This window comes from Lynx canadensis, chromosome A1 (genome assembly GCF_007474595.2).
Source record: "Lynx canadensis isolate LIC74 chromosome A1, mLynCan4.pri.v2, whole genome shotgun sequence".
Lineage (NCBI taxonomy): Eukaryota > Metazoa > Chordata > Mammalia > Carnivora > Felidae > Lynx > Lynx canadensis.
In genome coordinates this window covers 140,521,563-140,765,355 of record NC_044303.2, presented here as the reverse complement: position 1 = coordinate 140,765,355, position 243,793 = coordinate 140,521,563, and the positions used below count along the sequence as shown (strand labels likewise).

Below are 243,793 nucleotides of genomic sequence, written 5' to 3'. Positions count from 1 at the left end.
GCTTTTCACAGAGTCTGCACTCTGCTATCTGGAGCTCCAGGAGAACGATTAGGAAGGGGAATGATTAGGTAGACAGCCTTCAGGGTTAGGACCGTCTTTGAATGTAATGGCTATTGGAAACAAAGGCTCTCCCTTCCCAGCATGGGGAGTCCTGGGGCTGTGGCCTGCTAGAAATGCCATAAAAGGTAACAAGGATAACCCTTTAACAAGACGGAGTTAAAAAAAAAAGAAAAGAATATTGTTTTAATATGGGATTTATTCCTGGCTGCTGGTCTCTGCTGTGAGTCTACCAGGAGGCTTCGGATTTCAAAGAAGATGGGTAAAAAGGACAAGCTTGGAGGAGGGGCAGCCCCGAGGGGTGAGAAGGTCACATAGCTGAGAGCCCGTGGGAATGTCCTGCGGACCTCTGTCTTCCAGGCCCAGGCAGATTCCAGCGGTGAAAGGAGCAGCCCCAGACCACCAGGAGATGCTGCCCATGTCTGCAAGAGGGGGCCCCGTGGACTAAGCAGGCTGGGACTCCGCACAGAGCGGCGGCTGGGAACACAATGGCCAGCGGAAGCTCGAGGAAGAAGACCCACTTCTGTCCGTGCTGCCAGCTAGAAAGCCCACTGTCAACTGGGAGGTGGTAGTGGGGGTGGGGGGTGGGCACTGTCCTTCAGAAAAGCGGTACATCATTTTGCATTTCCAAATGGCTCTAGGGGTGAATCTCTACAGTGGAGACAGTGTGAATAAATGGCAGAATCGGGCAGGCAGATCCAGTTTTGTAGAAAGTGGCGTTCTCTCTTTGCATATGCTATCTGGCAAAATACAGGGCAGCTGGGGCGGGGGCAAGGAGGAGATGGGGGTAAACAGAGGCAGAAGATCTGTCTCTGACCTCTGTCTAACGTCCTGGACCATAACCACTGACAGTACTGCGGTTCCTTCTCCGCATATTTTTCAGGACTTTAACTAGGCAGACATCCTGCTTGTGTAGTTAGTTCACTGAGATCTTTGCTGCTAACGGCATGGCCTTTATTTCTCTTGTCAGCAGAGTCACCTTCACTGTCATGCCTGAAAGAGCCCCACCCAGCTCCGTTTGGGGCCACATGGTTTTCTTTGAAAGGCCCTGCTAGAACAGCAAGAATTGCTGGGTGTCCTTTGCTAAGTAAACAGGAAATATCACTCTGATTGAAAAAAAAAAAAAAAAAGAATCCCTCTCCTCAGCACAAATGCAACAATATGCCAACTTCTATTTCCTGTGGATGTTAAATTAGAAGGAGGATCTATTTCGTAGGGCAGCGAAGGCTTCTCACCCTTCAGTGATCAGAATCTCAGGGAGGCCTGGCTGACGAGGGCACTTAAAAAATGCTTCCACTGGTAGCATCCCAGTCAGGAAAGATAGCAACGCATGAACAAAACTGCAAAATCACATACAAGGGGCAGGATGGGATGCAAATAAATTTTAGTGATGGCAAGGGTTAGTGTTCTGATATTTCACCACATTTTGGTATCTGAAAAATCTGAAGCCTTGAGTCAGGAGTGTTGACACAGGGCAGGAGAAAGAAACGCAGGATGGATGGCTTTTTTCCCATTACATCAGGACCTGGGTTCGTGTGTCAGGCAGGCGCAACCCCACCAGTCCTCCACACACGAGCACAGTGGAGGCCAGCAGGATGGGGATTGATTTGGTGAAGCTGACCAGGGAGCCGAATATTAAGTTTCCAAGGACGGCCGCTGCTTTGCACAGTGCGTTCAAGAAGCCAAAGCCTGTTGCCCTGCAAGGGGAAGAGACACAAGACAAGGTTGACAAAGTGACTCCGCAGATGCAGCCTTAGACGCAAACATCCTACGGGGGAGTGCTTGAGGATCTCCACGAAGAGTTTTGTACATCATTAAGGCAAATGATCAAATGCTTGTTAGCACATCTGGAGGCAGGGAACCCCAGCTGTGGGCATTGTTCCTTCAGCGCGTGAGTTTCTCAGCACCATGAGTGATTCCTGTCTTGCCCATAGGTTCCAGTTTATCATGAACAGAAAGAAAAAGGAAATTGCAGGAAGAAAAGTCTCTTCTCTCTTCTTCCAGAGTTAAATTAAAATATAAGACCACATTTTCCTTAGATTCTTAACTCCCTACTTTCTCACAGCTTAATTAACGTGCAAGACTTTAAATAACTAAAGCCATGGTATTTTCAGAGACAATCAGGGATGACTGACTGGGTTGTATTCCTCCCCTTTCTGGTGCCATAGAGGTAAATTGTCATGCTCACTTCACAAAGGTTTGGTAGCAGGCAAACACTGAATACTGAGCTGGGTGGCCTGCCAGGGAGCTAATGGTACTTCTTCCTTCCTCATGAGACTTCCACGTGGGAAATCAAGTCCAGAAAAATATGACAGGGGACAATCAGATCGTAGGCCTAGAGATGATCTTGTTCACTCTACTGGCATTTGAGACGGGCAGGTGGTATATAAATAAGACCACATCCCATTTCTTGACACATTCTTTAGAAAAGAAAAGACGTACTGTCTTTATGTGCACTGAATGGGATTTTACCGTGGACTTCTAGGTAGGAGACTTCATGTTGTTCACGAGGGGACTGACATCATGCGAGAATATGGATTTCCTCTGCCTTTATGCCAGTTCAGTTTTTTATGCCTCACTGGGTACATGTATGAATTGAAAGCAAATTGAATGCAAGATAATGGGTGGACACATTTTTCCCCCTCCAGAGGGAAGTGCATTTTCTATGCTGTAAAATGCAGCATCTGGTACACATCTTTCTTTGATTTGTAAATGTGTACGCGTGGGCTTTCCTTCAGCCGGTCAGTCGTAACAACTACTCATCACTACTTGTGCTGTTCCTAGAGACATTTTCTACAACATGTAGATGTTTGTTGTGGTTATTAGCTAACTGACCCCCTTCCCACACCATAGAGAGGAATAAGAACTCCTGTAGGAAGCGAGCCTGGGAGTTCGTGCAGGGGCCAGTGAGTCCGGTGGTGAGAAGAGACCGGAAAGGGGGCAGCAAACACCAATCCTCTTTTTGGCCAAAACACCTAGAAAGTAGAGTACTTGGACCTCTGCAGTGTGGCAAAGTTGCCACCTGTTTGCAGTGTGGAAGGGGTGTAACAGAATCTCTGACGGTAAAACAGGAACTTCTTGAGAAGAGAGTAGGCTAATTTTACATTCTTCTTCTTTTTGCTTTGTTTTTAAACAAAGAGACTAGTAGTAGTAACAATGACTAGAAAGATAAGATTTAATGTGCTGATAACTATTTTCAAATGAAATTGCAGGAAGCTGCAGGTTGGGTACCAGAGAGGACCTAAGTAGGACGAGATCATCATCCACTGCCTTCCTCACCTCCAATGGAGAAGCTACGAGGCTGAACTCCTTTTTTTTTTTTAAATACTTTCTTGAGTTTTAGGTTTTCAAAAAAAATTTCAAAAAATTGAGTGAAAAGCAAAGACAGTTCCCATATATCCCCCTCACCCCGCACTGCCATATTAACATCTTAGTGTGGTACATATGTTCGCAATTGATGAACCGATATTAATACACTGTTATTTAGTCCTTAATTTAGGTCAGGGTTCATTCTGTGTTTTATATTCTGTGGGCTTTGACAAATGTATCATGGCACATATCCACCATTACAGTATCATACAGAGTAATAGTTTCACTGCTCTAAAAAATCCCCTGTGCTCCCCTTATTCACCCCTTCTTTTTCGCCAATAACCTCTGGCAACCACTGATCTTTTTACGGTTTTCATAATTTTGCCTTTTCCTGAATGTCATATAGTTGGAACCCTACAGTAGGTAGCCTTTCAGATTGGCCTCTTTCACTTAAAAAAAAAAAGTCCTTTTTTGAGAGAGAGTGCGCCAGACCGGGGGGCGGGGGGGGGGGGGGGGGTGGCAGAGAGAGGGAGAGACAGAAGATCTGAAGCTGGCTCTACACTGACAGCAGAAAGCCCGATGTGGGGCTTGAACTCACATATCAAACCAACCGTGAGATCATGACCTGAGCCAAAGTAAAATGCTTAACCAACTGAACCACCCAGGCTCCCCTCTTTCACTTTTTTTAAAACCACATTTTAGTTTCTAGATTCTAGAGTCATAAATTAGCAAATACATCTTACGGCAGTAAGATAAACTGTATCGTTCTGCGAAAAATGGCTAGTGTGTATGTTGCTGATAAGAGGAAAACTTTCTTCCGTAGGAAGAATTCTTTCGATGCTGAACCTACAGAGGGACCCAAGCAGAAATTACAGCTGGGTTAAAATAACTGTATTTTCCCAAGCTGTCACTCAGAACAGGGTATAAAATATGAGCATCTCTCTCCTTATGTTATGGACACTGGAGCAGAGGAATGGACAACTTCCTGAGATTTCTGGACAGCACTAAGAGACATACACCAGGAGCATCTGGTATCAGAAGCTTCTAAAACAAAAACAATGGTCAGATCTTTATACCCTGACTCTCCATTTTCCTTTACCACGCTGAGGCAGTTCTGCACATGAAAATCTGGTATGGATAAAAGCACACAGCTTCCTTAAATTAGCGTTGGGATTTGAGAAAATGTGACCATCCTTTCCTTGGATAAGTAAATTCTTTCTTCAAATACTTGCGAGCAGAAGGGTATGATTTCCCATGCATCGGACACACAGCTGTCTTACAAAAATCATTCTCAAAGTAGCACTCCTTTGCGGGTTATCTGTTTATAAAGTAAATAACCTTTTAGTTCATTCATTCCCTTGGTCTTATTAAAGGAATGCCATTAACTCCTACAGACACACAAAGTACAAGTCACCTCGTGCTCATTAAGTCCTTGGAGGGTGGAGAGAGAGCTGAGAGTTTGCAAAGGCTGGAATTCACTGGCTGACTTCTCAGCAGCAGGACAAACTAATGAATTTTTTTTTTCAGACCAAAGATGTTCTGTGCCTTCTTGTATCCAACAGGTACCAAGGAGAAAGAATGAAACGATCTATTATCTTTCTATAAACTCCATCCCTTGTTCCCCTACCTCTCCAGACAGAATCCTTTGTTTTCAATTCTTGCTCAACCTACTTAAATCTTTTAAGTGGAAATTCTTTTCCCAAACAGCAGTCCTGTTCCACATTTTATCCAGGTGGCTTTGTCCCTGCCCCATTAACTCCTCCTGTCTGAGAACCCCAGGGCGAGTGCAGGGACCTGGCTCACCGCAGCCCTCGGGCTCAGCTGATGGCAGATGTGGCCACCAGCCCTTCCTCACTGCAGCCGGACTGTGCTTTCTCCAGGGCCTTCACCACGTTGTAGGGGCCGGTTCATTTATACCATTTCCAGCTTTGGTTAGAGGCTGGGGAAAGGAATCTGCTGGCACCATTCCGGAAAGTGAGGATAGTTTTGCCCTCACATTCAGCCTCTTTCTTATTTGGTTTTTCTGACTTCAGGGCAGGGTCAGCGGGGGGTTTTATGGGGCTCCTGGGAAGAAGCAGGGGATGCTGACTAGTAGTGGCATTTAGGCAGTGCCCAGCACGTGGTAGGCACCATGCCAGCATTAGCCGTTGTTTTAAACACTGACTGAAGCATCTGCCCCGTTGACTGAGGAAGTCAGGAAAACAAATTAGGGGTGCCTGGCCGGCTCAGTCAGGACAACATGAGACACTTGATTTCAGGGTTGTGAGTTCAAGCCCCACGTTGGGTGTGGAGCCTACTTAAAAAAATTAATGAGAAAAAAAGGAAAACCAATTAAATGCTCATTTTGAAAGGCCCGCAATGGCACAGATCCAGACTCAGCTCATGGGATGTACCTGTTAAGGGGTAAAATGTAAGCATTCTCTTTGCTTAGTCTAAACTTTTGGGGAAAACTGTTTTTGGGTAACTCAGTCAAATCAGTGGTAGAAGTTAGAAAAGGAATACTAAGGACTCAGCAAGGGGCATTTTGGAACGTATAGGCAGTCCTTCAATCAGTATTACAGTAGTCCCTTCTCATTTGCAGGGGGGATGCTCCAACAAAGACCCCCAGGGGATGCTTAAAACCACAGAGAGTACCGCACTCTATATACATATTTTTTCCTATACATACTTACCTAAGATAAAGTTTAATTTATAAACTAGGCACAGTAAGATCAACCATAACTAAAAGGAAAGTGGAACAATTATAACAATATACTGTCATAAAAGTTATGTGAATGTGGTCTCTCAAAATATTGTACTGTACTCACTCTTCCTTTTTTTCTTAAGATTTTATTTTCTTAGTTTTATTTTTTAAAAATGTTTATTTAATTATTTTGAGAGAGAGAGAGAGAGAGAGAGAGAGAACCAGCGGGAGAGGGGCAGAGAGAGAGAGAAGAGAGAGAATCCCAAGCAGGCTCCATGCTGTTAGCACAGAGTCCGACACAGGGCTTGATCCCACGAACCGTGAGATCGTGACCTGAACAGAAACGAAGAGTCAGACGCTTGAGTGACTGCGCCATTCAGGTGCCCCTCAAGACTTTATTTTTAAGTAATCTCTACACCCAGTGTGGGGCTTGAACCCACAACCCTGAGATCAAGAGTAGTATGCTCTACTGACTGAGCCAGCCAGGCACCCCTATACTTACTCCTCTTGTTGTGATGACGTGCGATGAGGTGAATGACATAGGCACCGTGACATGCCATTAGGCTACTGCTGGCCTTCCGGCACTGCATCAGGAGGAGGCTCATCTGCTCTCAGACCTGAGTTGACACGAGTCGCCCACCAAAACCACATAAAGGGAAACCTCGGATAATGCGGACTACTGTACATTGTGATCTAAAGATTCATGCAGTAGTTGGCTCTTTAAAGCACAAAATGAATTTCATTTTTTCTCACGGAAATGTTACAAACGATGGCAAGTTTCCCGGATTAACCTAAAAGAGCAATTTCACCACTGAATCCATCTGAGCTACTGGACTGCAATGCTAGGAGCACTAGAAACCCCCAAATGGTCCTTAACATGGTCCTAAATTACACATCCTTCTATGCATGTATTCATTTAACAAGCATTTATTAAGCATTATATGCCAAGTACTACACTTGGGACCCCAAAATTACTAAGGTAAAGTCCTGTTTTGCATTAAGATGGATGCCAAAAGAGCATGAAAACACAACATGCTAAACTCAGTGACACAGATAGCAACAGGGTACTATGGGGGTGCAGAGGGCAGGAGGCGATCTCAGGCTAGGGACGGGTCTCTCTTCCTCTTCCTCTGCCCCTCCCCCGCTCCCCTTCAAGCTCTCATTCTCTCTCAAAATAAACATTAAAAAAAAAAAAAAAACCACAGTGATGTGGCAATACCAATGCCTAGGGCCACACCCACAGAAGTTCTGACTTTGTTGCTCTACTGGAAGCCCAGGCATTGATATTTTTTATGTCCTGTGTGAATCTAAGGTGTATCCTGGGCTGAGAACCCTGCAATTCTTCCAGAGAAAACTGCATGTTTGAACTGATTGGATTTCTTATGATATACCAAAGGAAATTACAAAAGCAAAATATCTACGTGCCCCCCCCCTCCAAAAAATGGTTTTCATTTCTGAATTCCTTTCAGGGTGCTTCCATATTTTTCATATTTTCATTTCCATATTTTCATATCCGTATCTTTACCATTCACAGGATTTATACAATTTTGCTTTCTGCTCTTCCCCCCCAAAATTAATAAAACCATCCCATGTTGTTTATGTTTTGTTTAAAATGAAGTGATTTGGCATATAACCATTGTTTCTGTAACCATACCACTGGATAATTGGGAGCTTTCCAAACTAGGGGAACACGAATGATGTTGCAATGAACACCTTCACAAGCAAGGGCTGGATGTGTTCATTAGGAACTATCAGGCAGTGTAACACAGGCAGGGGAAACGTTTATGAGACGGTGTGTGTGGGGGTGGGATAGGAGGGAGACTATGGCCCACAGGACGGGAATCCAAGGCAAAGGTTTCATCCAACCTCTTTTCTTCTCCCTCCCTGCTCCTGTTCTCTTATTTACTCTGCTTTTCACAGCTCATTTCCCCCAGAGGCGATCTGTTTCTCATCTAACCTGAATCATTTCTTTCTCTTCCAACTTTCATGCAGCTGCTGTGCAAGCAGGATTCTGGGCGGTCATGGAGGCTCTCTCTGCTGAACAAGGTCCCCCCAACCGCTCCCCCCCCCACCCAAGGACTGGGTTGTACCAATGTCACAGTTCTGTGTCTGGATTCAGCCTGATCTTTGGGGCAGGACTGTGGAGTCTTTCCATTCATTCATTGCTTAACCCCTCTAGGATACTTGTGGAAAGAACGAAGGAATTTCCCCACATCTTAAAAATATGTTGGAAGTAGATTTCTGTAAAGGGCATTCTAATGGGCATTGGTCAGGCCATGTTTACTGATGCCAGACTATAATTTTGCTTGTACACAGGAAATAACCCTAATTTCACATTCTGAAATCAGAAAAGGCTGAATTCAATTACTTTCTGATCTTCAACAAAGAGAAAGTGTGTCTCATCCAGGTAAGTCGTGGGTGTGTGTGTGTATGGTCTGTGTGTGTCCTCCCTAACCTGGGAGGATGGCATCCTGTAGCACTGCAAGCGGGCCTTGCCTTAGTCACATACAAGTGGAGAAGGACTTACCTATGGTTTGTGAGCCAAGAGGAATCCCTGGGCCCAAAGTAGCCCTCCCATCCCCACCGCCATCAAGGGTCTTCCTACAGCTTGTGCTGTTGATATGCAAATATTCACAGTCGGGCAATAATGGAAGTCTTTGTGAGTCACCGAGTATCTGATGAAGCTACTAGGTGAGTGCCTGGGTCAGGATGGATAATAATGGAGTGAAAGACAGCACTGGGAGGGAATTCAGAGTTCATCTAAGGCCAGGATTCCTGAACATGACTGTATTTCCCAGTTACCAGGTGAGCTTCTTAGAAGCCAATTCCCAGGGGTGGCTGAATTAGCATCCAACCGACTTCGGCTCAGGTCATGATCTCACAGTGGACCCTGGGTTCCAGTGCTGCATCGGGCTCTGTGCTGACAGCTCAGAGCCTGGAGCATGCTTCCAATTCTTCTGTGTCTCCCTCTCTCTCTGCCCCTGCCCTGCTTGCTTTCTCTCTCTCAAAAATAAATAAACAATAAAACATTAAAAAAAAAAAGGAAGCCAGTTCTCAGAGGTCCTCCCCACCCCCCCCCCCCCCCCCCCCCCCCCCCCCCCCCCGCCACCAAAACCTGCTAGGAGAGAGGTAGGTATGTCTGTCCTGGGAGCAGCACTGCAGGGTCACACAGCTGGGTTTGAGCCTCAGGGACCCAGGGCAAGTTACTTGCCCTCTTTGTGCCTCATTTTCCTAACCAGAAAATGGAGTAAGACTCCTTACCTTGTAAGCTTGGAGTGAGGATTACATAAGGTTAAATAGATGACCTAAATCCTCAGCACAGAGCCTGACTCACCTCCATTTTTCAGGTGAGGAAACCAAGCCCCAGAAAGGCTAAAGGACTGATCTAAGTTACCTTGTATTTCCTGGCAGCACCAGGCATCCTTGGCGCTGTTGATGGAGGAAGGGGAAGAGAAGAGGAGGAGGGTTTCCAGTAGGCAGGGTGTGGGCAAGGGGGAGCTGGCAGCTGAAGGACTGGGAGGTCACAGGCTCTGACAGCAGAGGTGGAAAGGGAAGAGGAGCACTACCTCCCTTACAACAGGTCTAAGCAGCTCACCTAGATGGGGGGTGGCGGTGCTAGATCCCACATGGGCAGGAAACCCACAGCCCATAACAGCTGGATTTTAATTTTTTTTTAAGGTTTGTTTACTCAGAGAGAAATTGAGATTGCACGCATGCACGCAAATGGGGAGGGGCAGAGAGAGAGAGGGATAGAGAGAATCCCAAGCAGGCTCCATGCTCAGCACAGAGCCCCTCATGGGGGACTATCTCACAAACCTTGAGATCATGGCCTGAGCTGAAATTAAGAGCCTGACATTTAACCAATGGAGTCACCCAGGCACTCCAACCAGCTGAATTTTCAAAAGCACCCCCTTCACTTGCCTTCCTCCCATTCACCTAGAGCTATGCTAATAAGTAAGGAAAATAAAGTCCATCCCTGAAGGAGCTCACATTCTAGTGGGTAACAGATAGTAAACAAACATCCACCTTAACATCGTATGATCTGGGTGGTAACTTGCTTTAAAAGTACTTCAGTATAAAGAGAAATTGCTCTATACTCTAGAATTTGAAACATATTAATCAGGAATCAACAGGCTAGAGAAAGTTATTTAGGGCTTTACACATCATTTTAGAAATGTGCAGAAGAAAAGTCTGTTAATGAACAAAGAGACAATTTCTCATTGGTGATACGAGTGGTTGATATGCAGTTGACTGGAAAGAAAGTTCTGCCCCCAGCACCATGGATGAACAAGTCTCCTGTAAGCCCAGCCACCTAAAACTGGTGGAATGGTACCCTTAGCTGAGACCCCAGATTCTAGAGCCACTGGCCCCTGAGACTTAAAGTCCTGACCAGCTCTAAGTCTGATGGCCCCGCAATCAGCATATCTTGATGTTCCCATAGCCCTTGCATGTAAGGCTTGTTCAGTACCCAAGGGCAGAGAGATGGACTTCCCCGGAGTCCAGAACAGGCTGCATGACTGTTTCTGTGCCCATGTGCACATTTGCTAGGATTTGCTGCCATCATAACAGACTACCTGGGGAGGAGGTGGTGGGTGAAGCATACTTCCCACCCCTTCACACTCCACTTCTAACTGCCGGAGACAGAAAGGGTCTGACATTGGCTGAATGGCCAAAAAGACTCAGGTCACATAAAATATAAACATGTATAATACAATGAAAAGGCCTACAAAGAATAATAAGGCACGGTGAACGGACATAGATGGAGTGTAGATTGGTTAGAAACGATAGTTGAATGAAAGAATACTTCATCTCAAAATCTTCAAAAAAAAAATCAGTATGGTCTTTATCTTCAGAGCCACAGATGTAGAATGTCCTCATTTTGTATCTCAAACAAATAAGGCACAGTTATGCTGAGTGGTCTCGTTGAGGTCGCACAGCTGGTCAGCAAAAGATCCAGGATTAAAGACCTTCAGGATAGAGCATGGAGACCGAATGGGGAACTTCTCTGCCTAAACAGTAACAGCCCTCAGGGGAGGGGCTTAGTTTGGTTAATTCTGGGCAGATGCCTTGGTTTCAGCTCATGGAGGAAAAGGACCATCCCGCAGTGTTGGGTGACAGCAGCAGCTGACCAGGACAAGCAGGGAATAGCAGGTGGAATCAATCAGGGTTTACTTTCAAATGCTTTCTGAGGTCATGTCTGAAACTGCATGTGTAAGGGGGGAGGAAGAAGGAGGCCAGTGGCCAGAAAAAGGCCAAGGAGCATGCTGCTGGATGAATACCCACGAGACAGGCCTGCTGGGCTGAGGGATTCTGTGTGGAGGCCAAGCAGGGACAGCTTTGGTTTAATCACTTAACAAAGCGGGACTTCCTTGCCCTGAGCTCCATGGAGAAGGGGTAAATATGGCCATTGGGCCATAAGGACACAGGAAGCGCCCGCAGTGGAGCTTTGCCACACCCACAGTGTGGCAGTAGGAAGTCACGCCTGGACCCAGAATGACGGGAAGGCCAAACTGAGAACGAAAGTGAGCCAGCCCATGTATCCTCTTACATCAGGTGGGCTATGTTTAGGATTTTCTGGGGGGTTTTAAACCTTGACCAAGGAGGGGAGAAAAAGAAGGGAAGTAAAGAATGGGATTAATGAACACTAGATCAATCAAGGTCAACCTATCATTACATACTGTTTACTCTTTGAAGATTCAAAGAGATGAGGGAAAAGTTACTATTTTTTTCATAGTTATAAGAGAGAGGGCGGGACTCCAACCAGCCTTGACTGAACCCAATAAATGGAACATGTCTTGTGTTGGCATCTCCCAGTCCAAGGAAGACTGAGACGATTTAGATGGTGGCAGCACCTCGGTGTGGAGAGATGATGGAAAAAGGAAGCTCCCCTGGACCAATGTGGCTCAGTGGGTGGGCTCCCGTTTAGATTTCTGACAAGCTGGGAAAATCTGTTCTTTTTCTGGTACACTGTTGTAGTCATATTTCCCATCTGTTAGAAGAGTCTCACATCAGTTGCCCATTGTTTACAGTACATATAATAGGCTCCCTGCTTATTTCTGACACAGGACAGAGGCTGATGTTGTATAGGGATGATTAGAAATTGTCCAAATACTATACAATGACTTGTATATTCAATAATGCTCAAACTTCAAAGATCTATCATTTTGCTCTGCTCTTCATTTCTTCCCTTGTAATGCTTCTCAAAGCTATCCTGTCTTCCCAGCCTCACTATCTGTCCCAGCCTCAAGGACATATACCCAGCTAGAACTACTTGCTTTTTCCTTTGTCCCAACCCCCCATCGATCCCAGCAGAACTGCAAATACTGCTCTCTGCTTCTCAAAGCCATGCCTCAGAATTCAGAAATTCAGAGTTGGAAGAAGAAGTGCACCACACGGACCACGGAGTCCCAGTCACTGTGGTAGGTCCTCAGGGGCACTGTGCAGCTGGCCTCGACAAGGATCCCCAGCTGTTACTGTAGAGTTGGGATGAAGGTAGAGGATCAAGTGGAGGTGGTTGGCCACAGCTGAGTGCATGAACAGAGGGGCACCTCCCTCCCCCAAATTTCACTGTAGTTCTGCCACCCCACCTCCACCTGGGCTAGTTCTGGCCTTGGGCAAGAGGCAGTTCCAAGGAACATTACTGAGGGTCAACTGCAAGCTAGAATTGTCCTGTTGTGCTAAGTGTAGAGTTTACAGAGATTTCTGACTTACAGTGTCAGGCCTCATTTTTGCAGATGATGATGCCTCCTAATTACTCTGACCACTTGTTGACAGGCTGGGGTTTTTTTTGTTGTCTACTCTCCTGGCCCGAGTTTCTGGCCTGTTGAACCCTTCCTTGTCTCCTAGCCGGGTACACTAAACTTGCTGCCTATGCCATTACCTGCTATGGTAACCCTGGATCTCCTTACCCTGATGGATTTACCACGGGACTAGACCCTTTGCCTTCTCAGACACATTATTCTTCTGTAGGCCTCTGTTTTTTGTTTCCTTTGACTTGAACCCCCCCTCCCCCCCCCCCCCCCCCGCCCCCAGCCTCTCTAACCCTACTGCCTGATCTCCACATATGGTCACCAGCCCAACTGCCAGGAGAGTTATGCCACAAGAGTGCAGAAGAACAAAGGGATGGTTGGTTGTCTTCAAACATGCACATGTGTACACGTGTTGATTGTCCCTAAGGTCCTCCCGTCTTTACAGGTGGGGCCATTTATCTCCCACCTGCAGATTCAGCCCTGTCTGGGGTACAGAAGTCAGCTAAACCTCAAGATTGTGTCAAACCTGGGGCTGCCTCAGGACCACCTGTTGCCGTGGATGGGAGTCTGGCTACTGGGCTTTTGCCTTGATACAGGTGAGCAGGCCCCGATCTTTACCTCCATGCCAGTAATTTAGTAGCTGCCATAACTCCAATTCTAGTAACAAATTCGCTAATCTATTTGGTCCATGACCAGCATCTATCATACTGATAGATGCTGGAACCATTTTCTTCACTTGGCTCCCAGGACCTACCTAATGTCTTTTCCTTTTACCTCACTCACTCAGTCTCCATCTCCCTTCCTGACTTCTCCTTATCAGCTTGACCTTTGGATTCTCTCATGTCTCTGGCCTGAGTTCTCAGAATTCCCCTCTTCTCTATCTACAAGTCGTCCTTTGGTGGTGTCATCTGACATCATGACTTTAAATTTCATCTATACACTGCAAGGACTCACCTTTTTACCTCCCACCTAGTCCTCTCCCCTGAACTCTGGCCTCATACATGGAACTGCCTAGCCGACATTTCCACTTGGATATTTAATAGCATCTCAAACTTAACATGAACAAAAGTGAGCTCCTGATTCTTTCTCCTTAACCTTCCCCTCACACAATCTTTCCTATGTAAACAAAGGCAATTCCAGCCTTTCAGTGGCTCTGGTCAAAAGCCTGGAAGTCATTCTGAGTATCTTTTCCCCCAACAACTCATTCCCATACCTCACCATCCAAACTTTCAGTAATGCCTCTGGTCTGCAACATATTTTCAGAATCTAACCAATTTATTTTTTTAATTTTTTTTAATGTTTATTTTTTGAGAGAGAGAGAGAGAGAGACAGACAGACAGAGAAGGGCAGAGAGAGACACACACAGAATCCGAAGCAGGCTCCAGGCTCTGAGCTGTCAGCACAAAGCCTGGTGCAGGGCTCGAACTCACAAACTGTGAGATTGTGACCTGAGCTGAAGTTGGATGTTTAGCCGACTAAGTCACCCAGGCGCCCCTGGAATCTAACCAGTTCTTACCCTGTCCACTGGCACTATTGTATCTTGCCACAATAATTGCAGTGCACTCCCAATTGGTCTCTTTGATTCCACCTCAGATCCTTTATAATATATTTTAAACACAAAGGCCAGTTCTCCTTGAAAACATCCTTGAGATCTTGTCACTACTCTGCTCAAAACCCTCCAATGGATTTTCATGCCTCTCAGCATGAAGACCAAAGCCTTTTGTGTCCACTCTGACCTACTGCCTCTTGCAGTCCACCTTGCTTATGCTGCTCCAGGGTAAAAAGCTTCTTTACCTTTCCTGCTAGTGGTCTCCTGCACTTACACCCTTGGACCTTTGCACTCACTGTTGCCTCTGTGAATGTTCTCTTTGAAGTATCTTCCTGCATCTTTGCTTAAATGTCATCTTTTATAGTCGCATATTCTTAGACCATCGTGTTCATAGTCATCCCCTGGCCCCAGTGCCCTCTATGCCGTAATGTAACTTTATTTTCCCTCTACTTAGGACCATTTGATATATCTACTTTGCTTATCTAATTGTTTTTTGACTGTCTTTCCCCAACTAGAATATAAGCTCCATCAAACCAGGGGTTTTGGTCTGTTTTGTTCACTGCTGTATCTCAAGAACCAGAATAATTCCTGCCACGTGATACATATTCCAAAATCATCTGTTTAACGAATTAGTGAAAGAACACTCTATCCCCAGCTCAGGTGTCTTTCTGGCATCCAAACATAGTCATTCAAATGCCTATCAGACAACGTCAGGTTGACATGAAAACCCAACATATCCAAAATGGTGCTCATTATCTTCCCGATGCCAGCCCAAACCTATTCTCCCTTCTGTGTCCCAATCTCAAAATGCCCATCACCATCCACTTGACTGCACAGGCAGAAATTGGAATCATCTTTGACAACCTCTTTCCACACCCCACCATCTAACCCACCACGAAATTTTGTTTATTGTATCTCTAAGTTTCTGTGAACATGTTGAATATTGATTTCTCTCCTTTCCTACCCACATTTTTCTAGTTCACATCACTATTTTCAGTGTCCTAACCAGTCCTCCTGCTGCCTTTCTGGCCACTGGAGTAAACTCTCTAGCTCTTGTCTGATCTTGTCCCTCTTCCCAAAACACTTCAAGGGCTCCCCATCACCCACAGGATAATGCAATTTATAAGATCCTTCATGATCTGTTACTTACCTACTTCTGTTAACTCTTGCTTCCAGAGCTTTTCAGATAGTATTTTGTGTGTCGTCTTCAATGTTCTTTTTCTATCTCTTTGCCTGGCTATCACCTACTATATTTCAGGTCTTAGCTCAGATGTCACTTCTCAGGAAGTGACAGGAAGACCTCTTCTCTGCTTTCACAGCACCGTCTACTTGCCTCACAACAACTCTGACCTGACTCTACTGTACCTGATGTTCACTTTTACATAAGCTCTGTTGGAGTTGACCCCAAATAGCATGTTCAGTGTTGTATCACAGGCACTCAAAAAAGAAAGTAGTTGAGTAAATGAATAACATTAAAATTCATATGGAGATGGAATAGTCATACTTTCATGAGTATTCCCACTGACTACAGCTAAAAAATACTGGCTACTATAAAGCAAACATAAGACTCTGAAAGACAGAAGGAAAAAGCAGAGTAGCTAGGGAACTTGAGAGGTGTGAGTACCCTGCATTATAAAAATTTATTTCTATTTATTCATTCATTTTTGCTGCATTGGTCTCAGACTCGGAACCAAAGAACATGGCGGTGTGGAAATACCACCACCTACAGATTATTTTAAAAGCTTCAACAAACTCTGCTCTCTCTTGCCCAACGAGGAGCAGCCTAGAAAGGTAGAATATGTTTAGATAATACTCTTTCTTTTCCAGACGAATACCAGGAAAATAGTTGCCCTAACTGCCAGGCATACAAGCAAATGCCAAGGAGAGAGACTTCCACTTTCACAAAACGGTAATGAGGTGCCTCGATATTGCCTCTGAAGTGGTATCAGGGAAGGCTAAGTAGAGAACTGGGACTCTTGCTGGCCAGTAAAGAGCTCCTTCCCTTCTCCCTTCTTCCCCTCCATGGTATCATGATCATGAGGGGAGACTGGACTCCCACTGGGGGACAGCAGTAATGAGGACACCCCCTCTTGGTTGGTTGTTAATAGAGGCTGAGTGGGGACATTGGACATCTACCTTCACCTGGCAATAATGAGGTAGCATACCCTTCTCTCCTCCCAGAGAGCTCTAGAAATTAATGGGTTACAAGAGATTTAAAGTATAACAAAACATGAAAATGACTGCTTTCAATTGAATATCAGTCATCCTAAGAACAATTGGGAAGATCTCAAACAAAATGAGGAAAGATAATTAAGAGATGCCAATACTGAGATGACAGATATTAGCATTATCTGATAAAGATTTTAAAGCAGTCATGATGATAATGCTTCACTGAGCAATTATCAACACACTTGAAAAATAAAGAATATAGGAAACATCATGACAAATAGAAAAAAAATGCCTAGTGACTGGGTTCCACAGCAGAATGGAGGAGTCAGCGGAAAGAATCAGTGAACTGGAAGAGAAAACACTGGAAAGTATCCAATCAGAAAAAGAGAGCAAATAGACTAAAAACAAATCACCTGAGCATCAAGGACCTGTGGGACTGTAACAAAAGATCTTATATTTATGTCACTGGAGTTTAGGCAGAAGAAGAGAAAACACATTCAAATATATAATGGCTGAAAACCTGACAAATTTGCCAAGAGACACAAACCTACAGATTCAAGAAGCTGCATGAACCTCAAACATAGTAACCCAAAGAAGTCCACACCAAGACGAAGTCTTGAGAGCAGTCAGAGGAAACAACACCTCACCTATAGGAAAAAATTCCTCCCTCTAAAAATGTTGTGCCTGGTTTTAGAATTCCCATAACAGTCTCTGAGCACTAATTTCACCCTCACCTACTCTGGGTAACATTGAGTTGTATCAGTCTTTAAAATCTCAACATTCAGGGCACCTGGGTGGCTCAGTCAGTGAAGCATCTGACTTCAGTTCAGATCATGATCTTGTTTGTAGGTTCGAGCTCTGTGTCGGGCTCTGTGTTGACTGCTCAGAGCCTGGAGCCTGCTTCAGATTCTGTGTCTACCTCTCTCTCTCTGCCCCTCCCCTGCCCACGCTCTGTCCCTTCTTGCCTCTCAAAAAATGACTAGACATTAAAAAAAATAAAAACAATAAAATCTCAGTTTTTCCACAGAATAACAGAAAACTACAGGTCATCTCTGCTTTATTTTAAGGGGTTCCTAGACAGCTTCTGGATGGGGGCTGGTCTCTGGAAATAACCAACCATATGAATAGACAGTTGAAAAATTTAGCCCCCCACTCCACCCCAAACTTCTAGGTAAGGGAGAGGAGCTGGAGATGAAATTAAGTCACCAATGACCAATGATTTAATCAGTCATGCCTCCATAATGAAACCTCTATAAATCCAGAGAGCTTCCAGACTGGTGAAAGCATTCACATGGAAGCCGGGTGGTGTAAGTTAACTAATTCCATGGGAACAGAGGCTCCTGCACTTGGGACTCTTCCTTACCTCGCCCAAGCACTTTATATAGTAAAGTATCAAACCTGTTCAGGGTTGTGGAAATTCATCAATTTGTAGTTGGCTGGGCAGAAGTGTGAGTCGACTGGGCACCCCATTTGCAGCTGGCATCTGAAACAGGGGCAGTCTCATGACACTGAGCCCTTTAACTTGTAGGATCTGATGCTAACTCCACGTGGTGTCAGGATTGGAGAACTGGTTGGTATTGGAAAAGACACCATATATTTGGTGTCAGAGAGTGTCACAGAATGAATATACTAAAATGTTTCCCTAAGCTTCTATTTCAAAAAATGGATCCCCTCACATCTCCATCAACAAACTGGATCTTACACAGACTCCACTAAAAGGACTCAATGGGGATGCACTACCAGCCCAGAGTTTTCTACAAGTCTGTGTCTTTGTGAGGGTCCTTCCACTCCTTTCTCTGCCCCTGATTGTATTATGCACCGTTACTGTCCATTATCTTTCTAACCTGAGGGGGAAGCTGAAATGTCATCAAGTATCTGTTTAAGACTGCAATCATTATGTCATGCTTACTTTTGATGCTAAGGTTTTAAAGATAGAAGAATCACAGTGACACTTGCACAGGAGAAAGGTGTGGTCTAAGAAATATATGGGGGTCTCTGTCCAGGTTTCTAGCTGCTAAAACTTGAGTGACAGGCATGCCTTCAGTTATTCATAATGCAGCCCTCTCATCATGCCTGAGTTTATGCTAAGGAGGTGACTTAGGGTGGGGCCCCTAGAAAGTGACCAGATGGGGCTGAACTAGAAAGAGCAAGTGATTAGAGGGTTGGAACTGGGAAGGGGTGGGCTAGAGATTAGGCTCTATAAAAATCCTGAACCACAAGATGCTGACATTCCAAGTTGGTCAACACTGGAAGAACTGGGAGGGTAGTGGCAGCTGGAGAAGCAGAAGCTTCCGGGCCCTTCCCTCATACCCCGCCCTATGCATCTTTTCCATCTGGCTCTTCCTGAATTGCATCTTTTTATAAAATTGGTAAATGTAAGTAAATGTTCCCTTCAGTTCTTCGAGCCATTCAAATTCTCAAACCCAAGGAAGGGATTGTGAGAACTCCAATTTATAGCCAGTAGGTCAGAAGTGCAGGTGATAACCTGACTTGTGTTTGGCGTCTGAAATGGGGGCAGTCTTGTGGGAACTGAGACCCTAGCCTGTAGGATCTGAGGCTATTTCCAGATAGATGCTGTCAGAATTAAGTCGTAGGACATATAGCGGTTGTTTGCTATGAATTGTAAAAAATTAAGAAACCCCCCCAACACCTGGTGTGTTCAGAAGTAAAATGTGGCATGCAGAGGGGGAAAACAGAAGTTTTCTTAACAAAAAGTGTTTGTAGGTACTTGCTGTTTCATGTTTTAGGCACAAAAAAGTGCTATTTTTTGTAAGGGTGTCTAATTCCGATTTTTAATTTCCTTGCCTCTTTGTGAAATAATTTGGGTAACTTATGAAAAACACAAACTCAATAAAAGAGGAAGAAAAGAGGGCAAATCAGAATGAGAAGGAACGAAGCACTAGCTGGACCCCCTTACTGCATAAGAGAGAGTGAAATGTGAAGCATTACAATTTTTATCACATGAAATGAAGGAACAGAGCAGCTGCTTACGAGGGGTTCCAGAGCTCCCTGCATACTGGGGGGTGGACTGTGCACAGAGGGAAAAGTACACTGTAAAGGGTGGTGTCCTGTCCTCATTGGTGTTTCACAGTAAAGGCAAACATAACCCCTAGGAAAAGCCAAAGGTATATAACATTAAAAGAAAAGCCATCATGTGCTTGACAAATGTGGTTTTCAAGTGTTAAGTAACTGCCATAGCACTTAGACTGTACCTTCCATTATGTTCCCCAGATAGAATCATTTGGACTGGGATTTGGATAGGGAATCACTGTTAAATGGCTTCAAAAGTTACTTTTTGAGCTTGGGACCTGGAAGCAGAGCGTCCTATTGTGATCATGAAGGGCAGATTCTAGAAACTGGGCAGGGAATTGGCGGTGCTTACGTTCCAATATGAAATATCACAGGCTCTAGTCCGAATTCTTGTCAAGATGTACTCTTCTGCCTTCTTGGGGAGAAGAGGCCATAGGATGCTTGCACTCAAAACAGTTGGCGTTTTCCTATGACAGATGAGCCAGAGAGCCTTGGAGACCTCTTTGTGTGACCCAGGGGAACACGGCAGAGATGGAAGAAACAGTTTTAGCTGGAAACAGAGTTGGGAGTACTAGCTCCTTCACCCGGTCCCTGGCAGTGCTGGAGGGCCAGTTATCTCTCGATCACTGAACACACTGACTTGCTGCACAGCATCTAATTACATCTGTATAAGAGCTGGAGAGTGTCCTCCAGCAAAGGTGTGGCTGAGGTGTAAACACACCTTTCGGACATCCAAGTTGCTGCCCCAGCTGCTGTGCTCTCAAATCCATCCCCACGTTCTGCTGTTCCAATAATTGAGCATGTCCGGAGTGCTACTGCAGGCTGGTTCTCGGGACACACAGGACTTGTTGGAAGCTGACGTCACCCCCTGCCCCCTTCAACAGCCTTGCCAAACCTTCCTGAGACTGCTGGAGGTCTGGGCAGTCCACCCAAATATCCTTCCTCGGTCCTTTGCTGGGGCTCAGGCTTCGGGGCAACTCTCCCAGACTTCACTTCCCTCTCTGTTCTCTCTCACACAGGCGTGTCTCCTAATAAAATTTGTGCGTGTTTCTGTTCTTGCTTTAGTTGATGTTTAACATTTTCAACAACAGAATTAGAGCTGGCCTATGTTTCTCATTGGGGGGATCTGCCAAATTCATGGGTTTTCTTGAAGCCAGATTTTGCCATAGAGCAGTACCATCCCTTATGGTAGATGGATTAGCACCTGAGTCATCTAAAAGAGTATCAAACTCTTAAATGCATAACAAAAAGGCATCTGACAATGCCATAGCCTTGCTTTAACATTAAGGGGTTAATTTTATTTTATTTTGAAAGAGAGAGAGAGAGCGAGAGTGTGAGCACACACTTGGTGGAGCGGGAGAGGGAGAGAGAGGGACAGGGAGGGAGAGGGAGGGAGAGGGAGGGAGAGGGAGGGAGAGAGATCCCAAGCAGGCTCTATGCCCAGTGTGGACTCCAATGTGGGGTTTGATCCCACGACCCTGGATCATGACTTGAGCCGAAATCAACAGTCAGATGCTCAACTGACTGAGCCACCCAGGCAACCCAAGAGTGTTATTTTAAATGTATAGTTTAATCTACCTCTAGGCCCTGTTTGCAAGATGAAAGGTTGATAAAAGAATACTCAATTAATACTGCAGAGTCTTAATGAGTCTTAATCTCTCTCTCTCTCTTTTGGAAGCACCCTCATCCTAAGGCCTTTGGCATTTGCCCCAGGAGCTCACTCACAAACAAGAATCAATGTTTGTTGAATGAATGAAGGAGATGCTTTATGTGGAGTACGTGGTTCCTTTCAGAGCCTAAATATTCAATAGGAGGTTACTTAGAATAATATTTGATTAGACATCAATGAGAGTTTGAGATGTTCTTCAGGAGATGGGTATATACTTCCGCTAGTGTTCTATACACTCAGTGATAGATGTTCATGAAGAAGAAATCTAAGCTAGAGAGTCTGGATAGGCAGAGAATGTACCCCATTGGTGCCAGTAAACAAAAGGAGGGACTCGGGATCAGTTGAAGATTCTTACCCCAAATGTCTGCATAGTCCTAGAAAAATCCCTTCTCCATTTTGGAGTCCAGAGACTACTGACCCTATCCTCCAGCAGAAAAGGCTTCTGTGGTGACAAAGTATACATGAAATTTAAAAAGGCAGAGGCCATTTGTCTTTGCTCATGTCAAATGGAAAAACAGGTTTTTATTCTTTCAGTTTTTCAGCTGCTATAGCTCTACCCCCAAACTCTACCTTTTAGCCCCTTCTCCACTTTGGGTCTGATGCATACTTTTCTTCTAATAGCAATCTGTGTTGTTGCTGTTGTTGTTGTAACTGGAAATGTGGTGGGCTTCCCTCCAACAGACCAGGAAGGTCAAAAGATAAGGTCTAGAGACTTCTGCGTGGTTGCTTAATACAGAGCTCATGTAGACACTTGCAAAGGAAGGTAAGGACCCTCTCAGGACTGATTACCAACTCAAAATGTGGGTTAAATCCTGCCGCTCACCGCTTCATTATAGGTTCCTCTTATTGTTAGCCACCAAACTAAGTCATAGACACAATTAAATCCCTTCACTGGTTTCACTGCCCTATTATTTCTTCCACTAGCAACTATATTCCCTTACATTTTCTTTTTAAGACATAGGAGTGAAAACTACAACCTCATAAACCAGATACTATTTTTGGATTTTCACTTCCTTTGGGAAATGACAGTTTGGCTTGTATTCTATGACTTTTCAGTGGTCCCATGAAGCTCAGAGCACCTCTTCCTGGAGGCCCATTTTAACATACCTCCGGTCTGTGGGGTACAGTTCCACAGTGACCACATCAAGAGAGTTCCAGGCCGAGATGGTCAATCCATTGTACAGACACAGCACGCCTACCATCATGGATTCACTGCTGCCCAACCAAAGGAAGAAACAGCTGATCCCTGAAAGCACCATAGAACCACCTGCCAATGAAGAACACAAAAGGCTGGAATGTTTCTCATCATCTTAGTAGACCAAGAACCTTGGGTCTTTGACATCTCTCAGCAAAAGTGAATCCCAAGGGGAAGGTGTAGGCTTGACTTCATAAAGCTCAGGTACAGGTATGTTCACCTGTATTAAAAGTTTGTCTCTTTAACAGCCTTCTAAACACAGCAAGCATGAAATGCACATCATCAATTACTCAGCTACTTAAGTGGAAAAATATACATTAGTCACACATAATTAGTTTTTCAGTCTGTTAACTCATGGAAGCTGATCAAATAAAATGTAATTAGACATAATTTCTAGTCTTAATGAAAGGTCTTAAGGGATTTCTCCTCATCTCTGTGGGATGCAAATCCCTAAGAGCATAGGGAGGACAGTGGGAAACGGGCTCCCTCTGGATTGCAGGGGCAGCTCCTTTATTTTACATGAAACCAAGCACATACCCAGCATCGTTAAGCGCCCAATTCTGTCCATCAGGAGAGCAGACACGATGTTCCCTGGCAACACTGCCAGTGTCCCCAGGAAGTTGACAAAGTAAATCCAGTAGGCACTATAGTCATCATCAAAGGTAATCTGGCATCCCGTCTTGTTGTGAAAAAACAAGCAGTTGTGAAATTCGCTATCAATGAATTTATATGGCTCAAAATCTGTGGACACAAAGACAATTTATCAAGCTTTTTACAGTTCCACACCAGTATAAAAAAGCCTGTCAAGAATTCAGGAAAGAGTCATGGTATTGTAAACTCCTTGAGGGCTTCAAGGTCTGGCCAAAGCACAGGGACTGGTCTAGAACGTCACATTGCAAAGTAGCCTGAATGAAGGATATGTTTGTCGAATAAAGGAATAAATTAAAGAATCCACTTATTTTCTGATTTCTTATGGTTGGCCATTGCTAATTATGTTACTTGCTTACTTCTTTATAATGTTACTTCGTTCTAATTATCATGTTACATAAAGACTATCATTACAGTACTAATAGCTTCCCTACTACAATTACAAAAACAATTTGTTTCAGAATGCACATGAATCAGTCTTGTCGTTGCTATTTTATGGGCTCTGAGGCAAAGAAAAGGAACGGGACTTTTGTCGGGCTCCTTAGGCTGAATTTGTAACTTGAGGTCAAAGTGGAGGAACATACAAAGGAACAAGAGTTCCTTACTGGAACCTTGTTGGAAGCTCACTGCTGAATTTTTTTTTTTCCTTGAACTTGGATCTGTTCAAGGAGCGGGTGCAGAGGGGTGGCTTCTGCTAAGAGACAGTGGGAATCAAAACTGTTGCTGTCCTTGCTCATCAAGATCTGCCTAAAAAGCTGGTCTTCCGAGGTTGATCGGGTTAGAAGACAGTGACAGCACTCTTTACAAAACCCCGAAGGCACCTGATTCCACCCTGATCTGGAGCCGGGCAGCACTGGCTCCTGTCTGAGCATCAAGAAGGCAGGGCTGCCAAGAGTGGAGCGTTTTACTCCCACCAGTGTGGGGCTGTTATTTTAGACTCATAGGACAGATGGACCAGAGTGTAGGAGTGGGAAAGCATGAGCTTTGCAATCAGATAAAACTGGTTCCAAACGTTAACTGTTACTAGGTCTAAGAAGGCAGCCAAATTACTTAATTTTGCCAAGTTTCCACTATCATCTCAACAAATGAGATAATGAACGTCTAATGATAGTGAGTAGGAACCAGCATACAGTAGGTGCTCTATCAGTGTTTCCACCTCCCCCCTCCTATTTGTCCTGGAGAGTTTTCCAGACTCCATTACATGGATTGCATTAAAAAGCTATCTGATTAAGCATGGCCACATGCGGTCCGTTTCTGTTAACTGAAGTTCAGGCATGATCACTTAAGTGGACATCAGAATATGAAACCAGGATTATCAAAACAAACAAACTACAGGTTAATTCTTTTCTTCAAAATTGCTCAAAGGATTTTTTTCAACTTTGAACTTCAGCAAATCCAACGGCATTAAATCTGATGGGAGACAAATAATGTAAGCTTAACCTGATTAAGGAAATTCATTCCTTTACACTTTAATATCTACTTTCCCCATAAGCCTCTGCCCACACAGGGGAATCACGTTTCTGCCAAGAACTGGGCCATTTGAAGAGGCCCTAGGCAGGGCTAAGGAGCACACCTACCTGTGTTATCAAAAACAGTGTCAATAAATGTGCAGTTCTTGAAGTAGGTGTTGACTGAAGTCACATCCTTAAAGGTGCAGTCCTTAAAAACTGAATCTTTGAAAGTTACGGATTTGAACTTGATCCCTAGAAATCTGCCCAACACACACAAAAAATTCTTATCAATGGTTATGTCCATCAGGGTTCAAAGTGAAGTCAAATGGGTTGAGAGATCTGATGCCCCATTTATAAACTCTCCATAAAGGACACTGGCCTTTGAATTTTCTAGGCTCTTAGCTTTCCCACCTTTTCCTCATACAGCCTGTCCTTCGGCTATCTCATTGCTCACCAATATGATTTTCCACCAGAAGAGATGGCATTCAAGATAACTTCATTAAGCTTTTGCAATGTTGGCATAAGATTTTGTGGAGTATCCTATTGACGGTATAGTGTTTGGAGTTTACCTGTGGCTACTGATTCCTTATTTTTCAATCCTATCCTTTCGTTCCTGCTCATATGCCTTTATTTAAAAATTCTCTCTTTTGAGGTTAAAGGCTCTAACTTGAAAATGTGCTCTCATGCTCACTTTTAATGAAAGTCTGTTTGCCAAGCTAAAAACTCAAGACTTCTTCATTCTAGTGTAGGGATTTCAGTGATTCTGAAGAGAGGACATAATAATTCTGCTTCATTTATGTGAGGGATGATTGACTCAAGGCTCAAGAAACTCATAAGTTACACTCATTTCCATGAATATTTTTCTTCTCACAGCCAACAGGTATTCCTTGAACCAAGCAGACTGACTAGAGAGCTCTGCTCATTTTTTAAAACTTGTAGATGTTTCTGGGTGCTGCTGTGGGCAGGGATTATAGGTGGTGAACAGGATTAACAGTTATGATGATCCTAACATCTTAGATGTCCGTGTTGGTCAGGACCTCTAGGAGACACAGACTGATAGTCATCAGTGTGTCTTGGTAAGCTATTAACAGACCATGAATGTATACTTAGCCAGTCACTGAGAAGAAAATGCTGGTTCAACTGTAGAAGAAGTTATTATACCAAATACCACTCCTAGTAGGAACAGAAAGGGTCTGAGCTACCCAGGCAAGCAAGCTGACTTAAGATCTATATATTCTTTAGTACTTTCAAAATTGTTCTCACCTTAATGCCTGATTGCATTCATCAGCTCAAAGTGCACTGTGGCCTAACAGATCGCCATCTTAAAAGTAATCTTAGGGGCGCGTGGGTGGCTCAGTCGGTTAAGAGGCCGACTTCGGCTCAGGTCATGATCTCACGGTCAGTGAGTTCGAGCCCCGCGTCGGGCCCTGTGCTGACAGCTCAGAGCCTGGAGCCTGCTTCGGATTCTGTGTCTCCCTCTCTCCCTGACCCTCCCCCTGTTCATGCTCTGTCTCTCTCTGCCTCAAAAATAAATAAACATTAAAAAAAATTAAAAAAAAAAAGTAATCTTATATGAACCTCTACTCCAGGGGTCTAGAGTAAAACCATCTAAACTATAAATTTTTCCACTAAAGAAGGCTAAGTAATGATGCATATTAAGAATATTATCAATTTTCTGAAACAGAACTGAATTTAGAAAGGGGAAACAATTTTTTAGGTTTTTTTTTTTTTATGAGTGGATAATATATACATAGGGTATACAAGGTACAAAGATCAAAACATCAAAAAAGGATAAAATAAGTCCTTCCCCACCCATTCCCAAGCCACCCAGTTCTTTTGCCCAGAGATAACCAGTGTAGCCAGGTTCTCATGTGCTCTTCAGGAGCGTTCTGTATATGGACTGCTAGCAGACGAGACAAGTTATTCTACACTTTTTGCTTTGTTTCATGATAGTCTACACCCCGGAGGTTATTCCATATCAGTACCATGGCACAGAAAAGAGTTGCCATTTTATGATACTGAATAGGAAAGCTATTTGGAAAAAATGAGTTAGCTGGTGGTATTTCACTTTTCCTAAAGGACAAACAAATAAATATTCTATCATCTTCTAAAATAAATATGTATGTTCTACAAGGGTTTTAATACTATTAAAATTACTAATCGCTCTATGGCTAATGTAAAACATTTCTTAGTGATGACTGAATAGTTGGCTTAGAACTTCAACAAATATCATTTAAAATATGTCAGAGACACAAACATATTAGACATTCTTAACAGAGTAACAATACTTTAAAAAATAAATGAAGTAAATTTTTACCCTCAATTAGAGAGCACTTGACTCTAAGGTTTTGGTGCAAAAACCAGTGCAGACTTGGGCTGGTATTTTATGTGGGAGAGTGAAGGTGATCCTACAGGGCTTGGCTAAGGATTAGGCCCCTCATGGAATTGCCAATTTAAACAATTATCTCCTAATTCATAATTCTCCCTTTCATTATACAGACTGTAAACATCCTATGGAATTCTTTCTTATCCTTCCAAACCAGTTATGCCCTGGAGGACCTTGTTCAGTTATTTAAAATTTTTACTTTTACTTTTACTTTTACCACTTCTGCATTTGGGACAACTTCCTAAGAATGATGTTAACCAACAGGAGCTCATACCGGCAATTATTGGCTCAGACAACAACTGATGGAAACAATGACCTTGTCTGTATCTTTCCCTCCCTGAAAGAATGGACCAGAGCCACCTTCCTGAGCCAGTTCTCTCCCCTTATCAAGATGCATTCCAGATTCCATCTTCAAAAATGTCCTTTGCTAACTTATTCCATATTTTCAAAACCCTTAACTTTGGGAAACGATTCCTGTTCTCTGAGAGTCTTCCTGATACAATTTAATGCCAATTATTGATTTGGCATAGGGAGAAGGAAGGGGTTCTGAAAAGTGGTCCCCTTTTTCAGGGATAGGAGACAGGCATCAAATGACACTTGACATTTCTTCTCTGGATGAAATTACACTATAACCCATATTATTTTCTCACACTCTACGCTCTTCTCTTCCATGACTTATTTTTGTTGCTTTCCAGGGTCTCTCTAAATTTTCTTTTTGTGCTAGTCGATTCCCCTAAATAAATCTAAAGCAGCTGTTTCAGAAATAGTTTTAAGTAAAATACTTATATACATGTACCTTATCTTTAAAGCCCATTTGGAAGTTTTTAAGTTCAATTTGAAAACGACTAAGTACAAACTAAAACAAACAAACTGTGCATGCTTCAGTGCAGTGAAGGCCAATGAGAAATACATTTCTCAGAACATATAGAAAATTAAGTTATTTCAAAGTTTCTGGACCTGCCATTGTCGTATTCCGCTCCAATATGCAACTCATTTGCTATTGTCAAGTTAACAGTGAAATTTGAAAATTTTTCTCTCTCTATCTTTTCGATTGGCAACACATTCGACTGCAGATGTTTAATGACATCAGGGAACCAAACAGATAATCCATAGTATCTGCAACGACAAAAACAAGAGTGAGTTTGTAAAGGTGCCAGTATACCAGTGGCAATGACCGCCTCCCTGACATTTTCAGAGAGGTGGTGGTTCCTGGAGAAGCACTTCTGATTGTGACTGTCTCCCTGTAACATTAAGAATCATTAAATGGTAATCTGTATTGCCCCCTCCTCGCCATGGTGAAATCTGCAAAAATCAAGCTAGAGAGACGACTTGACCTAGGGAACCTGAGATGTATAATTCCTGCACTCTTCCTTTGGAAAGGAAGATGCAGCCTATATCAACCACATGGCATCCTGATGCTGAAGTTTTTCTCATCACCCCAGCCTTCACTGAGCAACCTTGTCTCCCAGTCTGCTTGTACTAACTCCTAGGATCCAAAACGTGAGTACCCTTAAAGAATGACCTCCTTACTAATGGGGAATATTTCTTGGTTTCTACACTACTGTGATCCTGCTAGTCTGAGGGCAGAGAACCATTTCTCAAATGGTTTGAGGCTGGGAAAAGGGACATGCAGGTTATTTCCCTCTAATGTATTATGCCTTACCTTCTAATATATTATGCTAGCATATGACAACTAAGTCATGCTGCTGGGTTCTTCAATACAGCAGCTACTAACCACATGTGGGTACTGAGCGGTTGAAATGTGGCGAGTGCAATTGCTGGGTCATAGGGTAGTTCTATTTTTAACTTTTTGAGGAAACTTCACACTGTTTTCTAGAGTGGCTGCACCAGTTTGCACTCCCACCAACAGTGCAGGAAGATTCCCCCTTCTCCACATCCTTACCCTCGTTTCTTGTGTTGTTGATTTTAGCCCTTTAGACAGGTGTGAGATGGTATCTCATTGTAGTTTTGATTTGTATTTCCCTGATGATCAGTTATGGTACCTCTTCATGTGTCTGTTGGCCATATCTATATCTTCTTTAGAAAAATGTCTATGATCCAGCAAATTCACTACTAGGTATTTACCCACAGAATACAAAACTACTAATTCAAAGGGATACATGCAGCCTGATATTTATAGCAGCACTATCAACAACACACAAATTATGGAAGTAGCCCAAGTCCCTTGACTGATGAATGGATTAAGAAGCCATACACACACACACACACACACACACACACACACACACACACTAAAATATTACTCAGCCTTAAAAAAAGAATGAAATCTTGCCATTTGCAACGTCATGGATAGAGCTAAAGAGTATTATGATAAGTGAAATAAGTCAGTCAGACAAAGAAAGATACCATATGACCCCCCTCATATGTGAAATTTAAGAAACAAAACAAAGGAATAAAGGGAAAAAAAAGAGGCAAACCAAGAAAAAGACTCATAACTGTAGAGAACAAACTGACGGTTACCAGAGGGGAGGTGGATGGGGAGATATGGGAAATGGGTTATGGGGATTAAGGAGGGCACTTGGCGAGATGAGCACCAGGTGTTTTACGGAAGTGTTGAATCATTATATTGTACACCTGAGACTAATAACTATACTGTGTGTTAATTAACTGGAATCTGAAAAACTTAAAAAAACAAAACAAAACAAGAAATGTGGCTAGATCGAATGAGATGTGCTATAAGTGCAAAATACCAAATTTGGAGACTTTATGAAAAAAAGAGCTTAAAATTAAGTCATTAATCATTTTTATATTGATTGTACATTGAAATTACACTATTTGGGGCATAATGAATTAAATAAAGTATTACAATTAATTTCACCTGTTTCCTTTTATTTTCTTTAGTGTGGCTGCTAGAAAATTTAAAACGACACATGTGACTTGCATTTCATTGCTATTGGACAGTGCTGCTCTAAGATGGTGGTTCCCAAAGAAGGGTCTGAGGACCAGTAGCAGGCATCAGCATCGCCTGAAAACTTGTTGCAAATGCAAACTCTCAGGTGTCATGCAGACTGACTGCATCAGAAACTCTGGACAGGGAGCCCTCTAGGTGATTCTTCTGATGCACACTTACCTAAGCCTGAGCGACCCCATCTCTAATTTGCGAATGATGACAGTACCCGCCTGGTGGTTACTCAGGTTAAATGGGATGCCAAGGACCTAGCACATAGTGAGTGCTCAAAAGACTAGTTTTTATCATCATCGCTGCCATTAGGATTTCCCAAACATCTCTGCCTTGGGATTCCAGAGATTCCAAGCCCTTCTCTTCATAGACCATGAATTAATTACTTACTAAATCTAATGATTTAGAGTGGTGGCCACTAAATCAGAAATGACTCATGGATGCACCATCTATCACAAGGCTTTTTACTCATATACACGGGACAAAAATCTTTACAAATGGCAACAGTGACGGAAGCACACTACCCTGGAACATACATCATCAGTGACGTGGAGGAATTTCAGCTAATATTTTATTTATTCAGTAAACATTTACTGAATATCCACTAAATGCTAGGCACTATTTGACATTTCAGGGGTATTATAAGGAAACCATAAAGTTTAAAATGTGGTCAGTCATAAGTAACAAAATATAAACAAACCCGATATTACCATGTAAATCTCCACATTAAGAGTAGAACTTTCGACAGGCTTATTTTTGTACCTAGCCAAGTGTTTACCACATAGTAGGCACAAAATACCTGTTATTTTTCAGCCTTCTCTGCCTTCATAGATTAATGTGCCTTTTAGAACTTGAGTGGGAGTAACTTTACATATTCTGAACCAACCCTCCTAACTTGGAAATAAGGAAATAAAACTTGGGAGTGTCTTCAGGTCACAGAGCAGGATGAGGTATTAGGTCTCCTGATCCACACTTCCCTCCTCTCTCCATTTACCACAAACCATGGCACTGCAAAAGATTGGTTATTTTTCAGTTTACTGTTTTAAGTCAGGGATGTTTAGAGATAGCACCTGGGGCATGCATGTCGGGCTCCCCTAGGCACTAAGAGCCTATTGACCTAAAAGTGTAGGGCATTCTCTAACTGCCTCTTTTAAACAACAAACTAGGCAAAATAGAGTTGGACACAAATATTCTGAAACTATTAGCAAACAAAATTCTGGAATTTTCTTCCTACCTTCTCTTTTCTTAGAACACATATATGGTGGTTTTACTCATTTAGCAACTATTTATTGAGTGCTTACTACGTACCAGGGGGATATGGCAGTGAACAAAACAGCTTAAAAATCCCTGTTCTCCCAGAGCTTCCAGAGAGAGGGAGATGAGCTTTATTCTGTGCAGAATGAAGATACTTTTTGTATATTAGAAATGGAAGGTGCTTGGGGTGGGAGGGATAATAAGGCTGAGAGGGGGTTAGGAGGTACTGAGGGGCTGCAATTAAGATAAGTGCTTAGGGAAGGTGAACCTGAGAAGGTGACCTCTGAGCAAAGTCCCAAAAGAGGCGAGAAAATGAGCTGGACAGTATCTGGGGGCAGTGCCAAGGCAGTTCCCTAAGATGAGAGCAGCTCTGGCATGTTCGAGGGAAAGCAAAGAGGCCAGTGCGGCTGGTGCCGAGCAAATGAGGAGAGAAGGGTGGAGAAGCCATGGGGAGCAAATCACCCACGGTCTCGTTGGGCTTTTCAAGCACTACTGGTTTTGCCACCCAGCTTTAGGACAAATAAAGGTAAGTCGTTTATAAAAACTATAATTGTCAGCAAAACTAAACTGGAAAAAAAAACTTTCCTAGCATATTAACAGCATCAAACAGTATAAGAAAGGAAAGCAGTGTGACTGGGAGTTATAGGGTGGATATGTACAGATTTCACTCATGAAGAATTTAAATATTACTTACCCAAAGGACAGGGTGAACCAAACAATTGTAAGCTTTATTGTATTATCCCTGACTGGGTAGTTGAAACATCTCATAAAAGTCAACCAAATCTGTGAAATATGCAAGAGTTAGTTTTCTTTCACAGTTAGCCAGCCAACCCACTCCCCAACCCCCTCCACCAGTTACAAAAACACTGAGTTTTCTTTTGGCCAGATTCATTCCAACTTAAAATGTAAAACCTGAAGGCTGTAGGGAACCAAATACTGCAAGTTTCACCATTTAGCTTCCTGCAGACCAGTGGGCAAAGTAACCCAAGACCTCAGGGCACCCCATCCCAGCCAAGACTCTTTGCCTAGCACTTTTCCTTCCCAAAGATGGAATGTCTTGGCTAGCCTGCTTATCCCATGGGGATCCTTTTACCTGGTGCTAGTGCGGGAATTAGGTGACCTGGGCAGAAGCGGGCACAGCCCTACTCATGGAACTATTGCAATCAATCCTGCTTCTGACCAACCTCAAATGCAACAGGTTGGGCAGCAAGTCAGGGCACACTTTTTACTTACTCCGTAGAGTTCTGTCCGGATCCGAACAAAACACCTCCGGTACCATGTTCCTGTGTCACTCTCAATTTCAATCAGTTCATCTATTTGTTTTGGGGTTTTGATTCTGTTTACCTGTAAAGAGCGACACAGGGTAAGTGCTGAGTTCTCTTCTCTGAAGGCTTATAATTTGCTTTGAAAGAAGCAAAACCCAACTCCCACAGAAAGTATATAATCACTCCATTCATATATGAGACTATTGGCACAAGTATACAGATCCCAACACCACCTAAAAGAAGCGAATGAAAGGGAGTACCATAGAGTAAAGGGGAAGAACAAGTAGCAATGGAATAATATGAAACCAAAACACCCTTCTTTGAATCTTAACCACAAAGACACACATTAGCAGATAAAACATTCAGAGAGATTAGCTTCTGGATTAAGAATTATTTTGCTTGGAAGAGTCCAGGCCAGATGGCTTTCCAGGGGAATTCTACCAAACATTTAAGGAAGAGTTAATACCTATTCTCTTGAAGCTGTTCCAAAAAATAGAAATGGAAGGAAAACTCCTAAGCTCTTTCTATGAAGCCAGCATTACCTTGATTCCAAAACCAGACAGAGACCCCACGAAAAAGGAGAACTATAGATCAATTTCCCTGATGAACATGGATGCAAAAATCCTCAACCAGATATTAGCCAACCGGATCCAACAGTACATTAAAAAGTTATTCACCACGACCAAGTGGGATTTATACCTGGGATGCAGGGCTGGTTCAATATCCGCAAAATAATTAACGTGATTCATCACATCAATAAAAGAAAGGACAAGAACCATATAATCCTCTCAATAGATGCAGAGAAAGCATTGGACAAAATACAGCATCCTGTCTAGATAAAAACCCTCATGAAAGTAGGGATAGAAGGAGCATACCTCGAGATCATAAAAGCCATATATGAATGACCCAATGCTAATACCATACTCAATGGGGAAAAACAGAGAGCTTTTCCCCTAAGGTCAGAAACAAGACAGGGATGTCCATTCTCGTCACTGTTATTCAATATAGTATTGGAAGTCTTAGCCTCTGCAATCAGACAACATAAAGAAATAAAAGGCATTCAAATCAGCCAGGAGGAGGTCAAACTTTCACTCTTCGCAGATGACATGATACTCTATATGGAAAACCCAAAAGATTCCACTAAAAAACTACTAGAATTGATTCATGAATTCAGCAAAGTTGCAGGATATAAAATCAACGCACAGAAATCGGTTGCATTCCTATATACCAACAATGAAGCAACAGAAAGAGAAATCAAGGAATCAATCCCATTTACAGTTGCACCCAAAACCATAACTCAGGAATAAATCTAACCAAAGAGTTGAAAAATCTATACACTGAAAACTATAGAAAGCTTATGAAAGAAGTTGAAAAAAGACACCAAAAAAATGGAAAAAGATTCCATGCTCCTGGATAGGAAGAACAAATATTGTTAAAATGTCAATACTGCCCAAAGCAATCTACATATTCAATGCAATCCCTATCAAAATAACACCAGCATTCTTCACAGAGCTAGAACAAATAATCCTAAAATTTGTCTGAAACCAGAAAAGACACTGAATAGCCAAAGTGATCTTGAAAAAGAAAACCAAAGCAGGAGGCATCACAATCCCGGACTTCAAGCTCTACTACAAAGCTGTAATCATCAAGACAGTATGGTACTGGCACAAGAACAGACACTCAGATCAATGGAACAGAATAGAGAACCTGGAAATGGACCCACAAACGTATGACCAACTAATCTTTGACAAAGCAGGAAAGAATATCCAATGGAATAAAGACAGTCTCTTCAGCAAGTGGTACTGGGAAAACTGGACAGCGACATGCAGAAGAATGAATCTGGACCACTTTCTTACACCATACACAAAAATAAACTCAAAATTGGTGAAAGACCTAAATGTAAGACAGGAAGCCATCAAAATCCTAAAGGAGAAAGAAGGCAAAAACCTCTTGGACCTTGGCTGCAGCAACTTCTTACTCAAGATGTTTCTGGAGGCGAGGGAAACAAAAGCAAAAATGAACTACTGGGACCGCATCAAGATAAAAAGCTTCTGCACAGCGAAGGAGACAATCAGCAAAACTAAAAGGCAACCGACAAAATGGGAGGAGATATTTGCAAACGACATATCAGATAAAGGTTTAGTATATAAAATCTATAAAGAACTTATCAAACTCAACACCCAAAATCCAAATAATCTAGTGAAGAAATGGGCAAAAGACATGAATAGACACTTCTCCAAAGAACACATACAGATGGCCAACCGACACATGAAAAAATGCTCAATTTCACCCATCATCAGGGAAATACAAATCAAAACCAAAATGAGAGATCACCTCACACCTGTCAGAATGGCTAACATTAACAATTCAGGCAACAACAGATGTTGGCAAGGATGCAGAAAAAGAGGATCTCTTTTGCATTTTTGGTGGGAATAAAAGCTGGTGCAGCCACTCTGGAATATAGTATGGAGGTTCGTCAAAAAACTAAAAATAGAACTACCCTATGACCCAGCAATTGCACTACTAGGTATTTATCCAAAGGATACAGGTGCCCTATTTTGAAGGGACACATGCACCCCCATGTTTATAGCAGCACTATCAAGAATAACCAAAGTATGGAAAGAGCCCAAATGTCCCTTGATGGATGAATGGATAAAGATGTGGCATATATACAGTGGAGTATTACTCGGCAATCAAAAAGAATGAAATCTTGCCATTTGCAACTACGTGGATGGAACTGGAGGGTATTATGCTAAGTGAAATTAGAGAAAGACAAACATCATATGACTTCACTCATAAGAGGACTTTAAGAGACAAAACAGATGAACATAAGGGAAGGGAAACAAAAATAATATAAAAACAGGGAGGGGGACAAAACAGAAGAGACTCACAACTATGGAGAACAAACTCAGGGTTACTGGAGAGGTTGTGGGACGGGGGGATGGGCTAAATGGGTAAGGGGCACTAAGGAATCTACCTCTGAAATCATTGTTGCACCATATGCTAACTAATTTGGATGTAAATTAAAAAATAAAAATTAAAAAATAACAAAAAAATAATAATAATAAATAAAAATGTGAAAAAAAAGGAATTATTTTGCTTGGACTGAAGTGGTGATACATACTTTACTTTGGAGCCTACTGATTTGATGAATTTGGCCTCTACAAACAGTTCTTAAGGCTTTTTCATCAGTTATCTTTATATTTTAAAAGGTGTCTTGCAAGTTATCTTTATATTTTATGACCCTTTCTTCCTTCTCCCGTAGCCTAACCCACAGCAGCTGATCAGCAGACAGCTACAGGAGACCATGGTGCAAAGTCAACAAAATGAGCTTTGACTGCAAGCATTAACACAGATTCTTCAGATGATGGGAGTTCAATGTGAAAGGCTGCATCTGGGACTTAAGTAAGCCTCTTTTGCTAAGGAAAAGAACCTAGATACAGGAGATACAAGGCTTTCAACACAGAGAACGAAGCCTGAAAGGAAGAAAAATAAAATAAAAAAAGAATGGTTCCTTTTGTGGACCTGTCCCACCTTACCCTGTTAGTCAACATTTATTTATTTTTGAGAGAAAACACAGAAATCTGCCCAAGTGTTACCCCTGCCAGGGATAACTTTTGAACACCAACATCCAAAGTAGCACTTCTATTGTGAGAATTCAGGTACTGAGGTTGTCTTTTGACAGCAGTGATTTGGGGACCCCCAGCATCTTCCAAATTATACAAGGTAGGTGGTAGCTTTCCGGCTATGTGAATATAGAGGTCTGTATTTATGAAAATAATGTCTGAGTCAAATGTGGGATTCCAACTAGAGTCAGCTCAAAATAATCCATGGTAGCCCAAAATGGAAATCTATATCATATGGGAGAGACGTATTTTACAGAACACCTAAGTTGACTTGGGAATGCAAGAAGGCTTCAGAGACTGAATCTGAGCTGGGGCTTATGGAGACATCATTTTTCATGTGTGGAAACAACATGGAGGCCATTCCAAGTGTGAGAGATACCATATGCAATCATCCTGAGGTGTGAGAGAAAACAGTGGAGTGGCTGACTACAACAGGTTTGAGATTCCTGAAGAACAGTTCAAGGGCAGAGGGCAGTGAGTAATGAGGCTGAATGAAATCAGTGGCAGCAGTGTGGAAAGTAAGGAACAGTGAAGAGTGGTATTTACGATGGAGAATGATGGGACATAGGGAGTTCTTGAATATTGGGGGGATAAAGGAAAGAAACAAATAGAGTAGTTTTAAGGTTCTAGTTTAAGGTGCTGCTGATATCTTCTGATAGAATTTAGTAAAATGAAGAAGATTGGAGACTCTTAAGGTGCTAAGTTCAGGCTTAGAAATTCATATTTGAAAGGAGAAATTCATATTTGAAAGGACACAGAAGGATGTCCACAAAGTCTTTCAACAGGCATGTCCAGAGTTCAGGAGAATTGCCCACTAGGAGATAGAAATGCAGCAAGTCGCTGGGATTAGCTAAGGAAAGTATAGAAGGTTAAAAGAGGAGTTAGTTAAAAATAGTCTTGGAAAACAATATTTAAGGTAGGGGCATCAGGAGAAGAGCTTAAAAAGGAGGCCTTTGAGGAATGCATGCAGGTTCTCTGTATCTTAGGCATGATATGGAAAAAGACAAATTTGTCACGGTGGAATCATGTAATGACTTTGAAAGTCACATAATAAATGACTTTGAGATTATCCACTCTTTTGGAGTGTTTCCCTTCTATTCTCACCTAACCTAGTAACAACATGGATGGCCACGTGTGAACATGGCTCTTTCTGGAAAAAAGAGCAGGTATGTAGCACAGCAAAGCCTGAGAAAGACTTATCTTCCCAGAAAACCTTTTGGTAAAAGGGTTTAACTTCATCTCGCTAAGAAGGGTTAAATGACACTGAGTATCTAGATGATGTCTCAAGATTCCTCCAGCCTTGTGACCCTTTCATTAAAAAAATTCTTCCCCTGTTGTGCATCTACTTAAAAAAAGGGCCTATTCAAAGGCTTCCAGGTCCTCAATGGAGGACATCCATTACTGATCTTCGTGTCTCCATTACACTGCATAAAAAATTTTGCGAAGAACGTGTGATAATTTAGATAAAGGCCAAACTGAAGGCTATATTTCCATTATAGGAAAAATTCATTTCTTAAATAAAAATGAAATGAATAAATGTCAGTGGACTATTTAACGAGGGACTAGTTTGGACCGTTTAAGACCTATTGTTGACATCATTTATAAGACACTGAAGATCTTATTTATGTTCACCTCATGTCTTATGATATGTCTGCCTAAACCTCTTTCAGGTAAAACATTATTAGTCAAATTGTATATGACTGCATATGTAAAAAGATTTAAAAACCATTGTTCCTTCAAAAAATTCTATGCATCCAATTTTCAGTAATTAAAATTTTTTTTAGTTTATTTTTGAGAGAGAGAGAGAGAGAGAGAGAGAGAGAGAGAGAGAGAGAGAGACAGTGTGAGCAGGGGAGGGGTGGAGAGAGAGGAAGGCACAGAATCTGAAGCAGGTTGCAGGCTCCAAGCTGTCAGTACACAGCCCGATGCAGGCTCGAACCCACAAACCGTGAGATCATGACCTGAGCCGAAGTTGGCACTTAACCAACTGAGCCACGCAGGTGCCCCTAATTTTTAATAATTTAGACCAGCATTCCCCATTGAGAATCAATTTTGTAACTAGAGGAGGGAAGAGCATTCCATGCAGAGTGAACAGTACTCACAAGGGCAGTAAGTGCAACATGTCTCAGTGAAACAGAAATATGAGGAATTGGAAGATAAGCGTAGCTGGTGCAGAGAGAGAAAAATCCACAATCTGGCCTTTTCAGGAAAGGTTTCCTGGCCCCTGGCGTAGAGGATTCTCTGAGAAGCAAGTACTCACCGAGAATACTTTCTCAGGCTGACCCCGCGCTCTCATGTTTGTATCATGAATTAACTTCAGAATCATCCAAGCTTCATCATGTTTTCCAACCTAAGAAATGCAAATAGACAGTGAGGTGCTAAAAGATGAAACACTTATACTCCCTGATTTTCCCATAACCATCTTGTGTTGTCAGATCAAATTGGGTGTAACTGTGCAAATGGGATATCCCACTGGATATCCTTAAGTACATTAGCAGTTCAGTGGATGGGTGTACCTGTAACTATAAATAGCATCTTTGGCTGCTAAAATTTCATGTATAAAAAAATAAGACATCTTCTCTTCACTAAGTGAAAAGTTACTTGCTTCATTAGTAACATTAGTTACTTTCTGGCCACGAGAAAGCTTTTTCACACACTGATCTTTTAAAAGCATATCCCCATGAAGCCAACCCCTCCATGGTTCCATAGCAGCAAGGGAAAACGTACCTCCTAAAGAGGTAAACACACTTTCCTAGAATTCACAAGGAACTCTTTCCAACATATGTAGCTTCCTTGAATATTTGTAGTTATAGGTGTTACCTCTAACAAGAACCGTGGGCTTTCAGGCATGAATGTGAGGGCCACCACTGAGGAGACACAGGGGAGCGCACAGACTATCACGAACACACGCCAACTATGAAACTGGTAGGCTGATCCCATGCTGAAGCTCCATCCTGGAAAAGGAAGAAGAGAAGAGTGAAGGAGAGTGACCCTCAGACTGCCTTCTGGGAAAGCAAGGACCCCGCCATCATTGTGGGTGTCCACACTGCAAATTTATTAATCAAGTCTTAATAGAGAAGAACGACCCAGCGTGGGGATTAGCCACAGTGACCAGCTCAACTACACAACCACTGATAGGAGAGGTGAGAGAAAAACCAAAGGGGTCAGGGCTTAAGTATGGGGGTGCATGTGTGCTTCTTTACAACCAAATTCCAAAGGCCATGATGAATTTGGAATGCTTTTTTCCAACAGACCACTGTGATGGGCATTTTGGTTTGCTCCTCCAGTCACAGACTGCCCACTCCTCTCCACCCTGCTGTGTGCCAGGAAACAGACCACTATGAAGGGAGTCAACTGGCTCCCTTGCCCATTGGCTTCCACTGGGTTTGGATAAAGGAAGCAGGGGCAGGAGAGCAGAAAGTGGGGACAGGACACTTATTTCCCTTGCTTCCCTTCTGCCTTGCCCTGGCTGGGTGGAGGTTTGGCATTGGTTATGCTTGCCCTCTGGGCCCTTCTTCTATAGTCATAGCTCTTGTCAACTTCTGGCAGTCCCTCCCTCTTCTTGCCCTTTGATGCCCAGGTGGGTACAAGATGTCCTCTTGCTACAAGCTCCTGGGTACTTCATTATTCCCTACCAGTTTCTTTTAACTGTTTCCACATGACTCTTTAGTGATCCCTTGAAAGGGTGTCTTTGGTTTGCTGCCCAGCACCCAGACCAGTACAATTATTAAGAAACGGCAGTTGTGGTATCTCTCCGTATGCACATATCCTAAGATAGATCAAGAGAATTTTAAATTTCTAAATAGTATTTTTACTATAATATATATAATAAAAACAAGCATTATGGGATACAAACAGAAAACTCTTTCAGAACTAAAAGAAAGCCAATATTTGGATGAGGATAGAATGGTTAAAAGCTACATTCAAACATAATTCTAAAGGAGAAATAATGAAGGATAAAAAAATCTAATTGAAAACAGAGAGGAAATGTATACAGGCATAGGTGAATTATATTAGGCAAAATTTTAGTTTTTGGCATTGCTTGGCATTTATAAGACCTTTTGTGAACAAAAGTCAGGCCATCCCTAAGAGAGCAGTGTAATTATTCATTATTTGCACAAGAGCCAAGTGAGATTCTGAGGGTGACAACTTCCTTAAAGCCACAAAGCTGAAGTTACATATCAGAATCTTCTCCACCAGGATTTGAGGCCACACTCAATTTCATGTCTATGCACACTCACTCATAAACAGAATTTGTTGACAAATGACACAAACATCAGTGACACGCTGTATCAATCTTAGATTAATAAATATTACCTGGGAATTTAACACATGAGGATTATATGAACTGATAAATTAACCACATCATAAACTTCAGGAGAGGATGTCTACTCTCAGTGTTCTATGTAGCGGAAATTCAAAAGCCTCAAATATCCAAAAACACAGAAGAAATTTTATGATGGAACAGAGAAAACATACCATGTTCACTTCGCATTTGATCTGAGAGCTTCTCATGAAGAATGTCTTTTTAAAAAAGATCTAGATCCTATTATTTTACACACTGGATGAAAAAGAAAAGCTTTACATGGCTGAATGAAGCAAAAGCAATGTTTTAAATGTCAGGCTACAGCACAGAACTATGTCACACTAGTGGATAGACCAGGAAACATCTTGTGATAGAATAATGCTCCCTCTCTACGTCCTCATCCCCATGCCTAGACCTGCGACTATGTTCCCCTATTGGCAAAGTTGCCTTGCAGGTGTGATTCCATTAAGGATATTGAAGTACAATGATTGAGTCATAGAGCTGGGCTCCTGCTTACATAAACATAAGAGCCTTTTTGTAACAGAAAGAGAGACACAGAGATGTGATGACAAAAGTCAGAGGTGAGCTTGAGGAGAGACCTGAAGATACTACAGTTCTGGCTTTGAAGATGTAGAAGGGGCCACACACCAAGGAATGTAGGTGGCTTGCAGAGGCTGGAAAAAGCAAGGCCATGTATTTTCCCCTCGAGCCTCCAAGAAGCCCTGCCAACTCATCTAGATGCCCAACTTCCAGAATCTGAGAATAATAAATTTGTGCTGGTTAAAACCAGTAAGTTTGTGGTGATTTCTTACAGCAGCATGAAGAGAGCAATATGCTTTTCTTTGCAGTTACAGCTTTAGGGCTTACCTGATTGACAGCAATTACATTAAAGAATTTCAGCTCTTCTCTATGAAACCTCAGGCCCCTTGCTTTGGCTCGGACTTCTCTAGACGCTTCTCTGGTGATTTCACTCTCCTTCTCGACAGCTGGTCCTGGTATAGCCCTTCACTTCCCCTGCTCCTGAACATCACAGCAATAGGGAAGAGACTGATCGCAGTGTGATGCCAGTTGAGCACTTTTCAGCCTACAGAGGAAACTGGACTACACATAGAATCTAAACCCAGAGGAGAGCTAGCTGGTACAGAGTTCAGCTTTCCTCAGCTGAAAATGCAGTTTTTTCAGGTAGATTCTTCTCTCCAGCAGCCGAAGCTTAGCCTATTCGTTGTGTTTCATGTCATTCTCTACTTCATTAGCCATGAGGTTGGTCTTCTGACCCCGTGATTGGGGTATGCGTGCACACATACATTGTGGTCTTGCTTTACATAAAGGGTGTGTGGTCCACTCATTTCTCTCTCCTTTTTTTTTTTTTTTTTTTTTTGCAATATGCTTTTCCCTAGGCTCCAAAACTCTTTTGTAACCTTTTTAGGTCCCTCTTCAAATCTCTAGCCATCTACTCCACTCCTTGCACTTGACCCTACCTCCTGTTTTTTTTTTGAGAAAACAAGCACAGAGAGAACCACACACATCTCATCTTCTCGCTGGTGAATACCCCTACCCACCCGCTCCTGTCCACACCCTCTTCTTGGGCAGTTCGTCTGTGGAAACCAATCCAAGGTCAACCTGTCCACGTGGCTCTGGAGCCCAACCTTCTCTCTCTCTCAAGGACAGAACTCCTGTAGTTATCTATCCCTTCTCTCCAGCCCTCCTCATGGTGTTCTCTTGCCTTACTCAGTGGGTCATTTCCTCAGCATACCCATCTCCACCATCTAAGAAAAAACCCTGTCTTGACCCCCACAGGCCTCTCCAGTTGCACAGCTACTCCTCTATCCCCATCACGGCCAATTGTTCTCAAAAGAATGGTCTATAGCAACTCTATCCACTTTCTCATCCAATATTCTCACCTCAAATAGGCTTCTGCCCCCAGATTCAACAGAAATTGTGCCAGTCAAGGTCATCTGTCTTGCCAAATTTAATGGTCACTTCTTCATCCTCTTCTTACTCGAACTCTCTCAATCATTCCATATAGCTGACCATTCTCTTTTCTTGGAAGAAGTTATTCTCCTTATCTTCCTCATCACTACATGTATTAATTTCCTTCCCACCTCAATGACTTACCTTTAGTTTTCGTAATAGCTCTTTCTCTGACTAGCTCCCCAAAGTTGGTATATACCAAATATTGACTGTCAGTCCTGTTTTCTGGCTACAGGTTCTTTCTTGGAAGACTCATGGATTTCCATGACTTTAAGCACCATCTATATGCCACTGTCTCTGAAACACAGACTGTTTTCTTTCTAGAGCTCCAGAAACCCATCTCCATCTGCCTATTTACATTTTTACAGAGGTGTCTAATAAGCATCTCAAAGTTTCTGTGTCCAAAATGGAACTTTTGATTTCCTGCTCTGCTATCAAAGAAAAGTCTTGTTTTTCCTTCAGTATTTCTCTTTCAGCAAATGATACACTGCCAGCCACCCAGATATTTGTGCCAAAAACCAGGTCCGCATCCTTGACTCTTCCCTTCACCACACTCAAGGTCCAATCTCTCAGCAAACTCTATCTCTACAATAGACCTCCAAGCTACTCATGTCTCCACCTCTCCCTGGTACCACAGAGCCCCTGGCTGGCAACACTGTACCGCTGACTTTCAGCAGGAGCCTCACTCTCCTTTCCCTGCCTCTCCTGGCGTGTCACAGGCCACTCTCCCGACAGCAGCCAGACTTATCCTGTTGAAATGTCAACAAGAGCATTTCATTCTGCTTCCTGAAAGCCTCCAATGGCTCCCAAGACCTTTGGACTGAATCCAAATGCCTTGCCATGGCCTCTGGAGCCAACAGAAACAGATCCCTACCTACTTACCTGAGCTCACCTTCTGCTGGTCTCCTTGCCCTCTTGGTCCAGATCCACCTTCCTGCTGCCAGTTCTTTGAACATAAAAAGCTTAATTCCATCTTAGGGGCTTTGCCTTATTTCCTTGGAAGCCCAGCCATACATTTGAAAATAATGTTTGTTATGTTTTAGCTGGCCTTTCTATGAGTTTTGAAAGTGAGAGGGTCTTTCAGGCAGTCTCATCACCAGTGTAGTTCCCTTGGGGTCTTTGCATTTGATATTTTCCCTGCCAGAACTGCTCTGCCTGAATATTTGCATACATTCATGCTTCCCTCACACCTTTCAGGTCAGTTTAAGGTTATCTATCTCTTCAGAGAGGCCAATCACTGAATCCCACTCTCCATCACCAAGGCCTGTTTTATCGTTTCCACAGCACAAAGCTGTCAACCGCATTGATTCGTTGACATGTTTACTATCTGTCTCTCTCCCTGTCATCAGAGCAGGAACTTGGCTTTTGTTCCTCACCAATATATTCTCAGTGCCTACAGCAAGTCCTGGTCCATAGAATAATGTTTTTAAACATCTGCTAAATGAAAGCACACACACACACTCTCTCACAGTGCTCGTGTGTGTAGACGAACATGTGAAAAACCACGGCAGGCTAGTAAGACTTATTTTCTATTGTCATTTAAAAAAAATGTACTTATTTACTTAGAGAGAGAGAGAGCACGGGAGCCAGGGAGGGGCAGAGAGAAGGGGAGAGAGAGAATCCCAAGTAGGCTCTCACTGTCAACACAGAGCCCAATGTCGGGCTCCAACTCATCAACGTTGAGATCATGACCTGAGCTGAAATCAAGATTCAGATGCTTAACTGACTGAGCCACCCAGGAGGCCCTCTTTTGGCATTTTTTTAAATGCACCCTAAATAGCAAAACAACACTGATTTACTTTTCCAAATTAAATTAATTTATATAGTGTAAAATTGATTACTTTTTCCATTATACAGTTCAAGTTTGATCAACGTACAGTCACGTAACCACCATCATAATCAAGATGCAGAGCAGTTCCATCCCCCTAAAACATTCCTCCCTGCTGCCCTTTTATAGTCACCCCTTCCTCCCTCCCTAACCACTGATAACCACTGGCTTTTATAGTTGCCTTTAGTTTGGCTTTTTCCAGAAGGTCATATGAATGGAATCATACTGTACACAGCTTTTTGAATCTGGCCTAACACACTTAGAATAATGCCCCCATGCAGATTGTCGCACATATCAAAACTTTGTCCCTTTTCATGGCTGACTACAATTCCCTTGGGTATGGGATGGATCCCAACTTGTGTATCCACTCTCCAGCTGAAGGACTGTTGGACTGTTTCCAATTTCAGGTGATTATAAATGAAACAGCTGCAAACATTTCAGACAGGTTTTTTTTGCATCCTAAGACTTCCTTTTTTCTTGTGTAAATACCCCGGAGCGAGTTAGTCGAGTCATAGGATAAATTTATATTTAGTTTTATAAGAAACTGCCAAACTGTTTTCCACAATGGCTGTACCACTTTACATATCCTTCAGTAGTGTGTGAGAGCTCCAGCCGCTTCTCATCCTTCCTGCCACTTTTTTTTTTTTTTGTCAGTTTAGGCATTTTTATTGGCCATTCTAATAGGTGCATAGTGGTATTTCACCACAGTTTTAATTTGCATTTCCTTACTGCCTAGTGATAACCTTAACTTACTTTGTTTATTCATTCATACTTTCTCTGAGTGCTTGTAAACGCTAGTCACAATGCTCCACGGTGTGGAGGCTAATAAGACTTATTTTCTGCCCTCAACGAGTTCCAGTCTAGTTGAAGAGGCAGATATTAGTTAACAGACACAAGAAACAGTACCACCCATGCTAGAAAAGGTTATGAAGAAAGCGTGGTTGGAGTACAGAAGAAGCAGAGGTATCTACCCAAAGGAGTATTGTCTTCAGAGCCTCAGCTACATTTCTTTTCTGATTTGGGTCCTGAACAAAGAGCTAATTCTTCAATTTCTAATATCTGAGTTAGAGATACAATTCAAATCAATACTTAAGAAGTGGGCGTGCCTGGGTGGTTCAATCAATTGGCCATCAGACTTCAGTTCAGGTCATGATCTCACAGTCAGTGAGTTAAGCCCCGCGTAGGGCTCTGTGCTGACAGCTCAGAGCCTGGAGCCTGCTTCGGATCCTGTGTCTCCCTCTCTCTCTGCCCCTCCCCAGCTCATGCTCTCTCTCTCTCTCTGTCTCTCAAAAATGAATAAACATTAAAAAAATAAAATAAAAAAGATACTTAAGAAGTGGATGACAACTGCCAAGACAGGTTGTGCCATGCTTGGTCCCTAACTCTTTTCTTCCTTATTTCAACCATCTGACCTGGAGAAAAGGAGGACAGCTCTCAAGTGAGAGGAGGGAATCCTAGGAAGGGAGTCCACTGCTACTCTCCTTTTATGACATGCCCCTGCAGGAGGTGGGGTCAAAGACTGAGGGATGATATTCTGTGGCTTGAATGAGAGACAGACACAGTGAAGGTTTTCAGGAATGGCTGTGCAGATGCTTTGTTAAACTAAAATACCATTACCTGGACCAAAAGCGAGTAAAAGAATGAAGTGGTGAGACACTGACCACCCTAACTATTTAGCCATGAATTCTTGGGACTCCTCTCCAGCTCTATTTCAACACGGCTTAAATTTGAGTTTGAAAATCATATAAAACCAAAACCACAAACATCAGGACGTGGGGAGACATCCACAGGAGTGAAGGACTGGAAAAAGAAACCAAGCCACATGCAACTAGGAAAGTGGGTTGTTGCTTTAGGACACTCATCTGCACTTACAAAATGGATTCTCTTAAATGAGCCTTCTCTGTTGGCACCCACACCTTTCTTGTTTTAAAAAAAAAAAAAGATTCTTGTGTGGGAGGTAGTTCTAATTATCCTTTGGACTTTGTTTAAAAAAAAATACTCATTAAAATGTCATAGTGAGGGATTTATCTACATATAATGTAAATTCCATGCAAGGAAGGACCTCAATTAGGGTATTACAGAAAGCAGTTACTGCATAGCGCTAATCAGTGTGACGCTAATAAGAGCATTATGTGTCCTGCATAATAATCAAGGCCATTTACAAGCCTCAAGCCAATGTGCTTTAGGACTGCAGAAACCAGCTGCCTCCCCAGTGGTGTGACTGTCTGAAATCTTTCAGGGTGCCAAGGCAGAGGTATGTGATGCATGCAGAAGAAGAATGCTGGCTTTCATGTTCTTTTTTGGTCTTAGTCTCTGATGCACTGGGGAATGAACACCTACTTTACTGATCAATATTTGGTTGCCAGTTAGGTAATATTATTAGGACACAGTCTTTGGTAGGAAGGCAGATTTTAGCTGCAAGACACAGATTCAGCGTTCTAAAACATAAACAATCCATGTTAATAACAAATAAATATTCTATGCGAGATGAGTTTTTAATAGCTAAGAAGTAAATCACCTATATTTATTTGTCATTGGTCTTCATTCACAAGGTATACAGACAACTAAAATTCTCTTTAGAAAAGCAGCTGAGGGGCGCCTGGGTGGCTCAGTTGGTTAGGCGGCCGACTTCGGCTCAGGTCATGATCTCGTGGTCCGTGAGTTCGAGCCCCGCGTCGGGCCCTGTGCTGACAGCTCAGAGCCTGGAGCCTGTTTCAGATTCTGTGTCTCCCTCTCTCTGACCCTCCCCCGTTCATGCTCTGTCTCTGCCTGTCTCAAAAATAAATAAAAACGTTAAAAAAAATTAAAAAAAAAAAAAGAAAAGCAGCTGAAAATCCATTTTCTCAAGTGGCCAACAAACATAGGAAGGGAACAACGACCAGATGAATTTCTGATTTTAGTCTTACAGAAATAAAATCGTATCCCCTCAAAAGGTCACTGGTTTACAATATAAATGCTACCTAATCAATATGAAACATTAACACTTGGCTAGAAACTCAGGTTGTCATGCATCTAAAGTCACCTGTGGCTTTACAGCCAGATGCAGCTGGACAGTCCCTGTTGCTCATAGCAGAGATTTTCACCTTCTCTTTATTTGTGAAAAAAAAGAGGAGGAGAAAGAAGCAGGGGGGAGAGGAAAAGTTAAATAAACCATGGTATAGCCAGCAAAAGCACACAATATAGCTACTTGCAAAGAACAAGGTGGATCTTTCTTTTTTTTTTTAAATTTTTTTTAACGTTTATTTATTTTTGAGACAGAGAGAGACAGAGCATGAACAGGGGAAGGGCAGAGAGAGAGGGAGACACAGAATCTGAAACAGGCTCCAGGCTCTGAGCTGTCAGCACAGAGCCTGACGCGGGGCTCGAACTCACGGACCGTGAGATCATGACCTGAGCCGAAGTCGGACGCTTAACCGACCAAGCCACCCAGGCACCCCAAGGTGGATCTTTCTGAAATGATATGGAATATGTCCAAGTTACACTGTTCAGTAAAAAAAAAAAAAAAAAGTTCTTTTCCAAACAGTGTAAATAGTAATGATTTCAATTTTATATACACATAAAACATGTCATATGTAGAAAACAAGCTGGGGGGGGAGGGAAATAGACTAAACTATTTTATTTTTATTTCATTTAAAAAATTTTTATTTTAGGGAGAGAATGTGGGCAGAGGAGAAGGGCAGAAGGAGAAAGAGACTCTTAAGTGTGGAGCCCAACACAGGGCTCAATCCCATGACCCTGGGATCATGACCTGAGCCAAAATCAAGACTAAGATGCTCACTCAACCGAGCCACCCAGGCAGCCCTTTATTTTTATTTTATTGTATTTTTTAAATTTTTACTAAGCTATTTTAACAGGCAACTCAAGGTACGGAGTGGGTGCTAACAGGGGACTTTCACTTTCGGCATTACTTGTTTAATTTGAGTATCATACTACTTTGTGATATTTTTTATTCAGAAAAGGAGAAAAAGCTTTTCAAAGAGTTGTAAGCCTTTGATTTTTCTCAAGTACAAGGTATGATGGGAAGAGAGAAAGGATAAGGAAAGTGGAATGATAACTGTGACACTACTCAGCATCCATAGAAGTTGTGGAACTAAACCAAGGTTGATTCTGATTGGGACGAATCAAAACATTGCCACTACAGGGGCGCCTGGGAGGCTCAGTCGGTTGGGCGTCCGACTTCAGCTCAGGTCACGATCTCGCAGTCCGCGAGTTCGAGCCCCGCGTCGGGCTCTGGGCTGATGGCTCAGAGCATGGAGCCGCTTCCAATTCTGTGTCTCCCTCTCTCTTTGCCCCTCCCCTGTTCACGCTCTGTCTCTCTCTGTCTCAAAAATAAATAAACGTTAGAAAAAATTAAAAAAAAAACAAAACATTGCCACTACAGTGCTCATTTATGGATAGCAATGAGAAAGTGCCAGAGACTACCTTGGTGTCTCCAGGTGGGAAAGAAAACAACACTCATAGACCTTTGATCTTTGAACCAGTAACTCTAATTATTTTCTGATTTTGGATTCTTGGGGCAGAGGCCAGCTGCATCTTGAGCTGCAATCAGCACAACTGCCAACACTGATACACAAAGCAATCACACACACACACACACACACACACACACAAATTGGCAGGGATCCACCTGCAGCACATAACCACGCCTTTGAAAAGTGCGAGCCAATTCAGCTGGAATTATGCACTCCAGGGAGAGGGCCCAAGTCCAACTAACTGCAGGAGTCATGTTTCTCTAAGAGGAGGCCCAAGCAAAAGCTAATTTTCCCTATTAGTTTCTCTATTTCTGTCTCTGAGGTCTGGTCCTACCATTTGGAATGCACAGAGTGAGTGGTCAACAGCAGAAGGAAGTCATGTTACGCTTCTGGTTCCTGAGTGTGGCTTGTCACCCTAACCGTGCTTTCAAAGAAACAAACTTCCTGGTGGCTTTTTTGGAAGTTATTTATTTTGAGAAAGAGAGACAGAGAGAAAGCAAGCAAGGGAGGGGCAAAGAGAGAGGGAGAGAGAGAGAGAATCCCAAGCAGGCTCCACACTGAGCGCAGAGCTCAATGTGGGCTCCATCTCACAAGAACCATGAGGTCATAACCTCGGCCGAAATCAAAAGTCAGACACTTGACTAACTGAGCCAGTCAGGTACCCCTACCTGGTGGCTTTTGAAAGTCCGAAGTTCATGGGCTTGTTTTCCAAGGTTACTTTTTTCTGTTATATCTTCTGTGAGTGCTTCAAATGTGAAAAGAGAGAATGAGAGGACCTTTCCAGAAAGAATTCCTGCTGCATGTATGACTCATTCGAACACGGTGTTTCCTAAGCTCCACTGAAAGAAATAACGAGTCCAAGGGTTTGAAAAAAGCTGATAGCATAAACTGTGTGTGTGTGTGTGTGCGTGTTTGTGGCTGTGTGTGTTTCTTATTACAACAAAGGTCCTTGGGGATTTTCTTTTGTAGACAGTAATATAATATTAATATTATGATAATGTAGGTCAATTAAAATTTTATCAAAGATTTTTATGTAAATATTTACTACAGTAGCCTATAAAACTGGCAAATTTTGACCACATGCAAATGAAGCTTCTATCATAAATGCATATACAGGCAGCTCATTACTTTTTAAATATACATTCTTATATATTCATATATATTATCTTATAGCATATCTTATAAACACACATTGACTTTCCTTTTCTATCTTACTCGCATAAATATTTATTTAAAATCAACTGTATATGTGTGCAGGTTTATATTAATATATAAACTCATACAGAAGCTGATGACCAGCCTTTGGAAACTGAAGAGCAAACAAAACCAAATGTTGGCAAGTCTTACATTGGGTAGCAAGTCGAGCTAACAGACTCTAAAGTTCATTCTAGGGCTAAGCTTCTTTCTGATTCTAAAATCTTGTGCCTAGAACAAATGAAGCCATTAAAATTCTTTCTGGAGTATAGATCCATGATAAGAAATGAAGCACTTTCAAACTTGACAAAAATAAAACTAAACAAACTTGTAAACTTAAACTGCAGTTAGTTTGGACACAAATGCCAAAGGCTGGGAGAGGACTCATGGCAAGATAATGATACTTATTTGATATATTAGTAACTCAGCCTGCTATTAAAGTAGCTGTCCTTAAAAATCCTTTTAAATTATTTTGTGATTGAAGTACAGTAAACACACAATGTTATATACATTAGTTTCAGGTGTGAAACATAGTGATTTGACAAGTCTGTTCCTTATGCTGTGCTCATCACGAGTGTAGCTGCCATCTGTCACTTTACAAAGCTATTATGATATCATTGACTATATTCCCTATGCTGTGTCTTTTATCCCCATGATGTAGTCACTCAATAACTGGAAGCCTATGTCTCTCTCTCCCCTTCACCTGTTTGACCCATCCCTGTACCTCACCCCCTTTGACAGCCATTAGTTTGTTCTCTGTATATATGGGTCTGTTTATGTTTTTTGGTTTTTAGTCTACAGGTACATGAAATCATACGGAATTTTATCTCTACGATTTATTTTACTTAGCATAACACCCTCTAGGTCCATCCATGTTGTCACAAATGGCACGATCTCATTCTTTTTTATGACTGAGTAATATTCCATTGTATATATACCACATCTTTATCCATTCATCTCTTGATGGACACTTGGGTTGTTTCCATATCTTGCCTATTGTAAATAATGCTGCAATAAAAACAGGGGTGCATATATCTTTGTGAATTAATGTTTTCATTTTCTTTGGTTAAATATCCTGTAATGGAATTATTGGATGTGAGATCTCTACTTTTAATTTTTTGAGGAACCTCCATATAGTTTTCCACGGTGGCTGTGCCAATTTTCACATGCACCAAGAGCGCACAAGTGTTCCTTTTTCTCCACATCTTTGTCAACACTTGTTTCTTGTCTTTTTTATTTTGGCCATTCTGACAGGTGTGAGATGATGTCTCATTATAGTTTTGATTTGCATTTCCCTGATGATTAGTGATGTTGACCATCTTTTCATGTGTCTGTGGGCCATCTGTATGTCTTTGGGAAAAATGTCTCTTCAGGTCCTTTGCCCATTTTTTTATTGGTTATTTTTTTGGTTTTGAGTTGTGTCAGTTCTCTATGTATTTTGGTTATTAATCCCTTATTAGATACATCATTTGCAAACATCTCCCAATCAGCATGTTGCCTTTTTGTTTTATTGACAATTTCCTTTGCTTGCAAAAGCTTTTTATTTTGGTATAGCCTCAGTTATTTGTTTTTGTTTCCCTTGCCTCAAGAGACACATCTACAAAAATGTTTCTATGCTCCACGTCAAAGAAATTACTGCCTATGTTTTCTTCTAAGAGTTTATGGTTTCAGGTTGCACAGTTGAATCTTTAATCCATTTTGAGTTAATTTTTGGGTATGGTCTAAGTAAAATACTTTTTTTTTCCTAAACAGTGTTCCATACAACTTCAGGGCCCCTATTCTATTCCAGATCAGGACTTCTTTTTGTTCTTTGCACACAGCCTCAGCAAGATCTCATTAATGATCAACAAAAGCTCTCTGCCCATTCCCGGAAGATTTTCAATGATATGGCACAAAAATACTAATGGAATCCATTCTTAGGTGAAAGATCTTTCCCCAGGGTGGGGATAAGGAGAAGGCCATAATATTTCCAGTGTTATGACAACAGAGGTCAGCCTGAGTGCTCTTTGTCGCTGATGCCAAAGGTCATACTCATACATCTTTGCTAACTGTTGACCTGTCTACCTGCTTCTTTTTTCTATCCCCATTTCTTGCCTGTAGTCTCTGATCCAGAACAAATCATTTAACACTTGACAAGTTAAACAGCTGTTTAGCTCATGATTCAGGCCCAAAATGACCCTTAGATCTTTGTCATTTATGTCAAAGAAATTCCATGCTAATGGGCTGGGAAACACATGCAACCACATGACCTGGGAGCTCTGGTTTCCAGGCCTTCTGCCTCAAGGAAAGTGACATTGAACACTCCAAGTCCTGTGGATGGCAATACAACTCTAGAGAGGTCCCTATTAGCCCCATCGCCAGATATTGCTTACTTGTATCCAATTTAACTCCACTGAGAGAACAACTTTCACATCATCTCAGGTTCCTGAGACTCACTGACGCCAGATGTTTCTTCAAAGGCCCCAACCCAAGGGGAGGCACTCAACCTTCCTCACAGCTTTCCACACTAGATATGTGAGAGTCAGCCTCTACTCTCCTCCTTCTCTATGTCCAGTCGACCACTGAGAAATGCAACCCTATTTTCTGTATATCTTCCAAGCCTCTCCCTTCCTCTCCATTCCTGCTTTCCTTGAGGCCCTTGTCCTCCATAACCTCATAGGGCTGATCTGCAGCTGGCATGGGTCTTCATGGCTGCACCCACTGCTGAAATACTGAAGGACACACATCATGGGGGTTGCTCAGAGCCCTCGCACTGTGGACCTCTCATGGTAAAGGCACAAAGGGGTAGCACCAGCCTAGCAGCAGGCCTCGGAACCTGGCTCCAGGGCTTTGGTTTTCTCTCTTCTGACTGGTCACAGCCCTGTCGCTAAATAATTGTAATACCTTCTCCCTTTAATAGGCTCCAGCTTCCAATCTATTGAAAATAGATAGATAGATAGATAGATAGATAGATAGATAGATAGATAGATAGAAAATAGATAGTCTAGTCTATTTTCTGAGTACTTCAAGAGATGTTTCTATCCTATTACTCACCAACATAAAACCTTTCCAGTGGTTCTGTGTAGGCCCTTCAGGATAGAGTCCAGAGTTTTCAGTGTGACCACAGGCCCTCCAACACCTGGCTCCTGCCTCGGTCTGCATCCTCATTCCTCACGGACCCCTCCTTCTACCATTTATTACCTGCAAATACTTTTGCAGCTTCACTATTCCTTACCCTTGTCAATTTGGAGAATTCCTAAACTTTAGTCTTCTATTAGCCAAGTAGAGAGAAGTGTTCTCTATAAATTCTTCTGGACACATTAAAAGGTATTCACTTCCCCCTCCCAGTGAGTTTTCTGGATATTCTGTAAATTCCCACAGGACTTAGCACAGTGACGGAGAGCAAAGCCCCATGAGAGAGTGATTAATTTATCTCCAAGTCTGTTCCTTGAAGCCGGGGGCCACATCTTATTCATCTTTAGTATAAAATGGCAGAGTAGTCATCCAGCAAATGCTTACTTAATTACCAATGAAGAACCCACTCTTGGATTCCTTTATAATCAGAGTTTGCCTCGTACATTCCAAAGCAACTTTCTGGAAATGTCTCTATTTCCTAATTTTTAACTATATGGAAGGTTTTTTTTTTTTTAATTTTTGTTTTGTTATTGATTTCTAACTTAATTTCCTTGTGGTAAGAGAATATGCTTCGTGTTTGTTTTTTTTTGAGATATGCTGGAACTTGCTTTAGTGCACAGAGTGGTCTACTTTTGTTTTTGTTTTCCAGCTTTACTGAGGTATGAGTGACAAATAAAAACTGTATTATTATAGGTGTACAATGTGATGATTTGACATATGCATGCCTGGTGAAATGGTTACCGCAAACAAGTTAAATCACACATAGCTCACCTCATCTTTTGGGGGCGGGTTGTGGAGGGAATACTTAAGATCGATTTCTTTGCAAATTTCAAGTGTAAAAATATAGGATTATTAACTACAGTCACCGTGATACACACAGAACTATAGACACATTAGATCCCCAGAATTTATTCATCTTATAACTGAAAGCTTGCACCCTTTGACCCATTTACCCAGCTTCTAATGATATATCTCACCCATAGCCAGACAGGAAAGGGGACTTGCCTCTGGAGCAAAGAATGCAATTTCTCATGGACAAACTTAATACAACCCCCACACAAACTGGATTTCCTTTTGGAAACATAAAATTCTCAGGAATTAATAAGCTGGTACTTAACTCAAAGGGACCCTTCTGACAATACATCTTTAAAGCATGTTTCATTCAGACTGTCTGAAAACAAAACACAGGAGCCCAAATCAGTTCAACTATTGGCAGGGACCCAGTTCGCTTTTGCCCATCCTTGATTTATAACCCTGCAGGAGACATACAAATGCTGTTTCTCCTAACTCGCCGATTCCCTTTTGTTCAAAATGTCAGGCATCTACCCAGAGTTAAATTTCACCTTTGCTCCCTGGAAAGGCTGACTGCTTGGGTCATTAATCTTGGACCAGAAAGAAGCTCCTGGCTGCTACCGACTGTGGAAATGATTGGTCCTGGTCTATCCCAGGGAATGGTTGTCTAGGGCTATGGCGCCAGAAAAATCAAACTCAGAGTGACCGGGTCTGGGGCAAATGCACCAGTTTTTCATTCACTGTCCCCTTCTGTGGCTGCTGCTTAGCAGACATGATCTAATAACTCTGAGTCCACACTGACAAAGTACCAGGGCATAAGGAGATTCCTGTGACAGCAGAGGAGGCCATAAAACCAGCTTTGACTGGAATGCTAGATCCCAGCACTTAGAGATTCACATGTGGCCTCCCTTTCTGCTCATGACGGTGTATTCATTCTGATTACAGTTTTGGTAAAAGATAGGAAGCTTTGAGCATCAACTGCAGCCTCTAAGAGGGACACAGGTGGAGTGGATTCGAGGCCTGCAGCATGTTCCTAGAATATTTATAGCACCCCCACCACTCTCCAGGCACCTCAAGCATATCATCTTGTTTAACACATCAGCAATCCTGTTGCCTCCCCCCGCCCCATAGGGTGAACAGATAGATACAACACAGGCCACCAAATAAAATTTAAAAAGATTTTTAAATAAGATTAAATAAGATTTTTTAGGGGCACCTGGGCGGCTCAATTGGTTAAGTGTCCAACTTCAGCTCAGGTCATGATCTCACAGTTTGTGAGTTCGAGCCCCGCATCAGTCTCTGTGCTGACAGCTCACACTGGAGTCTGTTACAGATTGTGTCTCCCTTTCTGCCCCTCCCCCACTCGCACTGGGTCTCTCTCTCTCTCTCTCAAAAATAAAATACACATTAAAAAATTTTAATAGGAGTGTGTCCTATGTAATACTTGAGCATACTTATACTAAAATAAATTATTTGTTTTATCTGAAACTCACATTGAACTAGCATCCCTCATTTTTTTTGGTAACGTCTGCCGGAAGACATTTGGCAATGTCTGGAAACATTTTTGATTGTCATGAGCTTGGAGGAGGAGTTACTACTGGCATCTAGTGGGCAGAGGCCAGGGATGCTGCTAAGTATCTTATAATGCACAGGACAGTTCCCCCACCCGCAAAGAATTCTCCAGCTCAAAATGTCAATAATGCCCAGGACAAGAGATCTGGCTGTAAACCGGTCATTGTTTTTGTCTGTGTTACCAGCATTCAAAGTAAACAGAGCTAATGAAGGTAGTTGGAAGTTGCTCTTCAAAGAGACATTTGGAAACAGACTTTCAGAAGACTTTAGATTTCATTCCTGCATGAAGGCATTTTGTTTTTAACTTAGATCTTTTTGGGGCACTTGGGTGGCTCAGTCTGTTCAGCGCCTGACTCTTGATTTTGGCTCAGGTCATGATCTCACGGTTAGTGAGTTCGAGCCCTTCATCAGGCTCTTTGCTGACGTGTGGAGACTGCTTGGGTTTCTCTCTTTCCTCTCTCTCTCTCTCTGCTCCTCCCCGCTCACATTCTTTCTTTCTCTAAAATAAATAAACTTAAACAAAAGTTATAAGCTCTTTTTGCAACAAATTTGATCTATAGGACTTGTCACTTTTCTCCTTACATGTGTTTAAATGCACCCTAAAAACCAAGTATAGGTGGCACACAGCAAGAAAAGCAAAGAAATGTTTTCACCCCTGAGGGTTTTGGTAGAGTGCAGCATTCTCCATCAAAAGCTTTCTTATAAATGGTTATTACTACAAAGAAGGTAATAACCATATATTTCCTAAAGGATCTGTATTCTTGTTTCATAAGGGTAGGGGAGGTTTGCTCTTAACATTTCCTGCTAATCTTCAGGAATGGGGAAACAGCATCCTTAGTAAAAGCATCTGGCTTCAACCCCATGTCCCCATGTCCCCACAAGGTTATTCCAGTAAAGCCAGAGCAGTCAGGGATGGGAGGCCCACACCGGGTTTCACAAGCCCTGGACTTCGAAGAACTCTGGGAGGTGTTCGTTCTCTTCAGGCCCCTCTTGGCTTGTGCCTCCTGGTGTCCACCTGTCCATTCCTGTCCATCACCATGTGCCAGAATATCATCACCAAAGTTCACTGTCTTCTCACAGCACTTATACCCGCCATCCATACACCTCACGTCCTCTCCCTGTGGCGCAGTCTCTTCTCTGACTCCTGTTAGTGCGTTGCCCAGTCTCTGGAGAAGGGCTTCATGAAACTTTATCAACAATGAAATGCTTTACTGCAGCCTCAACGTTTCCTTCCCTCCCCCGTCTTCTGTCTACCTGCCGAATACACCTGACTGGACTAAAAGAATCTTTTCAACCTCGCCCACCTCCAACCATGCCTCCCCATTCCAGCCCAGCAATGCCCTCCATGGCACTTCTGTGCGCCATGGCATTGCAGGGAATAGTGTTGAAAATGCACATTCTCAGCCTCCACTACCAGAAAAATCCACATTTAGGAGGGCTGGAGTGGGTCCCCAAACCTGCATCTAAAAACCACCCCAGGTGGTTCTCATCCAAGTGTTCTATGTGTACACAAGAAAACCAGCTTCCAGTCTTACCCTATTACCTTTCTCTTCCTCGCACCACCCTGTGACGCCCTTTGTGCCTCAGCTCAGGCTCCTTTCTTCTCACCCTTGTTATCGGCCTACAAAATTCCTATTCACACTTCCAGGCCCACATCCAATGTCACCTCCACGAACACAACAGACCTGCCGAGAATCAACAGCTTTGTCTTTAGTAATTCCTACAGTGATTTTGTGTCCTGCCTCTTCCAGCATTTATCACATATTCCACATATTTGTTTAGAGTATGTACTCTGCTGAATGCTAGAGGCTAAACATTTCGTCCATTGAATCATGTTAAGCAGAATGGAAAAAACAAAAGGGTACTTTAGATTTGGGTATACCTTCTATACCCCAAAAGGTATGCAAGGTGTAGGCCACCAAGTAATTTCAAAAGTCATATTGTACCTGGACTTCATCTAGAATTGTAAATTACACATCTGTAAGGTTTTGTGTCCATAACTATCATTTCTCTGTTACACCAGATTTTTTTTTTTTTTAAATTTTTTTTTTCAACATTTATTTATTTTTGGGACAGAGAGAGACAGAGCATGAACGGGGGAGGGGCAGAGAGAGAGGGAGACACAGAATCGGAAACAGGCTCCAGGCTCTGAGCCATCAGCCCAGAGCCTGATGCGGGGCTCGAACTCCTGGACCGCGAGATCGTGACCTGGCTGAAGTCGGACGCTTAACCGACTGCGCCACCCAGGCGCCCCCAGATTTTTTTTTAATTGGGTTACTTATTGTAATCTTATCAACCATTCATCCCTACCTGTTATTGAGAGCTGTCTAGCTCCTCTTCTACCATGGCTGGAGATGCCCAGGGAACATCTCATATGTACACATGAATGCTGCCCCTCCCATCACCCTAAGGGGTCTTTTGTTTCTCTCTTCTGGGAATCTACTGACAGATACATAGGCCTTCAATACCCAACAAACCCCCAGGATGCCCTGCTCACTTGTGCCATACCCCAACTTTGAAGCATCTCTGGAAGGAATGAACAGTTCAGGCTGTGAATAGGACTCCCTAAATTGTAATCCTCATTCTGCTGATTACTAGCTGTGAGACCTTGGGCAAGCTACTTGTTTTGTTGTTGTTGTTGTTGTTTGTTTGTTTCAATGGGTTTTCCTTGTGATAAAATATACATAACAAAAATTTACCATTTAAAAAATTTTTTTAATGTGTATTTATTTTGACGGTAACAGAGACAGAGTGCGAGCAGGGGAGAGGCAGAGAGAGAGAGGGAGTCACAGAATCCAAAGCAGGCTCCAGGCTCTGAGCTGTCAGCACAGAGCCTGATGAGGGGCTTGAACCCACGGACCATGAGATCATGACCTGAGCCAAAGTCAGATGCTTAACCGACCGAGCCACCCAGGCACCCCCCAAATTTACCATTTTTATAATTCTGTCTGTTTGCCTGCCTATCTATCTATCTATCTATCTATCTATCTAAAGATTTTAAAGTAAACTCTGTACCCCATCCTGGGGCTCAAACTTACAACCCTGAGACCAAGAGTTGCATGCTTCCACACAATGAGCCACGGGTGCTCCTTAACCATTGTTAACGTACAGTTCAGTGGTAGTAGATACATCCACATTGTTGTGCAACCATTAGCACCATCCATCTCCAGAACTCTTTTCATCTCACAAGTTCTATACCCATGAAACAGTAACTGCCCATTTCCCACCTCCACTCCCAGTCCCCAGCAACCACCATTTCACTTTCTATATCTACAAATTTCACTACTAAAGGTACCTGATCTAGATGGAATCATACAGTATTTGTCCTTCTGTATCTGGCTTATTTCACTTACCTTAATGTCCTCAAGTTTGCCCATGTTCTATCTTAAGTCAGAATTTCATTCCTTTCTGAGGCTGAATAATATCCCACTCTGTGTATAGGGCGTATTTGTTTATCCATTCACCCATCAGTGGGCACAGGTGGTTTCCATCTTTTGGCTACTGTTAATAAAGCTGCTAGGAATGCTGGTGTATACGTATGTCTTCAACTCCCTACTCTCACTTCTTTTGGGATTATACCTAAAAGTGGAGTGGCTGGATCGTACGACAATTCTGTGTTTAATTTTTTGAGGAACTGCCATTTCTTTGTATAATCGAGCTATCGTAAGGATTAACGTGACAGAGTTATAACCAGGGCTGCGCGGTGCTGAGGCTGCTGTGTGGGCAAGACTTGGTCCTACTATCATTATTCATAGGCCTGGACCCAAAGCCTCCTTCACCCAGTATTGAGATTCCCTGTTCCTATCTTGAGCTCCATTGGGTTCAAATGACTCACTCGAGGACATCTTTTTCAGTTCATTTGTAGTTCCCTCTCACTGGTGTTCATACTGAACAAGGAAGCACAGAAACCTGAGGCAACAGAAACTGCACTATCAACAAAGGTCCCTCTCTCTGACTGGGCTCCTGGACCGGGTCTGTCTCCTTGGCCCTCCTTCCTCAGTGTCCTTCTATCCCAGGTGGCTCCCCATCCCCCACACAGTCAGAGTCCTTACAGGTTCTTACAGGCACACACTGACCAGGGTCTCAGATGTGCTCAGATAACACACTCAGTTTAGGTTCTGCAGGGACATGGCTACATCCCATTTCATAGATTAAAAAAGTGAAGATGTCTTTAAAAATCAGCTTTAACATTGAATTACCAGTGTTCAACATCATTCGTCTTCAGAGAAATGCACATTAAAACAAGGAGATACCACACCCACCAAGTGTTGGCAAGGATGTGGGGCAAGTGGAACTCTGAAACATCACCAGTGGCAACGTAAAATCACAACCACATTCCTTACACACACACACACACACACACACACACACACGTAAAATGTAAAATGGTGCAACTTTAGAGAACTGGCAGTTTCTTATTAAGTTAAACATACATCTATCAGATGACCCAGAAATCCTACTTCTGGGTATTTATCCAAGAGAAATGAAAATATAAGCAGAGCTGAGGCTGTTCAAAAGTCTTCCATAAGAATGACCAGAAAGCCGTCTTTAAAAAAATTAAAATTGACCCGTCTCCCTACACGCACGCACACACACACACACACACACACACACACACACACAAAACAAAAACTGGAAGCAACCCAAATATCCATCAGTGGGAGAATGGAGGAACACACTGTGATGTATCTTTATAATGGTACTATTTTATAATAAAAAAATGAATTACTGATACATGCAACATGGATATATTTTTAAAACATTGGTGACTGAAAGAAATCAGAAGGTTCCACACTTTATTTATATAAAGTTCAAAAATGGGAAGAACTAATCTTTGGTGATAGAAAGCAAAACAGTGGTAGGTAGTCAAGAGGCTGACTGACAATGGATGTGAGAGAACTTTTTGGGGAGGTGGAAATGTTCTGTTATCTTGATTTGGGTGGTGGTTACATGGATACATACAATTATCAAAATCCATGGAACTGTACATTTAAGACTCTTGCATCTTTTTGTAGGTAAATTATAACCTCAATTTAAACAAGAGTAGGTCTGATGACTACCACAGCAAGATCCCATACGATACTGGTGATACACCAAAGCTCCAGGCAAAGTACTAGATATTTGATCAACTAATCTGACTTGGAAGCATTCAAATTGTATTGCTTTGGGCTTAGTACTGTTTCAACTGGTTGCATTTTAATAGACAACATTCTTTTTGCTCTTCACAGCAGAGGTGACTAAAGGTCAGGGAGGGCTCAGGTTCCATATTGAAGCTCCTTCTATCCTCTTGGCTGGGCTCTCCTACTCAGGAAACACCGGAAGAGGGAGTTCCCAAACCTGGAGAACTCAGGAAGCTCAGGCCATTTCTCTTTGCCGAAGGGAGATTTCCTGAGGCTGTTACCCTTTTGACCAGGTGTTCAGCAGTCATCCAGATGAATAAAATACAAACTGCATCCTGCTTAACCACCACCCAGTCCAAAGGGTGAGGCAGAATTATTGTTCCTAAGGGTTCAAACCACAGAAACAGGTAGTTCTGACTTTTGAGATCTCCATGGGTACTTCACCTCCCACCATATCCCTTGTTACCGCAGTGTTTACGTGTGTGCACGCACACACACACACACACACACACACACACACACTTGAGCTACAGAGAGTTATTTAGCCCCAAAGGCAGCAATAATCGTGACATGAATAAATAAAATTATATTTTAATTAATAAGGTTAATAAATAAGTAGGAAAAGCAAGGAATTTCTTTGCTTAACTCGGTGGCTCTCAAAGTCTGATGCAAAGAACACTTGTGGAGTATACAGTGCAGGTGCCTAGAGGCAGTTGTGCTGGAAAGTCTGACAACCAGCTTGAATAAACAAAATGGACACGTGCTTTGATACAGTGGTAGATTAAGGAAGATAAAAAAAGGTTTTCCGAAGCTTAGAAGTCATTTTCATTTGGGTAGAGGCTGGTAGAAAAAGTTCAAGTACAACCTTAAGACTTCAAATTCCGATCAACAAGAACAAACTTGTTGGTCAAGTCTGTTTGATCAATGCTTTTTCCTTCTGAGAGCCAAGCAGAGATATGAACTGGCTGGTTTTTTAGTTCTATGGATGTCTCGAAAAGAAAAAATATGATGACATTTTGAAAAAGGAGGCATGTCAGGAGTGCCTGGGTGGCTCAGTCGGTTAAGTGTCCGACTTTGCTCAGGTCATAAACTTGTGGTCCATGAGTTTGAGGCCCACGAAGGGCTCTGTGCTGACGGTTTGAAGTCTAAAGCCTGCTTTGAAGTTTGTGTCTTCCCCGCCCTGTTCCTCACCCGCTCGCACTCTGTCTCTTTCTCTCTCTCTCTCAAAAATAAATTAAGACTAAAACATTATTTGTTTTTTAAAGGAGGCACCTTCAAAAGATTTGGGAGTAGGAGAGATTCTGGCTAGGACATGAATTTGTGTGGAAACTGCTCTTCTCCAATCAAGAGCCCACTTTGCACATAGGCAAAATACCTTTGAGGTTTTCAAAAAACCTCATGAGCCCTCTGGTAGACTGAACTTCCAAAGGTCACAAACACAAGAAAAGCGTCTGGCAGAAAATGAGGATTACCACGAATCACAAAACCAAAATGCATCTCCCTCATCCATTCTAGGTGTTCTAAGAAATGGTGAACTGTGATTAACTGTGATGAACCCTAACCAACACTGGGGGGCACCCTGAGTTCACAAGCTACGCAAAGATGAGGCACTCGGAAAAGCCTCTTCCCTGGTGACTGTTAACTTGCCAGACTGAAGGGAAGCAAAAGCAATTCAGACCAAGGCTAAGAAGCTGTTATGTTTTCTTTTTCCTCCAGGATTCTCATTAAAATTCTAATTTAAACACTGTGCTATTAAATCCAACCTGGCAAGGCACCCCTTTGGGGATAGATGCAAAGATGGAAAGGCAGCACCCTGCCCTCCAATTCTGAGGGCCAGACAACCAGTCAGAAGGAGCAGAAGCACAAAACACACTCTGTGAGGGTCATGACACAAGGTCAAGGTCTCAGAAGGAAGGGCAGAGGATCAAAATTGTTTCAAGGGAAAATCTTTGCCCATCGTTTTGTAAAAACATCTCGGAACATATTCCGTATCCGTGCCTTTTTGTCAGGTTTTGAGTTTTTAAACAGGGATTGGGGAAAACGATCTGGCAAAGAATTTCATTCTTATACCAGCTTCTAAAGAGAACCTGAGCCCTCTTTTCTCCTGGAAGGGCCAGAGATGGGAGCCAGGGCGAAAAACAGGCAGGAAGGACTAGAGGATTCTGGGTGTTCGGTGGGTGGTGGCCTCAGGGATGAGGGGCTCAAATGAGGCAGTCCCTCCTCTGGTGGGCCTGTGGCTCAGCAGACCGGAGAGGTGACCTGGGGGTGGCTTGGCATGCCCACGCAAGAGATTTCACCGGGTGAGGGTGTTTGGTTTTAATGGGCATGGGCTGCAGATCTAAGGGTTATTTGAAACTGTGGGATTTGGAAAAGAAAAGTTGGATACAGTAAAGGAATGCCCAACTACACAAACACAGATCCAAGCTAGGACACTGGGTTCTCGAGGGCAACTCTGGGATCATAGTAAAGAAAGAAGTATTTGTGTGTGAGGACAGTTAGGAGAAAAGGGCTTTAAAAACCAGGGGTGAGGGAAAGGGGAACCAGGGACATGTTGGGGCAGAGGAGGATGGGACCAGTGCATGGGAGGAATGGACAACGTGGGAAGATGATCTCAAGACCCCCTCCCTGGTCCTGTATCCAAACCACTTGATGTAATTTTCACTGAAGTACAGCAGAAAACACTCCCGAATCCTTGTCTGGGAAAACCAGAAACCTAACAGAAAAGATTGAGCTAGACACATACCTGAGGAGGTAAAACATTAGTGGTTCTGATTATTTCTGGCAGAAAAAGAAACTTTCTTGCATCTGGAAAAAAAACCTCTGGTCAATATGATCTATTAGGAATTAGTGTAGAGTGTCACAGAACTTAAGAAGGGTCTTTAATGCTATTACGAATGATAAGCATTATATCAAACAGTTGTTTTTCCTCTTGCCATAGGCTAGAATCACAGGCAGGTTTTGGTTAGCTGAGAATTTCCTGACAGTGAGCATTAAAAACTGTAGACAAAATAAAATCCACTGGGTTGGGGGATGGTCTTATAAAAAGAGGAACATCAACTCTGAGTATCTCATTTGTCTGGAAAGACCTGGAAAGGGGGTGGACTTGATTCACCTCAGCTGCTCAGGATTCTTTTGATCATTTTCTTTACCCTCGGATAACAGTTTTGTTGTGCAGTTTTCTAGCTATGAAAACATACATGCTTATGTGGCAATTCAAGCAATAGAGAATATGATTTCAAAGAAAGCAAATCACCTCAAGGTTCAGCACCCAGAGATAAACATAATTAACATTTTGGGTTTAGTACAATTCTTAGTATTTAATTAAGCCATGAGAAGATTTAAAGAAAGTCTTGGGGGAAGCGAGGAGTTGCATTCAGTAAGATTTCTGAAATATGAGTCTTGGTTCATAGGATGTTGGAGGCAATCTGTGTATTTCACAATGAATATTCAGGCCTGTCTGCATCAGACATTACCTTATAGACCTGGACATTTGTGTAGAAAACAGGCAGTTCACAAGGGCTGGAAGAATGAGATCAAGAGACATGTCATAGAGCTGAATATGGAAGTTGGAGTAAAGCTTTTGTTAGGTCTCATTTCAGTTGAGCTGCTCAAAACCCGCTTCCACCAATACTCCAGAGGCGGGAAAGAAGGAGGGGCAGGCCACCGCGGTTATGCAGCCACCTGGGTAGATCTGTAAACACATTACATTGCTACTTCCTGCCAAGTCTGATGAGGAAAGTTCAGGTTTTTAAAAAATCAGTGAAAATATTCTGCAATAGTTTCTCATCTTAAGATAGGAAGAAAGTTGTTTTTTACTTCTTATAATATGTGGAAAGAACTATTTCTACATTAAATCATGCCTGTAGGTAAAGCTTAAAGATTTCCACTTCGTGTTAAAAATTCTGATACCATTCTGACGGGGGGGGGGGGGGGAAGGTGTTTCGAAAACACATCCAAGCCACCTGCCCCTCCTCTTCAGATGACAATTGCAAGCCCAGATTGTCACCTGTGTTTCTGACCTAGGCCAGAGATTAGAGGTCCCAAGTAGCCCCTTCCTTGGGTTCAAATATTTTGCAGGAGTGGCCTACAGAACTCAGAGAAACATTCTACTTACTGGATTGCTGGTTTATTGTAAAGGATATAATTCATGAACAGCCTAACGGAGGAGATGCATGGGGCAAGTTATGGGAATTTCAATTACTCTCTAGGAGCCCCACTCTTCCTAAATCTCCTTATGTGCACCAATGCAGAAGCTCTCCAAACTACATCCTTTCAGGTTTTTATGAAGGCTTCATTACACGGGCATGACTGCCTACGTAAATCATTGGCTGTTGGTGATTCAACTCAATATCCAGCCCCTTCCTGTCCCCTGGAGGTGAGGAGACTCTGAATTCCAGTCACAAGATTGGTTCTACTGGCAACCAGCCCTTACACTTAGGTGTTTTCCAAATCACATCATTAATGTAACAAAAACCACAACTGTCACCACCTAGGAAATTTTAAGGGTCTTAGGACCTCAGTGCCAGGACCTGGGTGGAAGACCAAATATTTCTCATTATAAATGAGAAATATTCATTTCACAAAGATGAAATCTTCATGGTAGAACGGTAAGATTTTCAGGGAGGGTCAAAAGGGATGAAGAGGGGCATGAAAGCCAACAGTCCCAGGGACATTCATCTCTCTTCTCTCAGAGAATCAGAGGTGCATGTGGAACAGAACTTCATGCTCATTTGATTCCGCAGAATTTTGAAAAACCATCCCTGCCACCAACATTTCTAAATTGACGTTTACATTTTCATCTTAGGTCTGGATGTATCTGTTAGTAAGGGTAAAATTTCTGGCATAATGTAAATAATGGAAACCTTAAATAAAACCAGAATGTCACTCAAAATGGAACCAATGGAATCTCAATGCCACAGCCATTTGGAACCGCCATCAGTCACTTACTAACCACAGGGTCAAGCTCTTGAGTAAAAGAAAATTTTACATGATCCTCTTTTCTCCTTGAACTGGACATTCCATTCTACTTACAGAGTTCTAACCTAATTTAAGTGTATTGTTATGCATAAACCACGTGTTTATGATTTTATTGACCAATCTATTATACTTTTCTGCAAGCACATGTCCTAAATTTAAAATATAAAACAATATCCTGATTGCAAGCTTTCTAAATGATACTGAACATTATACTGACTCAGCTATTATTACACAATTGATCAATATAACAAAATATAGTTTTTAAGTTTGACAATATTGACACTAAAAAATAAAGTTTTATTGCGAGTTTCTCTTTTGATATCATGAAATGGAGGGCTTTTTCCCCCCAAATGGTTCATGCATCCATACGGAGATAATACTTATTGCTAAAGTGAGACAGAGTTTATCATTAATTCTTATTCATGTAAATAAGTAAATGTGAATGGACAGAGTTTTACTTACAACTACATGGTTCAATTCTCTGAACACTCAGTTCTCTCAGTTTGCATCAAACATTATTAATGACATACCAGATTATTGGATTAGATCCTTCTTCAGTTTTGTTGAAAGCAAAGAATTAGAAACGACTGGACTGCAAAAGGATTTGTTACTTGCTCATTAGACTCATTTGCCAAACTCCTACACCAACATTTAGAATCATCCCTTATTCAGAATCTAGAGGTTACTAGCTGAGGACACGAGGGAGCATTACATTACACCTCTCTTGTAGAGTAGGCGAAGGGTGTGTTAACAGGTACATCAATCAGTTTAAAGGAGCACTGCTTATGGAAGACCAACTTCTTAAAATTGGCTATTTATTTATTTATTGACTTATTTGAGAGAGAGAGAGACAGAGACAGAGACAGAGACAGAGAATCTTAGGCAGGCTGCATGCTCAGTGCAGAGCCTGACATGGGGCTCAATCCCATACCCGGAGATCGTGACCTGAGTTGAAATCAAGAATTGAATGCTCAGCTAACTGAGCTCAACCACCCAAGTGCCCCTTAAAATTGGCTTTTTAAAAACTATCATTGCAGACGTCTTTCTTCTACTACTACTTCTACTACTAAGCAGCCTTAGAGTTGTTTGGAGGCTTGAATGGGATAACGGAAGTAAAGACATCGAATTTTATGTCAATGTTAGATACTGCTTTCATGACTATTTTTGATACCAGTGATTCAAGTGTAACAAAATAGGACCAGGGGTCAGGTACACAAGTAATGTCAATCCCAGGAATAAGAAAACGTTGTTAATAAGTTCAAAACACCAGACTCCTGGACCTGTAATGATAATGAACAGGAACATGGCTAGTTCTAACACTGGATAGCACTGGTTCTCACAGTGGGGTCTCTGAATCAGCAGCCTGAGCAGCACCTGGGAACTTCTTACAGATGCACATTCTCTGGCTCCATAGAGGTATTGAATCAGAAACTCTGGGGCCGGGACCCAATTACCGTATTTTCTTAGGCCCTCGAGGTGACTCGGTTACATGCTAAAGTTTGAGAACACTGCTGTTCAGGATGATTTATATGTGAGGAACCGTAATGGGTGACCCGGCGCGGTAGGTGGCAAAATAAGAAGACAGGAAGAAACATTTAGAGTGAATTAGCTCTGTATCAACATACCGCCAAATTTCGCAGGGGTAGGAGGTGCTCTTTCTTTCATTTTCCAGGTGATGCATATGCTCTAATTGGTCAAGGTAAACAAAAGGACCCTCAGGAAAGGGGACTTGATGTCTACACGGTTTTCAGAGTATAACTTAAGACTCTTCAAACTACATAAGCTAATGGATGCTACTCTTGTGGGCAAGGACAAGAAGTCCTTTCGGTCTTCCCTTTTATAAAGAGAGAAACAGAATCACGGAGGTTTCAAGGGAGATGTAGCTGTGCCCACCTGGCTACAAAGAACTGGGTCTTGCTCTCAACAATACTGTTTTCCATTTCAGGGCCGTGCCAGGACAGCGGGGCCCTCCTCCATCAGTCTGAGGCTTCTAACACTGACCCAGGAAATCTGCCACCAGACAACCTCAATCACATGCAGAACAGGCTGCCTTCAGTGGGGGCAGGCATGGAACCCAATCCAAGATAGCTCATGTAAGAAAAATGCAGCTGGACAAGTGGGTATATAACCCCCTTTGTCCAATACAGTGTATTTAAGGCATCTAGAAAAGGATGGAAAGGGGTGGTTCAGAAATACTGATGCTAATGGGGTTTGGATGCTGCCCCCACAGGACGCTTATTTAGCACAAATGAAATCAAGCAAAATAGCAACAACTCTACAACACAGGGTACTCGAGAAGTTCTCAAGCTTTCAGTTACAGCATCTCTGATGGGTTGACTTTAACAACTTTATGTTGTTAAACCCATCTCTGATGGGTTGTATTTTAACAACTTTAAAATACAAAGAGTGTTTTTGTTGACAGCATATGTAAAAAACAGAAATCAAGTTAAACAGGGTGTTAGGCATTTATTTTTTTTTTTATTTTATTTTTTTTTTTATTTTTTTTTATTTTTTTTTTTTTAATTTTTTTTTTTTCAACGTTTATTTATTTTTCGGACAGAGAGAGACAGAGCATGAACGGGGGAGGGGCAGAGAGAGAGGGAGACACAGAATCGGAAACAGGCTCCAGGCTCCGAGCCATCAGCCCAGAGCCTGACGCGGGGCTCGAACTCCCGGACCGCGAGATCGTGACCTGGCTGAAGCCGGACGCTTAACCGACTGCGCCACCCAGGCGCCCCTAGGCATTTATTTTTAATACCAGTTAGGTTTGGATTTGTCCTAATGATGTTTGAAGAAAAGCAGGATCTGAAACAACAGCACAGCCCCAATAACATGGAGTGGACAGTGAGAAGGGCGTCTGTTGATTTTTCTTCACCAATCGAGGGAACCTCTAAGACATGGGTACGCAAGCAGGATTAAAGTCCTCAACCATTTGGTTTTCACACCTGATTTCTGCCTTTCAGACAAAGTGACTTTAAAGGAAAATGGAGAGACCACACCACAAACCAAGTATTCAGAATAAAAGATTCCAGTCGTGTAGCAAATGCCACAGTAACCCACTGAGGGTTAACATGAAGTCGATACTATCGGGAAAAAAAAATCTCACTATGAGTATTGTGGCAAAAAATTGAGCTGCTGTATGGCTGAGTGGAGACTGCAGAGATTTATATATCCCACTGTTCTGCAGTGTGTTCGATCGGGTCTCGCACAATGCGACCACTACCACCACAAAAAACACAGCCGTGCACATCGGCGACACACCTGTCATCATTTTCATGACAGCAGAGGGAAACAGTAACATCCTGGCACAGTCTCATCACATCAAAGAGAAATCTGTACAAACGGACATCTTAATAACCAGATGCATATATTTTTAGGGTATTTTCATTAAAGATATTATTTATAAAATGAGTCATGTTTCCAACCAGCCAAATAAAAGCAGCCGGTGGTATTAACACAATTATTTAAAAGCCTCAGATCCTATTAAAATGCTACCCAAATCAGCCTTACGGTATAATGTTACAGTATTTTTCAAAGCCAGCATTGAATATTGAATGGCTAACAGGACTGCCTCATGCATCTTTTCAATTTATTTCCATGCCTTTTTTTTTTTTTAACTTGATGACTATGAGGGGAACGTAAAATTGATAAATGTTTTGCATCTGACATAAGACATTTCCTGTTTGTGTGAGTGCATTAAAAATAACAAAGGACTCTAGAGTAGACAAAATCCACTAAAGGGGCTTCCAACCTAATGTTTCATAAACTCAGAACAGCTGTTAATTGCTTGCAGCAGTGTGGAATCATAATGCATGATGGAAGTCATCTTAAAGATTTCCTGCGTCCCTTAATGAGATGCTTTCGAGGTCCCTTTTCCTTGTCTCCTCATAGCTGATCCAGAACTTTATTTTTTTCAGGTTTAATAATGATGTAACTATTTAAAAAAACTGATTGCTGGGGCGCCTGGGTGGCGCAGTCGGTTAAGCGTCCGACTTCAGCCAGGTCACGATCTCGCGGTCCGTGAGTTCGAGCCCCGCGTCAGGCTCTGGGCTGATGGCTCGGAGCCTGGAGCCTGTTTCCGATTCTGTGTCTCCCTCTCTCTCTGCCCCTCCCCCGTTCATGCTCTGTCTCTCTCTGTCCCAAAAATAAAAAATAAACGTTGAAAAAAAAATATTTAAAAAACTGATTGCTATTGACTGAGTGGCCCAATTGCAGCCACAATGCCACCTCACTTTTTCTCCTTTTGTTTTTTTCTTTTTTCTGTTTAAGGAAACTCTTTTTTTTTGTCTTTTTAAAATTTATCGATTGTTTAATTTACATCCAACTTAGCATATGGTGCAACAATGATTTCAGTAGTAGATTCCTTAGTGCCCCTTACCCATTTAGCCCATCCTCCCCCACAACCCCTCCAGTAACCCTTTGTTTGTTCTCCGTATTTAAGAGTCTCTTCTGTTTTGTCACCCTCCCTGTTTTTGTATTATTTTTGCTTCCCTTCCCTTGTGTTTATCTCTTTTATGTCTTAAATTCCTTATATGAGTGAATTCATGTATTTTTGTCTTTCTCTGACTGACTGATTTCGTTTAGCATAATACCCTCCAGTTCCATCCATGTAGTTGCAAATGGCAAGATTTCATTCTTTTTGATTGCTGAGTTTGATTGCTGAGTAATGCTCCATTGTATATATATACCACATCTTCTTTATCCATTCATCCAATGATGGACATTTGGGCTCTTCCCATACTTTGGCTGTTGTTGAAAGTGATGCTGTAAACATTGGGGTGCATGTGCCCCTTTGAATCAGCACTCTTGTATCCCTTGGATAAATACCTAGTCTCACTTTTTCTCCTAATACCTGTTCCTTCCTCTCAGCACAGGGGCTTGTGGCTAATACTTCTTTATTTCAGTCATTCAACAATTATTGACTGAACACCTGTCATGCACAGGGTCCAGGGCTGGAAAGATGGCTGCTGTTATGGGCCAAAGTGTGTCAGCTCGCCCCGCCCCCCCATTCCAATGTTGAAGCCCTAGCACCCAGAACCCCAGAATGTGACTGTATTTGGACACAGGACCTTTAAAGAGGTAACTGAGTTAAAAAGGGGTCAGTGAGCTGGGCCCTAATCCAATAGGACTGATGACCTTAGAAGAAAAGGAGATTGGGATGGACAACACAGAGTGATGATCATGTGAGGACACAGACAGAAGATGGCCATCTAGAAGCCAAGGAAGGAGGCCTCAGAAGAAACCAAACTGCCTGAGACCTCGACCTCAGACTTTTAGCTTCCAGAATTGTGAGAAAGTTAACTTTCCGTTTTTTGGGCCACCCAGGCTGTGGCATTTTGTTTCGGCAGCCCCAGCAAACTAATAGAGCTGCTTTATGCCCATGTGCTATGGACCCGAATGGTTGCAGATGATCGCTTGGTAAAATATGAATGTGGAAGACCAGAGTACACAATGATGTGTTCTTCCCTTAAGAATATTACTAATTCTGGGGTGCCTGAGTGGCTTAGTCTGTTAAGCATCCAACTCCTGGTTTCAGCTCAGGTCATGATCAGGTTTTGTGGGTTCAAGCCCTGTGTCGGGCTCTGCACTGGCAGCATGGAGCCTGCATGGGATTCTCTCTCCTTCTCTCTCTCTCTCTGCCCCTCTCCTACTCGCTGTGTCTCTCTCTCCCAAAAAAAAATATAAATAAACTTAAAAAAAAAGAATATTATTAGCTCTGCAGCACTTTTACAGCCAATACAACATGTGTGTAACTTGGTCATCAGAAGTCCTGAACCCAGAACTTTCCAGGCTTTGGGCAATTTTCTCTCTTCAAGTGGCCTTGCTTCTCTTCTTCCAGGTGCTTAATAGTCACTGTCATCAAGGGGTGCCTGGGTGGCTCAGTCAGTTAAGCGTTTGACTTCGGCTCAGGTCTTGATTAATCGGTGAGTTTGAGCCCCGCATCAGGCACTGTGCTGACAGCTCAGAGCCTGGAGCCTGCTTCAGATTCTGTGTCTCCCTCTCTCTCGGCCCCTCCCCTGGTAACAGTCTGTGTCTGTCTCTCAATAATAAATAAGTGTTGGGGCACCTGGGTGGCTCAGTTGGTTGGGCATCCGACTTTGGCTCAGGTCACGATCTCGCAGTCCGTGAGTTCGAGCTCCGCATCGGGCTCTGGGCTGACAGCTCAGAGCCTGGAGCCTGTTTCGGATTCTGTGTCTCCCTCTCTCTCTGACCCTCCCCTGCTCATGCTCTCTCTCTGTCTCAAAAATAAATAAATGTTTAAAAAAAATAATAAATAAGTGTTAAAAAAATAAATAAACAAAATAATCACTGTCATCAAAAGCCTCTGCAGGTGGGGAGGGACTGGTTGAGACCTGCCTTGAATTTATTGCTTTACTGTCTACTTATTTATAAAGTACCAATATACATGTAGTCTTCTATTTTCAAGTTTAATCTTAACGGCTAATGATAATGACATTGTTGGAACTTTAGGTAGTTTAACAGTTTTCAGTTTTAATATAAAAAACACTTTAGATCTATTTCATAAAGCTCAAACTTACATTTAAAATTCAAACGTACTTTTTATTCTCCACAAATTGTTAGACTAGAAATAGTTCTCAGATGCTGTTCCTATCCCCCTCTTGGTATTTTGCAATTTAAAAAATCAACTTCTGTATGCCAGTGTACAGCAATTGGAAGAAGGAATAGGCATTGCCAGCAGTAACCCAGACACCCCTATTCCTTTTTAAAATTTAAAATAATTTATTGGGGTGCCTTGGTGGCACAGTAGGTTGAGGATCGATTCTCGATCTCAGCTCAGGTCATGATCTCATGGTTCAAGTTGTGAGTTTGAGCCCCGTATCAGGCTGTGCCTGATGGCTCAGAGCTTGCTTGGGATTCTGTCTCTCCTTCTCTCTGCCACTTCCCACTTGTGCTCTCTCTCTCTCTCTCTCTCCAGCTCTCAAAATAAGTTTATTTATTTATTTTGAGAGAGAGAGAGAAAGAGGGAAGGAGAGTGCATGTGGGAGTGAGCAGAGGAGGGGCAGAGAGAGAATCCCAAGCAGGCTCCGTGCTGTCAGCACAGAGCCCAACAACGTGGGGCTCCACTCCTATTTCTAAATGTGAAAAGGAAAGCTGGTTTTGAGTGGCAATTACAGATTGATAAGGAGTGATCATGGTGAGGGAAAAGGAGCATACAGATAATCACAGCATATGCCCATGGAACATGACTCCATCAGAATATTTATCTGCAAAATTTCAGGGTTACATCTGTTGTGCACACAGCAGGTCATAAGACACAATCATTGTTCTGACTTGGCTGTTTCCTCTCACATTTCCATGTTCTTAGGTCACTCAGCAATGAGCGAATCCCTTTTCAGGATGTAACATCATCTTTGGCCCCTGTCTTCCCCATGAGGAAACTGGGACAGTAGCACATAAAAGATTCTGAGTTTATGGTTTTTAAAGTCTAGCACTTCAATTTCCATTCTGTAAAAGGTCACTGATACACCTCTCAGCAAATAAATCATTTCAAATCCTTTCCTTGCTGGATAGTTTCAAAGGAAAAGTAAGGATGTTACTTGGCTCTCCCTGTAGCCTCTGTCCTTACCATCCATCCATGGGTCCTAATTCTGTTGAGTATTTCACTAACTCAGGATCCAATTTTTAAAACCACTTTTCTTGCACAGGCAGGTGGCATGAGAGCAGAAAACACAAGTGTTTGTTCATACATGTTTATACACTAGGGGTGAGGAAGTAAGACAATGGTAGGGATGCTGAGTCTTAGTGAGAGGAGGCAGCACCACTAAGTCTTGCTGAGTGGGGTGTATGGGCTTCCTGCAAAGTACTTCAAAGCACTCCCTTGCTCCCTTCTCCTTCTACTCTGATTTTGAAAGTGGAGCATTCCCACTCTCCCAGTGTTGCAGGTAAGGTACAGAGGAAAGGGGTGAACAGGGGGTTACTCTTTAGGACTCATGGAGCATGCACCCAGATGTCTATTTATGCAGTCTCAACGAGTCGGATAGATTTTTCTCCTGAGAGGACTGATCCTGACCAGCTGTTTTGACCGCCTGTAGCAAATGAAAAAATTCGTCTAGGTGCCTGTCAGATTCAACTGTTCAACAATAAATAAGACAGTCCACCGGATAGGACGAACACAAGACTGACTGAACTCTGATGTTAATAAACCAACAATTATTCAAGACAATTACTTATGTCATTGTCACTTTCCTATTTAAAAAAATTTTTAATGTTTATTTATTTTTCAAAGAGACAGAGCGTGAGCAGGGGAGGGACAGAGAGAGAGGGAGACACAGAATCCGAAGCAGGCTCCAGGCTGTGAGCTGTCAGCACAGAGCCTGATGCGGGGCTCGAACCCATGGACCATGAGATCATGATCTGAGCTGAAGTTGGACGATCAACTGACTGAGCCACCCAGGCAGCCCTGTCACTTTTTATTTAGATAAATACTAGCAAAATTTCCCTTGCATCCTGGTTTCTTAGTGCCAGTCATTTTGGCAGAGAGAACAACAGCCCTTAGAGTGCAACCAAAGTAAAGGAATCCTCAAGGAAATAGAAAGGTGTAGACTCACACTGGGGCCTTCAGAATATAAATAAGAGGAACTACTGTGTGTGTGTGTGTGTGTGTGTGTGTGGCCCTTCTCTAAACACACAGGAGCTCTTGTGATACACACAAGAAGTCAGGAGCTTGACATCCACTAATGGGGAGTGGAAGCGTGAGCAAACTTCAATGATAAATATATGTCCTTAAAAATTCCCCAATCACAATCTCTTATATGCCAGAAAATCATCCTTTAACATCCTGTGTGTACACTTCAACACACACACACACACACACACACACACACACCCCTCGTTCACGGATGGAACCAGAGTTCCTTTTTTTTCTTTTCACTTCAGTGTTTTAGTGGGCCATTTAGTAAATTGTCTTCTTTGATTAATCACATCTCTCTTCCTGGATCCAATAATTCCATCCTTTAAGTATCTTTAAATCAGATGCCCATAAATCACATAGCGCCCCAAGCCCACTATGAATCACTTACATTTTCAATAAGCACCCAGATTTAATAGCTGCCCTGAGTGGGGACTGTAGTAACTGGAAGGTGCACAGCTGACCCAACATTTAAGCCTGGGCAATGGCCCCAGAACCCAATCTACTCACAACATTTAAAGTACCTACCATTCTTAAATCAGAGATGTTCATGAACTTATGAAAAAAACGTGTTATATTTAGGTCGGTCTAAGGGCTTCTGTGGACTCCCGTAAAAATGGTCTCCTGGTTACTAAATCTGGCTGCTTTTCTTAACTTATCCTTTTTGACTCCCCAGACCCATCTAACATGAGGGGCTCAGTGTCCTGCATGAACTAAGCTTCTGTCTTTGCCCCATCACCGTGCCATCCTGGTTCCCCTTTGACACCCTGGCATCTCTGTTCTTCTCCTTTTTTTTTTTTTTTTTTTTTTTTTTAAATTTTAATGTTTATTTATTTTTGAGAGAGACAAAGTGTGAGTGGGGGAGGGGCACAGAGAGAGGGAAACACAGAATTGGAAGCAGGCTCCAGGCTCTGAGTTGTCAGCACAGAGCCCAATGCGGTGCTCGAATCCACAAACTGTGAGATCATGACCTGAGCCAAAGTTGGGTGCTAAACCAACTGAGCCACCCAGGTGCTCCAGTGGCATCTCTGTCCTACTGGGGTTATTCCTGCTTCCTTTTCTTCCAGGTTCTGGCTATTCAATTAATTCACACATAATTTATTCATTCCACAAATATGTATTGAGGGCCAAGCACTGGAGAATCAATAATTCCATTTTTTCTGGCCACGTGGAATTTATGAATTAGGGAAATACAAAAATATATATATATGGATAGCAATTGGAACAAAGTATGACACACTGAAGATGGAGGACCTACAGGGAGAGGACCCATTTCAATTTTGAGGCTATCAGAAAAGGCTTCCTGGAAAAGTTGATCTATCCGTTAAGTCCTGAAAATGACAAATTCTTGTCAGGGAAAGTTTATGTGCAAACACAATATTCAGACCTTGGGTCTCTTCATGGGTATGTTCATGATATGGTTTATATGCCCTACCTATCCCACTCGATCTATGCTGGCCAATATGGCTGCCAGGAACCACATGTGGATTGTTGGGTCCTTGAGACGTGGCTACTGTGCCTGAGGAACTTAATCAGTTTTACTTAATTTTATTAAATGTAAAGGTAGCAACTGACACTTGACTCTGTTATTACAAGTATGTTAAGTAGGATTCAAACAACTTGAGTGTGAATCTATTTTTCAACTGTAAACCTTATGAGTGTGGAGAGAAGTCAGTCCCTATGTGAGGGAAGAACATTCTAGAAGATGGGACTGCACATACAAACATACTGAAAAGGAAACGTGTGGCATGTACAGACCAGACCAAGCCCAGTATGGCTGGAGCACGATGAGTGATAGACAACAGTAGGATATGAGGTAAGCCAGGGACCCAGTCAGGTAGGGCCAGGGAGGCCAAAGCAAGGACTTCCAAGTGTGAGGAGAAGATACTGCAGGCTGAAAATAGGAAATGGCGGGGTGGACGTACACTTTCAGCCTCATTCTGGTTATCTTATTGAGAATAGACTGGAGAGCACAAAGGGAATCAGAGCCAGTTAGGAGGCTTTGGCACTGATCAATAGCAGTTTATTGAACATCTCAGGGTACACACAGCAGGAAATGAGGACAAGTTAAATCTGGAACTCTGCTGTGCATCTTACTACACACTAAATCACCATTTAAAAAACCATCTTTTTAACAAGTCACTCTTCAGTTAACGGTGTCACAGCAAGTCCACAGCGTGTTCATGCAGGACTATGTCTTTGCTCCTAGTCTTGTCTTAGACTCACCTGAGGAACCATTAGAGGAAGTCTTTCAGCTAGAGTAGTGTGATCCCTTCAGTAAGTATTTATTGACTGTACAAGTGACTTGAGAAAACTTGCAGAATCCTTCGTTGGTGGAGAGATGAATTATGGTTTTAGAAAGCGTGTGGTTTTTTCTAGTTCAGTGCATTTCTGTGGTGCAAACATACGTCTACACACACACATTGCTACCATGTATTGAACACTTGCTATGGTGCCTTGCTCTGTACCAAGAATTTTATAGGAGTCATCTTATTTAATTCTACTAGTTACCCAATGAGCAGATGCCACCACCTTCATTTTCTTGAAGAAACAAAATCCTCAAGGTATTGCAGATGGTCAGTGCATAGAGTGGCTTCAAGTCAGTTACGTCTGGATTTGAATTCCAGCTCCACACTGACTATCTGCTTGACCTCAGAGTATTTTGTTTTTTCATCAATAAAAAAATAATAAAGTGTGGGACACCTGGGTGGCTCAGTTGGTTAAGTGTCTGACTTCGGCTCAGGTCATGATCTCACAGTTTGTGGGTTTGAGCCCTGCATTGGGCTTTGTGCTGACAGCTCAGAGGCTGGAACCTGCTTCAGATTCTGTGTCTCCATCTCTCTCTGCCTCTCCCCTACTTGTGCTCTGTCTCTCTCAGAAAATAAACATTAAAAAAATTTTTTTTAAAGTGTGTCCAACTTGAAGCCCCAAGGCAGTGTTTCTTCAAGTATGGTCTAGGGTAGACCTATATCAGAATCTCTAGGGATCCTTATTAAAAGCAACAACTGAGATCAGGTCTGGCAGTCTGCATTTTTGATAAGCAGTAGAGACAGTTGCCTGGGTGACTCAGCTGGTTAAGCGTCTGACTTTAGGTCAGGTCATGATGTCATGGATTGGGAGGTAAGGCATAGTGTGTGCCTTCACACAAGTGTGAAGGAACAGGCATAGTGTGAAAGAGAAGGAGGGAAAACATGTATAAAGGATGCCGTACTGAAGCAGTTTCTTCTAGGGGCAATAGGAGCTCAGTCCCACCAGGGGATCTTTAAAGCACCATGTAGAATGTGTCACAGCACGGTTCCTCCATAGGAGGTGAGGCTAAGTCTATTATTCATGACCTCCTTTTACCTACTAGTTGAAGGCTGACCCCTGGGAGTAAACTCTCTTGCATTTTAGCACTGAATCTGTGTGAGGTTTAGCAGTCTTTGGAAAGAGCCCTGAGCCCCCAAACCAAAAAGCCCCATACCAAGTGCTTGAGGCATAATATTGGTAACATATACACTACTGTCTACCTTGCACTAATATCAGGGTACTGGGAATGTGAACCAGGGAACAAAATACATCTACTTCAGGCAGAATTCATCACAGAATTGCTGCTTAATTGCTCCATTTGGGGTGGAGAATCAGGGAATACATTGGCTGGCTCAGAAACAACTGTATATTCTTCCCCACACATGCCACACTTTTATGCTGTGGCGGGGCTATCAAAGCATCTCTGCAGAAAATAGTCTTTAAGAAAAAAGAAATGGATTCTAACATTTAAAGGGTCTTTTGATGAAAGAGACTGCTTATTTCCAGGAAATGCTACTCCAAGCCACCTCCACTCATCACCCCTAGTCAACAAGCTTCTCTTGCTCACAAACTTTTCAGTCAGATTTCTGGTGCTTCACTCTTGACTATGAAAAGATAGCTAAAGATATCCAGATACCTAAGAAAAGTGTCCAACATCAAAGAGACCAAAACAGAAGAAACTCAGTTAAACACAGTCCGAAGAAAAACCACTGCCCACTCCAAACTCTCAAATCTCACTGTACCCTCTGAGATTTAAGACCATATAAAATAGTCATAAAACAAGAAAAGGTTGCATAGAAAAGGCCAAGAACACAAAAATCTCTTAGTTGTTTTAAGAATAGTAAGAGAAGACATGAAAACTCAATAGAATGGTTGGAAGATAGAGATGAACAAAGTGCCTAGAAAGTAGACTAAAAAGACAAAAAGATTAACAAAAGAGGAAATTAAATTATCAGACAATCAAGCTAGGTAGTTCAACACCCAGTACTCAGACATTCTAGAATGTTAGAACAGAAAAAGTAGTGTAAAGTAATCACTGGGGACAAACTTTTTAGGAAGGAATTTCTTAAAACTGAAGGACATAAGTGTTCAAGTTCAAATGGCTCAGTAAGTCTCAGGAAAGTGAGAAAAAGAGAAAAAAGAGATACATGAAGGCATTTTATGACCATGGCCATGGACAGAGAGAACTTACAGAGAGAAAATACAGGTTGTACGTAGAGCAAAGGGAATCAGAAAGGCAGATTTGTCAACCATACTGGATGCTGGATGATAGTGGAGCAGTACCCTCAAACATCCTGAGGTAAAATGATTTTCAACCTAGAATTCTATATCCAGCTTGGTATATTGTACAAGGACCAAAAAAAAAAAAAAAGAGGGTTTAAGTCAAAAAGTCTATGGGTCCCAGAAATAGGGAGTCAACCCAGGAGAGCAGTGAAGCAGAGTCCCAGGATGCCAAGTACATAGCAAACCCAAGAAACAAATGACCAAAGAACTCTGGGAGAAAGGCCTTCAGTAGTAGGTAGTGGAAATGATAAGTCATTTAGTATGTTTCATCATGCTGAAAACTACACTGACAGGCTGTACATGTGGAAAGACTTCATCAAACACAAAGAAAGCCAGGCAAACGAAAATACATTGCAATTATCAACTCCACGAAAAGCAAAAGTTACATAAGAAAGAAATCATAAAAGACTACTACTTGGCTGGGCAGAAATCATAATGATCTAAATTCTGATTACTGATTTAAGCAAACATTAAGAGTTTACTGTATCAAGAGCATAGAAGAACAAGAAGTTGGGCATAGGGCTAAAAACATTAATTCTCCATTTCCATGCCAGTCAACAGATAATGTGTAACAGATACATTAAAGGAAAATCAGCGTATCTACATAATGTAGAAAAAATGAGGCAAATACAGAGTAAACAATTCTAATTGTTGAAAGCAATTGTTCCTGAAGGGAAGGAATGGAGGGTGGGGAAGGGCAAGACATAGAACTGCTAATCTTAATTATAATCTCTTAGTGGCATTTGATTTTTTAGGACAATGGACAAATGTTACTTTGATTTTTAAAAATTATCTAAAAAAGAAAATGTATTCTGAAGCTCAGAAGTAACTTTTGTGTGCTATCCATAGTGCCCGATCACCTGTTTGTTGGACTACCAGGTGTTATATTAAACATCTTTAGGCCTGCTTGCTGACATGGTGAGAGGAACATCTGCTACACAGAAGTGATCCATTTCATCCTAGAGGAAAAACAGCTCAGCTGAGACAAGGGATTTGTTTCTCTGCAGGAAAACATGGGTCTCACCGCTCAACTCTGCAGTATACCATTTCTAGATTAAAATCTTTCTGTCTTTTAAAATACACGAATCCTTTAATTTTGTATAGGATGGGGCTGCAAGAGATGGCTCACGTCACCCACTGTTTCTTCTCCATATTCATCAAATTAGATGCCAGAGGAATGATCTAGAACAGACACAATTAATGAAATATACTAAATGTATCTGTAAGCTAAGTACAAAAGAAACAAATGTGAATTTGTAAAATGATGGTTTTCTCTGGATTTGAAAATGGGTCAGATGATATTTTATTGTTTATCTTTTATACAAAGCAAATTCCATGTGAAATTTGATAGCTTGAGATATCCAGTATAAGCATCCACAATACACTTCAAAGACGAGATTTTATGTCCTGAGTTTCTGCCATGTTGCCAACAGTTGCATTGTAGTACTGTTTGTATGTAAGATTTTACACTGATTGGATTTTTACTATTTTTCTTTTTAATTTCTATCCTTCCTTCAATATATGTTTAACATATTACAATTGTCCCAGCTTGGAAATGTCTTCTCTCGGGGCACCTGGGTGGCTCAGTCTATTGAGTGTCCCACTCTTCATTTCACTTCAGGTCATGATCCCAGTGTCTTAAGATTGAGCCCTGAGTTGGGCTCTGCACTGAGCATGGAGCCTGCTGGGATTCTCTCTCTCCCTCCCTCTGCCTCTCCCCTGCTTGCACGCTACCTCCTATTTCAAAAAATGTTTTCTCTCAGTACTATACACAGAAAGCTTTGCTGTGTTTTCCTTTACCAAATACGTATATCATGCCTTAGGGAAATCTGTAATTTAACAGGAAAAAAAAAATCTACCAAAGCCTTGTTTGCCTTGCCAAAACATTTCACAGCATCTCTGTATTTTCGTAAGAATATCCATTTATTCCTTGACTTTGTGTCTCTTAAAGTATCACAAAATGTCTTATTACCATTTTCTTCTTTTTTTTTTTTTTTTTTTTGGCCCTTTCTCCTTGGATAAATCTCCCTTTGTCTTGTTTTTCTGACCCTTTGGTGGAAGAATATCACTTAAGTTAAATCTCATTTAGGTGATTTGATCCTGAAAGGCCAAATTAATAAACCACAGGAAAATCAGAATGTTAGCTGGCTTTGAAAGCAAAGTGAAAAATGAAAAATGAATGTCTTGCCATTTACCTATGTTAGTTCTTCCATCTAAACTGATCTAACAACTCGGTCTTAGGAAATGTAATATAATTCCGAGCAAGTCTGGCCAGCACGTGTAGCTGCTCCAGCTTCCAGCTCCTGATTACAGCTACTGCAGGATGAGCAGGGTGAAATCACTCGCCCGTATCACCTTTCATTACAAATCAAGTAAGCACAGGGCGCCCTTTTGATTGGCTATAATATACTGCATAAAGGAAGCTTCAATTTCCTACTAAAGTCTGAACCAGAGGGAGAAGAGAAAAAAATGAGCAAATCAATAACCTTTTCCCTCAAATGAAACTGATTTATAATGCTCTCACAGAGTGGCAGCGACGCTGGGGGCAACCCATGAAAACAGAAGCCTGAAATGAGGTTGCTACTTGCTGCCCAAACCACTGCCTTACTGAGGAAGCGGAGGACGGATCATTACAACCTTGTCTCTTCGGATCCCCCCGGTTTGGAAATCACAGCATCACAGACACAAAGCGTTTGATTCTTTGAGTTAAAAACCCCAAATTAGTTTTCCTCTGAAAATGGATTGTACCTTTTATAGAAGGCCACTGCAGGCAAACCTTGAATATGCTGGACTGGGTTTGATAAAATGGGTAAGTTATTTGGAATTGTGCTTTAAAATTGCAATGATTGGGGAGGCGCAGGAAGATGGCGGCGTAGGAGGACGCTGGGCTCACCGTGCGTCCTGCTGATCACTTAGATTCCACCTACACCTGCCTAAATAACCCAGAAAACCGCCAGAGGATTAGCAGAACGGAGTCACCGGACCCAAGTGCAGACGAGAGGCCCACGGAAGAGGGTAGGAAGGGCGGCGAGGCGGTGCGCGCTCCACGGACTGGCGGGAGGGAGCCGGGGCGGAGGGGCGGCTCGCCAGCCAAGCAGAGCCCCCGAGTCCGGCTTGCAAAAGCGGAGGGGCCTGACGGACTGTGTTCCGACAGCAAGCGCGACTTAGCGTCTGGGAGGTCATAAGTTAACAGCTCTGCTCGGAAAGCGGGAAGGCTGGAGGACAAAGGGAGGGTGAGCTGCGGAGCCCCCGGACGACAGAGCTCAGTTTGGCGGGGAACAAAGGCGCTCGCCAGCGCCATCTCCCCCGCCCATCCCCCAGCCAAAATCCCAAAGGGAACCGGTTCCGGCCAGGGAAATTGCTCGCTCCGCGCAAACACCCAACTCTGTGCTTCTGCGGAGCCAAACCCCCGGCAGCGGATCTGACTCCCTCCGGCTGCCACAGGGCCCCTCCTGAAGTGGATCACCTAAGGAGAAGCGAGCTAAGCCTGCCCCCCCTCCCGCCGTGCACCTTGCCTTCCCACCCCAGCTAATACGCCAGATCCCCAGCATCACAAGCCTGGCAGTGTGCAAGTAGCCCAGACGGGCCACGCCACCCCACAGTGAATCCCGCCCCTAGGAGAGGGGAAGAGAAGGCACACACCAGTCTGACTGTGGCCCCAGCGGTGGGCTGGGGGCAGACATCAGGACTGACTGCGGCCCCGCCCACCAACTCCAGTTATACACCACAGCACAGGGGAAGTGCCCTGCAGGTCTTCACCACACCAGGGACTATCCAAAATGACCAAGTGGAAGAATTCCCCTCAGAAGAATCTCCAGGAAATAACAACAGCTAATGAGCTGATCAAAAAGGACTTAAATAATATAACAGATAGTGAATTTAGAATAATAGTCATAAAATTAATCGCTGGGCTGGAAAACAGTATACAGGACAGCAGAGAATCTCTTGCTACAGAGATCAAGGGACTAAGGAACAGTCACGAGGAGCTGAAAAACGCTTTAAAGGAAATGCAAAACAAAATGCAAACCACCACAGCTCGGATGGAAGAGGCAGAGGAGAGAATAGGTGAACTAGAAGATAAAGTTATGGAAAAAGAGGAAGCTGAGAAAAAGAGAGATAAAAAAATCCAGGAGTATGAGGGGAAAATTAGAGAACTAAGTGATACACTAAAAAGAAATAATATACGCATAATTGGTATTCCAGAGGAGGAAGAGAGAGGGAAAGGTGCTGAAGGGGTACTTGAAGAAATAATAGCTGAGAACTTCCCTGAACTGGGGAAGGAAAAAGGCATTGAAATCCAAGAGGCACAGAGAACTCCCTTCAGACGTAACTTGAATCGATCTTCTGCACGACATATCATAGTGAAACTGGCAAAATACAAGGATAAAGAGAAAATTCTGAAAGCAGCAAGGGGTAAACGTGCCCTCACATATAAAGGGAGACCTATAAGACTCGTGACTGATCTCTCTTTTGAAACTTGGCAGGCCAGAAAGAATTGGCACGAGATTTTCAGGGTGCTAGACAGCAAAAATATGCAGCCGAGAATCCTTTATCCAGCAAGTCTGTCATTTAGAATAGAAGGAGAGATAAAGGCCTTCCCAAACAAACAAAAACTGAAGGAATTTGTCACCACTAAACCAGCCCTACAAGAGATCCTAAGGGGGACCCTGTGAGACAAAGTACCAGAGACATCACTACAAGCATAAAACATACAGACATCACAATGACTCTAAACCCGTATCTTTCTATAATAACACTGAATGTAAACGGATTAAATGCGCCAACCAAAAGACATAGGGTATCAGAATGGATAAAAAAACAAGACCCATCTATTTGCTGTCTACAAGAGACTCATTTTAGACCTGAGGACACCTTTAGATTCAGAGTGAGGGGATGGAGAACTATTTATCATGCTACTGGAAGCCAAAAGAAAGCTGGAGTAGCCATACTTATATCAGACAAACTAGACTTTAAATTAAAGGCTGTAACAAGAGATGAAGAAGGACATTATATAATAGTTACAGGGTCTATCCATCAGGAAGAGCTAACAATTATAAATGTCTATGCGCCGAATACCGGAGCCCCCAAGTATATAAAACAATTACTCATAAACAGAAGCAACCTTATTGATAAGAATGTGGTAATTGCAGGGGACTTTAACACCCCACTTACAGAAATGGATAGATCATCTAGACACACAGTCAATAAAGAAACAAGGGCCCTGAATGAGACATTGGATCAGATGGACTTGACAGATATATTTAGAACTCTGCATCCCAAAGCAACAGAATATACTTTCTTCTCGAGTGCACATGGAACATTCTCCAAGATAGATCATATACTGGGTCACAAAACAGCCCTTCATAAGTTTACAAGAATTGAAATTATACCATGCATACTTTCAGACCACAATGCTATGAAGCTTGAAATCAACCACAGGAAAAAGTCTGGAAAACCTCCAAAAGCGTGGAGGTTAAAGAACACCCTACTAACAAATGAGTGGGTCAACCAGGCAATTAGAGAAGAAATAAAAAAATATATGGAAACAAACGAAAATGAAAATACAACAATCCAAACGCTTTGGGACGCAGCGAAGGCAGTCCTGAGAGGAAAATACATTGCAATCCAGGCCTATCTCAAGAAACAAGAAAAATCCCAAATACAAAATCTAACAGCACACCTAAAGGAAATAGAAGCAGAACAGCAAAGGCAGCCTAAACCCAGCAGAAGAAGAGAAATAATAAAGATCAGAGCAGAAATAAACAATATAGAATCTAAAAAAACTGTAGAGCAGATCAACGAAACCAAGAGTTGGTTTTTTGAAAAAATAAACAAAATTGACAAACCTCTAGCCAGGCTTCTCAAAAAGAAAAGGGAGATGACCCAAATAGATAAAATCATGAATGAAAATGGAATTATTACAACCAATCCCTCAGAGATACAAACAATTATCAGGGAATACTATGAAAAATTATATGCCAACAAATTGGACAACCTGGAAGAAATGGACACATTCCTGAACACCCACACTCTTCCAAAACTCAATCAGGAGGAAATAGAAAGCTTGAACAGACCCATAACCAGCGAAGAAATTGAATCGGTTATCAAAAATCTCCCAACAAATAAGAGTCCAGGACCAGATGGCTTCCCAGGGGAGTTCTACCAGACATTTAAAGCAGAGATAATACCTATCCTTCTCAAGCTATTCCAAGAAATAGAAAGGGAAGGAAAACTTCCAGACTCATTCTATGAAGCCAGTATTACTTTGATTCCTAAACCAGACAGAGACCCAGTAAAAAAAGAGAACTACAGGCCAATATCCCTGATGAATATGGATGCAAAAATTCTCAATAAGATACTAGCAAATCGAATTCAACAGCATATAAAAAGAATTATTCACCATGATCAAGTGGGATTCATTCCTGGGATGCAGGGCTGGTTCAACATTCGCAAATCAATCAACGTGATACATCACATTAACAAAAAAAAAGAGAAGAACCATATGATCCTGTCAATCGATGCAGAAAAGGCCTTTGACAAAATCCAGCACCCTTTCTTAATAAAAACCCTTGAGAAAGTCGGGATAGAAGGAACATACTTAAAGATCATAAAAGCCATTTATGAAAACCCCACAGCTAACATCATCCTCAACGGGGAAAAACTGAGAGCTTTTTCCCTGAGATCAGGAACACGACAGGGATGCCCACTCTCACCGCTGTTGTTTAACATAGTGCTGGAAGTTCTAGCATCAGCAATCAGACAACAAAAGGAAATCAAAGGCATCAAAATTGGCAAAGATGAAGTCAAGCTTTCGCTTTTTGCAGATGACATGATATTATACATGGAAAATCCGATAGACTCCACCAAAAGTCTGCTAGAACTGATACATGAATTCAGCAAAGTTGCAGGATACAAAATCAATGTCCAGAAATCAGTTGCATTCTTATACACTAACAATGAAGCAACAGAAAGACAAATAAAGAAAATGATCCCATTCACAATTGCACCAAGAAGCATAAAATACCTAGGAATAAATCTAACCAAAGATGTAAAGGATCTGTATGCTGAAAACTATAGAAAGCTTATGAAGGTAATTGAAGAAGACTTAAAGAAATGGAAAGACATTCCCTGCTCATGGATTGGAAAAATAAATATTGTCAAAATGTCAATACTACCCAAAGCTATCTACACATTCAATGCAATCCCAATCAAAATTGCACCAGCATTCTTCTCGAAATTAGAACAAGCAATCCTAAAATTCATATGGAACCACAAAAGGCCCCGAATAGCCAAAGGAATTTTGAAGAAGAAGACCAAAGCAGGAGGCATCACAATCCCAGACTTTAGCCTCTACTACAAAGCTGTCATCATCAAGACAGCATGGTATTGGCACAAAAACAGACACACAGACCAATGGAATAGAATAGAAACCCCAGAACTAGACCCACAAACGTATGGCCAACTCATCTTTGACAAAGCAGGAAAGAACATCCAATGGAAAAAAGACAGCCTCTTTAACAAATGGTGCTGGGAGAACTGGACAGCAACATGCAGAAGGTTGAAACTAGACCACTTTCTCACACCATTTACAAAAATAAACTCAAAATGGATAAAGGACCTAAATGTGAGACAGGAAACCATCAAAACCTTAGAGGAGAAAGCAGGAAAAGACCTCTCTGACCTCAGCCGTAGCAATCTCTTACTTGACACATCCCCAAAGGCAAGGGAATTAAAAGCAAAAGTGAATTACTGGGACCTTATGAAGATAAAAAGCTTCTGCACAGCAAAGGAAACAACCAACAAAACTAAAAGGCAACCAACGGAATGGGAAAAGATATTTGCAAATGACATATCGGACAAAGGGCTAGTATCTAAAATCTATAAAGAGCTCACCAAACTCCACACCCGAAAAACAAATAACCCAGTGAAGAAATGGGCAGAAAACATGAATAGACACTTCTCTAAAGAAGACATCCAGATGGCCAACAGGCACATGAAAAGATGTTCAGCGTCGCTCCTTATCAGGGAAATACAAATCAAAACCACACTCAGGTATCACCTCACGCCAGTCAGAGTGGCCAAAATGAACAAATCAGGAGCCTATAGATGCTGGAGAGGATGTGGAGAAACGGGAACCCTCTTGCACTGTTGGTGGGAATGCAAATTGGTGCAGCCGCTCTGGAAAGCAGTGTGGAGGTTCCTCAGAAAATTAAAAATAGACCTACCCTATGACCCAGCAATAGCACTGCTAGGAATTTATCCAAGGGATACAGGAGTACTGATGCATAGGGGCACTTGTACCCCAATGTTCATAGCAGCACTCTCAACAATAGCCAAATTATGGAAAGAGCCTAAATGTCCATCAACTGATGAATGGATAAAGAAATTGTGGTATATATACACAATGGAGTACTATGTGGCAATGAGAAAAAATGAAATATGGCCCTTTGTAGCAACGTGGATGGAACTGGAGAGTGTAATGCTAAGTGAAATAAGCCATACAGAGAAAGACAGATACCATATGGTTTCACTCTTATGTGGATCCTGAGAAACTTAACAGGAACCCATGGGGGAGGGGAAGGAAAAAAAAAAAAAGAGGTTAGAGTGGGAGAGAGCCAAAGCATAAGAGACTGTTAAAAACTGAGAACAAACTGAGGGTTGATGGGGGGTGGGAGGGAGGGGAGGGTGGGTGATGGGTATTGAGGAGGGCACCTTTTGGGATGAGCACTGGGTGTTGTATGGAAACCAATTTGTCAATAAATTTCATAAAAAAAAAAATAAAAAAAAAATAAAATTGCAATGATTTTCTTCAGAACCATGTATAGACTGGTATAATAGAGGACTATGTCACTGTCAATTTTTGATACATACACTTAAGTTTGTGGGTGGCAAAAAAGACACACATTGAATTACTAGTTCTAGAAACATAGGGTAGGTGCTTCTAAATTACTAGCTCCATTCAATTTAAGCATTTACTAACTTGTTACTGTTATACAAATCAAACTGCCCCATTTACATCTCGGCTTATAACAACGCACAACACTTTAAACAAAACAGCATTTCTGTAGAAGAATTATGCATACAGAAGCCTTCCTAATAGAACTTGTCCCTGCATATTGTCAATTAATGCAGTTTCACTGCTGTGAACTTCTCAAGACCAGAAGAAGATCAGCCCTAGCTGCAACAGCCCTACCACATTAACACGTTTGTCTTTGTAGGCCTGCAGGCAAACAGTTGAACTGAAGGCAGGTGTTTTGGGACCTGGGCAATAGTTCTGGCTATACTAAAGTCACAGGTGCTAATAACCCTGCAGATTCCTGCACTGGACAGAAACTTCCCTCGGAGACCTCCTTACCCATTCCCCGGCCTTCACAAATTACTTGCCACAGGACCTCAGAATGTTATGTTGGAATGAAGACAGAAGTACATGTTTTCCAGTGCACGTGTGTTAGGGCCTGCGGCCTGGAGAACCGGAGGCATGAGAGTTTAAGTAAGAAAAGATGTCATCTGATTCTTCTTATTCCAGGACTCTCTGTACTAATTTAGCTCTGCTCCTTGCATATCTTATGTTCAGAACATATTTAGTAAATAAATTAAAACAAATGCCAATAAAGCTCTTCACATTTTCTTTTCAACCTTAGGTGTAGGGGGTTGAATTAATTAACTACCCTCCAACTACCACACAATCAACAGCACTGCACAAATAATGTCCATATTTTCTTCCCCCTTTTAATCAACATTCCCCACTATCTTCGTGACCCACCAACACCCCCATAGCCACTGTGGCTTTTTAGAAATTGTTATTACTAAAGTAGAGTTGACAGGGCACCTGGGTGGCTCAGTCGGTTAAGCATCCAACTTTGGCTCAGGCCATGATCCTGCAGTTCGTGAGTTCAAGCTTTGCAGCAGGCTCTGTGCTGACAGCTTGGAGCCTGCAGCCTGCTTCAGATACTTTTTCTCTCTCTCTCTCTCTCTCTCTCTGCCCACCCTTGCTTGCACTCTGTGTTTCTCTTAAAAAAAAAAAAAACAAATAAATAGGGACACCTGGGTGGCTCAGTTGGTTAAGCGTCTGACTTCAGCTCAGGTCATAATCTCACAGTCTGTGAGTTCGAGCCCCGTGTCAGGCTCTGTGCTGACAGCTCAGAGCCTGGAGCCTGCTTCAGATTCTGTGTCTCCCTCTCTCTCTGCCCCTCCCCTGCTCAGGCTCTGTCTCTGTCTCAAAAATAAATAAAAACATTAAACAATAAAAAAAATAAACAAATAAATAAATAAAAATTAAAAAAAAAAGTAGAGGTGACATGCCATGCTACATCAGCTCCAGGAGCACAACATAGTCATTCGATAATTCTGTACATTATGCAAGGCTCACCACAATGAGTGTGGTTACCATCCAACACTGTACAATGTTACTACAGTATTATTCACTATATTCCCTATGCTGGACTTTTCATCTCTGTGTCTTCTTTATTTTATAACTGGAGGTTTGTGCCTGTTAATACCCTTCACCTAATTCACTCACTCCCCACCCCCTTTCCCTCTGGCAACCACCAGTTTGTTCTCTGTATTTGAGTCTGTTTCCATTTTTGTTTGTTCATTTGTTTTGTTTTTTATATTCCACACATCAGTGAAATCATATGGGGGCTATCCTTCTCTGTCTGACTTATTTCACTTAGCATAATAGCCTCTAGATCCATCCACATTGTCCCAAATAACAAGATATCATTCTTTCTTTTCTACTGCTGAGTAATATTGAATTGTGTGTGTGTGTATATATATGTATATACAAACACATTCGTACATACATTTTATCTTCTTTATCTGTTAATGTAAATGGTACATCCACTGTAAAAAAAACAATATGGAGGCTCCTTAATACATTAAAAATAAATATACTAAATGATCCAGTAATTCCACTACTGGGTATTTGCAAAACAAACAAGCAGACAAACCTTGAAAACACTAATTCAAAAAGATATAGCCAATGTGTTTTAACTGTTGACTCAGATTTGAATAAAACCCTTGTAATATAAGTAGTACGCCTCTTGACTTACAAAATGGCAACATGCTAGGGTCTTTACTTTTTTACTTTTTACTCCACATGGTTTTTATGACCTATCACGTTGCCATTGCTGTTTCTAATTGATGAAAAGTATTCTACCACCTTTTGCATACCTATTCCGCTAGTGACAGATGGGCAGATTGTCCTAACTAATTCCTTTCACAAAACAGCATTGCTATGAACATCTTTAGGTATGGCCCCCTATGGATGTATGTATGCATTCTTCTGGGTATATACCAGGGACAGAGTGTGTGAGGTTAGAATGTATATATTTACACATTTTGATAAGCATCATCTGATTGCTCTCCAGAATGACTACACAAGTGTATGCTTCCCTATGTAGATTAAAAGACTCCCAGTTCAAGGCCCTCCTATCCCTAACCTCATCTTCCCCCTTGCTTTCAGCTTTTAATCATTGAGGCCCCACTGGTACATAATAAGCGCTCAAGTAATGGTTGTGAAGATATGGATGCGAATGTTTTCTCAGGAGCTGAATGGGGGCTGTTTCCCCTCAGCATGGCTTTGAAGTGGAATGAGGGTTATGTCTCCTGCCATTTGACCCCCATGGAAATATGGGCACTTTGCACATGCATCACTACTCGACATATATCTTCTCTCATTTAGTGGGCATCATTTCATCCTCTCTTAACAGGAAAATGTCGGGGCGAATTACTCATTAGTTTTAGAACTTGGAAGCTCAGAATTGAGGAAAGGACTTGTATGCAGTTAAGTGTGCAGGTGGGAAACAATCTCAAAGGGGTGAGGGTCATCTGGCATGGCTCCTAGTAACTAATGCTACTGGAGGGCTTGGATCCCAAGTCCAAATGGAAATAAGAGGTCAAGAGCTTGGCTGATTGCCTGAAAGGAGCAGCTGGTCTTTGTCTATTGCACTACCTTCCTATCCATTCCCAGTTGTCAAGTTGTAAGGAAGGAAGGAAGCTAGGAGCAAACCTCATCTGTCCAGAGGAGATTCTCGGGCTCTGAAGCAACACATAGTTCTTCCAAGTTGGATGGGGTACAGAGACCTCTGAATGACTGAATTGACTTCTCTCACCAAAATAGGGGGCAGACATAGAGGGAAAGTTAGGCAAGGCGGATATCAGCGGGACTTCTCTTGTCAGTCCATTTACACATATATAGGTTCTAGAAACTTCTCTGCTCTCCTGGCTAGAAGACACCCACCCATTTGGAATACCTATCCTGGATGAAGAGGAAGGACATTCCCCCTGAACTTGGAGAGTCTTTGATGGACAAGTGGGTATGGGATTGAGGGGGCCCAAGAGGCTTCTTAGGTATCAGCCTGGTAGAATGGGAAGCAATACTTTGAAGCCATTGACAGGGTGGGGTCTGGAGACATGCTGCATGGCTCTCCATTTCTGCACTTTACTAGCTGGGCAACACTACACAAGTCACTTAACTTCTCTGGGTCTCCATTTCCTCATCCATGAAATGTAGAAAGTACTAGTATCTCTTTACAGGATAGCAGTAAAAATTAAAGAATTAGTATATGTTCAGGGGTCACAACAGCGTACAGTACATAGTAAGTGCTCAAGAAGTGGTAGTGAGATACCAACACAAATATTTTCTAAGGAGTTGAGTGGGGGCTGTTTCCCCTCCTCTCCCACCCTCAGTTCCTCCTGTTCCTCCGGAGAGCCATCTCAGCCTCTAACGTAAAACCAGGGAAATTTAGAGGGCAACTGTAGAGTTTTGTAGCCAAACTTTCTAGCTGCTCCGTTCTGGATTTTTCCATCCTTCCCACTCTCCTGCCCAGTCTTCCTGGAGCATAAAACAAGACAGCTTTCCTCAGTGTGACAATCAAATTTCTCATTTTCCAAAGCCTCTCCACTGTGGGTTTCCTCTGCTGAAAGCCACAAACTCCCAGGTCAGCGTAGCCCATCTTCTGCCCTCTCTTCACTCAGGCTCTCCCTGCTCTTCAAACCATGACCATGTGGACAGGCTTTTCTTTGGGAAATGCCCAAGTGGACCCGATTTGACCAGAGTGGATTGTTAATAGCAGGGAACATCTCCTTGCTGGCACAGTGCCTAATGAATGCCTGACACTGTAAATAAATGCAATAGTCTGGATCCCCTGAGCAGCCTGCAAAGGCCACTGATACAATGCTTTAGAATCCAAATGTGAGTCACAGGCCAGAAGATAAAAGAAGAGACTGGGGAGGACAGAAACAACCCGGAAGCTTGAAAACCACTTTAAATTACAGTAATGTAGCAGCCGCTCGGCAATGACAAAACCTCGGGCAATGGAGAGCTACTTCCAATTCTGCTGTTCTAAGTCATTGTTCAGGCAGAGACTTGAGCTAAGTGGACTGTGATGAAATCAACCAGGTCCTTCCCTTTAAGCCCCATCAGCCCCAACTATCACCAGGCTGGGAACTCTTTCTTGAAAATGTTCATTCATGAAGGAAAAAATAACTTCAGAGCACCAGCTTATTTAATAAAACTAATCAGAACTGGGAGCTATTATGTTGGATCAGATGTGTGGAGGGGTCTAACATCTGTGTCCAGGTCATTTGGTGACTCAGTTTAACAAAGCACTCATTGTGAGCCGGTCTGGATCAGGCACTGTGTTTTAGTGCCATGGAGATTATAAAGATGATGATTTGATCTCTGGCTTCAGAGTCCAGAAGTTTCATAGAATACTTAACAAACATTTATTTTTTACTGAACCTGTGAAGAAAATACTGCAAATTATGGCCATAAAATAAGGCAGAGCTGTGCCTGGGGCACAAAGAGAGTGTGAGGCCCAATGAGGTCCCGGGTTCATGGTTCCTCCTACTTGGTTCTACTGGTATCAACTCTGGGTCAGAAGGGGGGAAATGCCCTTGTCCACAATCTTTCTTTCCTTTCTCTTCTCTAGTGGTCCTCTGCCCTCTGTCCACTGCAAGAAAGAGACTTTACCTCTGGCCTGGGGCATCCTCGGGCACAAACCACCCATGGCAGACAGAAGAAGGTCACAGGAGGAGCTGCCCCCACTGCTTGCTTATCTGGTGTCTTCTACCTGGCCAGCTCCTGTGCAGAACAGGTTGTCATGTAGTTTAGCTTTCATCTGGGTTATGAGATGATGTTTTGAAAATCTTCATAAACCACCAATGGGAATTCTCACGTAGGACGAGGACACTTGCCACGTTGCCTCCCACTACTTCTCAGAAGGTCCTTGAGGTGCTTTGCCTTCAGCAGGCCAGTGCTCAGACCCTGCCCTTCTGGGGCCACCGGTTCATGTCCAACCTAAGCTCTTGCTCTCCCTGGTCACTGGGACTCTTCCTCCCAGGCACAGCTCCATTCCCTTTGGTTTAAGGGCACAGCTGCCCCATACGTACTTGATGACCAGGAACCCCACCTGCCTTTCTCCTAAATATGAGCTCTTTCCCTCACTCAGGCTCCCAGCAAAGGACCATCTCTCCAGCAGCAAAAGCTGATTACTGGTCTTCTCTCCTCCGGGCCAGTTTAGCTACTTTTATCTTAAACCTGGAACGTCCTGTGCCAAATTTACCACCTGGGCTACAAGTATGTTCTATTCGGTCCATCCAGTGTTATGAAAATTTTTTGAAAAGATTACATGATTATGATAAAGCCAGTTAGGAAAAAAACTTGGCAATTTCTCATCAAGTTAAACATACACTGACCAAAAGGCCCCAGCAATTCCCCTCTGGATATTTACCCAAGAGAAATGAAAACTTCAACCACACAATGACTTTACCCAAATGTACGTAATTAATCATAGTCAAACTGTAAACAACCAAAACGTCCATCACCTGGTGAGTAGATCAACAAGCTGTGACCCATCCATACCATGGGATACTACTCAGTAACAATAAGGAATGAACCCCCAAAACACCCAACTACAAGGAAGACTCTCAAAGGCAATAAGCCCACCGAATTCAGACACAAAAATTATGAACCCTATGAATTCCACTTATAAGAAATTTTACAAAAGACAGAGAGCATATCATTGCTTACCAGAGACCAGGGATGGTGTGAGGAAATTCACTGCAAAATACAAGGGATCTTTTTGGTGATGGAAGTTTTTTGTATCTTGATTAAGGTGGTCGTTACCTAACTGTGTACCTTTGTCAAATCTCATCACTTAAAATTGACTTATTTATTGTATGTTATATTCATTTTCTACTGTTCTGGAAAAAGTTACCACACACTCACCAGCTTAAAAGCCACACAAATGTATTATCTTACAGTCCTGCAGGTCAGAAGTCCAAAATGGATCTCACTGCCCTAAAGGCAGTGTCCGCAGGCCTGCCTTTCCTACAGAGACTCTGGATGAGAATATGTTTCCTTACCTTTTCCAGTTTCCTGAGGCCTCCCACATTCCTTAGTTCACGGCCCCCTTCCCCTATCTTTAAAGCAAATAACATCAAACCGAGTACTGCCCATGCTGCCACTTCTCTGATGCTCTCTTCCCCAATCCAGCTTCTGCTTTCAAAGGCCCTTGTGATTAGGTAGGGACTGCTGGAAAATGCAGGGTAATCATCCTATTTGAAGGACAGCTGATTAGCAACCTTAATTCCATCTGCAACCTTGATTCACCTTTACCACATAAACTCTTATATTCCCAGGTTCTGAGGAATGTGTGGGCATCTTTGGAGGCCACTATTTGGTGTACCACACATGAAAATTATACCTCTATAAAAATAAATTTAAAAATTGGTAATTAAAAATTGGAGATACTTCATATCACTCTCCAGAATTCCGCTTTCTCCTGGTCAGTCAGATCTGGCCTCAGTAGTTACATGGCTACATCTGTTGCAGCTGAATGGCTGCCAGCCTTTACAGACAGCATGGATGCTCTCATTTGCCTCAGTTTCCTCTGTTGTCTGTTTCATCCATTCACATTACCTGCCTGGTCACTATTGGCCACCTCAGTCTTGAACTGTTAAGTCAAATGAAACCAGGACTCTGACTTTTCATGACTCAGCCTCCCTTCTTGCCTGAGTTTTCCCCAACCCTCTGCCTAACCCATGGGGCTGGTGTGTTCCCTCCAACTAACTTGTAACATTTGTATGTTAAAGAACAGTTGGAATTCAAAGTGGCCCTAGCAAGGCTGAACTGCCAAATCCACCACAGTATTTCAGAAAGGGGCACTTTGAACCTGTAGGCTGAAGCAAGAACGATGAGAAGCCACACTTGATTTGGGGGGGTCTTCATTGTTACCCCAAACCAGATATTTCTTTATATTCCCACCTTAGCCTAGAAGCTAAGGGCCAGTCACAGAGTAGATGCCCCGCAAAAATGTTGCTACATCCCAAGTATAGTGCTACACCTCATCAAATAATTTAAATGAATGCCCAATATCTATTAGTTTAACAGTAATGAGGGCAACATCCTAGGATCCACTTCGTTGTGGGATAATTTAGACTTAGACAGGAAAAAATATATTGGTTCCATGACCTTCAACCAATTTCCCAACCCTTGCCAGCCAGTCACCTCATGAAGATATGCTTCCAGTTGTTTAGAAGACTGGGTGAGGGAATGTGCAAATGGCTGAGACAGCTCATCTCTTCACTATGACTGAATCACACAACACGCTAGAGCATCTTCTTGTCAGCAGGACAGTTCATTTGATGCAGACCTATGGTAACCAGCTCACTCTGCTCTGGCCCACGGTGTTTTCTATTGCCATACTTTGCCTCCTTTAATTCTGCCAAATTTAGAGCTTGGCCACTGCCATCTCCTGGCACACAGTTCTCAGGCTGTTTTCCAACCTCTTTGTGGGTGTCCTGCCCCAGCCTCATGACCGCCGTTTGTCTTGTACATTGCACACTGTGACGGGCAGCACAGCCAAAGAGCTCACTGAAGAGTGAGCATGAGAAGGAAGAATAGTGGACAATATAATTCAATTGGTCCTCAGGTGCAGATATGTTCCAATGTTACATAAAAGACCAGACACTTCCTAAAGAAGCAGCACCTTCCAAACCTGAGAATGAACCATTTAAGAATCACTCAGTTGCATAATTAGATTCCCCCCATTATGCTTTCAACCTCAAACTCTGTCTTATTTAACCATCTATGCTTCTAAGTCTCCATTCTAGGCATTAATTGTGCATCTAATGGAATTACATAGGTATCCTAAGTGTGGTCCAGTTGCGCTGAATGACCACAGATGCCACACCATGGGTCTTTAACAGGGATTGTCTTGGGACCCTCTAAAAGCAACTCAGACCATATGTAAGCTCAATTTTGACAGAGACAGCTATATAAAATGTAGATACTAAGTCAGCCCATAAGAGAATAGGAACTTCCAGGTCATTCAGCACGAATGCCTCTGATGTGAAGATTAAAGTTTGGTTTACTTCTTACAAATGAAAGAATATTGCACCTATAAAAAACAGATGGGCAGCTCTACACCCTTTCATCTTAACCATCTGGGCAAGGGGAGGGAACATACCTTTTGGGGACCTCGCTATGCATACGAAGATAAGTTATGTCCAGGTTCTGTAGCATGGACCCTAAGATATCAGGGAAGCCTTCTCCTTCTCTCCACAACACTGTAAATATCTCTTGCCCTCTATGCCAGTTCAATATTATTGATGGAAATCCAGGAAATGGTCACATGCTCAAACAAGGAACATTTTATGTCCTTCCAGGTGAAAGTTAATTTAGAAGCACTGCAATTAGTTATCAAGACTTGGTAATGGTGTTAATTGTGAGTCTTGGATAAAGGATCTAATTAGGTTAATGATGAACTCAGCCCAGCAAGGGTATTTTTGGAACGGTTCTTTTAAAGGAAATACACACGCACATGCATTTTCTCTAGTTCAGAACATTCAAATGTTTAGGGAAATGAGATGGGGACTTCTTATGAAACCATAAGGATATTATAAGATCTTATTTAAGAGAGAAAAGAGATCAGTGTTGCAGAGTTAAATTTCTAATAGGTATCTAACAAGAAAAACTCTAGAGGAAATTCATAACTTTCAATGCCTTCAAAGGGTAAGTGGGTAAGGATATGTTTCTGATGATCAGAAGGTCCTCTGTTTGCTAAAACCACAGTGGATGGTGCTATGAAATGAACTGTGTCCCCAAATTCATATATTAAAGCCCTAATGCCCAATGTGACCATACCTGGAGAAAAGGTTTCTAGGAAGTAACTGAGGTAATAAGGGTTCATCTCCAATCGAACACAAGAAAAAAGAAATCTCTGTCTCTCTGCCACATTGATGACACAACAAGAAGATGGTCAGGAAGAGAGCCCTCAACCAGAAACCAAACCAGCTGCCACCTTGATCTCGGACTTCCCAACCTTGAGAACTGTGAGAAAATAAATTTTGGCAAGGAAAACGGGGTGGGCAAGGCAGTTGGATTCCTGGAGGAAGGAGACAAGCCATTGAAGTCGCATGCTGTGGGGGAGGGGGAGAGAGAAGACTTAATGCAGTCTTTGAAAGAAACACAAATATCAGATAAAGACTAATGAAGTTGTGGGTTATGAGACACATGATGCACAACCTCTTCTGTCTTTTATGACATTTTCAGTAAGGTAGTTTTTAGATGACTGAATTCTGAGTGCAAATGGTTTTTCTTATGGCAAAGGCTGGAGGCATAGGTCTTTCAATGCTTGCCAAGGGGTTATAACAGCAGTATCCAGATAGGTGATGGGTGGACTGCATATGCACACTGTAGAGACCATCAGAAGACTTCCAAACAACCCTCTGCTCTTTGAGTACATTTCTTAGCTTTGTTGTGTCTGGACGACATTTTGAAGAAGAGAGAATCAGAAGACTGGTTCTAATTTCTAATATTCCACTTTCTTTGTCACTTTGGGAGATGAGAAACTTTCTATGCAGCAGGTTCACCATTCAACAAATGGGAATAACACTGTTGCTTTTGTTCCTAAAATTATTGTAATAAATAAGATGAAATATATAAACACCTTTCAAAAAAAAAGCATTACTAATTTTGTTTTTTCTTTTTTCTTTTGAAGTAACTGTGGTTACAGAAACTTGCAAGATAATACAGACAGTTCCCGTGTACTCTTCACCCAATTTCCCTCAATGGTTAGAAATGCTTAGAACTCAAATAACTATAGGATAATATCAAAAGCAGGAAACTGACAGCGGGATCATGTGTGTGTGTAGTTCTATGTCATTGTGTCATACGTGTGGATTTATATAACCACCTCCACAATCAAGACAAACACTATTCCATCAACTCAAAGATCCCGCAGGGGCTACCCTGTGTAATCACCCCTGCTCCCCTTCTCCTCACCCCTTCTAACCGTTAACTTTTTCTCCAGTTTGACATTTGTCATTTCCAGAACATTATGTACGTATACCTTTTGAGGTTAGCTAATTTTTAACTCAGCAAAATGCCCCTGAGCCCTATTCAAGCTCTTGTATCAAGTTCCTTTTGTTGCTGAATAGTAGCATTCTGTGGTAATCTAGGACATTTTGGTTGTTCTGGTTTGGAGCTGTTGCCAAAAAAAAAACGTGTTATGAGCAATTATATATAAGTTTTTGTGTGGATATAAATGTTCATTTCTCTGGGGTAAATGCCTAGGAGTGCAATTGTGGGTCATATGTTAGGTGTGTTTAAGTGTTGTTGTTGTTGTTAAGAAACTGCCCAACTATATTCCAGAGAGGAATTTGCGTTCCCACCAGCAATGCATGAAACATGTAGTGTCTCTGCATGCTCACCAGAATCTGGTATTGCCATTCATTTGTGACATACATTTTCTATACTATCAAATGTTTTCACTGTTTGTTCTCAAAGCACACCTTAAAGTCAACAGCTCTTGGAGTAGGTTATCCATACCTATAGTAAGTGAAACCAACTTTTCTGGTTTTATTTATTATAGATATAGGTGCTTTCATCTCTACTGGAGATCAAGTACTCCAGGATTCATGGAAGATCTAGTCCAGTGATTAGGCTGGGATTCACATTTGCTTTGGGAAGGACCCAGAGGTTTAGTCAACTGTAATCTGAGGATGAAGATGTCTGGTCTGCTAAAATACCTCAGAGGATTCACATTGGGTAGGGCTCCCTCTAGTTTTGTACCTAATTTTCTTGTAACCAACATGTAAAGGCCACACTAGCCCAAACTGTACCCACCCTCATATGGACGCAGATTCTCCTCTCTGGCACACATGATTGTATGCTAAGTGCCTTAACTGAATCAGGGCCTTAAGATACCTTGTCTATAATGTCACTTTTTGATAGTCATGACTTTCTAACAGCAGGTGGTGCCCCTGAGGATTCTATCTTGCATAGAAATCTCCATGATCTTTGAAAAACAATTAAACCGCTTTCAAAGCTCCTTGGTGCAGTGGAAACTGAAGCTGTGTAGTTTGAGCTAATTTCTCTTAGAAATTAGCTGGGGTTTTTGGGTCTGGGTGCTAAAATTTTGAGTTTGTTGACTGACCATGCCAGCCATCTAAGGAACAATACTCTTGGCTCCTGCCATTTCCTGAGCCTGGTGCTCTAGCCTTCCTGACCATTCTGTGAGCTACTCAATAGCCTTCTAATAAATTCCTGTTCTGGTTAAGTTAGCCAGAGTTGCTTTCCATTATTTGCATCTAAAAACCAATACAGAAGGGCCATACAAAAATTTTAGATTATGAACCACATTGATATTTCTAAAGGATTTTCCAGAGAAAGAATGAAATGGTACAGCAGAGATGAATAGTTGTCTCCCCAAATCCACTCTATCTGATCTGTGTTCTCTCTGCTGCTTGGTACAGAAGACTACTATACATTTCCAAGACTCCCTTGCAGCTAGGAATGGTCACGTGCTGAAGTTCTGGCTAATGAGATTTAAGTGGATTTGTGTGGGACTTCCAGGGAGAATTGTTTTGTAAAGTAGGCTTCACAACCAGTGCAGAACACAATGAGGGGTGTGAACTCATGACTCTGAGATCAAGACCTGGGCTGAGATCAAGAGTTGGACACTTAACCAACTAAGCCACACAGGTGCTCCTGACCCAGGGAGATTTTTAATGGTAGCACAGGTATAGCCTATAGATCCTTCCTGATTTGTGCTGCCTAGAATGTGGACCTACTAGTCGGAATGTGCTAAGACTGGCAGATAAAGGGAATTTTGAGATAAGAGGAATTGGGCCTTTGATGGATGCAACTACCATCCCAGCACTGGACAGCTCCAATCCGGTCTTCTTTTAATATAAAACAAGCTTACATCTTGTTACATGCCTGTGTTAATTTGTTTTTTCTTAAAAAAAACTTTTTTAATGTTTATTTTTGAGAGAGGGAGACAGAGCGCAAGCATGGGAGGGGTAGAGAGAGAGGGAGACACAGAATTCCAAGCAGGCTCCAGGCTCCAAGCTGACAGCACAGAGCCCAATGTGGGGCTCGAACTCACCAACTGCGAGATCATGACCTGAGCCGAAGTTGGACACTTAAATGACTGAGCCACCCAGGTACCTCTGGTTTTTTTTTCTTTTATATCCAGTCAATCCTCATCTTTCTTCCCCCTCCAGTCAATCCTAATCTTAACTAACATAGGTGGTAAAGAATGGAATGTGGGATTCTGGGAGAACCCATAGTCCAATGGTTTCCTAGGATTCAAGAGAAAGAATGAGTTGACTTCCGGCTTCTATGTGCATATCTACTTAAAAATTATGGTAGCTATTAGACCTGATACCAGGTGTTGTTACTTAATATGCTAATACATTTTGGTAACAATTGGTTTCATTTACAATCCTACTTACTTCATTTTCTATGTTTAAAAGCATCATTCTGAGAGGAACATTCTTCAGGTTTCACCTGACTGCCTGAGTCTTCAGCCAGCAGCCTCAGCAGGATGCACCCCCACGGTCCTTCACGCCAACACATGAGCAGGAAAACCATTATAGGTTTAAAGCCCATTTCTCTAAGACTCTGTGCGTAAGATCAATGTGCCTGGCATAATGTCTGGGACATAGAAGGCTCTCAACAAGTGACTGCTGCCCCTTCCCTTTCTAAGTAGCTTGAATGGAAGCATGAAGACCTGAGCACCATGGTAACTGGCTTAACGCACAACAGAAGAGGTGGCTCCTGTGAGTTCACCACGCATACCTCAAAGGGCAGAGTGAGACTGTGCAGAATTCTCCATTACTCAAGGATGGAGACATATCTTTTGGATCTGCAGCAGGGGCTGGGGTGGGTGGCAGGTGGGGGAGCTGGCCCTACCTGACAAACATGTTTCCTCAGGTGATGCACTGAGCATGAGGAGAGAGACAGGAGGGCTGAGGATGGGAGAGCCTGTGGCTATGTCTAAGAAGGCTTCTGAAACCCATAAGCAATGAAACATACTCACTAAGAACACAGTCATATGCTTAAACTATGAGACTGCCTCATGTCCATTTCTTAAACTCTTAAATAAAGACTTTATTATTATGGGGGTTGATGTATGCCTCTAATGCATAGGGAAAACTGAGCCACAGAGTGAAGGAAATCCAAGCTCAGAGGTCATTTTGTTGAAATCAAAGATCAGATGGATTCTAAATTGGACAAATTAAGAAATGCTACTGGTATCCATTGATGTACCAAGTTGATTCCTCCTACATGTCCTACTCACACATTTGAGCATAAAGTCTTTAGCCCTGTGACATTCAATGAAGTTCGGCAAAGGTAGGCAGCAGGGCTTGGGGCCACTCGGCACCTACCTGTTCTGGCTGGGCTGGAAAGTGGGACCCAGCTGTCACTGTAGCCCTCCCCTGCCACCCTGGAGTGGGTGCAGAATACTTGGCATGCCTCTCAAGCTCTGTTCCTGTACACTTCCCCTTCTTATCCACCTCTACAGCCTTCAAATCATAAGCACAGAGTGAGAAACTATGGTTAGGAAAGGGGAGCAAGCTCCTTTTACTATTCTAGTTCCTTCTTCATACCCTTCCCTCAACGTTAGCCCCACCTGTGGAAAAGAAGAAAAAGGACCCATTTCCATTTAATGAACATGGGTATCAGGCACTGTGTGGTAACCACTTTTTGTACATAGTCCTTGAATAGAGCAACACTATGGGGTAGTATGCCTGCTTTAGAGATAAAGAAACTGAGGACCAGACAGCCCAACTAACTGTCCTAAAAGTGACAAAACTAGAGAATGGCACAGCCTGCTTGGAACCAGGGCATGTCTTATATCTAACCCCATGCCGGTAACCACTCTGCTGACTGCCGGTGAGCGGAGTGCAGGACACCTTGCCACCGAGATGGAGCTGGGGTCCGCTGCAGTCCCTGTAACCCACAGGGCTGGCTGGCATTTATGCCAGCCAATTAGGACAGTCAGGCTCTTGTTCTTCCTACCTGGCGAGAGTGGCCCCAAGGCTTTAAGGTGGATCTTTGTATAGTGTATGTTCTTCAAATATTACATCATCCAACAAGTGAATGAATGGAAGATTTGGATTCATTGGATTCCAGGTAATGTAGGTTTTCCAGTATTATTTTTTCCTTGATTCTATCTTAACTTTTTTCCTATTTTTTCTTTCCTCTGACTCCTCTGATCTCCTCACCCTCTAGGTGAGGTTTATTTGTTTCACATACTTTACTACTTCACTCTCCCTCTTTTCCTGTAGCTCTGAGTTCTTGCCAGGATGTGTTGACAGAGTCTGGGTATCCAATGTAGATGAACCTGACAGCAATAAGAGCTACCTTTTTTTTCAATGTTTATTTATTTATTTTGAGAGAGAGAGAGAGAGAGAGAGAGAGAGCAAGGTGGGGGAGGAGCGGAGGGGGAGAGAGAGAGAGAGAGAGAGAGAGAGAGAGAGAGAGAGAGTCCCAAGCAAACTCCACACTGTCAGCACAGAGCCCAATGTGGGTCTCGAACTCATGAACTGTGAGATCATGACTTGAGCCAAAACCAAGAGTCAGACTTTTAACCAACTGAGCCACCCAGGTGCCCCAGAGCTACCACTTTTTGAGCACCAATCATGCTCTAACATGGGGTTCTAACATGATCATCAACCTTGACCCCTACCATGATGCTGACCAGAAAATGGGGCGGGAAGAGACTCAACAGCTTGACAAAGCTCACACCCAGAAGCAGTACAGCTGAGAGGCTCCAGATCAGCACTCACTCTCCACCTTTCCCTTGGCCACAGTGCCTTTCCGCTTGTGAACAAAACATACATACCCTTGCCTGTTTCCCTCTTCAGGCAGACAGCCATTCAACTATACTGTGCCCCCTTCACCCAGTTTCATCGTTAAGAAGAAGAAATGGATTCACTTCACATATCTCTTAACTAAAGGAAGTAGGAAGACCTCGGTAGTCAGAACGTCAGGAATATGTGTTTTTAAGCCCAGACATCTCACGTGGCTGGGGGTTGGGGAGAAGGAGTGGGCCTGGGCATTACGGAGCCCCCAGCTTGGCTCTGGGGGGTGTGCAGGGAAGGTGGTGAGACGGAGGCTATGGAGCTGTTCCAGTGCTGAGGGCAGCCCACGTGCTCCAGGCTTTAAGAGCTGAGGCATTTTGTGCTGAACAGAGAGCCTTCCCACTTAGCTAATTGAATGTCCTTGCTGCACACTGTCAGGCGGCTCAGCAGGGACAAACCTCATCTGATGTGCACGCAAATTTAAAAGAGAAAAAGATGACAGAGGGTTTAATGGAGCAGACAGCGCTGCAATCCCACAGCAACTCCAAAGCCCGGGCCTCAATGCGAGCTCTCAGCCTGAGAGGGAAAGTGCTGTGATTCAGCAACCTGCCCGAATTCCCCAAAGGCACTTGAGGCTTCCATTAAATGCTTAAGTGTCCTGATTACTGAGAGGGGGGAGGCTGAAGGAAAAATCTCATACTTGTGCTATTTTTTCTCTCACGGAGAGCCCCGAAGCTACTGAGTGGAAGGAGCTGGTCACAGGGGAGGTGGCCGGCAGGAAAGGTGATGTCATCCAAGCACTCTGCCTTCTCAGGGCCTTGTCAGAGTGGGCAAGGTAATTTTATGTTGGGAAACTTCAGATGGTGATGACTGTCTGTAGGGAAATCTTCAACCTGCCAGCAGTGACGTGAAGTTCAAGCACCATCATTATCCGATGCCAGTACAGAAACTAGGTGGATCCCTCTGTCCATCACCAAACCCTGGCCACAGCCCACATGGTAATCATCAGCCCTAGCAGCAGTCCAACCCCCCTTCCTGGTGTTGTCTAACTTCATAAGATTCCTTCCAGATTTCCTTTCCCATCCAGTCAAGTCCTGCTTTGCATAAGAAGCTTGTCTGGAGTCAGAGTTCAAGTCTCCTGGCATCAGGTGCAGGGCTTTGTGCAGCGACCCCTCTGCCAAAAAAAAAAAAAGCAGAAAGGCAACACCACAGACACCTTCTTATCTCCATCGTTTATTATTTGAATTACTTGCAGTGTGGACGCCAGGTTTTGATTCCTTCCCTCTAGTGCAAATCCTATTACTTGTGTGAGAAGGGCCAGAATCTGGCTCTGAGTCATGTTATTTTGCTCCCAAATTCCTCCCCTGCTGGGTGAAAACTCCTTACAGCACACAGGTGGTGGTGCTCAGAGGTCTCCTAAATGAAGGATGATGGAGGGGCAGGACCCACATGCTCTCATTTCCCTATGGGCTGCGACATCATTTTATGCAATGCAGAATTTCACAGGGAAAAGAGAAACCTTTTTATTTTTTCAGAATCTGCAAGGGAAATAGATGCCTTAACACCCCTTGTCTATTTGAAGTAAAATAAAAAGATGTGGCATTGAGAAGAAGACATATCAAGATGTCAAAGTTGCTTTTTAAGTGATTCTAAGCCTCATGGATAGGAAAGGCCTTCAGCTTGGATGAAACCAACAACACAGAAACCTAAACACCTGCTGAATAAGTCAACCATGCCGGTCAGGCTCACTCTTCTCTTTGCTCCCATGTGCAGCCCTCCCTATACATACATGATGAAGTCCCAGGGGCTTCCGAGATCATCCACAGGGAGAGGCAGGGAGCTGCAGAATCTCAAACGTGACTGCAGAGAACCACCTGGGGGTTTTGAAAACCACCCACGCTGAGTCCCCAGCCCAGACAACTGAATTCAAATGGTCTGGTGTAGGACCCAAGCATGGGTATTTTCAGGGGGTTAGGGAAGAGGTAAACTTTTAGTTAAGCGTTTTTATAAAAAAAAAACTGTAACATCCATATAGTGATGTACACAAATCTTAAGCACCCAGCCTAATGCATTTTTATAAATGAATGCCCCTGAAACACCATCCCCCACATCAAGATACAAAACATCATCATCCCCTAGGAGCACAGAATTTTTAAAACTAAGTTCTTTTATTTTGAAATAATGAAAACTCTTCAAAATTGCAGGCATGCAACAATGAACTCAGCAAGCATATTTAAAAATCTCCCCTGTTGATTCTAATATACAGACAGCTTGATTGCAATAATTGTTTTTGCCACATTTCTGGCCATGGAAAGCCTTCAATAAAGCATGGGCATAAGGTTTTAATATTCTGTTTCTGATTTCTTAACCAGGTCATTATTTCTCAAGGTTCCTTTAACATATAAATTAATTTCAGCCTCAGATACATTTGATTTTGTTGTATTGTGATTGTTTTTTTTTGTAATTTTTTAATCAATTGTTTACGATTCACCACTTCAGCTCTTTCCAGTTATGTATGGACTAGGTAGCCTTTTTTGCTATAAAAAAGAATACCTTATGTGTGCTTGAGAAAAATAAAGGTGGGATTATGCCCATTTTCTGTAGGGTAGCCACTAACTGAAGGTTGGCAAGGCTGGAGGCAAAATCTGGAGCCCTCCGTGGCTTAAGGGTTGGGATGCGTGAAAGGCAAGAGTCTGAGGAACTAAATACCTAGTGAGGAAAAACAAACAAAAGCAATCATGCCCAGGTCTGGTGGAAATATGGGAACTACAGAAGCCCTACTGACTTGCGAGCTTAGAAAGGCCAGCAGGAGAAATTCTGCCATACGATGGGGAAGGGGACCAGGAAGGAGACACCAAAAACCCAGGGGTCAAGGAGCTGTGCTGCCATCAGAGGCTGAGATGCAAGGCCGGCCTTGGAAGGAATCCAGCTGCAGAGTGAAATCACCAGCAGTAATTCTCCGCGTGAGCAACTGGAGAGGCCAACCAGTAGGGTTGCAACCAAGTCCACCTGAATGAGGCACTTTTAAAAAATTGGTACGAGAGGCTGAAGGAGCAAGGCTGGGTAAAGCTGGACCCTGCACAGGCTCTGTATCTCCTTTTTATCTCCTTACACATAGTTCCTAAGAAGCAATTCTTTATGTGGCAGTGAAGCGGCTTTTCCTTTCCAAACAGCCAGCTGAGTGGGGCGGGAGCTAGATGTCTTCCCACAGGGGCAAGTTCTGGGGGTGGCTGAGGTCTTCAGGGCCCAGACAAAGGAGGAGAATCACCTAGAATTCCTTGGATGGTGGCAGAAAACGAGCCTTCGGGTGGACCTGGGTAACTACCTGTATGAGGGTATTTCTGGCCCAGAAGCAACCAGAGTGTAAGAAAGGAAAACTCATCACTTGAGCTTGGCAGGCCACACTCAACTTAAGTGTGCGGCAAAGAAAAGTTCTCTTTGGCCAAGTAACCAATTCCTTATATCTTTTTTTCCTTTTATTTCTTTTTTCTTTTTCTTTTTCTTTTCTTTTCTTTTTCTGTTTTCTTCTTCTTCTTCTTCTTCTTCTTCTTCTTCTTCTTCTTCTTCTTCTTCTTCCTCCTCCTCCTCCTCCTCCTCCTCCTCCTCCTCCTCCTCCTCGTCCTCCTCGTCGTCCTCCTCCTCCTCCTCCTTTTTTTTCCTTCTCTGTTGGATGGTTGAGGTTGAGCCTGCAGGGAGCAAGCTGGCCCCAGACCTCTCCAAGTCCACATTTCTTTTCCTCCAGTTCTTACGTGTCCAAAGACAGGGAACTACAGACATGCTTTTGTAGGAAGGTTTTATGTTTTTGCTGTCATTGTTATATACAATTTTGATTTGCATGTAAGTTTTTAGGTTTATTAAAATAAAGAGTGTGACAAACCTGAATTTTGTAATGCAGTATATTAAAATAAATTACAATGCATTTTAATACTAAAATCTACATCTTGTCTTTGATTTTAGCAATGAATCAAATTCACAGAAGGTTGTTCCCTAACAGAACTATGCTTTATAATGAAAAATTGCTCTGTTCTAAAACAAAAGCGGAAAAAAAGAAAATGATCAAAAAGTGAATTTCTGAAATCTAATTTTTAGCTGATGATCGATTCAATTTTAGGTTGAACAAAAGAGTGAGTTTTTGAAGTCACATGCCATTTATTTTATACAGTATTCATATTTTGCAAACTTCAACCTGTTTGCTCTCTCTTACACACACACATGCACACACACACACACACACACACACACACACATAACCAGAACCCCTCCATTCCTCTTTTCCTTATAGAAGCAACTGGAAGTTTCTGGCTTTCAAGCAGGACAACACTGCTCAGAAACATGAGGCCTTCAGGTATTCAGAGGTGGTAGGAAGAAGTGCTTAGGGAGAAACTGAGGAGGGGATCCTGGCAGCAAGGACAGGAGAATCACATCTTAAATTCTCAGAGGGTCCATGAGAAGACAGGATTCTTCCTGTTCTCATCTGAGTTATGAGCTGCCAGAGGAGGCAGGGATAACATGGGGCTAAGCTTTGGACTGGACCCAGAGGGGACGAATGAAGGTAGTTGTATGTGCCTGATGTATATGACAGTCCCCAAAACAACTGAAGTCATGTCGCCTTATATGCTGATGGAGATCTGTGTCTCCTTACACGTCCATTGGGGTGGGGACGCCAGAGTTGATAGCACATAGAAAGCAAATGAAAGTGATTACTTTAAAAACAGCAAAATGCATAGTCCTCCCTTATACAGGACTCTGTACGGGGGGGAAAAATCCTAGGTATCACAAAAGGGAAAGACTCGATTATGACAGTGTTGTCCTCAAACCAGCATCTACAAGAGAGGGAAGGGATGGAATGGAGTCTGAAGTAAAATAAGGTGCCTGCCCAGCCCACGTAAGGCCAGCCTCTTACCGTAATGCGGGATGATAGCCCAAGCCATGGCAGAGGCGTAGATCCCACCAATCATCCAGAACATGCAGAGCCAGCTCAGATGCTCACCCCGCTTCTCTCGGGCCAGCACTTCAGCAAAGTAGGAGAACACAGTGGGAATGGCTCCTCCAATCCTGCCAACAGGTACAGAAAATACAAGAAATCAGAGCCAGTACACCCACGTGAGATGCAAAGTGCAGAACCAAAGCAAGCTCTGACGGCACATGCTCTCTCTCTATCCCAGCATATCAAGCAATGTATATTTTCTATCATTTTGTAATTTTAACACTATAATCTCTGTTTAATATAGGTTTATTATCCCTCCAGAACCTGCAATTAAGTAATGTCACCAAAAGGTGGCAGTGGTGCCCTAGTCATGTGGTTTCTAGAGCCTCCCTTGTTGAAGATTATGACGGGTTTTCTGCTCAGGGTTGAACGTTCTACATATTTGCCAGAATTACAGCATTTGGTACAATCTAGTGAGTATTTTAATTAACACATTTAAAAAAAGAGATACTATGATAAGTTCTACCCATGACGTGGTGACTTTGGAAAGAGCTTCAAACACTTCTGGGAGGCTGTCTGTAACTGTCCTTGCTCACTGCTACACTGTGGCAGCTGGTACTGCAGCCCAATCAGGCTGCTGTGTTGATGGCCACAGGCTCAATGGGGTTGCTTCCTAGACTGTTCTGGTCTCAGTAGGTTTCAGATTTCAGTAGAACCCAGTAGATAGATTTCACCGCCGCATGAGTACACGTGTAGGTGCACTGGTAGAATCAAATAAGGTGCTGCTGGTTTCAATACTAACAGAAGGGAGTACAATGCTTCCTTCCAGTGGGGCAATTATAAGAGATGCTGACTGAGCTCTAGAGAGATGACATGAGCAGTGACTTCCATTCAGGCTAAGTGTTCTCTAGTGAGTGTATATGGAATAAATATTTTGTTCATTCTAGGAAGATAGGCCATAAATCTCATCAGAGTTTCAAATAGGTCTTGACCCCCTAAGTTTTAAAACCACTGCCTCAGAAAGTAGGGTTATGGGAAAACATTACTATCATTCTAAACAGCAATATTAACTCTTTTATTTTATTTTATTTTATTTTATTTTATTTTATTTTAGAAAGAGAGAGCATGTAAGCAGGGGAGAGATGCAGAGAGAGAGAGAGAGAGAGAGAGAGAGAGAGAGAGAGAGAGAGAGAATCCCATGTAGGCACAATGCTCAGCATGGACCCTAATGCAGGGCTCGATCCCACCACCCGAAGATCATGACCTGAGGTGAAATCAAGAGTCAGACACCCAACCGACTGAGCCACCCAGGCGGCACCCCTATGAATTCTTAAAATCAGTATTTTTTAAATGATATACAATAATAGATATAAACAAATTGTAGAGAAAACATTTAGCAATACAGTTTTAAAAATATGTGCTGATTCCTTTATGTTCAGATTTCTGTAAGGTAAATTGCTATTGACATTTCACATCAAGGAAGAGAACATGCATTTATCCATTTAGCAGTAACTGATTTCCTCAGAGCCTTTGATATGATAAAGAAGTATTGGCAATGACTTTAGCAAATGAAATTTAGAGAAAGGCCTTATCTGTAGCAAACTGGATGTACCAAACAAATCGCAAGATTCATAGTGTCATTCTGCATCAAACAGTAGGTCAAAATATGGCACTGCTTCACGCATTTGTCCCTGCTTAAAGTGACGTGGAAGTTATCTACTGTTAGATGTGGGCAGACCACTCAGGTCAGTGCTTTTCAGTCTGTGGGCTACAGAATTAACTCAGTAGATATAAGCTACTAACATTTAAAAATTACAATAGAGATGAAAATAGTTCAGGGCAACTCAAGTAATAAGGATAAGCATCATTTCATGAAACTTTTTCTTCATTATGAACATGTTTATGATGTAGAATGTATATACATTTATGCATATATATGTGTGTGTGTGTGTCTACATATACATTTATATACATAAAATAAATATATATGTATATAAGTGTATAATGGGCTGCAATGTGTTTCTTAGTGGGAACTCTTATTCAAATGGTTTAAAAATCACTAGCTTAAACAGAACTACCCTGTGATCCAGCAATTGTACTATTATGTATTTGCCCAAAGGATACAAAAATACAGATTCAAAGGGGTATTTGAATCTGCACCCCAGTGTTTACAGCAGCATTGTCAACAATAGCCAAACTATAGACAGAGCCCGAATATCCTTCGACTGATGGATGGATAAAGACGAGGGTGGTATGTATTTACAAAGGAATATTACTCAGACATCCAAAAGAATGAAATCTTGCCATTGCTATGATATGGATGGAGCTAGAATGTATTATGCTAAGTGAAATAAGTCCATCAGAGAAAGAAAAATACCATGATTTCACTCACGTGCAGAATTTAAGAAACAAAACAGATAAGCACATGGGAAGGAGGGGGAAGAGAAGACAGGGAAATAAACCACATGAGACTCTTAATGATAGAGAACAAACTGAGGGTTGATGGAGGGAAGTGGGTGGGGGATGGGCTAGATGGGTGATGGGAACTAAGGAGGCACTTATTGTGATGAGCACTGGGTGTTATATGTAAGTGATGGATCACTGAATTCTACTCTTGAAACCAATATTGCACTGTATGTTAACTAACCAAAATTTAAATCAAAAAAAAGGAAAAAGAAATTCGATGCTGGAAGCAGGGAAGTTGTTGAATGGTGGACTTCCACTTTCTATTTTAAACACTTCCTCATTACCTGAAATACTTTTTTTTTTTTAAAAAAAGAGCATGCACTGCTTTTATAATTAACATTCTCATTTAAAAAAAATCAAAAGGACGAAAAACAAATTAATGAATAAATAAAAGAATGTTTCTATGAAAAAAAGAAATGTATTCTGAAGTATCCAGAAGTTGCTGGATTTCCCCCCTATTTCCTTGCCTTCCACAGGCTGTTGCTCCTGCCTGGACTATATTACTTTTTGGGGACTACTTATTTGAAGATTCGATTTAACAATCACTTTCTCAGGGAGCCTTCCCTGAATTTTAAAAATTCAACAAAGTTTCTGAACAGATTTAAAGTGGTTTCATTATAACACACAGTTTCGGTAGGAAATAAAATGGCCGTGTCATCAATCACTTAACACTACTCCTTTTAAATTTGATGTGAAGGATCCGTTTCTCTGCACCATAAAGTCCCAGGCCCCTAATCTATGCCTTCACTTTGCAATGCATAAAGAGTCTCGGTTTTTATTGACTTTTCACATCCTAATTAATGTTTCATCAGGATTCTGGACATTCCATATGGAAGAGCTATAACTCACATTTCATGAAGGAACAACTGGATGTTAACATATGCCAGGCCACTCTGAACCAAGATAAATGTACTCCAGGGTGACTAAAATGGCAAGCGGAAAACAGTAAACTTGCCTGTTAGTTTTAAACAAATTACTGTTGCATAAGAGAATACCACCTTTTAGGGGCACATGAGCAATCCAGGTGCTTTTGATTCAATGCCTCTTTTTAAGGTGGTTATTTTTGCATGGATGTCTCTCAATATCTGTATGCAAAGCAGACTGCAAGGAACTCTAATATCAATAGATAGATGAGTCTGAAGAATGAGAGAGGGAGTCTATTCAATTCCTTTGCAAAGTTCTTCAGATTCAGAGACCTACAAAACAATCCAAGCATTCACACTTCCTACTGTAGGCTGATCATCCATTTTAGGGAAAATATCACTCCTCCTGTTACTATCATGTCCTTTAAGCAGAAAAAAAATCCATTAGAGCATGTGGTAATGTTAACTATTACTCGTATTTCATACTCCATCAGAGGTCTTAAACATTATTCACATCAGAGTGAAGGTTCCCTGAAGGTGAGGACTATATTCCATTCATCTTTGAATCCCCATTACCTGGCCTACTGGACATGCACTAAGTGTTCCTCAGAAGAGCTGTATTTCATGAAGCCTCTCTGCTGATGGAGGTGCCACTCCAAACCTTCTGGAGAAACTTGTTCTGATGACCTAAACATCTCCCATGAATTAAAAGATACATCTTATGTTTTGGGTCAGTACAACCATAAGAGAAGTCGTGGGTGCTGGGATGGAAGTTCTGATAGCAATAAAGTCCCCACAGAGCTCCTGAAATTACTGCATATCTGAATTTCCATGGTCACCTCTTGACCAGGTCCCCTGGTGAAAAGAGTCGCTTGGAACCTCTGGGCATAAGACACTGTGCGATCCTCTTGGGCACTCTGGGAGCTTCTAAAATACCTTGGTACCTTTCAGGAAAGTGCTGCAGAATGCTAGAATTACCAACAACAATACAAGTTTAGGTAAGAGAGAAAGCACAAGTGTTCATGTCTTACAATATGATTTTGTTCCTGGAAGTGTTGAAGATAAGAAAAAGCTGTCCCCCTTCCTTTTTTATAAGTAAAAAAAAAAATGAAGAAAAGAAAGAAAATTTTTCATTATTACTCTGTATCAATAGTTCAATATTTTGTGTGAGGGGCTAATGTATTTCTTTAATTGTTTTATTGTATCAAGATACAATTTCTGAGAATACATGAGAAGATAACAAATATTTAAATGGAAGTTCTCAAATTCCCACGTATCAGCTGCTGTTAAATACAGTTGGTCGTGTTCACCAGTCTCTCAACAGACATTCGGCAATGTCTGGATACATTTCTAGTTGTTCACAACTCAGGAGGTGCTATTGGCATATAGTAAGTAGAGGCCAGGGATGCTGCTAAGAATCCTAAAATACACAAGCCAGTTATTCACAACAAAGAATTATCCGTTCCAAAATATTAATAGTGTTGAGGTTGAGAAACTCTTGTAATGGGGATTTAATGAAATGATAACTTGTTTTATACTAAAAATCCATAAGATAAGGCATGAAATGGTTATCTTTTACATTATCTGATGTGCAATACATTTCTAAATCCAGTTAGCATGGAGACCTTTTTTTTTTTTTTTTTTTTTGAGAGAGAGACAGAGACAGACAGCACGTGCACACTTGAGCACGTAAGCATGAGCAGGGGAGGGGCAGAGAGAATCCCAAGCATGCTCCGTGCTTGTCAGTGCAGAGCCTGATACACGGCTCAATCCCACGAACTGTGAGATGATGACCTGAGCTGAAATTAAGAGTCAGACGTTCAACCAACTGAGTCACCCAGATGCCCCCTTTTTATTGTTCATTACATAATGGTCAATTAACTACTGTTGAAGTTTTCTCAAAATTCATATTTGATGGCATGTTTACATAAATGAAGCAAACAGATCAAGATGGTTTATAAAGACTTTTTCTCAGGATCAGATATTGAATCTATTTTATTAGCTGTCAAAAAGGGTCAAATCTTAATTATATTTGGTAATAGGAGGCTTAGAGGGAATAATAATTGAAATCCACACTCTATATAGGTGGAATATTAGCCAGATTAAAACAAAATTGAATTGACACAGCCGAAAGAGTTGATATTTGGAATTTCAGAGTTGGAGTTATTCTTTTTTTTTTATTTTTTTTTTAATGTTTATTTATTTTTGAGACAGAGAGAGACAGAGCATGAACGGGAGAGGGTCAGAGAGAGAGGGAGACACAGAATCTGAAACAGGCTCCAGGCTCTGAGCTGTCAGCACAGAGCCCGACGCGGGGCTCGAACTCACGGACCACGAGATCGTGACCTGAGCCGAAGTCGGATGCTTAACCAACTGAGCCACCCAGGCGTCCCAGAGTTGGAGTTATTCTTAAGAAATAGTAATTAATGTTGGGTTTTTACAACTTTAATTATAGAAATATAAAGAAACCGGAGCACCTGGGTGGCTCAGTCAGCTAGGCATCCAACTTTGGCTCGGGTCATGATCTCATGGTTCTTGGGTTCTAGCCCTGCGTGGGGCTCTGTGTTGACAGCTTGGAGCCTGGAGCCTGCTTTGGATTCTGTGTCTCCCTCTCTCTCTGCCCTTCCCCCTTTTGCGCTCTGTCTCTGTCTCTCTCTATCTCAAAAATAAACACTCAAAAATTAAAAAAAAAAAAAGAAGTATAAAGAAGCTAAACAAAACTGTGTTAAAACACATTCTAGAATAAGTTGGGACCACTCTCCAACCGCATTCTACACGCATGTGTGCCCACATCTGTGAGCGTACACACACACACATACCCACACACACATACACACGCACCCCACCTCAAAAGGTCCACATATGACTCAATACCAGGCATCTTGTGAATGTCATGAAACATATTTATTTTCCTCAATAATCTAAGGCAAATTCATGAGTGGGATATTGTATACGGCAAAGGGTGTGTCAGCTTTACAGACAAAACATCTCCTCTGTCAGGAATATGAGACCCATAAGTTAAGTCAGTTTAGCACAGCAGGATGAAAGAGAATGCCAAATATGAATGTCTGCACAAACTTCACTGAGAAACTGAGAAGCCTGATGATCTTAAGACTGCAAATTTCACAGCCTTACCTCATACTAGTCCAGTTCAGACGGCAGCTATGGTAGATTATGTTGGTCCCTGTACCTCATCATACTGGCTTAGGCTGGCTACGGAGGCAAAGATAGGGAAGAGTTCAGGGTTTTGCAATAAAAGAGGGAGGCTATGGATAAAAAGAGTAATTGTACTTAAAATGGCTTGAAATATGACAGTTTAGAGGAAAAATTATGGAATGTCTGATGAGTTCTTGTCCTGAGGAGGGATTCTATTGAGTAATTCTGTTCTGCTCTAATTCCCCAGTAAGCATGTAACAAAGAATAATTTCATTCTAACTTATTTCACCATGTGATTGTCAAATGGTCCTTCACCTCAATCTTCCATCTTCCATTTCCACTGGGAAATGGGGCATTAGGTGAGGACAGAATTCAGGAGGAAGTTTAATATGCACTGTAAAGTCACATGCTCCATACTGATAATATGCAGAGGGCGAAGTCTACCCGAGCTGACTCTGACAGCTTTTACTAAGATGGGTATTATGGGCTTATAAAAAGAATACTGAAATGGTGAAGTCTATACTGGGTATAGTCTGTACAATTACAAGAAAGTTGCATGAAAATATCCTTTTAATCCTCACTCAGAATCAACAAAAAAATGAAAATCAATGACACTGAACTGCCAGGCAAATTGCACAGCAATTCAGAACCAATTCATTATGCTTTATTGAATTGGACCCAGAAATAAACAATTAAAGCAGCAGTCCTGAAGAAGGACTTTTCAGTGACTTCCTTTTCATGAAAGCAAACAGACTACTACAGAGGCTTAGAGAAAAGAATACAGATCTAATGGTTTCTGAATGGGCTGGGTTCACACAGAAAATGAGATTGCTGCATCGATTAGAAAGCACCTGTTCATTACAAGTACTCAAGATAGAAACAGGAGAACACTTACTGGTAACCGAACCAGTCATCAAATCAAGAATGGGAATCTCCCATACCCAGGGGCAGTGCTAAAGGATGTGTGGTTTGGGTACCTCTAGTTTTCCACTCTCCAAAGCCACAGATTTAAACAAAAATTCATATTCTTTGATATGGGCAGTTGTTATTTTCTCAATATTATGTAAAGTATGGATAGAATAATTGGTAGAAAACTTGACTGTTTTAAAAAATATTGAGATGTAAATATCTAATTTGGATAAAAGATGTGTTTCTAAGAAAACAGCTTCAGTACAACTCTCTTAGCCCTCGTTTGCAATCAGGTTGCTACCCTAAGCCCTCGAACCTATAGCATCCACAGCAGCATAGATACTATGCCGGGGGGAGGGAGGAGGGGGGAGGGGGGAGGGGGGGAGGTGTAGCCGTAGATCAGGATTCTAATGCTGTCTTGAAAAACAAAATTAATCTAGTTCTGGAAAGAACTCGAAGAACGCATTCCAGGACCACCTAAACAGTGTCATGAATAAAGGTGGTGACGAACACTACGATGATCTGTAAGAAGTGACGACAAAACACGTGGACTTCAGTCATGTGCTGTGTGCATCCAGTCATCCACTCCTCCACTCACCCTCAACCCGAGCTACCATTTTACCTGTCCTCCACCCCACCCCCTCCAGCCAGACTCTGGGCGAAGCACATCACGGTTGCTGGAGGTACAGGTGTGAAAAACACAAGTCCCTGCCCTCAAGGAGCTGACAGAGTCTTTTCTAAAGAGCACATATGGGGAGGGCGCCTGGGTGGCTCAGTCGGTTAAGTGGCCGACTTCGGCTTAGGTCATGATCTCGCAGTCCGTGAGTTCGAGGCCCGCATCGGGCTCTGAGCTGACAGCTCAGAGCCTGGAGCCTGCTTCAGATTCTGTGTCCCTCTCTCTGACCCTCCCCTGTTCATGCTCTGTCTCTCCCTGTCTCAAAAATAAATAAATGTTGGGGCGCCTGGGTGGCGCAGTCGGTTAAGCGTCCGACTTCAGCCAGGTCACGATCTCGCGGTCCGTGAGTTCGAGCCCCGCGTCGGGCTCTGGGCTGATGGCTCAGAGCCTGGAGCCTGTTTCCGATTCTGTGTCTCCCTCTCTCTCTGCCCCTCCCCCATTCATGCTCTGTCTCTCGCTGTCCCAAAAATAAATAAACGTTGAAAAAAAAAATTTTTTTTAAAAATAAATAAATGTTAAGAAAAATTTAAAGAAAAAAAGAGCACACATGGCTAATTTCTCACAATTATACATTGTAAGTCTGGAAGGTCTTTTGCTCTGTTACATCTTTCTTGGGATCAACAGAACCTTTGCCAAAGAGCAACTGGGAAATAAATGTCCAAAAGGTCAACCTTTATGTTGGAAATTCTCATATAAGCCATTGTCTAAGATAGTGCCTTCCGAAAGAAGTATCATGTGAGCCACATATATAACTTTAAATTTTCTAGAAAAGATATTAAGACAAAGAGGAAAACAATCAGCTGAAGTTAGTTTTAATATATATATTCATTTAACTCAATATATGTTCAAATATTATCATTTTAACATGTAATCCATATACAAATTATTAATGAGGTATTTGCACCCTTTTATATGTGCTAAGTCTTTGAAACCAGTGTTATGTATTTTGCATTTACAGCACATCTCAATCTGGCTGCATTTCAAGTGCTTGGTAGTTACATGCTGCCCGTTGGACAACACAGGCCTAAGAAAACAATGACTTACTGTTCACAATCCAGATGTGTGATTACTTTTGGATCAAAAGTAATTTAATCTGTTGCCTCATCTTTCACAGTAGCACAGTTCTCCGTACTGATTCTCTGGGTCAGAAATCTTTCTGAATTGATTTGTTCAAAATGTTTATTTAGTGTCTATCATGTATTGGGCACTGTGTCATATGAAATCAGAGATACTTCTCATTGAATCCGAGACAGCACAGCCTGGTGGTATAAACGTGGATTCTGGAGCCAGACTGCCTATGTACGACTACATAACTTGCTATGTGACCTTGGACGGTTATTTAACCTCTCTGTGCCTCAATTTCCCTATCTAGAAAATGGGTAGAATAAAGGGTATCTTCTTCATAGGGTCACCATGAGGTTTAAGGGAGTCAATATTATAAGTGCTTAACATAGCATCTCTTGTAGGGCAAGCACATACAGGCATTTGATAAAACACATTTTAAGAGTTTTGCAAATTTTGAAATGAGTCTGCATTTTTCAAATATGAGAAGGAAATAAAATGTATCTTAAGAGAAAGACTACTTTAAGGGGAGAACCTTATATAGTTCAGAATGAGACTAAAACTCAGAAGACCTGAGGATCTAGTGAACATTTGGAAGCTGCTTAATCTATCTGTGCCACTAGCTTCTAATTAAAAAAAAAAAAAAAAGCATAATATTTTTGCATACCTACTTATTAAAAATGTTGTGGGAATAAATGAGATGCTCAGTATAAAACACTGAAGAATTCCAGTTAGTGGGGATCATTTCTACAAAGCGAAGGTATTCTGGTTCTAATGCAATTAATAGAGGGATATTGAAAGTAGCTCTGAAGTATGCATTTGTGAGGCTCCGTTTGCAGAAGGAGTAATGGCTATTTGTTCACTCTGATACACAGACACACAGAAATTTCATTTTGATTCTGTTGCTGTTATATTTTCCTCCTGACCTTTATGCCAGGCCCTCGGTGAGAAGCTCCCAACTCTGACATTGCGCAGCATTTGAAGCATTACAATTCCCATAATTAACAGTGACTGGAAACAAATAATTTAATTCTGGGGCAAATGAAAATGAATCAGTGGTGTCAACTCCATTTCCTCTCTTCCTAATTTTCTGTAACAAAAGAGGAAAGGGAAGCGTCTATTCCCTGGTGTGAGATTCACTTAGGAAAGTGAGAGACAGATGAATAATTGGTGATGCCCTATTCCTCATTCTCACTGTTGTCTCCAGCTAGAAAATCATTCTTTGTACCGAATAAATATTTAAAGTCACACAAAATACAGCAGCTGGACATATTTATGTTTCTAACAAAATATACTCATGACTTGGTGTGGGAAATTAAGAGGAAAGCACATTTAAAGGCAATAAAACCACAAACTCAGGTAGACCTCAGGCTAAATGAAGTAATCCTTCCCAGTCTCCCTTATCTGCAGAGATAGGAATGTAACACAGTGCTGTCGATGCTTCAGCAATGAAATAAGACAGAGCAGCTGGCAACCAGTGGCATTTGCAATAAAATCAACATGAAGGTATCTTGACCTTGGATTCAGAATGCAGTTTACTTATGGACAGAGTTGCTAGTTCAAAAGGACTAAGTTGTAACTTCAGTCCTAGCTGTGTCTTCTTGGTTCCATCACTGAACCAAAATCTGCAAAATGAAGGCTCTGCCTATGACCCAGAAATTCTCTTCCTCCTCTGCAATCCCTAGTGTGTGGAACTGGTGGACAGGTGCTAGACCAATGTGGAGATTCTTTCAGTGACGATGTCTATTCCAATTATGCATTCTGGAACTGGGAAATGACCATAGGATGGATTCAGTGGGTACCGTGGGTCCCGCTTTGAGAGGGACCTGAGCTACAGCTCCATGATCTCCCAAGCACCATAAGCCCCTACTCTGACTGGTGAACCTCAGTGACAGTTTGGATCTCCTGGAATTAGTGTCACTTCAGAGCCAGTGCCTAGTAAGCCCCCTCCCCCCAAAGTCTGATTATCTCCTTTCCCCTCAGCAGTGTAACCCTGGCAAAAGGCCATAAGTCTCTTGGGGAAGGCTGAGTGAAAGATTAACAGTGCATAGTTTCAGTAGTATACTAATGTCCTGAAGAGACCGTCTCCCCTTTATTTGAGGCATTCTGGGTCTGTAAACTGGCTCAAGTCAGGGAATTCACTGATGGGCCATGACTCTCTCATGAGCCTCATGACTTTTATGATTCAAGTTAAACTTTCATTCACTTGACCTAGAATTCTTCTGCTTATCCAGACCAACTAAGACTATAGCAAGCTTCCTATCTATTTCACTTCTGGCAACACCACAATCAAGTGGCCAATACAACAGGTCTAACCACCGGTGGGACTGGTGTCCTTTACAGGTAACGATGCCCACCTTGCCTTGAGCAGACAGGCCCCATCCTCTTGGGATGTACAAGCTGGAGGAGGAGAGAAATTAACACATGAAAAGCAAATATTTGCAGGTTCTGTAGTGAGAGCCACTGGAAGGGCTGGTCTCAGGATGCCCTGGTCTTTCTGATGCCCTGAGCTCTAAGGGTTCTGGGAGAACTTCTGATAGCAGAAAAGATGGCATGAGCCATAGTCCTGGGAAACACATGGAGCGTTGACAGGTCTGAGCATCAGAGACCCATGAAAGAAAAACACCAACCTTCTGAAACCTTATTTCCTTGGTCATCTAGTTTTACTCAGTTTAGAACTCAGATCAGATGGGGATGACGGGAGCTCTTAACTAAGTACAAACAACAAGATCTCTGGAGAAAGCAGAGCCTTGGCTGAACTGGCCCAGAGATTCAGAGAGTGAATCAGGGTGTCCAGATGGAACTTGAGAGATGCCGAGAAAAGCCCTCTATCACAGAGAGAGCGTCTCACATGTTGTGTGTAGGTGACATGGCTCATAAACTCAGCCAAGGAACAAAGATAACTTTCTTCATTTTCCTTAACAACTTCATTTCTCCAGTCCCCTCAGCAGCTGGATCCCACAAAACTCTGGGTGTTTTGCACCTGAACTTCCCCTTCAGCTCCCCGCCCCCCCCCCCCCCCAGCCTAGGGAATCTCCATCTCTTTTCACAAAAGAAGAATCAGGCTGGAAAGCCTGAATCACTCTCCTAAGGTCCCAGTAAAGGGCAAGGGGGTGGTGAACTTGGATTTCTGGACTCCCAGTGCTGTGCCAACTTGGCGAAGGCACAGTGCGTTAGCCTCTGGTATCACAATTTATGGAGCCTAGCTGAGTTAGCAATACACAGACTGTGCTTTGCCAGGTAGATTATGTTATTTAGAAGTCAGCAGCCCTGAACTGCTGGCTGAGGAATGATTTGTCTGCGACAGGGAAGAGGATGATATTCTGAATATATCCAGGCAGTGTCTGCTTCTGTACTGCCCTTGAATTAACTTCTAGGCAGTCCATTAGCCTGGAGTATTTTGCAACCACCGTAATAGCCCTTTTCTCTGCAGTCAATTGGGTTGACCACGTCATAATCCAGAACTGGCAATTAAAACTGCTATAATGATTTGACCACAGTCGGGGACTTTTGAGTCCATGGATATCACTGCAATTTCCTGGATACGATTGTAAATGGAAAGGACTAGAAGGTTCAGAACTTAGGTGTTAGCCTTTTCGCAGAAGGCTTGTGGTATTACATCGGTAAGAAAAAGTAGAAAGGAGACTTAGCCTTTCCTGGTGGCAAGAATGCCTTATCCTATGGACCCCGAGAAGGTCCTTTAAACAAATAGCCCCAGACAACACCTGTTCTTCCTCAGGTACCCCGGCTCACTCAGCATTAGGTCTGCTGCAGCCCCTTGAATCCATGATCCAAATTACCTCCCCAGGTTGCCCTGTGTATCGCCAATATCATACAGAGCTCTGAGCACCAAGGGTCCCCTCTGCTGAGGAAAGGCCTTCTTGCTCTATCATTAAAAAGCAAATTATTGATTCTGATAATTTGTTTCTCAAGGAAAAAATATTCTTACACTTTCCCAAACTTTCCAATTTTCTTGGTTTATTGCAATGATCTACTGGAATGTCTTCACTCTAAGGAGAGCTCTTGAAATTTGGGCAAGTTACTCACATATTTGCAAAGTGCCCACTGTGCGCAGAGCATAGCATATGAAGGTCTATAAGAAGATGAAAGAGCACATTAGAAAAATCTGTGGATAACCCACCAATCTCAATATGCACACACATCTTGTGGCATAAACTGATGTAAAAGTCAAATATTTTGAATGAGTTATAAAAGTGATGCATTAGTCTACATGTGGAAATCTTTGAACCCTTGAAGTAACCAGTTATACAGTCTTTCCCTCTGATGCCTTATGTTTCTCTTTATTTTAGCTGTGATTTTAAAGCACTACTTTATGTAATTAAGGAAGACCTGATGTAGTTCTTTGATCTTCTCTTTTGGCAAAACTGTGTTTTCCTGTGTGGGTACCACTCTCACCAACAACCACAACTAATATGCTTCTCAAATTCATAACCCAGGACTGTCTCCTTTCCTTTATTCAGTTATTTACTTTTATTTTATGTTATTCCTATAGATTCATCTTGTGACAGATACCTCAGAAAGAACGTCTCTAGCAAAAATAAAGTTCTCAAACAGAAACTTTGTATTTTTACTATTATTTTCCTTGTTGAAGCAGAGTATCTTGGACTCTCCTAATTAAGCTGTTGGGTTTTCCTAAGCTGTGGATTCACTTAGGGTAGTAACAAGTGCTTCAAGCTCTTTAAAGAAAATGGCTCCACCATTGGCTATACAGCTGTCCCCCATTATCTGCAATTTCACTTTCCCCAGTTTCAGTTACTTGTGCTATCAGTTCCTCGTGGTCAACTGCAGTCCAGAAGCAGACAATCTTCCTTCTGACTCATCATCAGAAGGTCAATAGTAGCCTAACACTACATCACAATGGCTACATCATTCACCTCACCTCATCTCATCATGTGAGCATTTTATCATCTCACATCATCACAAGAAGAGGAGAGAGTACCGTACAATAGGATATTTTCAGAGAGTATATTCACATAACTTTCATTACAGTATATTGTTATAATTGTTCTATTTTTATCAGTATTGTTGTTAATCTCTTACTGTGCCTAATTGGTAAGTTAACTTTACCATATATATATATATATATATATATACACACACATATATACACACACACATATATATATATATATACACACACACATACACATACATACATACATACATAAAAAAATAACCTAGCATATACAGGGCTCAGTACTATCGGCAGTTTCAGGCATCACCTGGGGATTTTGGAACGTATCCCCCATGGAGAAGGGGGAGCTATGGTACTATGCCATTGCACTTGGCTAACAACACAACTTCTGTTAATTCAGTAAAAATCAGGAACTTATAAAAAGAATGTATTACATCTCAAGAAGTAAGGCTTCCTACCAAGTTAAATACGTTGTTAGCATAGATCAATAAAATAACATTTGCTTGAGACACACTCATACTGGATTTAAGAGCAAGCCTGAATGGTGTGAACCTTTAACTAGCTCATAATAGGTAGGATCTTAGCTATTTCTTGCTTAAATTAAATTTTCAGAAGAAAAAGCACTTATGAATGCATTCTGACATAGATTCCACTTAAAGTAAAACCATTTCCTGGAAGTAAAATACTAAAAGAATCAGCCACTAGAACATAGATGTATTCTCTCTTCTCTCCTGTACTTACGGGTCGATAATTATATTTCTAAGAACCAATACTGCAGTTCTTAAGAGATAATTTTTCAGTAATGAGGTCCTCTAGAGTGGAAAACATACACAATTATGAAGAATAAACATATTGCTATAAAATATGAAGGAAAAAACCTTACCCGAATCCAGAAAGTAAGCGACAGAAGAGAAAAAATCCATAACCTTGGACAAAGGATGAAAGGAAGGCAAAAAATCCGTTGATAGACATGCAGATCAAAAGAGACTGCTTCCTCCCCACTTTGTCTGCCAGTCCTCCCCAGAAGAAAGCCCCTGCCATCATCCCGAGGTACACTATGCTGCCTGCAACACACAGAAAACAAAGAAACATGTCAGAGATTGGGAGCAAATGACACATGTAAGAGCAAATGAACAAGAGACAAAATACATTTCAGCATTTGTATGGGAAAAATTTCCTTTAAAAAATATATCCTTCAGGGGTGCCTGGGTGGGTCAGTTGGTTAAGTACCTAACTCCTGATTTTGGCTCAGGTCATGATCTCATTGTTCATGGGATTGAACCCTGTGTCAGGTTCCTCACTGACAGTGCAGAGCCTGCTTGGGATTCTCTCTCATTCTCTCTCTCTCTCTCTCTCTCTCTCTCTGCCCCTCCCCTCCTTGCTCTCTATCTCTCTCTCTCAAAATAAATAAATATATATATATACACACACATATATATATGTATATATATATACATATATATATGTGTATATATATATACATATATATACATATATATGTGTATATATATACACATATATATATGTATATATATATTCTTCAGGATACACAAATCATCTTTCAAGTTGGAAAGTAAGCTCTCTGTGGGCTACCTTTAGCTGTCATGACCAATGACAAAGGCAAAAGACAAAATAGTGACGTTCTCACCAACCTCGTGATAATCAAGATACAGAAATCATCTTTCAAGTTGGAAAGTAAGCTCTCTGTGGGCTACCTTTAGCTGTCATGATCAATGACAAAGGCAAAAGACAAAACTGCAATGTTCTCACCAACCTCGTGATAATGGGTACATAGTGCACAGGCACAAGGAGGCTCCGCCCAGAACAATCCTGGAGTTTGACTCTCAGGCATGTTACCTTTGGTCCAAATGCCCAGCTTAGCACCACGACAAGGTCAAGATGGGAGACTGAGTCAAGGGGTCCCTGATCAAATGGGTCCCTCAGCCTGCTTCAAATCTCTGCCTTTAGCAGATGAATGGACCAAGGCCAGACTCTTATGGAATCTCTAGAGGATTCCATGTGTCTTTCTCTCTGATTTCCCCTGAAAGTCCTGGCCCTTCCTGGGGAAGGTAGGTTTAGAGATTATAAGAATTAATCTTAAAATAGTCTCAAACTTTGCTCATAAGAGAAAATATTCTCTTGGATCGGAAGCTTAAGGAGTCTAAGGAGAAGAAAAACAACTGTTGTAGTTTGGGAACTGTTAAACTTATTATGGTTGGCTTTACTTCCATAGTGGAAACAGATGCAAAATCAAGAGTTACATCGATGTCCCTCTTGGTGTCATTGCAAATACACACGTGAATTTTCTAATTCATTTGCTTCTTCTAAAAAACCAGGCCCCCAGAAGCCCTGTCCCGAATCTTTCTCAGGATGAAATAATATGAGGTATGGAAAAGTTACTTCAGGGAAGTTTCTAAAAGGGTGTGCCAATGTCTAGGGGGAAACGACATAGTTAATAAATGAAAGTCTGTTCTATCTGGATGTGGCATTTAAAAAGCTGCTACAGGGGCGCCTGGGTGGCTCAGTCGGTTAAGTGGCCGACTTCGGCTCAGGTCATGATCTCACAGACTGTTGAGTTCGAGCCCCGCGTCGGGCTCTGTGCTGACAGCTCAGAGCCTGGAGCCTGTTTCGGATTCTGTGTCTCCCTCTTTCTGACCCTCCCTCGTTCATGCTCTGTCTCTCTCTGTCTCAAAAATAAATAAACGTTAAAAAAAATTAAAAAAAAAATAAAAAGCTGCTACAACATCTCACAACCATTTCTGCTTTTCCCCCACTTCACCAAACCACCCCTTGAACAGTTCCTTTTCAAAGGCACATTCAAGATACTCAGCAGCATTAAAGTAACAAGTTAAAAAAACACAATTTATTGCTTCAGATTAGTTTGGGAAATATCCTATTTAAAAACTCACCCTGAATTCATTTGCTTAATACACAGCTAATGGATCAATATGAGACCCAGAAGGAGAACATCTGGTAAAGGCTGATGACCTTGACATCAATGACCTGTGGATGCTGCTTAGCAGATAGCTGAGTATGAGCAGCTACAATGGATGGCAAATTTTGGAAAAAATGTGCAGGAAGACAAAACAAAAGCCATTTTCATTTAGATGGGGGTACTGCAAAGGGGTGAGTGGTCATCCTCTGCCTTGGTGGGAATGACATGTTTTTCCCTATACTACGGGGCTAATGATACAGAGATCATCCTTCTCAAAAAAAAAAAAAAAAAAAAAAGATACTCAAATCATGAAGCCCAGTGCATGGTCACCAGACAGTTTAAAGACTGTATCAGCACAAGGCAAAGGAATTCCCAAAGGAGACAGATTCACCTAGGGAAATGCATATGAAGCAATCTCTTATTTATAGCATAAGAGGCTCAAGTTGGCTACTCATGCCTCTCAGAAGAATAATCAGTAGCAAACCTTTTCATAATACCTGTTTCTTTAAAAATGCCTACAGACCAGAAGGTGAGCTCCCGTAGATCAGGAGGGGCCTACGGCTGCTGCAGCCTAAAGATGTGGCAGTTTTTCTTGTAGTCCCAGCCCCAAAGACAAAAACTGGTCACCAGCAATTGCTGAACCCTTACCAGCTCTAAGTGCATGAATTAATGTATTTACTCCTCACAACAATCCTTTGAGGTTAATACTGCGGAACCCAGTCACTGGCACAGAGAAGTTAATGATTTGAACATCGAAAAGTTAGTGATGACTACGTCCCAGCCCATCAGCAGTTCTTTGTGTAATGTTGTTAACGACTCCTTTAACAATCCTGGCTGCCCTCCTGTGAAAACATCATAGTTCGTCCAGGCTCCTCTGTGGGGGTACCATCTAGAACTGAAAGCACTATTTCACATGTCTCTGAGGTGTCTTCTCCGTAACTCACAGAATTAGAGTTAAGTCCAGGGTAGCAGAGTATGATAGACAGGAGCGAGGGGCAAATGCTGCCTCATTCTTCCTAAGCATATGACAAGGGGTGCACCCCTTGTTCTCTGACGTTCCAAATGGGCATGTCCCCAGCCATTGATGGGAGGTAAGGGGGTCAATGCTGAAAATAGCTCAGTGGTGCCAAGGAAAAATGAAAATCTAGTGTTCTTGCTAAAAATGACATGCAGTGTTTCAAAGGAGGGTAACTCCTTCCACTGTCTGGTTGTAGGAGGCATGATGCTCCTGCTGGACTAGGCTCTATATCCTAGCATATGCTCCTTATTCTTAAGTCGGTCACCTGTTGCCTCATCTTCACTAAGCCAGACCACGGATTTATGAAGTCATGATTCCAGCACTTTAAGGACTCATAACTCGTTGCTAGATTTTCCCACCTGGCAGTAGTATGAGAACACGGCCCCACCATGGGAGCTTCTTAAAGCTCAGGTACAGTAAAGGCTGCATGAGCTGGGCTTGCCCTTGACTTCTGGAATGGAGACAGCTCAGTGATTTGACAAGGGGCAGAACACCCTCATTTACCGTTAGCACTGTGTACTTAAGCGACCCCAAAATAATACTCATTAGAGATTTTAATATATAAAAGAGTAAAATAAAAATGGCCCATCCTTCAATTCCTCTTTCCTTATTTATAAAAATATATAATATATATACTATTTATATTTTGTATTATAAAATATATTTATATTTTATATAATATATTTACATAATAATATATTTATATAATAATTTAAATATATTTTATATAATATAATTTTATGCAATTTTAAAATAAAATATATATTTTAAATAATAAATTATATTTTATATAATAAAATATATTTTTTATTTTATATAACATATTATATATAATATATATTTTATATACTATATTATATTATTTTATATTACATATATTTTCTATATTATTTTATATAATATATTATATATTGTATATTCTCTCCTGCTCTTGACCTTCTTCCCAGAGGTAACTATTATCAATTTTTCTTCTTCCAGAAAGTTTATACCTATAAATATAGAAAAATGGATAGCCTTCAGGAACATTTTTTTGTTCCTGCATAATATTTATCTTTTCTCTTGTGTTTGGGATTTCCAAACTTAGCAAACCAGAAATAAATCTCTGTCAGAAATTTAATAACTATACTTCAAGATACATTTAATATATTTCAGAAAAGCACTCACTATAACTACTAGGGGAAAATAAAACAGTTATTTTTCTGTCTTGTATTTTTTCTATGCCTACAATAAATATGCCTCAATCTCCTTAAAAGAGAGAATATTAAATTCAATTTTGAGGAACTTATTGAGCGCCCACTATGCCTGATTTTTCCTGAAGTGCTAGAAATATAAGGATTTATAAGTCCTGATCCCTGAACTTACAAAAGAAAAACTTAGCAAACCTTTATCTGATGCCTACTTGGAGCCAGGAAAAGAGGCAGACAGTTACACACCCTTTATTTTACACAACCCTCCCAACAACCCCATCTGATCGTGGCCACTGATGAGTGGGGCATCCAGGCCAAAACCTTCCATGGCTTCCTGGGGACATATGACCAGGACAAAACAGTGCTGAAGTGCACCCTCAGGGACCTGGGTTCCAAGTCGCTGAACTCTTTCTGTTCCATCCAGATGGCTTAAGGAGCTCATAATTCAGTGAGGGAGACATCAGGCACATAACAGAATGAGCCCAGCCGTGAAGTGTGTGCTCCAGTGGAGGCGTAACTGTGGCAGGGGGACGAGAGGTGGCTACTAATTCTGACTGTGGCATCTGGGAAGGGTTCACTGAGAACAGAATATTTGGGAGGATTCTGAAGGATAAGAAAGATTTCAAGACGGCATTAAATTCCTCCACAACTGATAGGTTTAGCAAAATGAAATGTAGTGTCAAGTTGTATCTTCACTTCTATTCTGGCTAAAAATATGTTTCACATCTAGGGGTGCCTGGGTGGCTCAGTCTGTTAAGGTTCCGACTTCAGCTCAGCTCATGATCTCACGGCTGGTGAGTTTGGGCCCTGCATGGGGCTCTGTGCTGACAGCTTGGAGCCTGGAGCCTGGAGCCTACTTGGGATTCTGTGTGTGTGTGTGTGTGTGTGTGTGTGTGTGTGTGTCTCTGCCCCTCCCCCGCTTACACTGTGTGTGTGTGTCTCTCTCTCAAAAATACATAAACATTTAAAATATTAAAGAAAGAAAATGTTTCAGATCTAAAGATAACAATCTTTTGATCATACGTTGCATACTATTGGTAATTAGACTGTCCCTCTGGTATGCCATGGACAGGATTCAGCCTCTCCAGTAGCTTACTGGAGACAAACAGCACAATTAGAAGATTTATTTGTAGATTTTACGACCTAATTATAAGCCAAACCTTTGAATGTTAGCAAGGGCACGAAGTGAATAAAACTGGAAACACTCTGGGATCGTCAGAATCCAAATTGTATTTCCTGGCTTGTTTTCATATTTCTATTTTGTCTTCCCTGTATGATGATGAGGATTCTCTGAAAACGCAGAGCAGGGATATGCTTTTGACACAAACCAGCCTCCTGCTCTCCACACTTCATGATGCTGCTAATGGCCAGAGTTCAGAGGTCCCTTATCTTACGGACGGGAAAACTGACGCCGTGAGAAGCCAGTACCTGAAATCAAATCTTCTAGATCCTTGCTCCTCAGAGTATGACCTCTGAACCAACAGCACCGGCACCCTGGAGGCACATGCTAGAAATGCGGACTCTTAAGGCTCCACTCCACCCCTACAGAAGTCAGAAGCTACATCTGAACATGATTCCCACAGATCTGTGCACACTTAAGAATCTGAAAGCACTTTTAGGCTGGTGTGCTTTCCATTAAAACACTTAACCTTTCTAACATTTTTTTTTTTTTTACTTAAAGTTTGTATTCGTGTAATACATATTTGACAGGAGGAGATGCGGGCTATCGCATATTTTAATTCCAAACACAGAACAAGCAAGATCTCCCTACACAAGCTGCAGATGTGTCAAGGGCAAGGAGAAACCTTGTGCCTCCCCTAGGACCTGCCTGCCCAGGACTAGCTAGAGGCAGAACTCCAATGTGAGAGGCCAGGCTGTGACTCTCAGATCCTTTCAGGAATTGAATGAAGATTCTAGTTCAGCTGGGCTTCCAGGAGGATCAACCTGACCTGAGGCTCACTCTACTCTTACCACAGCTCAGGCTCAGTGCACCCGGCCCAGCCTCTCATTCTTTCAGAAGACCAAAAGAGGCCTCAGGCATGACTTCCTCACTAAAGCATTTTCTAACATGGGGGCTGATTCCATTTATTTAATCATACCCTCATTTCCCCTGATGAATATCACATTTCCATTTCTGTCTCTTTTCTAATAAGCTGCTTTTGATTCTTTATGACAATACCTAAGGGCCACATCTTCTCCCCCAGCACCATTTTAAACCACATTTAAACTAAGCAGAACAATTTTAAGAAATGTATATAGTAGTTTTTCTCACAGAAATGTTTAACCAGGTTTTTAAACGTTGTTTTAAGCACTTCAGTTATCCAGAGCTAATGCATTACTCTATAATCCATTGCAGCATTTATTTACAAATTGGATTTCTGCAAAAATCATTCTGTGGCAGTATTCTGAATTCAATGACAAATAATCTCCATGAGGCAATGATCACATTCACCTTTTAAAAGGGAATTTTCTTAGGCTAAAACAAATTTTCAAGTCAAAGAAAAATAAAAATAAGCCTAATTTGAAAAGATATACAGACCCCTTATGTTTACTGCAGCACTATTTACAATAACCAAGATACGGAAGCCACGGAGGTGTCCGTTGATATATGAATAGATAAGGAAGATGTCACACACACACACAGGAATATTATGCAGCCATAGAAGGATAAGATTGTGCCATTTGTGACAATGTGGATGGAACTAGAGGGCATAATTCTAAGTGAAATAAATCAGACAGAGAAAGACAAATCCTGTATGATTTCACTCATATGTGGAATACAAAACAAAACAAAACAAAACAAAACAAAACAAAACAAAAAGAAAACAGAAACAGATCCATAAATACAGAGAACAAAGCGGTGATCGCCAGAGGACAGGGAGGTGACTGGATAGGCAAAATGGGTGTAGAGAAGTCAAAGATACAGGCTTCCAGTTATGGAATGAATAAATCCTGGGGATGAAAGGTACAGCAGAGGAAGTATAGCCAGGGTATTGTATTAGTGTTGTATAGTGATGTATGGTAGCTAAACCTGTGGTGAACATAGCACAATATAAAGAACCATCAGATTGCCAAGTCATGCACCTGAAACAAATGTAACATTGTATGTCAACTACACTTCAACTAAAAACAAATACGGCTATGCTGCAAGCGAAGTCGGACTTGGGCCATAGCCACACCCCTGTGATAGGATCTATAGTGATATATGTGAAAAAGCCAGATTTCAGACTGTTGTTATTTGAATACACATGCAGATAAGTGCTGCTTTTCCTAAAGGCTATGATCAAATTTTAGAATCGTTGTGGTTTTTTTGCCTGCCACACTTGGATTGGATACAGTACTGGACATAAACTTAGCCTTTGGCAGATACACTAACTTTTTCATGCAGGAGTCTATCTCCACAAAGTATCACTTATCAGAGGACCTTGCTCATACAGCAGTATTTGGCCTAATATTTCTTTTTTCTTTTTAAAATTTTTGTTTAATGTTTATTTATTTGGGGGAGACAGAGACAGAGTGGGGGAGGGGCAGAGAGCTGGAGACACAGAATCTGAAGCAGCCTCCAGGTTCTGAGCCGGTCAGCACAGAGCCCGATGTGGGACTTGAACCCACGAAGCACAGGATCATGACCTGGGCCGAAGTCGGACACTCAACCGACTGAGCCACCCAGGCACCCCTTGGTCTAATATTTCTTACACTGAGAAATCTTTACATCCTGTCTGGCTAGGGGAAGTTAAGGGGAAGGGTCTGCGGCCTGTACAACTGAAAGGTGTACTCAAGATGAGGAGACATACGAACCTTCTCTATTCTAGCAAGGTGAACAATCCTTTGGGACTTTGAGCATGATTCCTTTTTGTGTAAGGTCCTGAAATGCTAATAGTACTATTGGTGTGAAGTAAAGAGAGAACAGAAGAGAAGGGAATGGTTATGGAAAAGAGACAAGAGGAGGAAAAGGGGGGCTCGGGGATGGTGTAGAAAGTGCAATTACAGCTTTTGGCCTCCCTTAGCTTGAGTTCTGAAAAGACACCACCTGAAACAGTACTGGAAGAGTTATCTAATTTTTACGTCTGAAAGACTTTATGTATTTATTTATTCATTTGCATTTTGAAACGATTTGAATAAATAAATAATAAGCTGAGTAGATTTAAATCAATGAATTTAAATAATTAATAAATAATTAATAGCCTTCTCTTAACCAACCTCTCACTTTTTCTAATTACTGTTTTTAGTAGCCACGGGTAAGGCCCATTATGTGTCCGAATGCATCTGTGGACTTTCACAAAATCAAATGCAAGTATGGAAAGTGAAAATATCCCAGGCATATGTACAGATGAAAAAGAAAAACCCTTCTAATTTGCAATGGAGAACATCTGCAACAAAAGTCGGCTCACCTTTGCTGGAAAGAACTGTAAATATCAGATGTAGTCTACAGCACATTTCTGACTTACCTTTGGGAAGTCTGACATTTAAGTCCTGTGGTGCAGGCAGAGACCGATGCAGCCAGCTGCTTGCACACGCAGGGAACACTGCATCAAATAGCATTACTACTTGTTACCTAAGTCTACCTGGGAACTGAACAGAATCCAAAGGCCCAAAGACACTCTCACTGGATCCAGAGAACCAAATGCAGGAGGAGAGACCTTATGAGGAAGCCCAGTCTTCTCTAACACCCTTCCCCAAATGGCTAGTATCTAGCATGCCCACTGGATAGAGGAAGAGATATTCAAATATATTTTACATATAAAGCTCTGGAGGCCCCAAAAGGGCTATTTCAGCCCCCTTGCTGTTCAAAGCATTAAAGACACAAGTCTTGGGAATGAAGAGCATTACAGAGAGTCATTTTGTGGTATGCCATGAGATCACCTATTGGTTCCATACCAATGGGACCTCTGTCTCTGCAAACTTCCCCCACTCCAGGCCTGTGCTAGGGGAGAGAAGTGGTAACTGAACACTTGTTTCAAAAATCCCAATCAATGAGTCAACAATGAGCAGGTGGTCATTAATTCACAGCTCTTAGGTGAGCTCCTGCTGTAAGTCAGGCATCCTTTGAGCTGTGAGGATAGGGGAAGGGAAGAAGAATGAGGAACAGTGAGGAGAGGTCCACAAAAATGAAACTGGCATGGACCCTACTCTTGAGCAGCTCACAGTCTTTTGCAGTGGTTTCAGACAGTGGCTGCACGTCAGAATCATCTGGGGAACTTCAAGGAAAAGAACAGTGATGTCCAGGCCATACCCAGGGATTCTGGTTCTGGGATAGGGCTTAAGTCTGTCTTCCTTCCTTCCTTCCTTCCTTCCTTCCTTCCTTCCTTCCTTCCTCTCTCTCTCTTTCCTTCCTTCCTTCCTTCCTTCCTTCCTCTCTCTCTCCTTCCTTCCTTCCTTCCTTCCTTCCTTCCTTCCTTCCTTCCTTCCTTCCTTCCTTCCTTCCTAAATCCAAGTTAGTTAACATATAGTGTAATAATGATTTCAGGAATAGAATTTCATGATTCATCACTTATATATAACCCCCAGTGCTCAACCCAGTAGGTGCCCTCCTTAATGACCATCACCCATCCCCCCATCCCCCCCATCCTACACCCTGCCAGCAACCCTCAGTTTGTTCTCTGTATTTAAGAGTCTCTCACGATTTGTCTTCCTCTCTGTTTTTATATTATTTTAGGCAATGGTACTTTAAAAACTTGCCAAATGATTCCAATATGAAGCTGGGGCTTTGAACCTTTGGTTTCCTAAGAGATTAAACACATGCAAAAAATTAATTACCATTAAATGAAACACATGCTATAATTAAGGTGAGTACATTATGCTTAAGGGGAAAAAAAGGAAGGAGTGACTTAATTAGTTCCGCGGAATTCTGAAAAGCTTCCCAGTGAATAATGGTAGGTCATGCTGAGTTTAGACCAAAGAGTAAGAATGCTCCCAGTTAGCCAGGGAAGTTCCAAGGGAAAGAAGAGGACTCAGTTAAATGGTTTGGGAGTGTGTGAGAGCACAGCACACTAAGGGGACTCCAGATAGTTGGGGATGCATGGGGTGCAGAGTTCATACTTGGGGACAAGAGTGGCAGGAGACTGGGATGGAAGACAGCCTAGAGTCAACCCAAGGAGATAGCTTTTATCCATTGGGAAACTAAGAAACAGGCTGGATATCACTGGAGCCTGAAGAGACCATTCATCAACTGTAGGAAGTGGGGAAGGATGGAGGGGAACATCTAGGGTAAGGCAACTGAGGCCCGAGGGGCCTGGAGCACAACCTATAAGGAAGTAGTAACTCTCAGGTGTCAACTCTGCACTTGTGAAGCCCTGAAAGTAAGTGCTTCCTTAAATTTGTGCTCCAGGCCCCGCCCAGGGGAAAAAAAGACTGCCTTCAGGAATGCCTTGGAAGGAATGAGGGCAACCTGACCTAAGGCAGGGGCCGTGGGCTTGGAGGAGATTCACAAGGCTGGGTGTATTTTTAGTGGTCAGAGACCATAGTTGTTGTAAACCGAAGAGCGACACAAGGAAGAGTAGAATAGCTTGGGAAGAATCATAACAAAATTCATAAAGAGAGAGAATACAAGAGGAGAGCAGGCCTGACAGGCCAGTGTCTTAAACAAGCATGAAGGAAGTCCACATTGGTAACCTTCACTACACTGCATGAGAACAGGGCCAAATAGAGCAGCACAGGTGACACAATCACACAGGTGAATCAATAAGGCCATGATCAGTATAGCTCATCTTCAGGAATGCCTCATGAAGGGAGCAGGGCTTGAGTTGAATGTCAAAAGAAGGAGACCGTGAGTAAGAAGATAGGCAGGATGGCCTTTTGCATCCCCTCAGACATACACAACAGCAGGGGGAAGGTGTGGAGTGGGAAAGAGCAGAAGCAGAAGGCTGGACAGGTAAGCGAAGGTATGCAGCCTGGTGAGAGTGGCTGGCTTGGGTGTGTGGACAAGTACGATTAAGCGGGATAAGTGAGAGAAAAATCCTTAGATAACAAGTCCCCCCCAATTTTTTTTGATTAATTACATAGACAATGGGGAGCCACTGATGGGTTCCTGAATGTGGAATTCAGGCAATCAAAGCCCTAATGTGAAAAGATCAGGGCATTTAGAGCAGGATGGGGAAACTTGTTCTGTAAAGGTCCAGACAGCAAAGACTATGTTTTAGACTTTGCAGCCTCTGCGTGTTCTGTCACAACTGATCAACTGTGCGGTTGCAGCATGAAAGCAGCCACAGAAAATAACGTAAGCAAATGGGCATGGCTATGTTCCAGTGAAACTATTTACAAAGACATGCAAAGAGTGGGACTTGGCCCATAGGCTGTAGTTTGCAAACCCCCACTTCGAGGAAAAGTTTGCCTGGAGCAGTGCTGAGGGCAGGTGTGTGAGGACAGAGCTGGCCAGAGGAAGTATCTGAGAGACCAGAGAAACCCTAACACCAAGGCTGGGGTGGCGGCAGCATAGCGGGCAGTTTAGAGCCTTGTGAAATGTGGGATTTCTCTGCAAAGATGAAGGAAAGAGAGGACAGAGACCCAAGGATCAACCCCTGAGGAACAGCCACAGGAAGAGAAGTAAAAGAAGTCAGAGGTAAGAAGGTGTGGTCAAGGAAATGGGCAGAAGGTCTGGATGGAGCAGAGAACACCTCAGAAGAAAAGGACAACAGGAAAGGTGGTTTCTCCTCGGATACTGTGGAGTCCAGCAAAGGGCTTCTGCTCCTGGAAGAGTGGGCTATTCTGGAAGAACGGTGCTGTCACACGTCTCATTTCCGGAAAATGCATGAGAAACAGGCTTAAGAGAAATTCCTTACTCTCAAGTATACCTGCCAGCAATGAAAGGATTTTTTCCCCCAATGGAGCCTCTTTTGTATGAGCACAGTGAACAAACAAAGCACAGAAATCTAAAAGCAAGGGTACTTTAGAGGACCAGACGGGCAAATAATCTTGGCGCTGTGTCCGTATCAAACCTTTTGATATTTTAAGCAACTGAAAAATGCCTGAAGGGGAAGGGCTCCTGCAGCTTAACTCAGGCCATTTCCAGACACTGGGGATGTGACTGTGTGGTAGGAAAACAGGTCTGAAAATAGACTCAAAGATCACACCGTGCTTGATCAATACTGACTACAAAATGATTACACAAGTCCTCCATGACCCCTTTCAGAAAATTATGCGGAAGTTTCTTTTTGCTGCTGGGGTTTTTTGTTTTTTTAACTTTAGGTGTGAGGTATCATAATGAAAACCAGACTAGGTCGTAATCGATTCCAGGAAATGTCTAAAGAGAGAATTCCATAATCCATTTCTGATGCTCCAACATGACCTTTTGTTTCCCCAAATAGGCAGCTACCTAAGCCGTCAGCCCAGAGCACTGAGTGAATAAATATCAGGATCGGCCTTGCACTGATGGATATTGGTCCTAATCCATTACTGCTGGCGAAGCCGAGGTGAATTCAGGGCAGCCCTTCTTGACACTTGAGATTTATTTTGTCATCAGTGATGAAACATCATGCAAGGGCTCCCAATCCCAAACTATCAGAAGGACACTTAGGTATTTCGGGGAAGGTCACCCAAATATGCAGGTAATGACCCACAGTACTGAAGCTGTTATTTAGCGGCTCATTATTCTTAGTATGATTATAAATGATTTGTGTCTAGCATGAGCAGGTAGCCATCTGCTTGGATTAGGAAGGAAAAGATGGGACCGCTTTGAGAGTAACAAAAAAATAGAAACTTTAATCAATTATTATATTATAGCTCAAAAACAAAACAAAAAAGAATGTTGAATCCATTCTGTTTTGTCCTCTAGAACCTAAGACCAGCTATGCTAAAAATCAACCCATCCCTAAATCCTTCAATGTTCCTTAAACACATTATAGTCATTCTTTTCTTTGAACCTTTATCCAGTTAACCTTACCAGAAACATCTTTCTCTTGCCTTTCACCCAAACTGTGTACCTTGAATTTCACCTCCACAATTTTTGGGAGCACACCCCAGACTACTCTAGTTTTCATGAGGAACTTCTATATGTTCTCACCCACATTCTGATTTGTATTCTTTGTCAGTATTTCCTGTGCATCAGTCTTATCTCTACAGCTTAGTTGTAATTTGACCCCCGGTAGGCACTATATTGTGTACATCTTACTCTGAAACTCCATCACACCACATTGTTCTAGGCACATTTCAAACAATCAGGAAAACCTAGCTAACGTAATTTGAATTTAACATAGGTGATTTAACCTAAACCCTTGTACCACTCACATACAGCTATGCAATTGAGGAACTAATATAAATCTGAAGTCCTGACCACAAGATCTTGAGTGTCCCAAGTAAGTGTGATAAATAGCCTACTTGAGACCTTTTGTCTAGAAGAATGATACCCAAATACACACATCTACAGAACAGACTTCAAAAAAAAGTTTCTACCAGCCAATAGTGAAATGCAAAAACAAATAAACAAACAAACAAAAAAACCCAAGAAAAATAATATATGCCATTTTGTAAAGATTAATTTATTTGGCTTAAAGATCTTTTATTCTAAGGACATGTCTTTCCTATTATTTTAATGGAAATGTGTCTTTTGTTTTGTGAAATGACAGTGAGCATCAAAAGTGGTGTGTTTTGTTGCAATTATTATTTTTAAATGGCCTTCCTTAGTGAAATAAAAAGTTGGCCAATCCTCATTTTTTTTAAAAAAATTAGAATTTAAAATCCTAAAAAACCAAGTGTCACTAGTATAAAACTTAAAATGGTCAGAACAATGTTTTGGAACTCTTGCACTCTGAAAAAAGGCTAATAGGAAAATTAATGCACTAAACCGTGGCTCATAAAATGAAATTCTAACATGTAACAAAAGGGATGTCTCTTCATGCATGTAAGATGATTGTGCAATGTGGCTTCAAATTCCTCAGCACTCTTCCCACAAGGAGCTGAAGTCTATGTTGACTTTCCTTGATTCTGGGCAACTACTTGACCAACAGAATATGACAGAAGTGATGCTATTTCATTTCCAAGCCTGGGTCATAAAAGGCCATGTAGCTTCTACCTTGCTCACTTAGGACAGGATCCCTGAGCTACCATCCAAGAAGTCTGGCTCCCCTGAGAACACCATGCCGGCACCAGCTTCTACAGTCCCAGCTGAGCCCTGACAAAGGGCCAGCCATCTTGGACCCCCCAGAACAGTCCATCTGCCAGATAAACACCACTGAGTGATCCCTGATGGCAGTGAGAACAGAAGGATCACCCAGCCAACCTCTGTCCAAATTCCTAACCCATAAATAAAATATAATTAAAAATGTCATATCTAATAAAATGGATATTGTTCAAAAGCCATTACGTTTTTGGTAGTTTGTTACACAATAACACATACCTGGAATAGCACAGTCCCTACGACACTTCTAAACACATTGCTTCACTGGGATCCCCAAACAGTTTCTCACTTTTAGTTTTTAGGAAGATCAAAATGATTTAATTTGTTAATATTTCTTTTCTTACTGCAAATCATTCAAAAGAAGAACATAATAAGCAAACTCATTAAGGGAAACTCCCCTCCCCCGCTTACTTCCTACCATAAACTAAACGGCGAGTGAGGGGACCAGAAATCAAGCTAGGAAATTCTCCCTCCGGCTCCTGTCAAGTCTTTTTTCCAGGTAACTCAAGAAGAGATTTTGGGGGTTTTATTTTGTTTTAGTGAGGAAATTTTTGAAGTAGAAGGGAGAGAGGAATGAAGTACATGTCAAGCGGGATCGAAGCAGAGGGTGTTTTATGGGTGGTGGTGGTTGTACGTGGTTTGGATTTACCATGGGAGTTCTGGCCATGACTCCAAGGAGAAGGAACACAGAGCAAGCACTCTCTCCCCAGCAGAAGTATATTAATTAGCTCCTGGAGGGAAGAACTCCGGGACATAAATTCCATGTGCTCCGGAGCATGCCAACCACAATGTGGCTGATTCATAAACCTCAGCAGCAGGAAGAGACAGAACCACAGCTCTCCTTGGGAAACTAGGTAACAGATTCGCTACCAAGTTTCTCTCTCTACACCTGCCCTCAGCTAAACTGAGATTCTCAAGCCTCTCCACTTTTCCCATCTTGAGGCTCCACAACGCGGTAAATCTATGATCACTTAAATCTCACAGCACAAATTTGCCTAAGCGTGTTAAACTTGGACTCACTGTGAGGAGGAGGGGGGAGCACCGCGCACACAGCATTGTTGCAGATAACAAACTGCTTCCTGGGGCCATGCTGGGGCCTCACAGCTGTGTTGGCAGATAAGCGGAACAGTGCAGTGTTCAGGGATCAGATTGTGCTATGCTCCTGTTCTCATCCACACCTTAGGACAATGCCGTCCTGCACTCACTGGAGACCTGCCCCACCCCAGTGGAGACAGGCTGACAGAGGAGCAGGGATGCTGTCCGACAAATCTCACAGGCTTTCACTATTGCCTTTATTACTTACTGATTCCAACCCTGTCTCTCTCTCAATGTCCCACACACTGACTTTCCCAAAGAGAATCTGATTCAAGAAACACCCAGGTTGTATGGTGAGTTTTCATTTCAAAGCTTCCAAGTTCAGCTTTTGGAAATAATTTTGTGTAGGTTTCTAGATCTCTTGTCTTAATTGTTTAGCAATCTAAAAATCAATTACAGATAATTCTTGTAAAGTTCACCACACTCAGAATTAGTGTTCACCACACTCAGAATTAGCTTTGCACACAAAGCTGCCTAAGAATGTGGGCAAAATTTTAGCACTATTTAAGCCTTTGGGGTTAAATACAATTTCCTCTCTACAGTTCAACAATTATAACTGTCATTACTGTCTAAACATGCATAACTAAAAGAGATACAGATATACACGTGCCTCTAAACACATATACACACACATATATACACATATACAAATATGTGTGTGTGTGTGTGTGTGTGTGTGTGTGTGTGTGTGTGTGTGTATACGCCATCCTCCTACTTTAAAGGATAAATGCTCTTTTTAATTGAATTATACCCAATCTCTAGAACATGTATGTAAAATCTAGTCGTGGTCAGATTTCCTTTTGTTTAAAAATTTTTTTTAAACGTTTATTTTTACTTTTGAGAGAAAGTGAGAGAGGGACAGAGACATGAAGCAGGGAAGGGCAGAGAGAGAGGGAGACACAGAATAGGAAGCAGGCTCCAGGCTCTGAGCCGTCAGCACAGAGCCCAATGCAGGGCTCAAACTCACAGACTGCTAGATCATGACCTGAGCTGAAGTTGGATACTTAACAGACCAAGCCACCCAGGCGCCCCAAGATTTCCATTTGTTTTATAATGAAGAGTGCTAGAGATTAGCATTTTAGACACCCTACCGTTGTTAGCAAACTCTCACCTCTAGAGGGAGCCAAAGACCCCCCCTCTTTCACCCACCAAGGAAGGAGACCTCTGATTCTGCGAAGCACAAAATGGAAACTTTGGACACTTAAAAATGAAGCCAGTGTAGTCCAGGTGGAAAACGATTTCTCATTTGGATCATCTCTGTTCCATGTACAGTATTCTTCCGTATCATCTCCTGCCCCAACACCCCCTTCCCTTCCTCTTGCTCTGCCTCTAGCTTCTCTCAGCAACTGAGAGACTTCACCTTGCTTGAAAGCTGGTAAGCTAGCCTACCAGTTTCATGGGTGCAGGTAAAGGACAAAAAGCTCCAGGTAAGAGACAAAGACTTTCATGCTCACAGCAACAGTAATCACCGGGCTCAGCTTGTGTGCTGACCAAGAAGGAATGGAGCAGACACCTCTAGCCTGCCTCTAGCCTTGGTGTCATGCCGAACAAAGGGGAGCCCGGCTCATCAGGCTAGGAGACCACATCCACATTTGAAGACACTCTCATCTAGTAACAAAATGTGTACAGGTCTGTAGAAGGGATCAACAAATTATGTTTTTGTGCCGCTAAGAAGGGTGGGCTAAGGATTTTTTTTTCCATTTTAAAAGGGTTATAACAACAATGTGCCAGAGATCACAGGTGGCCCAAGAAGCCGAAAGTAGTTGCTATCTGACCCTTTGTAGAAAACGTTTGCTGATCCCTGCTCTCTAGCATCCTCTGTATTTGGGGCCCTGTCAGGGTATGGGGGAGGGGGGCGGTATGCCAAACCGAAGATTCAGGATCTCTCTCTCTCTCTTCTCTTTCTTCTCTCTTTCCTCTTTCTCCTCTTTCTTGTTCCATCAGAGGCACCAATGGCAGGCCTGATGGAACAGGGCATTATGAGATGATCTTGCTCTTTCATTATTACCTCCCGTCCCTAGCATAAAGGCCAGAGGCAGGTGGATTTCAGAAGATGGGATAGAGATGATGACTGATTGTCACATCAACACTTTTGGTGACCAGCATCCTTCTTGTGCAGTTGATTTCCAACAGTTGCCACCCAGTCCTTAGAACAAACCTGATTTTCTTTCGGGAGATGACTTCTTCCTACCAACCACCACATTTCTCCACTACTATTCCACCAGCATGGGTTTTGTAGCCAGCCAAATTGTCTCGCTACCTCGCAGGTGGGTTCACCTAGTGCCATCTTTCTCAAGCCCCTCAAATGCCATATGCTCTTGTTGCTAAGAGTGGTTTCCAAGCAGTATCAGAGTGTCTGGTAGCTTTGCCCATGGGTTTCACGTAAAGGAACCAATTAAGAACATTACCATTGCCAACTTTCAGTCAACACTGATTTACCCAAATCTCTGCTAACCAGGCAATGGTGTGATGCAGGGGATGGATTCCCCTGGTGTGACTGAGGGTCTCCATCAGTTTTGTTCTATCTTCTTTGATTCAGTTCTTCTCTCAGCTTTAGGAACAAAATCATCTTAACAGAGAAGCTCGAGATTAACTACACCTACTTTAGTCTTTGTAACACCTCTAATTCCTAGTTTTCCACCACGCTGCCACACTTTTCAGCCACAACTAGGAAGCCTTCTTGGAATATCATGTCATGTTTAGATGCTAAGTACAGTGCATGAGTCACGGAGATCTGAACCAATCTTGTCACACTGGTACATCAGAGTGATAGCCACAACGTTTCCACAGTAATTCTGGGGATCAGAGTGCTTTTCAATGGAATCACTAACTGAATGTCACCAACTATTGACCACCCAGTATTCCTGGATTAATGCATTTTTAACATACATTCAAAATTCTCCCCCAAGCATTCAAAATTTGATGGGACAGTTGTTTATTCTTCAACTACTCTGTCCAATGAAATATATTTTATGCTTTTATTTGTTTTGCTTTTTTCATGTCCAGTCAGTAGAAATGCCTGACATGGGAAACCCAGAGAAGTCACCAATACTTTAAGTAGTGAAATAGTTAATCGCGAAAAAATAGGGGGATGCTTGCTAGAGTAATTGCCACAGCTACATTAGCACCAAATGAATTCCTTAAGCTGAATGTTAAACAGGAAGAATCCATTAAGCAATGGTGTCTATAGGGCATTCTTAGCAACAAAAGAACGGGGAGGGGGGGCAGTTTTCTCCTCAGGGTTAAATTCATCACTGCAGCACCCCTGGAACATCATTTCAGAACTACTAACCTCCAGAGCCTGCATATTTTCACAAAAGGGAAATTGTTTTGTATTTTATGGGGAAACCAGTGAGACCCTTTGATCTCTGCATTTTACAATGCACACTTACTAGAATGTAATTTAGGAGAGAAAGGTGAGGGCTGCCAAGGAAGGGAAGATACACTCACCTCAGGCACCGAGAAAGCAAAAGCAGGGGCACAGAGCAGTGGTACAGACAGCCGACTGCCTCCTAGGGAGATCTGCTGACAGGGCCCCGAGGTGTTATGGCATTGGTCAGAGAGTGCCATTACCCTTTATGATACCATCTCCCAAAAAGAGATTAGGAATTTTAGTAAATACTTTTTCACTTAATTACTGTTTATAGATCTGTCACACATGAACATTTCTAAAGTTTTATCGAATCATCTCACACTTTCTGCTTTTTCACTTGCCTGCTTTTGTGTTTGGCGAATGTGATGATAGGTGGTAAAACCATTTACCTATTATTGTCTGAGCTGGATCCAAGGTGCGGATGAGATGCAGGGTGAGTAGTTCTGGTGGGCAGGAGGGATCCAGCAGCTTGGCAGGCAAAGGGGCGAGTCAGCTAAAGCAGAGAGCATCAGGTAGGGCTACAGGATACAGAGTCTTGGAGATCAGGGGTGGGGGAGCAGCAATGATTGCACTGGCAGGAACCCTCCAGCAAAGATGGTCAGGACTGGGTGTGGGTGACTCTGGACCCATAGATTTTAGTGCAGTATTCCATGGTTTATGTACAGGGTCAAGAGGGCCAGGAGTGTTTGGATACATGTATTAATGCAGGAAACTTAGGAAACTTCACCACTAATGTCCTAACCAGGACTTGCAAACGATTGCCTTTCACTGCAAGGAGAAAGCAATTAAAGACTAGATAACAGGCATACACAGATCATGGTCTGGATACCATGAATGTGGATCCCATAAATTCTGTGTCAAAAGTAGAAGCAGATTTCTTTGTCTCACACAAAGCTCCTATCTTTCCTGTATCATTTTAGGGCCAAAAAGTGGCATGAAGTCCATCCTCCAGATTGGGTTTTTTTTTTTAAAGGCTAAGAATAACTCAACTGATAAAGATTCTGATTCCAATTTTTGTGTCTGAAGATTCTTTACCACCAGCCACTCAATGGAGCAGGAAGGACTGTGTGTGTTATATCCAGACTCTGACACTTACTAGCTATGTGACCTTGAACAAACTAACCTCTCTCGGCATCGGTTTCATTGTTTGTAATATAGGGATAATGACAGTAGGCTCCTCATAGGGTTATCACAAATGAAAACTTATGGCCAAAACTTTCTATGGTCCTAGGGTCAGTTTGGCAACAGAACCAGGAATAGAATTCAATAAAGTAAATTTGTCAGTATTTGAAGGTATAGGTTCATATATTAATAGTAGGCACCTATCAGGTCAATTATTACCATGGTTTATTATCAGCCCAGTCTGTCTTCCTGCTTGTAGCAGGATCAAATGTGAAAATGTCTTAAGCCTTACAAAAGAGGGTCACTACATAATTATGTAGAGGCTGGCTAAGCATGGGACACAGCCATGATGCATAACTCCTTCAAATAAAATTGACATAGCTTGACTTCCTTTCAAAGTACTAATTCTGCATCATGGATATCAAGTAGAGAGGAGACCTTCCGTGTCATGGAACCCCATGCCCGATCATCCTCTCTTAGGAGAAGAACCCTTTATACTGGCAAACTTGATCTTGAACACTGGTTTCTATTTAAGTGGGAAAAGAGCTCCCATTGTAGAAGGCTCGAGCCTGTAATGTTGAAGAGAACAAGGTTGTGGATGCCTAAAACAAGGGCTCTGTGGTTCACCATGTAATCCAAATAATTTCTATCATTCTCTACAAGGAACATACATGGGGGCACATATACTGCCACATTCCCAAATTGAAAGTGAGGGGGGGAAATAACTTAATGAAACATTTTCTAAGGCAGCATCTAATAATAATAGCTGTCAATTGGTCTGACCCAAGCTCACAGATATTTGCAGGATTTATTTACCATAATATCAAATAATGATTTCTACAAAGATGCCTTTTATTTTCATTTGTTGCCAGGTCCCATTTCTCTTATTACTTTACAATCAGATCTGGACTAAGCAAAGACATTTAATGGCTCAAATAGGAGTTTGTGGATTCTAATTATAAACTTGGAATTAAGAAGCCCAGTTTCTACTTCTTTCCCCTTCTCTGCCTTTAAAAGTTTTGAATTTAAGCCAAATCACCTCAGATTTCATACTGCAGGGATGTGGAATTCTGCTGTTACTATGTGCTAGGTCAACTGATTAGAATTCCCTTTATTTTGAAAAAATGCCTAAAACTCTGACCCATGCGGGTATTTGCACCCTACCCCTTATCTTCATTACTATTCTGGGTATGATGTCAACACAAGATACCACAGGGCAGAAACGAAATCAGGAGACTCAGGGGAATAGCGGCCATGAGGCATGGGGTTAGCCAAGGACAGGTGGAGGAAACAGTGGGTGTTTATTACCCATACCCACCCTGCCCCAACTAATCTTTCTTTCTGGTCACCCCTGATTCTAGCCTGTGATTGAATTCTGGCACATCTCTGCTGTAGGTATCACTTTCCTGGTCAGGGCTTGGCAACAGGGCCTTACTCCTCTCACTCTGGATCCTCATTCCATCCCTGCTTTCTGCCCAGTCTGTGCTGCTGCCTCTTGCCTGACCTAAGCCTCCCTACCTTGGGTCCCAGTTCCTGAATCCCACTCAGCTACTGACTTTGTCTCTTTGACTTTGGTTTTAATCTAACAAAAGACCCACAACCCCCCTGCCTTCACCGGGGTCAACAGATATTACTCATACTACTCAGCAATAAAGAGGCACAAATGTTTGATACACATAACCACTGAGAGATGTCAAGGGCATTACACAGAAGCAGAAAGAAAAAGGGGAATCTCAAAAGGTTACATGCTGTGTGGTTCCATTTCTATCACATTCTCAAAATGACAAGATGATAGATGTGCAGAACAGATGAGCGGTTGCCAGGAGTTGGGTTGGGGAGATGGTAGGACTGACTACAAAGGGGTAGCATGAGGTAGTTTGGTTGTGGTGAAAGAACAGTTCTGGACCTTACTGTGTGCTGAGGTTATAAAAATCTACATGTGCGACAAAATTTCTTAGAACTATACCCCCCCCACAAAACACATGTAGAGAACAGATGTAAAAAGAGAAACCTGGTAAAAGCCTAAAGAAGGTCTGTAATCTGAGTACATTACCGCAGCAATATCAATTTCCTGTTTTGACAAGATACTAAGGTTTTGTATGATGTCTGTGAGGGTAGCTGGATGAAGGGTAAACAGAAACTCTTTGTACTATTTTTGCAACTTCTTGCAAATCATAAACTACTTTAAAAATTATTTATAGGGGCACCTGGGTGGCTCAGTCAGTTCAGCATCTGACTTCAGCTCAGGTCATGATCTCACACTCTGTACGTTCGAGCCCCGTGTTGGGCTCTGTGCTAACAGCTCAGAGCCTGGAGCCCGCTTCAGATTCTGTGTCTCCCCCTCTCTCTGCCCCCTCCCCTGCTCATGCTCTGTCTCTCTCTGTCCTCAAAAATAAATAAAAACATTTTTAAAAAATTTAAAAAATTATTTTAAATATGTATAACTTCTCACTAGTAAAGTCATGACTTGCATTCCACAGCATGTCCCAGGAAAGGGACAAAAAAAAAAAAAAAAAAAAAAAGACATGTAGAGTACCAAACCCTAACTCCTTCCATCCCATTTTTTTCTATCACTGTTTTAAAGTTTATTTATTTTGAGAGAGACAAGAGTGTGAGCAGGGGAGGACGAGGTGGAGAGGGAAGGACAGAGGATCCCAAGAAGGCTCCATGCTGCAGTACACAGCCCTACGTGGGGCTCGAACTCACAACTGGTGAGATCATGACCTGAGCTGATATTGGACACTTAACACACTGAGCCACCCAGTTGCCCTTCCATCACATTCTTAAAATGAAAGTATCATGTGGAATTTAGTGTCAAGTTTACAAAGCATTGGTATTGAAAAAACAAAACAAAACTGGCTGAGGTCATGTGATTTATTATGTGCTACGTCTTCAAGTGGCAGAACTCAAACAGGGGGCACATAACTGGAGGTGACTTTCAAACTAAACATGCCACATCATTCAAATCTGGCTGGCTTTTCTTTTGGCAATTGTTTTCTACCATATAGTTCTTATTCTCCTGTGCAGATTATAATTTCTTCTTCACATGAACAGCAGTCCCTGGCATACATGACTGCTGCATAGAAAGTGATCTTGAGGCTATGTGAAAAAGGAACAGGGTGATTCTCTCTATCACGAATTCCTGAAAAGTATCAAAGAAGGCAGTAAAATAATTCTTAAGATTATTTTAAAAATGGCACCTTGGGGCTCCTGAGTGGCTCAGGTCAGTTGAGCATTCGACTTTGGCACAGGTCATGATCTCGCAGTTGACAAGTTCGAGCCCCACATCGGCTCTATGCTGACAGCTCAAGCCTGGAGCCTGCTTCGGGTTCTGTGTCTCCCTCTATCTCTGTCTCCTCTCCCTCAGGAGCCTCCCCGCTCGTGCTCTGTCTCTCTCTGTCTCAAAAATAAATAAACATTAGAAAAAAAATTTTGTAATGGCACCTTAAAACAATAGTTGTTCTCATGTGACTTGAGCACCTTGAGGGCATGAAGAAAGGACGTGGTGGATTTTTTTTACTTTGACTTGACAAATGAGTCAAGGTGTTGACAATCTCCACCTTTGTCTGCTGAGAAAAGGTAACTACGGGTGAACACGTATTCCCAGTTCTCAAAAGATAATAAGGTACAAGTAATTTATGGCACACCGAATGACTGTGAAGACTATAGGAGGGACGTGCCAGTTGGGACACTTTCCTCCATAAGTGTCGTCCTACTTTACTAATCCAAGGGCTCTGGAATTTTTCTTTGTATTTGCAGAGGTTGCTTTCATATGCTCGAAGTGTGAGTTACAGGAAATCAAAATGAGTACCTAAGAGTTCATTCCTTCTTAGGAAAGGGACAAAGTATGAGGTTCAAGAGTCCAAAGAAGCTGCTAGACTTTCAGTAGAACATTTACAATGGTGGTCATCATAGGTCTAATTTGCTTTTCATTATGAAATTCTTAGCATTTGATCTGTGAAAGAAAGGGCTCGGGGCGCCTGGGGTGGCGCAGTCGTTAAGCGGTCCGACTTCAGCCAGGTCACGATCTCGCAGTCCGTGAGTTCGAGCCCCCGCGTCCGGTTCTGGGCTGATGGCTCAGAGCCTGGAGCCTGTTTCGATTCTGTGTCTCCCTCTCTCTCTGCCCTCCCCCGTTCATGCTCTGTCTCTCTCTGTCCCAAAAATAAATAAAAACGTTGAAAAAAAAAAAAAAAAAAAGAAAGAAAAGGCTCAAAGGGGAGAAGCTCTGCTCCCAAGGACTGCAGAGCTAATGAAGAGCCAAGACAGGGCTGGGGCAGGGTCGGGCCAACAACACTAATGGTGTACATGGTATCATTAAAGAAGGTTATGAACTAGCCGGGATGACAGCATCCTTCAGATCTCAAACACCAAACTCAGGGGGAAAATCATTAGCAAGCAGAGGTAAGAAGTTCTATTTCAACCTACTGCATGCAGCTATCCAGTTGTCCTAGTGCCATCTGTTGAAACCACCATTCTTTCCACACCGGATGGTCTTGGCCATTTTGTTGAAAATCACTTAGCCATAGATATATGTTTGTTTTTAGACTCTGAACTCTGTTTCACTGACATATATGCCTAAACTTGTGCCAGTACCACAATATCTTGATCACTACTGCTTTGTAGAAAGTCTTGAAATTAGGAGTTATAAGTCCACCTAGATTTTAAGTAATAGTTTATTAATTAATTTGTTGTCCTTTTTGAGATGGTTTGGCTATTCTGGGTTCTTGGAAATTCCATATGAATTTTAGAGTTTAGAAATTGCTATGTCAATTTCTATAGGGAAGTTAGCTGGATTTTTTGTTGTTGAATCTGTAGAATAGATTTTAGAATATTCCCATCTTAATAATTGTGTCTTCCAATCCATGAACATTGGATGTCTTTCCATTTGTTTAGGTCTTCTTTCATTTTTTTCAGCATTTTTTTTTAGTTCTTAGAGTATAAGTTTTACACTTGTTTAATGCATCCCTAAGTATTTTATTCTTTTTGGTGAAATTATATAACTAGAATTGTTTTCTTAATATCATTTTTAGATTGTTCATAGTTAGTGTATAGAATAAAATTAATTTTAGTGTATGAATATATCCTGCAATCTTGCTATTTTGGGTTGAATTGTGTCCCCCCACCCCTCTAAAAAAAAAAAAAAGAAAGATATATTGAAAAAAGGATATGTTGAAGGCCCTTAATACCTCAAAATATGATTCTTTAGAAATAGGGTCATTGCAGATGTAATGAGTTAATGTGACATCATACTAGAGAAGGGTAGGCCCTTGACCCCATATGATTAGTGTCGTTACAAGAAAAGGAGAGAGACACACAAGACAAAGATAGCCACGTGATGATTAAGGTAGAGATTGACATGATGCATTTACAAACCAAGAAATACCAAGGACTACCAACAAACATAAGAAACTAGCAGAAGCAAGGAAGGACACTACCGAGTCTCAGAGGGACTGTCAACACCTTGATTTAGGATTTTTAGCCTCCATAACTGTGAGAAAATACATTTCTATTGTTTTAAGCCACTAAGATTGTGGTACTTTGTTAGAGCAGCTCTTACAAACTAATATACTTGCTAAATTTGCTTATAGTTTTAATAGTTTTTTAGTGAAATACTTAAGACTTTCTATATACAAGATCGTATCATCTGCAAATAGTTTTAACTACTTTCCAATATGGAGGTCTTTATCTCTGTTTCTAGTTTAATCACCTTAGTTAGCATAAATTTCTATACTGTGAAAACTGTAAAAAGGTAATGTTGGGTTTGTTATACTTGCAATACCTTTAACCACATCACAACAAGGTGGGGAAAGGTATAGAGTTATGTGGGAGTAACAGTTCTGTCTCACTGGAATTAAGTTAGGGTAAACCTGAAGTTAATTCTAGGACAAATTACCAAAACTGACTCAAGAAGCAATAGACACCATGAATACGTCTTAAAAAAAAAGGTATTAAATTAGTAATTACTAATTAGTAATCAGGGGCCCCTGGGTGGCTCATTGGTTAAGGCTTGGAAATTCGGCTTGGTTTTGGCTCAGGTCATGATCTCAGAGTTGGTGGGATCAAGTGCCATGCTGGCAGCACAGAGCCTGCTTGGGATTCTTTCTCTCCCTCTCTTTCCCTGCCCCTCCCCTGCTCATGCACTCTCTCTCTCTCTCTCTCTCTCTCTCTCTTAAATAAATAAATAAATAAATAAATAAATATTTAAAAATAAAATAAATTAGTAATAAAAAAAAAAAAACCACCCACAAAGAAAGTCCCAGGCTCAGATGCCTTCACTACTAAATTCTACCAAATATTTAAAGAAGAATTTTGTTTTGTTTTTGAAAAGAAGAATTTGTTTTATAAAAATTGTTTGTTTTGTGAATTTGTTACTATGTGGAGTTATTTTCTTAGCCCAATACAGTTTTGCTCCATGTACATCTTTTGGGCTATTATTGGCAAATATGTTATGTTTTATGAGTTACAGGCCCAACATTATATTATATATGTATATATATATATGGTGTGTGTGTGTATATACACACATATACACACACACATATATAGTTTTATACAATTGCTTTCTCAATCAGTTTAAAGAGAAAGGGAAAAGATGCATTCATTATACCATCTTTTATAATTTTATAATGCTCTTTTTCCCTGTGGATTCAAATGACTGGGTGAGGTCACTTGCTTACAGCCTGAAGAATTTCCTTTAGTATTTCTTGAAAAGCAGACCTGTTATCAATAAATCGTCTCTGTTTTTGTTTACCCAGGGTTATCATTATTTGCTTTCATTTCTGAAAGATAGCTTTGCTGGCTATAAGATTTTCGGTTAACAGTGTTTTTTTTCTTTTTTCTGCTCTTTGAATATGTTATTCCACTGTCTCTGGCCTCTCCTGTCTCTGATATAAAGTCAGCTGTATATGGATCTTGTTTTATTATCAAGTCTGACCATCTCTGCCTTTTGATTAGACTGTTTAATTCATAAATATTTAATGTCATTGATATAGTTGAACTTACATCTTCCATTTTACTTTTTGTTTTCTATGTGTCTCTCTGCCCCCATTCCACTTTCATTGTTTTCTTTTTCATTGACTTAATATATTCTAATGTAGCATTTAAATTTCTTTAGTGATTTCTCACTACATTTTAAAATCATTTCCTTAGTGACTTCTCCCTTATAAGTGGTGAGTCATTTTTTTCTTGCTGCTTTCAAGATTTTTTCAAATGTTTACAAATCATATATCTGAGAAAGGGTTCATTTCCAAAATATTAAGGAACTCCAAAAACTCAGTAGCAAAAAAAAATTAAGTAAGCTGATTTTTTAAAAAAAAATGCACAAGAGACCTGAAGAGACATTTACCCAAAAAGACATACAAATGGCCATAGGTACACAAAATGGTGTTCAACATCACAAATTATGAGGGCACTGAAAATCAAAACCACAATGAGATATTATATCACACCTGTTAGCATGGCTATTAACAACAACAACAACAACAAAAAGATAACAAATGTTGGTAAGAATGTAGAGAAGAAGGAAGCCTTGTACACTGTTTGTGGGAATGTAATTCATATAGCCATTATGCAAAACATAATGTAAGTTCTTCAAAATTCCAACAATATGTATGATCCAGGAATCCTACTTCTTCTTCTTTAATGTTTCAAGTTTTTAGTTAAATTCTAGTTATTTAACATAAAGTGTTATATTAGTCTCAGGAGTAGAATTTAGCGATTCATCACTTACCTGTAACACCCAGTGCTCATCACAACAAGTCCCCTCCTTAATATCCATCACCAATTTAGCCCATCCTCCTACCCATCTCCTTTCCAGCAACCCTCAGTTTGTTCTCTGTAGTTCAGAGTGTCTTTTATGCTTTGTTTCCCTGTCTCTCTTTTTTTCTTTCCCCTATATTCATCTGTTTTGTTTCTTAAATAAGTGAAATCATGTGGTATTTGTCTTTCGCTGACTTATTTCGCTTAGCATAATACACACTAGCTCCATCCACATCAGTGCAAATGGCAAGAAAGATTATTCTTTTATAGCTGAGTAATATTCAGCCATATATATATATAGTATTATAGTATATATATATTATAGTGTGTGTATGTATACACATATATACATACTATACATATACATACATAAATATAGTGTGTGTATATTATATATATATATATATATATATATATATATATATATAACCTCTTCTTTATCCATTCATCAGTTGATGGACATTTGGGCTCTTTCCATAATTTGGCTATTATTAGATAATGCTGCTCTAAACATCAGGGTGCATGTGTCTCTTCAAATTAGTATTTTTGTATCCTTTGGGTAAATACAGGAATCCTAGTTCTTGGCATATACCCCAAAGAACTGAAATCAGTATTTCTAAGAGATATCTGCACTCTGACATTCACTGCAGCATTATTTACAGTGGCAAAGCCATAGAATAATCTAAATGTCCATTGATAGATGAATGGATTCTTAACACGTGGTATAAATGAAATTTCATTCAGTTTAATAAAGAAGACAGTCATGTCATTTGCTACAACATGGATGAACTTGAAAGAATATTATGCTAAATCAGACACAAAAATCAAATACTATCTGACCCCACTATTTCATGAACCTAAAATTGCCAGAGAAGGGTGAGAATCAGAGAGTAGAACAGTGGATCCTAGCAGCTGTAGAGAGGGAAACAAAGAGGTGTCAATCAAAGGGTACAAAATTTCAGTTTCACAAGAGGAATAAATCCTAGAGCTCTACTGCAAGGCACGGTGCATACAGTTAACATATTGTAATGCATATTTAAAAGCTTGTTAAGACAGAGGTTGACAATGACAGGGGATGTATTTATTAGTACTGTTCTGGTACAAGGATTTTAATACACTGTCTCCAATCCTCCCTGCTACTCTATAGGTGATGTTTGTAATTACAAGTGGCTGTAAGCTGTTGGGAATAGAGAATGAGAGGCTCTGGAAAAGTGATGATCACAGTTAAAATCTACAAGATAAAGATACTGTTTATTTTTTTTCTAGATTAGCTTACTGAAGCTCAAAATCATACAACTTGCCCAAAATCATACAACTCCCACATGAGAGATTTAGGATTTAAGACCAGCTTTGCCTTGAAGCCTGTGTCTATCCTGTGCTTCTTTGCTTCTTTCCTGATACCCTAATGGGAATATAGAAGTAGACAATGGAAGCCACAGGCCAGAAGTCATCAGAAAATGCCTGATGCTGCCTGTATTAAATCATTCCAGCCCTGTTTTCACAAAGCACTAGCCATTCTTTCTTTTGAATCTCCCTGTTACAGCATCTGCAACAATTAGGTGCACTCATCTGCCATGTGTCTGTCCCCCTCTCTGGCCTGTAAGCACTCAAGAGCAGGAAGCATGTCTTTATGACTCCAGGATCCAGTCTGGGACCCGGGTAGGGAAGTCACTAACTGTTTGCTGGATGATTATGTAAAGAAAGGCAATGTGATCACAACACATACACAGACACCAAAGCCCCAAGGGCTAAGTCTTGGGAAGACCCTGTAGGGAGAGGAGAGAAGAATGTAGAATGAGTACGGAGAACTGAGACTCCAGGCTGAACCAAAGGCAGAGGCATTTTCAGGGAGGAGGGGGTGGTTAACATTTTATTAGGTTCCGCCTCCAGATTCAATTCATGTGATGTGAGGAGGCTTAGGGAAAGCGGCTATTCCTGGGAACGCCTTTCAGGCTCCAAGCTGGGGGAAGTGCTGGGGTCTCTACCAAACATGAACAGCTTAGGACAGGAACAGCTCAGGATGCCCAGAGGTGAGAGGAAGCACCTTCCTCACACTGGGAAGAACCTGGCAATCCCCTGGAGTTCCTCGTCTCCCTTGGCTTTACAGCAGTCTACCCAGGATACATTTCCATGTCAGAACTATAAGAATGTATTTGTCCCTGAGGAGGCAAGCAGCATCTGTGGGGGAACAACCCATCCCTTTTGACTCTGAGAAAATATGATCAAGGCTCCTACTCACCATGTGAGGTACAGTAGAAGTCTGGAGGAGACACCATCACTCTACAAATGTGTAGTGTGCCCAGTGTGGGGAGGGAGGTGGGGGCCAGGAGGCTTCCTTACTGACCCAGCAGAAACCCAGGGGGCAAAGTTGTACTGTATGGTCATAGAGGGACCCTCTGATGGAGTCAGCTCACACCAAGGGAATGAATGGTCATCTTGGAGCTGTCTTTTCCCTGGGGAGTTATACCATTTATCATTCCTATTGACTACTTAAATATGAACATTTCAACAAAGTTTACTTTATTGTTAAATCCAGAAGTACTGGTAACTGAGATGGTTTTCAATTTGGAAAAATAAATAAAATGAGATAGCAGCAGCTAACCCACTTCTCTCCTGGTTTGCCAATTTATCTCCTCTATATATTCTGGATGTGATTACTGGCACATAATGACGCAGAAGTACTAGATAATGGCTACAAATGTGCAATTTACCCTTGCAGAAGGGGATTATAATTTTTCAGCTGCTCCAATCTATGGTATAATTATGTTACTGGAAGTACTATCCAAAACAAATATACCACAGTACCTTGTAATCAATTTTTAAATACTGACTTGTTTTCCTTCCTTTAAAAATATACATTAAAACTCAATTTAGTAGTTGATCTGACATTTGTCCTTTCCACTCTCTGGAACAGATTTCTCATCGCTGCAGGCAATGTCGTTTTCTCTGCCATGCACCTCACCCTCCAAAGCATTCTCAGTTATGGCCACCTCTTCCTTCCCGAAACCTTGCTGCTCTTGGCCTCCAGGCAGCTGAGACTTTTCCTACCTTTCACCATATATTTATGAATTTTCTCCTCCCACACCTAAGCATTCACTGAAGATCTGTTGTTAGCCCCCCTTTCTTCCTCAGGCTTTCCTCTCTCTGTGAGTTCTGCATCTCTATTCAAAGATCTCTCTGAAGTCCATCTCTGGGGGCTAGTTTCTCTGTGAAGTCTCGGGACAAATGCCCTCCTTGACAGTTCTCCTGAGCAGCCTGGTTGGCACCTCAAACTCAACAAAAACTCAGTGGGGACCACTTACCAGGCTCTGTGCTCCAGGCTGAGGGTAGTCTGTAAATAAGACACTCCATTCTTGCGCTTACAGTAACTAAATTTATCTTCCCTCCTACACAAGGGTCCCCCCACTTGCCCACCAATCCCAGAAGTCCCGTCTATATTTTACACACTCCTACCCAACACAACAGCAGGGCATGAGTCCTTAGTGTCTCTGGTATGTTCCTCTCCTGTGCTCCCATAGCTAGGGTTGTGAGGGTCCAGCTATTCACTGGAAAAACCCTGTCCTCTAACAGTCCCTCTGCATCACCCACATCAGGCCCTTGCCATCTACTGGCTGGAACACTCTATGCAAATGAATCTTAACTGATCCCGTTGACTCCTCTCCGACCCATTCCAGACACAGGAGTCTCCCAAAGGAGACTTCTCACCCCATCACGTCTCTGCTCACACCTCCACCGATCCCACCCGCACCAGAATAAACTCATTTAGTCTCCATGAACAGGCAGTTCCCCACCACCTTTCCAAGTGCTCCCTTGTATGTGTGTTCCGCTTCAACAAAGCTGAACCACAATCTACTCACAACACTCAATCCACGTGTTTCCTGCCTTAGGGCCTTTGGTCAGTGTGTTTGCTCTCCCAAAAACTCTCTCCTTTCTGCACCCTGTCTCTGCAAATCCTAATTCTACCTGCAGTGGAAAACCTGGTCAAATACTACAGTCTCCTGAAATCTTTTTTTTAAAACCAGGCTTCCCTCAAACAGAATCAATCTTCAGTCCTCTGGCCCCCATACCGTTTTGACAGGAAATGTCTTTGGGCACAGAGTTTTGTCTGCTTGGCCTCTGTACTTGTCACAAAATAGCACAAGTATCTTAAACCAACTGAAGAAGAATTTGAGGAGTGAATGCATGGAGGACCCCCCTGCTGGTGACCTTCTGTGTGAGAACTGCTGAATTTTGAAAGGTAACATTCCACAAAGTGATCTCTGATCCCTTTCTATTAGTTAGAAAACTAAGTAGTGGCTGGGTGGCTCAGTCAGTTAAGCAACGGACTCTTGATTTCAGCTCAGGCCGTGATCCCACAGTTCGCGGGTTCAAGCCCCACATCAGGTTCTGTGCTGACAGTGCAGAGCCTGCTTGGGAATCTCTCTCTCTTCCTCTCTCTCTCTGCCCCTCTCCTGCTTTCATTCTCTTTCTCTCTCTCTCAGAATAAATAAACTTAAAAAGAAATAAGTAGGTAACTAAACAGACGTAGAACACTGAGAAGCCATCCACTTCTCACAAGTATAATCTGCCTCCTTTTGGATGTGTGTGTTCACATCCACATCGATTCCCACCGCAGGACTTTCCTTCATTCCCTGAGCAGTCTGGTTACCTTTTACCAGTTTCTAATCAGTTCTTTTGACACAGTACTTTTATTTCTGATTTAACTAGATTCTTCAGAGAAAACTAAGCCAACACTCAGAAAAGTCATTTAATTTCACGTTACATAGGAGGGGAAAAAAGCCTGAAGGATTCACATTATAGTTTTATCACCATGCCTCTGGCACTGAGAAACTATTGCCACAAAGCAAAGTCACACTGTGCTGGGACCATTCTGGGATGCATGGCCATAAATGTGGTTAGAGACCGTGATGTCTCCCGCGGTGTAGAAGAAAGACCAGTGTAAAGAAGTCAATACCCATTTCAGCAGGAGAAAACAACACATACGCACCCCTCAGCTGTCAATAAGAGATTTACTTCTTGAAAAGAAAACCTTTCCTCAAAAATGGCACATAAGGCTACCTTGTAACATGTGTTGCTGTGTACATTGGTAAATAAGGAAAACACTTCTACTTACAGGATCACATGCTCCGTTGTTTAAAATTACAACATCACGTATAACCTTCATTATCACAACTGTTGGGGATGCTGCTGCTTCTTGGCTGGGGGTGGGGGGGAGGAACTACGACAGTGCTACTCACAGTGGGGTTCATAACCACCAGCTTCAGCCTCACTGGGATCCCAGCTCATTTTAGCAGGAAGAATCCCAGGCCCAACCCAGGTCTGCTGTATCAAAGCCTACATCTTTAGGCTGAGAAGCAGTGGTGGAGAACAGTGTTTCTGGAACCTCCCTCTAAACAAGAATCATTCGGGATGCTTATAAAACATATATACAGTTCCCAGGCCCATCCCCTAGCAATGATTCACGAAGTCTGAGATGGGATGTGATTGCGATTAAGTGAGATAGTGAAATTAACGACTGATTGGATGCCTCACTTACAGAAGGCAAAGAACAAACTACCCCCATCCCATGCTGTTATCTCCACTACCAGGAGGGTTGCCAGATTTAGCAAATAAAAAACATGATGCCCAGTTACATTTGAATTTCAGATAAACAAATAATATTTTAAGCATATCGCAAATTTTGCTTGGCATATACTTATATTAAAATATTATTTGCTTGTTATTTATCTGAAATTCAAATCTACCTGGGCACCCTGTTTTATCTGGCAACTCTATACCCTGATTTTGGAATATCTAGGGGAGGGGAATGAGTGGCAGAAAAAATGGGAAAAATAGATCTGGCCCAGCTTATGAAGAGCTTTGAATACCATACTCAGGAGTTTAAAGCAATCTGTATACTAACCAGCAAACGTTTTGATCAGGGATGTGATGTGACCTGCATCCTTCACCCACTTCCCCCAGGAATGATCTGAAAAGCAATGGGAAGAGTCTTGCTGTAACAAGAGTCTCCATCCCAAAGACCCTTTAGGATGGAAACACAGAGATTGAAGAGGTCATAGTCATGGCCAGTGACCACATCACAAAGAATAGGAAAGTTAAAATTTCAAAACCTTGAGTTTATTTTGTATTAACTCTAAATTCTTCAAGCAATTATTTAAACCCTGCCTGACTCATAAAAAATAATTTAAGCCAGCTACTTGACTTTTCACCACAATAACTTGTGCACAGCCTAGCCTAGCTTGATTTACAGAGAGCTATTTGCAACTGGGAACAAAAGGAGATACAGTAATACACCAAAAGCCAACTTCCAATGTCCTTCTAATGCCTACTTTGCCAAAATCTTGCACTTGGTTTCTGGACATCCCATGTATCCGTTATAAAGCCCCCACTTATAAAGTCAAGCAATTACTCAGCAACTCTCAGTTCCTTCACGTAGTCTATTTACTCTTATTTAGCAGATAATCCTTAACAATCTTAGTTATCAAGTTTCCTAATCCACAGCACAGAAGCATCAGGGGATGAGTGACAGACAGTTAAGTGGCAGCAGTGACAGGATGGTAGAAAGGGGTGAAGAAAAACCAAAGTATTACATAAAGAATAAAAATGGATGCCCTGAACTATCAGGACACATTTAAATTATAAGAAATTTAGAAATAATATAAAACACTTTTGATTTCCGTTTAAGAAATAGGCTTAAACAGGGGCACCTGGGTGGCTCAGTTGGTTGAGTGTCCAACTTTGGCTCAGGTCATGATCTTGCAGTTTGTGGGTTTGAGCCCCACATCGGGCTTTGTGCTGACAACTCAGAGCCTGGAGCCTGTTTCAGATTCTGTCTCCCTCTCTCTGCCCCTCCCCACTCATGCTGTCTCTTTCTCTCTGTCAAAAATAAATCAACATTAAAAAAAAATTTTTTTAAATAAAAAGAAATAGGCTTAAACAAGAAGAAGCTTTGACTCTTAATAAGGTAAACTTTACTTAAAATAAATATCTCACTTTTCAAACAAGTTACATAGTAAAGTCTTACGTTTTAATCTAATGATTACCTTGACTCCAAGTTTACTAAAAAATTGCCTACAGAATATTCTAGGTTATTATTTGTTCCTCTCTGATTTTCAAGTAGCATACTTGGTCCACCCAATCCCTCCCTTCACTCTCAAATATTCCCCAAGAAGCTCAACAAGAGTTCAGCAGTCTAGAATATCCTTTCTTTAAATGTTTTTATTTATTTTTGAGAGAGAGAGGCAGAGTGTGAGCAGGGCAGGAATGGAGAGAGAGGAGACACACAAAATCTGAAGCAGGCTCTGAGCTGTCAGCACAGAGCCTGACACGGGGCTCGAACCTATGAACCGCGAGATCATGACCTAAGCCAAAGTCGGACGCTTAACCTACTGAGCACCCAGGTGCCCCTAGAATATTCTTCCAGGAGAGGCCATTATGGCAAACTCCATGACCAGAATTAGTCTGGATTCCCTCAGGAAGAAAGGTGCCTATAGGAATAGCTGCTATTGACAAAGACGGAGCCACATCAGGACTCCAATTCCTGCGACAGTGCAGGAAACAGGGCAGGAGATGCTGCTCTGCTAATACATTTGTATCTGTCCAGGACTCACTGCCAGCCCAGCATCTCCCCAAACACAGGGGACAGTGAACTCCAGCCATCTGTGCTACGAGCACCCAACCACCTCCGAAACGACTTCTAATTGTTTTTTTTTTCTTTTTGAATTGTGTTAAATTTATAGAACATAAAATTTGCCAGCTTAACTATTTTAAGCATATAATTCAGTGCCATCAACTACATTCACAATGTTGTGCAACCATCACGACCATCTTTTCCCAAAGTTTTTCACCATTCCAAACAGAAACTTGAACTTCTGAGCAGTAACTCCTCATTCCTCTCCCTCCCAGCCCTGGTAATTAACCTACTCTCTGTCTTGGTGAATTTGTCTATTCTAGATAATTCATATAAGTGCAATCACACAACCATTTGTCCTTTTGTGTCTGCCTTATTTCACCTAGCATAACGTTTTCAAGATTCGTCCATGTTGTCGTCTATCAAAGCTTTATTCTTTCTTTAAAACGTTTCTCTTTGGTTTACCTTCTTTCTTTCTCTCACTTGATTCTACGTTTTGTTTCTTCCTATTATTATTTGAAAAAAAATTTTTAATGTTTATTTATTTTTGAGGGAGAGAGGGTGCGTGAGCAGGGCAGGGGCACAGAGAGGGAGACAAAGAATCCGAAGCAGGCTCCAGGCTCTGAGCTGTCAGCACAGAGCCCCATGAGGAGCTCGAACCCACAAACTGTGAGATCATGACCTGAGCTGAAGTCACATGCTCAACCGACTGAGCCACCCAGGTACCCATTTCTCATTATTTAATTCCATCCTTCTTTCCAACTTTGAACATTGCTAACCACTAACCGGCTTCCTCCTGTCCATCCATTCCTTCCTTAACTTGACAAAGTTGGAGACGCTGACTCCACCTCAGGGTGTTATCTTCCTTACACTTCAGCTCATTACTAGTCAGGAAGCACAGTCCCTGAGGGAGGGCATCCTTCCTTTCCACACTGCTGGAACACACTGTGTTTTCATGTACCAGCTGAATCCCTAGGAGAAAGGGTGTGTGTGTGTGTGTGTGTTTGTGCGCGCACGCATGCGGTCGAACTATCTTTGCTACGCTGTCATGAATGAGCCTACAGAAGTACGGCAAGATATGATAATATGGTCTCAGAGTGTTGGGAGGAAAGCTCAAACATACGGTCACAGAGGTAAGCTGGATTCTTGATTCTGGAGGTAAAAGCAGTGTCCCCAAACTCCCCCCAAATATGCCCCAGTCCTTACTCTCCCCCTCCTGACAGTGGTACTACCCATGGGTAGATTTGATTTTTACTTAGTCATTGGGAAGGGTAAAGAGACTCCTGCATCCTAAAATATTACCTGGGGGCAAAAACTTGGCCTCTCACCACAGGTTCCCTCCTTTCTGGTAGGCACATTGTCGATATTAACTGGGTGTCTATGCTACCTGGCATCACTCTCTTTGCAGAAAAGGGCACACACATTTCATTCTCACTTAGGTTCATGCAAATCCCTCTCAAGGACTAAGATATTCCTAGCAATGAATTTACTCAACACAACTCTTTCTCTTTAAACATCACGAATACCTAAATTTAAATACCAAAAGACTTCAAGAATGTAACCTATTTTGTATATTGATCTTTGGTAATTCAAATGCTACAAAACTATTCCCAAAACGTTTGCTTCTCTGCAGAACAACAGCAATCATATTCTCTTAGAAGAAAGCCACGTTCCAGCACTTACTTGAAAGCACCTTATGAATATCCTGTATTAAGTAGACCTGTATTAAGTAGTACACAGTAGACCTGTGCCCAACTTTCTCAGCTTCTTTTCCTGACTTCACAAAGGGCATACCAAATGTTAAGCAGGCCCCTTAACTTCCCCTCTAAGAGCTTGTTCCATGCTATGCCCCTGAACAAAACTCTTCTCCCAGGCACAAACCAAGGGTGCTGGGCAGATGCAAGCTATATCCTAGCAGCACTGAGGCAATCTGCCCTACAAAAGTGCCAGGTGGTGTGGCTCCATCCTGATCTCTGTAGCTCTTCCTGGGCTGTTAGGAAAGAAGACACTCTTCCTTCCCTCCCACCCCAACTTGCTCTGATGTTGCTTGGCTGACCTGATGGTGCAGATGGATGCCGACTGCTCCTTCCATCAAGCCCCAGGCTGGCCACAGTGCAGGCTGGTAGGTCTTACGCTTGGTTGAGAACTCCCTTGTCAGTGACATAACTAATACAGTCCTTTGTCTTAAAGCAGGGCCTTTCTTTCTTTCTTTTTTTTTTTAATATGGTAATTATATTGATGTCAGTTATTAAGGACAGTGGTGCCAAGATACTACCACCTTTTCATCACTAGCCAGGTGCCTCGGTGCAGTTTACAACCTGCAAAACTGTACAAAGCAGCCCTACAATGTCAAGTGATTCAGGTGGATTTTCAGCAGTTTCTCAGCTGTCAGCTTCTCTGTTTCCTGGCTTTGTCTTGAGAGTGAAAAAAAACTTAATGGCAGAAATAAACAATATTCCAATATTTAGAAATATTTGCTCGTTTCTAATAGGTATAGGAAGATTGCATTTTTAATGTAGGAAAATACACATGACAAAATTTATCATCTTTCGCATTTAGAGATAAGAGAGATAAGAGATAAGAGAGATGTGAAAATAATTTAAAGATCATTATATTCTATTTTTAAGCAAATTCCTTACATTAGAAATTTTTAGTTGGAAAAACTCATTGTGTCCTCATCATTTTATATTTCATCAGAGATCTCAGTTTTGAAATTGAAGGTAAGAACTATACCCAAGGACCTCTTTTACTTTTTCTGTCACAATCTTTAAAAGGCCAATAAGAAATTTCTAAGTGTAAGGTAAGAATGTCAGTTTGCAAATATGTGGGTTGGGAATACTTGCTTCAGTCATTTATCAGAATAACTCTTCAAGATGAATGTAATTAAACCATTTCCTACTCCCTGAAGCATTTTGCAGGAACCTTAGTTCCTATACAAGCTCTTGTTACGTGAGAATATTGAGAGATTAGATTTCCCATGAAAAGGGGTGATTTCATCTTCCTGGTTGGAATTCAAACCTACAAACCCAAATTATTTGAATTTGGCTTGATACAGTTATTAGATGATTAACATTTCAAACTGCCTTATTTAAACCAACATGCAATTAACAAAGTCTCTAAACTAACAACAGATCAGCAAATTCTACAGTGACTTCAGGGACAGTCCCAGATTGAATCAGAATAATGTAATGTAGTGTAATGTAATGTACTGTAATGTAATGTAATGTAATGTAATGTAATGTAATGTAATATGTACCACCACTGGAATCAGAATCCTCATCCAGAAGTGTTCTAGGATGCAGGGATATAGGGATTCAGGATGCAAGGATCAGCCTTTAGGTTCAAAGCTATATTGTAGGAAAACCCCCAATGAGCCTCCGGGTGACAGAAAGGCAGCCCTTTACTATCACACTCTCAAAGTCTCAGAATGCTGCTTATTGGCAAGATTCTGGAATGTGGCATGGGGTTTCTGTTCACTCCTATCCTGTGAAAATGTATCACAGACTTCCTGGATGGAGGAATTGTTTCAGGCTACATAGGCCAAATCCACTAGGAGGTTAGAATGAATGACCAGAGGAAATAAGACCCAAGGATATAAGGCAACAAATTATTGAGTCTTCTTTTCCAATTTGGCAATAATGAATCCAAATAAGATTTTGTTAGTGTTGGTGAACAGGATGTTCTCTAGAAGCCAATAACTTTTTAATTCCAATTAGAATCACTGTGACAGCTGAGAGGCTAAACAGAAGCAGAGGGCACACACACACACACACACACACACACACACAATGGAGATCAAACCTCCCTTCAAGATACCAAGGCAGATGTCAATAACAAAGGGATTGGGCAGGGTATATAGTTGCTGATCCTGAAATCTGCAGCCTACACTTTTAGCGTACAAAGCCACTCATCTTAAAATTTAGAACACATTTACAGAAGTAGAAAAAAACACTCCAGGGGCGCCTGGGTGGCGCAGTCGGTTAAGCGTCTGACTTCAGCCAGGTCACGATCTCACGGTCCGTGAGTTCGAGCCCCGCGTCAGGCTCTGGGCTGATGGCTCAGAGCCTGGAGCCTGTTTCCGATTCTGTGTCTCCCTCTCTCTGCCCCTCCCCCGTTCATGCTCTGTCTCTCTCTGTCCCAAAAATAAATAAACGTTGAAAAAAAAAAAACTTTTAAAAGAAAAAAACACTCCTAAAATTCATATGAAACCACAAAACACCCTTAATAGCCAAGATGTCCTCAGAAAGAAGAACAAAACAGGAGGCATCACACCGCCTGATTTCAAGATACACTATGCAGCTACAGTCATCAAAACAGTATAGTACTGGCATAAAAACAGACAAATAGACCAGTGGAACAGAATCAAGAGCCCAGAAGTAAACTCAAGCATAGACAGTAACTAATATTTGACAAAAGAGCCAAGAATACTCAATGGAAAAAAGTGCTTTAATAAACAGTGCTGGGATAATTGGATTGTATTTAATTACATGTAAATACATGTAAGAGAATGAAACCGGACCCATATCTTAAAGCACTCACAGAAATGAACTCAAAATGGATTAAGACTTAATCCCTTATAATCATGATACTGCACTCTCCTGGGATTATATCTGAAGGAAATAAAAACTCCAACTCAGAAAGACACCTGCACCACCATGTTCATAGCAGCATCATTGCAATAGGCAAGACACGGAAACAACCTAAATGTCTATTGATGGGTGAATGGATAAAGAAGGTATGGTGTGTATGCACATACACGCACACCACACACACACACACACACACACACAGTGAAATATTTTTCAGCCATTAAAAAAACAAAACAAGGAAAGTCAACCATTTGCAACATCATGGATGGACCTTGAAGGCATTATATTCAGTGAAATAAGTCAGATGGAGAAAGACACACAAACACTGTATGATCCCACTTATATGCAGAACAATAACAACAACAACAAACACCCAAAAACCTAAAGAAAAATCATAGAAAAAAGAGATCAGACTTGTGGTTATCAGAGGCAGCGGGGGGGGGGGGGGGAGAGGAGGGATAAATGGAGGAAGATGGTCAAAAGGTATAAGCCTCCAGTTATAAGTAAGTACTAGTATAATCTATAACATGATGACTATAGCTAATACTGGAGTATGATACACAGTTGACCCTTCAACAACAAAGTTTTGAACTACATGGGTCCATTATACATGGATTTTTTTTAATATAAATATAGTACAATAAGTGTATTTTTTCTTTGTTATGATTTCCTTTTTTCTAGGTTACTTTATTATAAGAATATAATATATAATGCATGTAGCATACACACTATGTGTTAATAAGACTGTTTATGTGAATCAGTAAGGCTTCCTACTGAGAACAGGCTATCAGTAGTTAGTTTTGGGGGAGTGAAAGTTACACTGGGTTTTCACCCGTGCAGAGGGTCACAGCGCCTGTAACCCCTAAGTGGTTCAAGAATCAAGTACGTTGGAAGTTGCTAAGAGAGTTTGGTACAATTCCCCTGGGGGAAAAAAAAAGAAAGAAAAAGGGAGTTCGTAATCCTAAGAGTTCTCGTGATAAGGAAACAATTTTTTTTCCTTTTTTTTCTCTCTTATCTTTTTATTGCATTTATAGAGAAGATGGACATTAGCTGAACCTAGTATGGCAATCATTTCACATATACATAAACCATCATGCTGTACACTTAAATTACACAGCGATATACACAGTTATTTCTCAAACTGAGAAAGATATACAGAGTATACCCAGATGCCCCAATGATCAAAACTTGGAATAAAGCCTAAGACCGCATCATTTTGGTATCAGCTCAGATATACTGGTCTACCTGGCAGCACTGGGAACAGGTAATACACACACTGAATGAAACGACTGGTTCGACACACACTGAGCCAGTTACTGTATTCTGCCTGCAATCTAGTGGCAACGAGCAGTCAACAGGAGGAAAGAAAAAGATATATCAGAAACTTGAAGCTTGTTTTATTTTGTTTTTTAAACATGGACAGCTAAAGATAAGGAGCTAGAAATCCAAAAGAATATGTCTTCTTTTGGTAATACCTAAAAGAATAAGGGAGCATATGCAGAGATGCACAGAAATTAGGGATAGTTCAGGTCATATCCATCCAGCCCAGCCTTCAAGGACAACCACCATTTCTATAAGTGGCAAATGAAGTAGCAGGGGAGAGAGAGACCAGAGAGAGAACTCGGTATGTTCCAAGAAATTCTACCACCTAGGTAGAAACTACGGAAAGAACAGTTAAAAGACACGCTTAAGGTCTACTAGCGATTTTGTTTTATTTACCATTGTATCTCTAGAGTCTAAAACCATGCCAGTCACATAGTCATTGCTCAACAATTTTTGTTGAATGAGTCATCATAGTTGGTCAAGAGAAGGTATACGAATTCCAAACACTCTGACTTGATAGGCAAGTATGAATAGTTTCCAAACTGACACGTCCAAAAATGAAAAAAAGTCAAGAAAAATTCCATTCATATGTACCAATACATTCTTGATGCTTTGATGTTCATGGTCCACCTCTGTTTTTGCCCAACATGCCAATCAACCCGCTAATGCTATAGAGGTTCTAAAGGCAAATTAGTCTGTGCTACAATAGGGTATTACTCTGGGACACCCAGGTGGGCCTTCCAGGTTGCTGGCTACTCCACCCAGTCCTGGTCGGACCTGGTTCCCACGTGTTCCCAAACTAGATGTGTCAGCACACCCTGAACACATCCATCTCTCAGAAGCAGACTCCCAGGAGTGAAGCTCACCAAGACAGACGGCAAAATCAGAACGCCAATTGGTTAATTTAAATGAAACACAGATTTCCACAAAGACTTGGCATCCTCTGGCAGGCACATTCCTGATGGGCAAGCTCTAAAGCAAGCTGGAATTTGAAATCTTTAAAGGGCTTTGGAGCGTGGAATTAGAGCGAGAGGTCTTTGCTACAGGATTCATGTCTTTACAGACCCCAGGCCTCAGGCAGCCTTCCTTACAATAGTGATACATGTGGCCCCCCAAACCACATCGGTTAAGATTTTAGGTCAGGGCACTGCAAACCCTGACCAGCACTAGAAGGCTCACTGACAACATTCTGCATCTATGACTTCCCTCCTGTTGGTCCTCTACTACTGATGAATGCCCACTCAAAATAACACATTCTTACTTTTTGATACGTCCATATCCTCAGTGAGGTCTCAAAGTGTTAATGATCGCAGGGACTGTCATCTCAAATATTTGTTGAGATTCCGTTATGTACTAGGCACTGATGTGGGCGGTGGGGAAAACAATAGTTCACAACACTGGACAAAAACCCCTGGTCCCATGGGGCTCATGTCCCCTTGTATTTTTGAGGAAAGCGTATTTCTCATTTGTGACTGTTGCCCTTATGTACTGTGTATAAATAAAGACAACAACAACAACAACCAGGGCGTATCCTCTGTTAGGGCTTAGGAAAGGGAGAAAAAGATGTAATATCAATAGGTGATTACACTGTTGGAATCCATGAACAAAAGTGAATTTTTAGATCTGCCCTCCCCCCCTTGAGATACCGGAGTGGTATATTTCTGCCAACAATTGAGAATACTGTATTCTCCTAGAAGTAACCCCAGTCCAGAGGCCTTTAAATGAAAATGTTGGAGAACTGGAAAGGCAGATGGGATGAGGAGCTGGGATGGGTGGCAGTCTGGCTCTCCCAACAGGCAGCGATGCATTAGGCAAGTCAGGTACACTCCCAAGTCCCCCCCTCATTTTTAAGGTGACAGGGTCTGCCTAAAACACTAAGACACCAGCAGCTGGGAAATACCATGATCTCCCTTGATAATAGCACCAATCCTTATTCGCAGTCTCCCTTACAGTGGCCCTGGGCCATGCCCCACACACAAAAGCTACTGCACAAATCGTGCTTTATCAAACACAGAACCTATTGTAACACCAGAGGGGCAGCTGAAGTCGCAGAAAAGATGTATAAAAATTTCTGTCGGGATGCCTGGGTGGCTCAGTCAGTTAAGCGTCCGACTTCGGCTCAGGTCATGATCTCACAGTTTGTGGGTTTGAACCCTGCCTGGGGCTCTGTGCTGAAAGCTCAGAGCCTGGAGCCCGCTTCGGATTCTGTGTCTCCCTCTCTCTCAGCCCCTCCCCCACTTGTGCTCGTCTCTCTTCTCTCAAACGAAACAAAACAAGACAAACCTTAAAAAAAAATTGTGTTGTTCTTTAGCTATTAAACCCTTTATTCACGAGCTTTGCTCGCTGTTTTCGTCTTAACGGTCTTTTGCACTGCCAGTAACTTCTTAAATGCCAGAACTGAGAGACTGTTTGGAATCCTTCCTGCAGGACCCTGCAGCCACCAGGGCGCCTGCATGGCTCAGTCGGTTAAGTGTCCGGCTCTTGCTTTTGGCTCAGGTCTTGATCTCACAGAGATCATGGAGTCCCACGTCGTGCTCCGCTGCGCTCACAGCACCGGGCCTGCTTGGGATTCTCTTTCTCCTTCTCTGCCCCTCCCCTGCTCTTGTGCGCATATGCGCTCTCTCTCCATCTCTCAAAACTCAAAAAAAAAAAAAAAAAAAAAAAAAAAGACTGCAGCACCTGAGGGGTGACAGATCTCTTCCTTTTCCCAGCGACATCCAGGCCTCCCCGCTCTCCTGGTTGCACCTCTTCCGCCATCCTCCTCATCAGCAGCCCCATAATAGAGCATTCTGCGGGAACCACTGTCCCCCTCGTTGAGGTCACCAGCAGTGTCATCTTAAATGAGATTGCTCACAAACCAACTGTGCTTCAGTCCAAAAGGACAGTGGCTCACTGGACTCCTGGGACGCTCCCCAGGATCTCAAAGGGAGAAGTCTAAAACAAACTCTTCATCCTTCTGCCTCAGGTTCAAACCTGTACTCCGCATTACTTTATTTGATGAATCACCTTCTTTTCATCAACTGTCCACTTGTTCCGCCATCTGAATTCATCGAGGACCAATCCTTGCTGACCCTCCCTCTGGAACAGCTCTCAAATCCTGGCTTTTTCCCCCACTGTCTCGGTCAGGTCGCGACACCTTACGTGGTCTCTCAGCCTCAAGTCTATTTTGCTTCTCTTCCAGCTGTTGATATTTGTTTCTTCGTGCTAGCAACATGCAGACATTGTGTGATTTCTCCATACTAGACTATAACTTCCTTGGATACAGAAACCTCATCCTTATTTGTCCTATTATCCCCAGTGGTACACTATGCTTTGCACATAATAAATGCTCAATAATAGACTTTGGCAATGGAGCATGGATTATCTTAAATAAGACTGCACCTTATTTCCCCAAAGAACAGCTCGTTAGATAATTAATATTTACTCTTTTTCCCAGCCCAATTAACAATGTTATATATACACACAGGCCATACACATAGACACCTGCACACACAGTCACTATCTTTAAGTCAATCTTCTAGCAAACATCAAGAGAGGCTCTATCTCCCAAATAAATGAGACATAAATTGGTTCATATTTTTTGTTCCTGGTCTTCCTTGAGAGAACGACACAATACTTAGTGCCAAATGAGAAATTACTTTGCAAATCTATATCCCCCAAATACCACCAAACATGGGTCATGCATCTTTCTTGCATTTTGATCCCATTGCTGTGACTTAGTGTGGTAATTATATTACAAAGCTATTATTCAATGGAATGAAAATGGCAAAACAATTTAAATGCTTGTCTAAAAAAACTCCATTAGAATGCAATTATAAGTGAAATTACAGTGGCAAAATAATTGAAATGCAAGTCTGGAAGGTACAGTTATGAAACCATTAAAATGCTTCTGTTGGGGACTCACAATGTTGAGTGAAACCATACGCTCTTGGGGACACAGTTTTAATTCACTAAAGCAGTCACACTTATGGAAAGAGGAAAATATCACTGCTCCAATTGTTCCACAGCATTATCTGAACTTCTGAATGTCACCTAGGGGTGTGTAACATCAGCAGGGTTTAAAGGTGTATGCAATAAACTGATAAGAGAACCAGGTGTCATACTGTGTTTCCATTCGGCACCAAGAAGATAAAGGCAAGCTTAGTTTAGAGTTTTCTGAAATGTTTCCAATATAAAAGCTAGGATTATAATGTGAAATGCTTTTTATCCTAAAATGAAGCTTGCAATTATTAAATATGTGTACAGTTGTATTCCTAAGTATCTATCTCCTTAAAATGTTCTGCTGATGCACTCCTTTTGCAACATCTTGATAAATATTTTGATTCCCAGCCTTATAGTAGATATAGCTGCTCACCAAAAGAAAAAAAACACACACAAAGGCAAAATACAGTGCTGGATACATACGAGGTACACTGAAATGATCAATTTGACAAACGACTAAGGACCCTCCTCAAAATTACGTTCTGTATTTTGATGGCTGAACACAGAGATGAGTCTACCAGCAAAAACAGGCAAAATACGTCCCACCCCCACCCTCTGTCCCTCACAGTCCGCTTCCAAGGATCTATCTCTTTCAGCTAAGTCAATAAAAAAATAGATGCTAGGACGGGGTCATATAAAGAAACAAGTGTTAAAGGCATGAGATGTAAATCTTTTTCTCATGATTTTCTCTCTTTCACTGTCACAGAGCAGGTTAGAAAATGCATTTAATCGCATTTTTTTTCACACAGAAAACTTCACAGCATCAATGACTATAACATTACTCAACAAAATTACTCAGTTTCCACAAAAAGACTTGCAGACTTTTGTTCATCAAACTTTAGTTTTAAAAAGTCCCTTGAAAATATAGATACCAAGTACTCTTACTCTCACAGACTCTGAGACACATATAGATTTCATATGCACATAAACATGTTGTCTGGGGTATGCTTAGCAAAAGGGGTTTGAAAGTCCTCCTACCTTAATCTACTGAATGCTTGACGTGGACTTAAATTGTTGGGGCTATGTGGCTGTGTGCATGTTTCTTGGCCTTCTTATTTCCCTTCCACAAGGGAGGGTTCCTTTGAACCTCAAGGTCATGGTAACTTCTGCTATATAGATATTTGATAGAGAAGTTGTATTATTTTTACACATATATTTAGATATTAATATGATTTGAAATAGATTTAAAAAAATTTTTTAGTTCATTTATTTATTTTGAGAGAGAGAGCGTGCACGTGAGTGAGCACAAGCAGGGGAGGGACAGAGACAAGAGGGACAGAGAGAATCCCAAGCAGGCTCCACACTATCAGTGGCAGAGCCTTATGGGGGACTTGAACTCACAAACTGTGAGATTATGACCTGAGCTGAGATCAAGAGTTGGACGCTTAACTGACTGAGCCACCCAGCTGCCCGATTTGAAATAGATTTTTAAAGCATATGAGGAAGTTTCTTCCAGTTAGGCACAAAGGTACAAGCTTTGAAAAAGAAAAGTCATCTAGAGAAAATTCTATGAATAAAACTAACTGAAAAAATAAACAAGCAAACATACACATAGATTAAAGGGAAAAAAAAAACCAGCGGGGTCCCAAAAGTATTTAAATCATAGTATTATACATAAATTTGAAATTCAGAATTTTAAATCACATTTGTCAGAGTTATGAGGAATTAACCTCTATATTTAGAAAAGTACCACAATATGTTTTCATATAGTAGTCCTTATTAACTTCCAAGGACATATCTTTAGAAGTTAATAAAGGAGAACCCAATAAAACATTTGTAATAATATAAAACATACTGCTCTTAATTTGAAATGCATAAACATATAAGTTGGATTGATGGATGAATAGATGATAGAGAAAATACGGTAAATGTTAACTATAGGATCTAGGTAGTGGATATATACAGGCATCATTGTACAATATTTTTTATTCTTTTGCATGTTTAAAGCTGTTCCTAATAATGTAGTGGTGAGGGGGGAAGCAGTGCTCTGGATGAAAAGTAAGTATTCTATTTGTTAACGGTGCTCTACAAATAAGCCAGTTTCAGAATCTGTGTCACAGGCATGATGCACTCACCTAGCCATCCGGATCCTGAATTTGGAATGCACAGGTCTGTCTCAGCGCTGGGCAACACGAAGCCAACAACAAACACCTCCACACCATCCGCCATAAGGGCCATGCCCAGCACAAAGAAAAGGGCCCACTGGAAACGGCCGTGACCACACTCTTGGATTATCAGCTCATACTGCTGGCTAGTTCTTCCTCATCAGCTTTCCTCTCTGACTCCAGCTCCTGGCGGTCCTTGTGCACATCGCCCTTAGGCTGCCCCACTGACACAATGCTGTCCTTCCCTTGGTTCATACTGGGGATGCCCTGATACTCCCCTTCATAGATTTCATCATCTTCATCATGGCCCTCGGTAGCTTCACTGGAGCCTTCATCATCATTGGCCTCCCCATTATAGGTCTCTCCAGGTGGGTAATAGTCATCATCCTCTTCTTCATCTTGGAACCGACTATAGGACCGCTGGGTGTATTCATCTTGGGCCCGGTCCACTGCCTGGTTCACCTTCTTTACAGTTTGTTTCTTCACCTCCCGGGCAATGTCCTTGGCGCCCTTCATCAGTGAAGTCCTATCCTTGTAACAGTCTTCCATCTTATCTCAACTGATGGCAAATGCGAAGATGGGAAGTTTTCAGACTCTGATCAGTGGGTCAGCCTGACAGCATCATCCACTTTGGCTTCAAAACAGAACTGCAAAAGAAGAAAAGCCACACAAGATACTTAGTAATTCCTTTCTTGTCTTTTTCACCATCTATCCCTTGGTCTCTGGTCTCTTTTCACTGTCGCCCTCAGACTAAGACACAGAATTAGCTTTGCATGGAATGCCACAGGAATTCCCTGAGGATAAACAGGACGTCTGGAACCTCGAAAAGTACATCCAACACATTTGGATTGAGAAAAAATAGTATTGCTCACAGACATATACACACACTGCAAAGTCAAAACCAGAATATGAGAAGAATCCTGTCTGAACTTATTTCCTAGTATTAAAAAAAAAAGCAGGCAAGCAGCCCCATATACAATGCTATTGAGTCATATATATATTTGTAAAATGCATTTTACCTCTCCTTTCATTGTATTTCCTTCCAATAAATAACAAAGACTCATGCAGTGCCCCCAAACTGCAATTGAGTATTTGCCCTAGTATAACGGTCATGTCGGTAGGAAATGGGTAGAGTTTATCAAATGATTTCACAGATGCCTTTGATAAACATTGAAATTAGAACAATAGGCTTGTCTAGTTGGGATCTGTCCTTTCGGAAGTCACCCCCAGGCCAGCAGTGACAGGTAAGCCACATGCAATGTCCCGTCACAACCCCACCTTATAAGTACTCCAGGCTTTGTCTCTATGTCCTTCATCTCTGGACACACACACCCCCCCTCATCCTACTGTTATTCCAGTTGACTGCTGTCCTGGATACCTGTCATGGGTCTCCCATGGCCCACTGTTTGGTTTTCTATATCACTGAGACAAAAGGCTTGGCTTACATTTGGGCTGAACCCATGGTAATAGATGGTTCACTTGTCCACTGAGCTGTCTCCTCTGGTGGCCCACAGTTGTACATAGAGGATATAATGGTGAGAAAGTCATTCCCCCATCATTAAATCCCCAAGCCCTACTCTGTGGCAGTGTTGCAAAGCATGAGTTATGCAATACTAATTTCTACCTCCTCTTTGTACCTAGTGTAAGATACTTGGTGAATGGCTTACAAACATACACTTAAACTGCTCATTCAAGACATCACAAACAAACGCAGTAATAAAGACAAAAAGATGTTTGTTTATAAATGGACTGTGCATCATTACCACCGAATAACTGTAAATGCCCGCGAGGCAAACAGAAGCCTGGTCTGCACAGCCCTGTGTGTGGAAGACAGTAAAATGAAATTAAAATAACATATGATTATAAGGTTTTTGCCAAATGTCGTAATGGAGGGTTTTTTCTGTTTATTCTCCTTTTTCTTCTCTCTTTCTGTTTTTTTTTTTTTTCTTTGGAGGGCTGACAGTAAGGGGAAGCCAGAGATGGGAGGATCCATGAAGAGAGTAAGAAAAGATGGGAAGGCAGTTGGAAGAGGTTGAGGCTGGAGGCTCAGAGACTCAAGAAGCAGGCAGGAAAGAAGAGAGAAGGAGAAGGCAATGTTGGGGACAGAGAGATACTTCCTACTTTAAAAATTAAAAGTAAAGGGGCACCTGGGTGGCTCAGTCAGCTAAGCGTCTGACTTCAGCTCAGGCTGTGATCTCACAGTTCACGAGCTCGAGCCCCGTGTCCGGCTCTGTGCTGACGGCTCAGAGCCTGGAGCCTGCTTCAGATTCTGTGTCTCCCTGTCTCTCTGACCCTCCCCCACTCATACTCTCTCCCTCTCCTCTCTCCCGAAAATGAACATTAAAATTTTTTTAAAAAATTAAAAGCAAAATTAAGACAGTTCACCCAGTAAATAAAGCCAACTGCTCTACCATCCATAGACTGATGATCATATCAGACACTGCACACGAGCTGCTTCCCTGCATGACCAGTACAGGCACCGGACACACTGATACGTGAGGAACAATGTGCTGAGGGGGAAGCAGAGCCTGGGCCATGGCGGTACCACCATGGTGAGCAGCCATGCTTCTTAGTAACCGAGAGCTTCTACAATGGCTCTTTAAAGAAATGCTACATAAACTGACCGGATTTGGCGTTTCTGCTTTTGTTCCAAGCCACAAATGTTCTTACCACATGCTTTAAGGACCCCCAAAAAGGTCTTTGTGTGGGGGCCACCCACCTCTAGAAGAGGAAACACACATGGGGTCTCGAATGGCATGGTTATGACTGCAAAGTCGACAATTCTAACCCTGTACGTAATCAAATCATATGCACAATGAGGAAAAAAAAAAAAAAAACTTTGCAATCAAACATTATAGGTTTGAAAAAAAAAATGCTGCATGTAAAAGTCTTAGTTTTCATTCTGGGGCAAATAAAGGAATGTGCATATATAAGGGCTCTTTTTTGACTCAAGGTTCCTCAGTCAAGGCTCCAGTTGATTTTCAGCTTCTTGACAGAAGAGACTGGGTCTTGTGGTTTGCAGTCTCACTAAAACAAGATTTTTTCAGCGTTTTCGCACATGTAAGGGAAGGCACGAATACTTACTCAAAAATATGTTTAAAATCAGATGTCTGTAGATGTTGCCATTGGGGGACACTGGGTGAAAGGCATAGGGGGTCTGTATTATCTCTAACAACATGTGAATCGACAATGATCCCACCATAAAATGTCAAACAAGAGAACAAGTCTGTACCGCCTTTATGAAGCAATCTTCATATTGCTGGCAGGCAGATTATTCAGGGGCAGAGTGGCCTGTGGCCATTCCTCTCTCTGGTAAATGGAAAATGCAAAAAGCCTGGCTCGCCGCAGACTCCACCAGGAAACTGGCATATTGGTACCTGTACTGGAAGGTTCTCAAAGTGTGGCCCGCACACCAGTTATGGCCTATGAAGAGGTCCACGGGCAGCTGCATATTGCATCACCGATGTCTGCAAATGATACGCCTCTGTTTAGGGTGAATCACTGAGTCAGACCACATAATATGCTCCAGACATCGTTTTAATAAACACTGATTTGATTTAGAGCATACTCTATGCCAGGCATTATGCTAAGAACTTTATATATATTCTTTTATTCTTTTATTTAATCCTTATTTCAATCCTCCAAAATAGATCTTGCAGTCTCCATTTTACAGGTGAGAAGATTAAGGATGAGATTACATAAGTGGCCCAAGATCACAAAGCTTGTCAGAAGAGACGCTGGGACTCCAGCCCAGATGAACCTGACCCCAGAGGCTTGCCCCTCACCCCCTATCTGATTCACCCAGTGCTCTTGCTGAGGGTCTTAGTCAATGCAGTAGCATTCTTCCTGGTCGTTCTGATAACTTGTTTTCCCTACACAAAACTTATTTTATGGTCTCTTGGCTAAATCTCCTGTGGGGTTCTGAACCAAGGAGAATTATTGTGATATCTTCATCAGTGATGGGCTTTATGTAGATAATTCCCAAATACAGTCTTGTTTGTTCAGATAAACCATCCCAACATGGTGGCTGTACTTCAAAAGATAACACAGCGGTCACGCTAAATGAGACGCCAGGGGCCAGAAGGGCAAGAAAGAAGGCAAAGCAAAGAACCTCCAACCACCTCCAGTGACGTGCAGCTGCCAGTACTCTTTAATTCAAGTCAGCGTGCTTCTCCACGAAGTAAGCGTAATAATAACTGCCGTACAGTGTTGTGAGGATTAATAAGCTGACATTTACACCATGCCCAGGAGAAAAGTTGACGTACATTAAGTGATTTTAATTCAGGTTCCCCAGAACAGAACCTGTGATAAGGAATCAGGTGCGAATCATTTATTAAGAGGACGACTGAGGGAAGACTGCGGTTTTAGGCAGTGTCCTGGGGGGCAAGCCACAGTCTCCCCCCCAGAGTTATTCCCACTCAAGGCAAAGGTGCTGGCCTTTCACGCTCCCACTTCCATCTGTTGTTGGCCAAGGGCCACCCGGGGTGAGGATGGACTAGAGGCACTTCCAGCTTTCTGTACCAAAAGGCAAGGCAGTTCCAGAGGACCCACACACAGTCCCCTGACAAGGTGCAGGTGTGGCTGGTGGAAGCAAAGAATGGAGCCAGAGGAAGAGAGCGGAGAAAATGAAGGGGATCCAAGAGTATCTGGGCAGAGCACTAACAGTATCTCCTATAATAAGTTTTTAATAGCTACGTGTTTAGATGTCCTGCTTATCACACTAAGGGGTAGGACCCACAGCTGATTAACAACTGTATTTATTATTTTTATTTTTTTTAATGTTTATTTATTTTTGAGACAGAGAGAGACAGAGCATGAACAGGGGAGGGTCAGAGAGAGAGGGAGACACAGAATCTGAAACAGGCTCCAGGCTCTGAGCTGTCAGCACAGAGCCCGATGCGGGGCTCGAACCCACGGACTGCGAGATCATGATCTGGGCTGAAGTCGGACGCTCAACCGACTGAGCCACCCAGGTGCCCCATTAACACTGTATTTATAGAAGTGGCTGTTACAACCGAATAATATTTACAGCACCGTTTATCTGATATATGAAATGCCATGCACAAATCAGCTCTATTTCTATGTGTGGCAATCACTTTGCACAAATAATAATTTATACACATAATGGAAGTTATTCTGGCAAAACAGAGTTTCAGTTCTTTTTTTTCTTTGATGGTTCATGCCAAACAGCACATATTCAGTAACACCACATATTATATCAAAACCATCCTACACATGTTCCCATCATGCACAACTCTCCCCAACACACACACAGATGTTTATCTCAGTTTCACCACACTGTCCCAAACTTCCAGTCCTTCCTTCTGCTGTACCCTTCATCGCCACCATCATCAAAAGATCTGGGATAGCTCCTCCTCACCAAAACATTCTGGAATCTTCTGGATGCTGGGAGAGTCCATCATTGTAATAACTGTATTTATGCAGCTTGAAGCCATTGTGCACGCACACAGTAATGACAGCAATAATAATAGCTCACCCATTCTTATGTTGGCCCTGTGATAAGTACGTCAGAGGAATTATCACACAACAAGAATCGTGACATAACCATATGCTTTCTAAATCTCCATTTTACAGATGGGAAAACTGAAAATCTGGCCAGTAAGAATTCACACTTACATTGAACTACTCCAGAGCTCAACCACCTATACTACATCTACCAGTTCTTAGTAGAAACGGAAGCCGGTGAGGGAAACAGAGTTTCCACCAAATTGGGGCAGAAGACAGACCCACCTCCCATTGCCTGGGTAGGTAGAAACCCTTCAAAGTACTTGCAGATTCCAGCCTGTTGGGATTGGGATGAGGGACTCATTATCTAACAGCCATCTTTCCCTCCTAAGTTTGGACCTAATGGAGACATTCAACAAGAGAAGGTAAATGGTGAGCTGATGGAAAATCATGCACACACTTCATCTCCGATGCCACACCTTCTTCCCAGTCTAGGATTCTGGACCACACAGGGCTCCTTCCAGGATGGAAGGCTGTCCAGGGAGTTTTTCCAGGCCACAGGATTAGCAGACCTGGGTAAGCACCTCCGTGGGGCTGAGGCCAGCAGGCCAAGATCTTTCACCCAATTTGCCAGAGAAGTTCCTCCTTCTTTCCTGGGGACAAGTGAGGGTATGTGCATGGGTAGTAAAAAGAGAAGCTTCAGTGTTTTCCCCATATCTGTCTCTCCTGAGGAGCAGTGGAAATCCCTGTACCTGAATGGAAGTTGAAAAGTGGGGAACGTCACCTTAACTCAGTGCTGTATCATCTCGGTCAAGACACATACAGAACACACCAGCCACCCCAATGAGAGCCTTATCACTTTCCATCTCTTATGAGATAGAACATAAAACTAATTATATGTGATGACATTATAGTAATGCCAAAAAATAGCTTCATTAAAATAAAAAGACAATGATGTGAACATTAACATTTGCAACGAGTCCAGAATATTTGAGAGACTGTGTAACGCATTAGTCCAAACTATTATACATTTTAGTTTATGATCAACGTCAGAAAGAAAGGCAACATGTAGTATTCACCACCCATGTTGCAACTAGATACCTCTTTCTTAAGGTTGTTTCACACATCGAAAGATAGTGGATTTTTAGCTGTAATCATCAAGACAGTATGGTACTGGAACAAAAACAGACACTTAGATCAGTGAAACAGAATAGAGAACCCAGAAATGGACCCACAAACGTATGGCCAACTGATCTTGACAAAGCAGGAAAGAACATCCAATACACTAAAGACGGTCTCTTCAGCAATGGTGCTGGGAAAACTGGACAGCACATGCAGAAAAATGAAACTGCACCACGTTCTTACACCATACACAAAATAAATTCAAAATGGATGAAAGACCCTAAACATAAGACAGGAAGCCATCAAATCCTAGGGGAGAAAGCAGACCAAAACCACTGTGACCTCGGCTGCAGCAACTTCTTACTCAACACGTCCCCAGAGGCAAGGGAAACAAAAGCAAAAATGAAGTATTGGGACCTCATCAAGATAAAAACCTTCTGCACAGCGAAGGAACAATCAGCAAAACTAAAAGGCAACCGAGGGAATGGGAGAAGATATCGCAAATGATAAGAAGATAAAAGGTTAGTATCCAAAACCCATAAAGACTTATCAAACTCAACAGCCAAAAAACCAAATAATCCAGTGAAGAAATGGGCAAAAGACAATGAATAGACACTTTTCCAAAGAAGGCATCCAGATGGTTACAGATACATGAAAAAAATGCTCAATCCACTCATCATCAGGGAATAGAATCAAAACCACAGTGAGATATCACCTCACACCTGTCAGAATGGCTAAAATGAGTAACTCAGGCAACAAACAGATGGCTGGCGAGGATGCAGAGGAAAAGAGGGTCTCTTTTGCACTGCTGGTGGGAATGCAAACTGGTGCAGCCACTCTGGAAAACTGTATGGAGGTTCCTCATAAAGTTAACAATAGAACTACCCTATGACCCAGCAATTGCACTACTAGGTATTTACATGAGGGATACATGGTGCTGGTTCGAAGGGGCACATGCAACCCCAATGTTATAGCAGTGCTATCGACAATAGTCAAGAATGGAAAGAGCCCAAATGTCCATTGGCAGATGAATGGATAAAGAAGTTGTGGGTGTATACACACACACACACACACACAATGGAGTATTACTCAGCAGTCAAAAAGAATGAAATCTTGCCATTTACAACTATGTGGATGGAACTAAGAGGGTATTATGCTAAGCAAAATAAGTCAGTCAGAGAAAGACAAATATATGACTTCACTCATATGTGGAATTTAAGATACAAAACAAATGATCATAGGGGAGGGAAGCAAAAATAATATAAAATAGGGAGGGGACAAAACAGAGACTCTTAAAATGGAGAACTGCTGGAGGAGTGGGAGTGGGGGATGGGCTAAATGGGTGAGGGGCATTAAGGAGGACATTTTTGGGGATGAGCACTGGGTTTTATACATAGGGGATGAATCACTAGAATCTACTCTTGAAATCATTATTGCACTACATGCTAACTAACTTGGATGTAAATTTAAAAATAAGAAAATAATTTAAAAATAGTTTAAAATGTATATTTTATACACATTTTATTTTATTATAATAAAAAAGTTTGTACATAAAAAATAAAGATAATGACTTTAAAAAATTTTAATGTTTTTATTTATTTTTGAGAGAGAGAGAGAGACAGCGTATTAACAGAGGAGGGGCAGAGAGAGAGGGAGACACAGAATCTGAAGCAGGTTCCAGGTTTCTGAGCTGTCAGCACAAGCTTGATGTGAGGCTCAAACTCATGAACTGTGAGATCATGACCTGAGCCGAAGTCGACACTTAACCGAATGAGCCACCCAGGTGCCCTGATAATGGCTTTTTAAAAAAGCTTACGATCAATTTTATTGAGGTATAATTTACATTGAATAAATGCTCTGGTGATTATTAAAAAACATAGTCCAAGAGAGATGGCGTGGTACACCATCTAGATTATGAATATGCTTATTCTCTTATTCTGGCAGAAAACATTGATTGAAACATTGTTTGAAATGTTTACTCAACAAAAGTTTGAAACCTCCGGACCTTACACTGTCAACAAAAAGAGGTCAACATATCTGAGCCCTAGACTTTGGTGGTCTGGAGACAGCAGAAAGATGAGACAATAGGCATAGCCTTGTAGGAACTCTAAGTATTATGTAAGAATGTCCACACTGCTACTTCATTATAGCCTAACCTTATGCAATAGACATACTATTTGAAGGTGAACAGAGTTAAAATGCAGAAATGCATACCTACTGGGAGACAGCATTCTGAAAAGAAGTTTTTGGGAGGGAGGAGAAGACATCTGAGATAAAGAAATACACACTGACCCATCATCCCAGCCTATCCAAATCTTTGAAATCAGACTTTTATAGTTTAAGGATGCTGCTTGTCCTCAGAACCTTTAAACTTCTGTGTAAATACGTGTAAATTCCCATTCTTCAAGTGATTTCTTTTTATTATTACTTAATCTAATCACGCCCTGCTCAGTTAAGCCCAGCTGGTTCCCTTTGGGCATTCAATCATGTCTTTCATTACGGTTATCCAAGAATGTGATGGTCTTCCCTATTAGAACATAAGCTCCCTGAAAATAGGAACTTTGTAAAATAAAATGCTATAAAGCAGTGTTATTAAAAGAGGACACAAGCACCATAGGGGGGCCAACCCTCCAATAACCCCCTTTCTTCATGAGGGACTTATCTGGATCAACGTTTCCCCAAAGTGCAATCTGCAATATGTGCTGAGTGGAAAAAGTTCTATTGTCATATAAATTTGAAGTTTCTGTCTCATATCGAATAGGTCTTTCCCTGGGGGCAGGGAAGGATCACAATTCAAGCTTTTTATAAAGACCCTGTTTAACTGTGTTATCCAACCAATTCCCAAGCTTTCCTAACAGAATGTCCCCACTCTCAACATGACACCGACGGCAGTCCTGTATTAAAATAAATGCACATCCTTTCAAATTCTAAACATGTCTATTAAGCAATACCATAAAACTCACTAATTGGAATCAAGTGAGAGAAGCAGGAAGCAAGGCAGAAAGTCTACATTATTTCTTTCAAGTCTATCAAAACTGAAATTAAGCCTACAAAATATAATCTTGTGACACATTTGCCATAAAAATAGAGTATTTAACATATCTGCATATTTTTAAGTAATAAGTCATTCAAAGAGCCTGGAAATTTTGATTTTAAGTATATTAACATTCTTTTCTTATGCAATTTTGACAAATTAATTTGCTCTGTGAAGAACAATTCTCCTAAACCAGGTTAAACTGGCCTCGGTAGTTGTTGAAATTTCTACAAACTACACGTTAGTAAAGCATAAAGGCCTTATTCAAATAACAGAACTATTTACATCCATGAAGGTTTTTGAAGGTCCTAGACCTCCTGATAGAAGAATATTCTCAAGCGAGTCAAAGTGAGCGTTATTCTAATGAACAAATATCTAAATTCAATTTAGTATGTACAGCAATATTCTTTCTGATTACAAAACTAAAACATGTTTAAGAAATAATTGGAAAATTCAGAAGTCACAAAGAATAAAATAAAAACCATATGTATTTCTACCACCCAGAGATCCTACTCTTAGCGATTAGCAATTCTAATTCCAATCTTTAAGCTATGCAGATGCTTCTGCATATGATTATTATAGATCATACTGTACATTTGAATTTGAAGCCCTTCTCAGATTACTCTCTTATCTCTAAGTCTTCAGGTATGAATTTTCCCATTCACTGGAGTAGTAGATTATCTCAAATAGTACAGGCTTTCATTATAGGTTTAGTAATCCTTGGCTATGAGCATATCTTCTTTAGCAGTGGTTCTCAGAGAGTGGTCTGGGGTTCCCCAGGAAACTCCCAAGACCAGTCAAGGAATCTGAGGTCAAAATAATTTCCATAATGTTATTTGATGTTTCCACTCTCATTTTTTCATGACTTTATAATCGCATTTTCCAGAGGCTACATATGTGGTAACATCGTTGCTCTAATGGTTAATGAAATGTGTACTTGGAGATTCTTGTGTCTTATAAGTTCCTCAGATTTAGTTTCTAATATGGTAAATATCGATAGGTATAACCAACAAAAATGAAAATTCTTTTGTTCTTAACAATTTTTAAGAGTGAAAAGTGGTTAATGAGGCCAGACCAAAAATTCAGAATTATGGTTCTAAAGGAATCATCTCCTGCTTGAACCTGGATTTATACAGATTTTCCTTTGGGGTTTACTTAACTTTTTCCAATAGAGTTTTGAGTTTGCCCCTGCTTGAGTTCCAAATGGTTCCCAAAAGTCTGAACTACTTTTTTTTTATCGGTAGCTCAGTCCTGGATTTCCATATTTGCAGATGCCGATGAGCTCAGAGTTTCCATCTCAGGTGGGTGACATTTTCCTAGCCTTGTCTGTGGCAGGCAGGTGTGGACTGTCTTCCCTTCCAGGTGGAGATGGCAGTGTGCTCCTGGATCCCAGATTACTTGCTGGCCATGTCCTGGTCACAACTTGGAAGGCACAGTGCCATCTCCTATACACTAAGTCTGCCCTTTCCATTTCTGGGACCTGACAATTTTTTTCTTTTGAGGTTGGCCATTTATTATTAAAATAATAATGATATATCATCCACGTATGTGAAACAGGGTTTAGCATATGCATAATCCACCATCGTGACCTAGAGGTTGGCACTTTCGTGATATGTTTTAATCATACATTTTATATTTAAATTTTCTCACAGTTTTAAATATTCTAGTACCATTTTTATTTATTATATACCTTAATTCATTTAACCTGTCTCCTATCATTGGGCAGCCAGGTTATTTCTACTATTTGAGTATTATTAATAATGTGGTGATGCCCAGCTTTGTGGTAGATCTTACTGAGAATTTGAGAGGTCAAAGGAGGAACCTAGATTGGATGATTTTTATATATAATATCACATTGTCCTTCATAAAGACTGTGGCAATTTATAACTTCCAGAAGCATGTAGGAGAGCCCTGATTTCCTTGTGTTCTCACCTACACTAGAAATTAGTTGAGATTTCTGCCAAATTACAGAAAAATTTTTTATCATTTTAACTTGCATGTGATTACCTGTGAAATTGAATATCTCTTTCCTTGCGAAATCTTTTATATTTTGCCCATTTTTGTATTGAGGTTTGCAGTGGTTTTAATGTAGCCCCCCAAAAGATATGACCATGTCCTAACTCCCAAAACCTATGAATGTGACCTTTTTGGAAACAAGAATAACTAAATTGAGGATCTTAAAAGGAGATCAAGTTGGATTATCTAGGTGGGCCCTATATCCAATGATAAGTTTCCTAATAAGACACAGAAAAGACTCGGACACAGAGGTAAAGCCATGAGAAAATAGAGGCTGAGACTATGCGGTCACAAGCCAAGGAACACTGAAACTACCAGAACCTGGGAGTGGCAAGGAGGGATCCTCCCCTTTGTAGAGAGTGCCACCCTGTAACATCTTGAACTGTGAGAAAATAAGTTTCTGTGTTTTAAGCCACCCAGTGTGGGTAATTTGTTAAGCAGCCACAAGAAAGGAATACAAGATCATTTAAAAAAAAAAAAATTCTTAACATTTATTTATTTTTGAGAGACAGAGACAGAGAGGGAGACACAGAATCCAAAGCAGGCTCCAGGCTCTGAGCTGTGGGCACACAGCCCGATGTGAGGCCCGAACCCAGGAACTGCGAGATCATGACCCGAGCCAAAGTCGGATGCTTAACTGACTGAGCCACCCAGGTGCCCCAAGATCTTTTTCTTATTGAATTTTAAAAATGGTTTATATATAAACTCCTTTGTCATACAGGTTGTAAATACTTTTCTCAGATGGCCTCATTTATGGTGTTTTTGCCATGAAAAGTTATTGACTATTTTTACAGTCTGTTCAAAATGTTCTTCTTTCACGTTTCCTGCCGTAAGTAGTTTATTCAGGCCCTCCTGAAGTTCCAAAATATTCATCTATATTTGTTCTAATTCTAATACTAGTTTCATTGTTCAATGTTTAGTTCTTGAATTTATTTTGCCATCTTGTACAAGGAAGGGATTTTTTCAAATGAATAAACAAATATCTCAGAAAAATTTATTAAAATTCCCCTTTCATGAGACAAAATTCCTATATATAATAGTCTCTCTTCAGTTTTGAACTCTGCTACATTGATATGCTTATCTCCAGTTGCCCTCAAACCATTTTACTTTAATTTTTATCACTTTGTTATAAGTTTAATATCTATCAGTGCTTGTGCCTCTCAGGACTCATCCTTTGCAAATATTTATTTGCATCCCATCTAATTTGTCTTCCAAATGGACTTGAGAATTGCTTAGCCATTTTCTAAGAAAATTTTCATTAGAATTTTAACTAGAATTGTACTACGTTTGCAAATTAATTTCAGAAGAACTAAGCCTTAAAGCAGTCATCTTGTCCAAAAATATACCTTGGTATTTATTCAAGTCTTCTTTTATGTAACTCAGTGACGTTGAGACATTTTCTTCTTATTGTGTCAGTTATTTAATGAACAAGATGCATACACACAAAGACAGAAAAAAATTTTTTTAATTTATATTCCTTTGCGTATTTGTTTACTAGCTTCTCAGAATCATGACATAGACTCTGGCCGTGAAGTTTAGTGTCTGTCAGATGCATTTGGTGGGCCAGGAAGTGCGCTCTCTCCCACAGTAAAACATTGGCCTCAGTGGGAAAGGAACTCACCAAATGTCAGTCAGGGAGTAGAGCACATGTGACGCAAGTGCTGAGTCAAGTTCATTTACGGAGGCTTCAGAAAGGGAAGTCTCTGAACCATGCTGACAGTTCTAGCTCAGCTTTCTAGACCCTTCTATGTACTGGGCCTAACTCAGGTCAAGTGTTACAAGGAGCAACACTGAGGGAGAACTGGCCAGCAGACTCAGAGTGTCTTCAATGGAGCCCAGAAGGAGTACAGTGTTCTGGATTCCTGTCCCTAAGGAGCCACCAGGATGATGTCAGCCTTTGGGGAAACCAGATGCCTGAGGAGCATCAAAACAATCTGCGTTATTAGGCATAGTCACTATAAAACTGTCACATACAATTCCTACTCTTCAGTAAAAGCGAGACACTCTCTTCCACGAAATGACCGAAGACTTCTGGCAGAAGAGTCCCCTGGCATTAAACAGAGGCTGCCAGATTCGAAAGGGACCATCTGTGGATGTGGTAATAACCACTCAGAGTGAGTGCGGTCAGTTCTGCTTCTTTCGCTGGGATGTATGAATCATGTGAAGGGAGCCTGAAGAGAAACAAAGCCAGGAACTGAATTCCTTCCCAAAAGCATGTGGGTTATCACAAAGGCTCTCGAGGGCTGGGAAGGGCAGAAGGAAAGTAGAGACCTCCCTCAACAATTCTCTTTATCTCCTCTGGGATTAAAAAACGTTCCCCCAAAGATCCAATCATCCATTCAAGAAGGATTTACTAAGCACCTACTATATGCCAGATACTTGAGCTGAAGATAAGAGATTAAACAAAAACACACAAAGTTCCTGACGGTATGGGGCTTTCTTTCTAGTGCCAAGACGGATAACTAAACAAATAAATACATGATTTCATGTAATGGTAAGGGCTACAAATAAAAATAAAGCAGGATAGGAGGCTGGAGCAACGCTGCCCCACAGAGCTCTCTGTGATGACGGAAATGTTCTAGATCTGTGCTGTCCAATAAATATAGGGCAAAATTTAAATCTACATAACCATGCCTGGCTAGTAGCTACCCTGTTGGACAGTGCAGGGTTACAGTGTGCAGGAGGGGCTGCTATTCTCAGAGGAGTGGTCCAGGTGAGAACCTCAAAACAGAGGGAATTTGAATAGAAGCCTGATTAAAGCCAGGGCATAAGCCCCATGCTCCCCAGGGGCTCAGAGCTTTCCACACACAGAAAGCAGCAAGAAAAAGGTGTCACGTGGAGAATGGCAAGGAGGCCAGGTGACTGAGTAGAATCAGGAAGGGGTAACAAGGGCAGTGACTACAGGCAGATCATCAGGGGCTTTGAGGTCACAGTAAGGACTTTGGGTTTTGCTCTAAGTGGGATGGGTTTAAGGTAGGAAATCTGAGAGAGTGTAGCTTGATAAAACCTTATTTACGTAAACATTGGAAATGTCTTCTTTTCTTTTACTGTATCTTATTAGCCTTGCTTTTCACATCTGTTCCAATCTTTGTCTGACAATAATCATCTGATAATGAATAGGACAACTTTAAAATAAAGACTGCATTTATTAAGTGTTTTTAAGAACAGGGTTGAGGAAGGAGGAGCACAGTTGGAAGAAAAGTCCCTCAGCATAGAAAGCAATCAAGAGAAAAAGCCAACCTCCAATGTACTAAGTAGACACTTAATAAGGACCTGTGATCAGTCACCCTTCTTCTCCACAGTCACTCAGTATCGCATCAGAGCTACTACAGAATGAGACTAATTTCCATGTCCTTTGTTTGCCCATCATTGGAATTGGAAGAGAAAGAAGTGGACGCAGGCAATTTATAACTTAGATAGTCACATCTTGCATATTTCAAAGTTGGCTATGGAGGCAAACACTGGTATCAGGCAATTACTTAAATCCAAAGACAGAACACTAACAGAGTCATGTAACGCACACACTATCTCAGTGGAATAAACACCTGGTTATTCTTAAATACGAACAGAAACTCCACAACATCCCAAGAGCAAACAGGTGTCCTTGACATATTAAATGCCCTGAATCATTAGACACACAGTGGTCTTGATTATAAGCCAAATGCACACCTGGGTTCCAATACTGCTTTTTGCCACTTGCCAGCTTTGTGATGCTAGGCAAGTTATTCATGGTCGTCAATCATCAATTACATTATCTGTGAAATGGAAAACAAAAGCCCTGTTTGAAGGATTAAATAAAATAACATCCAAGACAACACGTGGCACATGGTACCTACTCAGTAAGCGCAAGTTTACTTGAAATTAAAGAAGAATAAAAGATGTCATTTATAAATATAATTCACAGTCCAGCAGCGATAATGCTGGCTGGCACTTTTCCTTTTTTGAAAGGAAAAAATGACAATGAAATGCAGGCTGGCAGTGCGCTTCTCTAGCCAGGAGCCAGGCTGGAGAGTCATGAAGCACAGCGCTCTTGCAGAAGAGGTATTCATGGCTGTTGCTGAGATACACAACCTGAGGTCTGGCTGCAGGAAGGCTCCAAGAAGAATGTCTACTTGTCTGCTTGTCTTTTCTAAGCTAGTCAGGCAATATGATTAGCATACTTGCAGTTTTAATGCAATTTAAAGGCAGAGCCAATAGGAGAAAGAAACAGACTCCCCCAGGCTTGCTCTAGTCTCCCCTTAATTTCTGGAAATGGCCTATTTTCTCTTTCTGCTTTGTCCATGTCTTACTTAGTAAATATTTCCTTTTGCAAGCTTGCCTAGGGCATAGCTACAAAAGCAGCTGCCTTTGTTTACTTCAGCACAGTCTGAGCCATGATAAAACCCCTAGAGCTTTATCCACCAGGGGTGCTCTACTCATTGTTCCCTTTGCTTGTGGCCTGTACAAAGAAGACACCAGAGACTTCCTTGACACTTCAACCAGTGAGCTGTGGCTAAATGCAGGTGCAGCTTTGAGACCAAGGTGTTTTCGTGGCACAAAGTATGATCTGCAAAGCAACAGAATGCAGTGTTCATTGACTCAGTGCGCCATATCCTGCCCAGGGCTTGCTCGCTCCCTCTCTCTCTCTCCTTTTGTCCCCCCAACTGGTTATTTATTTTTTTCTTTTTGAAGTTTTTATTGAAATTCTAGTCAGTTAACATACAGTGTAATATTCGTTTCAAGTGTACAATGCAGAGATTCAGCACTTACATACATCACCTGGTGCTCATTACAAGGGTCTTCCTTAATTCCCATGACCTATGTAACCCATCCTCCCCACCCACTTTCTCTTTGGCAGCCATCAGTTTGTTCTCCATAGTTAAGAGTCTAGTGCTCTCTTGCTACAAGATAATTCTGCATGATCAAGGGAGCCACTGAAGAATGGGTGCCCTCCTCTCTCTTCCAACAAAACCTTTTCCTTTACTACCACTGGGCAAATGGAGCTGCTCAATAATTCACACACAACATATAAATAAATGGCTAAGGAGTGCCTCAAGTACTCCTCCCTTCTCTGAGGTGTTTGGCTTTGAACTCCTTAGTCCAAGGAAAAGTGTAAATTATGGAATTCTGACCTCACAAATGGGGTTGATAAGTTAGATATTGTGGGACGAGAGGAATTTCTTGGTTGAAAACCCTTCAAGTGGACTACTGAATACTCTATCTGTATGAGAACAGATCTTGGCCTATAGTAACCATCACAGGGAAGCCAGAATTCATCCATCCACCCCACCAGACTACTAGTTCTTTAAAGGAAGAGACTGTGTTTGGGTTCATCTCATATCCTTAGTCCCCAAGGCAATCCTGGACACCCATTCAACCAACAGCTATTGTCACCTACTCAATAGTAGGGTCTGGACTCTACCTAGGCTCTATGCATACAGAAATTAAAGGCATGGATCCTCACCATCAGGGAATTTCCCATTTAGTGGAACATCCAACCACTAGACAGATAAGTGTCTTACAATGTGATAAAAGCTATGTGCTGGCACATGTTATTGTGATAAGCTTGGATAGAGTGAGATCTAAACTGATTTGATCAGGCAAAGGTGGCCAAGTAAAGTATTAACAGACTAAGGTATTAGCTTATTAAGGCTATAGTAGGAACTCAGTATACATCGAAATAAAAATAAATATGTCATGTGTGAGAGTCTTTTGCACAATTGTACCTGTGTCAGAAAAAAAATAAGCAAAAATAAAAACAAAAATGGACTTCCAATGCCTTCTGTGACTGTCACACCACTGGGGCCAAGAGTCAAACTCAACCTTGACCACACTTGCTGAAACTGAAATGTTCGGTTTCTTCCTTTAGCTTTTTGGTGTCTCACCTTTCTGACATTGTTATCCATTACAGTTTAGCACCAAGGAGGAAGGTATAAAAGCACTTCCACACCTGACAGGAATACATGATTGACATCTGATGACATACAGCAATGTTTTCTAAAATGCACTCCAAGAGATATTAAAAAGCACTCCTCAAAAAGAAAGTTTATGGACAATTAAGATGGGAATACACATGTTACTTTCTCACCACCTCCACTGCTCATCACCTGGTCCAAGCCACCATCTTGTCTCACCTGGACAGTGCAGTGGTCTTCCTGGTTCTACCTTTGACCTTAGAGGCTCTTCTCCACATAGAAAGCAGAGAAATCCTTTCCAAAGATAGGGCAGAAAATATCACTCCAGTGCTAAGAGCCCTCTAGCAGCTTCTTCCGACTCCCTTTGCCCCTACAGAGCCTGGCCAATCTCCTCTCTGGTCTCAACTTCTGCTACACCCCCTCACCCCATCCCAGCCTACTCCAATATGCCAAACACTCTTCTGCCTCAGGACCTTTGCACTTGCTCTTTCCTCTGCTTAGAATGCTCTTCCCCCTCCCTCATAACTGTTGGCCTCCCTCCCTTATTTCCTTTTAGTCTCTTCTCACATGTTGCCCCCACATAGAGCCCTAGAGCATACTGTCTAAGACAGTGTCCCCACATCATCACTCTCTGACCCTTTATGATGTTTTTCTTATCATCTTTCATTATCTGACAATATATTACATATTTTGACTTGTTTATTATGTGACTATTCCCACAAACTATGAACTCCATGAAAAAAGGAACTTTTATATTGTTCTTGGCTAAATTCCCAGCACCTAGAAAAATGCCTAACACTTTCTAACATTTTTTATAAAGCAAATGCCTGAATGGAACACTAAATTAAGCAAAACTGAATCTTTTTTGTGGTTACTGATTTAACAGACCTTCTCAAGACCTTTGATATGCTTGCTACCCATGCCGTGTGTGTGTCTTTCCTCCATGAAGGGAAAAAAAACAACGCCGCCCAGACTTACCTGACGCCAGAATATCTTACAGAACAAGCATTCTCAGGATGAGTGTCAGGGTACCCTCATCAGGAGTGAGATGCAACAGGGGTGAAAACATTTTCCTGGTTCTGCCAACAAGAGAAGGCTCTCTCAAGAAAGACCGGCCTTCTCTTCAATCGATGCAACCGCCACAGTACAGGAGCAGGAGGACCACCGGTGCCTCTCAATATGATCTCAGAGAAGCAAATGAATTCTGATGTTTCTTGGTCCAACCTTGGGGCGGCAAATTATTTGATGTTACCACTGGGTAGTCAGCTGTTTCTGTCATGGCTAGTATGGTCTACAGAATGATGTTCCTTTTGTCTTCAGTCTCCATCAGCAGAATGGAATCTAATGGTAACAGTTCTGCAGGCCACTCTCCAAATGGAAATACATACTGGAAATACTGAGGGTAGAGGGAGGAGGACAAATATATTTCCTTGCTGGAAATGTGCCTTCCTTCACCTGCTCCCAGTCTCTCTCGCACAATTCACATGTAGTAATTGTAAGTAGTCACCATTAATGCTATAGTCATAAGGAAATCACATGTGATTCATTAAGAAAGGTCTAGATAGGGTGATGGGCATTGAGGAGGGCACCTGTTGGGATGAGCACTGGGCGTTATATGGAAACCAATTTGACAAATTATATTTAATATATAAAAAAAGAAATGTCTAGGTAAAAAAGAGAAATAGTGAAAGAACTTACAGTCTTTCATTACATTAACAAAAATAACTCGTGGGCCATGGTAGTATTTAATCCAGTCCATATTTCTGAGTGCCCAGGCTTACAGAACTAAGGGGTGGGAGAATGGGTGGGAGGAGAGGAGTGGGAGGCCAGAGAGAAGAAAGAATAGCCTGTTCCCTCTGAATTCACTCTCTGGTGGGATTCCAGCCTCATTATAACAAGCTGGAATACATGCCACTATGGGACATGCTGTGCACACAAGAGGCCAGGACAGGAGGAGGACGGAAGGGGTCCATTCCACAAGCTTGCTCAAAGGCAGAAAGGTCCACAGGCTGAGAGTGGGCTCTACCTTACACTTGATTCTATTTTCAAGCAATGCCAGTGGTGTGTGAACCAGATTTTGAAAGACTCGTTATGAAATGACCAGTGCTTTAACAGAGTACCTGGGACATTTGTGCTTTGAGGACTAGCCCACCATGTCTGCAAGGAAAAATAACAGTAACTACAAAAAAAACAACACAGTAAGTGGATTATGTTCCTCCTGGCTGAAAATGGTTTCATGTTCTAAATTGATTTTTTTTTTAAATAAGTGAGAGCTTTTGGTCCTAATGATTTAAAAGGTCCTAAAAGGTTTTCTAAATGTAAGCAGAATCAATAAGGCTTATCTGCTCCCTTCACGCCTCTCCCCCAAATGTTTGTTTCCCCACTTGGTGCATAATACAGAAACTGCAATACAGGTGATATTCAACCCCTCACCCCTGGTGTTCAGGGATATGCATTTATGCTGCATCATCTATACAGTATATTAACATTTGTAAACAATTTCACATATATTATCTCATATGATCTTAATTTGTACTTAGAAAGGATTTCATAGAGAAATGGATACTGAGTGATGTACTGGGATGGTCCAGAGTCACAGAAGACTAGTGTTATGTTATGTTATGTTATGTTATGTTATGTTATGTTATGTTATGTTTATTTTTTCTTCTATTCTATTCTATTCTATTCTATTCTATTCTATAAACAGAGTGTGTGACTGGGGTGGAAGGGCAGAGGGAGAGAGAATCTTAAACAGCTTCGCATTCTGCATAGAGGTCAATGTGGGGCTCAAATCCCATGACCCTGGGATCATGACCTGAGTCAAAATCAAGAGTCAGACACTCAGTAGACTGAGCCACCCCAATGCTCCATGGAAGTCCCGTTCTAACACATGTGAAGCCCAGCCATGTCTGAATCTTGCTCTCTTTCAGCTGCCCAGCTGCATGAACTTCAAACACTCGTGGTCCTAGCATCGCTACGGCAGGCAGGCAACACTGTACCTGCTTTCCGATGTGTTTCATCCTATCCTGAATTCCAGAATTCAGTTTCTAATTTCTTCATTCGATGCATATAAGGAGGCAAACAGAGATCAACAGAGCTTCCACAAAGCGTCAGTGCCAATGGGCTGCCAGGCTGCTCACACCTGCATAGTACCCTTCTGCACGTCAGCTTTGCACCCTGCGATCCACTAGCAATTATTACTATAAGTCAAAGGCTCACCGGACTGCCTTTGACTGTACAATCCCAAATACTAAGTCCACAAACCCTGAAAGTCTGCCGAGTTAGATTAATAGCTCCTTCAGGATCATGCCTTGGCTTGAGACAGCACCATGCCTACTCACTCCACATACAAATAGAGCAATCCTACTCAAGTGTGTTCCTACACAGGCTGCACTGCCACGGATAGAGCTCATGCCCCCACTTCCTGTAGGAGCAGAGGGGGTCTACCGGTGATACTCCATGCCCTTGATTTCCTCCTCTACTCCTGTCCCTGCCTGGCTCATCCAACTGTGTGGACATGTTCTCACAGCTTCTCTCCTGTTCAGCAGCAATCTTTGCCGAAAGATCTCAAGAAACATAAAAAGAAAGTCCTTTTGTGGCATGCACGTTAGAAAAACACTTCACTACTTGGTAGAGAGACCATTTACAGTTGTTAGGTGATTCCAAATACTGTGGGTAGTCTCCCCTGAAGAATAGTTGGTGACAAAATGTAACCTCTAATTGTTATTTGTTTTTTGGTGTGTGTGTGTGTGTGTTTGTGTTTGAGAGAGAGGACGAGTGCTTGAGCAAGGGAGGGGCAGAGAGAAATCTTAAGCAGGCTCCACACCCAGCATGGAGCCCCACTCAGGGCTTGATCTCAGGACCATGAGATCATGACCTGAGCTGAAATCAAAGTCAGATGCATAACCAACTGACTGAGCCACCCAGGAGCCCCACCTTTAATTGTTATTCTTGTTCTATGGAAAATCAGAGTTGGCTTAACATCCTGTCTTGAAATATCTTTTCTAGATACAAACCATTGTATTAGTTTCCTTAATATTAGATAGAGAAAACCCTAAGAGCCCCATAAAAAAGCAATTAAAATGAATCACTAAGTTCAGAAGTATAGTAATTTCCCAGGGCTTACCACTTTGCCTCTAAAATCAACAGGACAATGGTGAAAACAAGAAACCAACACAAGCATATAGCTCATCAGTTAGTCAACCTCTTCTTTGTCCACACAATGCCAAACAACCAAATCATTTTTTTTTCACTGCAATTAACCAAATTAACAAGTTGCCTCTATTTGCTTTAGGATGGAAAACCAAACTCACATTTTTCCCCCATATGATTCCTAGGTCAAGTAGCAACAGACAGTTTAAAGCCTCAGCTTGAAATCAAAATATGGCCTTTTAGGATTTTAAGTTTATCCAATGCAAAGAAATCTTTTTTCCTCTACAGGATATAGATACAGCATTTTTTTCCAGAGAGGAAAGGTATTTTCTTCTCTAATATGGTGATGAACAAAATTTCAAGGACACTTGTGCTTAAAAATTTTATGTAAAAATACAGAAATTAAAACATGTCTTTAGAGCAAATTCTGCAAATGTTGCCCATGTCTCTAATTCCTGACAAAATTAGTGTCTGAACATACTCTGTTCTCATACTCCTATCACTGCCCTTCTGTGTGACTTTTCTAAATTCTTTTGCCTCAATACCTCTCCTTGTGTTCTTCTTTATACCTACATAGAAGACCTCACTCTCATGTTAACTCTTTTTATTGACCACATTATAGAACAGAAGTTAACTGGTGATTTTCATATTACTGTCTGATTTCATGTCTTTGTTATTAATTTTTAAAATGCAAGATTTCTATAAAAAGCTTTCCTAATACTTTTAAAAGATCTTTAAGTTGCTTTCACATCATATGATCTTCTGTTGGTTCTCTGCCCTGTGCTGACCATGGGTCACTGGCTCTAAAAAAAGGGGGGGGGTATGTTCAGTGTAGACAAATAACTCTAAAAAACTATCCTGGAAAACAAATATCTTCAACATTTGCCCACTGTGTTGTGTAGACTAAATGCGAGTGACCTTTTCTTAAAATGTGGTGGTTTTTTTTGCATACTTAGGTGTAATGTAAAGTTTAAGGGGATCTGTAGATATTTTCTGTTTTTCAAGAATTAAACATTATTTTTAAATGGCCAATCTTAACAAAACACTGTAAAAATTAATTTTTTGAGAACATTGCTTCCTTTATGGATCTTCAAATACTCCTCACATATCCTAGGTAATCAATTCTTAACTCTCAAACTCAGTATCGAATGAAAATGTAACTGCAAACTGAAATCTCAGAAGTGTTGCTTGCTTGTTAGATCTGAATTGTGTGTGTGCAAAAGCCAGCTTTTGTGCCAGCCCATTATTCTATTGCAGCATTTCTTAAACTATGCTGGGCAGAAAAAAGGTTGAAGAAATAGTAACAGGTGTTATTGTATATTAAACATTTAGAATTCACAAAAGCAACAAGGTCTCATTGTTCTCAGACTGTTGGAAATAAGCAAAAAGTTTATAATACTCACATTTTGCAACACTCTGTTGTGCTCAAATTAGAATACTTCAAACCCTTAATTATTCCATTTTTGGATCACTTGCTGATTTTCATAAGAAACCTACTGTTGGAAGTGTTTATTTTTTCATTGGAATTTTTTGGTTATTTCTGGCAGTATTCAGTTCCTTTGTGTACTCATTTTTGTGGTCTACTTTAACCCCAAATGTTTAGCACTTTTCTTGAGCTTCTGTGAGTGATCTGTGAACATTCTTTTCACATTCGGCAGATATTTATCGCCTTTCTGCTATGTCAGACACTATTCTAGGCACCCAGAATGCAACAATGACAAGCGAGATCCATGCCTTATGGAGTTTCCATGCTAGCATGGGGAGAAAGACAATAAATAATAAACACACTAAAATAAATCAGCTCTTTATTAGAAGATAATCTATGCTGGGGCGCCTGGGTGGCGCAGTCGGTTAAGCGTCCGACTTCAGCCAGGTCACGATCTCGCGGTCCGTGAGTTCGAGCCCCGCGTCAGGCTCTGGGCTGATGGCTCAGAGCCTGGAGCCTGTTTCCAATTCTGTGTCTCCCTCTCTCTCTGCCCCTCCCCCGTTCATGCTCTGTCTCTCTCTGTCCCAAAAATAAAATAAAAACGTTGAAAAAAAAAATTAAAAAAAAAAAAAGAAGATAATCTATGCTATGAAAAATAAATAGTAAGGCATGGAGGCTTGTGAGTGGGAAGGGGGTGGATTGTAGTAATAATTAGGGAATTCAGATCAGGCCTCATTGAGATAAGATTGTGGCAATGACTTAAAGGGGGTGAGAGCCATCCAAGAGGATATATATGGGGAAAGAATTTTTAGGGTAGCAGACAGAACTCAATCCCTAATCACGATTGTTCTCAGCATATTAGAGGAACAGCAAAGAGCTTGGAACAGACTGATAACAGGGAAAAGTAGGAGATAAACTCAGAAATGTAACAAGGATCAGATAAGGTAAAGCCTTGTGGACATCTGTAAGGACTTCGGCTTTTATTCTGAGTATGACAGGAGCTGCTGCAGGGGTCTGAGCAGAGAAGGGACATAATCTGACTTTGGTTTAAGATATGTGTCTGGCTGCTATGCTGACATAAACTCTAGAGAACCAGAAACCAGGTAGGAAACTACTTCAGTAATTCAGATGGTTCAGATAGGGGCTGGGGGGCAGCAATGGAGGTGGTGAGAAATGGTCAGTTTCCAGACATAATTTAAAAGTGGAGACACAAAGACTTTCTGATGTGGAGTGTGAGAGGACAGAGAGGGAGGAGAAGGAGGGATTTTCCATTAACTGTGATGGGGTAGGGTGCAGAAGCAACAGGCTTGGGTGGGGGGTGGGGAGAAAGGATTGAGAGTTCGGGTTTTGGACATATTAAATTTTACCTACAGATTAGACATCCAATGGAGATGCTGAGTATGTAGTTGAAGTTCAGGGTACAGCAGTCTGGATCAAAGTTACATGCATTTAAGAGTCAACAGCATAGAGGACCCTCAAGCCCTAAGAATGGATGAGATCACCAAGAGAGTGAGTATAGGTAGAGAAGAAAAGAGAGAGGAGGGTAGGAGAGGAGAGGATTGAACCCTGGGTGACTGAAAGGTTAAGAGGTGTTAGAAAAGAGGATAAACCAGCAGAATAGATTGAGGAGTGATCTATGCGGCAGAAGGAGGCCCAAGAGAGTCTGATTTCAATGAGATTTAATGATGAGAGTATCAGTCAGGATCCAGTAAGGAGACTCAATTGAGAGAATTTAATGTAAATGTTTATCAAGCTTGAAACTGTTAACCAGGTAACAAAAGGGTAAAAGTAGAACTTTAAGGAATTGCAAGAGAAAACTATGGCCTCTAGGGCTGAGGGAACCAAAGGAATGGTGTTTGAAGTATTAAATAAGCTTAGAGAAAGGGTCCCACAAACCTAAACTCAGACCCCTGAGAAGCAGGTGCTTCTCAAATGGCATTGCTGTTTCTGAGCTCAAAGGAGGGACCTCGTGGGTCTGGGAACCTTTTCCTAACAACAGGCTGTCAGCCACCTGATGCTTATGTCTCTGAGCAGGCTATGACGAAGCAGTGCATTAGTATCCCAGGGATGCCATACAAACTATCACAAACCTGGTGGCTTAAGACAGCAGAAATGTATCCTCTCACAGTCTGGAGGCTTGAAGCCTGAAATCAAGGGGTCAGCATGGCCATGCTCCCTGTGAAGGCTCTTGGGGAGACCTATCCCATGCCTTTCTCCTAATTTCTGGTGATTCCCAGGAATCCTTGGCATCCCTTGGTTTGAAGATGCATCATTCCAATCTCAGCCTCCATCTTCACAGGATCTTCTTATAAAGACACCACTCATTAGGTCGAGGGCTAATCCAGTAAAACCTCATCGTGACTAATTAGACCTGCAAAAATTCTATTTTCAAATAAAGTCACATACTGAGGTTCTGGAAAGATATGAATTTTAAAGGGACACTACTTAACCCAGTACAGGCAGGTCCTGCAAGTATTGGAAAAACTGTAAACTGGAATCCTATGTGGCAACAGGAAGGAACTGTCCCTTCTGGAGTGAAGACATTTTTCTCAGCTATGACACTCACAAAAATCACATGTAGACAGAAAGCCAGTGGGAAGTGACTGAGAAGGAGCAAGGCTGTTCTTCCTTCTCCAGACTCTCAACCTCCCTCTAGCACCTCCTACTGGCAGAATCTAACATGGAGCCATGTCAGAAATCTAGTTTGTACTGTCCCATCACTATCATCACAAACAGAATATACAATGGTAGTCTTATAGTTGAGAGACACAATACCTGAGCAACTAGCACAAGGAGGTAATAATCAACTGTGTCAAAAACTTGCTAACAGGTAACAAAAGATGAGAATTTGTCCTTGTTCACTGGATTTGGTTTCAATTGTTCCATGGTCAAATAAGTTCAAGAAGTGCTGTTCTAATGTTTTTTTGTTAGACTAGCCAGGCATTTCAGAACTCTGGCCAGCTCCTTTTTAAAAGGATTCAGCCAATTATGACCGATATAATTGGAACAGTTATATACACATCATGCACAGGTAATGATCTACAAAAGGCTCACAGTGCTACCCACAGCCACCATATATCCCATCATTCCCCTCTGCTGAATTGTATTTTGACATTTGCATGTGAGTTAAAGTAACTTTGGAAATGAATATAGTCGTAGGGTTGTCCATAGATCACATACAGAGCCTATCAAGTAAAATCAGGCAACAGACCTAGAGTAAAATGAAAATTCACCTCCCTTCCTCTTTACTTCACTTCTGTAGTTTCAGTAAAAAGTCCATGGATGATTGAAAGCAGGTATTTACATTCCCTTGTCTACTTCTTTGGAGGGTGACAGAGCAATTCAAAGTAGTAGAAAGAAATCACTTTGTCAGAAGAGCTAGCATCAAAAGACAAGAAATAGCAAGTGTTGGTGGGATGTGGAGAAAGGGGAAACCTTGCACATTGTTGGTGGAATGTAAATTGGTGCAGCCATTATGGACAACAGTATGGAGGTTCGTCAAAAAATTAAAAATAGAAATACCATATGATCCAGTAATTCCACTTTAGATATTTATCAAAAGAAATTGAAAATATTATTTTGAAAACATATATCCACCCTTATGTCTACTGGACCATTATTTACAATAGGCAAGATATGGAAGAATGTACTCACATGTCCATTGATAGAGGAATGGATAAAGACGGTGACATATATCTACACACACAATGGAATATTACTCAGCCTAAAAAAATGAAATATTGCCATTTTCAAAAATATGGATGAACCTAGAGAGTATTATGCTAAATAAAATAAATCAGAAAAAGACAAATACCATATAATTTCACTTATATGTGGAATCTAAAAAACAATATAAATGAACAAACAAACAGAAACAGACGCATAAATACAGAAAACAAACTGGTGGTTGCCTAAGGGAAGGGAATGGGGGAGATGAATGAAATAGGTGAATGGGGCTGAAAGGTACAAACTTCCATTTATACAATAAATAAATCACAAGGATGAAAGTACAGCATATACTGTATATATATAAGGAATATAGTCAATAATATGGTAATAAGTTTGTATGGTGACAGATGGCAACTATACCTATCATGGTGAGTATTTCATAATATTTTAATTATTGAATTCCTATGTTGTACACAGAAAAAAAAAGAAATTGTTTTGGTAAATCTGGAGCAAACGCAATGCACATTTTAGACACCTATATGCATCCTTGATACCTCAGTGATTAGTTTGGAAATATTTTCTGCGCTTCTTTAACTAAAATTTATAAAAATTTGCTGACGTCCTATTTAAAAAATATAAAATACAAAATAAAAATAATGAGGAGACAATATAAAAACAGTACTGAACTATGAAAGAAGTTTGAATTCCAAGACCATCTTTGTCAATAACTACTTGTATAGTTAGGCAAGTGTTTTAACAGCTTTGATTTGTTTTCTTCATCTATTAATTAAAATGCTGACATAAAAAAGCTTTTAAAAACTGTCAGCTTTTTACTTATATTACCTAACTACTAGAACTAGCATGTATGCTTATCAGTGTTATTGTGCAATTACTATGAATTTTGATCATGGAAATTAGTTGAAGATTTTACTTCAATACCAGAATCACTCCTTTTGTGCTCTATAAAAGAGTTTGTATTTTTCACAGAAAAGTGACAGTGCTAAACAAATGTATAAACTAATAGGGAACTAAAACACAGAAAGTCAAATTTGCAAGAAAATGCCTCAGTTGTCTTTCACTGTTGCTTGCTATTTATTTGATGTCAAATTTATTTATTAGAAATTAACTAGTCAGTGTGTCCAAAAGAAACAGTAAAACAGAATCAGAAAGCACTTAGTATATATCTTCATGTGTCCAAAACTGATAGAAGGGAATAATAATATGAATAATGCACATAATAATTCAGTTTTAGACAGGCCATTAATCTAATTTAGCTCTAGGAGGAAATATAGAGTCCTAACTTCTTTGTCTTGGGTTTCTATATGTTCAGCAATTTGACTTTTTACATTTGTGATTTATTTTTCAGATTCCAAAACCATGCAGCAGAACTTCCTCTACACTGTGCTAAATAAGATGTGGGGACATTTCATCCAACTAGAATCCCTCTAGAACATATTTCTGGTAAAAATAAAACAAAACAAAACAAAACAAAACAAACAAACCTGTTAGAAACAATAAGAACAATAAGGTTGGGTATTAAATATCTTAATTTGGAATAGTATGCTGCCCGCTGATAAATATCACAGAAGAAATTCACTAAATTTGGTAACACTGGAAAATAATCTAAAGGGAGAGAAAGGACTTCTAGTAGAATCTGTTCAGAGTGTGTGTGTGTGTGTGTGTGTGTGTGTGTGTGTGTGTGTGTGTGTTAAAAGTAACCATTTCCATTTGGTGAGAGTTAGCAACCTGCAATGTAAGGTTACACCAGAAGTCACATCTCATTTAATATCTGAAACAGAAAAACATTTTCTTTAAAATTACTTTAAGAGAAACTTCTCACAAAAACCCATTCATTTTCTCTTTTTTGTGGAGAATATACTTATTTCCTTCAAGTTTTCTTATACTGAAGAGAAGCAGTGAATGGTCTTATCTGCCTTTGGCTACATAGAGCTCATCAAGAAGTGTAGAGTGAATTTTTTCCCACTCTTTTTATTGGACCAAAACATTTGACTACCATGAACCAACAGATCTCCATTGGAGTGTCTCAGTACTTGAGTATCTAGCCATCATGAACAATTGGGTGCTTTGTGTTACCAACAATCCAAGTTCCCAAACTGGCTAGTGACTTTCAAAGGTTTCCCTTCAAGGCTTGCTTCTCAAAGACTGGTCCAGCAGTATCAGCATTACCTGGGAACTTGTTAGAAATGCACAAGCTCAGACCACTAAACCAGCCCTGCAAGAAATTTTAAGGGAGACTCTCTGAGGGGAGAAAAGATGAAAATATAAATACATACATACATACATTCACACATACCAAAAGCAACAAAGATTAGAAAGGACCAGAGAATACCACCAGAAACTCCAACTCTGCAAGCATCATAATGGCAATAAATTCATATCTTTCAGTACTCACCCTAAATGTCAATGGACTCAATGCTTCAATCAAAAGACATAAGGTAACAGAATGTATAAGAAAACAAGACCCATCTATATGCTGTTTACAAGAGACCCACTTTAGACCTAAAGACACCTACAGATTGAAAATAAGGGGATGGAGAACCATCTATCATGCTAATGGTCAACAAAAGAAAGCCAGAGTAGCCATACTTATATCAGACAATCTAGACTTTAAAATAAAGACTGTATCAAGAGATGCAGAAGGGCATTATATCATAATCAAGGGGTCTATAGACCAAGAAGACCTAACAATTGTAAACATTCATGTGCCAAAAGTGGGAGCACCCAAATATATAAATCCATTAATCACAAACATAAAGAAACTCATTGATAGTAATACCATAATAATAGCAGACTTCAACACCCCACTCACAGCAATGGACAGATCATCTAGTCAAAAAATCAACAAGGAAACAATGGCTTTGAATGACACATTGGACCAGATGGACTTAACAGATATATTCAGAACATTTCATCCTAAAGCAGCAGAATATACATTCTTCTCCAGTGCACATGGAACGTTCTCCAGAATAGACCATATACTGGGACACAAATCAGCCCTCAGCAAGTACAAAAAGATCGAGATGATATCCTGCATATTTTCAAACCACAATGCTATGAAACTCGAAATCAACCACAAGAAAAAATTTGGAAAGGTAACAAATACTTGGAGACTAAGGAACATCCTACTAAAGAATGAATGAAGTTAACCAAGAAGTTAAAGAGGAAATTAAAAAGTATATGGAAGCCAATGAAAATGATAACACCACAACCCAAAACCTCTGGGATGCAGCAAAGGTGGTCATAAGAGGAAAGTATATAGCAATCCAGGCCTTCCTAAAGAAGGAAGAAAGATCTCAGATACATAACCTAACCTTATGCCTTAAGGACCTGGAAAAATAACAGGAAATAAAACCCCAAAACAGCAGAAGACAGGAAATAATAAAGATTAGAGCAAAAAAAAAAAAAAAACAGTCAAAACCAAAGAAACAGTAGAACAGATCAATGAAACCAGAAGCTGGTTCTTTGTTTTTTTTTTTTTTTTTTTTTTTTTTTTTTTAAATGTTTTTTTTTTTTTTTTTTTTTTTTAACGTTTATTTATTTTTGGGACAGAGAGAGACAGAGCATGAACGGGGGAGGGGCAGAGAGAGAGGGAGACACAGAATCGGAAACAGGCTCCAGGCTCTGAGCCATCAGCCCAGAGCCTGACGCGGGGCTCGAACTCACGGACCGCGAAATCGTGACCTGGCTGAAGTCGGACGCTTAACCGACTGCGCCACCCAGGCGCCCCGAGAAGCTGGTTCTTTGAAAGGATTAATAAAATTGATAAGCCACTAGCCAGTTTGATCAAAAAGAAAAAGGAAAGGACCCAAATAAATCAAATCAAGAATGAAAGAAGAGAGATCACAACCAACACAGCAGAAATAAAAACAATAAGAAGAGAATATTATGAGCCATTATATGCCAATAAAATGGGAAACCTGGAAGAAATGCACAAATTCCTAGAAACATATACACTACCAACACTGAAACAGGAAGAAATAGAAAATGTGAACAGACCCATAGCCAGTAAGGAAATAGAATTAGTAATCAAAAATCTCCCTAAAAACAAGAGTCCAGGGCCAGATGGCTTTCTGGGGGAATTCTACCAAACATTTAAGGAAGAGTTAACACCTATTCTCTTGCAGCTGTTCCAAAAAATAGAAATGGAGGGAAAACTTCCAAACTCTTGCTATGAAGCCAGCATTACCTTGATTCCAAAACCAGACAGAGACCCCACGAAAAGGGAGAACTATAGACCAATTTCCCTGATGAACATGGATGCAAAAATCCTCAACAAGATATTAGCCAACCGGATCCAACAATACATTAAAAAAATTATTCACCACGACCAAGTGGGATTTATACCTGGGATGCAGGGCTGGCTCAATATCCGTAAAACAATTAACGTGATTCATCACATCAATAAAAGAAAGGACAAGAACCATACGGTCCTCTCAATAGATGCAGAGAAAGCATTTGACAAAATATAGCATCTTGTCTTGATAAAAACCCTCAAGAAAGTAGGGATAGAAGGAGCACACCTTGAGATCATGAAGCCATATATAAATGACCCAATGTTAATATCATCCTCAATGGGGAATAACAGAGCTTTCCCCCTGAGGTCAGGAACAAGATGTCCACTCTCACCACTGTTATTCAACATAGTATTGGAAGTCTTAACCTCTGCAATCAGACAACACAAAGAAATAAAAGACATCCAAATCAGCCAGGAGGTGGTCAAACAATGAAGCAAAAGAAAGAGAAATCAAGGAATCAATCCCATTTACAATTGCACCAAAAACCATAAAATACCCAGGAATAAATCTAATCAAAGAGGTGAAAAATCTATGCACTGAAAACTATAGAAAGCTTATGAAAGAAATTGAAAAAGACACCAAAAAAATGGAAGAAGATTCTATGCTCCTGGATAGGAAGAACAAATATTGTTAAAATGTCAATACTACCCAAAGCAATCTACATATTCAATGCAATCCCTATCAAAATAACACCAGTATTCTTCACAGAGCTAGAACAAATAATCCTAAAATTTGTCTGAAACCAGAAACGACCCTGAATAGCCAAAGCAATCTTGAAAAAGAAAACCAAAGCAGGAGGCATCACAATCCCGGACTTCAAGCTCTACTACAAAGCTGTAATCATCAAGACAGTATGGTACTGGCACAAGAACAGACACTCAGATCAATGGAACAGAATAGAGAACCCAGAAATGGACCCACACACGTATGGCCAACTAATCTTTGACAAAGCAGTAAAGAATATCCAATGGAATAAAGACAGTCTCTTCAGCAAGTGGCGCTGCAAAAACTGGACAGCGACATGCAGAAGAATGAACCTGGGCCTTTTTCTTACACCAAACACAAAAATAAGCTCAAAATGGATGAAAGACATAAATGTAAGACAAGAAGCCATCAAAATCCTTGAGAAGAAAGCAGGCAAAAACCTCTATGATCTTGGCCACAGCAACTTCTTACTCAAGATGTCTCCGAAGGCAAGAGAAACAAAAGCAAAAATGAACTATTTGGACCGCATCAAGATAAAAAGCTTATGCACAGCAAAGGAAACAATCAGCAAAACTAAAAGGCAACAGACAGAATGAGAGAAGATATCTGCAAACGACATATCAGATAAAGGGTTAGTATCCAAAATGTATACAGAACTTATTAAACTCAACAACCAAAAAACAAATAATCCTATGAAGAAATGGGCAAAAGACATGAATAGACACTTCTCCAAAGAAGACATCCAGATGGCCAACCAACACATGAAAAAATGCTCAACTTCACTCATCATCAGGGAAATACAAATCAAAACCACAATGAGATACCACCTCACACCTGTCAGAATGGCTAACATTCACAGCTCAGGCAAAAACAGATGTTGGCAAGGATGTGGAGAAAGAGGATCTCTTTTACATTGTTAGTGGGAATGCAAGCTGGTGCAGCCACTCTGGAAAACAGTATGGAGGTTCCTCAAAAAACTAAAAATAGAACTACTCTACGGCCCAGCAATTGCACTACTAGGCATTTATCCATGGGGATACAGGTGTGCTGTTTCGAAGGAACACATGCACCCCCATGTTTATAGCAGCATTATCAACAATAGCCAAAGTATGGAAAGAGCCCAAATGTCCATCAATGGATGAATGGATAAAGAAGATGTGGTACCTATATACAATGGAGTATGACTCGGCAATCAAAAAGAATGAAATCTTGCCATTTGCAACTATGTAGACGGAACTGGAGGGTATTATGCTAAGTGAAATTAATCAGTCAGAGAAAGGCAAACATCATATGACTTCAATATGAGGACTTTAAGAGACAAAACAGATGAACATAAGGGAAGGGACACAAAAATAACATAAAAACAGGGAGGGGCACAAAACAGAAGAGACTCAAATATGGAGAACAAACTGAGGGTTACTGGAGGGGTTGTGGGAGGGGGGATGGGCTAAATGGGTAGGGAGTACTAAGGAATCTATTCCTATAGTGTTGGACTATATGCTAACTAATTTGGATGTAAATTATAAAAAACAAAATGAAAATTTAAAAAAAAATGTAACCACAAAAAAAAAAAAAAGAAAGAAAGAAATGCACAAGCTCAGGTCCCACCCCAGACCTACTGAATCAGAATTTGCATTTTAACAAGATCCTCAGGTGATTTGCATGCACAGTAAAATTTGAGAAGTATCAACTCATATTCATTTGCATTCTGTTATAGCTTGAATAGGAAAAAAAAGAGCAGACTTATAGTGTTGTCCAGGAATTATAGCTGAGAATGCTCATAGCAGTGTGCCATGAAATTCATGAAGAAAAACAGACGAAGAACTGCTTATATACCCACTTTTAACCATCTTAAAAGTGAACGTGAATAATTATTGAATATCTGTACAGTATACTTCTGCCGTGTAATTAGGATCATCATATATCCCACATTCCTGAGACAGTCCTAGTTTATACCTGATACCCTGGAATAATTGTCAATAGTACCCTAACCTCTTTTAAACTAAAAACGTCCTCATCTGGACAATAAATTATATGTTGGCCCTAATCATAATCTGCTGCAACTCCCCAAAAAGAAGATTAATTATAAGAATACCTGGTATTAAGGCTCCACTACTCACCAGATTCTTCTCCTATTTAAATACTGATGCACTGGACAGAGACATTCTGCTACTACAACAGAAAGCAACCATTTTTCATTTCACAAAAGAAGAAAAGTGGTGGCTGTAATCTTCTCATTTTAACTTTTTCTTTATTAATCTTTTCTTATACCACTAGCATTTAATATGGCTTATCATTACTAGAATCTGGTATAGGGTCTGACTTAGAACCAACCCACAGGTTTATTTATGTTAAGCTTAATATATCAATATGTTTATAGTGTTGCAGGAAGAGCACCATGACTTCCAACTATCAGAACTGTTTAGGGGCACTTGGATGTCTCAATCTCTGGAGTTGTCTCAGGTCATGATCTCACAGTTGTGAGATCAAGCCCTGTGTAGGCTCCATGCTAGGCGTGGAGCCTGCTTGAGATTCTTTCTCACCCTCTGCCCCTCCCCTGCTCACGAGTACATGTTCTCTCTCTCTCTCTCTCTCTCTCTCTCTCTCTCTTTCTCTCTCTCTCTCTCCCTCTCTCAAAAAAAGTGTTTGGAGAATCACAACTTTAGTCTCCTATGAGTGAAAACACCACTCAATAAGTTTCCCATCTTCATGCACTAAATGGACAATAGGCACACTGTATGTATACTAAAAACCTAGATAAAGAACAAGAAAACTGGACATCATCATTCAGTGGCACAGGTGAGCCTGTGGAAGCAAACACACGAAAGGAGAAAGGGGAAAGGCATCTACCCTCTTCTGGTAAACAGGTGAAGAATAAGAAACTACCATTCACTGGTGTGGCGCAGAGTATAATGAGATCAAAACACAGGGTTTGCTACAGGTTGGCTCTGGGGAAGTGAATTGTGCCCATTTGATCAGAGGAGGACAGTGCCTAGTGGAGCCAGAGTCAATTAGCAGGAGCTAGAGTCCATTAAGAGAGCACTGGGGGGGGGGGGGGCGCCTGGGTGGCGCAGTCGGTTAAGCGTCCGCCTTCAGCCAGGTCACGATCTCGCGGTCCGTGAGTTCGAGCCCCATCTCGCGGTCCGTGAGTTCGAGCCCCGCGTCGGGCTCTGGGCTGATGGCTCAGAGCCTGGAGCCTGTTTCCGATTCTGTGTCTCCCTCTCTCTCTGCCCCTCCCCCATTCATGCTCTGTCTCTCTCTGTCCCAAAAATAAATAAATGTTGAAAAAAAAAATTTTTTTTTAAATAAAAAAAAAAAAAAAAAAGAGAGCACTGGGGGGCAACTGGGAAAAGAGCCAGTTACTTAAAGGAAGGATAGGGGTCGCCAAAGGCAGGGAAACCAAATCAGAAACAAATTTTGATGATGTGGAAAAGTAACCTGGAGAGGCAACACATTAAATTGTTTTAAAATCTTTTGTTAAGGTATAATTTTCATGCAGTAAAATTCACCCCTTTTTGTGTATACTTCTGCAAGTTTGACAAATATCAACACATCACTGTCAGGATATGGAACAGTTTCTCTCACCCCAAAAACCTCCCAGGTCCATCTGCCGTCAACTTTCCCTTGACTTCAGGCCCAGGAACTTTTATTTTATTTTGCTATTTCCACAATGGCATATAAATATAATCATATAGTATGTAGATTCTTATCTGGCTGCTTTCACTTAGCATCATGCATTTAAGATTAATCCTTGTTGCACTGATCATTAGTTTGTTCCTTTTTTATTATTGAGAATTCCATTATATAAATGAACCAAAATTTGTTTATTCATTTACCAGTTGAGAGACATTTGGGATGCTTCCAACTTTTGGAGATATGAATAAGGCCTATAGAAACATTCACATAGAGGCTTCTGGGTAAACATGAGTTTTCACTTCACTTGGACAAATATCTAGGATGAGGACCCAATGGACCATACAATGAATAGATATTAAACTTTATAAGAAACTGCTAATCCTAAGTACCATTTTGCATTTCCACCAGCAATGTATAAGTTCCAGGGTTCTGGGTCTTTGTTAGCATTTGGTATTGTCAGTTTTTATTTTTTATTTTTTTACTCTAGTGGGAGTAAACCTCAATCTACCCCGGTATTAACCTCCCATAAATGAAAATAAATGAAAATTTATTTCATAAATGAAAATACTATATAATAAATTCCCATGTATATGAATGAGGTGGACAACAAACACACCTGTAGCTTTAACGTGCATCGCCCTAATGAGAAATGATGCTGAACATCTTTTCTTGTGCTCATTTGCGGTTCACGTATCTTCTCTAGTGAAGTGTCTATTCAAATATCTTGCCCATTTTTTACTGGGTTGTTTTCTACTTTGTGAGTTTTTAAAGTTATTTATATATTATGCATGCAAGTCCCTTATTCAATAAGGATTTTGCAAATATGTCTCCCAGTGTATGGCTTGATTTTCACTTTCTTAAAAGTGTTCAAATGTAAGGTCTTAATTTTGACAAAGTCTAATTTGTCAAGTTTTTCTTTTATGGACCATCCTTTTGATTTCACATTTAAGAAACCTTTTCCTAGGGGCATACGGGTGGCTCAGTCCGTTAAGCATCTGATTTCGGCTCAGGTCATGATCTCACAGTTCATGAGTTGGAACCCCGCGTCGGGCTCTGGGCTGACAGCTCAGAGCCTGGAGCCTGCTTCGAATTCTGTGTCCTCCTCTTTCTCTGCCCCTCCTCCACTTACACTCTGTCTCTCTCTCAAAAATAAATAAACTTTAAAAAATATATTTTTTAAAGAAATATTTCCTCAAATCCCAAGTATTTTCTTTTACATTTTCTTCCAGGAGATTTATAGTTTAATGTTTTACAATTACCTCTATAATACATTTGGAGTTAATTTTTGCATACAGTGTAAAGGTATGGATCAAGATGTAGTTTTGTTTTGGGGGAGTTGTTTTTTGTTTGTTTGTTTTGTCTTTTGCACTTGGATATCCAAAGATTTGAGTACCATTTGTCTAAAAGACTGTTCTTTCTCCATTGACTTGCCTCTGCACCTTTTTTGAAAATCAATTGGTCATATACATATGGGTCTATTTCCAGGATCTCTATTCTTTTCCATTTTCTTTTTTTTTTTAATGTTTATTTATTTATTTGGAGAGACAGAGAGCGTGCACAAGCAGGGGAAGGGCAGAGAGAGAGGAAGAGAGAATTCCAGGCAGGCCCTGGGCTGTCAGTGCAGAGCCCATGTGGGGCTCGACTCACCAACTGTGAGATTATGAGCTGAGCTGAAATCAAGAGTTGGATGCTTAACCAAATGAGCCACTCAAACACTCCGCCCCAGCATCCACCCTCCCCATTTCCTGTATGTCTATCCTCTTGCCGATACAAAAGTTTTGATTCCTGTAGCTTTAGAGTCAATCTTGAAGTCAAGTAATGTGAATCCTTCCAGTCTCTTCTTTTTCAAAGTTCTGGTTATTCTAGTTCCCTTGTCTTTCTATATACATTTTAGAGTCAGTTTGTTGATTCATATATATTTTTAAAAATCAGCTAGAATTTTGATTGGGATGTACTGAATCTATAAATTAGTTTGAGGGCAACTGATGTCTTTACAACATTGAGTGTTCCAATCTATAAACACAGGAAAGCTCTCCATTTATTTAGATCTTTGATTTCCTTCATCAGTAATTTATACCTTCAGCATAAAAATACTCTACATTTTCCTAGATTTAGAAGTATTTCTTTTTGTGAGCTATTAAAATTTAGTAATTTTTAAAAAATTTGAATTCCAAGTGTCTATTGCTAGCATCTAAGAATATGACTGATTTTTGTAAACTAGTTTTAGTAACTTTTTATGTGGATTATTTGGGACTTTCCAGCTGTATAACTACATAATCTGTTAGTAAAGACAGTTCTGGTTTTTTCTTTTTAATCTGCAATCCTTTTACTTCTTTTTCTTGCTTTATTCATTGGTTATGGTTTCTAGCATAATTTTGAATAGGAATGGTTAAAGTAGAAATCCTTGCCTAGTTCCTAGAATTAATGGAAAAGCATTCAACCATTCATCATTAAATATTTAAAAAAATTTTTAATTTTTATTTATTTGGAAACAGAGAGGAAGAGGCAGCGAGAGAGAGAGGGAGAGAGAGAATCCCAAGCAGGCTCTATGCTGTCAGTGCAGAGCCTTACATGGGGCTCAATCTCACAAATGGTGAGATCACGACCTGAGCCGAAATCAAGAGTCGGATGCTTAACCAATTGAGCCATGCAGGCACCTGACCATTCATCATTAAATATTATTTTAACTATATAAGGTTTTTGTAAATGCCCTTTATAAGAAGTTCCCTTTTATTCTGACCCTGCTGAGAGTTTGTTAAAAAGCATACATGACGGGCATCTGGGTGGCTCAGTTGGTTAAGTGTCCGACTCTTGATTTCAGCTCAGGTCATAAACTCACAGTTCATGAGTTCGAGCCCCACATCAGGCTCTGTGCTGGTAGTGCAGAGCCTGCTTTGGATCTCTCTCTCTCTTCTCTGTTCATTCCCCACTTGTGCTCTCTTTCTCTCTCTCAAAAATAAATAAATAAACTTAAAAAAATCATAAATGAACGCTAAATTTTATCAAATGGATTTTCTGCATCTATTAGACTGGTCATATGATAAATTACATTGACTGATTTTCAAATGTTGAAACAGCTTTGTATTCCCAGGATAAAGTTGACTATTATATATTATGCTTTTTATAAATTTCTGGATTCAATTTGCTAGTATTGTGTTGTTTTTGTCTATGTTCAGGAAGGATACTGGTTGAAGCTTTGTTTCCTTGTAACATCTTTATCTAGTTTTAGGAGTAGGGTAATTTTTTCCTCATAAAATGAGTTGGAAAGTGTATCCATCTTTGCTATATTCTAAAAGAACTTATGTAGAGTCAGTATTATTTCTTTTCAAATGTTTAGTAGAATTCACCCGAAAACACATTAAAATTTAATTGTACTAACATAGAATTGTGAAGAGTAAATGAGACAGTGTATGAAAATAGCTTAGGTGCTATAACAGAACCCACACAATAACAAATATTTGCTATTATTAATAGTTTGTTAATCCAACTTAATATAGGTAGTTAGTATAAGAGCATGCACCTGCCCAGTGAAGATTATATGCTACAGGCAGGCATGCAAACCAGCTACATTGGCCATAACTGATAACAGTAAAGGATCTGAAGGAAAAAACAAAACAAAACAAACTTTAGCTTTCTTTGCTACAATCATGACATACCCATTTAAGGTACATAGTGAAGGGCCAATAACATTTTAAAAGAATTTCAGCATTATACTATCTGAAACAGCTTGTTTCATAATTTTCCTTTAAATTGCTCTATGCCCAGGGGCGCGTGGGTGGCTGTCAGGCGTCCTACTTCCGCTCAGGTCATGATCTCGCTGTTCGTGGGTTCGAGCCCCCTATCCGGCTCTATGCTGACAGCTCAGAGCCTGCAGCCTGCTTTGGGTCCTGTGTTTCCCTCTCTCTCTGCTGCTCCCTTGTTCACGCTCTCTCTTTCTCTCTCCCAAAAATAAATAAACATTAAAAAATTTTTTTAATTTCTATATGCCCAAGAAAAGAATGTGTTGCTATGTACCAAGTCATGAAATTAGGAATGAACTTAAAATTAGGCATGCAGGTAAATAATATGACAAAATTCTTCTCTATGTCCACTTTGCATTTCAGTGACTACAAAAAACACATGAGGACTAAATGAATGGTAAATAATAAATCAAAGGTGGTGTAATTTTAGAAATCCATTAGACAACATACTGAATATTTCAGCAGTTTCAATGATGCATTATTACACACTCCATAGTTTTTTATACATCCCTATATGGTTTTGCAGCCTGACATTATAACAGAATGGGGGTGGAGGGAGGCAGTGAAGCATACCAAAAGCACTTGTGGAAATGTCTAATGGAATATTAATGAATCAAACTAATAAAAAACAAAATCTAGATCTTTCAAATGCTAAGGTTTCGCTGGCTATGAACAGAGAGGACTCGAGCCTTGGCAATCCTAGGCTGCTGATCATCACAGAACTACATTAATGAAAGAGACTGCTAAAGTCAGAGTCTTGTTTCCTGTTGGATTAATAATGAACATTTCTTGAACATCTCTCAGCAAGGCTATAAGGAAACTGTCTAAGTCAAACAAGTCTATGTAATGCTCTCACACAGCTCCATAGAACACACAGATTCCCTTGGTATATGGAGAAAACCTGGGTTTTTCCACTATAAATCCACTATTTATAGTTCTGTGACCTTGAGCAAGTAACATATGTTCTTTAGGCATGAGCTTTTTAATTTCTAAAATGCATTACTGCCTCCTGATCTACCCCACAAACATTTCTTGATTATGGTAGACCTCGTGTCACCTGCTGAATCCACCAGGGCAGACCCTCAAGAACACAGACAACGAAATGAGCATTCACAAAAGAGAGTAACAAGTGTTATCACTATGTAAGTAGAAGGTGCACCAGCTGCCCATTGGAATAGGAGACTTCCCTAAGGAGACTACTGCTAGGTAAATTCTGAAGGATGAATGGGAGTTAGCTAGGTGAGCTGTGGAGGGAAGGATGAAGGGGAGAGCCTTGAAGCAGGTGAAAAGGCTCAGAGGAGGCAGAGGAGAGGACCCTGCCATCAAGGAACTGAGGAAATTCACTGTGGCCTTAGTAAGGAATTGCTCATTGATCTTAAGGCAATGCGGAGTCACTGCTGATGTTTAACATGAAAACAGATGCAGTCTTTTTGTTTTACAAACCTATAATGTATTGAAGACAGACAAAACTGAAAGCCAAGGCTCTGTAATAAAGCTATTGCATTATTCCAATCAAGTGAAGATGGTGGTCTGGACTCAGGTGTGATAAAAACTAGTGACAGGTTGCCTAGAAGCACGGCTGGCATGTGCTAAGAACCCAGTACATGTTAGACGCCTTTTTTTCTTCTCTTGTAATCAGTCCCATTATTTTAAAAGGAATCGCCCAAAAGTCCCAGGAGCCATACAAGTAAAACCTCTTTCTGATGAATAATTTTACAATGAAACATTCTCGGGGCATCTGGGTGGCTCAGTTGGTTAAGTGTCTGACTTAGGCTCAGGTCATGATCTCATGGTTCCTGGATTTGACCCCACATCCAGCTCTGGGCTGATAGCTCAGAGCCTAGAGCCTGCTCCAGATACTGTGTCTCCTTCTTCTCTCTACCCTTCCCAGCTCACACTCTGTCTCTCTCTTTCTCTCTCTCTCTCTCTCTCTCTCAAATAAGTAAACATTAAAAATTTAAAAAAAAAAGAAATATTCTTCGTAGCAGATACTTTCATACGTCCACAGGGAAAAAATACGTTCTATTGTTTTACCTCTTTATTTTTGGTCACCTAGTAATGAGATTTCTAATAAATGTTGATAAAAATTCAGTTTCTTTGTACCAAATTGTTACAATGTTTTAGTTAATTACAGTAAGTTTTCCCGCTAATATTAGCAGCCTCTCTGGTCACCGAAGATCACATTACCTGTTATACTGTCTTCATAGACTTTAAGCACCCTTTAAAATTATTTTGACAGTTTCATTTTTACTTGGGTATTGTTTATTTCCTCCCCCTCTAAATGTAATCTCTATGAGAACAGGGACTTTATCTCTTTTTTTTTTTTAACGTTTATTTATATGTTTTAAGAGAGAGCTCAAGTGCAAGTAGGGAAGAGGGGGCGAGGGAGGGGCAAAGAAAGAGGGAGACAGAATTCCAAGCAGGCTCTTCACTGTCAGGGCAGAGCCCAACGTGGGACTCAATCCCAAGAACCATGAGATCATGACCTGAGCCAAAATCAAGATCATGACCTGAGCCAAAGTCAGTCGCTCAACCAAATGAGCCACCCAGGTACCCCAGGGAATTAATCTGTCTTGTTCTTTGTTCTGCCTCCAACAGCTGGAGCAGTGCCTGGTCCTCAATAGAGGCACAATAAATATGTGTGGGCCAAGTGCTTCACAGAATGCAGAATGAGGGGCCGTCTTTGTCAAGTAACTGAAACTGGTCACTCCTGACTAGTATCTTTACCTCAAGGCTCTCCCTACCCTAACCCATTGTACACCTGATTTCAAATTCATCTTTGTGAATGTGTAGTTTTGATAAAGATAATCCCCTGCTCAAACTGAGCCCAAACCGCTGCACCCAAATTCAAGAATTCCCATCCCCCCCCCCCCCAGCAGCTCAGCCTCCCACCACTGCCAAGTTCCAGTGCTCACACCTCTTCTCTTCCCACCCACCCCCCGGATGCTCCACCTCTGCCTCAAATATCCTGCGTCGCCCTGTCTGCCTGATAAAATCCCATCTGGCTTTTGAGGTTTGTCTTTATTCCTTAGGTCAGTGGTTCTCGGCTGGGGGCAATCTTGCACACTCTCTACTCCTACCCTGGGAACATTAGGCATTATTTGAGACATTTTTGGATGTGATGACTGGAGGGGTAAATACTACTGGCATCTAGTGTCAGTCAGGGATGCTGTTAACTACCTTACAAAGCACAGCACAGCCTCTACAAAGACTTATCTGGCCCAAATGTCAGTAGTGCTGGGATTGAGAAGCTCTGCCTTAAGAAATGAGCCATTGCCATCTTCAAACCACTGTAGAGTTTCGGGCCGCTTATACTGAATGCCCACTCCTTGTTGTACCGTATCTCTGGATTTAATTCATCTGAGCCCTTCCACACACGTCTGTGTGCTTGAGATCACAGGCTGAATCCTACCCATCTCATCTTTCCTAAGGAGCATAGCATGTCCCTTGCATAAAGGAGATGATCCATTTGTTAACTGAAACTGAATTGAAACTTTGATTTCATTTTTTTAAATATTTCAATTATCGACTCAAGTCCATTTTCTCCTGTTTCCCATTAAGAAGAAAAGAAAAGGTAGGCATGCTCTTGTGCATTTAACTTTCAAATACTTAAGACTGTTATTAAATAACTTCTCTGCCTTCTCAAATCCAGATAAATTCTGGTGCCTTTTATGCTCTCATAGGAAAGAGTGCCCTTTTAGGGCAATAGCCAGTGCTCTTTGGATTAACTGTAGTTTGGATGCTAGTTTTCATTACATACTGTGAAGCTGTATTTTTTTTTCATTTAACATACCTGTAGCTTTTAAGCTAATAAAGAAGTAGATAAACAGCCAACCTTGAACTTCAGCTGAGTTAAAAGGTGGCTTTACATGAGCCAGGACTAAATAATGTATGCCATGATTCATTTAAAATCCCTCCTTTTCTTATTATCCTAATACTTAACAAAGTTAATAAATATTTGCTAATTTTATAGTTCAACATTATAAATATGTTCTAAGCATTTTACAAATAAAATATTGTGGCCATTTTGCTGACAGGACTATATATGTAGAGGCTTTGGGCACATTGACAAAATTCAACTAAGAGCAAAAATTCACATCGGACTACCAACTCCTAATTTCATCTCTTCTGAGATATAAGAAATCTATTAGCATAAGCAATATACAGACACAGACACACACTAGTTCTTAGAATTAAGTTAGGAATTTTGAACGAAAAATTCAACTTGGTAAAAGAAAGAAAATCTGATACAATCTGAAAAGATCATCATATATCCCTTCACCATTACTAGAAGGTAGGCTGAACCCGAGGGTTAAACCCAAGTGGCCTTCAGCCTTCAGACACGTGCAGTGGCTAACCTGAGAAGCTAGACATCCTGATTCCCAGTGCTGTCAGTCAGAGATAGTGAAAACCATTATGGAAGAGTTTTGTGTTGTCATATGCCAGCCAGACCAAAAATCAATGGCCAGTTATCCTTTGAGAGAAGGAGGAAACCCCTCCAAGCAGAAAAGTACAATGCAATCAGAAGACCCTGAGAAGCACTTAACAGTGTTTCTCGAGTGAAGATGTCACAACCCATCACTACCAGAAGAGTAAATGAAGGCAAGATACACACACACACACACACACACACACACACACACACACAGTACCCAAAAAAAAAAAAAAACCACATAAATACCATCAAAAGAAAGCACTAATATGGCTAGGAGGAGGTGCAGAAGTAACGTCAAAAGCATCACTGGGAGCCCCAAGAACTCAGGGTCACACTTTACTACACTTCAATTTTAGGCAAAGACAGTTCATTGTATGATTTTTAAATCATTTACTGAGTGAAAAAAATTCCTGACCCAACAATTGGACATAGCATGAACTCTTATTTAGGAGCTTTGTTAAATGGAATATGATGTTACACCAAATGTCTGATGTGGTAATCAACACAGCAACTCTGTAGTATGGTAATAATAAGAGTTTGCATAACATCAAAACGTTGGAGTAAATGAATTAGTTGTCTATTGCAAAATATCCCTTTAACTTTGGCCCAGACCCCATCAGTGTATAATTTAGACAGAGCTCAGATGCTTCCAAATCTTCCATGGCCAGTAGGTTTCATTGGTATCACCCCTAAAGAAGAATCATGTCATTCTCATGATATTAAATAAAGCTGGAAGTATAAGATGGCCTGTATTCCTGTCTCACATTCAATTATATTAATCAGTGGCTTTTCTCCTCAGGCTTCCTGGGAAATGGATGTTAACCTTTATGGGTTTGGATTTTTTTTTTTTTTAGTCACTGCCTTTGAATATAATCAAACCTTCTTGTGCACTCACATCTGTATCCCAAATAGCAGGCACAATCATTACATATTCAGGTTCCCAGTAATGAATGTTTAGAGCTCTGCTCCAATAACAATGTCCTCTGCGTGCCATAGATAAAGAGTATGATGCCCTTATCAATACTCCAATTTTAGATTAAAAGGCACACAAACCAGACACACTATTCAGTCCTGGGTCACTCATTCCATGTCTTCTGATGTATTCCTTCTGAATTACCCTTGTATCAATTTCTGTTGATAGAAAAATATTCTTATCCTTGAACTACAGACCAAGACAGGTTACCAAGTTTTCACTCCCTCTTTTGTCAGAGTCTCTTGTGGAAGCAATTCAGATGGCTCCCACCTTCACACACAGAAGACTGGCAAGGGAATCCCATAGGAAACATTGTCCAGCAGTGACCTCAGAGAATAACAAGACTTGAAAAGCAGGATCAGAAAGAAACCACCAGACTCCTAACTGGGCATCTCCCCCAGTTGTTAGAGCAGCCATCTTTGAAAATGTCTGCTTCTTCTTTCTTCTAAGATTCTTCTGTTCCTACCCATCATGAATCGAGATTAGAGAGCATGGTAAAAACTCATGCCTTCACAGCCCAAGTCTTCACACAGCTTGCATTTTGGGGGAGCCTTGGAAGTAGAATTATGATAGAGGCTTGTATATTTTCTATAGACACACCATTTCTGTAAGCAAGTCCAAGTCATACACGACCCTCTTCACAACTACTGCTAGAGAGAGAATAATGTGGTAATCTTCACAAAAAGAGCATGCTCCCTTCAGAAACAATGCCAAAATGGAAGAGCCCTCTCTGTTACAACTTGCCCCTTCTAATCCAGAAATAGAAATCTGCTTACTACACGTGACACTAAAATGTAGAGAATCTAGAGCAGTCCAACAACACCTAGCAATAACATATATTTTTAATGCCTTGTTAAATAATTTTCATAGATAAAATAACCCACTTGCACACATAAACTTAAAATAACTATGCAATGCCCTAACAGTGACAAGGAGAAATAGACGAAATAATAAAATAGGTTTTTAAATATGAAACGTTCCACTGTAACAATTCTAGAATACAGAATAAAGACATGAAATGCTTGCTTCTAAAGGTATAATCACCAGGGGGCCTGGGTGGCTCAGTCAGTCAAGTGTACAATTCTTGATCTTGACTCAGGTCATAATCTCACAATTTGTGAGTTTGAGCCCATGTTCAGCTCTGTGCTGACAGCGTGGAGCCTGCTTGGGTTTCTCTCTTTCCCTCTCTCTCTGCCCCTTCCCTGATCACGCTCTCTCTCTCTCTCTCTCAAAATAAATGAATAAACTTTAAAAAATGTATAGTGGTGCCTGGGTGGCTAACTCGGTAAAGTGTCCAACTTTGGCTCAGGTCATGATCTCAGGGCTTGTGGGTTCAAGCCTCCCTGTTGGACTCTGTGCTGACAGCTCAGAGCCTAGAGCCTGCTTCGGATTCTGTCTCCCTCCCTCTCCACCCCTCTCCCACCCACATCCTGTCTCTCTCTCAAAAATAAATAAACATTAAAAAAATAATTTAAAAGCTGTAATAATCAAGACAGTATGGTACTGGCACAAAAACAGACACTCAGACCAATGGAACAGAATAGAGAACTCAGAAATGGACCCACAATTGTATGGCCAACTAATCTTTGACAAAGCAGTAAAGAATCCAATGGAATAAAGACAGTCTCTTCAGCAAGTGCTGCTGGGAAAACTGGACAGCAACATGCAGAAAAATGAATCTGGACCACTTTCTTACACCATACACACACAAAAAAACTCAACATGGATGAAAGACCTAAATGTAAGACAAGAAGCCATCAAAATCCTTGAGGAGAAAACAGGCAAAACCTCTTTGATCTTGGCCACAGCAACTTCTTACTCAACATGTCTCCAGAGGCAAGGGAAACAAAAGCAAAAATGAACTATTGGGACCGCATCAAGATAAAAAGCTTATGCACAGCAAAGGAAACAATCAGCAAAACTAAAAGGCAACCGACAGAATGGGAGAAGATATTTGCAAACGACATATCAGATACAGGGTTAGTATCCAAAACCTATCAAGAATTTAACAAACTCAACACCAAAAAAACAAATAATCCTGTGAAGAAATGGGCAAAAGACATGAATAGACACTTCTCCAAAGAAGACATCCAGATGGCCAACCAACACATGAAAAAATGGTCAACTTCACTCATCATCAAGGAAATACAAATCAAAACCACCATGAGATGCCACCTCACACCTGTCAGAATGGCTAACATTAACAACTCAGGCAACAACAGATGTTGGCGAGGATTCGGAGAAAGAGGATCTCTTTTGCATTGTTGGTGGGAATGCAAACTGGTGCAGCCACTCTGGAAAACAGTATGGAGGTTCCTCAAAAAACTAAAAATAGAACTACCCTACAGCCCAGTAACTGCAACTAGGTATTTATCCAAGGGATACAGGTATGCTGTTTCAAATGGGCACATGCACCCCAATGTTTATAGCAGCATTATCAACAATAGCCAAAGTATGGAAAGAGCCCAAATGTCCATCAATGGATGAATGGATAAAGAAGATGCGGTACCTATATACAATGGAGTATGACTCGGCAATCAAAAAGAATGAAATCTTGCCATTTGCAACTATGCGGATGGAACTGGAGGGTATTATGCTAAGCGAAATTAGAGAAAGACAAGTATCATATGACTTCACTCATATGAGGACTTTAAGAGACAGAACAGATGAACACAAGGGAAGGGAAGCAAAAATAATATAAAAACAGGGAGGGGGACAAAATACAAGAGACTCCTAAATATGGAGAACAAACAGAGGGTTATTGGAGGGATTGTGGGAGGGGGGATGATCTAAATGGATAAGGGGCATTAAGGAATCTACTCCTGGAATCATTGTTGCACTATATGCTAACTAACTTGGATGTAAATTTAGAAAATAAAATAAAAACAAAATATAAAAAAAAATAATTTTAAAAAATGTGTAATCACCATGAATGTAACAAACACCCATGGAGACAAATACAGGTGTGCTTAGTAGTAACTTAAATATCACAACTAGTGTGTGTTACTACTGGTGACATGATTGTTGGAAATGATGAGCAACTCTTGGTAAGATTTTATTTTTTATTCGTATGTATGTATGTATTTAATGTTTATTCTTGTGAGAGAAGGGGACAGAACGTGACGGGGGAGGCACAGAGAGAGAGGGAGACACAGAATCAAAAACAGGCTCCAGGCTCTCCGTTGTCAGCACAGAGTCTGACAGGGGCTTGAACTCACGGACCATGAGATTATGACCTGAGCCACCCAGGCACCCCAACTCTTGGTAAGATTTTAAATAAAACAAATTGTAGTCTTCCCTTGATTTATAAGTAGTTTCACTCAAGGAAAATATGTTATATAAAAAATTATGCAAAAAATACTTGTGTTTAACAGAAGAAGTTCTAGACCTAAGTTATTAGAAATGCAATTTTCACTTAAATGGCTGTCTGAAGGAACACGGGAAAGTTGTGCAGTATGTGAGGCAATGCTCTGTTAAGTGGAACTGTCCTATGCATTATATGTTTTTGGTCAGTGGAACATGGGTTGAAGTGACATGCACTGTTTCTGAGCCTAGACTTAAGAGGCATAACATGTTTCGGTTCATTTTTCTTGTACTTCTGTCATCCCCATGCAAAAAATATGAACTGAATAGCCAATTACTCCAAGTAGAATTAAAGACCTGAACCTAACCTGTACCTTGGGTAAAATCTAGCAAAGCTCAACAGAAATTAGCCTGCCAATCCACAGATGCACAGGCAAAAAGATATTGCTTTAAGTTACTAACTTTTGGAGTAGTCAGTTAGGTACCATGATGTAGCAATAAATGTCTGATTTGTCAAATGAGATTTTCTTTTTTATTCTCCCCAGCATAAGTGAGGCAAGTATGGTTAAAGGAGGGATAGAAAAATTAGTAAGAAATTCATAATGTTGGGGTGCCTGGATGGCTCATTCGGTTAAGCATCCAACTCTTGATTTCACCTCAGGTCATGATATCATGGTTTGTGGTATCAAGCCCAGAGTCAGTCTCTGTGCTCTCTCTCAAAATAAATAAACTTAAAAAAATTAAATTTATAATGTTGGACAGGGAGTATATGGATAGTAGGAAAAAGAAGGAATGGGTGCCATCCAGGGAAAAGGTAAAAGTTAAACAGCACTGTATAAACACATGATATTGAACCATTAGCTACATGAGTTGCTGGGATATAGAAAAACCCTCCAACAAACCATGCCAATGTGTATTTCATGAGTTTTCTCCCCTACAATCACCATCAAAGGATGAAACCTGCAGTCGGCCATTGCCTGACAGATCCATGTACAGGCAGGCAGAGATGGAATAAGAATTGAATAAGGTTTAAGTTTTCACTAAATAAAACCCTTGTCATCAAAATTCAAACCATGGCTCATTTATCTGTTCAGATTCTAAACACATACACGCTAAATAACCAGTAGATGCACATCAAGCCCATGGGTATTTCATTTTTATCAACATTTTTGCTTTCAACAAAATTGGAATCTCCCCTAAACCTGGCTTATATAATTTAGATATTTTAAAAATTACTTAAGTGTATCGGTAATTCTATCTAGTTACTAATATTCTGATATTATCAGGGCTGTTATTTAATAGTAAATAAAAGAAATAATGAGTTTTAAAATTTGCGAATAACCACAGGCAATGATTCCATGTTCAAATGATATAAGAATGCATTTTAAATAATTTATATGCATTTTTAATAATCTACAATAATGCCACATGACCCTGAAGTTTCTAGAATCTATACAAAAAAATGATAGGAGTATCCAAAGCAATGAAGAAAATACAATTAAATACAAGAATCACAGAGTTCACAAAATAAAAACAAACCAGTGATTCATAAATAACTATGCAATAAATTTGACAATCTGGATAAAATTGACAAATTTCTTTTTATTTAAATGCAGTTTACTAAAACTGACATAAGAAGAAATAGAAATCTGGAGCCTTTATCTATTAAAAAGAAATTATTTTGTTCCCCAGAAGAGTGGCGAGCAAATCAGGGACTGTTTTCTCTGCCTCTGGCATCTTGTGGACTGAGACTTTGGGCATCTGGGGATAGAGTCAGGACATTCCCATGTCCATCAGCAGTGATTAGACTCTGCCAAGCAGTTTCCCAGACGCTGGGCATGAAAAAAAAAATGGGTATCTGAGCAGGACAGGGAGAGCTGCATTTGAGCACCTCCAGAGGACTGAGGTCAGGATAGTGGAAGAGGCTTATGATTGGAAAGGACATGCAAGGAGTTTCTGGGGTGTGGGAGCCATCCCTATCATGATCTGGGTGTTGGTTAAAGAGATGCGTTCACTTTGTAAAAATCAATTCAGCTATACACTTTTAATATATAGACTTTTGTCTCTGTATATTATACTTGAATTTAAAAGGCTTAATAATTATTTAAAATATGTTCAGTCCCTATGTGTCCAGCACCTGGAGTTACAAAGATCTCAATGACTTGGCCTCTTAAGGTTCAAGGGGCCCAGAATCTAGGAAAACACGTGTAGAGAGGCTACAATGACAAAATGTGAGAAGCACTTGAGAGAGGTGGCTGCAAAGGGACTGGAAGAAACAAAGAAAGGGGCCTGAATTCTGTCATGGAGGGAGATGGATGAAGTTTTAAGCTGAGGCTTGAAGGGCAGGTAGGAGTCTTTTCCATGAGTGGGTATATGTTGGATGGGGGGAAGGTACATTAGGACATTCCAAACCCATGGAAGGGAAGATAATAATTGTCCATCTCAAATCTCATCAAATATACAACCACAGTAGGATGAGAAATGTCCCTAAGAGCAAGACATTTGAGTAGTAATACTGGCTTTTGACAGCTATTAGACACATAAGATTTATTAAGAATGGAGGTGGGGGGATGGAGGAGAGGTCCTCAGCTTTAATAACCTAAGTCAGCAATGAGCAGTTCTTCTCAGTGGCCAGTGTACTGATGTTTATAGGCGAGTTCCCTTTTTTCATTCAAAACGAAAACAGCTTTATTGAACACCAAAATAATCCCTGTCCTCACAACTTCAACTACCTTCGTGTATTATGAACTAAAACAAAACAGAACAAAACAAACGTGGCACTGTGTTTTAGCCACTAAAAGATTAATAACTAGACCTATTTAAGAAACATCATCACAGAGGCATCTCGAAATTAATTTTTACCAACTTTACTAATGCCTTACTTACAGAGTAATATGTAATTATTGCTAAAAACTCAAGTAATTCAATTGTTTCTGATTTTTCACTACCACAAATAAAATGCATAAAACATCCTGTGCAAAATGCTGACCATTTATCTTAATATTCTGATACTTCTGAGCATGTCTGAAAGGGAGGGACTAAGAAATTCCCAGGAAAGAGCTCAGTCCAAACTGAAGGCAATCTGAGACCCACTAATCATGGTCTCAGGACAATGGGCTGGAGTGGGAAAGGACAGTTGATTGTGAATACAGGATGCCATGTCCTCTGCAGTGTTTCTCACCAGCCCCATATATTCACACATACTCTAAACTCTCCAGGGACGTAAAGAGCACATGTAGTGTCAGCAGCTTCTACAACACTGGAGCCAGGGCACTGGGCAGTGGGGAGTATGCGGCACAACACTGCGGTGATGCTACTGCAGGGAAATAGGGACAAGGACCACAGGAATGACCCCTGACGACTCAAAGAAATAGTGAAGAGTCTTTACAGCAGACTGGGAATCCACAATTGGGATAGGAATAGAGCCAGGAAAATGACTGTGGCTGCTAGCATGGATCTGTATTTCTGCCTCCACATTGATGTGGCCAAGAGGAAACCCCAGTGACAGATTTAACTGGATACTTCAAAAATAATAAACTTTCTATTTAAATTACTTTTGGGTTCAACACAGCTCATAATGTGTTTCATGTGCATTAACTGGAGCATGCTGTCACATGGTGAAAACAGTAATAGTGTGAAGGCAAACACGACAGGAGCCCAGTGGAATTATTAGCATGTCACTTCTCAAATACAAACACACGTAAGCACAAAAATTATAAAAAAAATAAAAAATGGCATGGTTAGAGCTACTAAAAAGTAATATTTAAATGAGTATATTTTAAAACAAGCTAGTCAGTGCCTGAAATGACAAAGTGGGTCACCTTCTCTACCCACTGCCAAAATGCATGGCCGTTCCCTGCTGCAAAGGCTCCCGGGCTGTGTGACTCAGCTGGGTGATTTAAAGCAAAGAACATACATCTCTGATATTTCTCTTAGAAAAATTTTAATCTTCCCCCCACCATGGTCACTATTTCGTGTGGATCTGCAGATTTAAAAACCTGAATATAGGTGGAGATGAAGTCTAAAGCACATTGTTCCTGGTGTTCCCACAAAGGCAGACCTAGAACTTGAAGCTGTGATCCCTCAGCAACTGCAGGAGCAGTGACAGGGAGGGAATGTCCATGGAAATGACCAAAGAATGGGAGAACTAAAGCTAATTCTTTAAAGCCTCTTGATGCTCACTCAAAGGTTTAGACCACACTGGATAGTTGTAAATGTGAAGACAGTCATGGTGTACTAGAAAAGACATTGATCTTGGTTCAGCCAATTATAAACCATGTAAGTGAGGAAAATCACAAGTTCCCTGAGGCCAAGGGTCATTATGAAGACTATAATGCTCCCCATGCATGTGCTAAATACAAACATACATAGGTTACCAGTATTAGCTACATAATTGACCTTGTATTCAAAAAATTTCAAGAGGTGATGGCAGAGCATAAACCAAACACAGGGCCTTTCTGAACATGAGGCACCATGTGACCATGTAGGTCAAAGGCCAATGAAGCCAGCCCTTGTGTGTTACCGTTCCAGAGATGTGTTCTTCTTGAGAACAGGACCTTTGTAACTGCACAGCAGAATCTCCAGAGTACCTTGAATTTGGTAAATATTCGGGAAACATTTGATGACTTACAGAATCACATTATAATAAAAAGGTTGTGGGATCTCACACATTAAGAAGGAATACTTTTATTTTACAAAAAACAAAAAACAAAAAAACACATTGATTGAAGAGAAAAATCTTTTACGGTACAGTGCCTGCAAAGTAACATGCTAGGAAATGTACGTATGTTTTCCCTACTTAACCTTTTCACACAATCCTAAAAAAGACATATAAACATCAACTTTTCACAGCTTAAGAAATCAAGGCTCTAAAGAGGTTAAGACATTTGTCCACAGCTACACCAGTTTTGTTAAACAGTTCATTAAGTCATCTGATAATATTTCCTGAGCTCTTACTAAGCTCCAGACACTGGCTTAGACACTAGGGATCAAACAACAAGACAAAACCACAACCTATCCCTGATCCTGTCCTTGGTCTCCTGGAGTGTAGAGTTCAGTTGGGAGAGACAGGCATTAAGGAAACAACCTCACTTTAAAAAAAGAAAGAGCAAAATTAATGAGCTTTATAAACAGAGTTGCCAGATTCAGCAAGTAAAAATACAGGATGCCCAGATAAATGTAAACTTTATATAAACAACAGATAACATTTTAATGTAAATATGCCCCAAGCAACATTTGATTAAGAAATTGTTTGTTAATCTGAATTCAAATTCACTGAGTATCCTGTTTTTCTCCAACAGTCTTATCTAGAAAGAAAAGAGAACCGTGAGAGAAGAAAGAATTTTCACCTCCCAAGAGAGGGTTGGGAGGCTGCCCCAGAAAGGGAAGATGACTAAGGTCTGAAGAGCATAAGGAGTCAATAGGGTGAAGGTAGGATAGAGTAGGTCATTGGGAGGCTGATGTCTGAAGGTTGCTAGATTGGGAGAGGTTTGGAGGTCAAGCAAAATGAGGCTACAGACTTGAGCAGGGGCCAGACCATCCAGAGCCTTGAAGGCCATGCTAAGGTTGTCAGCCTTCTGCCACCAGACCAACCTTTCATATATGCTGCTCCTTCTGCCTATGCTCTTTCTTCTGATGCCATCTGCATAACCGTCTCCACAGAGTTCTTTCCAACCACCCATCTTGCTCACTCCGCCTCTGACCCCTACCACAGAAGTTAGTCATCTCTAAGTCTGTCTTGCTAGCCAGAAGGAGACTTCTCTCAGAGCTTCGAGGAGGGACTCAATAAATACTGAAGAGAACAACACAATTTACAAAGCCCACGTGTTCTGGGTCCCTGCCATACTGTCAGGTACTCATTCCAGTACCCCTGCAAGTGTAGATCCCTGGTGATGACATATAACCCACTTGTCAGAGCTTGATAAACAGCATATTCTGGGCCCACCCACAGAACTACTCGCTTAGAACGTCTAGGATGAAGCTCGGACCTCTCCATTTGAATAAGCGTCTCAGGAAAGTATGATACACAGGGCAACTGAGAACAACCATCGGTCTATTTGGCTATACTAGGATTCTAATTCATAGGATTTTTTTTTTCAACGTTTATTTATTTTGGGGACAGAGAGAGACAGAGCATGAACGGGGGAGGGGCAGAGAGAGAGGGAGACACAGAAACGGAAACAGGCTCCAGGCTCTGAGCCATCAGCCCAGAGCCCGACGCGGGGCTCGAACTCACGGACTGCGAGATCGTGACCTGGCTGAAGTCGGACGCTTAACCGACTGCGCCACCCAGGCGCCCCATCTAATTCATAGGATTTTTAAAGAGTAGCAAATAACAAGAAAAAGCACTTCGTCTAATTAGTCATAAATCTCACTGTGCTCCGGAATTATAAGAGGGCACAGTGCTATGAGAAGACTAAAGCCCATTAGTATAGTTCTTAGTTGCCAGTCGTAATCATTTGTAGTACAAAGTGTCCACAGGAAATGACACAGCAGGCATGGTATGCACTGGGTGCTCAACAGAAAGCATTTAAAATGTGTCATGTTAGGGGCACGTAGCTGGGTGGGTAGAGCGTGTGACTCTGTCTCAGGGTTGTGAGTTCGAGCACCACACTGGGTGTAGAGATTACTTAAAAATAAAATCTTTAACTAAAATAAATTTCTCATATTAAATTCAACTGAATATCTGCTCTACTGAGATCAGTGAACTGAGATTACAATTTTTCAAAATTGGCCTTTTAAAAATGTTTTTGCCCATAACCATAATGGCATAATACAAAATCTAACAGATCAATTATTCTACAAAAACAGAGCCCACGTCTCCATGTAAAATTGGAACAAGAGTTAATAAAAAACACTTCATATATTCTACTTATAAGCAAAGTTCAAATTTAAAATATAACTCATCAATGGATAAAGAAGATGTGGTATATATAAACAATGGGATATCAGCCATAAAAAAGAATGAAATCTCACCATTTGCAACAACATGGATGGATCCAACTGGTATAATGCAAAGTGAAATAAGTCAGAGAAAGACAAATACTACCTGATTTCACTCAAATGTGGAATTTAAGAAACAAAATAAATGAACAAGAGACAGAAAGCAGACTCTTAAATATAGCAAACTGGTGGTTACCAGAAGAGAGGTGGGTAGAGGGATGGGTGAGAGAGGTGAAGGGGATTAAGGGTACACTTATCTTGGGGTGTGTGGGTGGCTCAGTCAATTAAGTGCCAGACTCTTAGTTTCAGCTCAGGTCATAATCTCACGGTTCATGAGTTCGAGCCTCCTGTCAGGCTCCATGCTCATGGTGTGGAACCTGCTTGGGATTCTTGCGCTCTCCCTCTCTCTCTGGCCCTCCTCTGCTCTCTCTGTCTCTCAAAATACATAAATAGACTTTTAAAAAATTTTTAAAAAGTATATTTATCATGATGAGCACTGAGTAATGCAGAGAATTGTTGAATCACTATATTGTACACCTGAAACTAATATAACACTATGTTAATTATACTGGAATTAAACTTTTTTAAAACAAAAGTCATCATATATTTCTGCATTTCATGGAGGGAAAGAATATTAGAACCAGAAAGTACTAAACCATCCAATCCACTGCACTCCTTTTTTAAAATTGTATTTATTTATTTTTAATATGAAATTTATTGTCAAATTGGTTTCCATACAACACCCAGTGTTCATCCCAACAAGTGTCCTCCTCAATACCCATCAACCACCCTCCCCTCCTTCCCACCCCCCATCAACCCTCAGTTTATTCTCAGTGTTTAAGAGTCCCTTATGGTTTGGCTCCCTCCCTCTCTAATTTTTTTTCCTTCCCCTCCCCCATGGTCTTCTGTTAAGTTTCTCAGGATCCACATAAGAGTGAAAACATATGGTGTCTGTCTTTGTCTGTATGGCTTATTTCACTTAGCATAACACGCTCCACTTCCGTCCACGTTGCTACAAAGGGCCATATTTCATTCTTTCTCATTGCCACGTAGTACTCCATTGTGTATATAAACCACAATTTCTTTATTCATCAGTGGATGGACATTTTGGGTCTTTCCATAATTTGGCTATTGTTGAGAGTGCTGCTATAAACCTTGGGGTACAAGTGCCCCTATGCATCAGTACTCCTGTATCCCTTGGGTAAATTCCTAGCAGTGCTATTGCTGGGTCATAGGGTAGTTCTATTTTTAATTTTTTGAGGAACCTCCACACTGTTTTCCAGAGTGGCTGCACCAGTTTACATTCCCACCAACAGTGCAAGAGGGTTCCCATTTCTCCATATCCTCCTCAGCATCTATAGTCTCCTGATTTGTTCATTTTACCCACTCTGACTGGCGTGAGGTGGTATCTGGGTGTGGTTTTGATTTGGATTTCCCTGATGAGGGGCAATGTTGTTCACTGCTCTCCTTTTATTTCATATTCTTCAATTCTCCCCAACAGAGGAAGAGATGATGATATGCAACTCGCACCAAGTGTCCCTGATTACAAGGGGTGTTCGTGATAAAAGCAAATGGTGTCTTTATGCCCCATTAAGACATATTTCCAGCAAGGATAAATAGTAACTTGACCCCCCGTTGTTATTTCAGCTGTGTCAAATAAAGAAGCTCCAAATTCACTGCAACACTTACAACTGGTTGCTCAATAGGGCTGGAATTGAAAAAAGCAAATCAAAACCAAAAACAATTTAGCAATGTTGTACCAAAGGTGCACACAGATGGGGGGCCTGCCTCTCTTAAGTTTACTGACAGACTTAATCTAAATGACAAGTTTGTGTTAAATGGGTAACGATATACATGTTGTAAACCATGGGTCAGACAAAACCCACAGCATAAGGAATCAAGAGGTACTGGTGAATCATAGGTTTTCCCTTGATACAGTGCACAGAATAAAAAGGGCATTTTAACTTTAACCATTCATAGCTATCTACCATTACGTCTGAGTCACATGAATAACAGCATTGTGAATGACTAAGACGGCATTTTGACAAATCAGATGTTTTTATTCTTGAAGTATATCATCAGGAAGTTTACATTAGAGTAAGAGATAATATCCCTAATAATGGGAAATGGATTTTCTGGGACTTGTGGTCACATGATATATTGCACATTATGATACTCTTTGTGGTAATCTTCCTAAGGGTGGAAACTGCTTCCTGTTGTCTGAGGCACCTTCCACACTTAAGGAATATGATTGGGTTAATTGTGAGCAGAATTTTTACCTAAAAGCTCTTAGGCTAGTCTGCTGCTGGGACCAAAGATGCTACTTTTACTGTCATTGGGTCATGAAACATAAATTTGCTTTCTCTACTACATTACCAAAGACATGCAGATATAATCCAGAGCTTTCTTTTTTTTCCCCTCCTCCTCCAGACAGCAGCTAATGGCATCTGATTTTATATAAGACTGTTAGGAAAAGTCTATTGTCTGCGTTTGCAGACATTGAAGGCTAAATTTCATTAAAGGAACAGCAGTGGTGAATGTCTCCAGAATTTTTAAAAAGATAAAATTAAATGGACTGTGTTTCATAATATTTTCCATTCATAGAGAATTTGTAGGCCCAAATCTCTCAGAGACCATCATCTTTTGTCCTCAAAACAACTTTGTAAGAAGAGCTAGTCTGAGCTATTTTTCACACTTCCTAAATGTGCAGGATGAACCCAAGAGGGTAAGTCCCTAGTCCCAGGTGATAGGATACTTGGGAAAGTGGGGACTAGGATTTCCGCCGCTGGGCTCTTTGATGACTGCTTCTCTGTTTTCCTCTCTTCCTTCCCTCCACCTCCCGGGCTTTGAATCCTTTCGACAAGCATACTGCAGATTTGGACTCATTCTGCAGAGCCAACAGAAACACCTTTGCCATGAGGTCTCCAGCAAGTGGGGTCTTTTTGAAAAATAGTAATAAAATGAAACACGGATTGGGCTTTTTATTTTTTACCGGGATTATGCTTTCCTAGTACTGCTTTTAACACACATTTTTATGTCATAAAAGAGGAAAGCGGCACACTGTTTCGCAGGCCATTCTCAAGCCCCACTTAGAGGCCCGGTCTCCTGACAAAACTGCGGAAGAACGTTGAAGGAGTGGGTGCGCACTACCGAATCTCATGAACCTCAGCATCGAAGCTTTCCGAGGAAAACCTGCCACGAGCACGAGGCCTTTCGGAACTTGCCGGAACTTGCCACAGAAAAACGAGTGAACGACAGAGATTAATGCCAAATTCTTTTCCAGGATTAAGGCTAAGAATTAAACTGAAACAACTTTCTCGCGCTGACAGTCAACTCAATATTTAGGAAGGAGGGCTAGCGAGAGAGGAGGCCATCGGGACATCCCTGCTGCGGCTCCTCAAAAGACGCCCTATCTTTTGGATCCCCCGGGGAGCGCCCGGCCGCTGCGGAGACTTCCTGGCACTGCGGCGCACTGCGGTGCGGAGGGCCGCCCGCAGACCCGGCCCTGCTGGGCTTTCCTCGCCTCCCCCGCCGTCCCCGCTGCCCCCGCCCGGTGGGCGCTGTCTGCGCCGGGTACGCTGCCGAGCATCCTTCACTGGGGAGCCGTTGACGCACACACGCGCGCTCCCAGACCGAGTCTCGGCCGCCTGCCCTCCAGCCCCCACCCCCGCCCGCCCCTAGTGGGTCTGCATTTGCATCACTCGCACACGTAGTGGGTGACGTGAGCGCCCCCCCGCGCCCGCTCGCGCCATCCAGGCGGCCCCTCCCGCCCCTGTGACTCAGCCCCTCCCCCTCCACCCCCGCGCGCCCGGCGCCTGAGTTCCCCTCACGCCCCCAGCAAGGCTCCGGGTTGTGCATCTCCCGTGGGGTGCCCGCTGCTCTACAAGTTCATCACCATGTTCCGCAACCTTCGTGGGCCCAGCCCCCAGGGGTCCCCGCGACAAGCCAGAGAAAAGTCTTCCCAGTTCTAGAACCCAGGCGGAGGGGAAAGAGTCTGCGAATTGAAAGAGTCAAATGGGTTGGGTGATCGCCGCCACAGCGCTCACCACCACCTGAGATGACCCCGGTAGCTTGTTTACGGGTGATAGCCCCTCTCCCGCAATGAGCCTCAAGCCAGTAGGTCTATTTAGCCGCACCTGGAGCACAGTAGGCGCTCGGTAGGTTTTTGCTGAATGAAGGCGTAGTGTATGTAATGAAGTGCGGCACTTACAAACAGCCACAGCCCCGTGGGATTCCCTGTTCTCCATCCCTCTCGGGTTCTCGCGCACGGGGGCTTCGGGGACTTCCGTGGAATAGCTTTTTTAAGACTGGGTGTTTCTTTCAGGCTCCCACAGCGCCCAATGCGGCTCTCTCCGCTCTCCCTCCGCCCTCACGTCTGCAGAGGGATCCCCGCCGAAAAGTTGAGCCCAAAGCTGGGGTCGGAGTACAGGCTGGACATCCCGCTGGGGGCTCGAACCCTCTTGTTTGGATTCAGCCTCCCCTTCCCCGTCCAACCACGTAAGCCAACTACGGTGGAGGTCCCCACGGAAGGCGGGCGCGGCTCTCGAATCCCCGCTGGCGCCCACCCGCCTCCCCCGGGGATCCGGACTAAAGTGCGCCTGCCTCCCCTGATCTGTCCTGGGCAACCGGGGGTCACCCCATCTTCTTTACCCCGAATTCCCCGGTCCCGCTCCAGCAAAGGCGACCGACAGGGTAGCACCAGGCACCTGCAACCTCTTCCTCAGGGGCACTCGGGGCGAAGTTGCGCTTCTACAAGGCTGCAAAAAGTTCCCCCACGCTCCAGCGCTCGGCTCCCGGGTCGGGAAGGGAAATTAGGCGGCGGCGGGAAAACCCGCCACCGCTGCCGGGGTCCCTCACTCACCGCTCCAGCCGCCTGGGACCCCTTGCCCTAGGTGGTGTCAGCGCTGCAGCAGCCGCCACGCGGGCGTCGCTCGGGCTCTCTCCCTGGGGCCGCCTCCGTCTGCCACTCTCGCCTGCAGCGCGCGGAGTGGTGACTCCTCTGAGCGTGTCAGCGAAGAAAGGAGGGGCGGGAAAGTGGCTCCGGGCTTGCACGCTGCGGTCCTCCTCCCCCTCCTCCGCCTGCGCCTCCTCCCCGCGGTGCTGCAGTGCCGGGCGGCGGCGTGGTGAGAGTACGAGCGGTGCGCAGGGAGGGAGTCACCGCGCGCGGGGGAGGCTGGAGCGGCTCACGACTCCGTGCGGGGCGGGCTGCCTGGCTCCGGGAAGTCCGGGTGCTGAGGCTTTGCTGCAGCTCTGGCTTGGGGGGGAGGGGAGGGGCCACCCCCAAGTGGCAAGTACTTTGGGAGGATTCAGGGCTTCGAGTTTGCTACGGGGGGGATAGGAAAGGGCGCCAGTCCTGAATTAGTCCGAGTGTGACTCTGCGTGCTGCACTGGGGGCGGCGCCCCTAGTCTGGTCCCGCGAGACAACAAGGAATTCTAGGTGCTGGACCTAGGTGGTGCCACGGGAGAGAGGGTTTGCCGGTATTTCTGGGCCTGGGACTGACCTGTTAACGTCAACTCGGCTTCCCGGGAGCTACCTGGGGCTTAAATTGACCAGTCCCTTCATCCTCGGCCTCCACGCTGGCATACAAGTCGAGTGGAAACTTGGGGCACAGCAAGAGCAAACAGGAGGAAACTTTGCTGGGTGTCTGGGGTCTCCCTAATGCCAGGTGGGTCCAGACATCTGTACCCACAAGCAGACACTCAAAGTGGCCCTTTTGGGGGAAACTACCGAATATTTTAAAAGGAGGGAGGAGGCACGGGAATTCTGCTTGTATTCTCAGTAACACTGGTGTGCTGGAGACCCCACCTCGAGCTTCCCCATTTCGGGGCGGCGGGGTTCGGCGGCTCCGGGAAACCTACCCTGGCGAAGCCATGCCCGAGGCTGGCGCCGCCACCCCGCGGCGACAGAGGAGGGCGTTGCCTTCCGCCGGCCTCGGGCGGCCGCGCCTCGATACTCCCCAGCCCTCCCAACAATCCCCCTCCCCGCATCTCGCGCACTGCCACCCAGACACTGCGAGAAGCTGGGCTTCCCCAAGTCTCTGACCTGCCAGCTCCGCACTCACGTGGAACCAATACAGAGTGGGAAGGGGCTGCACTGGCCGGTGTCCTCCCTAGCATCACTGCTCTCGTGATGGGTGACCCCAAGCAAGACAAAGCGCAGAGCCTGAGCAGGATGCAGTGGGTAGAACTCACACACACACACACACACACACACACACGCACGCACACACACACGCGCGCGCGCGCGCGCGCGGCTTATCTGCCCATATGCTCTCTTCGTGTAAATATGCCTGGATGATTGAATGGATCAGTTTGTGGATATAAATATAAATATTCCATGTACTTGTGCCGGAAAGAAGAGATACCAGGCATCTTGGGCAGCCTCCTGCCCAGGGGAGTTGGTGGGGATGAGATGGTTCAACCCTGAGCTGTGTTGTTACATGGGCTTTGTGGCTTGGTTGTGTCACCGTGCATGATACTGTGGAGAGAAATAGAGACAATCCTTGGTGGATAACTCTCCCCTCTCTCCATCTCAAGCACTCAAGAACTCTAAGTTGGGATTCCCCTGTCAAACCTACACTTGCTTGGCTATATGGGTCTTTGAAAACCTGCCTCGGTCTTGTTTGGGTTAAAGACTTTGTAATTTGAAACAGTATGTGGTGTTGTAAAGTGGTCGGGGAAACATGAAAATTAGGGAATGTGCTATTTGCATTTCATGAATCCTTCTACATAGACAAATTATTTAAATTAAATAATTATTTAGGCTAAAAGGATTGTGTTGTTACCATGAGGAGGAAACTACACCCCACGGGAATGCCTATAAATCCAGCATTAGAAATGAAATTGTGAAATTTAAAAATTTGTAATTCTTATCCAGATTGCCCATGTATTATTTATAAAACTTTGAGCTCTCAAATGCAGAATGTGCTGGTAATTTCACTGAGTTCCCAAATGGGTAGACACCCTCTTGAGAACCTTCCCCCAAATGTCACACGATAATGGATTATTTCTCCAATGAGAGAAGTTCAGAAAACCGTGAATGGTCAACATTCTTTGTGCTGTGCTATCTCTTCCTTCAATTATTTTCCTGTGGAAGATATTCAAAGAAGTGTATAAATTTTTTAGCTGCCAAGTTTTCATGTCTTGATGCAGTTGAAGATGGCAGCTCCTGCAGGAAAATCCCCGATTGTGTGTTTTCAAGAAATGTCCGATTTAAGACTGGCTTGTGTTGGGAGAGGGTATTTTAATGCTGTGTCTTTGGAGGACAACAAGTATTTTCTCAGGATGATGGGATGCGTAAGTTATTCAGCTTGCCCCCCAAAGCTGCTCTCATTTTAGGGTCCCACTTGATGTACTCCTTGGCCCCAGGCCTGCTGGAGCCAGCATTCAGTATAGTCTTCTTCACACCTTTCTTATAAGGACATGTTTCTTTTTTCCTCCTAAAAACACTTGTCTTGGAGGAGCTAATGGAAAGTAAAGTTACACCTGCCCTGTCCCCACAAAATCCCAGTGCTCTGAGATTGTTACCCTCCTACCTATCTTGAGTTTTATTCCTCAGTGCAGTGTCCGCTCATCATGCTAGAAAGTAAGCCATTAAACACACCCAAGGAACATCAAAGATCTGTCTTCACATCTGCAAAGTGGATTCAATAAAAATAACTCATAATGGGGCGCCTGGGTGGCGCAGTCGGTTAAGCGTCCGACTTCAGCCAGGTCACGATCTCGCGGTCCGTGAGTTCGAGCCCCGCGTCAGGCTCTGGGCTGATGGCTCAGAGCTTGGAGCCTGTTTCCGATTCTGTGTCTCCCTCTCTCTCTGCCCCTCCCCCGTTCATGCTCTGTCTCTCTCTGTCCCAAAAATAAATAAACGTTGAAAAAAAAAAATAACTCATACTAAGTACAGATGCTATGGTGATTCAATTCGTTAACATATACAAGAAGCACTATCCCCGTACCTAACACATAGTGGGCACAGAATAAATGTTAATACCGCTTCCCCTTTCAATAGCCAGAGTGAAGTTTTCACAAGCCTGTGCCTTGGAGTGCTACTCCTGGAAGATGTTCCTACAGGCTCAGAGTAACTAACAGCTGGCTTCCAGAACAGAGACCTCGAAAAAGCCTCATTAACTTGAACCAAGGCTACACAGCTCCAGTTTTCCTCACCTTCATCATCAGGGGTCATAATGAGGCACAGACACCCTTCTTACCCCCAGTGCTCACAGCTTCCCTAAAACTCTAGGTCTTGAGTCTACCAATGTTAATCTCATTAAGCCCTTAATGCCTATTTATTGTGGTTACCACATTAGCTCTGGAACCTCAAGTGTGTTTCTCATCTCCTACATTTTAACGTTCATAAGACTTAGCACATCCTAGATGTCCCTTTTCCCCTATCCAGCTCCTGAAACTTTCTGTCTGTTTCTGGAATGCACAATCCACCACTAACAAAATGCTCTATATGTCCAGCCTCTTCTCTGAACTTTCCCTTTTCTTCCTGCTCTGATCCTCTCCCTAGAGATGCTGCTTCCACAAACTTCTCAAGTGATGACTGGTTTTTTTCTTCTCCAGCTCTTACATCACTGTGTCAGGAGGTAAGAAGGTGGTGTCCTTCTCATTCCTCATTGCTGCTTCCAGAACATCATACATCCATTCTCCTTAAACCTATAGCTTTGAATCTCATGTCATCGGGTTATTTTACACTTTAAATGGTGCTGTCATGCTCGGACCTCCAAGTCATTCAGCACCTTTCCTGACAAGTTTAGCTCCTACTTCAAGGTCATTCCCTAAACATTAATCCTACCTTAATCCTCACAAATTTAATGCACACAAAGATGTTCATTCCAACCAGTACCACCTTTAGTCCTGGACAAGCAAGGCTCTGTGCCTGAGGGGGCCCCTTGCTTTAGAATGTCTTAAAAAAATTTTTAAGTCCCCCCTTTGGTGGCTGGGTTTGCAGCCCCAAATTTTCATGCAACTATAAATTCAGCTTAATGTTGGGCTGGTAATTTCCCAGGGCCCTGGAAGAAGGAAAGGCAAATACTTTCTGAAGGAGCTCTCCTTCATCCCAAGCTTCAAAAAAAAATCCTTCAAATAACTTTTTAGTGAAAGCTAGCAAATGATGAAGCACACAAAACAACCAAATGCACAAGGAAGAATGGCACCATGAAGGAGAGTCAGCAGATATAAGAGAAGAAAACGTCCTTCCTCAAAAAAAGACTTCAGATGTTGGAATTATTAGTCATGATTCTTTCTTTACTTAAAGAAAAATAAAAGACAAACTTATAAATATTTTCAGGTAATATAAAACTATAAGGAATAGCCAATCACATTTGAAATGTACCAAATCAACCTCTGTCCAACTCTACCAGTTGTCCTACCAACATCCAATCCAACTTCCACACACATATACACACATTCCTCCTTCCTTTAAAAACCTTGATTTTATTTAGGAATGAATCTCTTTTCTTGTACACACATATTTAACAAAACAGTTTTACACAGAATGTTAAAAACACATTCCTTTATATCTTACTGAAGGTCTTGAAATTCATACCATTGCACAACCAAATCTAACTCCTGACTAGATGGATTACATTTTTGTTGAGAGTTTAAAGCCTTCCTTAATGGTGGGGCACTTGGGTGGCTCAGTTGGTTAAGCATCCGACTTCAGCTCAGGCTATGATCTCACCCTCTGTGAGTTCGAGCCCTGCACCAGGCTCTGTGCTGACAGCTCAGAGCCTGGATCCTGCTTTGGATCCTGTGTCTCCCCCCACCCCTCAAAAAATCAACCTTAAATAAAATAAATCCTTAATGGCAATAATCATTCTTATAATTAATAAAAATTACTGACTGAAAAATAAATTTAAAAAATAGTGAATTAAAATTAAATTTAATGTAGTCTCAAATGCCCTGAAGGAGGTGGTGTATGATTATGATTTGGAGGAGTTTTTGCTATGTCCAAATAACGTCCTCTTTGGAACTTCTGTGACTCTGGGGTCATGAATTATTAGTCTGATTCAGACTGTCTGCCAGACATCATGAATGCTACCAATCTCCTTTAGTTGCTGGCCAGGTCTTTTAAGATCTATAAATATATAGATCATATATATATATATATATATATATATATATATATATATATAAAATTGAAGTGTACACTTTTCTTTCTAGCTTCTGGATAGACTCCCTTTCCTCACAGCTCAAAGCATTCCTATACTTCCACTCTCCCCAACTCTAAAAGAGTATCTGGCACATAGCAGATTCTCCACAAATGTCTCCTGATTTAAACTGAACTGTGTGTCGAGTTCATTTCTGTTGAGAAAACAAGAAGGATGTCTTCATCTGTTGGTCCCTAGATCTTGGAGGTGTTTAGCAAATATTTGCTTAAAGCCAGAATGGCTTCAGGATCTTCATAAGCAAATGGGAAGCTTTCAGAGTCCAGATGGAAGGCTGAGAATGGAAAAAAAAAAAAAATGAGCTCAGAGAAAACTCAGATCCAGGAAGAATCTTTCTGCTCAAACTGCCAGGGAAGAAGCTGCCCCAGGCAGGGTCAAGAAATGAGAACCTGAATAGGTTTCTAGCTTCCACTTGTGGCTCAGAGGGAATGGTAACATGTCACTTACAAGTCTGTGCTAGGGCAGAGACAGGGCAGAGAATAGAAATGTCCACAAGAGACATTCGTTGGTAAAAAAGAAGCAGACTTTGATGTCTGGAAAACATTCTTGCTCAGAAGGAGAGATGAATTAAAGGAAACTAATCTGTTCAGGGTGCCTTGGGTATACTCTGTGGGCCCGTAATTGTCTCTCTCTGTATAGTTTGCTCCCTTATCTGCATGTCTAGAATAAAGTAGATTTGTCATTTAGAAAATGTCTAACCTTGGGGCGCCTGGGTGGCTCAGTCGGTTAAGCGGCCGACTTCGGCTCAGGTCATGATCTCGCGCTCCGTGAGTTCGAGCCCCGCGTCGGGCTCTGTGCTGACAGCTCAGAGCCTGGAGCCTGTTTCGGATCCTTTGTCTCCCTCTCTCTGACCCTCCCCTGTTCATGCTCTGTCTCTCCCTGTCTCAGAAATAAATAAAAAAACGTTTAAAAAAAAAAAAGAAAATGTCTAACCTCAGTGCACATGACTATCGATAAGACACAGAGGGAAGGTTGTGGTCCTGAGGTCTCAGTTCCAAGAAGAGGAGCCCGATACCTGAGTGGCAGAGAAAACTGGAGCCACCTTACACAACATGTGGTGTCCCAGCCATTAGTTTAGAGATGCTCAGGAGAAAGCACAGCTGTGAGTAGGCAACTTGCCTGCTCCAAATCTTTAAGTGGCTGTGTAGTGTCTCTGAAAAAAGTGTAAATGCTTCAGCCTGTCCATATGTCTCATGCCATTCCCCACCAGAGAGACTCAGCACAGAGGAAGCATTGAATCATCACATGGCCAGGATGACTTGGCCATTCTCTGACTTCAGCCATCCCACCACTTGCACAATGGGCCTAGGGAACCATCAACCAATGAAGGGGGTTTTCGGTAGGATAGTACCCAGGAGGCCATAGTGGTAACCAACTTACTTAGCCAACAAGCTACAGACTTTCCTCCTTTCCTTATCTCACCTCCTCACCTGCTTACTGTACTTCACAGGACTGAGTCTCCAGTAAACCACATGTAATCAAACCCTAACCCCAAAGTGAGACAACCACTGTGCAAAGCTGGACATAGTCAGCTCCGATCTTCACTCTAATAGCTTTTAGGTTCTACTTTATCTATAGCTTCATCACTTTATCAGCTTGGTTATAAGTATTCTGTCTCACTTCCTGAAGCGCCACAGCCTTTGAAAGCCCATAAACTCCCTAATGTGATGCTTTCCACGTGAGAGGTGCTAAACACATTTTGAGTAATTGTTCAAACATTTAATTAAGGTTCTACATTTCTCTTGAACTTCTCTTTCCAAAATGAGACTCATCAAGGGTCTTTCTATATGAGGGACTTACAGCTCCAAATTTTGCAGTGCTTTCTTTGGAGGGGTAATAGTACAATACCTTAAGAAACCTCCAGCATCGCTAGAGTTTTAAGTGGATTTAGATTAAAACACACACACACACACACACACACACACACACACACACACACACCACACTTTTTGTGGCAAAAGTAATCTCTCTGAAACTTTTCCTGCTCTTTTTCTTTCAGTGATTTCTGTTGCTGCTCGGAGCTCTCTAATAACTTTATGGATCATCTGTATCTAAATGATTTATTGCTCAAATCTGAATGTTCCCATTGGGTCTCTCACATTATCACTAGCTAGATTTTCCTTTTTAACATTCTACCACAGGTTTGTTAATATATTAAATTATCTTAAATTATTCTCCTGCTCAAGGGAGAATTATTGTTCCCATGTTCAGAATTTGTCTTGTAAAATCTTCCTCTCCAAATTAGTGTTCTAACACTCAGCTTTTCTATTTTAATAATAGACATGCTGATTTCCTCATATGATCTAACTATTAAAAATGCATGTAGTAAGCTCTCAGGAAGTTAGACTCCCATCTAGTTTGGGCATGATCCATAAGTATTGGTGATGACCAACTTTTGGGCCACAAATTGTTTTTTTCTGTTAAGAGGTAGCAACACCATGAATGTTAATAATGGAAACACTTAGTATTAATAGTCTAATTCATGTTTTCTCTTGCTTTACATCTAAACTAAAGCTATTCCTTGCTGATCAAAATATTTTTGAGCTACCCATGTCTTTGCTCCACTCCCAACCTCAACAAGAGTTTCCTGTGTGCCATATTAACCAATTCCTGCATAATAAGACATCCTATGTGGGCACTAGATCTCCCTTACTAAAACTGAAGTTCATTTCTGTGTTCAGTGGCAGTCCAGAATTAAAGGTTCTTTAACAATGGGGCTTGATGGATTAGGGGAAGCTTAGTGTCTCTTCCCCACATACTCGCCAGGGGTTCTCTTTAAATCCCAAGACAGCAGCTTCCCACCTTTACTATTGATGAAAATTCAAATCAAGCTCATCCCAGGCTATTGGTAATTCCAAGGAGGGAGTAGGAAGTCTCATTTTGGCATAAGGACTAAGCTATAGTTTACCAAAAGTTCAGTGTTTGGGGCTGTGAGGCATTTGCGTGCTCTCTGACATGCTGAGAAAGAAGCTTTTTACCATCTTTTCACTTCCTTTTCATTCATCCCGCAAGAGTCAGAATCAGGTTCCTACAGGGTGCCTTAAAAGTATGGTGGGCTTCATCTTGTCCCTCTGACTCACCACCTCAGAGGTCACCTCAATGCTGTGAAATTCCTGTTTCCAAAAGAAGTAGCTCATTTCTAAAGGCTTTCTGGAGATGTAGGTTCAGAGAGTCCCTTGGGAGAACAGAAATTGGACCAGGATTTCCACTAGAGAGATCCCCAAAATCACATTTCTTTAGGTTTTCTCAGAGGCAATGCAGGAATGGCACAGAAGTATGTAGAGGATATTCCAGATCATTGGTTCTCAGAATGCTCCATGAAGAGATTTCCTTGGCATATCATCCTGATAGGTTAAGACCAAAAGTCACAGAACACAGTTTTCACAAGATACCAGAAGATGGCTGCAACTTAACACACAGGCTAAATGTCATCTTGGTAAAATACAATTTTCAAGGCCACCTTCCATGCATCACCTTTCCAGGAGAAGACAAGATCCAGACATCCTAGGACAAAGAACTCAGAGATCAGTGGGAATAGGCAGTGGTCTTAGAGGCTACCATGCTGAGACCTCAGAGTCCTGGGGAAGGCAGGGCTCCATAATCTTACTTACAGAAAATATAAGGATTCTCATCAGGAAAAAAGGATACTGAAGTGCCACCATCAGAAGTTGCCACATGTATTCTTGCAGAGGGCCTTGGTCCCAGGGACAGTAGACATTTGCTTGGTAGAATAAAACCTAGGTAGGATACCTAAGGTACAGTTGTCTCTATGGTGGGCACCTCCTATTCATCTTACCTGGACACATCTGCATATAAAGAAAGGCACTTGTTGACGATCCTTAGAACAAGGACAACAAGTTGACAAAACTCTGCTTAGAACACAGCCGGGTGGGCAGCAGAGATCTGACAAGAGTTCAGGTTGCTGAAATCCCCCAGGAACTCAGAGCACCATGCCTGGTCTTTTTCGCCAGGATGAAAGAAGTTTAGCATCCTCAATGTGTGCTGGGGCCCTAGGGCCCTGGGCTGGTCTTGGATGTGAGGCAGGACTGGATTCCAAACAGTAGAACATGGAGAGTGACCTGAGCAACAGCTTCCAGGGATGCAGCCAAAGTGACAAGCCAGCAGACGGAGACAACAATCCAAAGGGGCTATACAAAGCTTGAATCCAGTGAGATGATTCTGAGACTTGTGATGGTGATGGTGTAGGGTCTGCAAACAACAGAAAATGAAGCTGAGACTAACTTGGACCAGAAAAGGCGAGAGATTGGAAGAAAAGTGAACCACAGGTTCAGTCAGAACCACAGGAAGAAGTGAAGAGTCAGGCTGGGGAAAGATAGGAGCCAGGAAACTGCTGAGCTCTGAGTAGCCTCTTTTATGGCTCTGTCTTCTGATTGATTCAGCTGCCTCTGCCTTTAGCCCTTTGTCACTAGCCTGTTATTCTTGGGAGAGTCTGAAGGGTCCAGCCTGCGGCACTTGACAAGTGGAGGGGAGGACCAAGGACACCCTGATGGACACGCCCACCAGGACCTCAGGGAATGTGAGAAAGGGCCATTTGGCAACAGGAGAGTAGGGTGTGACTCTTTAGGGCAAGGGTTGTGTGGTTCTGTGCAAGTCAAAACAAGAAATACCCAGTTCAGGGCAGCTGAATGACCAAGGGCTTGACAAAGTCTAGGACTTGAATAGAAGTTAGAGAGTACAAGGTAGAAGGCCATCTGAGGCAAGAGTCATTCTACAGATTCTCATGGCTGCAGCTGGGTATGAGGATGCAGTAATGAAGGGCACAGCTCAGACCCACAGAGCAGCTAACGGTCAGGCAGGTGGCTTGGCACAAGAAGGCACTACCTCTCCTCCTTGGTTGAGTTTCAAAGCATATGGCATCAATACAGAAAAGCTGCACCCCAGATTCTTGGCAGAGTGGTTATAACTTCAAACCTTCTATACCTCATTCCTCTTCAAAAGCTCAGTGGTTACTAAAATAGTGTTAATGAAGGGCCCAAATACCAGGCAATGCATCTATCTGATACTTCGAATGTTTTACCTCCCATATTGTGGCAGACCTTCTGGGAGAGTGCTATGTACCTGTGATGGTTTTCCTTTTTTTTTTATTTTTCACTTTACCTTTTTTGTACTTTGTCAATTTTATTAATCATACTTTGATATTATGCCATAAGCTGGCATATCAGAACATTATTTAAAAAAAAAAACAGCTTCATTTGTGGGGTGGTGGTGAGGGCTTTGATGACTAGGTCAGGCAGCAGTCTTTCAGTAATCCCAAGGGAATTTTTCTTTCCATTTTTAGTATCAGTAGAAGTTGTAATCCTTCTCTACAAATGGTTTATTTCATCCTAGTTATACTTTATCCCCTCAAATAGGTTTTGGAAAACACTCCAGATCTTCTTGGAGTGTTTTAGGGTATAAATAAATAGAACTAGAAACAATATTATTTTCTCAACCTTTTTAAGATCAGATAATTGCTACTATGTTAACCATTTTGAAGCATTAAAAAAAAACCATTGGAAGCAAGCCAATGAATTATGAAAATAGAAAACCATGATATAAAAACCTCAGAGCAGTAATACAAAAAGTATGAAAACTACAGACCAATCTCAATCACGAATATAGATACAAAAATCTTGAATAAAATGCCAGCAAGGTGAGTTTGACACAATGAAAAGAAAAAGAGTACACCGTAATCTCATTGGTTTTATCAGGATGAAAGCATAGTTTAGTATTAAGAAGTGTCTTAATAGTAATCATGTGGTCACATAAGTAAGTCCTATGGCTTTATCTCAATATATGATGAAATGTTAATCCCCACACTCACTCTTGACTCATTAGAAATCTAGGTATAGGAAAATACATTCTCAAAAATATTTTTATATCAAGCCAACAGCCATATTATTATTGGGGATACATTGGAGACATTCCCATTAAAATCAGGAATGAAATAAAAAGGCCTATTATCATCAACATCACTTATCTTGGTTTTATAAGCACTGGCCAATGGAATAAAAATATAGACCAAAGATCTGAAAAATAATCATAGGAAAAAAGTAGAAGGAACTATCATTATATGTAGCTGTTAAGACCCTACATATATAAACATAAAGAAAAAAATTAAGAAAAATGGCTGAATTTAAATGTCCAAAGATCTATAGCTACCCTATATATTGGCAATAATCATTACAAACAATAAGGGCAAAAGCTCCTATTCACAAAAGCAAGAGAAAATATAAAATACCCAAGAGTAAACTTGGCCAGAAAATTGTGGGAACTATATGAATAAAATCATCAAGTTTGCTAAAATACTGAAAAGAAAATTTGAATACATGGAGACACATTGTTAAATGGAAAAGCTAAGTACTGGAAAGATGTCTATTCTTCCAAAGTCAATTTACAGATTTAATAAAATACATAATGCTTAAGGAATTTGGGAGGATGTTATCAAAACAACTGTAAGTGCACCCAGGCAAATAAAATAAGTACAGATTGCTTAGGCAGTTTTGGAAAAAGGACAATACTAAGAACCCCTTCCCCAAACATAATAAGATGTAATAATTCAGTTTGGCATTGGCATACAATAGCTTGTAAAGCCAATGGAGTATAACACATGACTAATACAGACCCTAAATGGTTTTAAAGAAATCACGAATAATGCTACTATTGATACATGGACTGAGTGCTTCTAAAGCCTGCTGTGGAGAACCTGACTAAATAACAAGGGAACTTTTTAAAGTTAAAAATGATATAAAATCATAAAACTAGCAAATATTTGCAACAAATTATGAAAAAGACTGATAGCCTTGATAGCCTTATTACACAAAACACTCACACAAATTATCAAGGAAAAAATAAGGCCTCAGGAGACAAATGGGCAAAGGAAATAAATTGGAAACTGACAAGGAAGAACTACAAATAGTTGATAAATATTCAATAAAATACAATTTAAAGTAACAATATATTTTCATCATCAAAAAAATCTTAAGTGAAAATTATTTAATAATTAACTTAGGGGCTCCTGGGTGGGTCAGTTGGTTGAGCATCCCCCTCAGCTCAGGTCATGATCTCGTGATTGGTGGGTTTGAGCCCCGCAAGTGCTGACAGCGCAGAGCCTGGAGGCTGCTTTGGATTCTGCCTCCCTCTCTCTCTGCCCCTCCCCAACTCAGGTGCGCATGTGCGCGCGCTCTCTCTCACAAAAATAAACATTAAAAGCCAAAATGAACAAATCAGGAGACTATAGATGCTGGAGAGGATGTGGAGAAACGGGAACCCTCTTGCACTGTTGGTGGGATTGCAAATTGGTGCAGCCGCTCTGGAAAGCAGTGTGGAGGTTCCTCAGAAAATTAAAAATAGACCTACCCTATGACCCAGCAATAGCACTGCTAGGAATTTACCCAAGGGATACAGGAGTACTGATGCATAGGGGCACTTGTACCCCAATGTTCATAGCAGCACTCTCAACAATAGCCAAATTATGGAAAGAGCCTAAATGTCCATCAACTGATGAATGGATAAAGAAATTGTGGTTTATATACACAATGGAATACTACGTGGCAATGAGAAAAAATGAAATATGGCCTTTTGTAGCAACGTGGATGGAACTGGAGAGTGTAATGCTAAGTGAAATAAGCCATACAGAGAAAGACAGATACCATATGGTTTCACTCTTATGTGGATCCTGAGAAACTCAACAGGAACCCATGGGGGAGGGGAAGGAAAAAAAAAAAAAAAAGACGTTAGAGTGGGAGAGAGCCAAAGCATAAGAGACTGTTAAAAACTGAGAACAAACTGAGGGTTGATGGGGCGTGGGAGGGAGGGGAGGGTGGGTGATGGGTATTGAGGAGGGCACCTTTTGGGATGAGCACTGGGTGTTGTATGGAAACCAATTTGTCAATAAATTTCATATACATAAAAAAAAATTAACTTAGATCACATCTATTTTCTTTAATAATTTAATGCAGTTTAAAAATACCATTAATAGGGGTGCCTGGGTGGCTCACTTGGTTAAACTTCCAACTTTGACTCAGGTCATGATCTCACAGTTCATGGGTTCAAGCCCTGCATTGGGCTCTGCACTGACAGCTCAGAGCCTAGAGCCTGTTTCAGATTCTGTGTCTCCTTCTCTCTCTGCCCCTCCCCCACTCACACTCTGTCTCTCTCTCTCAAAAATACACATTAAAAATTTTTTTTAAAGACAATTAATAACATAAAAATTATTTTTAATGTAAGGAAATCAAATCAAAACCAAAATAAGTTCAAAGAATAAGCCTTCTAAAAAATAAACTACTGACACTAAATCAAAATAGAAACCTTCTGTACAGCACAGGAAACAGTCAACAAAACTAAAAGGCAACCTATGGAATTGGAGAAGATGGTAGCAAATGGCATACCCAATAAAGGGTTAATATCTAAAATATATAAAGAACTTATACAACTCAACACCAAAAACATAAGTAATACAATTAAAAGATGGGCACAAGACATGAACAGACATCTCTCCACAGAAGACATCCAGATGGCCAAAAGACACAGGAAAAGATGCTCAACATCACTCATCAACAGGGAAATGCAAATCAAAACCACAATGTGATTATCACTTCATACCTGCAGAATGGCTAAAATCAACAACATAAGGAACAAGGGTCATTGAGGATGTGGAGAAAAGGGAACCCTTGTGCACTGCTGATAGGAATGCAAATTGGTGCAGCCACTATGGAAAAGAGTATGGAGACTCCTCAAAAAATTAAAAATAGAATCACCATATGATCAATCCAGTAATTCCACTGGTTATTTACCCAAAGAATATGAAAACACTCATTTAAAAAGATAGATGCACCCCTATGTTTATTGCAGCATTATTTAGTCAAATTATGGATGCAGCCCAAGTGTCTATTAATAGATGAATGGTAAAGAAGATGTGGTATATACATACACAATGGGATA

The 243,793-nt window shown here is 41.6% G+C and overlaps 1 protein-coding gene and 1 non-coding gene across 2 annotated transcripts; both read right to left on the bottom strand.

The window, feature by feature from the left end:
- Positions 1-238: 238 nt before the first annotated feature.
- Positions 239-170,487, bottom strand: SV2C (synaptic vesicle glycoprotein 2C). Its single transcript, XM_032593357.1, is given in 13 exon segments — positions 239-1,754; positions 22,323-22,482; positions 22,948-23,151; positions 24,636-24,769; positions 27,853-28,011; positions 31,764-31,852; positions 32,303-32,413; positions 38,221-38,310; positions 38,781-38,914; positions 107,534-107,685; positions 122,509-122,689; positions 169,823-169,999; positions 170,002-170,487. Coding segments are annotated over 13 exon segments (2,175 nt in total). The 5' UTR covers positions 170,402-170,487; the 3' UTR covers positions 239-1,570.
- On the bottom strand, positions 106,292-106,422 carry LOC115526926. Its single transcript, XR_003972804.1, has one exon. It is a non-coding gene; the product is annotated as a small nucleolar RNA SNORA38 (small nucleolar RNA).
- Positions 170,488-243,793: the final 73,306 nt, after the last annotated feature.